General features: G+C 47.1%; 2 protein-coding genes and 1 long non-coding RNA gene across 3 annotated transcripts; 1 reads left to right on the top strand and 2 right to left on the bottom strand.

The window, feature by feature from the left end:
• Positions 1-498: 498 nt before the first annotated feature.
• AATF (apoptosis antagonizing transcription factor) lies at positions 499-63,669 on the bottom strand. Its single transcript, XM_080982989.1, has 12 exons — positions 63,537-63,669; positions 60,810-60,989; positions 57,695-58,144; positions 56,615-56,752; positions 36,566-36,680; positions 35,075-35,282; positions 33,817-33,981; positions 32,969-33,052; positions 19,809-19,876; positions 17,950-18,030; positions 15,045-15,116; positions 499-1,149 (listed from the first exon to the last, which is right to left on the bottom strand). The coding sequence occupies exons 1-12, from the start codon at positions 63,622-63,624 to the stop codon at positions 1,086-1,088; spliced, it is 1,713 nt and encodes a 570-aa protein (XP_080839115.1). The 5' UTR covers positions 63,625-63,669; the 3' UTR covers positions 499-1,085.
• Positions 63,670-71,824: 8,155 nt separating this feature from the next.
• Positions 71,825-127,666, bottom strand: LHX1 (LIM homeobox 1). Its single transcript, XM_080983140.1, has 6 exons — positions 126,002-127,666; positions 109,699-109,925; positions 102,289-102,566; positions 78,152-78,317; positions 73,464-73,872; positions 71,825-73,280 (listed from the first exon to the last, which is right to left on the bottom strand). Exons 1-5 carry the CDS (start codon positions 126,169-126,171, stop codon positions 73,493-73,495), a joined length of 1,221 nt encoding a protein of 406 aa, XP_080839266.1. The 5' UTR covers positions 126,172-127,666; the 3' UTR covers positions 71,825-73,280; positions 73,464-73,492.
• A 166-nt stretch (positions 127,667-127,832) lies between these two features.
• LOC308464186 lies at positions 127,833-147,750 on the top strand. Its single transcript, XR_013979930.1, has 2 exons — positions 127,833-127,900; positions 146,647-147,750. It is a non-coding gene; the product is annotated as an uncharacterized lncRNA (long non-coding RNA).
• The last annotated feature ends 96,043 nt before the right edge of the window (positions 147,751-243,793 follow it).

Here is a 243,793-nt window from a genome sequence, read left to right as displayed (position 1 = left end):
GTAAGCCCTAGGCTCTGTGGTTTAACCCACAGCACCATCCGCGTCCTTTACTTTAGGGAAGAACAAATCACCCAAAGCATTCTATTAGTTGCTTTCCACTTTTGGTCTCCTTGGAAGCCACCACTCAGATGATGAGCTACACATGCAGTATTTAAGAACAGACCTACCGAGAGTTTAGAACAGCCTAATTCCCAACCTGGTTGCCCTCCAGAAGTTTTGGACTACGATTCCCATCAGCCCCAGCTGCTCTGGCAAGGCAAAGCAGCAAGGTAGTTGTGGGAAGAGAGAGAGGGTCGTTTAGGGCATGACTATAGGCAACTATTCTGGTGTTCTATTTCCTTCATTCCCACTTTAAAATCACGTCTCCTCAGAACGGAGATGATTGGATAGTTACAGCCATCAAGTTTCACTCAAGGGCGTGTCACTAACAAAAACGGTTGTGCTGTACCCTCTGTTAATCTTTTGCCCAGGAACACAAACACGGTTGTGACACACAGACAAACACACACTGTTCTTTAATTCTGATTTCATTCCACAGGGTCTCTGACCACCGTCAAGGAGTTCAAGGACACAAGATGCTACAAAGGTCCCCTATGAAGTGTCCTTCGTACAGAGAACCAGGGTGCGATGGTTTGCTTTCATCCAGATTTGACCAGAGATGGCTACCGTGAAACTTTGAAGTTCTTCTCACTCTTCCAGGTTGCTCATAGGCCCGTAAAGTGGCTGGTTTCATGCCCTTGATGTACTTGGAGGAAAAGCACAGTTTGGCAGAGCAGTTGCCCAACACTTCCAAGACGCACTTCAACGTGTGAGCCGATCTTCGCTGAGGTCGTCGTGCGTTGGGTGAGCCTTGAGGTTAGCTTCCAGGAACATTCCGACTCCAAGGAAGTGGAGATACCTCCGGGGGCTTCTCAACTGGATCAAGTTCGGTGGGTGCTCCTTTTTATGCTCAAGAAAAGACATCTCCATTGACAGGGGAGGAAGGGAAGGGAGCAGGAGAAGTCGCAGAGCGATGGATAGTGTCCGAATGTGGTGGACGTTCCCCTCTCCAAGGTTCAGAGCTTGTGGTAGCACAACACCCACCACTAAGCGTGGTCGCCTCCTTCGAGGTGTGGCCATTTGCCAAAGAGGGACCGATAAAGTTCCGTTCTGGGTGGGGGAGGAGGGGGAGAGAGAGAAAGAGAACAGAAAAGCGCAAGCGTTTTATTCAATTTCATTTGTCAGCTTTGAACACGAGTCCACAGCCTTTTCGAGACTGGGGGCACCTTTGAAAATCACAAGCGACCAAGAAAACCCTACTTTTCAAGCAACAACACTTTCGCTTATGTCAGCGCCACCAAGCAACAAAATAGGCTAATGGAAGATTCAAAATTGTCCGCTGGAAGCAGCCAGCAGTTATAAGCACAAACATACAACTCAGTGGACCCAGGCGCTCTCTGGAACATGGCTCCATCCGCCTACACCAGTGGTTCTCAAGGGATGGGGTGCGCCACACTGTTGCGGGAGGAGAGGATGGCAAACGTGGCAGGAAGATCCAAGGACAAAGAAACATTTGAACATTTCCATGTTGTGTATAGTATAGTATAGTATAGTATAGTATAGTATAGTATAGTATAGTATGGAGCTGAATTGTTTTATCCTTCTTGGGTATCCCATGGTCATATAAAGTACAGTGGTACCTTGAAAGTCGAAAACATTCAGAAACCAAAGTGCAGCTTCTGATTGGCTGCATGAAGCTCCTGCAGCCAAACAGAAGCCGCAGAAGCCCCGTCGGACATCCGGCTTCCAAAAATCGTTCGAAAACCGGAACAGTCACTTCCAGGTTTCAATCGTTCAGGAGCCAATTTGTTCAGAAGCCAAGGCATTTGGGATCCAAGGTACGACTGTAGTTGTTTACTATGTTATAAATCAAGGAATCAAGGAATTGTAAATTTGGAAGGGACCCAGAGGGTCATCTGCTCCAGGACCACCCCTCGCCCAGCAATGCAGGAATCTCAGCTAAAGCATCCATGAGAGATGGCTATGTTTCTCTTCGTTTTCCAATGTTATTTCTTATCAATTAAACATTAGGTGTGGCACGAGCAAATTTTTATTCTGAAAGGGTGGCCCAGGGGGGAAAAGTCTAAGAACCAGTGACCTACACAATAGTGGCTGGTGCTCAGTGGGACTGGGAGCCCAACCGTCGCTGGACCTGCAGAGTCAATGACAAGCAGAGCTGGAGGCAAAGAATTCTAGTTTTGTCTCCATCCTCCTCCGCCTCCTCCATATTGAGCTCTGCAAGGGAAACACTGGGGCTAAGGAGGAAGAGGAAGATGGAAGCCAGGGCCACCCCCTAGACTCACTGCAAGTAAGGAGACATGGAGATGACAACTGTCCACCCTCGAGGCTGGTGGTGTCAGAGCCCCATTCACCCTAATGGGCCAGACCCATTCTCTAAAAACTAGCAAGTTGCAATATTAGCCACCCAGGAAACCAAGTTCTGTAACTTTGGTGACACTGCTGGGAGGACAAGACTGGCGGGAACATGGACATCCAACACAAAACAGGTCTTCTGAAGATGACCTGATCCTGCAGGTAAGAGGGACACAGGAAGGGAATGAGTCTGTTCCTGGGGAAGGACACAGAGCATGTGCAGATGCCGAGCCCCCGGTGCAAGGCCACCCCTGTTGGGAGGAGGATCTCCATGTTCTGCACCAGCTGAACAGCTTTCAAGGGCCGCCCCAGGAGGAGAGTGCTGCAGCGGTCTAGTTCTGAGGTGACGCGAGGGTTAAGGGAAAGGAGGGGCAAGAAAGAGGGGGAAGGCGAAAGCAACTTTTCAAGGTCAATTTAGAAGAAGCAAGCGGCGACCATCATCCACGGCTTCAAATGAAAAGGCTGCGAGATAATTAAAAATGCATTCGGCAATCTTTATTAATAAACACGAGGGCTGGGGAGACCTTGTGTAGTGCCACTCTCGCGCGGCACAGAAATATGTAAATACTGCGCCAGGGCTAGATTCCATCTCTCTGGGGAATGAGGTTTTTCTTCCCCCTATAAGTTTGCCCTTTCCATACAAGGCTTTTCAAGGAAGAGAACAAGATTGAATATTTTAATAGGATGTATGAGACCGCGGTGGTGTAAGGAGGATTCAATCAGGCAGGCTGCGTGGGACTATAATTTAGTTTTCATATATGTTGTTCTTTTTTCCTTGAGGTTGACACAGAACCGGAGGGGGAAGGAAGGGAGAATGAAAACAGCCCAGCAACAAAAGACTCAAATTAATAGGGCCCACTATCAACAGTGGTGTTGATAACGGGAACAGGACGGCTTTTGTCAAACACACACACAGACAAAATTAGGCTATGATTCATTTTTATGATTCATAAATAAATATACTTATAAGTATATAAATATACTTATAAATAAATATAAATATAAGTTCATATATCTGAAACCTGCGACAACAGAAAGGTTTGGCTAAGGAACAGCCAAAAGTATCTATATTAGTATATTATGTGTATAGATATGTGTGTGTATGGTATATATATGTATATTCAGAATTAGTGTATTTTAACACAACCACCATCAAGCTCAGAAATCCTGTATCTTTACACACGGTCAAGTTGCTAATCCTCATGGCTGGTTAGACAAGGGTGAGAACACTTGATGTCAACAAACATCACGATCAGATGCTACGAAGTAAATAACACTTCCCAAACAGACTCGGCTGAGAAGTTTTCAAATCTCTGCTGCTCAGCAAATGAGACAACCAAAAAAGATTCCAGGATTTCTGGAGAGTCACAGCCACAGGAACAAGACACCAAATCTCAAACGCTGTGTACCTAAAATGCTTATGGAGTTGTGTATCTAGATCAGTGCTAGATCTCCAGCTGTTTTTGCACTCCAGTTCCCATCATCCCTGACCACTGGTCCTGATAGTTAGGGATGGTGGGAGTTGTGGCCCCAAAACAGCTGGAGACCCAAGTTTGGAAAGCACTGATCTACAGTCCTCAACCTCGGCCCTCCAGATGTTTTGAGACTACAATTCCCATCATCCCTGACGACTGGTCCTGCTAGCTAGGGATCATGGAAGTTGTAGGCCGAAAACATCTGGAGGGCCGAGGCTGAGGAAGCCTGGGCTACTGCGTGGGCTTATCAATACTAAGTTGGACAGGTCAATGGTCTCCATCGGTCTAAGCCAGTTTCCTATGTTCCTATTAGCTCAGACGATGAGGACCGGAATTTTTATTTATCGTTTTATTTTTAGCAGAAGAGCTGAAGCTCAGGGGTAGAGCACCTGCTTTGTGTGTAGAAGACCCCATGCTCAACTTCCAGCGTCTCCAGGTAGGGCTGGGAATGGGACAGCCACTGCCAGTCAGTGTCTGCACTCCTGAGCTAGATGGCATCTTCCTGCTCCACTAGCTTTCGATTTAACTGTAGGAGAGCAGCTTTCCGCACAGCCCCGACTCCTTAAGGTCAAGCACATGGCGAAATGCTGCTTCTCTAACGTTCCTTGTCTCCGTACGACTCGAGAGGCCATTTCTATTAATAGTCAGACCAGAAGCCAGAGAGGGGAAGAGCATCAATCTGGGCCGGCTGGACAGTTTGCCCGAAAGGCTCTGCGGAAAACACGGAGGGCGTTCAAATTAGCCGAGCGCCGAGGAGTGGTCCATCTAGTGAGTAATTAATAGCGCTCGCTCCCAAGGTAAGAGCGTGCAGGAGGGTGTGGGGTCGAAACAGGGGTCTCCCCTGAATTAAAGTTTAACTTACCCTTTATTGCTACCTACAAAAATCAAGTAATGAGCAGTAACATTTTTATTTCTGTTAAACTGTCATTTTAGGCTGAGCTGGGGATAATTACCTATTTCTACCACGGTAAGGTTTTATCACCCTTAGTGAGGCATTTTCTAATTTAATATTTTTACTATATTATCATAAAACCTTGCTTTGGAGCAGGGATGGAGTGTGGGGGGGGGAGTGATCATGGGCCATTTGCCATAAAACACGCAAGTACCTTAGCTTTATTATTTGTGTATTTCGTTAGAAAGGGAGCAGGATTTTTGTGGGGGGGGGGGAATGCAGGGTGCCAGCTAGATGCAGTTAGGGTGCAGCTGGAATTCTGCACCTCTCCCACAGACAGAAACCTGTCCCCTATAAAAGTCAAAGGGAAACTGATAGGAGGTAGAAAAAAGAGATCAAATCTGAGAATGAGGTCGAGGAGACTGTAAATATTATGCGCTGTAATTAGGATATTTGCATAAGAAAGAAACGCCACCCTGATTTAGGAAAAAGAATTGGTGCAGGTGGGTCAGCGCATGCCCATCCCGCTTAAATGGGGGGGGGGGTGATTTTCTTGGTGTAGAAGGGAAACAAGTGCCCCCAGTCGTAGCAGCACAGGAAGTTGCCTCATGCAGTCAGCACAGCACTGTCAACACTGACCAGCAGCAGCCCTCCAAGATTTCAGACTGGGGGACTTTTGCAGCCTGACCTAGACATGACGAGGTTTGTTCCTGGGACCTCCTGCGTAAAGGTAAAGGACCCCTGGATGATTAAGCCCAGTCAAAGGCGATTATGGGGTGCTGCGCTCATCTCGCTTTCAGGCCAAGGGAGGCAGCGTTTGTCCACAGACAGATTTCCGGGTCATGTGGCCAGCAGGACTAAACCGCTTCTGGTGCAACGGAACACCGTGACGGAAACCAGAGCACATGGAAATGCTGTTTCCCTTCCCGCCGGAACAGTACCTATTTATCTACTTGCACTGGCGTGCTTTCGAACTGCTAAGTTGGAAGCAGCGTTGTGCAGATTCAAACCACCGACCTTCCGATCAGCAAGCCCAAGAGGCTCTGTGGTTTAGACCACAGCGCCACCAGAGTCCTTCTGCATGCAAGGGTGTTGTTCTAAATGGATGGTTAGTCCGCAGCATAGATACACAGGAGTTAGCTGTATATGGAGTCAGATTGTTGGTGCATCTAGCTTGCTATAGTACACAGAGAGTGGCAATGGCTCTCCAGGATTTTCAGACAAGGGGATATTCCCTGTCCTACCTGGAGATGCTAAGGATTGAACCTGGGACCTTCTGCTTGCAAAGGATTCTGCATGCAAAGCGCAAACAGCAACAACTCTCCCCACTTGAGATTCCCAGCAGCTGGTGTAAAGTAAATCTGCATGACTTATGCGGGTCACAGAATTCAGGGTACTCTCTTCCCCGCTCCTGATATGGGATTTTGAGGTCATGCAACTCCAAACGCAAGGTGAGCTTGGAGCTTTTCGTGTGCCCACATGCCAATGAGAACAAAACCAAGGGCCGGCAATGGTTTGGTCCCCAAAGGGAACAGGGCAAAGTGTTGCAGAAGTGAACCATTCCATGGTTTAAAAATAACTATCAAAACAAGGCCAAATGCAGCTGCATTTATTTTAAGCCGCCCACATTCTCAGTATCTCCGATGGCATTATAAAAAAAGGAGAGAGTGAGCACTAGGGGGCAATCTCACCCTCGTTTAACCGACAAAACTTCAGGAAAAGGGCACACACACACACACAATATAGAAACCACACCAGCGAATGTGGGCAATAACAATTATACCAGGCCAGAAATTAACCAGTAGCTAGCCTGCAGCAGTTTCTCTTTCTCCCCAGGTCAGGATAGGGGGCTCTCCAACAACACCCACTTTTTAGACCTCCACCCCACCCTGCTCTTAGGCTGCATTTACATGGTGGTTTGTTCTATTTAACGTCATGGTGGTTTATTCTATTTAATTTCCCAAACGGTCAATTTCCACACTATCTTTCACACAATGAGTGCAAGCTTAGAACTCATTTCCATATTGTTTGCAAACGGGATTTTCCCTGGAAGGAAAGTAACACGGAAACAAGCACAAAACTTGCATGATATTCCACTACAGTTCAAGGAAGCGGCTTCTATGCGGAACTTAACAGGGGAAAGACGTTAAAATGGAATAAATGCCATGGAATCCCGAAGGGTGACCTCCAACAGGTCTCCTCCCGAGGTAAGATCGAGATTTACAAGGTTTTCAGACAGGCAGCAATGGTGGGAAATGTAGGGGGGGGAGGGATTCTTCATACCCAGCTGTGCAAATGACGGCCATGGACAGCAATGGCTTCTTTCACCCCACTACCCTGAGTTGTGGGGGTGGGTGGAATGCTCTTAATCCGGCCCCCAGCGTCCCTTTTGGGTGGGTTCACTGTGGCTACAACTACCCTATACATTTAAAGCAGCATTACATCACTTTAAACAGGCTCCCCATGAAGAATCTTGGGAACTGTAGTTTGCTAAGGGTGTTGAGAGTCGTTAGGAGACCCCTATTCTCCTCACTGAGCTGTAATTCCCTGCCAAGGCTGGTTGTGGGTGGTGGCAAGGGAAGTCTTTTCGCTGTCGTCATTGTTAAAATAATAATTGAGAGTCAGAAACTCTCACTGATCTATGGTCTCTCCTTCTGTGGCCTGTATATACTTCGTCCTTCTCCATGGGGGTGAGGCTTATTGGCCTCCCCCGAAACATGATCAAAAGAGGGCAGGCTCAGCTACGTAAGGGCACTGGTCTTAAGGCAGGCAACCAGACTTGTAAAACACCAGATTCCTTCGTGACTCCATTTCTGCAGAAACCTAGGAGCGCAGCAGCAGCAGCAGAAGAAGCAATGATCAACAAGATTCTGAGAGAAGATTCCACAATTCTGCGCTCAGCGGAATTTAGTAGTGAGTGCAGAAATCAGCTGTCACTCTTCTTTTTTTAAGCAAAGTTTTGGCCCACTGTGCAGCTATACCTCTGGTCTGTGGAACAAGCACCCCTACTGAGCATTGCGACAGGTGTCTGTCCACAGATAGTTTTTCTGGAAACAACTGAAGACATTTTTGTTTTGACAAGCAATTCCAATGCGATTGGGGGCGGGGGGGGGGAATCTGCTTTAAGTGCTTAATCCTATTGCTTTGAGACCTAACTTTATACATTTTAAAAATTGTTTTTAAACCTATTTTCAGGAGATTTAAGGTGTAAACCTCGCCTTGAGGTTTAAGTGAAAGGAGACACCTCAGTTAATATAATAATTATTATATTATATATAATAATGGAGATTATTAATAATGAAGATGATAATAATAATAATAATAATAATAATAATAATTCTGTGAAGATACACCCCAAAGGATGTGGCAATTGAATCTTACGGCCCTTCCTGTTAGTTAGTTATTTCATAAAATCCAACACTGCTGAATTGTTTAAAAAAAACCAAAAAACCTCAAAGTGGTTTTCAAAGAAGGTAAAACTATATTGATAAAAAGAATTAACAACAACAATTTAAAACACTCAAAAAATTAAAATCAACAATAAACTAAAAACTGAATAAAACACGAATCAGCATTCTAAGTTTCTACGTAACTAACAAAACAAAAAAGTTTTTAGCAGGTGCCGAAAAGGGTACAGCGAAGGCATCTGCCTGATATCAACAGGCAGGGAGTTCCACTGAGCATTCACCACATTCGGTGTGCAGGAAGGTTAGATGACAGCTACGTCAAAGCAAGTGTGTTATTTCCTACGCTTTTCAGATTCATTTTCCTGTCACCTTCCTTATCCCAAGAAGCCCCATCTTTTGGGGAAGAGGCCAGTCGCGCCATCAACTGGAATTGCTCAACCTGAATTTGGTGGTGTGCGACTGAATCTCCCTTGGACAATGGCGCCCTTAGAAGCTGAGGGGTGGGTCAAGGAATCCCCCTTGTTGACAGGGCATGGCTTTGGCGCCCGGCTGCTGCATACTCTCCCCTGTGACCTAGAAATCTAGAATGGACCGTGCAAAAGAAGCACATTCAGCCCCACAAGCAGCACAGAGTCAACTATGCAGAGCTGAGGAAGTTACGGCTTCCCCGATGGGTGAATAAAGAGAGAACAAACTCAAATTTGGACACATAAATCACAAAAAAGAGCACATACCCACACAAAGTTTTTTTAAAAATAGTATTTTGGCCAAGGAGGAGGTCCTTTTTGTGTACTTTAATATTCCGCAGCCCTAGAATGGTTTCTTCCCTTCCACAGCTTGACTGTTTCGTAACAGGTTCTACGCAAGAGATGACAAATTGTCTTGCTGGGGGAAAGCAACAAATCATCCTGCCTCTCTTAACAGGTTAGCTTTATTTATTTTACTTCTTCGCCGTTGTTTTTTAAATGGACATTTCCATAACCAAAGAGGTCCAGGAAATTTTGCTTTGCAGGGCATTGCCTACATTTACAGCCATTCCAATTGCAAAGGCTTGAGGGGAGCTGATTTTTGGGGAGGCCTGGCTATGAATGGAGCTATTGCGGGGGGCAAGCTCTGGGCTTAGGAACAGTGGAGAAAGCTGTACATTCCAAGCCTACCTAATTTGTGTGTGTGTGTGTGTGTGTGTGTGTGTGTCCCAATATGTACGTATATAGCAATAAAAAGACTTCCAAATCTATTGGAATTACCAATATATAGATAAAATCTGCAGATTTTAAAAACTAACGTACATGTAAAATTACATTGCCCAGGTAAAGGTAAAGGGATCCCTGACCGTTAGGTCCAGTCGCGGACGACTCTGGGGTTGCGTTGCTCATCTCACTTTATTGGCCGAGGGAGCCGGCGTACAGCTTCCGGGTCATGTGGTTAGCATGACTAAGCCGCTTCTGGCGAACCAGAGCAGCGCACAGAAACGCCGTTTACCTTCCCGCCGGAGCGGTACCTATTTATCTACTTGCACTTTGACGTGCTTTTGAACTGCTAGGTTGGCAGGAGCAGGGACCGAGCAACGGGATCTGTGGTTTAACCCACAGTGCCACCCGCGTCCCTTTATTGCCCAGGTAGGTTTACCTAAACTGAAAATTTTTGAAGCAGGTGGCGATAACAGTACAGTGAAGGCATCTGCTTAATATCAATACGCAGAGAGTTCCAAAGAATAACAATGCAATTAATATAATATAATATAATATAATATAATATAATATAATACAATACAATATAACATAATATAATAACAGTGGTACCTTGGTTCTCAAACACCTTGGTAATCAAACAAATTGGAACCCAAACCCTGCAAACCCGGAAGTAAGTGTTCCTGTTTGCGAACCTTTTTCGGAGGCCGAACGTGCTCCGTTTTGAGTGTTACGCTGAGGTCTGTCTGTTTGTGCTATTTATTTTTCGTTTTTATTTTTGAGGCTTTTTTGTTTTGTTTTTGTGACTGTGTGGAACCCAGGTCAGCTACCGATTGATTGATTGTGTGACTGCAGTACACTGTTTATCGCTTTCGTTTTATGGATCAATGGTCTTGTTAGATAGTAAAATTCATGTTAAATTGCTCTTTTAGGGGTTGTTTTTAAAAGTCTGGAACGGATTAATCCATTTTGCATTACTTTCTGTGGGAAAGGGCACCTTGGTTTTGGAATGCTTTGGTTTTGGAATGGACTTCTGGAACGGATTAAGTTTGAGAACCAAGGTACCATTGTATATTATAATAATAGGTGCTGCCACACTAATAATACCAATTTCTCACCAATGCAGAACGAACTTTATGTGGAGCTCGTGAAAATGCCAGGAACCGCAGAAAGAAGTGGTCAGGTGGGCACATTTGGGGGTTAAAACGACCCTCCAAGTAAACTTTCAAAAAGATAACTTCTTGTATTGGCAGAGATAGCGGGATTGACAGCTCCAGACCCAAATTCCCCCACTAATCCAACCACTCAGTGTTTTTAATACCAGACGTGCAAAGTACGCAGAGTAAAAAGACTAGGAACTTGTGAAGATTTCCCCCCTGCTAACTCTTATGTCACAGAAACCTATTAATCCTTTAATGCCCGGATTTCCTAGAGGAACCTCCTACAGCTCGCAGCAAGACGGGCAGTGACTGACCCAGAGGAAGAGCCCACTTTTTAGAAGACGGGAACCTAGTCTGGGGAAATGTGCCACCCCTGACTAAAACACATATAGCCTGCCCACTTTTGGTGGCCAACAAGAGGAGGTATGTTAAGGCATTCCAACATCCTAAGTACAGTGGTACCTCGGGTTACAGACGCTTCAGGTTACAGACTCCGCTAACCCAGAAATAGTACCTTGGGTTAAGAACTTTGCTTCAGGATGAGAACAGAAATCGTGCTTCAGCGGCGTGGCAGCAGCAGGAGGCCCTATTAGCTGAAGTGGTGTTTCAGGTTAGGAACAGTTTCAGGTTAAGAACAGACCTCCAGAACGAATTAAGTACGTAACCAGAGGTACCACTGTATTTCAGCCTTACACCTAACTTTGCTTCGTGAGAGTTTCCGCGGAGAACGCCGAACCATCCGGCTACCGTAGCTCAGTGGTTAGAGTGAGCCTATGGCTATCTTTCAACACAGCCTACCTTAAAGGGTTGTTGTGTGGATGGGGCACGGGGGTGATGAACTATGTATGGCGTGTTCCCTGGAGGAAGGGTGGGATAAAATATTAGGAAGTATGCAAAAAAAGGCGGCAGTCTCTACTACTAAGCCAGAAAGCTCAGGTGACTTTTCTTCTCTGTGCTGGGTTATGTTCAACCACTGATGTGAGTCATGCCTATTAACAATGGGTCTACTTTGAGCAGGACCGGCTTTAGGGGAAACCCCTAAACATCAGGTCCCCAAACGCAGAAAAACAGCCACCGTTTTGCCACTGGATGCTATCGATCAGTGATGATGTGGACCAGAGTCTGGACATTGGAATCAGAAGAATTTAGCACAGTGGAGTCAAGTCCTTCAGGAAGAGCAGGAAGAGCGATAAGATTTGATGTAATCTGTGCTACGATTACAAGGCAGAGATGTGTCCTTGGCGCCCCCAAAGCCACAAAGATTGTTTGGGGTAGACTTATTACTCCTGGCATTTGTGGCCCCCCAAAAAATATCAAAGTGGGGGTGAAGGAGGCTGTTAAACAGGCAAAGCTGCTTTCAATAAATTAGATTTTGCCTCTCACCTACAGCAAACCCAGCTCACATGATTGTTGTGAGGATAACAACAGAGAACCACGTATGCCACCTTGAGCTGCTTGGAGGAAAGGTGTGATAAAATAAAAGTTGTGGTTTTTTTTTAAAAAAAGTGCTGCGTTCAAGTGTTCTTTTCCCGACAGCAATGCGCCAGGTGTGCCTGAGCGTGTTCGTGCACACATGGTGTGGGTGTCCCTGACAACATCTGTATCAGCGGGCAAATTATAAACCATGTCAATCCAAGTTAATGCAAAGCTGTAATCCTCTTTAACTAGAGATCAAAATCAGTGCCATGAGTTATGTTTGTCCCGCCGTCTGATAAGGAACAGAGGGAGACGCTAATAAAGAAAGGAGCGACGAGAAACCCTTTTAACGATGCCATTAAATGGCGCTGCCAAGTTTAGAAACATTGCTCTAGTTCCGGACCAATTAGAAGGGGGGGGGGCTGCACAATCTTTGCCCCGGTCCTCCTTCATGTGCCAGGAGCATCCCACCCACCTCTACCCGGCGCCCTGAGCCCTGTGTTCTCACGGAGGACAACTAGATGCCTATGGGAAGAAGGAGCTCAGCGCAAGGCTACTCTCAGCTCCTGTGGTTTCCAGCAACTGGTTCCCAGAAGCATGGATAGCCATTGTGACTGGTAGCCACTGATGTTGCAACAACTTTGAACTTATGAGAGAAGGTCCATTGCAAAGGGTTATTCTGCATGGAGAGTGGATACCTAGTACAGAATCTGGCATCCTAAAAAAAAAGCACAGGTTTAATTTAATTACTGGATACCTCCGGGGTGTCCATATGACACAATTCCACGGAAGTGCAGAACCGATCCTTTTAAACATTAAGTTTATATCCTGCCTTTCCTCCCAAAGCAGCCCAGAATGTGGTGCCAGGTGCGAGAACTAAAACAACCTGTTTATTTAAGAGCAAGTTTCTAGTTCTCAAGAGGTGTTATGCAGGGCTACCAAAGTCTCAAAAGGACAAGGCAGGTGGACGAACAAGGTTTTCCTTAAAGAGCTGCTTTCTGCGCAATGCCTTCAATCCCAGACCAGTAGCGACCTTGAAATGCCAGACCCCCTCTCCTCCAAGTGAATATCTGACTCTTGCTTTGGCTACCCAGAGCCCTTGTGCCACCATCTGCACCCCAAACTGCTTTTTCACAAAGTCCCAGCTCAGCATTCAAATCTAGAAAGGCGCTTTCCCTCACCCTGCAAGCCATTGTCTGCTGAGTTGGAGAAAACTGTGAGCATCCCAACTCCTTTTGCATCCTTAATCCTTAATGCATCTTCTCTTCCCCCCCTCCAAAAGTCCCACCACCAGGCAATTAATCTATTTTATAGGCTGTAAGCATGCTGCTGCTTCCCCCACTACCCCCCCCCCAGCGCCTGATTTTTCACACTATAAACATGAGGTGTTTTTATTTATTTTGGGGTCAAGCCTCCAAAATGACGGAAGGGGGAGGGGGAGAAGCCCAGTGCGTGATCACACCGCTGTGAAATGCATTATTTGCATTTTCAATCTCATAATTCACACTTGCAAACAATGAAATTACCTTCGACTGGCACTAAAGAAAGCGCCGTTATCATTACCTTCCCTCTTTCATGCTTATATAGGTTTTGCATTGCAAAAGGAAAAAAAATTTAAAAAATAATATATGGAAGGAAGGGGAGGGGGGCAATTCTGGGAGCCGTTTTGAATCGGACGCTGCGAAATTAACTTGGCCTCATAGAAAATGTGGTCCCCAGAAATACAGCCGAGGACAACAGGCTCTATGCAGTCCACCTGTGCATCATTTACAAGCAGAAACTGGTGCACACAGTTCAGCCTCCTGTGAAACTTAGAAACATCCTTTCTTTTTTTTTAAGAAGCTTCCCAAACAGTAGCCATGTTTGCCTCTTGCATCCGCAATAAAGGCCACATTCCCATGCCATGACACATTAAACAAGCATGAGCGCAGACCAAAACATCTGGAGGGCACCAGGTTGGGGATGTCTGAAAGAAACCATGGGTGGTCTGTGCAAAACTAAAGTCTGTGCTAAGCTAAAAATTGCAGTGGAACTTTTTTTTTTTTTTTTTTTTTGCAACCCGAGTGCCACAACGCCTCACGGGCAACCTTCTGGGGGCAGCACGCCAGTGGTGAGCAGGGCAGAGGATGCTCATCTTAACACACTATGGTAGAAGAAGAAGAGTTTGGATTTGATATCCCGCTTTATCACTACCCGAAGGAATCTCAAAGCAGCTAACAATCTCCTTTCCCTCCCCCCCCCCACAACAAACACTCTGTGATGTGAGTGAGGTTGAGAGATTTCAGAGAAGTGTGACTGGCCCAAGGTCACCCAGCAGCTGCATGTGAAGAAGTGGGGAAGCGAACCTGGTTCACCAGATTACGAGTCCACCGCTCTTAACCACTACACCACACTGGCTCACACATAGTAGGTTGCATTCTGGCTTCTCCGAGTGGTTTAACATAAGCTTACCAGATTCCCTGTTTCCTGGGGACAGTCCCTGGATTTACAAATCAGTCCCCTGACAAAATCCTATCATTTCGACTCATTTCAATGAAGTGTCCTTGGATTCATTGAAAAAAACCTGGTAACCTTAGTTTAACAACCAGACCAGGGAACTCTGGGAACTGTAGTCCTGTAACGGGAGCAGGGGTCTCCCCAACCGACCTTAACATACTGCAGCTCCCAGAATTCTCCGGGTGAAGCCAAGACTGCCTACAGTGGTACGGTACGTCTTTAAATTTATACTGCAGATGGGGCCTCAAATGCGTTCTCCTTTACAGTATGTCATGACTCTTGGTGACATTGAAAACAGTGCAATCTGACTGCATGGAAATTTTCTTTTTTTAAAGCACAGACAAAGCAAGATATAGCTGAAGTGTCTGAGCAGCAAATGGCAAGGGCAGAGCCTGGCCTGAACCGCAGAGAAACGCAGTGTGCAATTCTAGCTGCGAAACGCACCCATCTGGCTCGGCCACGACAGAAGGCCCACATTGTGCCGGTGACAAATGGCTAACTGATACAAAGAACCAGGGACAGTGACAGCCTGAAGAACAGGTCAATATCAAGCTGTCACAAAGCCCTCCGAGAAGCGTAATTAACCGCTTACTAACCTGGCATCATCCGTCATCGTGGAATGGTCAATGGGGGCCATGAAGCTGACCAGCTTGCTGTGGACGTGATACCTGAGAAGAGAAACACACACACGGAGGGTGCGTTGTAACTATTCAGATAGAGGAAATGAAAGCAGAAAGCAGCCTTATTCTCAAGTCAAGACCACTGGTCTGCCTAGCTCAGAACTTCCTGCACTGGCTGGCAGCAGGGGTTTCAGGCGAGGAACGATTCCCAGCTGTACTGGAGGCTGAAGATGGGGCCTTCTGCATGCAGAGCAGATGTTCTGCTACTGAGCTGCTGTCCTCCCACAAAGCTGTTGCGCCTTCACGGAAATCGCTGCAGCTAAGCGAAGGAGCACACTCTGCGCTCGCGTGAGGTTTCGATTCAGAGCATCAGATCCCAGCCATACAAAGGCGGCGGTGGGAAGGTCAGAGGGCCCCTTCTCTCCCCAGCACTTTCTCCCCCCAGCTCTCTTTCCCTTCAACGCTATACAGCGGTACCTCGGTTTAAGAACAGTCTGGTTTAAGAACGATTTGGTTTACAAACTCTGCAAAACCGGAAATGGTGTCTTGGTTTGCGAACTTTACCTCGGTCTATGATGTAAGTAATGGGCGCCGGCTGCTAGCCTGCTCCCTAAAATATCACTGGTTTGCTCATTTCTATATATAGGGTGCCTATATTCTGCATGCACTGGTTGCATGGCAACGTGTGCCAATAGCTTTAGATACCTATTAGGTCCATAAATTACCATATAGCATATATTCAACACACAAAAAACAGCGACAAATTGTTGTTGACAAAGGACAGCTGGACATATAAAGGGCCCCATTACTTTCAGTAGCTTAGGGCCTCATCAAACCTAAATCCAGTCCTGGTCATTCCCCTCCCCCTCTTAGGTTTTTGATAACTCGGGGGTGGGGGAGGGGAGAGAGAGAGAGAGACATAATCCCACAGACAAAAACTGTTCTAAATCCCTTTGGCTAAAAGGAAGAAGAAGAAGAAATAATAATAATAATAATAATAGAAAGGTTCTATGAGCCCAGCTCAGGGTGGTGCGATGTCTGTCAGGGGGCTCTGGCGGAGTCATGAATATATCCCAGTTGCGTACGACGCTGACAGGAAGGAATATTGATAGTCAATAATTATAGGCTTTTAGGCCCAACAAAGCAGCTCAACCCTCTTTTCATAAATTATCTCATGACATCTATCTTAAAAATTGCTATGCCAGGCCTGACCCAGCCCCACTCGGCTGACTTCTATCAAGTGCCCATCTGAGCACGGGATTTATTGTTTTGGTCACACACACACACACACACACACGAGAAAGGGGTGCTTGAAGTTGTGCATCTCTCGCCTACCTCCAACCCCCAAAACCAAACCATACCAGCAGGGAAGGCAGTACAGTGGATTTTCTGGCTTCAGTGCATCAAAAGAGAAGCATCTTGTACTTCAAATTTATTCCAACGCACAACTCTGGATAAAAAAGGTGAATCGGTGGTAGCTGACCCAAGAAGCCCCCTAGGTGTTGCTGGACTCCAGCTCCCATCAGCCCCCCAACATGGCCAACGGTCAGGGATGCAAGGAGTTCGAGTCCAACCACAACTGATCTGGATGCATTGCTCCAATAGTTCGTCTGGCTAGGTATTCATTTCCAAGCTCAATTTTTAAAAAAGTGTTGGTATTATTAGCCTGTAATGCTTGGGGTCGTGGCTTAAACATTTAGGAACATGAGAAACTATTGTGGGCCACCTGAGCACATACATGCAATGCAACCATGCACACTTGCCTTGCAGCCACACACACATATTTATACCCCACCCATCTGGCTGGGCTTCCCCAGCCACTCTGGGCAGCTTCCAACAAAATATTAAAATACAGTAATCCATCAAACATTAAAAGCTTCCCTAAACATGAACACTCATCTTCCCGCTCCGAGTCTCAGGGGCGTGAATTTTAGTCTAGCAGCGACAGATCAAACAATGATGGCGCCAGACAAACTTCCCTTGGCAGAGCATTCCCCAAATGGGGAACCACCACTGAGAAGGCCCCGTTCTTGTGCTGCCACCCTCCGCATCACCTCTGATGGTGAACGCAATTTTATCCCTTTTCTTTTTTTTACTGTATACTGCTTTGATAGCCTCTGCCTATCGATACAAGAAGAAGTATAGTCCAACTCTATGATTCTATGATTCTAAGTAAGGCTGTGTAAGAAACAAATAAATAAAACTCGAAGCTAAGAAGGCAGTCAGGTCCCACAGAGTGGGGTGGGAGGGTGAGCTACAACTGGCCCAGCACCATAGACCGAGGTTTGTTTGTTTGTTTTTCTTTCACAATATTTACCATATTTTTCCATGTATAAGACTAGGGGGTTTTTAAACCAAAAAAAGGAGGTTTAGAATTGGGGCTCGTCTTATACACGGGCAGTGCTGAGGGGTGTTTTCTTAATTTGGAATCCCCCAAAACAGGGGGCGTCTTATAGACGGAAAAATATGGCATATGCCAGTTGATTGTAATAAAACCTCAAAGCGGTTTACAAAAGAATAAAGATATCAGTATTTATATTTTTTAAGAAACCAGTTAAAAACAAGTATTTAAAACATACCAAAAAAATTGAAATCAACAATAAGCTAAAAGCAGATTAAAGCACAGGCCGGCTTCTACATGCCTGGACAGGCTTACCTAAACAAAAATGCTTTTTTTGGCAGACACCAAAAAAAAAATACAGGGAAGGCACCTTCCTTATGTCAACAGGCAAGGAGTTCCAAAGTCTAAAAGACTGATTTCTTACAAGTGTGGAACAAGGAATATGCACCAGTGCCAGTTTGGCTGACCAAAAGAGTCAAACGGGCATGTATGGTGCAAAGCGATCTGGCAAGAAAAGACAAGGCAGCCTAATGTACTCACCGAATTTTCCTTCCTTTGCTGGCCTTTTTGTCCACTTTCTTCCGGATTTTGCTCCGCAGTTTCTGGATAGCCAGCCATTGCCTAAGGAAGCGGGGGGAGGAAATTGCAGTAATTGTTAAGGTTCCTTGAAAGAGAGTGGGGACATCAGCTTTTGGGCGAATGCTGAAGATGCACTTCTTCACCTTGGCCTGGTGTATATTTCTAGGACCCACGTAAGTTTTCTGATTGTAAGTTGCTTTAATCTGTTCTCCATACTGTGTATTAGTGCTGCAAACCACCCTGGGACCTTAGGATGTAGGGCTGGTGATAAATTTAAATAATAATTTAAAGAATCAGCCCCCAGGGCCCCCATCAATGGGAGAAAAGCACCCATATCAGCTGCCACTAGGCTTATTCGAACACTGGCACCCAGTAAAATTTGGGCATGTGTAAGGGGAGAGGGAGGGTCATTGCCAGAGACACTGAGCCAGTGCAAACACGAACCGAGCGGGAAGAGCAAACAGCCTCTCATGGATGGAGGACTTTTGAGGGGATATTTCCAGAGACCATCATAGGAGGTACCCAAAGGTACTGGAAGCCCCTGGACAAGCTGAGGGACCAGGAAGGAACTTGCACCACCTGTATTAGCAGCAGAGGCTCTGCAGGAAGGCCAGAATGGCAGCAGAGCTAAAAATACGATGGCCTTAAAGCTGCCTAAGCGCCCATTTTCTGCATCCCCAGAGTCAAATGTAGAGCTAAGGGGCAAAACCCTGTTTCTATCTACAGTTCGGTGCTTAGAAAAAGGCTTTGTTAAAAAGCGACACACACACCCCATCACCACACACAGCAACATTTCTAAATCTGGTTAATGAATGTTACACATTTGGAAAACAGCCGCCAGTTAAAATTTGGAAGAACATTAAAGGGGGGGGGGGGGTTTGACACAATAATGAGAGTTAGGAAAGAACCTCTGGCTGCGAACACACCATACCCTTAAAGCACATTAAAAGTACATTTCCTCTCTCAAAGAATCCTGGGAACTGTAGTTTAAGGGTGCTGGGAATTATAGCTCGGGGGGACTACAGTTCCCAGGATTTGGGGGGCTGTGTGTGTGTGTGTGTGTGCTCTGAAAGCGCTTTAAAAGTTATCGTGTGCATGCAGCCACATACATACAGGATGGATGCGTGCACCCCCCCCCAAAAAAAAAACACTAAATAAAAACTGAGCTGGAGTTGGTTGCATACAAATCACTGCCCATAAGCTGTTTGATGCGTTAAAAAAAAAGCTCAGGCGCATCGGTGAAACGGTTTTCATCCTTGTTAAAATATTGCCTGGTGGTGTTTTGTTTTTGTTTATTTGGTGGTATGTCTGGAATATTATGGAAACAAGGCTCTGCTATCATTTAAACAGGAGGCAGCCCAAAAAACTCCCGCACTTAAGTGGTGATTACATTGTACATTTATCTGACTTTACAATAAAATAGATTGCGGTAATTAAGATTATATTAAGATTGTGGTAATTGGATTTTGAGATTCCACCCCACCCCACCCTGCGATGCCGGGCTCCCCGACAAGTAAATCAGGTGAAGGCAATGCCAGCTTCCAGCTTAAAAATAAAAATGTGCGTAACTAGCAGGAAGAATTTTCATTCCCTGCCTCCTGTCCACCCCCCTTCCCTCCAATTCAGTCTCCTCCAAATATCTTCGGCACACACATACGTGGTGTAATAAACACAAATCACTTCCCACCTATCCCCTTGCCTTTTTGCAAACATTACAATTCAGACTCAAAACTTGAGTATTCATTGCACTACCCTGCGCAAGCCAGCAGCGTGTTGCCCTTTGTGCAATGTTTCAAGCCAGACAAAAACAGGCCGCTTACCTGCCCATTGCCACCTGGTCGTTGGGGTCCAAGGAGCTGGTTTTACGTTCAATAAGTTCCCTGAGGAGCTGCAAATGAAGAGAGAGGAAGCCATGTTTGGTTTTGCTTTTTGAAAAGAGCAATAGGAGATTGTGGAATTCTCAGACTGGGTTTGAACAACCATCCTGTGGGGCGGGGGAGACAGAAAAGAATGCCAACCTGCTGTTCCTTCTCGCCTAGACTTTACTTCCTTCCTGCTTCTTCCCCAGGCTCAGTCCGCATAAGTTAGCAGGCTCTAGTGTTAACATCTTGGCTCCTATACTTAGAATGGCTTTGCTGGCCACGAACAATAAATATCAAGCGTCCCTCGTCCCTTCAACCAGCAGTCTTGCCAGATCATTTCTTTCTGCACACCACTGGAATGAATTCGCCAAAACTCCCAACGGATCTTACCCAGCTTCTGAACTCAGGAATGAGAATCGGAACCATGAATTTCACCCTCCCCTCCCACACCAGCAGTAGCGCACCATTCCTGGCTCGGCTTCTTTATTTATTTCCTCAAATCTATATAGCATAAAGTAACTTTGAATGAAACCTCAAAGCGGTTTTTAAACCAGAATAATGCAGTGTCAGGTTACCAATGGCTCAGTATATAACCAACCCTGGCTGGCAGGATTTCCCCAGGGTTTCAGACAAAGACTACAGTCACAGCCCTTCCAAGAGATGTTGGGGATTGAACCAGGGACCTTCTGCATTCAAAGCAGACGCTCCATCCCTGACCTCTGGCTCTTCCTCAAGCTCAAGAACTGCTATTTGTATCTCCTTCTTTGAAAAGCTCCCTTACTCAGCAAAAGCTTTGAGACTACTGAAAACACACAATGGGAAATATATATTTTTTTCAGTGGTAAGGGCCACATTCCCTTCTGCACAACCTTTTGAGGGCCACATGCAAGGTGTTGGGTGGGACCAGAGGCGAACATGGGTGGGGCAACAAACCTAATTTTTACCTTTGCACAGCAAAGGCTGCAGACATTCACACATTGCCCTGTGTCCTCCATTAAGGCAAGAGCAAGAGGCACTATCAGAATGCACACTTTCCAGCCAGGCAAAAACACTCAAGGAGGTTGCGAAGCTGGGTCAGTGGGTTGTGTTTCAAGAAGTTCAGAGGGCTAGACAGAGAAGCCCAGAGGGCCACACTTGCCCCACCCTCAGGCCTGTCTTAAATCCTGGTAATCAAGGGGGGGTGGAGAAGCCTTTAGACTGGCTCTGACATATTATTGTAAGCCGCCTTCTGTTTTGGAAAGGGAGTAGATGGTGTTGCAATACTTTCTTCATCAAGAATGCCAGGGGAGGGGCAAGATAAATTACGGAGGGTGGGGGGGGGGGTTTGAGAATAGGAGGAAGCTGGAACTCGCTTTGGAGCGCAACACAGAATGCCATTAGGAAGACTTATTGTACTACAGTTAATTTCAGACGAAATCAATGAGCGTTGCAGGCTTCCCTTCATCATTTTATGATTAGTTTAATCCACCCCATCTATATCAGCAGAGAATCTTTAAAAGGTCAGGCAGAAAACACAGGGAAAGAAAAGGTGGATAAAGGCATCCATCTCTACACCGGGGGGGGGGGGGACAGGCGAGCTAACGATCTTTTAAGCCCAAACAAGTGGGTTTTTGGCCTGTTTCAGATTTCAATGCAAACCAGAAGTGGGATACGTTAATGCTCAAGATAACGTTCAATGCATGGATATGTTCCACTTCTGGCTCAGTAACAAAAGGCAGCAACACAGTTGAAAACGTGACACGTTTTGTGAGATTCCTGGGAACCCCAGAATTCACTTTAAAATGGGCACCGCAAGGTTCTAGTCCTCCATAAGTTATACGACACAGTTGCACTGTGGAATATGCTCCTCCCAAGAAGTAGTGATGGCTTTAAATTAGATGAAGGCTATCAATGGCTTCCAACAACAATGGCTCTGTTCTCTCTCTGCTGTCAGAGGCAAGAATGCTTCTGAATGCCAGTTCCTGGGAAACACAAGTGGCAGGGAGTGCTGTTGTGCTCAGATCCTGTTTGTGGGCTTCCCATACGCCTCTGCCTGGCCATGGTGAGAACCGAATGCTGGACCAGATACGGCACTGGCCTGATCCAGCAGGCTTTTTTTACGGATGAGGCCTTAAGCAGAATTATTGGGCTTATTGCCTTCCTGCCAGCTAACTGTATCAGGCTCGTTTCTTATAGACACTTGCTTCTTTTGCATTGTTTAGCCTGTTGAGAATAAGGAGAGGAGGATGGAGAACGACACAAAACTCCCAAGACCCCAACCAACCTCCAATTATCTTCTTTGCTGTGCAATGATGGCCAGAATGCAAGTCTGGTTCTATGGATGTCAGCAGGGTAGGGGGCAGTTTTGAACAGCAGCAGTCCTCCAGTCTTGACTCCGTATAAGGCAGCTTCCTATGCAAATCGGCTCTTTTTATTCAGAACCACGAGGACTGGAAACTTACTTTTTTTAAAAAGGGGTGCTATAAGAAAAAACTACTCCCTTTCCCTTATGGGGTATCCAAGAGCCCATATAGAACAGGTAGGCAAACTAAGGCCCGAGGGCCGGATCTGGCCCAATCGCCTTCTAAATCCGGCCCGCGTGTTTTTACATGAGTAGAATGTGTCCTTTTATTTAAAATGCATCTCTGGGTTATTTGTGGGGCATAGAAATTCGTTGTTTATTTATTTATTTATTTTCAAAGTATCGTCCGGCCCCCCACAAGGTCTGAGGGACGGTGGACCGGCCCCCTGCTGAAAAAGTTTGCTGACCCCTGATCTACAAGGACTGGCAGCAGTTCTCCAGGGCTTCCAGGCGTGAGACATTCCCAGCCCCACCTGGGAACGGCGAGAATTGAACCTGAGACCTCCTTCATGCAAAGCAGATGCTCTACTCACTGAGCTATGGCCCCCATATTTTAAGGAGGGTTCAAATCCTCCCTTTGATAATGCAACTCGCTTGCAGTTTTGCATGCAGAAGGTCCCGGGTGCAACCCCCCCCCCCCAGGTGGCTTACAAACACACACACACACACACACACACACACAGATCCCAGAAAGGTTTCACGCAGCCTAGCCTGCTGCCCTTAACAGACACCTAAAGGATGCGTGTATATATATTTATTTAAAACTGTATATCTTTCCTTCCCTCCTCAACAACTCTTCTATTAAAAAACATAAAGGCAATTAAAAAGCCCCCTGCGATGCTTTTTCCATTTGCTTACACACACACCCTTTAAATTCTTATTACTGCAGCAATTACATCCGGAGCCGTTAAGGGGCAGAGAGGCCGCTGCTTTGTTCCCGCAGGGGAGGGAGCAGAGAGAATAAACCCAGCAAGCTCCCTCTCTCTTTGCCCTGTTTATCTGATTGATTCCCCAACATCTTCCTGGCACACAATCTATCAGTTTATCTCTCCCACTTCATCACAGTCACTCCTGGCAGCTAAGTACAAGATCCAAATCCAGCCTTACGCAGACGGGCGACACGTTAAAACCAGTGTTAACGGCGGCACCACTCTGTAAACAGTTGCCCTCTGGGGCTCGGGGAGAAAATGGGCTGCTCCCTTTGCCCAGTCAATATCACGGGAGCAAAGAGTCTGGAGAGGAGCAAAATGAAGGCAATACTTATTAGATGCCTCGCTTCCTCTCCTACCAGCGCCGGCTGGTATGGCCAATCTTATTTTTGGAAAGGGAAAGGGGGGAAAGAAAGCTTGGATACTCTGCAGCAAAAGAGTATTTGCATTCGCGGCCAATTGTTCCTTCTGGGCAAGTTCGCTTGGTGGATCTGTCACGTGAGCACAGGGGGCTGTGTAGACAACTGCCTTTGGGACCAGGTAGGGGAAGAAATGGGTGGGCGCTGTGGGTGGGGTAGGGTGGGCGCCAGGTAGGGGCATGGGTGGCGCTGTGGGTTAAACCACAGAGCCTAGGACTTGCCGATCAGAAGGTCGGCGGTTCGAATCCTCGCGATGGAGTGAGCTCCCGTTGCTCGGTCCCTGCTCCTGCCAACCTAGGAGTTTGAAAGCACTTCAAAGTGAAGTAGATAAATAGGTACCGCTCTGGCGGGAAGGGAAACGGCGTTTCCGTGCACTGCTCTGGTTTGCCAGAAGCGGCTTAGTCATGCTGGCCACATGACCCGAAAGCTGTACGCCAGCTCCCTCAGCCAATAAAGCGAGATGAGCGCCACAACCCCAGAGTCGGCCACGACTGGACCTAATGGTCAGGGGCCCCTTTACCTTTACAGGAAGAATAGGGGGCAAATTCTGCATGGGGGTTGGGGGTTAGAAAGCCGCCCAAGTTAGATAAACTTAAGTCTGCAGTCCTACACAAACACCACACTTCCACCGGTGAAACAATAGGTCTCTTTTCCGGAGCTGGCGCAAACACTGGTGCCCTGGGCTTCTGCTTTGAGCATCCACCGCACTCTTTGTATCAGGTGCTCCTGGCACACTTTGGAGAAAGAGGCCCTGAGACCAGTGCCTGGAGTTCCCCGTCCATATTGCAGAGCAATCAGGAGAGGGGTCCCCCATCTCTGACCTAGCTAGTTTCTGTGTTTGTGTGTGTGTGTACAGTGTGCTGTAGGGTTTAGTGTTGGAGCAGGACCTGGGAATTCAGGGTTCAAATCCCCACTCAGCCATGAAGTTCGCTAGGTGACCTTGGGGCAGTCAATGTCTCTCTCCCTCTCAGCCTAATCTACCTCACTGGGTTGCTGTGGGGATTAAATGAGATGCCACCTTCAGCAACTTGGGACAGAAAATGGTGGGATATAACTGCAATAAATAAGTGTGTGTGTGTGTGTGTGTGAGAGAGAGAGAGAGAGAGAGAGAGAGAGAGAGAGACTGAGAGAGAGATTTTAAAAGCAACCTGAGAATCACAGAATTGTAGAGCTTGAAGGGACCACAAGGGTCATCTAGTTCAACCCCTCTGCAATGCAGGAATCTTTTTGCCCAACATGGGATTCGAACCCATGACCCATGATTTAAGAGTCTCATGCTCTACCGACTGAGCTATCCCTTCTCCAACCCACTGAAGTCATGTTAACAATGGATTTATTTATGTTTTAAGGAAACTTAAGACATAGGCAAGGGAGGGACACTACCCAATGGAAAAAGTCTGGTTGGCTCTGCATGGGTGCCTCTACTATTATTATTGGGGGTTTTTTTTAAAAAAGATTTGATTAGTTTTTCTGCTATTTTGTCCTATGGCCTTGCAGCCAACACAAACACACACAGAGACTGCACCAGGTTCCAGAGCAGAGCCAAGGGTTCAGAGTAAGAGGATAAATGATAAACCAATTTACTGGAGGAAACAGCAAAATCTCTCGGTTTTTTTTTTAATTCCAGCACAAGGCCTTTAATAAAGAAGAAGAAGCAGAAGGGAAGGTGGGGGGAGGAATGAGAAAGAAAAAGAACACCACTCTCCGTTCCTGAAGTTGTAATATTTCATTAGGCTCAGCAATCCCAGTTAGAATTTATTAGTCAAAACAGAAAAACTCTAGTCAGACCCCCACGTATTCCATTAGGAGTGACAGATGGAGTCTCCCAGTGTCTAATTATTAAGTAGGAAACGCAAGTAAATCACACTATCAGCACTAAGCCCCCGATGTGTGAAGATTGAGGCAGAGGGAAAGGAAATGGTGGTGGTTGAGGAACTGGGATAAAACTGTGGCTGGCGAGTTCTCTCAATCAAACTGGCACCAAACGACTTCCACTGATGCAAATCTCCTAATATTGCCCCCTTATAGCCTGCCTCAGAAGGCTGAAACTTGCCAAGGTCAGCGGCAGGAAGTCTTTCTCAGCCCAGGGACCACATTCCCTTCTGGGCAAGCTTCCAAGGGCCACGGTCCCAGTAGCGGGCAGAGCCAGGGGCCTAAAGAAAACAGAGTTCAAGCGATGCCAACGTTCCCTTTGCACCACGGGCGAGTTACTACACACGTCTCACACTTTTGCAATGCAGGGAATTGCACACAGGGGGCAAATGCCCCGGAAAGCATGCCGATATGTGCATGTCTGTGATGTGCTTTTAAAAACGTACACGAAAACGTGTCTAATGTGCACTGGAAAGCATGCACAGTCAGGGTAGATGGTGCACAAAAATACCTATTTTAGTGGCAAGTCAGGTGGGTGCAATTTTTCATTTTGTTTTTTTAAGATCAAAAAAAAGAGGGAAGGGTCCAATGATTGAGCATATATGAAATGGCACAGAACTGAAACCTGCCCTTCCTAGCTATGCATAACCTCCAAGTTCAGAGAAAGCATGTCTCTGAGTACAGAGTAGCTGGGGGAACTTGGGGGGGGGGGCTTTCCAAAGGCACTTCGTTTGGTAATTTGGGCTGATCAGATAGGCCCTTGGTTTTTTCTAATGTTCTCATTCATCCTCCATCTCCCTCTTTCTCTTCGTCCATTTACAAGATGCAATGGCAGCCGCCCCCAACACGGTTGGTTAGGCAAATTCAGGGAGGATCAAGGCCCAGGGATACTAGCCAAGATTATTTTGTTCTGCCTCTGCTGTTGGAAGGCGGTTTTGCTACTGGATGCCAGCTGCTGGTGGAAACAAGTGGGGAGACTGCTCTTGCACCCAGAGCCGTCTTGCAGACTTCCCACGGGTATCTGATTGTGATGAAAGGATGCTAGACTAGATGGGCCTTTGTCCTGATCCAGCATAACTCTTCCAATGTTCTTATACAGAGTTCATTATTGCAGTTGTTGTTTACATTTCTATATCGCCCTTCATCCATGGATCACAGGGTGGGTTACGTATTAAAAAAACCACACAAAAATGCATACCATAATAAGCAAAAAAAATACCCCCCTTTTGTCTGTTGTTTAGTTGATTGTGTCCGACTCTTCGTGACCCCATGGGCCAGAGCACGCCAGGCACTCCTGTCTTCTCGCAGTTTGGTCAAATTCATGTTGGTCGCTTCTATAACACTGTCCAATGCCCCCCTACCACAGTTTAAAAGGCCATAGATTTAATTAGCCAAAGGTCTGGGAGATGAGGAATGTTTCTTTTTCTACCTGGCACCTAAAGATATGTAACAAAGGCACCAGGCGGGGCTTCCTGGGGAGAGTATTCTGCAAGCAGGGAGCCACCACAGAAAAGGCCCGCTCGTGTTGCCAACTTCTCGCGGAGGCGGCACACAAAGAAGGGCCTCCAATGAGGATCGCAGTGTGTTGGCTACACACTGGGAAAGTACCCTGCTGTTTTTGGACAACAAGCTATCAGCAGCCAACAATGCATACTCAGAAAGGCAAAAGTGCCCCTCTAAAGCTGGTTACGGGCAAAAACCAACACTGAGAATTAGACCTCGCAAGTGCATGTCTAAATCCACCTGTGGAGAGTCACAGAAAGCGATCAGTTCTGCTTTAGGTTACACATTAGCATTACTAACCATTACTCGACAGCACGCCTGTGTTCTACCTCCACAGTAGCTGACAAGGAGCTGAGAACTGCAGGCAGACAGGGTGCTGCTGGGCTCAGGTCTGGCTTTTGTGCTTCCCATTACTATCCACAATGGCCAGAGGCAATATGCTTCTGAATACCAGTTGCTGGAAACTGCAGGAGGGAAGAGGGCTGCTGTACTCAAGCCCAGCGTTTGAGTTTCCCACAGGCATCTCACTGGCCACTGGGAGAACAGGATCCAATGGCCGGATCCAGCACGGCTCTTCTTAGCTTCTAAATGACAGCTTCACCATGAATATACCAACACCGATCCACAGCTGCTGAAGGTTAGGCATTAATTACATCTACCACCAGCTCAGCAACGACCCGCAAAAAAATTAAATATAAAGAATGCCGCTGTGGAAAACTGTGTAACTGTGAAAAGCAACAGAAAAGAAGACGTGTCCTCTTCTTAGTAACCCATTAAGAGGAGCCCCCAAACCAAGCTTTAAAAACGTGCTATTAACCACCTACTCAGCCATTCCAGAGACACATGCCTATGATAAGATTATTGTATTGCCATTAACCTATGGAATGGTTGCAGGCAGCTCCTATTTCCGGGGGGGGGGGCACCCTCTAAATGCATCTAATGAGAGCCACAAGATCAACTGTCCATATTAATCGCTCACCAGTTTAATTAAGGTAAACCAACTTGTCAGGATGGAAGGAGGGGAAGAAAAAAACCCCACTTCCTCTCTCCATTTTTCACCATTATTGACTTGTAATAGTTTGCCAGATTTTGTAATTACATGGCATTATCAGAAATCTCGTGTGTGTGTGTGTGTGTGTGTGTGTGTACACACACACACACACACACCACAAAAACACTGAAGTTGCTTTGTTTAAAGTCCATTTTGCCATAGTAATCGTTAAAGAAATTGGAGTTCTTGTTGAAACTACACTGAAAAGGATATATCAAGAACTCTGGCCAAAAGTTTCAATATAAGGATAATTCCTACTCAAGAGTTGAAATGAAAAACGTGTGTATTCTGCTAAGAATAACAGTTTGAAGCTAGTAGTAGATTTAAACACAACGTATAAGTATGATAGTTTTAAAGTAATGGTAAGTTTGGATACAACGTTTAAGTGCAGAAATAATGTCGTTTCAAATATACAATGATATAGTACAAAGGTACATGAAATACCAGTGCACAACAATTGTTTTATACAAGTCTCAATAGCAGTCAAAACGAGTCCACATTATATAAAATTAGAATAAAGAATAAAGAATGAAGGATCAAATGGGGCCAAAAAGGAGTATCCGGAGTGTGATTCAGATGTACGGTTCAGTGGTGGTAACCAGGACAGGGCCCTGTTTCGGAGTACACGCCTTCTTCAACTCGGTTTTTTGACGACTATAAATCTGTTGGAAGTCTGTATCATTTAGTTCTTTTATGTTTCTATTTCGACATGCGTCTTAGATAATTGCATCCAAGTTTTCTTGCGTTTCTCTGTGCGCTCTGTGGCCCCATTTGATCCTTCATTCTTTATTCTTTATTCTAATTTTATATAATGTGGACTCGTTTTGACTGCTATTGAGACTTGTATAAAACAATTGTTGTGCACTGGTATTTCATGTACCTTTGTACTATATCATTGTATATTTGAAACGACATTATTTCTGCACTTAAACGTTGTATCCAAACTTACCATTACTTTAAAACTATCATACTTATACGTTGTGTTTAAATCTACTACTAGCTTCAAACTGTTATTCTTAGCAGAATACACACGTTTTTCATTTCAACTCTTGAGTAGGAATTATTCCTTATATTGAAACTTTTGGCCAGAGTTCTTGATATATCCTTTTCAGTGTAAAGTCCATTTTGTACACGACACGTGCCTGCAAAATCAGAGCTGGAAGTGCTTAAGTAGTTAAAAGATGCAGAAATTAAGGAAACTAAGAAGAGGCCGTCTAGTTCTGCAATCCTGTTCTCACAGCGGCCAACCAGATGCCCCAGGTGAGCACAAGCACAAGAGCATTCTCCCTGCTTGTGATGCCTGGGACTCAGGAGCACACTGCCACGAAGGAAAGTGGAGAAATAAAATAATGTTCACCCTCTCTCCTAACATTAGAACTCGTGGACATCGAATGAAACTGAATGCTGGAAGATTCAGGACAGAAAGGAGAAAGCCCCTTCAGCGCACAGTTGAACTACGGAACTCGCTGCCACAAGAGGCAATGACGACCAGCAAGTTGAATGGCTTTAAAATATGATTATAGGCAAAATTGTGGAGGAGAGGACTATCAATGGCTACCAGCCACGACAGCTGTGCTCTTCCTTCGCAGATGGAGGCAGGATACTTGTAGGTACCAATTTATGGGAATCGCAAGCGGGGAGAGTGATGTTGTTGCACTCAGGTCCTGCTTTGGAACTTCTCATTTGGACATCTGGTTGGCTACTGTGAGGACAGGATGCTGGACTAGATGGGCCACTGGCCTGATCCAAATGGGCTCTCTTCATTTCCTTGTGAGCCTAAAATCTGACCGTGATGGCTCCAGGGGTGCTTCCCTGATGAGGGCACTCTGCAATCAGAGAGCCACAACTGAAAAAAGCCCCTTTTTTGTCTCTCCACCCCTCCATTCAGAAGAGGAAGCATGCAGAGAAGGGGCTCTGATGATGCTCATCTAGTCCATATAGGATCACGTGGGGAGTAGCAGGCCCAGGCATTCAGCACCTAGTCTTGGGTCAACTTTGATCGACCTAGGAACTCGTACCTAGGGGACCGCCTCTCCCGATATGCCCCACGAAGGACCTTAAGGTCCATAAATAGCAACACCCTAGAGGTCCCGGGCCCTAAGGAAGTCAGATTAGCCGCAACCAGAGCCAGGGCCTTGTCAACACTGGCTCCGGCCTGGTGGAATGCTCTGTCTCATGAGACCAGGGCCCTGCAGGATCTGATTTCTTTCCGCAGGGCCTATAAGACAGAGTTGTTCCACCTGGCCATTGGCTTGGAATCAACTTGATTCCCTCCCCCTCTTTCTTTTTTCCTTTCTCCTTCTGCGATGGAACTCCTATTTGGGGACTTCCCTGGCTTTTTTCTGGCCCATGTAGGACCAGTCTGAATAGGTAGCCTCGGTGAAGACGTTTTCATCCCCAAAAAAGTTTTTGATTTGAGTTTCCACTGAAATGAGGCTGCATTTTAATGTTTTAATGTTGTGTTTTAATCTTGTTTTTTAAGTTGTATTTCAATCAATTGTTTTTATATTTGGTGTTAGCCGCCCTGAGCCCAGTCTTGGCTGGGGAGGGCGGGGTAAAAATAAAATTTTATTATTATTATTATTATTATTATTATTATTATTATTATTTTCTTCCCCTCCAACCCCTCATTCCCCAGAAGCAGCTTCCCAGCTCTGGCTCACACCCCTAACAAATAAAAAAGGAAGGTCCTTTATGAAGCCACTTTTAAGTGGGAGGCTGGCAGAACACAGACGCATCCGCTCCCCGACTCGCCTCTCAGGCTTGTCGTTGAAAAAGTCTCCAGGTCCAATTTCTTTGCCAAATCCTACTGAACAGGAGGAAAATGAGCCAGGTCAGTGGAAGAGGTACGGCTACACGGAGCCTGTCAAGGTGGCCTAGCATTCCCACAATTACTTGGGACACAATGAAGTGGTAATCTTTTAACAGATCATCTCCCCCAGGAAGCATATTGAGGGTTGGAAGGGAGGGAGAGAAGCTGGCGGGGGGGGGGGGTTGTGAAGCAAAAAGAAGCAGAAGAAGAAGCAGAAGCAGAAGAAGAAGAAGAAGAAGAAGAAGAAGAAGAAGAAGAAGAAGAAAAGAAAAACGAAGGTGTATTTCTCAGCTGAGCAGATGTCTTGAGCGTGATGTACGAGGCACGGATAAGCTGTCGCAGCCCGCTGCCAAATCCAGGGAAGTGATTGAAGCCCCCATGCTTCCCAAGGACCGTATTTAGAGACAGTAGGGTAGCCAGGAGTCAGGACCAGCCCCTGCTGAGTTGCCAGATGTTGGCAGCACCTGGAAAACGTCCTCCTCTTCCCCCCCCGCCTCTCCCTCTTGCTCTCTGTTCAAGCAGGTGCAGCCTAACAGCAGCAAGTCTAAGCGACGAATGTGTGATATGTAAGTCATCCCCAAAGGCAGTTCCTCCCTCCTTTTGTATAGAGTCACCCACCATTTGCACACTCATCGTTTGCACACCCACCATTCATGGCTCCTTTCTCCGCGCCCACTGCCCTCTCCTCGCACTTCGGGAAATGGCCAACCACACACAAAGCAGAGCCTGGCAGCTCCATTTGCCTGAAAGTCAGGCGCTCCCATTCCCTTCCAAGACCTCTATTCGTTTTAATTTAGATTAACCCTGGCACCCTGATTAACTGAGGAGGGGGCAAAGTACCCCTGCCAAATACTCCCAATTTCTTGTCTCACCCCAGTGCTGTTCCAGAGGGCCCCTAAATCCCCCGTAGTACTTGCATAGCTGAAAAGCCCTATTACAGAAAGAGAATTCTGCCTGCCCTTCTCTGTCTCCATCCTACTATGTTTATCTCTCTCTTTCTTTTACTCCTTCCTCTCTCTGTGTATGCTACATGATGTATGCTCTCTCATATGTATGCTCTCTCTGTGTATGCTCTCTCATATGCTACATGATTTATTTAAAGGATTTATAAAGCACCCACCATTTGAAAACCATCCTGGCAGTGTACCAAAAAAAGACACAAAAATACAAATTTACAACAGTAAGAACAGATTAAGTCCATCTGTAAAGCCAACGGGAACAATATCCAACAAAGCTACCCCTGAAAAAGCCTGGTTCATTATCACCATTATTATTATTATTATTATTATTAGGCCTTAAGGAGATGCCTTTCAAAGAAAAAAGAAAAAAAGGACTGTTGGTATTATCCTATATGGCTACAAGCTGTGAAATTGAGAACTTCGTTGCTGGGGCTGCGGTGTGTGTGTGTCATTTATAGCATGTAAAGCAGGGGTGGGGATACTCAAGCACAAAAACTTTGCCCAGGCCACGCTACTCACTGGCCCCGCTTTCTTCGCCCTAAAGGTATAGGTAAAGGGACCCCTGACCATTAGGTCCAGTCATGGCCGACTCTGGGGTTGCAGCACTCATCTCGCTTTATTGGCCGAAGGAGCCACGGTACAGCTTCTGGGTCATATGGCCAGCATGACTAAGCCGCTTCTGGAGAACCAGAGCAGCGCACGGAAACGCCATTTACCTTCCCGCCAGAGCGGTACCTATTTATCTACTTGCACTTTGACGTGCTTTCGAACTGCTAGGTGGGCAGGAGCAGGGACTGAGCAACGGGATCTCACCCCATTGCGGGGATTCGAACCGCCAACCTTCTGATTGGCAAGTCCTAGGCTCTGTGGTTTAACCCACAGCGCCAGCCGCGTCCCTTTTTCTGCCCTACTCTAGCGATAACGCCGCTTGCTTGCCTCAAGGGAGAGCAGTGTGTCTGGGCACACCCACTTTTGCCATGAGTATGTGCTCCACCAAAGGCTGCACATGATGGAATGCAACTACAAAAGTCCCCCCCACAATTCCTTTTACAAAGGAGCTCCCCGTGGAAAAAGGAACGGTGCTATCTCCCAGGGGGTGGTGGGCCCGAGATAGCTGTTCATTTACAAGCATGAAAAGCGGAGCACATATGGGCAAAGACACACAGGGGAAGGTGCTTGCAACTTTTTCTGCTCGGCTTAAAAGTTTCCGCCCCCTGCCACAAGGCCCCCACCTGATGGTAGAAGTCGTCATCATCAAAGATCTCCTCGTCCAGGTCTTTGAGGTGCGCGTTGGATGTTGTTGGCGGAAGGGCCTCCTAGTAAGGCAAGAGAAAAATCATGAAGACTCTCTGGGCTTGAATCTGGGCTCAAGAGGCTGCTTTCTCAGTGGGCCCTGTGACCACAGAGCTGCTGAGAAGCCACGACGACATACCCCAACTTGGCTTTATAAAATAAACTCAAAGAGGCTTAATGATGTGGGTTTAGGAACCTGCGGTCCCTCCAGGTGTTGCTGGACTACAACTCCCATCATCTCCAACCGCTGGTCACACCGGCTGGGGCTGATGGGAGTTGGGAGTCTTCTCATCAAAATCTGGAGGGCCACAGGATCCCCATATCTGGTTCAGGGGACCAGGACCTAGTGCCCCCAAGCCTGTTCTCTCTCCCCTACTCTGTGGAGCCATTGCCTCACCAATTTCCCAGTGGGGGTTCCCCAGTGGCAAGCTATGACAGGGTCCCCAACAGAAATCTAAGAAACTGTGGAAATACCCATCGTCACTTTGGTGCTTAAAATCCCCAAACCGCAGCTTACTCATTTATTAAATTTGTTCTCCATCCAAAAGAGGAACCCAAAGTTGCTCAGGGAATATAGCCTATGGCAAGTCAAAGACCTTTTGCTAGCTTTGCTTGCAAACCTTAACAATCTTTTCACTCCACTGCGTTACAAAATTCCTTCTCGGCCTGCCTTCTTCCAGCGATCTTCTCAAAACAAGAAAGGTGCCTTGCTCTCAAACTGCAGCAGCCAAACTGTTTCCTTCCTCACTGCCCCCTCCCCGAGCACCCACCCAAATCTCCAACTTACCGCCTGTCCTTGCAAAGTCACTGGCAACGGCTCAGGGGCTGGCTGCAGCTTCCCCAGCACCCTGTAGGCTGACCGCTTGGTCCTCGTCCGCCGGAGCAACCTCTCTCGGTCCATCAAGATGTGATCGATCTGGGTCAGGATGGAACGCTCAAAGGCACCAAAACCCTGGAGGGACATTAACCAAGGTCAGACAAATGCAGGGAAAACCATCTTCCATTCCCCTGCCCCAATCTTTCTGTGCTAGTGGATAAGCTGGAAAGTATTTCCTATGTGAGTGAGTCTTTAACTTGTGATTTCAGCTGTCCTTCTCCAAAAGATGGCTGGACCAGAGAGCATTTTCAGTTCCCTCCAATTAGTTAACCCTCCTTCCTAAATTGTCAGCCAAGGATTTTCCCAGAGGCATCTGAAGGAGCGTCTCCACCTCCATCGTTCAGCCCGGACACTAAGGTCCAGCTCCAAGGAGGGTCTTCTGGTGGTTCCCTCCCTGCAAGAAGTGAGGTTACAGGGAACCAGGCAGAGGGCCTTCTTGGTAGTGGCGCCCACCCTGCGGAACGCCCTCCCATCAGATGTCAAGGAAATAAAGAACTATCTGACTTTTAGAAGACATCTGAAGGCAGCCCTGTTTAGGGAAGTTTTTATTGTTTGATGTTTTATCGTGCTTTTTATATTCCGTTGGGAGTCACCCAGAGTGGTTGGGGAGGCCCGGCCAGATGGGCAGGGTAAGAACAGCGGACTCGTAATCTGGTGAACCGGGTTCGATTCCCTGCTCCTCCACATGCAGCTGCTGGGTGACCTTGGGCCAGTCACACTTCTCTGAAGTCTCTCAGCCTCACTCACCTCACAGAGTGTTTGTTGTGGGGGAGGAGGGGAAAGGAGATTGTTAGCCGCTTTGAGACTCCTTAGGGTAGTGATATAGCAGGATATCAAATCCAAACTCTTCTTCTTCTTCTTACTATTACTATTTTCAATTTCTTGATGCAGGTGCTATTATGTATGTATGTATGTATGTACGTATGTAACAATGCATTGAACTTGTATACCGCCTTTCACCTACAGAACTCAGGGCAGTTCACAATGCATTTTTACACGCACGCTCCTGTTTATGTAGCTTTTTCTTTCCCTTTTAGGTTTTCAAAGTGGGGATCTGCACAAGGTGTGGCTTTCCCTGACAATGGGATCTTAGCACTGCAAGGAAGCCACCAGTCACACATGACTGATGACCTGCACCCACCCCCCAAAAGAGAGGAGCGCCTCTTGCCTTCCCCAGCTTCCCAGAAGCCAGCTTGGTCCTATCATGCCACTTTTGCAGCGTGCTGTTCCGATAGGACCGGAAGTCGGCAAACCGCTTGGCCGCGAACTCTGGGTAATCGTCCATTCCCAGCTTCCGCTTGCGTGGCCTCTTCTTCTCCTTGTCTCCCGTCTCAGCTTGGTCATCGTTGTCATCGCCGCTTGGGATCTCCTCGTTGCTAAAAAAATAAATAAAGCAAGATCAAGAATGTGTAACTCCTAACTCAACACATTTATTTATTTAGCAAAATACCACTATATGATTTGAAGGGGATGGGGATGGGGGACGACCTCTAAGTGGCTTACAACAAATATAAAACATTGAAATTATCTTTTTAAAAACAGGTTAAAAAACAAGTATTTAAACATATCCAGAAGGTGATGAAAAGCAACATTGGCTTAAGAGGGATAAAACACATATGACATCTACACATCTGGATGGGCTTTCCTAAACAGAAATGTTTTAAGCAGGCGCCAGAAACAGCAAAGATGCTTGCCTAATGTCAACAGGCAGGGAGTGTTCGTGCTGCCACAGCAAAAAGTTGAATTCTCACCAGTGTGGAATGATTACTCTGTGGGACCCATAGCCGTGCCAGTTCTGCAGACCCAAGGAGCTGAACCGGCACATATGGGGTAAAGCAATCCTGCAAGGAAACTGGTCCCAACCTGTTAATGGTTCGGTAGCAACACAGCACCCTTGTTCCGAAGTCTTCCCCAGATGAGAGCAGCCAACTGACGAGTGCTCTCAGAGCCCCCCCAAACCTCATCTTCCTTTATGACAGTTCTGGGTGAGTCCCTAACTGCTGGGTTCTCCCCCTGGGACTTACTTGGCAAATCTCCTTTCCCCCCTCCTTCAACACCTACTCCCATAAAGGAGGAAAAGTTACAGCTTTTGGAATGTGCTCTTGAACTGAGATCATAATGCCTCTTGCATGCCTGGGTGCAGAGACGCATAGGGGCAGGGTGGGGCAGAATGCAAAAAACCTAATTATTATCATTTTATTTATAAAATTTGCATGCAGTCGGGGTCATCTGAAGATCACAAGGCCGTTCACAACATAAACATACAAAATGAGAACACAAAACACATAATAAAAACCTCTTTAACTTTTCCAGGGGTGGAGCGTAGCTTATTGTACAGCTGTCAGTTCCAGAACCAATCGCTTCACCCACTTTTTGCCCTCCGACTGATATGGAACTTGGGAACAAAGGAAGCTGGTCTATAACAAGGCAGGCCACTGGTCCATCTACCTCAGTACTGTCTACACTGGCCGGCAGCAACTCCCGAGGTTTAAGACAGGGGTCTTTCCCAGCCCTAACTGGAGAGGCCAGGGACTGAACCCGAGACCGGCAGATTCTCTACCCACTAAGCTATAGGCCTTTTCCCCTCTCCAGCCAGAGGGATAAGCTTCCCCAGCCTCATCCCTGAGGTCGACCGAACTGCCATTGTTTTTGCATTTACCTGTCCTCTTTCCCTTGCTCTCCATCTACCAGATGTCTCGTGCCCGAGTACTGGTGCAAAAGCTCGTCCTGGAGATCCACCAGGGTCCTCAGCAAAGCCTTGAGGGCTTTGTGATCTGCAGAACAAAATGGAAATGGCATTTAATGTTTCCCAAAGAGTCACTACCAGAAAAGCTTCAAAGACAGGAGATTTGGGGGGCTGGGGGTGGAGAGAGAGAATAATCGAGGACCTTGCAGGCAGCAGGTGGGGCAGCAGTTCTGACACGTCCACACCCCCCCATGTGACTTCTCCGATGGCAGCAGGAAGACCATGCTATTTGCCATTGCACTTTTAAGTTCTTCGTCCGGGAAGAAAACGAATGAACAAACAATGGGAATAAATTTGCACATCTTTGCACTCTGGCCGCAAAGAGTTTTCTGCAGAATCCAGAACGGTGAATGCGGTGAAGAATTAAGACATGCAAAGGGTGCTAGCAAAGTCGCTTGAATAACGCAGAGGGAGCCCAGAGGGGAAAGAAATCCCGGTTAATGCTTCACGGAGCAAAACCAAACAAGAATAGCGCACCGTTCGAGAAGAAATAAACAGAGAGATTTTGCCTTTCAGGGGCCTGCCTTTTTGAGAGAAGAGTTAGGTGCAACTAAACCTGCCTCAACTAGACACCCAAGCAGAGCATGTGTTACCTCCACAAAGATCATGTCACTCTGGCTAGTTGCTAAGCAACACCTCTGCCCCTCCCACCCACCTTGGGAGAACAGAATTAACTCTTAAGTTGCAAACGAAATGATCCCTTCTGTTGAACTCCCAACAAAGGGAAGGTGAGAAAGAGTCCTAGGAAAGGGGTGCGGAACTGAAGGACCTTCACCTTCTGCTGAACTACAACTCCCATCATTCCTGGCCACTGGAGGATGATGGGAACTGGAGTTTGACTACACCTGTGAGGGCCACCGGTTCCCCACCACTGCTCTTAGGGGGAGGGAGTGGGAATGTAGGAAGCTGCCTTAAACCAGCTCAGACTACCTGCCCATCTAGTCCAGGGTTTCCCAATCTTGGGTCTCCAGCTGTTTTTTTCGACTGCAACTCCCATCATACCTAGCTAGCAGGACCAGTGATCAGAGATGATGGGAACCGTAGTCCAACAACAGCTGGAGACCCAACCTTGGGAAACACTGATCTAGTCCAATACTGGCTATTCTGACCAGCAGCAGCTGTCCAGGGCTTCAGGGAAAGGCAGGTGTATCCTATCACCTCCTGCAGGAGCCTTTTAAGCCAGAGACGCCGGGGGCTTAGCTTGGAGCCCTCTGCATGCAAAGGGGGCAATTGGCCACTAAGGTACCACTCCTCTCAACCTGCCTTAATTCAGGGTTGAGGAACCTCAGGCTTTGGAGGGTGGAACCAATGTGGCCCTGAAGTCTCCTCAATTCGGCCCTGGGGATCCTGCTAAGGTCGCATCCCTCACTGGCCTGGCTTCAAACTCTCCTCTGGTGATTTTACCTGGCTGGGAAAAGCACCCTTGAACCGAGATAAACTACCTCTTGCTTGGCTAGATGGAGACTGTTGTGTGTCTGGCCATTAACATTATTTTATATCCCATTGGTCTTCTTTCCAAAGGAGTCCAGGGCAGCAAAAGCATAACTAAAACTAGATCACTAGAAACCCTATAAAAGCTGCTTAAATGGATGAACGAAGTCTCGTAACCGATGATTTCAGGGTTGCCGGAAACATGGATCTCTCAGCCATCCTAAGGCTGGGTGAACCAGAATGCCTTTTGAATTCCACTGAAAAGTCAATAATGAGAGAGATGCGTGTCGCGAGGGAGGGCATTCTACAAGCAGGTGGAACCACCACCACGAAGGCCCTGCTGCGGGTCAGCGCCAACCATGCAATACACAGTGGTGGTTGACACCAACAAGGTCACACCTGCCAATCACAGAGTCTTGATGACTGATGTGGCCCTCAGAACATTGCCATGACGGAATGCACACCTTGGGGGGAAAAGGGCTCCCCGTGCCTGCCTTAAGGGTCAAGTAGGGACACATATCCCCTAACATTACATAAATATTTGTGTGCAGGGGTGGAAATAGGCTGGCTGTTTGGTTTTTCTTAATGCTTAAAATCATGGGTAGGCCAACTAAGGCCCGGGGGCCAGATCTGGCCCAATCACCTTCTAAATCCGGCCCGCGGATGGTCCGGGAATCAGCCTGTTTTTACATGAGTAGGATGTGTCCTTTTATTTTAATCTCTGGGTTATTTGTGGGGCCTGCCTGGTGTTTTTACATGAGCAGAATGTGTGCTTTTATTTAAAATGCATCTCTGGATTATTTGTGGGGCATAGGAATTCATTATTTTTTTTCAAAGTATAGTCCGGCCCCCCACAAGGTCTGAGGGACAGTGGACTGGCCCCCTGCTGAAAAAGTTTGCTGACCCCTGCTTAAAATCCACAAGGCTGCTTGTAAGCCCGTATTTTTGGACTGGGGAGTGGGAGGAAAGCTCCTCTTTTCTCACCCACCCAGCCACCCCCCACCTTCAGCTTGCCATCTTGTTAAAAAATGGGGGTGGGCCCCCAAACCCATTTACAGCAAATGGGGGCTTACGCGGTGGCGAGGGAGGAAGCACAAAAGGAGCCATCGTATCACCCTGTGTGACAAGTGGCAGGCAGGCAAGAGAACAAAGCGAAGATAAGGTGGGGAATTATTTCACCATCAAGCACATTACACATGTTTATTCCTGAATGGCGAGGAGCGCCGCAAGATATATGACGGCGGGGAGAGAGGAGAGGAGCGGCGGCCGCCCGGGGAGGGGGGTGGTGGAAAGGGGGTCACATCCGCTGCAGCTGACACTCAACATATGCAAAAGAGACGGCAACAGAGGTTATTATATTTGGGTCTGAGAGACACTGCCTGAAAAGGCTCAGAGAGAAAGAGAAAGAGAGAGAGAGAGAGAGAGAGAGAGAGAGAGAGAGAGGGAACAGAGGTGCAAAAGAAATACAAGTTGAGGAGAAATTCACCATCCCATACAAACTGTTCGCTTGGATAAATTAATTTTTTTTAAGCAAAACTGAAATAAATAACTGTGTGTGTCCCGTGCACCCTGCAAGGTGGGGTTTCCCTGTAAGAAAATGAATAAAGCAAGCATCCCTTCACACACCCCACAAAAGAAGTAAACGAGGGCATAACTTTAATTCTGCTTACCTGGGAATAAGTCCTATTGAAGAGGGCTTACCTCTGGAGCAGGTACCCTACATTTAAAGCATATTTAGCCCCCCCCCCCCCCCGGAATCCTGGCAATTGTGGTTCATTAAGGGTGATGGGAATTGTATCCCTGGCTCCCATGATTCTTTGAAGAGTAATTGTGGGCTTTAAATGTGTGTTGGGTGTGTTTTAAATGAGTGGCTCTGTCCCTGGTGAGGCTTACGTTGTGACTGGGAAAATGCTCCCATGTAAAACTTTCTGACTTAACTGTTGAGTAAGCAAGCACAAGACCGTGCTATAAGCAACTGACAAAAGGGGGGGGGGTCGAATCATTTAGCCCCAGTTTAGCTTACTAAGAATAATAACAATAACACAGTTAAATAGCTTTGAAGTCTCTATTTGGTCACTTACTTGCTGTGGGACTGTGTCCAATGTTTGTACAACTCAGAAGAGACCCATTGAAATGTATGGTCATGACTATACCTAGATGCACAGGGATGTATTAAACTAAGTTCTACTCAGTGCTGACCCATTGGAGTTAATGGACCTATGATAGACAAGTGCATTAATTTCAGTGGGTCTACTCTGAGCTTGACTAAGATTGGATACAATCTATAGGTAGTGGTCAACAAGAGTACTACTCAGAGTAGACCCAATGAAGTTAAATTGACATGACTTACCTTGGTTCATTTCAGCGGGTCAACCCTGAGAAAGACATAGCTGAATATAACTATAATTTTTAATCTGTAGTTTTATTTTATAACGCATATTGTTTAACTGCTGACTATATTTCAAAGGCAGGGACGCGGGTGGCGCTGTGGGTAAAACCTCAGCGCCTAGGACTTGCCGATCACATGGTCGGCGGTTCAAATCCCCACGGCGGGGTGCGCTCCCGTCGTTCGGTCCCAGCGCCTGCCAACCTAGCAGTTCGAAAGCACCCCCGGGTGCAAGTAGATAAATAGGGACCGCTTACCAGCGGGAAGGTAAACGGCGTTCCGTGTGCTGCGCTGGCTCGCCAGATGCAGCTTGTCACGCTGGCCACGTGACCCCGAAGTGTCTGCGGACAGCGCTGGCTCCCGGCCTCTAGAGTGAGATGAGCGCACAACCCTAGAGTCTGGCAAGACTGGCCCGTACGGGCAGGGGTACCTTTACCTTTATATTTCAAAGAGGGTGAGGCCAACTTGTTTTTAACTTTCTGACCTATAATTAATAATTTTACTGTTAACTGCTATATATTTTGGAAAGTTGTTTGTGTGCTATGAATTTGGACACTCTTAAAATATCATAACCAGATTGTGCATGATGGTTCCTGAGATCAAATAGCAGGCTTTCATCTATGTTTAGATATAGCTAGAAGCCATTCTGAACAAAGATGGCTGACGGAAGCATTCCAAACAGTGATGATTTGAACCACAGATCTCAAAACTTCACTGACTTTTTGCTTCCCTTAATTCCTAAGCAATGCATCCATAACTATCAGGACCAGTGGACAGAGATGATGGGAATTGTAGTCCCAAAACATCTGGAGGGCCAGTGTTTGCCTATGCCTGATATACAAAATATACTGCATGCATTCACACACACGGCAGCCCTCAAGAAGCAACCCTCCGCATGCAACCCTAACCCACCCTGACAACAGCGATTTTGCTCAAGTTAAATGCTGGACCAGATGGGCCTTTAGCCTGACAAAGCAGGCTCTTAACCCCTGGCATCTCCAAGCAGGGCTGGGTATGTCAACGGTCTGAAATCCTCAATAGCCATGGCCAATCGGGATACTGGCCTGGATGGACCAATGGCCTAACTCAATATAAGGCAGCTTCCTATGTGCCTACTTAATCCAACCCTTCTTCATTCAGAGCCATGAGGACTTGAATCTATTTTTTGGTGAAGATGGCAGAGCACGACCTGTTTTGCACCCAAAAGGTCCCAGGTTCAATCCCTGCCATCTCCAGGTGGGGCTGAGTGTGTCTGAAACCCTGCAGAGCTGCTGCCAGTCAGTGCAGACAACACAGAGCTAGATGGACCAATGGCCAGAAGTTTCCTTCAGCCACTGCTGGGTTGGTGATAATTCAACACCTTAGCAAAGGGAAGGGCCTGGATGTCGTTCGACTCCAGGCTCCCATCAGCCCCAGCCAGCATGGCCGGTGGTCAGGGATGATGGGAGTTGTAGTCTAGAGGGCACCAACGGCTTCCCCCATCCATGCTTATGTGCTCAGCTGCTCAGTGTACACGAACACAGCTGCAAAATATTGCAGGCACAGAATTATTACAAATATACAGACCAACATGAATATATATTCTCTCCTCCTGAAACCCCCCGCCCCAACTCAAGACAAGTTATTACGGTGAAACCAAGAGTGTACGTCACTTTTCCCTGTCCAGTTTGGACATTTAGGATTAAGAGGGACTACTCTCGTTTCTTTTCACAGACAGCTCTGAGACCGGAGTTAAACCGTAGGTCAAACGCAACGCTCGATACGTTGGCCCAAGAACAATACTTCTCATTCAAACCCATAAGCTAGGACGCCCCCCCCCCGGTTCCTGCACCGTCTCCCCGCCTGCCCCCCCTCCCCAGCCTACCCCAGGCGCTAGGCTAGTCATCCCCAGCAATTAATCCCCCAAGAAACACGTTTGATTAAATCTTTTCAAGCAAATCCTTTGCTTTGCTTTTGTTAGTTCACTTCTTGTCAACATCTATTAAAATATGCCTTTAATTCTCCCACAATCTTAAAAAACACTGATTCCACTGTCTTCAACTTTAATCAACTGTATGGCTGGCATTTTTCATTTCATAATAATGCACTGGTTGGAATTCAAGAGGCAGGCTCAACATCAATCATTCCGCAAGAATTTTTCCACTGCAATAAATATGCAAATGAGCAAAAGCCAGTCAGTCGTATTTCAGGCCCGACTTGCTAGTGTTTTAAAAAAAAGGGGGGGGGGGAGAGAGACACAAATTTATTAATTGCCGTTGGCCAGCGGAATCCTATTACTTTGGGCATTGATTACAAAGCTGTGTGAGTGATTATCGTGCAACTCGCGGGCTATCCAGGCATGAGGAAAAATTATTAAAGCAAGGGAGAGATTATCAACTCAGAATAACAATAAGCTTTAACATTTTAAGGCCTCTAACTTTGGCAACAAAGAAGTTACGCCACTGCTCCGTTGCGTCACCATCCCCTAAAGTTGGGCAGTGGCCTGTAGGAGAGTCAGCGTCGTCCTCCCAGCCGCCATTATCCGCCAGATTTAGCGCAGAAAGGTTGGCATTTGAAGCATGGCCGTTCACAGAGGAAGCGGGGGGGACGTGTGTGTGTGGCGTTCCTCCTTCCCTCCCCCTCCGGATGAACCATAATCCCCATATTCCATTTAAAAACAAGATTTAAGTTTCTAGTATATTTATAGAACCTACAGCGATTAAAGAGGCAAAGTGTAGCAGCCATGATTATTCTAACTTTTTGTGAGAAATTAGCGTGCGCTCAACCTTTGCCCCCGCTCCCTGACAACCCAGAAAAATTCCTGCAAACATTTTTGGGGGTACGGGTTATCAGGCGAAGGCTGTAGCTGAAGCACCTGCTCAGCATGCAGGTCCCAGCTTCAATCTCCAGGCAGGGCCGGCAGAGAGACTCCTGCCCAAAACCCCAGAGAGCTGCTGCCAGTCAGTGTAGGCAATGCTAAGTTAGACGGGCCATTGGTCTGACTCATTGTAAGACAACTTCCTGTGCTTTCCAGGTTCGATTCAAGGTGCTCTCACTTCACGTTTTAAAGCAGGCATCCCCAAACTCAGCCCTCCAGATGTTTTGGGACTACAACTCCCATCATCCCTAGCTAACAGGTCCAGTGGTCAGGGATGGTGGGAATTGTAGTCCCAAAACACCTGGAGGGTCAAGTTTCGGGGTGCCTGCTTTAAAGCTTTAAAAGGCAAGGGGCCTAAATATTTGCAGGAATGCCTTCTTTCCTATCAACCTTCCTGTTTTTTAAGGTCAACAGGTAATACCCTCTTTGTGGTTCGTATGTGGGATGAAGCACATGGCTTGGGGAAGGGTCTTTTCAACAGCAGCTGCTCTCGCATGTGGAACTCCCTCCCTACTAAACTACACCTGGCTCCACCTCTTTATATAGTTTGAGGTAGGCAGCTAAGATGCAACCTTTTTCAGCAGCTGTTTGAAGGAAGAGAGGACTGATTTAGAGAAATATTAGCGGCGGCTGCCATCAGTTAATTCAGCAATTGTTTGAGAGTTGCTGTGAATGATCTCATGGGACAGAAGCGGTCAGGCAGTCCTTAAGGCCTGAGTTGTTCAGGGCTTTGTATATCAATATAAGAACTTGCACAAGGGCGGGTAGTTTAGCAGATGTTTCAGTAGAGGCATCACCTGCCCCTCAGCGCTCTAGCGCTAAGCTAGCTCTAGCTCGTGAACCAGGCCCAAGGGCAGCCCCACGCAAAGCGCACTGCAGTAGTCTAGCCCCAAGATTTCATTTAAAATATTTCTTCAGAGCAAAAACCCTCCCAGGGCATGCATAATATCTGAAAGACGGTCTCCTTCGCTACAGACCTTCTCAGGTGTGAGATGAGCAGAAGGTAACCTCTTGGTGGTTCCTCCACCCTCAGATGCTTGGGGAGGGCAGGAGAAGGCATTGCTGTGGCACCCCCAATCTCCCTCCCCACAGAGATGCATCTGGTAGCTTCATAGTATAGCTTTTGGTGAATGCTGAAGACGCATCTCTTTACCCTGGCTTCCGACACTCGAGGTGCTGGGAAGCCCAGCCAGATGGGCAGGGTGTAAATAATAATAATAATAATAATAATAATAATAATAATAATAATAATAATATAAGACCCATTTTATTTTGGTGATTTTAAGTTGTTTAAAGCTGTTATTAATACTGTGTTTTAATGTTGCAACTCTCCCTGCAACCTTAGGGTGAAGGGTGGGTAATACAGTGGTACCTCGGTTCTCAAAATGTCTCTGTTGAAGAATGTTTCAGAACCCGAACGCCAAAAACCTGGAAGTAAATGCTTCCGTTTTCAAAGGGCCTCGGAAGTCGAATGGCTTCCGCTGCGTGTTTTTTCAATTTTCTCAACTGCATTTGCAGCCAGTCCTTTGCGCCTTGGTTTTCGAACGTTTCAGAACTCGGACGGTCTTCCATAAGATATTACGTTAAGAGAACCGAGGTACCACTGTAAATAATAATAAACAAAACTTTTTAAAAGAAAAGCTAAGATGCTATTCCCAATTTTCTGCAAGCGCCTATTAAAAAAAATTGACAGATTTCTCAAGAAATTCATTTTATGCTTATTAAAAAGAAGGCCCCACCCTCCAATGTCTTGCTGTTCCAATTCCCGACATGCTCCTGCTCCCATCCCACAAAAGTAGTGTTGCTGCAGAGTGCCAGATTTCTCTCCCCGTCCCCCAGAAAAAACAAACCCTACTTGTTACAAGATTAAATGATTTATATATTGTTTAAATAACTAGGATTCCCAGCTGTTTCCCCAACAGCATGAAGTACAGGCTTCCAGCTCTAGCAGTGATTGAAACAGTGCCTGCTGAAGATTAGCTATAAATAAAATAGCTTGAACTGTAAACAGAGGGGAGGGAGGGAGGGAGAGAGTTGGTAATTAGCAGTCAGATCCTGCAAGGTGCCAGGGTTAATTAAAAAAAGAAAAAGTGCAAAATTATGGCTTGAAAGCAGCAGGACCATAGGAAGCTGCTTTATACCATGCCAGATTATTTGACCATCAAGTACAGTAGTGTCTACTCAGATTGGCAGCGGCAGCGGCGGCTCTTTCAGGGTTTCAAGCAGAGAAAGGTCTTTCCCAGAAACTAGAAATCCCTACAACTGGACAGGTCGGGGATTGAGCCCAGGTCCTTCTACATCAAAAGAGGGGAACCTATTGCCTCCTCGCCCAGATGTTGATGAACTATAACTCCCACCATTCCCGGACAAGGACCATGTCTGCTGGCGCTAATGGGAGTTGCAGTTCCCATTTCTCTACATGCAGATCACATACTCCCGGTGGAGATTGGAGACTAGGGCGAATGGGCACTAAGCTCAGTCTGCCGCCCTCCACAAGCCCCCATCCTCAACAGCTTTAATTAAAACCAATCAGGTCCATCATAGGCTCTGCCTCCCGCCCTACCACGACAAAGGCTATCTATCGGCCAACAACACTGAGTGCTCTACCACCCATCCATTTGTTTTGTTTTTAGATCTCACTTTATTGCTCCAAGCAGCTCTCAAAACTAGCTTACAACAGATTCCCCACAGTAAAAGTGACATTGACGTCTGGTAGCAGAAACCTGTGCTAGAAACTCCGGTGATATGAGCTAATTGCTAAATGCCACCTTGAACATAGGTTAGGGTTGCTGCAACGGAATGTCTAAGCAGCTTAATTTTTTGGCAGTGAAATTTATTTTTTCCCTACTCTTTTTCATCTCATTTCTATACCTCATTATATTATAAAAAATACTTTTTCATAATAAATTCATTTGTTTGGTTTTTCAGATTAAAATTTCACAGTCACACGCCCAACATCCAACATAAAAACAAGATCCCAAGGAATCTCTTGGACTTCCTCCTCCACTTTGTGGGTCCTATTGTTAATCATTTCTTCCTGCATCTTTTATAATAATCCAAATATTTTACCTCTCCATTGTGTCCAAAATTCACCATTAAACTACAAGTGATATTCCAATCCTACTAACGATTTTAACTGTTTACAATGGTATTTAAGATAAGTTATATTTTTCCCCATTCCTTATTAAAATTACTACTATTTTTCTTTTCATTTCTATACTTCTCTCTATATATATCTCAAAGTGGTTTACAACACATTAAAACATCAAATGAAACAATCAAGAATAAAATAAATTCAAGCTTCAAGGGAAATATTTCAGATCCTTCTCTAAGTGACATTTGGCTTTCCCCGTATTTATTTACCTACTTAATTTATACAGCTGCCCCATAGCAGAAGTACTCTAGGAAGCCTATGTGTGGTGTAGTTGATTAGAGCATTGGACTAGGACAGGAATAGGCAACCTCAGACCTCCAGATGTTTTGAGATTACAATTCCCATCATCCCTGACCCCTAGTCCTGTTAGCTAGGGGTGATGGGTGTTGTAGTCCCAAAACATCTGGAGGGCAGAGTTTGCCTGTGCCTGGACTAGGACCTAGGAGATCAGAGTTCACATCCCCACTCAGTCATGAAGCTCACTGGGTGACCTTGGGCCACTCACCTTCTCTTAGCCTACCTCACAGGGTCATTGTAGGGATTAACTGAGGAGGGGGGTGAGCCATGTAAACCTTGGAGAAAAAGGTGAGATATACCGTACTTTTCTCTCTATAACACGCAGATTTCTTCTCCTAAAAAGTAAGGGGAAATGTCTGTGCGTGTTATTGAGCGAATGTGTGGTCCCTGGAGCCGACCCTCCCGAGCGCAGGAGCAAAAAATCAGGCAAAAATCCAATCGGGCGCATCAGGGAGAAGGGAGCTCCGTGAGAGAGGAAGCTGTTGCTTTCCTGCATTCTGCCTCAGGTACTTACTGCCCACCCTCTTCTGTTTCGGTTGCTGTTTGCTCAAACGGAACAAAGAGCAGGCAAATCCCCTCCCCTCCAGGCAACCCCTCCCCGCCAGGCAAGCAGAGGGGAAAGGAAAGGATTGCGTCCTTCCTTCTAACTCCTCTCCGTGCTCCGGTGCTGCTGCGTCCAGGGAAGCATTTTACTGCGTCCAGGGAAGCATTTTAGGGACTCGCAGGCAGCCGGAAAACATGCAGGTGGGAGAGAGAGAGGGAGGGCTGGCTTTGGTGGGTGTGTGGGGGGAAACTTTTGCCTTCCTTTCCTCCCTCCCGTTAAACCCCTCTCCTGCATTCTTAGCCAGCTGCTTCTCCGCACACCCCTCTCGTGCTCCTTGTCCCTTTTGTGTTTTTCCTTCCCTCCCCACTTAAAACGTGGTTACAAAGCACGGATCCACATGGATCCTCAGGATCTTTGCATTGGGTCACCCCAAATTCACCATCAGATCACATTACATGTCCATGGCTACAGCCTGCACCAAAAAAATCACGCACCCACTGTTGCCTGGGGCTGCAATGGTGCAAAAACGTGGTTACAAAGCATGGATCCACATGGATCCTCAGGATCTTTGCATTGGGTCACCCCAAATTCACCATCAGATCACATAGCATGTCCATGGCTATAGCCTGCACCAAAAAAATCACGCACCCACTGTTGCCTGGGGCTGCAATGGTGCAAAAACATGGTTACAAAGCACAGATCCACAGGGATTCTCAGGATTTTTGCATTGGGCTACCCCAAACTCACCATCAGATCACATGTCTGGGGCCACAGCATGAGGCACAAAAATGATACATCCACTGTTTCATTCAGAATTTTTCCCCCTTGTTTTCCTCCTCTAAAAACGATGTGCGTGTTATTGTCAGGTGCGTGTTATAGAGCGAAAAATACGGTAAATGCAATCAATAAGCTTACTTGCTTAAGAAAGCTGGAGGGGAGATCTGGCATCCCGAGATCTCCATTTGGTCACAATTCAACCTTGGACAGTCACAAAATGCACCTGGAGAATTCTAACACTGGCAGGAACATAAATAGTTAAGTTTTGTATATTTTTTTAATTTATTGGATTAATACCATTACTAATTGCTGGAAAAGTTAGGACAGCTGGGTGTTTTTTGCCACCAGTCCCGGCTGTTTAAATTCCTTTGCACCCCAATAATGGCAGGCTTCATCTTTTCTAGCTCCAACTGATTAGATAAGTTGGTATAAAATTATATTTGCTATTTATATACCGTATTTTTTGCACCATAACACTCACTTTTTTCCTCCTAGAAAGTAAGGGGAAATGTCTGTGCGTGTTATGGAGGGTATGCCTATGGGTGGCATGCCTACGGATTTTCCTCCTCTAAAAACTGCGTGCGTGTTATGGTCGGGTGCGTGTTCTAGAGCGAAAAATACGGTATATATCTATATATGATATTCCTTTAGCACTACAGCCTCGAACCTGACATTACTTGAGAATTCTAAGAAACCAAAGAATCTGTGCCGTTTTGAAACCAAGGGTTAAAATTGGAGCAGTTTTCAAAAGGTTCGGTTTGCCATCTTGATTTTTTAAAAATGGTATCCAACTGTACCCAAACATAAGAGGAAAACCTGCTCCTTGACCTCAGGAACCATCATGCAAAATTTGGTTGTGATATCTTAAGAGGTGTCCAAATGCATAAAGAACAGACAAATAATTCTCCAAAATAGCAGATTATATCTAACTAGCGGGACTTGCCCAGCACTGCCTGGGAATTTGTAGAAAACAAACAAAAAGTGATTTTTAAACAAATAGCGTAATTTAGGCCTGTCACACCAAAACCTCAGCAAAGTCACGCCAGAGTCTGCCATCTTGATTCAAAATGGTGCCAGGTGTCCAAAAGCAAGGGAGTTGTCAGCAAAGAGGTCAAAGGCACAGGGACAATCTGGGAAGCTGGTGGTCCCTTGCTCCGTATCTGTTTTAACCGCATGTAAACCCTTTCCTCCAAGTTGAGTTGCACCCAAACTTCCTCCTCCCTCACCACAAAAGGAGACCACTCAGGATGAGCTGAAGCCCCTTCATTTTTAAAAGTACACTCTCCCTGGGCTAAAGGCTGCAGGAGACGTGGGCAGAAATTTCAAAGCAACGGTTGCCACAAGCCATTGATGTTGCTCTGATCTGGTCTTTGGCCAAGGTGAGATGGAGAGGGCTGGAACGAAGGATAAAGATGGCTCCCACCACCACCACTAGCCCCAATTTGTATAAGAAAAGACAATCAGATTGGCAGCTGAATCGCAATTTAATACTGGCAATGGGGTGGTATTCTTCAATGCACTCAAGAACAGCGGGCTAGCTTAAAGAATATAGAGGGCAGGTCATCTGGCACACACACAGCTCTGCCCTTCATCTCCTTGCTGCCACCTCCCACAAATTGCTGCCCAAGGCACCTGCCCCATTCTGCGCAACAGTAGGGCCGGCTTTATGAAAGCTCCAGGTAAGTGAAACGTTGTGCCCCATCAAATCTTTAAGCACACACACTCACCCTGTTACTCCTTCCCTAGCCAACAGTGCCCAAGGCAAGTCCTTACCCTGGATCAGAGGTAGGCGATCTCAAGCCAGGAGAGGGAACGCATCCCTCCAGGCCAGGGGTCAGCAAACTTTTCCAGCAGGGGGCCGGTCCACTGTCCCTCAGACCTTGTGGGGGGCCGGACTATATTTTGAAGGGGGGAAAATGAACAAATTCCTATGCCCCACAAATAACCCAGAGATGCATTTTAAATAAAAGCACACATTCTACTCATGTAAAAACATGCTGGCGATTGGGCCAGATCCGGACCCCGGGCCTTAGTTTGCCTACCCATGCTCCAGGCTTTGCTATCTGGCCCTCCAAACGCTGCCTTTTACTGGCCCTGCTCCATCCCAAGGGCTTTTGCCTCCCTGGAATGTGTCCTTGAACTCCGATAATGCCTATCGCATGCCAGGATATGTGTGTGTGTGTGTGTGTGTGTGTGTGTGTGTGTGTAAAAACTGGCCTATTCTGCAAAAGGTGCTATTTACATTTGCTGCTCCAACTATTTTTGCCTCTGGCCCAGATTTTGCGTGTGGCCCTCAGGAGGCTGCCCAGAAAGAAATGTGGCCCTTGGGCTGAGGAAGTTTCCCTACCCTTGTCTTGGATACATGAAGTATTCACCACCATCGCTCCCAGCCAAACAGGACCTTTAAAAACGGCTAGCAATGAAGAAGAATTTCTAGATCGCTGAATTTCTAGAGCTAAAACTTCTCAGCCCACCACTGACTGTCACTCCTATTTCCCTCAGCCTTAGAAACGTGCGGTGTTATTCCTGACTTGAGAGAAAGGGGGCTAGGGGTGAGTGGATAAGAGAAAATCAACAACACAGTCCTCTGAAAATTCAGCAAGATCTTTCTTTTTTTAAAAAAAACGAACACAGAAAAGATCAATGCGCCACATGGAGTTGATGTGGGAGACCCAACAGAGAATCGCGGACCTTTTTTCTGTATAAAGAATAGAAGGGTCCCGGGGAAACGTACCAGGGAGTAGAATTTTTAATTAATGCGTCTCTTTAATGTGCAAATCAAGCTCAGATTGCTAGTTCTGTCTTGCAATTGTTATGGAAAGTTGGGGGGGGCGGGGAGGGGAAAAAAACTCACTAATATTAATTGAACATGCAAAACCCCTAAACACAAGCATCCCGAGAGGAGTTGAAAGAGAAGTGGCAAGAGAAAACAAATTTATGGGAGTGGGGGGAGAAGAGAGAGAGAGGTCGGTCACTGGAGATATGGTAACTCACAGTAGGTGACTAAAAGCAAGCTGTAAACCTGGTCATGAATTGGCAATATTTTCAAGGCAGCTACAAAGGCAGTCAGTGTGGCATAGTGGTTAGAGCATTGGCCTAGAACCTGGGAGACCAGGGTTCAAATTCTCTGTCAGGAATTGTGAGAAAAATCCCCGAGGATCATCTAGAACAGCGGTTCTCAACCTGTGGGCCCCAGATGTTGTTGGACTACAACTCCCATCATCCCTGAGCTCTGGCCTTGCTAGCTAGGGATGATGTTGTAGTCCAACAACATCTGGGGACCCACAGGTTGAGAAAGGCTGATCTAGAACATGGGTAGGCAAACTAAGACCCAGGGGCCGGATCCGGCCCAATCGCCTTCTAAATCCGGCCCGCGGACGGTCCGGGAATCAGCATGTTTTTACATGAGTAGAATGTGTCCTTTTATTTAAAATGCATCTCTGGGTTATTTGTGGGGCATAGGAATTCGTTCCATTTCCCCCCTCAAAATATAGTCCGGCCCCCGACAAGGTCTGAAGGACAGAGGACCGGCCCCCTGCTGAAAAAGTTTGCTGACCTCTGATCTAGTCCAACCCCCAGCAATGCAGGAATCCGGCCCACAGCCATCCCTTGGTGGGCTTGAACCACCGATCTTCTGGTTATCAGCCGGACGCACCGACCCATTGCACCACAAAATGTGCGTCTTTTGAGGAAAGGCGGGATATAAAATGTAATAATACATAACAGTATATACATGGTTCTTAGTCCCTCCCTGCAACTCCCCTGTTCATTAAGTCAACCCAGCAAATTTCAGAGCTGAGTAAGATCTGAACTTACTGGTACTGATGGTGAAGAAGATGATGATGATAATAATTTTATTACTTGTACCCCACTCATCTGGCTGTGTTCCGGGGATAAAATGTTAAGGGGAGAACCATCTACACCACCTTGAGCTAATTTGAGGAAACGGTCTTATATAAATGTAATAAACAGACAGCAGGCACTGTATTGTATTTTTATGTTGTGAACCACCCTGTATCTTCGGAATATACAAGCATTTAAATGCCTGCTGAAAATCTTTAAACAACAACTTTTAAATGCCTTCTGAGAACCTTTCTTTTCCGCCAGGCCTAGACAGGCAACTAAGAATACAACCTTCCACAATGGTAAGTTGATGTATGTTTTTACGGCTTTTATTGTAGAGATTTTACTGTGGTAAGCCACTTTGACATATTTTTTAATGACACAGTGGTATGTAAATATTTTAATAACTAAACAAACATTTATTTATTATTTTTAAATACACCCCCCACCCAAACCACGCTTTCCCAGAATTGGGACTCAAGGCTACTTACAACAAAAACCACACACACAAAAATACACACCGATAAAGCACAGAAAGCTAAAAAAACATATAAAAGACAATAGTTTTAAAAAACTAATTAAATTATAATGGAATTAAAAGGATGTGAAAACCAAATCTATTAAAATTACAGAGAGAAAAACACAGATAGTAAAAACAGGACAGTGCTATTAAAAGCTCTTTCCTTAAAAGCGGTCTGTTCCCAAAAGGCCTGCCAGAACAAAACAGTTTTCACAAACAAAAGTGTAAAACTGAAACACCCGACACCTTTTCCTGCTGATATAAAGGAAAGTGGCAGCAGTTTAGGAGGTAGTTAAGTGGTCTAATGATAGCAGCAAATAATATTATGTACTGAATATTACATTACAACAGCAGCCTCACACCCAGCATTGCTCAGGAATTCTAAGAAACAAAAATAAAAATAAAAATCAGTGCATTTTTGAAAGGTCCAGTTCACCTATCTTGATTCAAAAATGGTATCCACTTACATCCCAAAATAGATGAAAACAGGCTCCTTGAGCTCAGAATCCATCACACGAAATTTGGTGTTCCTGTCTTAAGAGGTGCCCAAATGTATAGCAAACAGACAAACAAGTAACTTTCCAAAATATATATTGTGCTCTCTCTATATATATAATGCTGGGGTTTTCCACACTGTTGCTATTTTCAGCTGGGAACCAGTCACATAACGGCAAAGTCAGGCCACACAATTTAGAGTTTATTTTAAAGATGGGCATTTTTGCAATAAGGGAAGTGATGCGGGGGGAATATGGCTTGGAAAGTGCAGGGTGATGACACTTGCTTTGGAGCAACATCATCTAACCTCCCCACAAACAAATCAGAATGAACGCTCGTTACCTAGCCTGTGTCCTTTAATCTTCTGGCAAATGAATCAGAATGAAGGCATGGTAAACAGGTTCGTCTGGAAGCGTAGACCCGTTGAAATAAATAGACTTGACTAACAGAGGTCCATTCTTTTCAATGGGTCTACTCCTGGGCAGTATATATATATATATATATATATATATATATATATTCATTCTATCAGTGTTCTAATGCATACTGCATATTCAATTTTTTGTAAAGCAGGGATGTGCGTTATGTGGGTATCCCCTCCCTGCTCCCAAAGGTCTTTAAAATACAAAAACAAACAAACACTGCCCCTTTAAAAGAAAACAACAAAAAGAATCACCCCATATAAATTATGGCCATAAACTTTTTTTCCCCCTGCAGTGCAGCCTAATTAATTCCTGCTCTATACACAAAGGGAAAATGCTGGGTGACAAATGGGTGCAGAGCTTGAAAGCTGCCACGTCGGCAAAACATTTTCTACTTCAATTTATAAGCAATTTTGCAGTAAATCATCCGCCAGAATCCAAGATCCACAGGCAGCAAGGAAGAGCCAGACCATGCTGGGGTGGCTTAGCCAAGATACAAAAGATGTAACATAAACGGTGTTTGTGTGTATAGGAAAACAGGTGCCCCCGTGCCACAGTTCTCAGAAATATTTTTTTTATCTCCATTTAAAACTCCACAAAGCAATAGCCTCCCATGATGCAACTTGCATGGGACTTGTCATGCCCGCAATCCACTGCTCAAGAGGGAAAGGCCATAGCTGAGGACGAAGAGCATCTGCCTTGCATGCAAATGGTCCCAGGTAAAATTCCCGGCACCTCCAGGTAGGACTGGGAAAGACTCCCCTGGAGAGCTGCTGCCAGACAGTGCAGACAATCCTGAGCTAGATGGAACAATGGTCTGACTTAAGGAGTAAGTCTATATTCTTAAGAGTCAAAAGGGGTACCCCCCCCAAAAAATATACCACATTTTTCAGTGTATAAGACGCCCCCTATTTTGGGGGACTCCAAATTAAGAAAACACCCCTCAGCACTAACCGTGTATAAGACGAGCCCCAATTTTAAACCTAATATTTTGGTTAAAAAAACTTAGTCTTATACACAGAAAAACACGGTATATAGCAAACCTAGGAAGCTGCCTTATACTGTACTGTCTACATTGACTGGCAGGCTTAAGGCATGAGTATCTCCCAGCCCTACCTGGTGATGTGGGGAATCGAATCTGTGACCTTCTGCACGCAAAGCAGGTGCTCTACCACTGAGCTACGGCCTTCTCCAAGAACCTCACTCACTAGTGACAACTTTTAAGTGCTAACAGACCACTGGCAGGTAAAACGACTCAGACAGAACTCGTTTGTCTTGCAAGTCTTGTGTGTGCGCAGAACTGGTGACCAAACAGTGCCCCTCCTCCTCCTCCAAAGTATTCATAAGCATGCGCCTCTGTTACCCAGAAGCCTTCATCAAATTTTGAGGCACTGTTGAACTCAATGAAACCTGTTTCAGAGGATCAGGGAGCAAGTGCCCACATTTCCTTAAGTATCTTGAAAATGCTCCAGTGCTGAGATTTTTCATGATATGCATTATTTACTTTAAAATATATCTCTTTCATAGAAAGAAAACACTATCCTGCTGTTTCAGCAAAGACAAGACACCTCAAGGCAGCTAAAAATTAGATGTTTAAAAAATCAGTTCAACTGATTAGAAGACAAATGATCTAAGGATAGAATGCCATCCACACTAACTTTGGAAGCAAGCGCTATTGAACAAAGTGGAAGTTACTTCTGATTAAACTAGGGTTGTACTGTATGACCTACATTTGCAGGACTAGAACAATCTTGCATGCTGAAAGCCTCCGAATTTCTAGAATCTGAAATATCATGCATAAGCCAATAACAATCTTTTTTTAAAAAAAACTCTTAGTTCTAGATATCTGACACTTTTCTAGCTCAAGATGCAAATAACAGGAGCCGTGCAAAATAAAATGTATGGTTTTCTTTTAACTTGCCGGGGGAGCTTTTTTCTTTCTTTTTTTTTAAAGGGTTTTTAATATATATAAAATCCCACCTCTTTACAGAATTTATATATTAAACTCCATGTTCATTGCAGTGTTTTGCTTATGGGAAATATCAAAATGTCAACCATTGTTTCTGTTAAAGGTCTTTAATGATATCGTGGTTTCTGGACTTGTAATGAAAACACGACACTGGCTGCAGTTTGTAATGCATCTCATTAAATACATTAATGGCACACGTTTTACTAAAAGGTCAGGTTTAGTATTGGTGGGAGTTTGCCTTTTAAGGCAAAGAGGGGAAAAGCAGGAACTTGGTTTAAAGCTATAGCTAACTGTATGAACTATAAAGCACTTCACTTGATGTGGATCTGCGGAAACACCAAGGAACCACTTAAAAGTTCATCGCTGATGAATTAGCATCCTGTGAGCTGTCACTTAAAACCACGTCTGCACCCTACACTCTGATACCACTTTAACAATCATGGCTTCTGCCAAAGAATCCTGGGAACTATAGTTTACCAAGGCTGCCGATAGTTGCTAGGAGAACCCCAATTCCCAGGCAGAGCTGCAATTGCCAGAGTTCACCAGGAAAAAGGGGATTACTTTTACACTAATGTGTGGGGACTGCAGCAATTCCTGGCTAGGTTCAGAAAAGAAACCACATACCGTATTGGCCCCAATATAAGCCACACCCAAATACAGTGGTAACTCGGGTTACGTACGCTTCAGGTTACATACGCTTCAGGTTACAGACTCCGCTAACCCAGATATATTACCTCGGGTTAAGAACTTTGCTTCAGGATGAGAACAGAAATCGTGCTCCAGCGGCACGGCGGCAGCAGGAGGCCCCATTAGCTGAAGTGGTGCTTCAGGTTAAGAACAGTTTCAGGTTAAGAACGAACCTCCGGAACGAATTAAGTACTTAACCCGAGGTACCACTGTATAAGCCACACCTTTAAAATTCAAGGAGGGAAAAGAAAAAAAGACAATACTCGAATATAAGCCGCTTCCTTAAAATTCCCCAGGCACTCACACCCATTCCATTTTACCGTATGTCTGTTTCAGCAGCAATATCATAAAAGCACATTTTTGTAAGTTCGGGAATTTAAGCCACACTTTTAGCTCTTCATGGTCGGAATTTGGAAAAAAGTGAGGCTTATATTCAGGCCAATACGGTAATTTGCACCAACCACAGCTGAGAATCCAAACCACACCTTGAGCTTCCAAACATACATTTTGATCCCTGCTCAAGTACAGAAAATACAAGCACAAAACCAGTCTTGTCTGGGGAAAGGAGAGAGATTCTTACTGTTCTTGAGTGCAGCGGCAAACTCCTGTCCTCCTCTTTTCTTAAACTCCAGGAAAGTATCTGGCTGGGGAAGCTGGTTGGCTGTCAGGAGAACCTTCTGCAGTTTAATTCGCCCTTCCAAGAGCTGATCCCACAGAGCTTTAGGAAAGCAGGGAGCAGGGTAAAGAGAAAGACAAAACATCGTAATTAAATAGGAACATAGGAAGCTGCCTTATACTGAATCAGACAACTGGTCCACCAATTATTATTATTATTATTAAATTAAATGTAGCTCAGTATTGTTCCGAACTCTAAGTACTGATAATCTTGTTTTGTTATTTCATAAACTGGCTTGAGTTTTGTTTGGGTGGTTTTGTGTTTTTTTTAACAATAAAGCACTACATAAAACAAATACAAACACGGAGACAAGGGTTTCTCCCATCCCTACACAGAGATGCCTGGGATTGAACCAAGGCCCTTCTGCATGCAAAGCAGATACTCTACCACTCAGATGCAGTCACTCAGGGGTGTTTTGTTTTTGCAGCTATGGCCGTTCATGGCTGACGTATCAAAGCCCCAAGTATTCCCTCGCCTCCCCCACAACTGCCTGCCAGAGGGATGGCAAACAGTACCTTGTTAGCTTCCTAAACATTGAAAGCAATACGCTCAAGGTTTGGTTAAAATGCAAAAAAGCCTGCTCTCTCTCCTTATCTCTAAGGCACCTTCCAGGTAAAGCCCTGCAATGGCAGCACACTGAGGTGAGCATGGGGCCCATACACCACCAAAGGATCCCGCTGGCAGGATCTGCCCCTCCTCTTCGCCATGACAAGCCGATTGCTTGTTCACCCCACTCTCACTTTGGCCCAGACAACAGTGCCAGAGAAGAAGAGAATCAAATAATAATGTACTTCCTTTAACAAACAAAAGAGTTCTTATTTTATACCAAGTCTCAGCCTGAATACCTCTCAACTGAAGGTGTGCTCCAAGCAAGAATTCATTGAACTAAGATCTGACTTTTTCTGCTGCGTATACGTAAACTCTATCTGCTAACATTTTCCACGTTCATCGGGGGCCACATGGGAGAAGAGGCTGCCCACTGACCTATTTGATTCTTCACGGCTTTTCCTTTAGCAACTTCTTCGGCCACTCGGTCTTTAGAGAATGGCAACAGCCCCCCAAGATGTTTACTCTCCCTCGCATCCGCCACCATCTCCTCCTCCTCCTCACTCCCTGCGGCGCTTTCCTCCGACGTCGTTCCACCTTCACTGCCTTCTTCCATGCTGTCTTCCTCATTTCCGCTGCCTTCTTCGACACCGTCTTCTTCCTCATCTTCCTCCAACATTTCTCCACTGCCCATTTCGTCCATCCCCTCTGCAAATTTCGCAAAGTCATCCACAGCCTGGAAAACGAAAGCTTCTTCCTTCAGTTTCCCCAGCTGTTTCCTTTTTTCTTCCTCCTCCTGGCTGCTGGCAACACTGCAGGTAGCATCCTCCTCATCCTGGTCCTCGTCCTCCTCATCTGTTTCCTCTTCCTCATTTGAAGTCTGCTCATCTATCAATTACGAAACAAAAGGACAACTGTTAACACTTATCCGTCACGAACTGCACCCAATCCATTAAGGTCAAAGCTGGTGCTTAACTGTGTACATCAGGGGCTGGGAACGATTTCGGCTCCAGGGGCCAGATCTCTATCAAGATCAGTCTTGTGGGGCAAATCCGACAGGTGGGCAGGACCATGCGCCTGTCTATCACCTGGTGTCAGGTGCAAGGTGCTACTGAAATGAAGGGTTTGTTTACATTTGTTTTAGCGGTGAGGGTGTGCATGGAATCCTTACAACATATAAAGCACAACAGGCTGAATGGTAATGTTTGTAACGAATTTCTTTACTGGTTAATTCCTAGCATACGAATCAAGTCTAGGATGTACACCATATACAATCCTTAAGCAAGGTGTATAACCTATTTAATTAAATCCGATGCAGATATATTTCTTCCATCCTTAATACATTCTTGTTTGAGTTCATATATTACGCAGTCCTCGAATGTGATTAAGGAAAGGTCCCCAGAATGTAACAGACATCCTTGCTTAAGGATTGTATATGGTGTACATCCTGGACTTGATTTGTATGTTAGGAAGTAACCAGTAAAAAAAATTGTTACAAACATTACCATTCAGCCTGTTGCACTCTATATGTTGTAATTATTGCATCTGCGTAACAATGTATTGTATTTGTTTTGTGAATGGAATCCTGCACGAATCCCCCCCCCACAAAGAATCCTGGGAACTGTAGTTTACCACCCTCAGAGCTACAATTCCCAGCACCCTTCACAAACACACCAAACAATTGAAGCTCATTACTTCCCCCAAAATACTCCTGGGAACTGCAGTTTACCCCCTCCCACGGCTACAATTCCCAAGACCCTTAAACCACGATTTGCAGGATTCTTTTGAGGAGGGAGTAAGTCATGTTCTTTAAAAATAAAAAGTGTGTACGCAACCTAAGTTGATCTGGCATTCCTTGGCTATAAGGGTAACGTTAAAATAGTTATAGCAATCCCATAGCTTCCTTAAAGGCAGAGATCACCAATGTGGTGCACATATGCTGGTAGAGACCTTTACTGGTGCCCACAGGGCCCCCTCCCAGCGCTGAAATTAAGCTTGAAAGAAGCGTTCTGTTATAGCTAATGGAATCTGTTGCAGGATGTGTGCCTGTCACCCCCAACAGTGTCTCCCGTTTGCAAATGCACCCACAGACCCCTCCAAAAAAAAAAAAAAAAAAAAAAGGCTAGCGGCCCCTGTTTAAAGATCAACTCCCATTTTACAATATGTGCATTTTCAAGATTTTGGCTCAGGCATGGGGGTGTGGTGGGGAGATGACAAGGAAGTTCATGGAGCTTTCCCCCTGCCCCTCCCCCCACCTTGGCAGATTGACGCCTCAAACTTGCACTTTCCTGCAGCAGCTGAACCGATTATCAGACCCATTGATTAGCTGACAGCCTTTCCCATTAAATAATGAGATAATGGGTGAGCATTACAAGGTGATCAAGCACCCTTACGTACATCTTTATTAAGGGGGGGGGGCGGAGTGAGGCATCGTATACAGGGATACAGTCTCCGAGAAATCTATCAATGTGTTGGTTTTTTTTTTTAAAAAAAAAGAGTTGCCAATTTCCCTCTCACTGATCCAGCACCAACCTGACAACCTGGGACCTCCATGCAACATGAAAATATTACAGTGACGTCTCAGGACAGAAAGAGCGGCCTGCAAGACTGCTTAAGGATGCTAGAACGCCACCATTCTAATTCTGCATGCTTTTTCCAATGCAGGTGAACTGTCTGATTCAGGATGCTCAGAACCAAGACTCCCCACAATACTTATCATTCAAAGGTATTACTACTTCTAATAATAATAATAATCTATTATATTTGTATACAGTCCTTCATCTGAAAAATCTTAGGGCTGTTCACAGAACAAAAATACAAAATAAAACCACAAAGTGCATAATAAAAATGAGGGGACGGACCCACAAAATAACCCCCTTTCCCCCATGATCAATAATGAACTTTAAAAAATGTTTAAGAAATCCTTTTTTCAAAAGCCCAGAAGCATTGTTGTTGGGGATAACAACAACAGAAATCACCAAAAAAAAGAGAGAAATTTGTGCCTATATGCGACAACAGTGTGCTACTAGAGCAAAAATGGAAAACAGTTAAGGTACCAAGAAAACAAGAATGGTATATCAAACTGTTAGAATATGCGGAGCTAACAGGGATGACCACTAGAATAAGAAAATCTTTTTGCATTGCTTTTCTTCATATTCTGTTGGTACAGAATTATATCAGAAATGCAAATAAATATTTTAAAAAATAAAACCTTCCCCAAAAAGCATTTAAAAGGGTTACTGGAGTCTAAAGATGTAGAATGGAGTCGCCAGCCAAACCACCCTGGGGAGAGCATTCCACAAACAGGGAGTCACTGAAGAAAAGGCCCACTCATCTTGCAACCCTCTGAACCTCTCGCAGCAGAGCCCACGAAGAAGGGCCTCAGATGATGATTTCAGGGTCTGGGGTAGGTGGCTGGGGCTGATGGGAGTTGTGGTCCAAAATGTCTAGAAGACACCGCGTTGGAAAAAGCTGTCCTAAACATTAAGAGAGCTTGACAAGAAATGGGGGGAAAAAACCCCCCACAAAAAAAGGGAATGGTGCAGGATCTCACCTGACAGTTGATCGTCTCCCCACATTTCTTCCTCCAAAGCTTTGCGGGATATGGCCTTCCCACGGTATCTCTTATCAGCATCCAAAAGGTGGGAGGAGACCCCCTTTCGTATGTGCCCAAGTGCAAGGACATCATCTTCATCTCCTTCGTCAAACTTGTCAACCACCCTGGCTGCGGTGGCTGCAAAAGGGGGAGAGAAGGTGAAAGAGATTAATGGGGGGGTAGAAGGGGGGGAAATTCCACCCCACCCCTCCAGTGGTCCAAGAAGTTTGCCGAAATCACTGGCTGAATGGGGAACACACAGCTTTTCAGATGTGGCCAGAACACTACTTGCAATAGCTCCTCAGCCAACGCAACCCAACGATCAGGGATGATGGGAGTTGCAGCCCAGCAAAATCTGGAGAGTCAGAGACGGCTTCTGCGTAGAAAGATACACCACCAAATATTCACAGTGATAGATAGAATTCTAAATACCAGGAACAAGCAACAAAGAGAGCTCACTGCACCATGTCTGGGAGTTCCACTGTTTAAACCACAATGCTGGACTAATAAGACCTCTCTCAGATGCAGCCAAGATGATTCCTGCCATGTGTAGCAGCAGAAACTCTGGTTAGCTTTTACCATCAGCTACCAACACATCCCTAAAGCATGGTTAAGATAGGAAAGGCAACAGCATTGCAGGCCCTGCCCTGTGGAACTCCCTGCCACTAGAGGCACAGCAGAAACCATCCTTGCCTTTTCTCCATACATCTTCTGAAAACCATACTGTTTAGGCAGGCCTTCACAATATGAATTTTTCTTTTTAACCAACCAGTTATATTTAGGGATTGATTGTATTATTTTTGTATACAAAAACCTTGATAATGGTTTATGAAAGCATGGATTACAAATATTCAAATAAATTTGCCCCCAGGAGTGGAGGGAAGGCACATTCCTAGTCTCTTGTTTTACTAAGAGCATCATCATTACACTCTTGGGGGCTGATGCAAACACACGTTTTATGAAGTAGGGCTGTCACCCCATTAAAGAAATGTTACTCAATTAATTGCATGGGTTCTTTATCAACTATTTTAGTCAATCAAAACCTTTCAAGCCTGGCAGTGTAGTGTAATGAATCAACCAACTACAACAAAGCAGTCCTAACTAAGGAGAGATCTTCTTGAGATCAAGTTCTGAATTTCTTTGCCAATTATCACAGCAGGTCCATGATGTTAACTGAGATACCATCTCAGCAATAAACACCTTTACATTATGCACCAGTCAGTGGTATTGAATGAACCAGCTGCAAACCTCTTGGTTCTATATGGCAACATTTTTTAATTGTTTGTTTTTCTTTTATTAAATTTCTACACTGCCCTTCATCCAAGGATCACAGGGCAGTATACAATATAAAAACACAACATTAAAGATCCCAGGTGAATAGTATATAGAAGTAGGGTGTGTTGAGTTTTTCAACTTTCAAATTCCAAAAATGAGGGGTGCTAAAAAGTTGTAACATGATTTGAGAATAATAATAATAAACTTTATTTGTATTCCGCCCTTCCCTGCCAGAGCTGGGCTCAGAGCAGCTAACATCATATAAAAACACGATATACATAAAAACAAACAAACAATTGATTAAAATGCATCCCAAAATTATTTCAAATAAATTAAAATTAGACTGGACAAATGGCCATCCTCAAGTTAAAACTGAAAGCAGCTAATGTTATTTTGGTTAAATTAATATAATGTAGTTTTCCTTGGTAAGTAAAATGCATGTAAATTTTTAATGGTTGCCAAGTACCTGCAGTTATATCATATACTATTAGCAGTATTAGTATTATTTAGTATTATCTGACATTTTCAGAATGTAAAATGAAATTCTTTGGTTTTCTGAAAGCACTTTATGTGCTTCTTCATCAAACAGACTTACCAAGCTAAATGTTGTCCAATAACAAAAGTAATAGATTTGAATTCCTCACACCTGGAAACACGTTTTCAAGATGCCTCATAAAAGACACGTGCAAAAACTTTCACCCTCTAAATCGATACGCCCTAGTACAGGAGGCTACCTTAAACTTCTTGCAAGGAGTTCTGGGAGCTGTAGTTTGTTAAGAGAGTTGTTAAGAGAGACCACCTGCTCCCCTCCAAGATCTACAATTCCCAGAGCGGCTTAAACAATCCATCTCTTTTCTCAAAGCTATGGGAACTGTAGTTCTGGGAGGGGAAGAGGGGTCTCACCTAACAACTCTCCAAACAACATCTCTCTCACATACACACAGGACAATTCCCCTAGTCTGCTAAAAAAACAAAACACAACCACTACATAACGTGCACACGTGGCCAAGGAAACTTTTACTAGCTCTCTGAAACCCAAGTACACGCATGCACGCACGCACACGTACGCGTGTCCAGAGATACTTGCACACACGTGTCCAGGGGCCTTTCCACTCGCTTGGTGAAACCCACTCAGCGACACGCACGCACACGTGTCCAGGGGCCTTTCCACTCGCTTGGTGAAACCCACTCAGCGACACGCACACACACACGTGTCCAGGAGTATTTCCACCCACTTGGTGAAGCCCACCCAGCGACGCGCGCACACACAAACACACACGTGTCGAGGGGCTCTCCCACCACCGTTTCCAACCCACGTGTCCACACACAAGCACCGGCCCCTGCTTCTCGGAGAGAGACGGAGCCCCCGAAGCCGCTCCGTTGCGGTTGCTCCCCCCCGCACTCACTCACCGTCCTCGGGGTCGTCCTCGGGGTCGTGCAAGGCGCGGGGCAGCGGGTTGAGCAGCCGCTCCAGCTCCTCCGCTAAGGGCGCCGCCATCTTGAGCTTCTCCTGGCCCGCCCGGAAAAAGGAGGCGGAGCCAGCAAAGGGCCGCCCAAAGGCCCGGGGAAGGGGAGGGCCTCTCGCTTTGCACATTTTTGCACGCGCGGACACAGCTATGCATATACATTAAATGCACGTGCACCCTCCGCTCAAATTCCCAGGGCGGTTTTCATCATGGCTAGAGTACCACTGCAGCTGCCAACCTTCTTTTTATTTCATTTTTTTGCTGCGTGGTTTTGCATTTAGGCTGCCAGACCTTGCGATGAATCTTTTAGGGGGGGTTCGAGGGTTTTTTGTTTTTTACAATCAAGGGGTGTATAAATTTTGTTGTTTAATTTCGGTGAATGTTTCTTAACGAGACGCTTTTATCAACTTACTGATCAGATGTCAAAGAAATAAACAACTATCTGACTTTTAGAAGACATCTGAAGGCAGCCCTGTTTAGGGAAGCTTTGATATTTGAGAGTATTTTAATATTTTGTTGGAAGCCGCCCAGAGTGGCTGGGGAAACCCAGCCAGATGGGCGGGGTATAAATAATAAATTAATATTACATTTTTATTATTTTGGTATGTTTTTTAGTTAATTGTGTAATTTTCATGTTCTGGGTTGCCTTCAGCATGATTTCCTACACCAAGGGAGCATGCACATTAAAAGTGAGAGTGATGATAATGGCGGTGGCCACATTCACAACAAATATATTTAAAGCACTGTCGGGTTGCCATATTTCAAAAAGTAAAAACACCGAAACTTGTTTAGCTTTATTATTATTATTATTTAGGAAAACACAGAAAACACCCAAAAAACCCTGCTTTTCTTTCTTTTTTCTTTTTTCTTTTTTTGTTTACTTGCCGAAGATCCAGGACAAACCGTGGCCTTCTCTAAATTCCCTCCAGACATCACTTCCGCCTTTGAAATCCTGGTAATATCCAGGAAAATCCGGACGTACAGCAGCGCTAGCATTAGGGCACCACTTTGAGACAGGCATGGCTTCCCCCAAAGAAATCTGGGAGCCATAGTTCTGGGTGCTGAGAGATGTTAGGAGACACCCCCCCCCCTCCATTTCCTCTATCAGAGCTACAGTTCTCCAAGTTCCTTGGGAAGAGCAATGGATTGTTAAACCACTCTGGGTCTTGTAGTTTTGGGAGGGCAACATGGAGACACTTGTGGCACCTTGAAGGCTTAACACATTTATTACGACTCCTCCTTGCTTTTGTGAGAACGCAGGCCAATATGTCTACCCTGTTTGTGTGAACTTTTACGGCTGGGGATGGATTTCAGTTAAGCTGCCTCGATCGTCATGCTGCTCTCTAATAACGTGTTACGTTTCAAATGCCCAAAGCACTTCGTGCAACTGAAATCCTTACGACGATAAGCGAGTGTCATTTACGTACATTTCACAGAAGGGGAAACTCAGGCCAAGGAAAAGAGTGTATGGCCTCAGCCCAGCTACTGAGTTTTTGATTCATAGCTTGGTCTCTTAGCAGCTGCATCGCACCAGTAGTGTAAAAGCCCTACAACAAACACACTGGTTTCCTGGGTATCTTAACGTATTATTTGGGGGGGGGGAGCTATCAAGACTCCCCTGTTGGCAGCCTTAAAAGAGTTAACAAATAGGTAGCCCCAAATCCCATGCAGGTCTGCTGATAAGAGAGCTTCCAGCTGAAGCTGCTTTGCCTTTGAAATGATTGGATAGGAGGGACTTGGGGAGGGAAGACCTACTTTGCCTGGAGAGCCACAGTCAGTCTGACATTCCCTGCCCAATGGTGGGTGGGTTGAGAGGGAATGGGTGGGACAGGCAATGGAAGTGATACCTATGCACAGTTGGCAACATTCCCAGCATGCAAATTCCTGAAGTTTCTCCAGTCTCCATGACCACAAGAAAATGCAATTTAATTGGGCTGGGTTTTTGTTCAGGGTTTTTTGTTAGGGCGGGACTGCTGCTGTTATTAATATTTTTTAAAAATTGTATCTTTATTTTGGATCCTATTAAGATTTATGTGGAAGTTGTTCCATCAGGTTGTGTACTTTTTGATGTTTTATTCATCGCTTGACTATTTTTGTTATGCATATAATTATCCTTTTTTTTTTTTTTTACATGTTGTAAGTGTTATAGGAATTTTGAGGTCTTAGATATATGGTAATGTTCATAACCACACGTACATAGATCAGCACAGGAAGACTGACCTGAAGTCATTTTGATTCCTAAACTGAGCAAATGTTTTCTCTGCACGGTCAAACTGGAAAAACCTCCCCATTGTCTCTTTCCTCACAAATCCTGTCTTAAGGACACATTTAAGATCTGAATAGGGTGTGAGCCTGTGACCTGGCCCACGAACTAAGTACCGGTATTTATCACTACAAAAGACTGGACAGCCTCCCCAGGAAATCCAATCAAGTAACCTGCCAGACAGGAGATAAACAACAACAAGAGAAAAACAACATTCAAATGTTCTGTTTTAGACCACCTTTTTTGTGATGTAGGTGTGATGTATCTGAGGGGTGGTCTTAGGTTACACCCCTTCTGTGATGTATGTATGATGTTTCTGGGGGTTGTCCTGATCTACAGGATGGGAATTTCAAAAGTCTTTATAAGGCCTTGCATGCCATTTTTCTGGGTCCTCCTCCTTTCCTACGTGTGAGGGGAGCACCCTGTTGCAACAGATCAATAAAGATCAAGCTTACTAGCTGCTCTGCTTCTCAATATTCTCTGGTTGGCCTCTGTTATTCTCTCCTACCAATAGGGAACCTATGTAAGGACTCTATGTGGGCTCTTGGATACCCCATAAGGGAAAAGGGCAATTTTTGTTTACAACATAAGCAGTCTTGAGCATGGTCCCAATTACGGAAAGGCAGCATACAAATAAAATTATGTATAATGTGTGTATATAATTAGCAATCCACTTCAACAGTTTTATCTGATGAATGGGACTGTAGTGTGTGAAAGCTTATGCCATCATAAGTTTGTTGGTTCTTAAAGTTACAAATGGCTCTGTTGTCTTTGCTAAAACTAATACCCCTCTGCAGAAGTCAACTGTGGCAGTATATTTTAGGGTGGCTGTAGTCCTGAATCTACTGACTTGAGAGTAAATTTATTTGAATTAAGTGGGATTAACGTCTGGTTAGGCATGTCTCACATTGAATTATTAGGTGATTAAAAGACAAACAGAAAGTTAATATTGAGTGCGTATGTATTTTGCAGGTTCAGAAAGTGGCACTAGGTGTGGAAAAGATATGCTTGTGTTTTATTTCATAAAATTTATACACTGCTTGATTGTGAATATCCTCAAAGCAGTTGTGCTGTTTCCATCCTATAAATCTAATATGGTAAATTACTTTTAAGCTGTGGCTAAGTGAAATTTCCCACATGTTATATCGGCAGTGGTGAACCACTGCCCCCTGGCCTAATTAGCCCTCCCAGGCCTCCCCCTTTGATGTGCAAGGTTGTTCAACCAAGCCATGGTACACCTGTGTTACACCTGATGTCAGGTGCAGGACAGGTCAAGAGGCACCAGGCTTTGCAAGCACTGATCATCAACTGATCATCAGCACTCTGCCTGTGTGGTTTGATTTCAAGCCATGAAGGCAAAGGAAGATGGGTCACCTGATATTGTGATGTCAAGTGACTGACATGTGGATAGCCCTGCCTATCTGTAAAAGTTGTCCTGTTAAGAAAAGGGACAGTTAAGGATCCAACTAACGTGCAGGATCCAGTCCCCCATCATCACCACCACATTAAATATTTCACAAATTAGGGGACAAAGCATTCCTTCACAAATCAATATGATTTATTGATTTTCATTCCTTTCCCCATATAGATCATGGATGGAATTAGAAAGATTTGGTTCCCTCAGTGGGTGCTTATAGTGCCATTTACACTTCATCACACTCACTGGCCAGGCCATCAACTGGAAAGGTTTTTATTCCACTCATAAAATGTTTGATTATTCCTTTTTGAAAACAATCATATGCACCCACAAGTACTGAGCCTAAATTGTCCCCCAACTTGTGATTCTCCGTTTGCATATTTGACTGGCACCTAGGTTTCAAAATGTAAGACCATACTATACGATGAATTTTAATAAAAAGAGAAGAGGTGTTCAGAAGCAAAATCCTGTGCATGCCAAGAGCTCAGTGTGGCTTACTCCCTGGTAAGTGTAGTTAGAACTGCAGCCCACCCACGCCATATAATCAAACAACAAACATACGCAGAATGTACTGGGAATTCAATAGCAGATATGAGTACTTATGGAAGCATTCAGCCATACCAGAAAACATCCCAATATATCGACCCATGTAAAAACTGCATTTCTAACCCCCCAGAGTGCCAGATTAATGCTTTTCTTCCCAATATAAAAAAGCACTAAATATAAAATGGAAAGCCTGCATGGGTGTGTGCATATTTTGAAAGAATAATTGTGTTGGCTTGTACCAGCAACCTCACTTTCAAAATTGATAATTCTGTGTCTCCTGAAAGACTGAGGCTGCATTTAACTTGGGAGGAAGCCCCACTGTACCTTACTTCTGAGTAGACTTGCATAGGATTGTGCTGTTAAGGTTGCCATTCTGTGCTCACTTGCACAGGAGTAAGCCTCGCTGAATAAAGAGAGGCTTACTTCTGGAGTAAACACACATGGGATTGTTCTAGAATTCAGGGTTGCGGGTCATAAGCTTCATAATATCTGAGACACAACACAAAATTAATGCTTTTCTTCCCAATATAGGAAAATGGCAATTACAATAGGAAAACATACTTTGGTGGGTTCCCCCTTCATAAATTAATATTTTCACGATATAGTACTTTAAAGGGCAAGAAATAGGAAGCATTGCCTGGGGCTGCCCTCTTCTTCCTCCACTGCATTTTATACACATTTATTCAGAAGTAAGCCCCACCAAGTCGGGCAGTAGGACTGATCAGTTCCAGATCAATCTGCTTCGGATAATAGCCTTTGAAGTGACACGGCAAACATGGAAGGGAAAGTGAAACTAGTAAAAGATGCTGAGTTGCCAAATTATGTCCAGGGAGAAAAAGAGAATAAAGAGCATTTAAGAGTTGTGGGGAACCTCAGGTCCAGGTAGGCCTCAGGACTCCCCTCAGGACAGGTGCTACAACCCCAGGCCATGCCTCTGGCCATTCCTCCTCAAATACTTTCACCTGAATGAAATGTTTCACTAAACTTTGACTGTGCCTCTTGCTCCCCTGAATGAGGGATGGAGAGATAGTGTGGAAAAGTATATGACTTTCACATGGCTGGAATGTACAAAGGCAAGTGTTGCCTCTGCTGTTCCACTCACTCGCCTCTGGCCCCATTCAGCACTGACATGGCGGGAGTCCCTCAAATGTTTGCCCGTGAGGGGCAGCAGCCTTCAGGCTTGCAAAGGTTCCTCACCCCTGCTACCCAGGGCCAGCCCAAGACATTTTCGCACCTGAGGCGAACCAGAACACAGCATCCCTACCCAGCCTGAAAATAAAGGCTGAGTGAAGATTCTGCATGAATAGGCAGGGCTCGTCTCAGACACTGCGCTGCCTGGGGCAGAGGACAAAATGGCGCCCTCCCTGTACCATGCACAGAAGCTGACTGGAGCTGTCGTTGAATCTTAACTTCAACCTGGCAACAGGATGACATCCTCCAGTCTGTGGTTTATATAGGTCTGATCCCCAACACAGGAGAATGGCCCTGGGTTCAAGAGGAATGGAGTGTGCCTGTCGCTTCTGCCTGAGGAGACTACTTCCCCTAAATAATTATGGGAGCTGTTTTTTGTTAGGGGTGCTGGGAGTTGTTAGAAGGCCCCTGTTCCCCTCACAGGACTATAATTCACAGAGCTGTTTGTCAATCTCTCTTCCTCAGGAAGTCTGGGAATTGTAGCTCTGAGAGGGGAATACAGGCCTCCTAACAACTCTCAGAAACCTTAACAAACGACAGCTCCCATAATCCTTTGGGGGGAAGCCATTACTGCTTAAAGTGGTGCGATAGCGTTTTAAACGCCCGACGCAAATGTGAGTTGAAAAGTGTAACACATGAGGGAGGCAAACACTTCTTATGAAGCACAGTGCCGTGCCTTGGAGTCTCAAATTTCCATGTCGCCCTGTGAGATGCCAAAATTCAGCGCCCCCACCTCTCGCTTTCCACCAAGGCTCTGCGCCCCGTGCAACTCAACCAGTTGCGCTCCCCTAAATCTGCCTCAGTGAAACGTATGCGCTGATGTCAAAGAGACAAGCACATGCCAGCCTGACTCCACCATGACACCACAGCTAAGGCAACATTTTCTCATCTTTGCCGCATCAAGCAGTTGGTCCCTTACCTTTCCTGCCCCGACCTGGCCACAGTGATCCATGCGACGGTCACCTCCAGGCTTGGCTACTGTAATTCGCTCTATGCGGGGCTGCCCTTGAAACTCTCCCACAAACTTCAGCGGGTGCAGAATGCTGCAGCGAGGCTCCTCATAGGATATCTGCCATGGGAGCATATTCACCCAGTGGTTTACCAGTTGCACTGGCTCCCGGTAGAGTATAGGGTCAGGTTCAAGGTGCTGGTCTTGACCTTCAAAGCCCTTTGCGGCTTAGGCCCCTCGTATTTACAGGACCGCCTCTCCTGGTATGCCCCGCAGAGGACCTTAAGGTCCATGAATAAACATAGTTTAGAGGTCCTGGGCCCTAAGGAAGTCAGACTATCCTCCACCAGGGCCAGGGCCTTTTCAGTGATGGCTCCAGCCTGGTGGAATGCTCTGCCCCATGAGACTAGGGCCCTTCAGGATTTAACCTCTATCTGCCAGGCCTGTAAGACAGAGCTATTCCGCGTGGCCTTTAATTTGAATTCAGCCTGATCTTCTATTTCCCGTCTCTTCCCTCCCCTTTTATGAAGATTATCTGCTCTGAGACCCCACAGCTAATTCTCCCCTAGCCTCCTCACTGGCCCAAGTAGGACTAATTCAGCCAGCTAGCCCTGGGATTACCTAATGCTTATTTCCCCTAAATTGATTTCTGAATTTTGAATTTTATTGTTATTCATGTTTTATACTGTATTTTATGCTGCTTTTACAATTAAGTTTTAAAATTGTTGTTAGGCGCCCTAAGCCCAGTTTTTGAACCGGGAAGGGCAGGGTATAAATAAAAATTTATTCTTCTTCTTATTATTACTTGAGAATCCACTGCAATCCTCAAGAGTAGGCCAAGCTACAAGGAATATAATAGAGGCTTGGTCTTGTGGTTAAACCATGACAATAAAAATTCAACTTCTTTCAAGGTTAGCTTAGTTGTGTTGCGCACACAATTGTGTCCTCCAATGGAGGGGAATTGGAGGAATGGCTGGAACAGGGGGCACTGCCACCTGAAGCGGTTGACTCAGCCTAATGGTAGAGCCGTACAGTGGTACCTTGGGTTAAGTACTTAATTCGTTCCGGAGGTCCGTACTTAACCTGAAACTGTTCTTAACCTGAGGTACCACTTTAGCTAATGGGGCCTCCTGCTGCTGCCGCGCCGCCAGAGCACAATTTCTGTTCTCATCCTGAAGCAAAGTTCTTAACCTGAAGCACTATTTCTGGGTTAGCAGAGTCTGTAACCTGAAGCATATGTAACCTGAAGCGTATGTAACCTGAAGCGTATGTAACCCGAGGTACCACTGTACTTCAATCCTACAAGTATTTGGGGCAGAGTGAGCTTCATTCAAATGTGTGTGTATGTTCTTCAAATCCACACTCAGTAACTATCTGCTGTAAGAAGGTCCCATGGTACCAGAAATATCCAAGAGAGCGGTGAACACCCTGCTGTAACCATTTAATCAGACATGGCGGGAAAACCTTGGGAGTTTCTCTCAGGATTCTCCAAGATGCTTCTTCAAATCGCTGAGGAAAAAGCTCCAAAAGCACTTCAAACTTAATTTTAACATGAAATCCAATAACCCAACTTGAGAAATGTTGCCAACATTATCAAAACTCATAGCGCTTTCCTCAAAATGACTCAGAAACGTAATCTGAGGAGAAACCACCAGATTCTCATTGAATTAATGCAGAATCCAATGACAAGTTATGGATGAGTGAAAACATCCTCAGATTTTGATATTCTTAATTGCCTGAGGAAGAACCTACACAATTCAAATTTTGCTTTTGGCAATATTTAAGAGATCAGAATCCTCCTTCTTGACCACCTCTCCCCCCCCCCCCAATGTCATAAATCTTTTAAAGCATTGAATGAAACACAGGTTATCTAAACATCAGATTTTCTAATTTTATTAAAAATTCACAAATTTTTTAATCCAACTTTCCCCCCCTTTCATACAGTGAATGGTCTAATATGCACTGGAGGTCACACAAGCTTAGGTTTATTTGAACAATAAAAGACATATGAGAAATTTAATATATAAAGGAAAAAAAGTAGCAGCTGCTGACTGCATATTTGACCATAAAATTTAAATATTTTGGACTTTTTTTTCTTTTAAAGACACAAAAATAAAACCTGTGTGGGTCTATATAAGTCATATTAACAATTCCATTAATGTTGAACAGGACTAAACATTAGCAAAGATGTTAAATTTCCCCCCCTCTTAACCTTGTAACACTTTGTTTAAAATGTTTTGCGTTTTTCCCCCGGGCTGTGGGTACAGCACCCCCAAAGAGTATTTTGTGCTATAGAATTGTTTTATTTGGCAACTGTTTGATTTTATAAGTTTTTATTCTTTGCCTGCTGTAAACGCCACCTTTACAAACTAGCACAGTGAAACACAAGCCCTGTAATGTCTTATAACAACTACGGAAAAAAAAGGAAAAAGAAAGAAAAATGAACTATTTTGGTTGATTGCTCAAAATACTTTGCTTTTGAACAAGAGGTTCTAAAACAGGATTTTTTTTAAAGTAAAACATTGCGCTCCTGAATTTAACATTCGACGTAAACAGTTGACTGCTTTTTTTTCTAGTTTCATAGAGTCTTTTTATTTTTTATTTTTGTTTGTTTAGCTTTTATTTTTCTGAAGGTAGAATACTTTGTCGTTCGTTTCTTTTCAAGTCAGTTTTTTTTTTTAACTTAGAAGTCTAGCAGAAGACCTCTGGGTTTTGAGGATTATTGGTGTGTGTCGCTCAGAGAAGGTAGAAGAGTTGATTCGGAGGGCTTATATTTAAATATTTGCTATTTTGGCCAATGAAAATAAAACAAACATAAAAGCACCACCCTCCCAAAAATAACAACAAAATTAACTACATTTCATTTGCCCCACCTGACATTTCTGAAGCTTTAAAAGTCTATTGTTGTGGCTCATGTTGAATGTTCGGAGGCAAAATTAAACAAATCAATAATACCAAAAGAATCATCATTTTAAAAAATGCTAGAATTCCTTGAAGCTTTTTTTTTTTTTTTGTCTTGTTCTTGTTGACCTTGCCTTTATTCAATATTGGTTTCTTTTCCTATGAGAAAAGTCTCTGAGAATCTTGTTTTTCCCCCCCTAGAGTTATAGTCTAGTGAATGCGGACACTCACTATTTGCCATCCCATAATATATGGCAGTATCGAAACAAATCCACTTCGCCAGTGTCTTTTTTCCTTCTTCACTTGGTACAAAAAGAGATTACTTTCTTCATATTTTCCCCCTTGTCTTGTCTTTTCTCCTTTCATTCTGTATCATGAAGATTGTCCTCCGGTTTATACCAAAATCTCCCTGGGCTTCGATCTGAAATGAATAATTCAGTTAATTCCCAAAGTTCACAAAAAGAAAAAAAGGCAAAACCCCCAACAAATATATCTATATATCTATACGTCTTAGGGCAAGAAAGAAAAAAAAAGAAACTATTTGCTCGAACTCGTTTCTATACACCTGGATGTAAGCAAAGGTGGGTGTCGATTGGCCACTTACTTCTCAGCCCCCAGTCTTGGTATTTAAAGCTACCATACAGCAGCCTCGTTCATTTCGGGCGGATGTGATAAGTGGCTGCCATAGTTAGCACCGCCGTTGACAGATATCGAGGAAAACGGAGGACTCGGCCCAAAAACTTCGGCCGACATGGAGTGCAAGGAGCCAGGTAGGTTGGGTTCGGGGCTCGGAGAGTCCCCAGGTGGGTGTGACATGATATCTGTGAAACGCTGAGCTTCGCTGGAAGGATGGTGTCCAGGTAAGGGGTGGTCCATCCCCCCGAGAGGCGTTCCTGACGACCCGGACGATGGCACGAAAGGGAGATCCACCGGCGTCTGGGCTTGAGAGGAAGGCGGTCCTTGGGGGAAGAAATCGTAGTTGCTCCCAGGTCCGTAGTATTCGCTCTGGTAATCTGGCAGGCGGAGAAAAGATAAAAGGTTGACGTACATGCCATGGATCTTTCTTTCTTTCTTTGCTGCATCAGGAGGTTTTTTAATGTTTTGTTGTGTTTCCGAGCACAATTCAAAGTGTTGGTGCTGACCTTTAAAGCCCTAAACGGCCTCGGTCCAGTATACCTGAAGAAGCGTCTCCACCCCCATCGTTCAGCCCGGACACTGAGAGGGACTTCTGGCGGTTCCCTCATTGCGAGAAGTGAAGTTACAGGGAACCAGACAGAGGGCCTTCTCGGTAGTGGCACCCGCCCTGTGGAACGCCCTCCCTTCAGATGTGAAGGAAATAAGCAGCTATCTTATCTTTAAAAGACATCTGAAGGCAGCCCTGTTTAGGGAAGTTTTTAATATTTAATGCTGTATTGTTTTCAACACTCGATTGGGAGCCGCCCAGAGTGGCTGGGGAAACTCAGCCAGAAGGGCGGGGTATAAATAATAAAGTATAATTTATTTATTTATTTATTTATTTATTTTATTATTATTATTATCATCATGTATTTTGCTGGAAGCTACCCAGAGTGGCTGGGGAAACCCAGCCAGGTGGGTGGGATATAAACAATAAAATTATTATTATTTATTATTATTTTAGATCATAATTACAGCAGAGGATGGCCTGATCAGCTGTCAATACTGCATAACCAAATTTGATTAGTTATGTAGCAGGATGTCGCCCTTTTCACTATGTGGTTCGTGGTGGGCTGAGCTTCCCCATGTCTCGATTAGAGAAGGGGAAACATAGGAAAAGCCAGCCGGATCAGGCCAATGGCCCATCTAATCCAGCATTCTCACAGGGGCCAGCCAGGTGTTCCAATGGAAAGCCTGCAAGCAGGAGCAGAATTTGGTAATATGGCGCCCTATGCTCCCCTCCTGTAGTTTCCAGTAATTGGTATTCAGAAGCACTAAGGTCCAGTGCCAAGGGCCTTCTGGCAGTTCCCTAACTGCGAGAAGCCAAGTTACAGGGAACCAGGCAGATTGCCTTCTTGGTAGTGGCACCCGCCCTGTGGAATGCCCTCCCACCAGATGTCAAAGAGAACAACAACTATCTCACTTTTCGAAGACATCTGAAGGCAGCCCTGTTTAGGGAAGTTTTTAATATTTGATTAATTATTGTATTTTAATATTTTGTTGGAAGCTGCCCAGAGTGGCTGGGGAAGCCCAGCAAGATGGGCGGGGTATAAATATATTATTATTATTATTATTATTATTATTATTATTATTATTATTACATAACCTAGCCTTGGCTTCTTTTGCACCTTGACCTGGCGCCATTTTCTGCTTCGCCACAGTCAGCAAAATGATTTGGGGAGGCCCTGATGAGGCCCCCAGCCACCACCTCAACAGTGGTGCAACTTGGGTTGGACCTCAGAGCTGAAGTCTGGACCACCACAGCCCAGGCTCTGACCCCCCAAGTACACCCCCCCGAAAGTGGCAAATTACAGTGACAAATGTGCTCTGCATCAGCATCTGTGCCACCAGTGACAGCTCTGGGCCTGATGCTGATGACTGCAACTTTTATTTCTCCTTACTTAAAAAAAACTCATTATGGTTGTGGGGGGGCAAGGACCAGGCACCTACACATTTGCAAATGCTTGTCATCAACAAGCCCACCTTTTCCCCTAGTTGCATCTTAAAACCTGTTTGCACGTCCTCAGCTTTAAATTAAAATGTGATGAATGCAAATTCTGCAATAAATTAAAACCACACTCTGCTATAAGATGCCAAGTTGAATCAATTTTGCTAAATTGTTATTATTTTCACACTTTGATCTGATTATGCTGATAAGGGGAAGAGGGGCCACAGAAACTTCTGTGGTTTCTGATTTCACCCAGTAACTTGAAATAACATTTTTTCAACAATAAGAGAAGCTTGATTTTGTTTTTAAGAATGAGAGGACGCCAAGATTCTTATAAAGCTGAAGATGAACTCTGCAGCCAAGATCACTTTGGGGAATTTTCCCTGTATTTCCATGGAACCAGTATTAATATGGTGGTGTGCAAACATAACCATTATCTCCTCAAAAGTACATCTTCTTGGATTCTGTGGGGCTTACTCCCAGGAAAGCAGGTTTTTAGGATTACAGTCTTTGTTTGCGGGGAGGTTAGACTACATGGACTATTTAATGAGCATTCATTCTGGCTTGTCTGTGGGTAGGCTAGATGGCACTGCATCAAAGCCAGTGTCATCCTCCACTTTCCCTGTCACTTTCCTTACTGCAAAAAGGCCTGATATTTTAGGATAGTGGGTTTATTACACAATATTTCCCAATCAGCTATAATTGTGCAACCTACCACTGAACAACAGTGTTGTTGCCCCCCCCCCAAACATGTTAACTCCATCAGACAGACGCTTTGGGGCAGTCATTCCATGGACTGCCTCAGTGGGAGATATGGAAAGCAGTGCTCATTCCATCAGCTTTGCTGAAAAACCAGCTCTGCCACGCACCTCTTACCCCTGAACTGTGTCAGCTACTCATTAGAAGAATAACTATTTAATAATTGGTGTCTGGGTTTTATTTTTTCCCTCCTTCTCCCCCTTCCCTGGTGGGTCATTTTCCATCTCCCCCAATTTTAAGCCTACAGGCTTAAAGACTGTCTTGTTTTGACTGATTGCATTTAAGCCATTCTGGGAGCCTTCTTGGCTGAAGAGTGGTCTACAAATTCTATAAATGAATGAACCTGAATCCTGAAAATAGCAACTGTGTGGAATCACCCTCAGGCCCCACTGCAAGATCATTATATCCCTTACACCGGGGCTAGCCAACATGACACCCTCATTTCACCTTAAAAATGGGTTAGGGCTTGCCAGTCTTCCCAGTGCCTTTGATCTAATTGGCCCAGAACACAAGGAAGGCAGGATCAGGTTTGCTTCTTTCTGACTGATTGGGAAGAACAGCGCCAACACATATTGTTTATCTCTGTGAGTGCCCCCCTATGCTAGGGTTCCAATCTGCACCAGGCCCCCCAAAAATGGCAGTTGGAGGGGACTCCCACTCACCCCTTGCATTTCAGGACAGAACTATGCAGTTAATTTCATGGTTAGTTTGGTTCTGAGTTTTGGGGTGCTTTTAATGTTTGATGTTTTGTTTTGTTCCTTTATACAGTGGTACCTCGGGTTAAGTACTTAATTCGTTCCGAAGGTCCGTTCTTAACCTGAAACTGTTCTTAACCTGAAGCACCACTTTAGCTAATGGGGCCTCCTTCTGCCGCCACGCTGCCAGAGCACGATTTCTGTTCTTATCCTGAAGCAAAGTTCTTAACCTGAAGCATTATTTCTAGGTTAGTGGAGTCTGTAACCTGAAGCGTATGTAACCTGAAGTACCACTGTATTTTGTTGGAAGCTGCCCAGAGTGTCTGGGGTCAGATGGGTAGGGTATAAAAGCACTTTGTTGTTGTTGTTGTTGCATTAGGCTAGACCCTATGAAGCTGCATGAAGAGATTCATTCCAGATTCTAAAGCAAGGCTCTTTCTGGATTCAGCTTCACAGAGGACCTTTGCAGAAAGAGCTGTAGCTCAGTGACAGAGGATCTGCTTTGCATAAAGGAAATCCCAGGCTCATTTCCAGGTACAGCTGGGAAAGGATCCTGCCTGAAACCTGGGGGAATCGCTAACAAGTCAATGTAGATAACACTGAGCTTGGTGGATCAATGGTCTGACTCAGCATGAAGCAGTTTCTTCTCTTGTGAGGGAGGCAGTTCAGCCTCTTTACCATTTAGGATGATCCTCTTAAGCTACTGCTTATAGGAGGCCAGGAAGCATGATTTGGTTAAAACGTGGGCGGCTAAGGATTTCATAAAGCCTTTATACCCCCTCCCCATGACTTGAGCACTGGTTCTGGTACACTCAAGGGAGATTACAGGCACCTGCTGAATTTTCTGTTACCCTAAAAACAAACCCTAAAACTAAAAGGAGCACCTTTTAGCTGGAGATAAAGGGAAAGGATGCAGTGCCAAATTAGTAATTAAGAAGTAAGTTTTCTGCTAATGGGCTGGGATTAGGTTCCCACCCAATTTTTTTATAAAAATTTAAATATTATAAATATTATCTAAAATTAAGCAGCCTAATATCAAGTTTATTTCCTGACGGTTTTGCAGTGCTCCCTCCCTGCAAACTTTCTGGCTCCAGGCCTGTCAAGAGGTGTAAAATCAAAATTCTTGGGCTGGCTTGTGTGTGTGGATGCAGCTAGGGAGACGTGTGAACACGCCCAGGAACCTCCCCCCCCCCCCGCGCGCGCGCGCTTACCCACCTCCGTAAAAGGAGAAGGGCCCGTTGGGGATGAGCTCTCCCGGCTCCAGACGGTCTACCAGCGGCCTCATGCGGCGGGGGCTGCGGAAAAACGCGTGCCGTCGGGCCCCCAGCGCGCTCAGTTGCTTCATGCGCCTTTCTTTGGAACGCCGATTCTGGAACCAAACCTGCCAGGGAGAAGGAGGAAGAGAAGCCGGAGTTGAGAGGCTGCTTGGGATACCGAGGCGAGGACAAGGGCGCGGGGATCAACGCTAGAGCCACTGGGAAAGAGAAGCCAAGCAGGATCGTTCCCGTGGTGCGCCTAGGGCGCACGGAGAGATGCCGTTTGGAGAGCTTTTGGAACACTCGCCCAGGGCATTCGCCAAAAGGCCAGGCAGGCAGGCAAGGGGGTGGGAATGGAGGACGCTAGGCTGACCATTCAGAGACGCCAAAATACAACCTAAGAACACACACACACAAAGGTATATCAAACCAGAGAAACCGGATTCTCAAAGCAGCTAAACGGAGGGAGCAGTGCTGAATTAACACATATACCAGGGTTGACAAGCGGGCCGGGAAAGGAACCGGATTAGACGCCAGGATTGTTAAAGCAATGCCTCTTTCGGTTGTATCCAACGTCAGTTTCATTCAGAGCAAACCTATTGAATTCAATTGCTACGACTAACTTACGCTCGTTAATTTCAGTGGGTCTCCTCGGAGTACAATTTAGCTGGAGACAACCACACGTCATTCACCCAATCCGCAATTTGTTAAAGTGAAATGGTGTGCAGAGATCTGGAGTTGAAACTGCTCGATTCTTATTCGCTCATACATGTATCTGATTATAATTTTACTGAAGGTAAATCTCTCTCTGTCTCACACACACACGCGCGCGCACACACACGAGAGAGAGAGAGAGAGAGAGAGAGAGAGAGAGAGAGAGAGAGAGAGAATTTTATTGGAGGTAAAATTATCGGGCTTCAAGATATCCTCTGGCTCAGAAGAAAGGACAGCGCAAATCCGGATTCGGGGAGCGCCGCGGTTTACACACCACCGGAAAGAATCCGCTCTCCACCCCTTGCCTGGCTCAGCATACGCAAATACGGATGCTCCCTTTCGCTGACAAGCACACACTCACAGGGACATAGTCCAGCTACCAGCCTCCCTGCTTACACGCATATTGCAGATAAACACACCCACCCACCAGGTCCCCACGTTCACAGAAGGGTGGAATGAGTGGCAGGTCTTGCATATAGGGACAGGACTCGTGTACGCACACACTATCCATTTAAAGAACCCCCGCACAGTGTCGTTTACCCCTCCCAGAGCTACAATTCCCAGCACCCTTAACAAACGACAGTTCCCAAGATTCATGTGTGCGTTTGAAATGTACCGTACACCAGTGCAAGACACAACCCCAGTATTCATCGATTCATCGGTCAATCAGGCAATTAAAACATTGATAAACCACTTAAAAAATTAAAATACCTTAAGTGGCGTACACGATTAAAGCAGTAAATGAGATCATTGGAACAAAAATACAATATAAAACATGTAAAACAGTGGTATAAAAGCATATTTAAAAAACAATAAAGGGAATTAATACAGAAAGAAGCAGGGTCTGATATTATGGGTCAGTAAAAGTCTGGTGTGTCTTTACAAGAGGTCTGAAGCAAGTGATAGATAAATACACACAAGCCAGTTTTTAAATATAGAAAATATAGAGGTTTAAAGTTACTTAAATGTAGTTTTGGCATTATTATTATTATTATTATTATTAAGCTAAAGTGGGGATAAAGAATTTGAAATCTATTTCCATATTATCAATCACTTACTGCACAATCCTGTGTGTCCTTACTCAGAAGTAAAGGCAGAGCCACACCCTACATTTAAAGCATATACTGGGAACTGCAGTTTTCCCCTAGCAGCACTACAATTCCCAGCTCCCTTAGCAAACTACAGTTCCCAGCATTCTTTGAGGGGGGAATCATGTCCTTTTGCAGATCTGCACTAAGTCACAATGCTTTACAGTACATGAGGGGCCTATTCCCCATTAAAAGTGAAATCGTCATCATGACAGTTCACAAGTATGTCCTATTTAATTCAGTGGGCCTTAGTCCTAGGTAAACAGAATTAAAGTTGCAGCCTCATTTTCTTATTTCTTTGTGGGAATGTGTGGATTTTTTATTCATTTTCTTGCCTTTATTTCCCACCTTTCTTCCACCAGGTGTCCTGTTTATTTTATTTTGTTTATGCTATGTATATACTGCTTAATCGCCAACGCTTCTTTGCAGTACATCAAGATTACCAAAAGCACACACAGACAAAGGGGATAAAATTAAGTCAAAATGAACCATAAAACCAGAAACCTTCCTTACAATGCCTGCTGAAATAGAAAGGCATGTTTGTCCAACAGTAACCGAAGTTAAAAGGAGGGGGAGGGGGGGCTCTGTCTGATCTCAACCCTGAGAGTACCAGGACCAGGGCTGGATTTAGGTTTGAGGAGGCTCTAAGCCATGGGTAGGCAAACTAAGGCCCGGGGGCCGGATGCGGCCCAATCGCCTTCTCAATCCGGCCCATAGACGGTCTGGGAATCAGCATGTTTTTACATGAGTAGAATGTATCCTTTTATTTAAAATGCATCCCTGGGTTATTTGTGGGGCATAGGAATTCGTTCATTTTATTCCCCCCCCCCAATATAGTCTGCCCCCCCCAAGGTCTGAGGGACAGAGTACCAGCCCCCTGCTGAAAAAGTTTGCTGACCTCTGCTCTAAGCTACTGAATGCAATGGGGCCCTTTATATGTCCAGCTGTCCTTTGTCAACAACAAATTGTTGCTGTTTTGTGTGTTGAATATATGCTACATGGTAATTTATGGACCTAATAGGTACCTTAAGTCATTTGCACATAACAAATAGGAGCCTACACAACACAAAACACTGTTGCTGTGTGTAGGTTTTATTTTTTTATCTTATATTTTGGAAATGTACATCCAGTTTTTTCCCCTTTAATTTTTTTGGGGGGCCCCCAAGAGAGTGGGGCCCTAAGCCATGGGTAGGCAAACTAAGGCCCGGGGGCCAGATCCGGCCCAATCACCTTCTAAATCTGGCCTGCGGATGGTCTGGGAATCAGCATGTTTTTACATGAGTGGAATGTGTCCTTTTCTTTAAAATGCATCTCTGGGTTATTTGTGGGGCATAGGAATTCGTTCTTTCCCCCCAAAAATATAGTGTGCCCCCCCCCACAAGGTCTGAGGGACAGTGGACCGGCCCCCTGTTGAAAAAGTTTGCTGACCCCTGCCCTAAGCTATAGCTTGTTTAGCTTATACGTACGGTAAATCCGGCACTGACCAGGACCCACTGGTGACTGCAGTCCACGGAAACTGCTGTAGTGGAATGCAAGGAGCTCAAACAGTGGGTGGAGTCAGAGTCACTGAAAGATAGAGTCTAGCTTCACCCTTTTCACCTCCCTGTTGAGTTCTACAAGGGCAACACTGAGATGAAGGAGGAGGAATCTCACCACCAATGCCAAATCCTGGGCTGGTTGCAGGAAAGAAAGCAGGCAGGTTTGGGGCGGGGCTGGCTGAAGGCAGGCTGAGCTTGGTGGGGCATGGCCCCATTCGCCCATTAATGGACTAGCCTGCACTGCAGCTGACCCACATTTAGAGGCAGTAATGTTTCTGAACATCCCTTGCTGGAAGCCACAGGAGAGGACAGTGCTGTTGTGCTTGAACCCTGCTTGCTTGCTGACCACGGGCATCTATCTGGTTGGCCACTGTGAGAACAGGATGTTGGACTAGGTGGGCCATTGGCCTGATCCTGCAGGCCATTCTTACATTTGGGACTTGTTTGGCTCCAGCAGAGTGGTGACCGCATGTGCTTTCTGCCTTCACTTTATTTAATTCCAGATTGCACAGGGGAAGATCTAATTTGCACGTTTGTTTCACATTTCAGAGGCAGGTCCCAGCAGAAAAGAATCAACACCCCCTGTGTGAATATCTCCTCTCCGCCTCCCCTCCCCTTGAGCATACAGCTGGGGTAGCCAACATGGAGCCCTGTTGGACTCCAACTCCCATCAGCCACCAGCCAGCATATTTGTGGGGTGGCCTACATGAGCCGAAGCAGACAGTACCATTTCAGGCTGCAGGGAGAGGCGCCAGTTTTGAATTCTCCCCTGAGACAGAAATGAATTCCCTGCGACTAATAATTTCACACTAGCCAGAGAGGTTGTGGTAGCCTAGGTCATTCCCTGCTGGGCTAGTTTTCTACTTGCAGGTTATGTTCAATATTGGACAAAGCATTAAAAATATGCCCCCCCCCCAATCTGCACCCTGAAGTAGTGCAATCTACACTGGCCATTGCTGGAAGTTGTAGTACAGCAACATCTGGAGGGCCAATAGGGCCCCACACCTGGTGTAAACTGAAAAATGTATAAACTGATGCCCATTAAATTGCAATCTATATATTAGTGTCAGGAGCTGTACAAACACATCGTCTGTATCTAGACAGGTTTATAATCTGAGTGGGGGAAACTAGGCAAACAGTGTTTTCGGTGGGCAGAGATTTGGGAAACAGCATTAAGGAGGAGGGATAATAACCACCTTACAGTCCCATCCCACCATCCGTTTAGATTTTGCTGTCTATTGGTGATGTGTTTTCCCTGCTGTTTTATTGGGTTTATTTTATAGATTACTGTATGGCTTTTATTGCAATGCATTCTTCTTCTCCCTCTCCCCCCCAGTTTTATGCCATCCTTTTACGCTTTTAAATTTTGTGAGTCCTTCTGAGTCAAGGGACTAATAAAATGAATTAACAACAACACTAATAATAAGAGTCTGTTCTCCAGGCAGCTCTGCGGGGGGGGGGGTATCTCTCTCTTCTCTCCCCCCCCCCTTCATTCTATCCCTACAACAACCCTGTGAGGTAGGTTAGGCAGAGAGATGTGGACTGATCTAAGGTCACCCATGGCTGAAAGGGGAGTTGATCCTGGACCTAACCAAGACATGGATAAGCCATGCAAATACATACAGACTTACTTGCAAACATTGCAGTACAGCCCCAGAGGATTGTCCATGCAGAGAAAATGGGCATGTGCAGATCTAAGTATGCATGTGTAGACCAGGGGAAGCCACTGCCATGCTCTCTGATTGTGTTGGACTACAACTCCCATCAACCCTGAGCTCTGGCCTTGCTAGCTAGGGATGATGGGAGTTGTAGTTCAACAACATCTGGGGACCCACAGGTTGAGAAAGGCTGTCTTAAGGGATCCTTTGACCTCATCTGTGCTAGTTGGACCACTACCATCCGAGAAACTTGCTCTTCTATATAAGCCGGAGGTGGAGATGCCAGGGATTTAACCCGGGACGCAAAGCGGCTGCCTTGTACTGAGCCAGAGCAATACTCCATCTTGCTCAGTACTGTCTACACTGGCTGGCAGCAGCTCCTCGGGGCTCCAAGTCTTTCCAAGCCCCTCCTGGAGATGGCGGGGATTGAAATCAGGAACTTCTGCGCGCAAAGTAGATGGATGGTCTAACAACTGAGCTAAGGGTCTTTCCTTTTTAAGCTCACCCCAGAACTGCAGGGGCAAAGGAAGGAGGAGAAAAGGCTACCTTCTCTCCTCCGCTATTTCTCCCTATTTATCGATAGGCTTTCCGCTCACTTGAGCGCCCTCTCGCAACCGCACTTCTGCTACAAAGACGCGCACCCTTCGGGGAACTTGCTCCCCGGGACTCCGTCTCGGATATACACATCCTAGCAAGCAGGAAAGTCAAGGCAGCGTCCCCCTCTCCACCTTTAACCCCCCCCCCTCTATCAACCAGAGGTGCGCTTCTCTCTCTCTCTCTCTCTCTCTTTCTCTCTCTCCCTCTCCAATCCATTCTTGCATAAGACACAACCCAACATTAAGCAACCCCATAGCTCTTATTTGCCAGCCTTGAACGCTGATCCGATAAGCTCAAGAATTAACAAAAGACGTTTTGAAGCAGAATCCTTAATAAAGCTAGTCTCTCTCTCTCTCTCTCTCTCTCTCTCTCTCTCTCTCTCTCTCACACACACACACACACACACACACACACACTATGCCCGTGAGTCCACTCTGCATACTGCGCGCCCTTGCTCACCAGCAAGACAACCCCGGTCCACCGTCACCCCTTCCTAAATCCCCAGAAAGAGCGCTTCTGTTTACTCAAGAAAGTCGTGACTTCAACAGAGAAGAGCGCTTACTTCCAAGGAGGCAGGTTGAGCGCTTACTTCCAAGGAGGCAGGTTGAGGGCTTGCGTGTCTCGTGGAGAAGCTCTTCAGCTCAGGTCCACGGGGCTGAATTTCCACCCGGTGAGACCGCACGCTCGGCCCCCGGCCCCCTGGAACACCCGGAGGCCTTACACCCGAGTAAACGTGCATATGGGCTCTGAGCCCGTAAATATTAAGGTTGTGCCCTTAGCTTAATGGGATACACTTCCGAAGAAGTATATGAGAGATATTTGTGTGTGTGTGTGTGTGTGTGTATGTGTAAGAAAATAGTATAAATTTATTTTAATCTTGCCTTTTTGGAGTGCTGTCACCTGCCTTGGGCCCTTGTGGTGAAGGGCAGTAAGAAATCCAAACAACAACAATAACAATAACAACAACAACAACAACAGGCTATTCGGTATTCAAAGTATAGACGAATATAGTCTAATGCAATCTGCAAGCAATAAACTGCGAATAATATATTTTTCTTTAGCTCTATTTTACAAGGTACACCCTCGTGTGACATTGTTGTTGTTGTTGCTGTGATACATTTCTTATTCGTCTTTCACCATGAGGTCTCAGGGCGACTTACAATTTATAACCGGGTATTAAAAACAGTCAAAACATTATGATTATATACAATACACACATACCTAAATATATAGAATATATAATGAGCAGGTATAAATGTATGATATCATATAGAGAGGTGTATGGATTATACAGAGGGAGAGAGAAAGAAGTTAATTGGTCTTAGCGGTGGCTATTCTCCACCGGATCGAGCTGAATATCTAATATCCTCATCTATAAGTATTGCATTTTAAACCGAGTTTATTATATCGCGCACCTGCCCTTTGGAAGATATAACTCTTCTCTCTGTGCTTTCGGGTTTTTCTTTTTCTTTTGGGGTGTGACTGGAGCCTTCCGACCTCAGCCTTCTCCTTTAGCGCCCCGCTTTTCTCTTCGCAAACCGGGGCGCGAGGGGAAGGAAGGCGAAAGGAGCGCAACGGAGCCCCGAAGGCGAGAGCGCGAGAGACGGAGGAGGAGGAGAGAGCGCAGAATCTTTTTGCGAGAGACGAAAGTGACCAAGCCCGTCCTCCTTCCCTCCTTCCCTCCCTCTCGCAGCCACCTCTAGCTTTGGTCTAATGCTCTTTCTCTGAATTATTCCCCTGCCACTCCCTCGTAAAAACAAAACCAAAACCGCGCTTCTTTTCGTTGACCAAAATTCTCCACTAACCCGCGCGCCGACGGACTGTCCCCGCGCGCCCAGCAGAGACGGAGACCCGGGGCTGCCTTTCAAGGGAAAAGAAAAGAAAAGAAAGCACGCGCCCCGCCCCCCAACCCCAAAGCGAAGTGTTTCCATGTGAAGCGCGCGCTTTGGTTCGGCGGTTGCAAAAGGAACCTCAGCCCGGATTTTCATTGACTCTCCGGAGTAACGGACGCGCTTACATCTGCAATCCGGTCCACGTGAAATGCGAAGCCTGAAAGCGATTTCGACGCATTTTTAACGTGTGTGTGTTGGGGAGGAAAGGGGACCTCTTTATTTCAACGCGCGTGGACTCGGGGCCTTATTCAGAAAGAAACCACCTTCCTTTCTGAGGTTGACCGTCCTAAGCAGAAAATCCATCTCGAAATAGCCGAGACCCGCCAGGTCTTTAAGGCCACGTTTTGCTCCCCGAGCAGTCCGAGATCATGCATGTTCATTCGGACGTAAAACCCAACGAGACTTTCTCCGGAATCTGGCCGAGAGCCATTCAGAAAGCCTTGGCCGAGAGCCATAATCAGATTTGACACCTCCAGAATATATACTGCTCTCGCTCGCTCGCTTTTTTTGCTATAATCCCCAGAGCAGGTTAATTACAATTTCTGGATTCAAGAGAGAGAGAGAGAGATGACTGCAGGGCCTATCAGCTTTCAAATAACCAAATCCAAGCTACCCTTTTATTACGCTTAAAAACAGGCAGTTGGACTAAACGCGGGTCCTGCAACGCAAAACGCCTCCCTGCCTATTATTGTTGCTATTATTAAAATTTGTATACCGCCCTTCATCCGTAGATCTCAGGGCGGTTCACAGTTTTCTCTTATTCAGCACGCTACGGCGCAAAAGAAGCGCAAGGCGATCCTTGGAACAACGCAACCCCGACTACGTCTTCTCAGAAGTAAACCTTTTATAATCCACTGGGGTTTATTCCGAGGCAAGTGGGGTTAGGGGCTGCAGTCTATTAAGAAGAGCGACGTATGTGGGAAACTGATGGAGTCGGTAGAGAGCGCAATCTTTTGCGGATTTAAACCGGGATCCTCCAAGGAGATGAGCGCAGTCCCCTGCCACCAGAAAAAACAACAACACCCCACTACCAAACGTACACAAGAACTGGAAATCCAGCTGATTTACTTCCCTGAAATATTATCTCCAATAAGGTACTTCGGGTTCAGCAGGGTTTAACCCGAACTAGCTACCAAGCCTCGGTCGTTAAGAGATTTAGAACCACGCTAGAGAGCAAGGAAGGAAAGAGCCCACAAATTCTGGTATGGAGGAGTTAATTCCAAATAAATCCATCTCGATTTCTAAACACCTTTGGAGGTGGGATCTTCTTCCGGGGAAGTAGATTACCTTGAAATCAGCGGGGTACTTAGATCAAGGCAGCCCCCTCGCGAATTAAACGGGGGTTTGCAGGCCAGTGGCGCAAGGAACAAAGCGCAAGACTTTGAAGAAGCCCCGCTTGGTTCAGCTGAGGGCAGATTTTAAAGCTCGCGCTGCTTCGGTTGAGAAGGAAGCCCAATCCCATGCCCAGGATCGCCCTGCGCATTTCCTCTCCAGTGGGTAAAGACGCAGACCGATCTTATCTGCGCCAAGAGTGGGAGAGCGAAGAAGGAATTGCAGCCTCTATCAGCCGGACCCAACCGAACTGTTTCTGGATACAGGTCAGCTTTAGGAAGGCGGCACCTGCGTGTAATGTACACAACAACACACATCTTGTACGAAATAGGGCCGCCGGGTCAAAAAGCGGAGGGGGCCCGGCTCGCGCACCTTTTATCATCGGACAGAAGAGGACTTTTCAGCAGGCGTCGCTTACAAAGCGGCAGCGGGGGCTCCTGTACCTTTAATTGATGTAGAAGAGGCGATTTCAGGAGATAGTCGCCCTTCTATGCTACTATTAAAGGTGCAGGAGCCCGGAGCCGGCCCACCCATTTTGCATTTGGCCAGCGTCCCATGAAGGATTTCTCATAACGTCACATTGTCAATGTATCCAAAGTTAATCCCGGCTCAGGGTTGACCTACTGAACTCCATAGATACGACTCTTACAGCTCCCTTAATTTCAATCTTGACTTAAAAACCTAGCTGGATTTCATTCAATGCCTTTCAAGGTACGAGGGTTTTCTTGCATTTTAAATTATATTTCATATATATCCGCTTTTCGAATACCACACCCCCAATTAGAAACCCCCCCACAAAAATAAATAAATAAAACAGATAACCCTCCTCCTCCTCTTTTTATTTTATTTTAATCTATTTGGATTTTCTGCGTCTTGCAGGAAACACACCCGATTCTGCCCGGTGTTTTTGGCAGCGCTGCCTGATTGTGTGAAACATCTCCTTCCGCATTATTGCACGTTATCATCCATTCTCCACCCCCTCCCTTTACTAAACCAGCAACTTGTGTAGCAACCTTGCACACACAAACAACATGGAATCTATCACTTGTAGCCATCGCACCTCAAACGATTGAAACGGATAGATTTTTAACTGTACAGAGATCAAGCCAGACTTTGCAAGATGCCTTAGTAGTAGAAGCAATTAAAATAAACTACAATAAAATTATAGATGATCTCTCTCTCTCTCTCTCTCTCTCACACACACACACACACACACAATTACACTCCAATGATTCTCAAGGCAGGATAATTTTATTCTCCTTGATTCGGTTTGAACGCGATCCCATTCCGGATCTGTTGGTGCTCAGGCAGCAGGTCAAATAGCAAGCTGCCTTCAGTACAAGTCAGGTCACTGGCTCATCTAGCTCAATACTGCCTGCACGGACTGGCAGCAGCCTTCCAGAATCGTAGCCCTGCCTAAAGAGGTATTGAACATGGGACCTTTTGCGCGTAAAGCAGACGCTTTATAGCTGAGCTCCCTTCCTCTAAAAAGAAAGCAAGGTTCAAGTCCTCAATGTTTTGAACTACGGGCTGCATACAAAGCTGCTCATCTAGGTCAGGGCTGTCTACACGGACTGGCAGCGGCTCGGCAAGATTTCAGACTTTTCCCAGCTCTACCTGGAGAGGCGGTGGATTGAACTCGTGGCTTTCTGCACGCATAGCAGACCATCGGCCCCTCGGCTGCGGCCTCTCCCTTATCCCTCCAGGTCGAATGATTCACATAATGAAGGAGCCGCCCAATGCACACCTGGATCTGCAGCCGAGTTAAGCCGGAAATGCCCTCAGACCAATGCGGAGCTGGGACAGCAGTGGAAATGGGATCCTCTCGGGGCAGAGAACTGTCTCTCTCGTTTTTGTTTTTGTTTTGCTTACTGTGAAAGTTCCACAGAGCCTAATAATCCAATTAGCAGTGCAAACCTAGACATGTTTACTCAGAAGCAAGTCCGAATGTGTTCCCTGGGATTTACCTTTCAGTCTCCCGGAGAACTAGGTTAATAGGTGACTAATAATGGTAAATAAAACAAGAACGTGTTCCGGAGTTGCAGCCCAGTTTAACACTGTGAGCTCTATCCATTTAAAGTACATCACCCCTCTCCCCCACCCCAAGAATCCTGGCAACTGTCGTTTGTTAAGGGTGCTGGGAATTGTAGTTCAGTGAGCTACAGTTCCCAAGGTTCTTGGTGACGGGAGAAACAAATTAAACTAGCGACCACAATATCAAGCCAGCTTCTGCCGCTTCCTAAACTCTCTAAGCGCCACCCTGACGAAGCACTGTGGAGAACTCAAGGGCTTGTCAAATCCACATTTTTCAGGATCGCTCGAAGGCTTGTGTTTTATTCTTTGAATTATCCACAAACCTTCCATGGCTGATTTTAAGGAAGAAAACAACAACTTTGCATGTCTACTCAAGAGTAAGCTCCTCTGAGCTCAATGGAACTTGCAGGGGATATGCAACCTAAATATAATTATTGCTCTGCCAGCCCGGATGTGAATTTTTTGGATTTTCTCTCTCACACGCCAAACTCCTCGATCTTTAAACACATTTTTTTCTTCGCTTCAAAAGTCAGTCTCAGTTCAAGGATTTTATTCCCGGACTGCTTGAATTCATGAGTAAGCGGACCTCTAGATTTTCATCCAAAGGCACACACCTCTTAAAAATGTGGAGGTAATCAGCAGCGAGCTACTGGTCACGATCCCAGCAACGCGATTTGCTTTGAAGATCTGTATTGCTCGTTTAACATAGCGCGATCCTATGCACGTCTGCTCAGAAGGAACTCCCATTGACCTTCGTAAGACTGACTCCCACTGGAACCTTAATTGGGCTGTATAGTTTATACACACACACACACACACACACACACTTTAGGTCAATTAAAGGAAAATCTAATTAACACTAAAAAACATTTCCGCCTCATCAATGAATTAATTTACACTGTCAACCGCCCTGTGATCCTTGGATGAAAGGCGGTATATAAATTTTAATCAATAATAAAATAAAATTGTATCCCTTTTTTCCTCCAAGGAGCTCAAGGTAAAACGTACGCTGCCCCTTTTTATCCTGACAACAACTCTGCAATGCCTTAACTCTGGCTGGATCGGGGCCCAGCATCTGTTTATATATTGTAGCAGTACACCTAAGCACTGCAATGTTGTCACAGAATCCCTTAAGAACAATATTGTAAGCAGTAAGAGGTGCTTCTAATATTGAATTTCGTGGGAGTCTATGGGTCTACTCTGAGTAGGGCTAAAGTAGGCTATCACCTTGCGTTTCCCATTCCCAGACAGAAATCTATAGAGAAGATCGCCATTAATCGGTTTATACATTTTCGAAATAAATAAATATGTAATAAATTTTCCAACCAAATCTCTACTCCACCCCCCCCCCAACCAGAAGCCTCTGGGTCTCATATCCTAAATCCAAAGACAGCAATATTCTCAATTGTCTCAACAGATCCGTTCAACCGAAGCGGAAAGGCTCTCTGTGTGCGCCCCGGATAAATATGCTTTTCAATAAACAAACAAGAATTCTGGGCTTAATCTGGGTCTGTTTTCAGTAAGCAAATAGAGCCTCTGAGCGTAGACAGAGCGCCCTTCCAGCGCCCGGCCAAGCTCAGCTTTGCAAGCGCGCTGTCGTATCCTACTTGGAAGTAAGCAAATCCCTCCCAACCGCTGATGGGGCTTGGATTGCAGCTTTAGCATCCGAGCCTCCGCCTGTTTTACTCGGGAGTAAACCGCTTCAGTGGGCTCAAATTACGGCTCACAAAATCGCACAGCAGGAACGCCGTAGGATTGGCGCGGGGGACCTTGCGCCCCGGGACGATTTTTCCAAGGTCTACCCGGTGGGTTTGGGTCTTTCAGAATGCGTAACGAGGCATTTATCCATTTCGAAGTGTTTTTAAAAGCGCCCTCCTTTTAAAATATTAGGGACCTGACATTGAACGTGGCGGGTGAAGAGAATGAGGGAATTAATTCAGAGAGCCCCCGAAACTCTTTGGTGCTCAACTTCGCCTTAAAACGTCCGTCCACGCAAGCAATTTAGCCTCATCTCCCAACTCCGGATTTACAAACCTTCTAACAACTACTGCGCATCAGACGTTTGAAAAGAAAAAGAAAAAGGTTGGATAGAGATCAAAATAATTTAATATTTTTTTTTTGAAAATTGTGCTTTTAAAAAATAGAATTGAAATTTTACATTTGTTTAAAAATGTATTTTTTTAAAGTATCCTGCTTAAGAGAAACAGTTAAGAAAACAAGGTAGGGGTGTACCATGACTTTTCATAATGCTCCCCAAATGTTCCCCTCTTTTCATGACGAAAACACTGATTGTGTCTATTTCATTTATCCCTCTGCTTTCCAATTTACAAGTTCAAAGAAGAAGCCTTGATACGGCTATTTCTTTTATGGCTGTATTCTACTCAAGAGTAGACCTATTGAAATTAATGGGCCTAAGGGAGTTCTGTGCATTAATTTCAAATAGTCACTCTATTATTAACATGGGTGTGAGTGTGTGTGTGTTTGGAGATAGTGGGTCATATCCAATCTAAAAAACTCAGTTCCTCCCACCAATGATTTAAATTCACAATTTCTCCCCACCTTCTCCCCACCCCCACTCCAATTGGAACCTTCCAAGGATGCTGATTGGCTGAGGGGTGTCTAGTAATCTGAAGTTCATATAGAAGAGAGAGAGGTGTAAACAAGGCAGGGAAGTATTGACACAAAGGGATAAGGATAGCCCAGCAGCAGCAGAAAAAATTATAAATTCAGGGTAGGAAGGTCAAGAAACTAAGAAATTTTTAGCCAAAATAAAAATAAGCAGCTCAGGAGCACTTTTAAAAGGTCACAAAATATATCATGTAAGTCACACAATATGTTTAAATAACATGGTTCCCCCTCCTCACTTAAAATCCTGGGAGTGGTAGTTTACCTTTTACAGAGCACTCTTAACAAACTAAGGTTCCCAGGATCCCTTGGAGGAAGCTATGTGCTACAAATGTATGTTGAATATGCTTAAAATGTATTGTGTGGATGAGACCTTTTTTTTAACAAAACACAAAACAAAACAAAACAGCATTTTACCTGTCTTATGAATCTTTTCCATGCATCTACCATGCATCTTTTTGAATTATGGTGCTGGAGGAGACTCTTGAGAGTCCCATGGACTGCAAGAAGATCAAACCTCTCCATTCTTAAGGAAATCAGCCCTGAGTGCTCACTGGAAGGACAGATCCTGAAGCTGAGGCTCCAATACTTTGGCCACCTCATGAGAAGAGAAGACTCCCTGGAAAAGGCCCTGATGCTGGGAAAGATGGAGGGCACAAGGAGAAGGGGACAACAGAGGACAAGATGGTTGGACAGTGTCCTCGAAGCTACCAGCATGAGTTTGACCAAACTGCGGGAGGCAGTGGAAGACAGGAGTGCCTGGCGTGCTCTGGTCCATGGGGTCATGAAGAGTCGGACAAGACTAAATGACTAAACAACAGCAACAACAACCATGCCTCTGGGGTTAGGCTGGATGACCCCTGGGTTCCCTCCCAACAATTCTATGATTCTATGATACTCCAGTGGAGTACATAGCTAATTGTGACGGCAGTGCGCGCATGCATACTGAGGAAGAGGGACATAACGGTCTGGCTCTGGACAGGGCAGCTTCCTTACATGTGACAGAAAGCGTATATAATCGCAACGGGTTCCTCATCCCCCCACCCCCAAATAAATGCTCTATTATACAAAATTAGACATAGGGATTTGACTAAGGTACACATGAGCAGCTCAAATTGCAGGGAGGACGGTTCTCTCGGTGCATGTCAAGTCGCAATTTTAGCTTGCTACACACAGAGTGGGGGCAGAGATCCAATGTGCATTACCTGTGGTGTTTCCCCACATTTTCAACCCCATCCCCCAATTCCTATTCAATGAATCTGCCTTCTGAGCATGTGCAACGGCTGTCTGAAATGTACGCACCTCAGCTTAACGGCAGCTTTCATTTCCAAAGTCAATAGAAAGTGGTTTGAGGGGAAACACATGACCAAATGACAGTAGGATTGAAGTACAGTGGTACCTCGGGTTACAGACGCTACAGGTTACATATGCTTCAGGTTACAGACTCCGCTAACCCAGAAATAATACCTTGGGTTAAGAACTTTGCTTCAGGATGAGAACAGAAATTGTGCTCCGGCGGCGTGGCGGCAGCAGGAGGCCCCATTAGCTAAAGTGGTGCTTCAGGTTAATAACAGTTCCAGGTTAAGAACGGACCTCTGGAACGAATTAAGTACTTAACCCGAGGTACCACTGTACTTCTCAAGAAACTACAGGGTATCTATGGGTTGCGGTCAATGTGAGGAAAAAAAGAACGTAAGAAGAGTTTGCTGAATCAGGCCAGTAGACCATCTAGTCCAGCGTTCTGCCCTCACAGATAGGCAGGGTTCGAGCACTGCAGCACTCTCCCTTGCTAAGGTTTCCAGCAACTAGTATACAGAAGCATTACTGCCTTCAGCTAGGGAGGCATCAAGTAGCCAGTGGTAGCCCTCTCCTCCGTGAATTTGTCCAATACTCTTTAAAGTACCGTATTTTTCGCTCCATAGGACGCACTTTTTCCCCTCCAAAAATGAAGGGGAAATGTGTGTGCGTCCTATGGGGCGAATGCAGGCTTTCGCTGAAGCCTGGAGAGCGAGAGGCATCGGTGCGCACCGACCCCTCTCGCTCTCCAGGCTTCAGGAAGCTATCCGCAAGCCTTGCAAGCCCGGTGGGAGTTCCCGCGGGCTCACAAGGCTTGCAGGCAGCAGCCTGCAGCCCCAGCGAGTGTCTGCAAGCCTTGCGCGCCCAGCAGGAGGTCCCGCCGAGCGCGCGAGGCTTGGGGCGGTAGCCTGCAGCCCGAAGCACACGGAGCCCTCCAGAGGGTGCCCCGTGCTTCTTGCAGGTGTGCTCAAGGCTTGGGGCAGCAGCCGCGGCGGGGGGGGAAATAAATTTTTTATTCATTCCCCCCCCAAAAAAACGAGGTGCGTCCTATGGGCCGGTGCGCCCTATAGAACGAAAAATACGGTAATCCAAGCTGGTGGTCATCGCTGCTTCTTTGCAGGAGGGAGTTCCATAGTTAACTGCCTGCTGCGTTTATTTTATCTGCCCTGAACCTTCCAATATTCCCCTTCTGTGGACATCCCAAGTTCTAGTGTCGGGCAAGAGGAAGAAAACTTTCCTCTATCCACTTTCTCCAAACCATGCATCATTTTTATAAATGCTTTTTCTCTCAAAACTAAAATGTCCTGAACGCTGCAACCTTTCTTCAGGGGTGGAATTCACTCCATCTCCTTGATAGTTTTGGTTGCCCTTTTCCTGAACTTTCCCCAACTCTACAATACCCTTTTGGAGGAGAGGCAACCAGAACCGTACACAGTATTCCAAACCTGGCTGCACCATAGATTTGTATAATGATATTACAATGCCAAAAGTTTTGTTTTTCTCCCTTTGCCTGCATCACTTTGCACCCCTCCCTCTTTCTCCCTCTCCATCTGCACAGAGAAGCATCATGCTCCCCTGCCCCCAATCACAGCCAAACCAAATTGCCTGGGTGGAGGGGGAAGTAGCAAAGCAAAAGGCAAAAGTTATGGCACAGCTGTGCTGTGCTAGCCTCCTTCAAGCAGGGAGAGCCATGTGCGAGAATTTTGAAAATATGACCCTGCAGTCTTCAAGTGGAACAGTCCACTGGGTGGGGCCAGAGGTGAAAATGAGTGGAGCAACAGACTTGGCATAATATGGTGCAAACATGGGCATAGCCAGGATTTTGGGAGTGGGGGAGACACAAGGCACTCACCTGTCGTCATCCTCTGGTTCTCAACCTGTGGGTCCCCAGATGTTGTTGGACTAAAAGGTAAAGGTAAAGGTACCCCTGCCCGTACGGGCCAGTCGTGACCGACTCTAGGGTTGCGCGCTCATCTCGCTCAAGAGGCCGGGAGCCGGCGCCGTCCGAAGACACTTCCGGGTCACGTGGCCAGCGTGACGAAGCTGCAACTGGCGAGCCAGCACCAGCGCCACACACGGAAACGCCATTTACCTTCCCACTATAAAGCGGTACCTATTTATCTACTTGCACTTAGGGGTGCTTTCGAACTGCTAGGTGGGCAGGAGCTGGGACCGAACGGCAGGAGCTCACCCCGCCGCGGGGATTCGAACTGCCGACCTTACGATCAGCAAGTCCTAGGCACTGAGGTTTTACCCACAGCACCACCCGCGTCCCTCTGGCTTTGCTAGCTAGGGGTGATAGGAGTTGTAGTTCAACAACATCTGGGGACTCACAGGTTGAGAAAGGCTGGTAGCAGAATTGGAATGCAATGTCTCAGCAAAACAGTCATTTTAAATTACTTCCTTTTGACCTCCAGGTGCTCAGAAAAATCAGTCAAAATCTTTCTACTTTTAGTTCAGTATTTTTATTCACTTACTGGATTATTGGGGGGGCAGTTCCCCCCTGCTCCCCCCTGGCTATGCCCATGCATTCAAAAGTCAGAGGGGTTCGCACCTCCATGTTTTGCTCTCTACCCCTCATCCAAGCAAAGAAGAGGCAGGGTCCGGGTTCAAGGGCGCGTTCCACCCCGGAAGGAGGCTGCAAAGCAGAGCCAGTGAAGGGTGTGGCTAGGGAGGGTGTGGGGAGGTTCCTGAGGGCCTGATAGAGAGGCCTGTGGGGCCACATCCAGTCCCTGAGCCTGAGGTTCCCCATGCAGGTGTAGCACAAGCTCTGAGCTCCATCATCGTTTTATCCTAGTATATATAACACATTCCAGTCTTCAGGCATTGCTTATGTGAGAACAGAGAAAGCTGCCTTATACTGACTCAGGCAGATGATGATGATAAGAATAGTAGTAGTAGTAATATATTTTTACCCTGCCCATCTGGCTGGGTTTCCCCAGCCACTCTGGGCGGCTTCCAGTAAAAGATTAAAAGTACATTAAAACATCAATCATTAAAAACTTCCCTAAACAGGGCTGCCTTCAGATGTCTTCTAAACGTCAGGCAGTTGTTTATTTCTTTGACATCTGACGGGAGGGTCTTCTACAGGGCGGGTGCCACGACCGAGAAGGCCCTCTGACTGATTCCCTGTAACTTTGCTTCTCGCAGTGAGGGAGCCACCAGAAGGCCCTTGGCACTGGACTTCAGTGTCCGGGCTGAACGATGGGGGTGGAGACGCTCCTGCAGGTATACTGGGTAGATGGTCTACCTAAGCTTAGTACTGCCTGCTCTGACTGGCAGCAGCACTCCAGAGTTCCAGAAGGAGGTCTCTCCCTGCCCTGCATGCAGCTGCCAAAGAATTACCGTATTTTTCGCTCTATAAGACGCACCAGACCACAAGACGCACTTAGTTTTTGGAGGAGGAAAACAAGAAAAAAAATATTCTGAATCTCAGAAGCCAGAACAGCAAGAGGGATCGCTACGCAGTGAAAGCAGCAATCCCTCTTGCTGTTCTGGCTTCTGGGATAGCTGCGCAGCCTGCATTCGCTCCATAAGACGCACACACATTTCCCCTTACTTTTTAGGAGGGGAAAAAGTGAGTCTTATAGAGCACAAAATACGGTAATTGTGTCCTGTGCCACTGAAATATGGTTCTCAGCACTCGCCTAACAGCTTTGCCCATGCTCCTGTCCTGCCTTAGTTGGAGTGGAGGTGCAGTCAGCTGGCTTGTGGAATGGGAGGCTTTCAGGAGGACCAAAAGTCTTCAGGATTTGTTTAAAATTGGGGGACACGCCAAGACAGCCCCAGTGAAGACTGAGCATGCTCAGTGGCTGCGGAGTGCTGATTGACTTTTGTTGGGAGACTGAGAAATGGTTGTGGAGGGGAATGAAACGGCAGTGACTGGGATAGTGAGCAGGAGCACTCCAGGATGCAACATTTTGTTGCAGTCACCCATGTTCATTTTACTGGCATGCATTTCTTAAAAAATAAATGTATTCAGGGAATTCAGCCAAATGCATTCTAACCCTATTTATTTCAGCAGGGGTCAAAGCACAAGCAATCAGATTGTGCCCACATTGTTTTCATAAAAAACACATGTACACATTATGTTGTGTTTTACACACACACACACACACACACACACACACACACCACAGCACTCTCACATGCACCAAGAGAGTTTATATTTTAACTGATTTTACTATCACATGTTTATATTGTTGTAACCTGCCCTGGGATCTTACAGTAAACGATAGATAAGAAATCTAAATAATATTAATAACTATAGAATTAATAATAATAATAATAATAATAATAATAATAATAATATTATAAATAAATAAATAAATAAATAAATAAATAAATAAATAAATAATAAAATGTATTATTTTATTGTTGTTAGCCGCCCTGAGCCCGGCTTCAGCTGGGGAGGGTGGGATATAAATAAAAATTTATTATTATTATTAACTTGCATTCTTTCATGTTCAATCACACCTAAGATTGCCAATTTTTCATTTCAGGCAGGGCTCCTGTGTAAAATAAGTAACAATAATATACACACAGAGAGAGGTATGAATTCAATAGGTGTAGCCTTCCATTTAATGTGAGAGGCAGTGTGGTGTAGTGGTTAGAGCAGCAGACTTGGGAAACCAGGATTCAAATCCCCACTCAGCCATGAAGCTCACTGGGTGACTTTGGGCCAGTCACTGCCACTCAGTCTAGCCTACCTCACTGGGTTGTTGTGGGGATTAAATGAGGGGGAGAACTATATAAGACCATCTTGAGCTCCTTGAAGAAAATGGTAGGATATAAAGCAATAAATGCAGGAAACAAAGAAACAAATTAAAAGCAGCAGTGCCTCCAGGGATAAGAAGAGGCCTAGGATACCCAAGAGAGCACTGCGTCGTCACCCTTCCCCAAAAACAGATCTCCCTGTGAACGCTGGCCAAGCTGATGTTAATAGAACAACTGTGTTTTCAGAAAAGACATTACAGTCATACCTCTTGTTATGTTTGCTTCAGGTTGTGCATTTTCAGGTTGCGTCCCGTGGCGACCCGGAAGTACCGGAAAGGGTTACTTCCGGGTTTTGCTGCTCGCGCATGCGCAGATGTGCAAAATGATGTCACGTGCATGCGCAGAAGTGGTGAATCGCGACCTGCACACGCGCAGACGTGGGCTGTGTTCTGCTCATGTTGCGAATGGGGCTCCGGAATGGATCCCGTTCGCAACCAGAGGTACCACTGTATAGGCATTTCTTCACTAGAAAGGAGTGAAGTTGTTCTGAGACTGAATCAGTTTATTAATTCCAGCAGGAGGACATCATCTTGTCCAGGCTTCCTCAACCTTGGCCCTCCACATGTTTTGAGACTACAATTCCCATTTTTACTTCTTGTTAGCCGCTCTGAGCCTGGCTTTGGCTGGGGAGGGCGGGATATAAATAAAAAATTATCATTATCATTATTATTATTCCGGACCACTGGTCCTGCTAGCTAGGGATCATGGGTGCTGTAGGCCAAAAACATCTGGAGGGCCGAGGTTGAGGAAGCCTGATGGAATAAATTTAAAGACTATTTACAGAAATATTGTAAAATTAATGAATCTTAGAAGGATGTTGGATAGAAACTAAGTGGTTCCCAGCTGCAATGCTTTAAGAGATACGACAAAAGGTTTACAAATGGGTAAAAGTTTAATGGTAAGGATTTGCTGAACTAACAAACTGAACTGGAATACAAAAAAGGGAGGTATGAGGAGGTCCGGGGAAATAAGTGTAAGGAAGATATGTTATGGAAAATTAACGTGTTTTTAATTGTTTTTATTTTGTATGTTTCTTTTTATTTTTCATTTTTTTGTTATATCTTAAAAACTTTATTCTTTTTTCTGTATTTTGTATTTTTCTGTATCTTTATTTTTTGTTTTTGTGTAATTCTTGTTTTCTTTGAAACTTTAATAAATATCATTAAAAAAAAAAGAAAGATCTTGTCCATTCAGTGCTGGCTTGGCCTTTGAAGAAAGGGCACGGGGAATGACACCTGTGAAACTAGCTTATGCATTATTGCCTTACCTGCTGCAAGGTAGACATGTTATCTATTTAGCTCCCCTCGATTTTGCTTCTCCTCTAGAGTAAGCTCAGAAGCCTCACCCGAGGGGCTGATCAGCTCCACATCTACTTCACTTCAACCGCCTTATATTCTTGGAAGCTCCCAAAGGCGAGGTAGTCGCGAAAGCTTCTCTCTCTCTGTCATTCTTCTGACACCTCCCTGGTCCTTCCACCCACCCCCTCCCCTAGTTACTATAGCAACCTCAAAGTAGTTTCCCACCACCACCAGCCACACCCATCTGCCCACACCAGATTTCGTATGTGACATCAGCTGCAAGGCTGAAAAGGCATGACTGGGTTTGGCTGTACAGTGCTGCTAATGGGGCTGGTGTGCTATGGGTATCAATCAACTGCTTAGCACTGAGAGTGAGCAAAGGAGCTCCTCTCAGCATCAATCAGTTGACAGGTGCTGAGAGGAAGCCTCTGAAGTCATCAGCTGAATTTACAATTACATGAGGTGACTGAGGGGTGGACAACTCCTTAACTCAGTACTATAGCAAGCAGTGACTTATCAGGCATTCACAGGTAAAGATATGAAAGCCAGAGGCTCTACTGCTTCCTGACTCTCAATTGGGACCCAATACAGGTCAGTGCTCCCATTCCCACCTGATACCAGATAAGGCAGTGGATCCAGCCAGCTCACTATTGTCTATTACACTAACCCCATCTAGAGAGTGAAATGAACCCAATTATTTCACACCACAATGGCACTGGTGCTCATCTTTTGCTCCAGAAAACGGAAGTGGAGTGATAATAAAGATCTTTAAAGCCCTAAACCAGGCATGGCCAAACTTGGCCCTCCAGCTGTTTTGGGACTACAATTCCCTTCATCCCTGACCACTGGTCCTGTTAGCTAGGCAAGATGGGAGTTGTAGTCCAAAAACATCTGGAGGGCCAAGTTTGGCCATGCCTGCCCTAAACGGCCTCGGCCCAGTATACCTGAAGGAGCGTCTCTACCCCCATTGTTCAGCCCGGACACTGAGGTCCAGCTCTGAGGGTCTTCTGGCGGTTCCCTCACTGTGAGGTTACAGGGAACCAGGCAGAGGGCCTTCTTGGTAGTGGTTCCCACCTTGTGGAACACCCTCCCATCAGAAATCAAAGAAATAAACAACTACCTGATGTTTAGAAGACATCTGAAGGCAGCTCTGTTTAGGGAAGTTTTTAGTGATTGATGTTTTATCTTGTGTTTAATATTCTGTTGGGAGCCGCCCAGCCAGATGGGCGGGGTATAGGTAAGTGAGGTGCTGGACTTTAGGAAGGAGGCAGAAGGAGGTGTGAGGGCTCTGACAGGATCCTAGAGTTCCCCTTCTTAAAGCTGAGTTAGTACTTTCCCAGCTTGAGGAAGGAGATAGGAGGGCTCTAGGACCCTGACAGAGCCTCACGCCTCCTTCCCAAGGCTGGTGTGTGTGTATGTGTGTGTGTGTCAAATTTTGGCCTTGCCCCCCCCCCCCGCCCCCCGCATGTCAAAGTACTCTTGCAGCCCAACATGAAAAGTTGGACTGCCTTGATTTATAAGCATTTATTATTTACAATATCTTATTAGTTATAATCTTTGAAATTATGAACGCATACTGGTGCTGAAACAAGATTTCCAGAGCACCAGTTTATTCTGGGGCACTCATTGCTTCTCACCACCCCACAACCTTTGTCTGAAGAAAAAGTTGCTTTTAAAAGTACCAAGACCTCTCTACTTGTGATGCTGCTGTTCAGTATGCGCTCCTTCTGCTGCCTCCTAGTTATAATCAATAATATCTATATTTTTAATATTACAAACACATCCAAGAAACCAAAATCAGGGACAACCAATGAATAAAACAGAAAGATGCATTCTTAATTGCCTGCATATGGCTGGCGGAATGAAAAAGTTAAAAGTTGGCATCCGCTGAATCTCTATGGTCAGAGTATTCCACAATATTGGGCTGGTGACTCTGAAAGCTCGGTTTCTTGTCAAATGAGCCTCGCCAACTCAAGACGATCCCAGTGATCCAGCTGGGATATAAGAGTTCAGGAGGTCCCCAAAGGTGCCCCAGACCTAAGCTGTTCAGGGCTTTGTTAATTAATACAAGGCTCTTGAACTGGCTTGGAAGTAGATGGAGAGCCAGGGCAGATGTTTTAACAGTGGTGTGATGAGCTATAAATTAGCCATGTGAAATCAAGGGTGCACAGAGCCATTCTGCTGTGGATTTAGAAAAATGGTGTGGAATGAAATATTGCCTCTCTTTTTTTAGCAGGGGAAACCTAACACCCTGTCTGAAATTATGTACTACTACTACTACTAATAATAATATTTATACCCCACCCATCTGGCTGGGTTTCCCCAGCCACTCTGTGGCTTGCCCCCTGTGTAGTAATGGCCCCCAAACTTGGATGCCTTTATTTACTGTATTGATCTATTACGATACTTATAACCTACCAGCTCATAAATCCATCAGGACACCCTAGAACAAATCTCAAGGCAAATCTAAAAAAATGTAGTATAAACATCGACAATTGGGAAACACTGGCCTGCGAGCACTCCAATTGGAGAAAGGTGTCATGGGCTTTGAAGAAGCAGGAACTCAGGGCAAAAAGAAGAAACAAGCTAAGAGGAAGGCAGGCTTGGCAAACCCTCACCGTGATCAACTTCCGCCTCGAAACCGATGTCCCCACTGTGGAAGGACATGTGGATCCAGAATTGGCCTCCACAGTCACTTATGGACTCACTGTTAAGTGTTCATGGAAGACAATCTTACTTGGATACGAGTGATCACCAAAGAATAAGAATAAGGTGTGTTTGTGCTAAGGATTCCTGCATTGTGAGGGATTCCCTGACTCTCGAAGTCCCTTACAACTCTACAGTTCTTTGTTTCTGTGATCCTGTGGGACACATTTCCTGGTTCCCAGCCTCCTGGGAGCCAAAAGTCAATGATGGGTGAGGCCAAAGGCAGGTGGAGCAAAACCAAGCAATATTCCAACCAGTGTCAAAAGTTTTCTCTCTCTCTCTCTCTCTCTCTCTCTCTCTCTCACACACACACACACACACACACACCTCTGAGGCAATGAAGAAAGGTTATCCCAGTTCACATCTCACCAGGCTATTATAGCCCAGGAGAAGATGGAGTCGTGAGGGCCAGCTGGGAAGGCCTTGAAGGCCTCATTCTGCATCCCTGGCCTCCACCGTCCCGGGACACCCATCCCCTTCCCACTGCCCCACGCTAGGATTTTCCTCCGTCGTGCCTTGTCCCACCCATCAAACAGCTGTACCTGGATGACTCTCATGTTGAGGCCGGTCTCCTGCGCCAGCTGTTCGCGGATATGCCGGGTGGGCTTAGGGGTGGCTGCAAAAGCCGCTTTGAGGGTCTCCAGTTGCTTGGCCTTGATGGTGGTGCGGGGCCCTCTCCGCTTGGCCCCCAGGTTTTGGTCGTCGTTCTCGTTGCTGCCCACCTCCTTGTCCGACACGTTGGCGCTCTCCGAGTCCTTGGCATCGTCTTGGCAGGGGTCTTGGGAGTCCGGGGAGAGGCTGGGGTCGCTGCCGGTGGTGGCTGCAGTGTTAGGGAGAAGCACACGCACAAAGACACATGTCCTTAGATGTCCGCCTTTTCTCAGATGCGCATCCAACTGCAAGCATCTCTTCTCAATCATAATTGAATAGGGGAGCTGATCATATAGGATGGTTTGCTTGCTAAATAAGCAACGTGAAAGAAGGCACCAAGGGATGCGGGTGGCGCTGTGGTCTAAACCACAGAGCCTAGGACTTGCCGATCAGAAGGTCGGCGGTTTGAATCCCCGCGACGGGGTGAGCTCCCGTTGCTCGGTCCCTGCTCCTGCCAATCTAGCAGTTCGAAAGCACGTCAAAGTGCAAGTAGATAAATAGGTATCACTCTGGCAGGAAGCTAACCGGCTTCCGTGCGCTGCTCTGGTTTGCTAGAAGCGGCTTAGTCATGCTGGCCACATGACCCGGAAGCTGAACGCCGGCTCTCTCGGCCAGTAAAGCGAGATGAGCGCCACAACCCCAGAGTTGTCCTGGACTTAGCGGTCAGGGGTCCCTTTACCTTTACCTTTAAGAAAGCACCATAAATGCAGGTGTTGCTCAATATGTCCTGGATGCCATGACCTCTCCCCCCCCACACCTTAAAACACTTCCCCACACTGTGAATTTGCCCCCCCCCAGCCTTTAAATTATTTAAGGCAGAGGCAGTCACCAGTGCATCTTGTGTCAGTGAGTTCCACAGGTAAATGATGCACTGGACAAAGGAAGCCTTCCTTTTGCTCGTCCTGAGTCTCTGGCTAAGCCGATTAATTGCAGGACCCCAGGTTCTAATAATGTGGGAGAAAATGAAAAAATGTCCCACTTGTTTGTTTCTTTAGATGTATGCATAGTGATACAAATTATGACAAGCTCCCCCAGCAGGATGAATTGCTTTATGCCATATTTTATTATTTTCCCATTCATTTGCCAGATACTTTCTGTGCTGTTTCCAAAGGCTTTTTAGCAGTTTTTATTACATTGCGTGTATTGCCTTGAGACGCAGAGGTGGGAGGCAATAGAACAAACAAACAAACAAACAAACAAACAAACAAATAATGTTGCGTTTATAGTCCACCCTCCAGCCATGAAGGCCCTCAGAGCAGCTTACGAAAACCAGTACTAAGATGGGCTCACAATCTAAAAAGATGGCGTATGAGGAAAAAGGAACAAGGAGGGAGGAGGAAAAAACAAGCCAGGCACAAGTTATTGAAATCTGCTCTTCTTAAAGTTACAGCCAATTCACAGTCCACTGGAAACTTGAATGACAGTCCATTGCAGCTGGCTAACTATAGAAAGCATCAGTTGTATATACACTTAATGTACTTCCCACTGACTTCCTGTGGGCCAAGCTGGACATGAGATTAAACAAATGCCTCTTTAAGCAATGTTGTTGTTTTTGTGTGTGTTTTTTTAAATTAAATAATAATTGTACTGATCAGGGAGAGGAAATTGAGCTGCCCTGGTCCTAAGGAAAATCCAGCCCCATATCTTGGTTGGTGCTATCATCCTGGAGGGAAGTAAGTCAAACCTATTTCCTCCTCCGCATTTCAGTAGCTGGATGTGTCCACAGACCATGTGGAATGCCAAAAAAGAAAAATCTGACACTTGACCCAGGTTGGCTCATTCGCACATGCAGATTGCAAAGTGAAAACCATGCATGTGCAAATTGGTTCTACAGCTTATCTCCTCATCAAAGAGACATTTATTTGTCAAGCCAGCCTCCTTGATTTCCAGACATTTTGGCATCCCATACACTTATTGGATTACCCTAGAGAGGAAAGGGTTGGTTGAATAGGGCCTTGTGATTCCTAGCAACTGACAGTGAAGACAGAACATAGCCATTTCGGCTAGATAACCTTATCCTCCTCAAATGCCTGAAGGAAACCCCCAAACAGGATTTGAGAGAAACATCATTATCTGTCCAAAATACATATTCCTACTACTTGTACATCCCTGGAACTTAAGAGTTTAGAACTGAGACCTGAAGCAATTTGCATCTAAGCACATTGACTTGGGCTGCAATCCTAAACATTGTTACTTAGGAAAAATATTCCAAAATATTAAAATTTGGGGCGATGAACCCCAACAGGCTCTCCCCAAACCTGTATTAAAAAGTCACTTAAAAAAAACAACAACCCACAAACTTATTTAATAGCAACAAAATAAGTACCGAGTAGATTTTTGGAGTGAGATGTGTGTGCGAACACACAACAATAAAGTATGGTTTGGGTTTAAAGGAAGGGAAGGCACAGTTGGGGAAGCCGCTGTCCTCAGATGCCATGGAGCTTCAGCTTTCACCAGCCTCAGCCAGCATGGCCAATGGTCAGGGAATGATGGGGAACTGTGTTGCAGGTCCAGCCCTGTGGAACTCCCTGCCACAAGAAGGTGGATCAAACCTGCGACTTTGGCATCATCGACACCACACCCTAATCAACCAAGCTGCCTTATGTATTAAAGATTACAGATAGCTAGATCTGTCAATAGATATTTTAAATTCTTGAGGTTTTGAATCTTGGATGCTTAATTATAATTTTTGTGTATTTTATACTGTTATAAGACACTTTGAGACTTAACAGGGTGAAAAGCAACCTACGGTTTTTTAAAAAACGGATCGAAAACATCTGGATGATCTCAGATTAGCCAAATTGATGGAGGACGAGACTATCAGTAACTATTGGCCACGATATGTCTCTGAATTCCGGTTGCTGGGAATCACCATGAGCCAGAGGGGACTATTGTGCTCATATTCTGCTTGCAGGGTTTCCATAGGGGAAGCTGGTTGGCTGCTGTGAGAACAGGATGCTGGGATAGATAGTCCTTTGGCTAAACCAGGGGTCAGGGAACTTTTTCAGCAGGGGGGCAGTCCACTGTCCCTCAGACCTTGTGTGGGGCCAGACTATATTTTTTTTGGGGGGGGGGAATGAATGAATTCCTATGCCCCACAAATAAGCCAGAGATGCATTTTAAATAAAAGGACACATTCTACTCATGTAAAAACATGCAGATTCCCGGACCGTCCGCGGGCCGGATTTAGAAGGTGATTGGGCCGGATCTGGCCCACGGGACTTAGTTTGCCTACCCAAAGACTAGATAGTCCTTTGGCCTGACCCTACATAGATGTCCTTCAGTCCCCCCCCCCCCAGAAGTAAGGGAAGCTTCTTCCAGCGTAAAGCACTTTTAAGGCAGCAGCCTAACCTCCATTTATTTGGGAGTAAATCCCATTGAAACACACGTGGGGTGGGAGAGGTCTCTTCCAAATAAATATGTATAAATATGTAGATGGCTTGGTATTAATTATGTTTACTTCAGTGGAAGAGATTAATGCAATTAATGTTGATGTGAGTTTTAATCTGGGTTTTTTTGTCAATTGTTATTTTAACTTTTATACCACTGTTGTTAGTTTTTCTTATTATTTTACCTTTTTTCTTATTGTTTTACTTTTTTTTTTTTACAAACAGCTTTGAGGATTTCGGAGTCTTTTTGCAATCAATTGTGCGTAAATTTTATGAAATAAATAAAGGCTGCATTCCTAACCCCACTGTCAAACAAATCAAAATAAATCAAAAGGAAAATAGTATGGGGGGGGAGCCCCACTGAATTCATTAGGAGCTATTTCTGAGTGTCCATGCCTAGGATGGCCGCCTAATGATTTTACCTGAGAGTAAAAATAGCCCCACAGAACTCAGTGGGACTTAGGTACTTCTACGTAGACCCACAAAAGGTGGCACCATTAAGTATTTGTTTGCAGTGAATCAATGGGATCTGGTGGTGAGCTACTTGTGAGCTGGACTGAGCCCCAGGTTTCAGACAGGGAAAACACTTTCCTCCTCCCCATATTTTGTCCTTAAGTGTGTGTGTGTGTTTTGCGGAGGGGGAGCATTGTGTTAACTATTCCTCGTGGTGGAGCGAAAATTGCAACAAGTGTTGTTACTTTCTCAGTCTTCCTCTCCTTTCAACAAACCTCCACACTTTGCACATGTGTGCCAGTAACACACGGGTGTGAAACCGACACACACACACATCTCCCCAACAAGTCCGCCAGGCCAAACATTTCCTTGGGACTGTGAATTTCTTCACCCACCACCTCAAAAAAGAAGAAGCTGTTTCCTACAAAGTATGTGCCTGTCTATCACTCACTCTCTCTGAAGATGTGTTTCTCTCTGATCTTCCTGGGCTCTTAAAATGGATCTCCAGTAGTTCCAATTCACTGGTCCTCTTCCCAAAAGGGATGTAAGAAAGGAAAAGACCCATAGACACCTAGGGGTGCTCCTCCTAGCAGTTTGCAGCTAAGTGTGGATTGCAAACCATCTTAGCAGACCATGTTCTGATCTGATCTTCTCAGACCCTCCAGTTTCTTCAGCACACAAACACAGAGAATGAAAAGGAATTGGCTCCATTTCACCAGTATTTGAATAACATTGTGCAATCGGTTTTTATATTTTGTACACCACTTAGAAGCCTTATTTTTTATGTCTGCTTGTTGTTTTAAATTGTTTATAACATTGCTATAACCTGCCCTGGGACCTTGGGTGTGTGTGTGTCTGTGTGTGTGTGTGTGTGAAGGGCAGGCAATCAATAATGTGATTATAATATACTATAAGAATAAAACTATTGGTTGTCTCCATTCCTAGTCCTGCTCAGAGAAGACCCGTTGAAAAACAAAACAAAAACATGGCTAACTTGGGTCCGTTGACTTAAATTTGATTTCAGATTTGCATTCCGCTTTTCCAGCGACAGTAGTATCCATAGCATTAACCATCAGCAAAACATTGCAATCACTCTAAGCACGTCAAAACCAAGATATATAACAAGGCAAAGAGAGAGAGAATGAAACCAATTCATCAAACCATCCATACAATTCAATACAAACTCATAATGATTCAAAAATATCTGAAATGGGTCTTCTCTGAAAAAGACTTGGGTTGGGTACAATCCAATGCTATTTTAAAAATACTCCAAATATTGGCCCGTGATTCCGTAATTCCCCCCCTGGAGGTGGATACTTTGATTTCCATCTCCAATCAAGTTTATAATCTTCTCTCAGTCCCCTTCGCCAAATGACAGAACAGTCACCTTCTGATTTTCTGTAGCTGTGAAAACTTTGAATGCATCAGAAAGAAAGAAAAAAGGGGGGAGCAAATTAATTGCTCCTATCAATTAATTAAAATACATCAAATGAGCCCTGCCGGTTGTAAGCCAACACCCTTCTTCCAAACCCATGCCTCCATAAAAAAAACCCCACAGGCTGGCATGAAGGCCAAGTTACAGGGAACCAGGCAGAGGGCCTTCTTGGTAGTGGCGCCCTCCCTGTGGAACGCCCTCCCACCAGATGTCAAAGAGAACAACAACTACCAGACTTTTAGAAGACATCTGAAGGCAGCTCTGTTTAGGGAAGCTTTTAATGTTTGATGTATTACGGTATTTTAATATTTTGTTGGAAGCTGCCCAGAGTGGCTGGGGAAGCCCAGCCAGATGGGCAGGATATAAATAAGAAATTATTATTATTATTATTATTATTAGCCCACCAATATGAATATTAGTGGCAGATATTCTGAGGAAGAGGTGGTCAATGTGGTGATCTCCAGGTGTTGCTGGACGCCAGCTCCCATTGTCCTTGCGCATTAGGCATGCTGATCGGGGCTACCTTGAGTTACACTATGTCGGAATCCAGAAGCTCTGTTTTGTTAACATCATAGGAAATTTTCCTGATGCAGAGTCAGACCACTGGTCCATCTTGTTCAGGACCAGCAGTGGCTCTCCAGACTTTCATCCGGGAGACATTCCCAGTTCTGGAGATGCCAGGAATTGAACCGGGTACCTTGTGCATGCAAAGCGGATGCTCTAAGCACAGAGCTACTTCCCTTCCCCAGTTATCATGGCTGATAGGTGTTGATAGGCCACTCCCCCTTGGTGGAGTGATCCAATTCCGTTTTAAAGTATTATAGAGTTCACGAGAGCGAAGGTACAGATTCTAATGTTGCAAGCTTAATCCCATTTACCTGGGTGCATAGGCCTAGGGGCTGAGGTCCATTCGTGCCAATAAAATATTTGAGGAGCCCCCTCCCCCAAGTTGATGAGCATTACTATTCAAATGGTGAGTATGTGTCAGGGTTTACCTGCTCTCTCTCCCCACCTCCCATATTTTATTAAATTGGCACCCCTGCCTGAGAGTATATTCCATTGAATTTAATGGGCCTTCCTCACAGAATCACAGAACTCCAGAGCTGGAAGGGGCCATGAGCAAGGCTGCCGTATTTCAAAAAGTCAAAATCCGGACACAAAAGAGTTGTTTCGATCAAAGTTGCTGAGCTTTCCTTGCGAAATCTTTTTTAAAAAGCCAACACGGAGTTTCTAAGCCAGGGGTCAGCAAACTTTTTCAGCATGAGAGTTATTTAATCCAGCCCCCTGCAATGCAGGGATCCAACGTGGGACTCGAACCCACAACCCTGAGATGAACAGTCTCCTGCTCTACAGACTGAGTGGTTCCAGCAGAATAGGTAAAGGTAAAGGGACCCCTGACCATTAGGTCCAGTCGTGACCGACTCTGGGGTTGCGGCACTCATCTCGCTTTATTGGCCGAGGGAGCCGGCGTACAGCTTCCAGGTCATGTGGCCAGCATGACTAAGCCACTTCTGGCGAACCAGAGCAGCGCACGGAAACGCCGTTTACCTTCCCGCCGGTGCGGTACCTATTTATCTTCTTGCATTTTGACCTGCTTTCGGACTGCTAGGTGGGCAGGAGCTGGGACCGAGCAACGGGAGCTCATCCCATCACGGGGATTCGAACCGCTGACCTTCTGATCGGCAAGTCCTAGGCTCTGTGTTTTAACCCACAGCGCCACCCGCATCCCTTCCAGCAGAATAGCTCCTCAGTAATGGCTAGGAATGCAGCCTAAGGCCTTCCTGTGAGATTTACAGACGTCACATGGCTCCCCACCCCACCAGATCCTAGGAACTACGGTAGTTTAACCCTCTGCAAAGCTGCAATTCCGAGCATCCTTAACAAACCACAAATCCCAGGATTCTTTGGGGGAAGTCACGTGATGTAACTGGTTGTATACAGCCCTGACAACCAGGCATCTCAATGGTCTGAACAGTTGCATTCGGATTGCCCCACCCCAGCAGAAGTTCAGCACCGCTCCTCACCTGAGTGCAAGCTGTTCTCTTTGGCAGTGCTGCTGTTGCTCAGGTAATCTTCTTTGCAGACAAACTTGTTCTCGTCGATGATATAAAGCTCCTCGCCGGTGGAGAGCTGTTTGTTACACATCATGCAGGTGAAACAGCTCAGGTGAAAGACTTTGCTCCTGGCCCTCCTGACCAGGTCGCTGGGAGAGATGCCCTGGGAGCAGCCAGCACACTTGGTCCCAAAACACCTGGATCAAAGCAAGGGAGGGAGAGAGAGAAGGAGGGAAACAGGCCAGAGGTAATGAAATGGATCAGAAAAGAAACCAGAACAAGGCTGAAACCAGAATAGGGAAGCTGGATGAGGGGAAAAATCGGGACCGGCTCTACCAAGAGGCAGAATGGCAGGCAGCAGAAAACAGATACTGAGGGCTGACCATGCCGCCCTCCCAGAAAGGGCCTTCTAGTGCAGTGGTGGCCAAACTTGGCCCTCCTGCTGTTTTGGGACTACAATTCCCATCATCCCTGGTCCTGTTAGCTAGGGATGATGGGAGTTGTAGTCCCAAAACAGCTGGAGGGCCAAGTTTGGCCACCACTGTTCTAGTGCAAGGACCATTGGTAGAGGGGGCCCTTCTGGACAGGCAAAGCCAGGATTTAGTTTGGGGCAGGACACCCACCTGTCATCATCCTGTGTCTCTGTCTAGCAGATTCGGAATGAAATAGCTCAACAACTTTTGTTTTAAATTACTTTCTTTTGAACCCAAATGCTCAGAAAAAAATGTCAAAATTTTCCACAATTTCTACTTTCAGTTAAGTATTTTTATTTATTTGCTGCCCCCCCCCCCCGCTTGCCTGGCAGACTTCTGGAGACAAAGCATCTTCTCTTTGCAAAAGAAAGATTCCCTTTCATTGATTTGCATTGGGTAAAGGAGCATAAATTCACAGGAAAAACAAGCACAGCTTTTCCCCACTCCCTCTAAATCATGGGGACTGGAATGCCCAGGGAAGAAAACCCACTGTGATGAAAACCCACCCCTGTCCGTCAAAATGAAAGACCCCCGCTCCCAGTTCTCAGGGCATTTCCCGAGTCAGCTTGGTTTTGCTTTTTTAAAAAAGAATAACGACAGAGCAGAAAGTAAAAACGAAATAATTCGTTCCCACAAGAGATAGTGATAGCTGCCATCTTGGATGGTTTCAAAAGAGGACAGGGGGAATTCATCAATGGCACACCCTCCAACATTTCTCTGATGAAAATGGGGACGTCCCATTCCACAATGAGGATTTTACAATTTATACCCCACACATCTTACTGGGTTGCCCCAGCAACTTTGGCAGCTTCCAACATATATAAAAACATAATAAAACATTCAAGGTTTTTAAAACTTTCGTATACAGGGTTGCCTTCAGACGGGTCATGGGGCGGATAACTCCAACATTTCTCCAGTGAAAATAGAAACATCCTAAAGTTGGGCTGCCATACATCTAGATTTTCCCGGCCATTACCAGGATTTCAATTGACATCCTGGGGGAATTTCTGAAAGGCAGCATTTTGTCCTGAATCTTAGGCAAGTAAATTGAAAAATCACATGGCTCAACAACTTTCAGAGTGTCCTCGTTTTTACTTTTTGAAATATGGCAACCCTATCCTACGGAAAAGGGGGACATTCTGGGATATAATAATAATAATAATAATTTATTTATGCCCAGCCCACTCTGGGCAGCTTCCAACAAAAGATTAAAAATACATTGAAACATCAAACATTAAAACCTTCCCTAAACAGGGCTGCCTTCAGATGTCTTCTAAATGTCATATAGTTGTTTATTTCCTTATATCTGATGGGAGGGCGTTCCACAGGGCGGGTGCCACTGCCAAGAAGGCCCTCTGCCTGGTTCCCTGTAACTTCACTTCTCGCAGTGAGGGAACCACCAGAAGGCCCTCGGCATTGGACCTCAGCGTCTGGGCTGAACGGGATGGCTTTTCTAAATCGGGGACGTCCCTGGAAAATAGGGACACTTGGAGGGTCTGCAATGGGGCCTAGCCACAATGGTGGCATTCCCCCCCCCCCCACTTTCAAAGACAGGAAATGCCTCTGAACGCCACTTCCTGGGGGCTTCAAGTGGGGAGAGCTGTTGTTGAACTTAGGTCCTGCATTTGGTCGTCCACTGAGGGATGCTGGACCAGATGGGCCATTAGCCAAATCCTTATGATCTTAAAGCTGGCGAGAACCCTGAACAGGAATACTCTATACTGCAGCACTTTGTTGCAGGCCTCACATCTAAGCTATATTTCCGAACAACTGTACACTCCTTAAAAAGGATGGAGGTATTTTGGAGTTTTTTTGAGAGTTGTTTCAAGACTGTTTTGGTGGGAATGGAACAAGGGTCTCCGGTGGAGAAAGAGGACATTGTGGTGGCTAATATAACCAGCTGCTCCCGCTCCCCAGCTCCTATGTACTTAATAGCTACTCAGCAGACAAAAATTCAACAGGAGATGCTTTTTCCCCCGACCCCACCATTGCCTCTCCCTGCAGGGATATGTTTTCCCAGCTAAGCTGCTGTCCGTCCTGAAGCACTGCATTAGAAAGAAAAGGCAACTGAAATTATGAAAAATAACTGAAGAAAAGAGGCTGGCTTGTGGTTAAATAGGACTGGCCGCCTTCTAAGGCTCTGTGGTAACCTGGATGAATAACAAGATGAATGACAAAGCAAATTGCTCCTTTGGGTCCAGGACTGGTGTGGCCTAGGCCCTAATCCTAGTTTATCAAGGCTTTGCAACAGCTAGACTGGTGACTGGGAGCATAGCTGTCAACTTTTCCCTTTTCTTGCGAGGAATCCTATTCGGAATAAGGGAATTTCCCTTTAAAAAAGGGAAATGTTGACAGCTATGACTGGGAGTGGCTGCCAAGACCACATAACATGGGTCTTGAAAGACTTACAGTGGCTCCCAGTACGTTTCCGAGCACAATTCAAAGTGTTGGTGCTGACCTTTAAAGCCCTAAACGGCCTTGGCCCAGTATACCTGAAGGAGCGTCTCCATCCTCATCGTTCTGCCCAGACACTGAGGTCCAGTGCCGGTGGCCTTCTGGTGGTTCCCTCACTGCGAGAAGCAAAGCTACAGGGAACCAGGCAGAGGGCCTTCTCGGTAGTGGCGCCCGCCCTGTGGAACACCCTCCCACCAGATGTCAAAGAAATAAACAACTACCTGACGTTCAGAAGATATCTGAAGGCAGCCTTGTTCAGGGAAGTTTTTAATGTCTGACATTTTAATGTATTTTAAATCTTTGTTGGAAGCTGCCCAGAGTGGCTGGGGAAAACCCAGCCAGATGGGTGGGGTACAAATAATAAATTATTATTATTATTATTATTATTATTATTATTATTAATAGCATGCAGAAGGTCCCAGGTTCAGTCTCTGGCATCTCCAGATCAGGGTAGGAGAGAGACCCTGCCTGAAACCATGGAGAGCTGCTGCCAGCCAGTGTTGACAGCACTGAGCTAAATGGCCCAATGATTTGACTTAGTAGAAGGCTCTTTTTAAGGTTCCTGCTTTATTGGCTTTTCAACAGACCCCGGGCACATTATTATTATTATTATTATTATTCTAATTGCTTTTTAACCCGAGGTTCCAAATATCTTTGTTTTAACTGCTGCTGTTCTCATGTCAGAATGTTGTAACTCTTTCAGTGTGGTCCTGTTTCGATCAAGTGCTTTCGGGTTTCGATGTAAATTTTTGAAATAAACGTTTGAAACAAACAGACCCATGTTGTGCACAAAGTGTGTATCGTGGGAGGGAAGCTGCAAATACTTCTACCACTAATGACAATTAATTTATATATAATTAATGTATATACCGCTTATAGGACAACAGGGCTTCCAAGCACTTTACAACTGTAAAACCAACACACCATTAAAATATGCAATGGCAGTTCAAATGGGGCATTTAAGCACCCTCAGTTAAAATACTGCAGTAAGAGAAGCCATTCGAAAGCATAGCAATTAAAAGCAATTAAAAACGATAAAGCTCAGTTCAGGGGGATGCTTATCTATTGATGCCAAAAGAGGCTGCTGAGCTTTTACTGAATACTGAAAATTCCTCATCCCATTCTGCACCTTGTCATCCTAGGTTAAAATAAGGACACTTTGTGCTTCCCAAATTTTGAAAAAGCACAGATATTTTACAGAGGGGACCTAGGCGGAGTCTGTGTGCCTGTCCTCTTATTTGCATCTCCGCTCAGAAGTGCTGAAAAGCTTCCCATTCAGCCCCGTAGCAAAGTGTCCCTGGCTCAGAGCCCAAACGCCACCATCCCTTGTTATTAGGCTTCCCAGCGAACCAGGGGGAAAACAAAAACAGAAAACCCTCGCCTGCTTTGCTCCTGCGCCAAGCAGCACAACATGATCTGCAGGAAAACCAGCTGATGAATTTTGTTCCTGGCCTAAAGATAATAAGCAACACCTGTTAATATCTGCTGTGCAGGTTGCTGCTGGAAAGCACAAGAGCAAAGCAGATTATTATTATTTTTTAATTTTTTTTTGGCAAACCCAGATTTCTTACTCTAGCCTTTCCTTTCCTTCTCATTTCCCTGCAAGGTTGAAATCTGGACTGCAGGTTCCTACGGGCTGAAGCCTGGTCCTTTTTTGTTTTACGTCCCACCCCAAAGTGTGACATGGACAGACATATTTAATAAGGAACATTCCCTCTATTCCTGATGTGCAGCTGGCGCAGAGCATTCCTTTATGTTGCCAAAAGGGCGCCATCCGTGCACGAGAAAGGGAGGCATCAGCAACCTTGAAGCGCAACCCTGAGGTTTGCGTTAAGAACAAAAACCCATGGAAGGAACTCTTTCTAAAAATCCAGCCAAGAGACTATGGGTTTAGTGGTGTGGTTTTTTGGGGTGGGTGGGATTGGAAAACTGGGCAGGAGGTGGAATGGAATGGAGGATGCTGAAGCTGGGTACAGTAGAACCTCGGGTTACACACGCTTCAGGTTACAGACGCTTCAGGTTAAAGACTCCGCTAACCCAGAAATAGTACCTCGGGTTAAGAACTTTGCTTCAGAATGAGAACAGAAATCGCGGCGTCAGCGGGAGGCACCATTAGCTAAAGTGGTACCTCAGGTTAAGAACAGTTTCAGGTTAAGAACGGACCTCCAGAACGAATTCGGTTCTTAACCCGAGGTACCACTGTATTCTACTCTAACATTTTGTTTCTATTCGCTTTATTTCTTTATTTATTTGGGGTAGTGTGGAATGAAGTACGCTGAAGTGGAACATTTCCCTCTCAAGCGCTGAGATCAGTGGAGGATGCCCTGTCGCTTGTTCCATTGCCCTCAGAAGCTTGGGGTGGCAGTGGCAGCCCAGCACCTAAGTTGTGGAACGCCCCACTGAGGCGTAAGGAGAGATTTCACCCTTTTACCTTGCCTTTGGGCCCCGGAGATGTATGTTTTAAGGACCCATCTTATTTTTTGTGATTGTAAGTTGTCTTTAAATATTGCATAGGATTGCATTTAAATATTATTTCTGTGTTTTAATTGCTGTAAACTGCCCTGGGAGCTTTGGGAGAAGGGCAGGTAAGGCATAATAATAATAATAATAATAATAATAATAATAATACATTGTAATGCAGATCTACGCCATATACTTAAAGCACACCCAACACATATTTAAAGCACGTAGTGTACCGCCCAGAAAAGAATAATGTGATCTGTAGTTTCCCCTCATGGAGATGCAATTTCTAGCACCCCTTAACAAACTACAGCTCCCAGGATCCTTTAAGGCAGGCTTCCGCATCCTTGGCCCTGCCAGATGTTTTGAGACTACAATTCCCATCATCCCTGACCACTGATCCTGCTAGATAGGGATCATGGGAGTTGTAGGCCAAAAACATCTGGAGGGCCGAGGTTGAGGAAGCCTGCTTCAAGGGAAGTCATGTGCATTTTGAATGTATGGTGTGGAACAGGCTCCACCACCATCTCCTTCCCGCATTAGCCAACCAGCATAAACTTGCCCTTCTTGGGAAAACGAAAGTACCAATACAATCCTGTTTACCTTCACCTCCCACCCAAGGGATTCCCTAGCTGGTTTGAGGCATTTCAGCCGCTGTTCTAAAAGTATTTCTATGGAAATAAGACTGATCAACAGCTGGGGATATGCCGCCCTAGAACCTGTTTTCTACAGTATGACTTGGCTGTAGAAGCAATGGAAATAATCTTCAGAGGCTGTGCTGAGCATCTCTTTCTGGCTAGAAGCAGCTGCTAATAAGGATAATAGGAGGAGCCTGGAGGGAGGAAGTCAGGTTCAAGCAGCAAGGAGCCTGCATACCCAGCAAATCTGAATTTGGGTTAATGAGATTTTGGGGTGCAGAGTGTGGCTTCCAGACAAGGCTACAAGCCCAACACCTTATTCTCAAAGTTTAAGCACTGCCTACCTCACAGGGTTGCTGGGTGGACATCACAAAAAGAAGAGGGGCGGAAGCAAGAGGATTGTAAAGTTCTACATTGCTTCTCTTATTTATTATTTGGATCAATTTCTATGTGGTTCCAGTGGTCCCTTGGACAAGGGTCTAGAATCCCAAGCTTCTTTGAACCTGGAGAGTCCTAGAGGCTCCCAGAGCAGCTCCTAGATGAGCAAAAAGAAGAAAAAAAGGGGGGGAAGGGGCAATCTCTGCATCCTGAGGTTTACAATCTATAAAGTCACAACATAAAAGGAAAACTGATTGGGGAGGGAGGAGGAAAAAAGCAAACTCAGGTAGAAATTATTAGAAATATGAAGATGTTGTTGTTTTTAACTGTCATACAACTAGGACCTAATAACGCTGACGCACCAGACTAAGCTGCAGAAATATTAATAAATGGCCGCATATACAGGATTACAAAGAAGAGCAATGAAAGAAACATAGGAACTACAAATTAATGAACTAAACATGGGAACACAAAAAGCTGCCTTGTATCAATAAAGTCAGGCCATTACTCCCTCTAGCTCAGTATTATTTACCCCAAGTGGCAGCGGCTCTCCAGGGTTTCAGACAAGAGGTCTCTCCTGGCCTTACTTGGGAGATGTCGGAGATTGAATCTTGGACCTCCTGCATGAGAAGCAGGTTCTCTACCCATGACCCACAGCCCTTCCCCAAGCAAAGCCGCAAGGCTAATATTCTCGGCTTCTGGGATATTTCGGACGCTCTTGTGCTCTGCATTCCAACCCTTCCCTGCCACTCTTTCCACCCATCTCTCTAAGCTGCAAGAGAAGGGAACTGGAGAACGTAAACAAGAGTCCTGCCAAGGACCCATCTAGTCGAGGGTCCTGTTCTCCTAGTGGCTTAACCAGGTGCCCAAATGCAAAGGCCACAAGCAGGGCTTCTGAGCGCAACAGCACACTCTCATCCTGCGATTCTCAGCAACTGATATTCAGAAGCATTCCTGCCTCTAAAAGGAAGGCAGAACGCAGCCATCCTGGCCACTAACCACAGATAGCCTTGCCTTCCACAGAGAGAGGGGAGAAGGGGAGGAAACAGGCAGGGGACATTCTTATAAGCTTTCTCCAATTGTCTGCTTGCCATCTCTGGCCTTGTGGCTCCTTCCACACCAAGAATAAGAGAATCGGCTGCATGTTCTCTTCCAGTTTTCATGACATCGGCTCCTTCTCCTGGGTAGGGTTAAAGGTAGCAAGGCTGCCGCCCTAACTGCCCTGTCTTACTCAGGAGTAAGTCCTGGTGAATTCAGCGGAGGGGGCGGCTTGCTCCCAGGTACACGAATGGCTAGGTCGGCCAGACTTTGTAGGCCAAAATGTATTAGCATGAATATAAATAAAAGGTTTGCTGCAGCTGTAATTGACCTGGAAAGAGGACAAGGGAGTTTGTGCAGGGAGATGGGAGAGAGGCAAGCCACGGAGTTTCCTCTCCAGAGGACTGACACTTTTGATTAACAACGCCCTAATAAGCATTAAAGCTGAATTTGGGAGATGTGCGATGCCTTTCGACATGGCTCCCTCCGTGCCAAAAAAGAAGCAGTAGATCTCCTTGGCCAAGTGGGATGGCGTGAGGCTCTAGGTGGGTGGAAAATAACCTATCCAAAACCAAACCTCGCTTGGGATTAACCGAAAGGATGGCCTAGGTCTTTGCACGCAGAAAGGTCCCACAATTCAGCATCTTCTGCTTCAAAGGATCAGGGAACAGGTGATGGGGTAAGATTCTCTCTCTGCCAGAGACATCCATAGGGAAGCCCGGTCCATTATTCTGAGCTAGATGCATTTAATACAAGGCGGCTTCATCTATTACTGTAAGGTCGTTTGAGTCACCAGTTCTTTGCTTGTCCTGAGTGCAAGGGGGACAAGCCCCCCCCCCCACAAACAATGATCTCGCCCCCACTTGCCCCTCCCCATTGCTGGGCTCTGTCCCCTGTCATTAACATATATTTTCCCCACACCCAGAGATGGGAGAAACGCAATTCACCCGTCTAGAAATATAGTTGACCCTATTGTGCTCCCCACCCTATTTTGTTCTGGTGCAACTATTATGGGTTGGGGGTGGTCCTATGGAAAACACAGCCTTGAACGGCTTGATCCGTGCAGGTGTATGGACAAGTAAGCTCCCAGGAGGTAGGTGTGTGTGTGTGTCTCGCACTCAGAAGCTAGGCAAGCTTATTTGCCTCGATATTGAATCTGTCCTCCAAAAGGCCTGTGCAGATCTGACTGCTCTTCTTGATCTGGTCACCCTGTATTAATGAATTAATTGATATTATGTCAATTTATTACTCGTCCTTCGCCACCAGGTCCCAGGTATCGGTTGCAACAATTTAAAATTCAGTATTAAAAATTACAATCACAACTGCGGTGAGGAGGGGGGGGCGTTGTTCCTGAAAGCATCGATCTCAGGTATCAATGGCCCCAAGGGATCCATTGCTGGATCTCTCCATACACTGCTTGCTCAGGTGCAATGCAATCTTCTACTAATGGGGACCAACTCAGGGGACTTTTGTTGACTGGATGGTCAGCTTACGTCCTACTCAAAAGTAACCCCCCACTGAATACTCCCAGATAAGTTTGTGCAGGTTTAATGAGTCTTTGTTTTGATTCATGCCTCTACCCTAAAGGATAGCTAAGATGAAGAAGGGCTTTATTCCTAAATAAAAACCCTGGCAGGTCCAGACTGCAAATAGGCTCCTTCGGGAAAATGCAAATAGAAGTGTGAGAGAAACCTCAATTGTGGTCATTTCTTCACATGTTTTGCAGGGGGCAAATTACCATTATTAATAATAATAATGTCTACTACTAATTTTAAAATGTTATTATTTTGTATTTTGATTTGCACACACATATGTACACACACACACACAATTTTCACCTGGATTTTTAACTGTCTCCCCAAAACACTTAAATAATTTCTCTCTCAGTTAAAGATTCCTTTATTCTCGATCCAGAATCTTCCTACTCGGCACACCTAACAGGTTCGACCCAATGAAAGATTCCTTGCCCTTGCTTTCCAGCTCCCCACACCGAAACCCCGATCTCATCTACTCGTTTACGCGGAAGTAAGGTCGTTCCCCTCCGCCCCTTCCCAAGTAGTCAGATAAGTGCGCCTAGGACTGCCATCTGAAAAATGCTTCTGGGTGGCTGCATCGCCTTCATCAGTTTAAAATACTCCGGGACACAAGCATCTACTTCTACGTCGATTTGGGGGAAAAACAAACTGTACGGGTTGTCGGCAGCGCTAGTCCTACTCAGAGTAGACCTACCTACTGAAATTATTGGAAATGGCTATCGCGAGTCCGTTAATTTCAATGGGTCTACTCTTGAGTAGGGATACGTCACCCCGATGTCATTACCTTCCATGCTGCCGGCGCGCCAGGAGTGCAGCTTTACGTTGGAAAAATTGCCATGCAATGCCATGGGGCTTACTTTCGAGGAGACACGAAGATCACCCACCACCACCACCACCTCAATTCTCCACAACTAGAGAGCTTCTATACACTGTTCATCCTACGCAGTGACATATAAGGCATCTAAACTATAGATGCAGTATATATTTGGTGTGCTGCGTATCTGTTTCTGTCTACAAATCTGCCCGATTTTTTTAAAGCGCCGAACGACACTCCAGACAAGTTTTCCCTGAACCTGGAAGTACGCAGTTAATCCTAAATATCCACGAATACGTCTGCATGCGGATATACGTGTGCCTATAAGTTGCTGGTGGCAAATAACATCACGAAAATACATTTTTAGGCACTGTCCTATATACAATCACCAGTCCAGTCACTTGTAAACATGTGGATTTTATCCAAGCTTAGTCCTACTCAAAGTAGACCCATTGCAACGCGGCTGACTTAGCTCCATCAACTGCGAGGGGTTTGCTCTCAGAATGGCCAAACGCTAGAGGCAACCCAACGCATCTCAGAGAGAGAAAGAAAACTGGGGGGGGGGGGGGGAGGGAGAGAAATATTTCATTTATTTGTTGCATTTATTCATCTAAGAGGTTTCTTCTCCACGGCTTAAATATTCGCGTCTCGGAGCCGTGTAAAAACAACCCATGGAGAAACCCATTGGGCTATACAAAGTCCGCTGGACCGAGATAGTCTTAGCCACAAGCCTGAAGTTCAGCGAGGAGGGGTCCGTAACGTCGCCCGTCTATTCCCCATCTTGTCCCCAAGTGCGCAGGCAGGCATCGCGATTCAGCCAAAGTCGAAACCTTTCTCCCGCCCCATTGCTCTGAACCGCACAGGCGAGGCACGCTTCACCGTCTCCAATTGAAACCAGCGGGTTCTTAAAACAACCACAACCAACATGCGCTTCCCTTGTGCTAGCATCGCGCGTGCACACGAGGTTTAAGATACGTGTCGGTGTTTGCCGACTGCTGCTTATTCTTGCGGAGGGAAACAGGAATCAAATGCGAATTGTTTCATTAAAGGGACGAAGGAAAGACAGAGACAGAGACAAGAATGCCTATTTAGCGACCTGGTTTACCTAGGAGTAAAGCCGCCTGGAAATCAAGGCGTCGAATGGGTTAGCGGGTTTAACGTTTCCCACGTGCTTCGAGCCGTGGACACACATAGTGGGCATAAAATTGGAAGAGGGCCCATTTTTACCTACTGGTTTGGATCATGGCATCTTACCAAGCGTTTGAGTGTTGTTGGTTTTTGTATTATTATTATTATTTAAAAATCAGATTTCTTTATTTTTCTTCCACGGGAGAGGGTTGCTGGTGCAAAATAAAATAACATAAAATAATTAAGGAAAAAGCGACGGGGTTGGTGAAGCTGGGAATGATTGCATGCAGGAAGCCCTTTCGTCGTCCCGCTAGCCGAGGCCGCTGGCAGACGATTTCTTGCCAACGCGGGACAAGAGGGACTAGAAACTTGATGGAAAAGCAAGGAGGCCCCAAAAGCAGAAAGAAGCTATGCTCTCTTAGGCAAGCGCCCTCGTGTCTTTTGACACCGACAAGCCTACCCGTGCCTACTCGGAAGTAAGTCCCGAGAAACTGAAAACTCCGAAGCCTAAGCGGGCCTTAGGCACCCACTGATCCAGGAACAATCCTCTTTCCCCTCTCGAGGCTGACTTGCGAGTAGACCTGCACAGGATGGCATCTTTCCATGGGGAAGGGAGGAAGTCGCCTCTCGGGACCGGTGGGGGTGGTGTATTGAGGGGGGGGGGGAAACAGACTAGTTTGTTTGTGGTTGTTTTATTTTGTGGGGAGGGTGCGCGATCGCTCGCAGTGAAAGAACCGAGATGCGAGGGGACAACACAGAGAGCAGGTGGATTTTAACAATGGGGGCAGGTCATCCTTTTAACGAGGAACTGTCCTTCCTGGCTCCTAACATTAGTTCATCCCGCCCCCGCAGCCTATTTCCCCTCCGCCAAGCTCGAAGAACAGCAAGCGCCGCCGACTAAATCAGGCGCCGGGTCCCGATCTGGCGCTCCGTATTGCCGACACGGGCTGGCAGCTTCTCTCCGCGGGTTTCAGCCGGGGGACCTTTCGTCTGCAAGGAGCCACGGTCCTTCCCTGGCCCTCTGGACACCACCTCTCCCTTCGCTGCTTTTATTCCCTTTTCGCGCTGAGATCTTTCCTCCCTCGCCTCGCTTCCTCCCGCAGCTCTTTTGTCTCCACCGCGCTTTTCATTCTGGGTGCCACGTTCTTTTTGGCCAGCCATATTTCCCCTCCCTTCTCTTAAACATTTCCTTTTTTATTATTTTTACAAGGCCGGTAGGAACCAGAGGAACTTACTCCCGAGTAAACATGCCTCGGACCACGCTCTGATCCCTCCATCCTCTCACTTATGCGCATCTGCTCTCCAGACCCGAAAGGGTTTCCAGAGCGCCAGCTAACTATTTAAAACCATATACATTTTTTGCTCAGTCAGCCCCCCCCCCAATTATTTTATTTCTACCCTCCAACCCTGTGCTCTGGATTCCCCTTTCTCTAGACTGCGCTGACTTCGGCGCAGCCTTTTGCAGAGCCGCTTCGGCAGAATCGAGGCGTCGGCCCGTTTCAAACCACAGGAAGGCGGCCGATGGACGGGGCCTCCCTCTTAGGAAGTTCTCAGCCGATGGACTGGACTTTTCCTCTCCTCCCGCCATGGGAAGTTAAAAAAAACCCCGCTTCTTTCCCCTCAAATACTCTTCCCAGTCTTGGAAACTCAGGTTTGCCATCTCCACCCTAACTCTTGCGGGTAGATGGGTAAGGAGTGTGTGTCCGTCCAAGTGGCTTTACTCAGAGTAGACCCATTGGACTTAATGGACCTCAGTGTCCATTCATTTCAGCAGGTCCCCTGCGGGAGGGATCAACACAGATCAAGGGGTTCCTGGGATCTAGACGTGTGAAAACAAGGATTCCAAGTCGCCCGCGCGGGTGCAAAGTGAATTCTTAGATCAGCTGCGGGTGGCGGAGAGAGGACGGGACCCTCGAGCGAGCCTGCCCGTGGGCACACGCTGGCACCAATCGCATCGTCAGCCGGAAACGCATTTCCTTATTCAGATCTAGTTATCACCCGGCTTATTCTCAGCAAACACGCAGAGGGATTGTGCACAAGGCGCAAATCCTCGCATTAGGAACCCGCTTCCTTCGCTCGTCTGGAGTTTGGAATTTGCAAAGACAAGGAGATTTCCTAGATGAATTCTAACACCTCTCCCAATACACACAGCCCCCGTGTGTGCTCTAAGTCGGCAGGAGAAAATAACTTCTACAGAGTGGCTGGGGAAACCCAGCCAGGTTGGTGAGGTATAAACAATAAAATTATTATTATTAATAATTATTATTGTGTGTAGGTGTGTTTTTGTAAGCCGACCCCACGCCTAAGAGAACGCTACATAAGCAAAAGTCGGGTTTCTTCCGCCGCCCCCCAGTCCATTGTCGGTTTAATTTTTGCTAACCTCCGAAAGTAACTCGCAAATAAAATAAACTGGGAATTAAGAGGAGAACATCTCGCTAGAATGCATTAAGTGGGGGAGGTTGCGTAAAGGCGCGAGCCAACCTAAATTCATCATTTGAAGGGGGGAAACCTCACGTACGTTTACTCAGGAGTAAGTGCCATTGCACAAGGCCTTGCTCCACTTGCCTGGGAATAAGTCGATTTGAACTCAACGGCACTTACTTCTGAGTAGAAGGAAAGACTCCGCTGTTCACCTCCCGGATTTTTACTAAGTTTGTAACCACAAACGTGTTTGCTCAAAAGCCCGACTGAGTTCAATGGCGTTTACTCTCCAGTCGGTGAAATTAGGATCGCAGTATTTAGAAGTCCCTAGCTTTTTGGAAGGGACACGTGTTAAGATTTTCTCCCCTGCCCCAGCCCTTCAGATAATCCTGTTTCTGTTGCCTGTCGGGTCAAAGTCCTTCCTTTGGATAAAATGCTCCCCGAAAGCTTAACGCGTAAAAAGGTATTATTTACTCGATCGTTTGCTTACAGAGGAGAACGAAGCTCGTTTCACTTAACGCACTTAAAAATATATATCTTATTATGTTAATTTATATACCGCTTCCATGCGCCAGAATGGCATATTATCACGATTATCATTTTATTGCATAAGAGCACATTTTAAAATTCTCCTGTCGCGTGCATCGTTTTTAATAACCTTCTGAGCCTCAACGGAATTCTTATAAAGCAAAAATAAACAGGAGACATATTTTCCTCTGGTGTTTTTTTGTTTTTAAAGTTGGTCTCCCTCCCACCTTCTTTAAATTGCCCAGAATGCTGTTTACTATCATTTTAATTACGATTAATAAGAAACAAAGAACGCCGCGAATAGGAAGCTTTCTTTGGAAAGATAGCAAGACGAAATATTGGCCAGACGGGGAGCATCATTCAATTTCGCAGGACGTGTTTGATCGGGTTTGGGTTTTTTTTGCTCTTTTTAAACACCTAAAAGAAGGCCAGTTTTCAAAAGAAGCGCTTTATGGTATCAGGGTGGGTTGTGATCGTGGCGTATTTTTCCACTGAGAAAGAAACCTGGGCAATTCAAGGTCAATCCATCCTTCCCCTCTCGGCACAAACCCTTTGTTTATATATTTACTCTCGGACCTTTTTCTTTGATCATAAAAAGAGTGGCTTTAGCAGTGATCTTCCTCTCGCGATTGAATCGATGGGCGCCGAAAGGAAACCGATGCCAACCCCGCCTCTTGCACGTTGTTACGAAATAGGAAAGGAAAACAGAAAATGATATGCAAAAGTCCTTTCCCCGCCTTTGAGGAAGGTGCTGCTAGGAGGTTTAATCTAATCTAATCTATTTATCTATCTATCCATTCATCCTGTTAGATTTACCTGTATCTGACCACACACACAAGCACACGTATATAAGCACATCATGGGTTGTATTCAGCCAAGCTGTACTCTTAGTAGACCTACTGAAACGAACGAACCGAAGTTTGCCATGCTCGTTAAATTCAGTGGGTCTCCTCAGAGTAAGGCTTCCGCTCACTTATCGTGATAACGTCGACTGAGTTATTTTATATCTCCGGTATGAAAACCAGGCAGATTTGAAGAACCGGGTTCTGAACATTTTTTTTTTTGGGGGGGGGGGAAATACAGGAGTTTCCTTTCTTAAAAAAACTTTTTAAAATTCCAGTGATTCCGCTTTCTCCCTTCTGTCCTTTGTTTGATTTAGAAAAAAGGCCATATACGGTGATGAGATTTGGCGATTGGGGGCGGAGGGGGGGGGGAGAGAAGGGAAGTGTGACTTGTTAAAGTGGGTCATATTAGAAACGCCCGCAGAGAGAGATTTCCCGAATTGAACTTTGCAGAAAGTCCAACCCCCCCACCCTTGTCCTGGGAGGCGGGAGGGAGAAGAGAGAGAGAGAAAATCATTTTCTTTTTTAAGGTCACCCTCCCTTTTCCCAGGCACTGATTGACAGCTGACACGGCCATCAGTCCTCGCTTGCTACTCTAGAACAAAGGCCCGCTGGAGAAAAACAGACGAGCCTCTCTACGCATAACGGATCCCGCATTTTCTTATAGTTGCAGTTAATTAATAATAATAATAATAATAATAATAATAATGTGCTGCACGAAACAGAAATATCCTTGCCCTGAGGACTGATCAGCCTGCCCTCCCCAAAATATTTCATCCAGGCGATAATTTTTTTAAAAAGGGGTCTTAGAAAGTCTAAGTCCGCTTGCCTCTGGTTGTGGTGGTGGAAAAAGCACTTTTGTACATGTTCAGAGACCGGGTAGTTCCGTCAGGTATCCTGGGGGCAGATAGCCCTGGCAATTCAAAGAGGGCCCGGGGCAGATAGGAAAGCCCGAAAGGTATCGTTTTATTTGGGGGGGGGGGGGCGCAAGCGAAACCTGGTACTGACTGGACTGCTCCTCTCCCTTACGCACATAAAGTGGTTTGTAATGTTGGGGGCGGGCGGGAAGCAGGAGAAAAGTTTCAGGCATGGTACCTTAACTTGGACGCGATGCTGCGGAGGTGGGTAAGTGGAATAACCCCTCCCTGCTACCCAAAGTTGATGAACAGGGCGATCTCCGGCGTGTTTAGGGGGACGTTGTCCCACTGTGTTTAACAGGGCTCAACCCCAGGAGGACGCACACGAGCTGCGACCCTACTCACGCCGGAGTAGGCGTGCAAGCTGCGATCCTAGATGCACCCACCCAGGAATAAGCATGCAAGCCGCGATCCTATGCACGCTTCCTTAGAAGTAAGCATGCGAGCTGCGACCCCCGGACACCCTTGCGCAGTCCTAAAACGCGCTTCCCTAGGGCCAAGCGCGCAAGGGCAGATTTCCCCCGGGAGCAAACCTCACGGAGCAGAGCGGGCTTACTCCCTAGTAAACACATAGTAAACACAGAAAGTGAGACAAAAGAGACCACCCTTTCCCCCCTCCAAAAAACCCCAAAAAGTTTCGGACTCACCTAAAAAAGTCGTTTTTACAGTAAAGCTTCCCTTCCCTGGAGAAACACTTCTCGGTCAGGTTGCATTTACATTCACAGCACTGAACGCATTTGACGTGCCAAGCGCGGTCCAAAACGTTCAAGAGGAAGCGGTCTAGGATGGGTCTTTTGCAACCGGCACAGTGAACCATTGTCTTTGGTTAGGGGGGCGGGCGGGTGGTTGGGGGCTGTGGCGCTGGGTATGTCGTCGTGAGTTGTTTGTGTCTGTGTGTGTGTGTGTGTGTGTGTTTCTGGAGGCGGAGTAGGATCAAAAGTTTTCAAGCAAGGCTGGAGGAGGCAGGCAGGCAGGAGACGCTTTTCCTTCCCAGATGTCCACAGCAGAAGCAGAAATCAATGCCCAAAACAAGCACCCCAAAACACACACCCGGGTGTGTGGGAGGGTGTAGGGAAGACCCTCCCCAGGCTCGGCGCTTTTGAAAAACCTTCACGTTGGAGCAAGCTGTCTGCTGAAGTTGATCTTCTCAACGAAGTCCCGGCGGGAACATCAAACTCAAAAGCCAACGATCATCACCATCATCAACAACATCAATAAATCTTCTCTTTGAAAAAATCTTCCAAAAATTAAAAACTCCAGCGTCCGGAGCAGGCCAGGCTGGCGGCTCAAGAACCAGAGACTGAAGCTAATCTTCTTCGTGGCCTTTTTCTGGTGGCTGAGGTTGTTGCCAGATAAAAAAGCTTTCTTCAAGAACCTGAATTATTATTATTATTAATAATAAACGAATGAGAGCAATCGAGGAGGCCAAATCAGGTGCTGTCAGTATGCTGGAAGGTAAAGGAGCATGGGGGTGGGGGTGGAGGTGGAAACAAAGGAGTCCTCGCAGGTTTGAGGTAGAGCAGTCAGAGGTCAAAGTGCAAGTCACATCAGAGCCCCCTCCCCAACATTAAAAAAAAGAATCGTCCGGAATCATAGGCTGCAATGCCTGGGGCATCTCAAAACGAGGAGCCTGGGGGGGGGGTCTCAAGAAAAGGGAGAGAGGAGATATTTTGAGGAGCCAGAGAGGAAGGGATGGCAAGGCGAGGAGAGAAATATGATGTCTGCTATATAAATAGAACGATGCTCATATTAGGAAATCGAGCGGGAGGGGGAAGCGCAAGCTCTCCCCCCTCTCTCGGGACAAAATCAAAACAAAAACAAATTTTCCCTAATTTTATTTTAAGAACACCCCCAGATCGGTGCTGATAATCGCCCTCCTCCCTTTTCTATAATATAAAATCCTTTGGGGGTGGGATGGGGGTGGGGGTGGGGGGTAAGGTAAGCAATCAACAGCGACCAGCAGCAGTTCCCTTACCCCTATGGGCTCGGAGTGAGTCCAGGAGTCAAAAACTCTTTGGCCCGGTCCATGGGGACGCGCTTGATGCGGGGCTGGCTTGGCGAGGACGTTCCCGGGCTGCTGAGGACATCCAGCAGGTCCCCCAACCTCTTAAATAATAATAATAATAAAAATCGAATTAAAGGAGCTCTTCCCCTGAGTCTCTTCCTGGCCGATGCTGGAGGCGAGGGGACGAGGCCTCTGGCAGGCGGAGCTGCCTGTGCTTTTGCTGCTGCTCCGGGCTCTCCAGTCCCGCGCGCGCCTCGCTCTGCCTCCTTTCCCGGGCTGCTGCCGCTGCCGTCGCCGCCGCTGCTCCTTCCAGCCTCGCTATAGTCTGCATGTTGGCCGCCGCCTCCACGCCGGAGCCTTATGCAGGGACCCGCCACGTCACCGCCGCCGGCGCCCAATCCGAGGGCGCCCCTCTCGCCCCGCCCTCCCCTCGCCCATCATCAGAGGCTCCTCGGCGAGACCCCGCGCGCGGCAGGCGGAGGAGGAGGCCAGCCGGGGAGCCCGGCCCGGAGCCCGACGGCGCGGACGCCGCTCCCACCAGGTGCGCTGCTGCGCTCGCGCGCTCGGACGGGGCGGGGGGGGCGGACAGAGCAGGGTTGGGGGCTGTTTAGGATGGGGAGAAGGAGGAGGATCCTGGGCGAGAGAGGACCAGGAGGAGGAGGAGGAGAGAAGGGGCTGCCTGCGTCCTCCTCTCTCCTCGCGCTCTTCTTCGCCGAAGTTGATGGAGATGGAGCGGGGGGAACTTTCGGGAGAGTTTGAGCCCGAGGATCGGGAGGGGTCCCCCTCTGCACCCGCCGCCCCAGACGGTAGGTCCTTTCGGAGAAGAGCTGCAGGCGAGTCGTGTTGTTGTATTCATGTTGTTGTTGTTTAGTCGTTTAGTCGTGTCCGACTCTTCGTGACCCCCTGGACCAGAGCGCGCCAGGCACTCCTGTCTTCCACTGCCTCCCGCAGTTTGGTCAAACTCAGGCTGGTAGCTACAAGAACACTGTCCAACCATCTCGTCCTCTGTCCTCCCCTTCTCCTTGTGCCCTCCATCTTCCCCAGCATCAGGGTCTTTTCCAGGGAGTCTTCTCTTCTGATGAGGTGGCCAAAGTATTGGAGCCTCAGCTTCAGGATCTGTCCTTCCAGTGAGCACTCAGGGCTGATTTCCTTAAGAATGATGAGGTTTGATCTTCTTGCAGTCCATGGGACTCTCAAGAGTCTCCTCCAGCACCATAATTCAAAAGCATCAATTCTTCGGCGATTAGCCTTCTTTATGGTCCAGCTCTCACTTCCATACATCACTACTGGGAAAACCATAGCTTTAAAGATAGGCATGTGTGTGTGTGTGTGTGTGTGTGACATAAGCATAGATATATGTGTGTGTGTGCGTATGTGTGTATCTTTATTTTTCCTTTTTAAAAGGGGTTGCATCGAACTAGGAACGTAGGCAATCATGCCTTATACAGAGCCAGACCCATTTGGGCCACTTGAGGTCAATATTGTCCACACGGACTGGCAGCCGCCCTCCCCAGGGTTTCAAGCGAGGGAGACGCCTGGAATCGATGTTGGGACCAGCTCGGGGGCTGTGCTGTCTAGTGGACCCGTGGAAAGCGCTCGCGTGGGTTTCGAGGGGTCTGCTCTGAGCGCGGCTAAGGTTGGGGCGCAACTTCTCGACCTGCTCGGAGCAGACCCACTGAAGAAGACGGGGGACCTGCGGATTGAGGGCCATTGCTTTGAATGGCTCTACTCTCAGTAGTTAATAAATGAAGTAAGGTTTCTCTTAGCAGAAAGGGAAGGGGGCATAATCGCTCGTCCGACTTGAAAGGGAGGAAACTCAACTTCATTGTATACGATTTATCTCTCTCTTTGTGTGTTTTATAAAAAGTTTAGCATTGGCAAAAGAGGTGCGTGTGGGTGTTTTGCTGAGGGTCGGGGCAAGAATCTCCTCCTAGTCTGAAATGGAAATGGGGCCTTATTACGTTGCAGGTGGGAGGCGAGACAAAGATAAAGTCTGTGTGTGTTTTGCGAGATGTCAGGGCGAAAAGACTCCTGATGTCTAGAACCTCGATTGCTGACTGCAGTCTGCCTGGACTTCACAAATAGCACTCGATTCCAGAGGAGGAGATCCTGGGCGTTGCGGGGGGGGGGGGGCGGCGCACTGGGAAGGAGATCACACAGCATGCAGGCAGCTCCTTCAAAAGCCAATGTGCTGGCAGATCAAAGGGGCAGCCTCGGAGCGGACCGAGGGAGAAAGACCTCGCCATCCGCGGGGGGGGGGGGGGGGGAGGTATTTTGGAAGGAAGAACTTTAGCCCGGGAGGACGCGGGTGCAGACGTCCTGATAAGATCGTCCTCACGTTCCCTAAATCTGCAGTACTTCTAGTTTTTTTTTAAAAGGGAGTACAGTGTGTATGTATGCGTATTGCGTGTATACGTGTGTCAAGTGTGCGTACATGAGTTGTATTCAACTAATTTTTACTCACTGAAATATATCGATACAAGTCAGGCTCGTTATTTTCAATGGCTCTAAGTCTCCCTCTTTCTCTGTGTATAAATATATATTTATAAAACATACAGTACACAAACTCTCCATGCTTTGTGAAGGATGCTGTTTTATGTGACCATTTTTGGAGGGAGGAGGGAGGAGGGAGGAGGGATTTCCGTGAAAGATGAACTCTTGAGCTTTGGGTTAGGCCTCGAGGCTGGAGTGAAGTGGGGGAATATATTCATCCATATATGTATCTCCCCCTTTTCCCTCCCCGTTTGTCTTCTGTACTTTTACTCATATATATATATATATATATATATATATATGGGGGCTGGCCAGCCTTTGGAAATGGATGACTCGAGGAGAAGACAAAAAGATGTCTGTGTGTCGTACAAATTGCTTAATCCAGGTGGCACTTGTTGATCTGGGGGAAGGGAGGCCAGAGGCACCCCCTCTTTCCAGCCCTCACCTGCCCCCTCCCCGAAAATAGAAGTTTTAAAAGTCGATTTCCATTAACTGCAGAAACGCGAATCGCTTAAAATCTCCCCTTCTGACAAATTCCCCACCTAAAATCTTGCCGCTTTCGGTCAAGAGGCTCAAACCTCTGAGAAAACAGCCGTGTTTGTTTTTTAACAGGAGAGAGCTACATTTAAATCCCCCTCCCAGTCAAAGCCCTTCTCAAATAGAAGGCTAACAAGTTCTCGCCTTTAGGTTTACACAACATGACTAGCAAGATGAGTGGAGCCGAAGAATTTCGCAGGCAGACGGTATTCCGACACTTCTCCGGTTCGGTTTGGCTCTCCGAGTGCCAAAACAAACAAACAAGAAAAACCATAAAAATAAGAAATAATGAATTTAGTTGTAATTGTTTTTCACCTCGAATGACTAGAAAAAGGGATAAAATAATAATGGAAACAGAAAGATTGCTGTTGCTATTAATTCTGCTAATAATAATAATAATAATATACAGTAATAATTTATGCCACCTTTAACGGTCTCATTTCTACTTATTTTAGGTTTGTTTATTTATCCTGGGGAAAAAATCGAACTCCTACATTTTCTCCTTTCTTATTATTTCGTTTTTCTAACGGAACAAGATTCTTACAAACCAAGGTTTCTCCAAAACTGCCACACAAACGGAAGTTTCCTTTTTTCAAAAAGTGAAATCGGTTTGTTCCCTAAAGTTTCTCCCCTTAGTTGGAAGGGATGTGAAACGAAGAGTGTTTATTTCCCGTCTAAAATTTGCTTAGGATCCCGATGTCAGTTCTTTTAGAATGAATTATTTGCTTGGAGACCAAACATGTGGTGTTAAAACAAGGGGGTGAAGGCGAAACTATGGTGTTTTAAAACCCCCTGTAAAACACGCTTTTTTGGAAATAAGATTTATTGAACGCAGTAGGACTTAACTTCTGATGAGAGGCGCATAGGATTGCGCTGCTGCTGTTTCTTTAAACGTAGTCGCTCCAGAAAGTATCTCATCCCCAAATCAATTCAAGAGATAACCTTCCTCCCCACCTCAGCTAATCTCTTGATTCTCCACCCCTGAAGTATTTCTGCTATCTTGCAAGTTTGCCATAAACTGATACATCCTGCCCCCCCCATAACATAGGGCGGAGTGTGAGGTCAGCAACACCCCTGTTCTTCCCCCAATCACCCCTCTCAATCCGATTTACAACCTAGTGAATCCAGAGTGAAGCCTCTTTGCGCTCCCCAGTTTGAAACACGTTGCTTAGGGGAGCAGACCCAGCCCATGTTTTCCCCATGAAATCCGTTTCCAGATCTGGACCTGCGGGTCAATTCTAGAGAAACGATTAATACGGAATACTGCAGCCCGACCACCAGCAAACTAGTGAGATGCCTTTACCATTAGTTTAAGAGAATGAGATAGCTGCGATCCACAGCGAGCGTGGTTTAGGAAGAAACTCCGCGCATCCCGATAGGGACCTGCTTCCAAAGAAATCTCCTTACATAAGAAGATCTGCAGGCGTTGGAAGGATCTTAGACTGCCCAAGGATTTAGCCGGGCAGCCAAGGCGCGCGGTGGGTCGGATCATCGAGCTGCTCAGACCGCGATCCTGAGCGCCCCAACAGCTCGATCCTATGCATGTTTACTCAGAAGCAAGTCGCCCTTGAGCTTTGCTCAAGAGGCGTGCCTAGGCTTCGCTGGTCGCGTCGGAGGTTTCCTAGGAGAGTAGTCTCGCGATTTACCCTCTCCGAGGGCGCTCCCCTTTTACTGAAGCCAAGACAGTTTGCATTTATGAGCAAGAGGGGTTCAAACAAACGCTGGAAAAAGAAAAAGCTTTGCATGGACAGATTCCTCGTCTAAGACGTGCCTGGAACGGATTCCGACGTCACTGTGCAGATTCCGTGTCTAAATCGTCTCTGGGACGCATTCCGACGTAACTTTGCAGATTCCATATCTAAAGCCACACCTAACTTTACGGGTTCCGCGTCTAAGGCGTCTTTGGGTTTTGCCATTGCTTGTCTGCTTCTTGACTTTTTGCCTATGTGGGTGTAGAAAAAAGGGAGGGTTCCCGGGGGGGGGGAAAGGTATGGGGGTTCATAATGATTCTCACTGATTCCCCTCCCCCCCATGTAGAGAAAGAAGAGAAAGTGAGAGGAGCGGGGAAAGAGGGAGAGGGAAAACACGGGGAAAAGGGGGAAAGATAAAGAGAACGGGAGAAATAAAGGGGAAGACACGTCTCTTCCCCCGCTCCAAATAGGACTCTTTGAGAGCTTCAAAACACCGATTTAATGAGCTATAATTCGAATTTGATTGTGGGAGGTTACCTCCAGCGTTACTTCCCAGTGCCTCTTTCCGTCACTTTCCTTTTCGCAAAAAAGAGAGAGCAGAAAGACTTAAGTTTTGGGCGCAAGCCGGTTTGTTGTGCAAGAGTCCCTGCTTCCCAGCAGCTATAATTGCGCAACCTGAATTTTTGGGTGGGAGGGGATCAAACCTCCTTTTGAAAAAAAGCGACAGTGTGGAAGCCCCCTTTGAGATAAGGGGGGGGGGGTGAAAATGCACGGGGGAAGCGCGCTGAGTCACTTGTTTTGAGACAACTGTCGTCTAACATACCCACAAGGCGCGTGAAAGAGCCGACATCGTCTAATCTCCCTGCACAGAAACAAGGAAGGATGCTCAGTGAGCTGATTGACTGGGAGAGCCCTGAATGGGAGAGAGGAAGGGAAAGAAAGAAAGAAAGAAAGAGAGAGAGAGAGAGAGAGAGAGAGAGAATGAATGAGAGATAGTACAAAGGAGAAGAGGGAAAGGCGAGAGCCCCGAGTCCCTGGCCCCATATCTCCAGAGGGTCCACTTGGCGGCCAGCGCTGGGCTCCTCCTCCTCCTCCATCCTCCGTCCTCCTGCCAAGCTGCACGGCCCGCCGGCTCCCTCCATCCCCTCCCAGGCGACAGATGCACCAGCGGTGCCAAGGGACCCATTCGCCTTTGACTCCAGCCCCCCAAGTGAAAAGCGCTGATGCGGGATGAATAAGGCGCAGGAGATGAGCATCGCAGGCCCCTCAACGGTTTGCGGAGATGAGGGGTTTGTGTGTGTGAATTGGGCGGGGGAAGAAACCCAGCTGCGGATTTCGCTGAGCAAGAAGAGACTTTGTTATCCGCCTGCTAGGGCTGGACTTTCAGGAAGGAGCAGGCTAGGAGGAGAATACCAGATATCTCTATCTATCTATCATCTATCTATCTATCTATCTATCTATCTATCTATCTATCATCTATCTATCTATCTATCTAACATCTATCCTTCCTTCCTTCCTTCCTTCCTTCCTTCCTTCCTTCCTTCCTTCCTTCCTTCCTTCTCCTCATCTCTCTATTTATCTCTCTAGTTTATTCTTTCTTTCTTCATCTATCTTGTTCATTATTTCATTCTTTCTTTCATTTATTCACTGTCTTTCATTTATTCTCTGACTATATATATTTCCTTCCTTTCCCTCTATCTATATCTGTCTATGTAGTTCACTTTCTTTCTTGCATTTATTCTCTCTTCAATTTATTTCTCCCCCCTTTTCTCTCCCTCTCCCCCTCCCTCTCTCTCCTTTTTCACTTTCCCAAAGAGTTACAGACAGACTGGCTAAAGGCTCCAAGCTTTCCTCCCTTCTCCCATGCATCCAGTCAACAAAAGTATGAACAGTGCAACCCTGTGCCCAGTTCCTCTGAAGCTCTGCTCTGCTCAATAGGCCTTCCTCCCCAATAACTGTGTTTGAGGCTGCAGCCGTATAGTACAATCCTAACCATTTTGACCCAGAAGCAGAATTCAATAGGGCTCCCTCCCAAATAAGCTGGGTTCAGATTGCAGTCTATAGTCCACTACGACTGTTGTTACTATTTCTGTACCATCCATCATCCAAAGATCAGAGGGCGGTATGCAATATAAAAACACAAAAATACATAGCATAATAACAAACAAAAACTATACCCCAAACAACAACAACAACAACAACATAACACCCATCAATTAATTGCACAGGCCTAATTTAATTGGCGTAGGGATGTTTTGTTTAAGATTATTGGTAGGCTGAAGGGCATTGTGAGATCTTTAAAAGACTCAAGGCACACATGGCTAAAAACTGGATAAAATTCACAAATGCTAATTTATGTGGCTGAATGCAAATTTTGGCTGACTTCCAGGGGGAAACGCTGCCCTGTAAACAAAGTAAAATATTGTTCTTGTTTGTTTCAATAACAATTGCTTCCCCCGAGACATCCCAAAGCAATAAGCAATATAGTACCATATATAAAATAGTTACACATATAAGAAACAATTAAAGTGATTGCATATATAAAAACCATTTAGAAATCATAAATATAAAAGCAGTTAAAGAAAATGACAACAGCATGTATTTAAGATCAGTTCAGATCTGAAACAGATACTGACTGTTGGTTTTTCAATAGAGCCGGACATCGGAAACTTGTTACAAAAGAGGGGGCTTGTTTCTTCCTTGCCCCGGACCCTATGATAATATTATCCTTTTCTGCAGCACTTAATCTGGCGAAGTCACCATCTTTGGTCCAGCATCTCGATTCAAAATGGTGCTTGGCATCCAAAGACAATGAAGACCGCTGTCCCATCTCATGAATTCTCATGCTGAGTTTGGAGGTGGCACCTTAAGAAGTGGCCAAGCCTATGCTTAAAAAGTGGGTGGCGGTGTAATTTGGCCCCACCTTCTTGATTCAAACATGGCACTTGGCATCCAAACTTGGTAAAGACTTGCAAACCCGTCTCCCAAGTTTGGTGACAATATCTTGAGAGGTGCCAAACCCCGGTGAAGTCATGCCAGAGTGATGCTGTGGTCCACCGTCTTGTTTCGAATTGGTGGCTGGCATCTCAGCAGTTACAAGGACCACCCCCGCCCCCACCTTAGGAACTCTCAGGCCAACTTCAGCGATGATCCAGCTGGATTTGGGTTCAGCTGGAGAACCCGGGTTTGGGAAACCCTGATCTAGTGTGTCGCTGGAGTATGGGATGAATGAACTTGGCTGGTCTTCCAAAGTAGATCCTAAATCAGAGTCACACAACTTCCAGCTCTCTGCATCCCTGACCTTTAGCTGTGATGGCTGGAGTTGATGCAGTTTGGCGAAATCTGGGGGGGCTGCGTATTAAGAACATAACTCAGCCCTGCTGGATCATGCTAATGGACCTCCTGGTCCAGCAACCTGTTCTCACAGTGACCAGCCGGATGCCCCCAATGGAAAGCCTGCCAGCAGGGCCCTGAGTGCGAGAGCACTCTCCGCTCCTGTGGTTTTCAACAATGGGCATCCAGAAGCATCCTGCCTCTGACCATAGGATATAAAACCATATATACTAAAGACAGCACACTCAACACTGTTTCCAGGAAACTGAACCATGGTTAATCACTGCGACCTCTGGAGTCTTTCACCACTGAGAGACTGGGGTGGTACCCAACAATGCATTTCTTCCTGTTGGCAGGTAAGAAGGTGTTTTTTCGCCAGCTCAGTCTGGAATGGGTTTCCTACAAGCAAAGAGTGAAGGAGAGCCTGAGAGCATCACCAATATAGTTACATCATTCTACATCGCTGTTTTTTTAGACAGTCTCGTGAGCCAAAATAATCATGGGCCTCTGCTCTCAAGAGGAATACAATATGACATTGACGAGAAGACCCTGCTGGGCTTTTCAAGAGTTACAAACAAACAAACAAACAAGACTGTGGCGGTCATGTGGCAACAAGGCTGAAAACAGGGACGTGCAAAAGGTTAGGAAGTGATTAAATGTGTTCACATGTACTAGTGAACATAGACTTTGTTTTGGGATGGGGGAAGATGAAGATTAAAGGCATGAAGGCAAAGGTTTTTTTTTAAAAAAGTGGGTTGTTTTGAAGGAGATACTTCAGCAGAGAGGAAAAGAGACATCATCATAACATTTCACATGGAAGTGAAACAAACAAATAAAGGTTGTAGCCAATAGTTAAGAGGCAACAATGTTTCTGAATGCCAGCTGCTGGAGACCAAGGGGGAGGGAGGATGTTCTTATGCTTGAATCCTGCACGCTTTTCCCATTGGGGCATCTGGTTGGCTCCTGAATTAGAAGGACCGTTGGCCTGATCCGGCAGGCTCTTCTTATATACTCATTAGACTGACTGAAATTAATGGAGCCAAGTTAAGTCATGAGCCCCTTATTTTAAACTAGCCTACTTTGTGCAGCTTTAGCATGGGGTACAACCCTAGATCTACCAATCCTGGGGGCAAGGATGATGATGGTGCGTTTTTTTATACCATGGTACCTCGGGTTACAGATGCTTCAGGTTACAGACACTTCAGGTTATAGACTCCGCTAACCCAGAAATAGTACCTCGGGTTAAGAAAAGATGAGCACAGAAATCGTGCTCCGGCGGCAGCGGGAAGCCCCATTAGCTAAAGTGGTACCTCAGGTTAAGAACAGTTTCATGTTAAGAATGGACCTCCAGAATGAATTAAGTTCTTAACCCGAGGTACCACTGTAGTCTCATCTGCATGCATTGTGCTTGTTGAAGAGCAAGAGGACAGGCTCTTGCCTTGAGGAGCTTCCAATCTAAATCGATGGGAGAGAGACAGACAGAGAGAAGTGGGTAGGGAGAAAGACAACTTTTGCCATTTCCTCCCCAAAAGGACCAGGCAGCCATTAACCCTCCTTTCTTTCCAGTATGTTGGTGGGGATGTTTCCTCTGTGCAGTGGGCTATATCTGGGCTATAGGATATGAAAAGGCGAGCAGGAAGGTGTGTGGAGGGGAAATAAGGGAGGAGGTCAGGGCTGTAATTGCTTCCAAGGTCCCACAAAAGGAGATTATTATACAAACCTGTTTCTCCCCCTGCTTTCAAACATCCCCACCCCTCCCCTTAATGATTTTAGGAACCTGTAAGAGCACTGATCTGGAAAGCGTCAGACTTCCCTCGCAAAACCACTAAAGCAAACCTGCCTTTTGATCAGATGGGTTTTGAAAGGTTACATTGATTTATTGTCAGAGCTTCCTGGCAAAGCCTCCTTTGGTTTTTGGGCAAATCATTTGGGAAGGAGGTAAAGGCGCGGGGGGGGGGGGGGGAGAGAGGAGAAGGAAGCCCAGGGAGTTGGAGAATGTTGTTTCCTGGGTTTATCCAGGCTGGTTCCTGCAGTGGGTCATTAACGTGACATGAGTTCCATCATGGGAACTATGGGGTGTGCGTGTGTAGGAGGAAACCTGTCTTGTTCACCTTTGCAGAAAAGTTTTTGTGTGCACTGAAAGTATTATAAATAATATAAGGCAGTCTTTGCCAACTAGCTGCCCTCTGGATATCTTGGACCGCAATTCCCATCAGTCCCAGTTTTAGTCCAAAACTGGCAGGTACCTGGTTGGCAAATGCCGATATAAGGCGATAGCCAATGTTAATCATGCTCAGAGCAGATTGATTGAAATCGGTGCGTGTGCTGAAATGAGTCGTCGTTGTATTATAGGGTGAAAGCCAATGTTACTCATGCTTTAGACCTATGAAATCAATGCAAGGTTCATTGATTTCATTCGGTCTACTCTGAGTATGGTTTAGTTGGGTATCACTGCTAAGACCTCAACATTTCTCCTAAGTACTGTATAAGAACAGAGAGTGTCCTCTTTGGCTTAATGACAAATGGGAGAAAGAAAGGGGTGGGCAGAGAGGGAGGAAGCTAATTTGGGTGCCAGCTCTTACATAATAGTTACATAATGACCAGGTGGAATAGCCGCTGTGGGGGGTTCAGTTCTGGAGGATGTCAATGGCAGTCAGCCCTAGCCAGCTGAGCTAAATTTGAATATGTGTGAGATTTAAGCTGGGTACAGTCTGACTCCAGCAAGCTCCCACCTGCTGGCGATTGAAGCAGAGCACACAGGGGAGCAGGGCACGATCCATGCAGATCCTATTGTTTCCTGAGAAATGCTGCAGTTTGGTGTGTTTCCCTTCAAGCCAGCTTCTGTCCCAATGGGAAATGTTAAGCAGAGGTGTGTACACTTGAGACAATTCTTGCACATGTGCAGACGACAGCTTCATTGAATTTGAACAGGAGTTTGGCAAACAATTCAGGCAATGTGTGTTGGGTGAAGACTTCCCAGCCCCCTCCCAGCAACATTTTGGGCAATATTCCGGTGGAGGGTGGGCCCAGAGGCAAAAGTGGTTGGAACAATGTAGAAACTGACTTTATTTTTATTTTTTTTAGAGTAGGCTAGTTTAGTTTAAATCCGTATTTTCAAAAAACAAAATCTAATAAAAAGATTGAAAAATAGAAAAGAACGTAGGTCACTTCTGGACAATCTGTATGTTGCAGTACACAAGGTGGCAACACGAGAACAGGGCCTTTTCTGTGGTGGCTCTGTGTTTGTGGAATGCTCTTCCCAGGGAGACTCACCTGGAGCCTTCATTATATATCTTTAGGCACCAGGCAATTCCCCCTTACGTTCCAAGGCACCACACGTTTAAGTGAAATCGTGAGTAATGGGAGCAGCAATGTAAAAGCCTGCAAACACCCTCTAAACCTCTGGAAACCCTTGGAAAAAAAAAAAACCATAAGCCCTCCTGGGATTGCACTTGCAAAGGCTTGTGGGGTTGCACGATGGCCATCATCTCAGGTGGCTTTAGAAGATGACGGGACAAATTGATGGAGGGCAAGGCTACCAATGGCTACTGACGGAGACCTGCCACCTTCACTGTGGGAGGCAGGAATGCTTCTGAATGCCAGATTCTGGAAACCACAGGAGAGTGCACTTACGTTCGAATTCTGCAGCTGGTTGGCCACTGTGAGAAGAGATTGTTGGACTAGATGGACCTCTGGCTTGTCTTAGTTAATGCCAGAACTCTGATTATGGGGTTTGACATTGGAGTGGGGGCTCTGTAATTTGGACGTTACCCACTATAACCCCCAACTATTGCATAAGTCTGGTTAGTGCCTCCATTTTCCAGTCTTAAAACTGGTTTTCCTCATTTCCACATCAGTTTTCAATTAAAATAAAAACTCTTGAAAATCCTCTTGAAAATCCATCAGCATCCTAGTGTGAATTTGTCCTAATATCCACATTTTTTTTGTTTGCCATTACTTCCAATATACAGTGGTACCTCAGGTTAAAAACTTAATTCATTCTGGAGGTCTGTTCTTAACCTGAAACTGTTCTTAACCTGAAGCACCAGCTTTAGCTAATGGGGCCTCCTGCTGCCACCATGCCGCTGCAGCACGATTTCTGTTCTCATCCTGAAGCAAAGTTCTTAACCCGAGGTAATATTTCTGGGTTAGCGGAGTCTGTAACCTGAAGCGTATGTAACCTGAAGTGTATGTAACCCGAGGTACCACTGTAGATATTTTTGCGAATTGATCTCCTCCAGCATGAACCATTTTTGTGTATTGTTTTCACCAGTGTATTAATTTTTATGTCCCAGTATATGCATTTTTGTACGTGTCACTTGACTAGAGAACTGCGTTGCAAAATTTGGAGAAGTGCGAATTTCTCAGGATGGCAGTGTTTTGGTTACTGCTTTCTTCCAGAAAGTGCAGACTGGGTAGGCTGGCCTTTAAATGTGAACCGAACTGAATTACTCCCTTATCCCTATGTCTGGGTTCTCTGGCTAGTTTCTGGGCCAATGTCACAGCCAGCCCTGGTTGCAATTTCCCATGCACTCTGCAGCAATTATGAATGGACCACACAACACATAAGGCTGCTTGAGTGGGACTCGAAAAGCTGAATGCTTGGGTTGGGAAGCCTCAGTTGCAGCAGAGGCTGCAAGGAGTGAGGCAGTGTGCAAGCCCACCATCCTCCAATTTCATTATGGGATGCAAAGCATTAATTCACCTTTGTCTGACTCTTCCATCCTTCTCTGCTTAGCACAAACACACAGAAACCACCACTACAGTTATTACACTTCCTAATAAATTGGGAAATATTAGCCAGGCCCCTTTGATCAGCTGAGTGAGAATTTTTTTAATATAAAAGGCATCTCAGGGCCAACTGAAAAAGAAAACAACAGGTAAGATTGACATTTAGATAATAGAAGTTGGATGCCTCTGTGGTGCTGCCATGGATGCAGTGGTCTTTGCCTCCATCTTCCAGTTCTGTAAAATGGGGATATTAAGGTCTTTTGTGAACAAATGTTCCTTGCCTCAGCCCTCAAGTCCTGTAAATTGGGCGTATTAACACCTTGTATATCATGGATAAAACCCCAGTGCTTTTAATAGCTGCTTGGGAGACCGTCTCTCCCTCCCTCCCTCCCTCCCTCCCTCCCTCTCTCTCTCTCTCTTATTATTCAAAAGGTGTTCCCCAGCATCTCCCGTCTTCTCTTTCTCTGTACCTGTATGCCTTGACATCTTCCTTTTTGGGGCTTCATTTCCCCAGCCCTCAAAGCCCAACGGCTTCTACTAAAACAGGCAGCCAGGCAAAATGACTTGAGTGTCACTCCTTTCCCCCATTTAAGTCCCAAGGTTTTCGTTTTCAGGCCTTCATCGCTAAAGATGAAACACCCTGTCTTTGGAGGAGGAATCACCATCCTGTCTGCCAGCCGGTGGGCAGCATCAGATGCACATTAAATCTCTGAGTCTCTTCTCCTTGTTCATGATAGCTGGCATCTTGAATATTTGCAAAGGAATGTCTATTTCTTTTATGAAGTGGGTCATGCAGCTCAGTTACTTTCGGTGCCTTCCCTCTTCATTTATTCCCTTTTTCTTTTGGATTTTAGCTTCTAATTTAAAAAAAGATTCTGGTCTGCTTGATTCCCTGATGAATAGTTTAAATAGGAATACAGAAAGCCGCCTTATACTGAGTCACAAAATTGTAGAGTTGGAAGGGACCTATGGGGTCATCTAGTCCAACCCCCTGCAATGCAGGAATTTCAACAAAAGAATACAGCTGGTCTTTCTGGATCAGTACTGTCTGCACTGACTGGCAGTGGCTCTCCAAGGTTTCAAGCAAGGGGCCTCACCCAGCCATACCTGGAGATGCCCGGGGATTGAACCTGGGACCTTCTGCATGCAGGGCACGTGTCCTGCCAACTGAGCTGTGGCCCTTACAGTCATGATCTCTAGGTTGACAAACTCCCAGCAGCTCCCTTTTCTCCAAGCCTGAGCAGAAGACAATGCTTCGAAGTTCCCTCTGCTTTCATTTTTAAAATATTCACAAATACTTTTAATATTTCCATACGGCAAACACCGCAGGCAAACACATTTAGGATGTTAGGGAGAGAACTCCATAGCCCTCAATTATTCATATTATTTGCCCACCATCTTGTAATCTGAACAGCAGATTCAAAATTAATAGGGTTATATACATATATGTTTACTTTAAGTTTCTCCCTCTCCTCAAACTCCATTTTCTCTCTTGTACTCTTTGAGTGGGGGGTGGAAGACGAGTGGCTTTCTGACACCCCCTCCCCCCCCCAAATGGTGAATTCATATGGAATGAATAAGGGAGCAGCCTTCTCTTGCGCACTCAAGGCATTGGATAGCATGAATCTAGCTTGGGACAGAGCTGGGGAAAAGAAAGGTACAATTAGAAAAGGAAAGTAAATTGACAAAGGGGGTTAAAATAGAAAAGATGGAAGCTTTTTGAGACTTTAATTTTTTGCTAGTGTGGAAGCTGACCTGAAACCAAACTAAATCCATTGCATGCGAACATGCATTTAAAAATAAATAAATGCAAAAGGTACCTATGCTCTTTTTTTCAAAAGGGAAAAGTAGCCTCCATTTTTAGCTGAGAAGTGCAAAGGAGAGGCACCTAACCCTTCCCCTCCTCCCATTTTTATGCTGCAACTCCTTTCCCCTCCAACATTCTCCCTTGCAGGCTTCCAGGTGCTTGTTTGCCCTGAAAAATGTGTCTCTGCGATGATGGTGGGAAAGCAGTTTAGGAGAGGGAAGGTGCGGCAGTGGCAGAAGGGTGAAGCAGCCTGCATCACTCCTATACTGAAAAATCAGTTCTGCCTGAAGAAGCTTTTTTCTCAAAAGCTGCCATCGGTCTGTGTGTACAAAGGTCTGTGTATAGATGTGTAGCTTAGGCTTGTCAGGTCTTGGCTGAGTTCCAAGGTGGCCCAGGGCTGGAGGGGAAGGGTTTGGTTCTGGAACAAGCAAATGAAGATTCAGAGGGCGAGAGGCAGACGATGTGGATGAAGATGTCAGACTGGTGGCGGTCAAGTTCCAGAGAAGGGAGATGGGGAGTCTGGTCTGTGTGTCTCGTAGGCAACTAGGGGTACGTGAGTAAGACGAACCATGATCCCCAGATTCCCATTCCCAGAAGGGGTAAAATTTGTAGAACCAGTGATATGAAGCATCATATCAGGAACTTTTCTCATTTGTCTTCTGGGCAGGAACTGTAGCCTAGAGAGCCTCCTTGATGGAGAAGACTTGAGGGCTACATTTGACTGCCCCGGGCCTAAGACTCCCTACCCCTGAACTGGATGAGGTACGAAGTAGGGATCCCTGCATTGCAGGGGGATGGACTAGATGACCCTTGGGGCAGTGGTGTAGTGGGGGGCACAGGGGTGGTTGCCCTGGGTGCAAAATTCTTAGGGGCATAAAATTTCAGCACCCAGTGCTGCCTCAGTATAGCTGCGCACTTCCGTCACTGGGCTCTGTTGAAAACGGCTTCTCCATGAGAACCAGGATGTGACCTCTCCAGACAACGCAACAACTCTTATTCTCTTATCTCTGTGGCTGTGATCTCCTGGGTGATGCGGATAACATTATGCAGCTGAATGCGCATGTGTACTCCATCCGCTTCCCTCCCACCAATTCTCCTCCATGTGGGCCCGGGCACTGGAACCCCACGCTATGCCACTGCCTTGGGGTCCCTTCCAACAATTCCATGATTCTATGGGAAACGATTTGAATGACTGAAAGCGCTATACAAATGTTGGCAAGGTATTATTACGTGACCAAGGAGTGCAGCCGGCAACAGAGGATTCGAAGAGGGAATTTAAAAACAAGAAGAGAAAGAGGGGGGAACTGACAAAGACGAAAGAAGAATAAAAGGAAGGAAAGGGTGAAGTAAAACCTGGAGAATCTGCGCCATCCATCTTCATTGTCTTCCTGTGTGGAAGAACAACCCCAGCATAAGGAAAAGCCACTATCAAAGTCTCGGCTTTATTTTATATCCTATAGATCAGGAGGGAGGCAAAGCTTTATTTTCGCCCAGAGACTGATATTTTATTTCTCTCTCACCGTTTTATGTGTGAGAGATGTCAGAAAGCTGAAATAGATGGCTAATGCATAAGCAAGAGGAAGCTGGCTTGCCATGCTCCGTGTCATGAGGTCTCCCGGGGAGAACAGGTTGGGGATTTAAGGCTTGAAGGGAGACTCTGGGGGATTTTCTGCTAAAACATCTCTCTTCATAAATTCAACAGCATGGCCGGCTCAATAGGGAGACGGGGAGCTTGCGAGGCGGGCTGGGGGTGGGGGGAAGGGGCTGGCAAGCAAAGTCTAAACACTGCGCTGCCGCCATCGCACAAAGGGATCAATTACTCGCCTTTCAATCTACATACCGCGTTTGTGACATTTCACTCAGAGGTTAAAGGATGGCTGAGTGGTGTGCATGAGCGTTGGATGACAAGCTTAGGGCCTGTTTAAATATGGATTGCGTAGCCAACACAAACACGCCAAAAAAGACCTTCCCCCCACCCTCGTCCCTTCATACTTGGACAAGCGTAGCATCAATTTTCTGGGTTCATAATTGGGGCTGCAGGTTACGCTGACCACTCCATTTGTATCTGGAACCTCCAGCGGCAAACCCTTGTCCTCGTATATATTGTGAAATAAACTAGGTACGCGAACCAGAAGAGAAGAGCGATATTAGTTACCTATAGGTAGATCACCTTTGCTTAACCAGTTAAAAGAGGATTGGACTTGGAAGTGGTCACTGAAACCAGTCGCTGCAAGATCCATGGTCAGGAGCGGCTGACCACTGCCCCATGTGGCGAGCTGCATCACTGCGGCCTCTCAAGGAAGAAGCTTCCGGATCTGGCCAAGCTCCACCCACCCAGTATGGCCATTGGCTGCTCCTGGACAGGAAGGCACACCTCTTCCTGCTAGTGGTTGCTTGAGCCAACCTGAGCTATACCTTGCCTTGTGTTTCTGGCCTGACTTTTTGGTCCTGCCTTCTGAGCCTGATATTCTGATTGCCCTGCCGCCTCGACTCTTGGTTGCCCCTGGGTCCTGGCTCTCTCCAGTGGCTCAGCCTTGACGTCCAACAAGGACCAGAGGCTGAAAAGGGTGGCTGTACTGAAAGCAAAACAGCATTGACTCTAAGATCCTGGACTCTTTCCTGCTTGTTGGGTGCTATGCCCTCCTTTTCCTTCAGATCCCAGTTTGTTTTTTTAAAGGGCCTTCTGGATTAACCCTGTAATCTTCATTCCCGAATCAAAGACAAGTGTCAGAGTTAGGCCTTGGTATATTTCTGGTAAGGCTTGGCAGGCTTAGTGCAGGAGATCAGGACCCTGGAGAGCTCCGTAAGGAGGAGGAAGTACCAGAGGCTGGATGCAAGGCAAATTCAGGAGAGCAAGTCCAAGATGTTGCTGCAGCAACGGTGGTGTGGGGCAGCTGGCCACTTAACGTTGTCCTGCAGCCAAGGGGTTGCCTCTAGCCACAACCTCTCTGCGGGAACCTACTGTGACATAAAGGGACTATGTCCTGTCCCCCTGGTATAGGCTCTGGGAAGACTGAGAGATGTATGTCTATCCCAGTTATAGGGTGGCGATGGATTCCCCACTTGCCTTGCAGAGGGCTTTGCGGAGCTACCGTCCTCTGAGTCAGAGGGGGACAGACCTACTTCCCCAGGCAAAGCAACGGTTGGTATACATACAATCACAGAACTGTAGGGTTGGATGGGACCCAAACGGTAATCTAGTCCAACCCCCTGCGACGGTGGGTCCTCTCCCACTAGAAACCCCTGCGAGGCGTGTTCTCTCCAAATGTGGTTAATACCCCTAGTCTTCCCCATCGTCTGTTTCCTCAGGGTCAGGGTCTGTGAACCTTGGCAATAATTTAGCCTCCCACTGTCCCCAAGTACGTTTGCATACCTACTGCCATGTTGAAATCTGCCTGCGAAACAATTCCACAAGTGCATTCATAGGCTGACCATGTGTGTGAGAGATCTGGGGTATTTTCAAGAGGGGGGGTCAGTTTTTAAAGGGCTAGGAGGTTGCAAACTGCAGGCAGGGATATATAAGGTTGTCCGGCGGTCCTCAAGGTATCCTAGAACCCAAGTCATCGAGGTGCCTTGTAGATTAGGACCTTGAACCAGTCCCAAGTACAGCACAGCAGCGCAATGAGTGTGTCATCTCACACAAAGAAATGCTAAAGAGTTGTTCGTCTGGTGCAACTCTTGGACGAGAGAGAAGGGGGGGGGGGGAAACCCTGGCAGTAGATTTGCAGGAACCTTTTGGAGAGTTAAAAATATGTCTCCCCGAGCTGCAACAATTTCCATACATTTTTAACCTCGGGGATTTACTTAGCACATTAAGTTGAAGGCTCGGAGGCCCAGCGCTATCACTTATTCCACTTGTCCCTCCCCAGACTTACCAACCACATATTTTATCATTCGACTTCCTGGTTTTAAACTCATGTTATGGCAAATAATAGATGGTAATGCTTTCTCCCCCCCCCCCACCCTCTTATTAATGGCTTTTTTCCCTGATAGAACTTCTGCAAGGGAGAATGATTTAAAAGACAGCCTCTGAGCTTCCTTCTCCCTGGCAGTCGGCAAGGAAGCGATATCCGAAGACTGAAAAATGCAAATGTGTAGATATTTCACAGACCCATATTCCCTCCCTTGCTTGACCCCCTGCCACCCCAGATGTTTTTGAAATACAAGATTTGAGGTGGTTTATTTTTAAGAATTGTCCACTTCCATAAACCCGCAGAGGGATTGCCTGCTATGAATCCTGCTTATCCTTTTGCTGTACAATTGGCCAAGGCAGATTAAGATTGGCTTGGAATCCAACAAGCTATGAAAGAAGTAAATTCTCACCGGCCAAATTCTTCTGGCCCCTCAGGAACTTTTCAAACACCGTTTCATTGCATTTTCATCCTGGCTCAAGGCAGCATGCTGGCTACCACACTATACCACATGTTCTTATGCAATGTGGGGATAATAATATGGCCTACCTTGCAAGGCTGTTGTGAGGGCGACTTTCAGTGCCCCTGAAAAAGAGCAGCGTCCATGCAGATCTATTCAGAAGCACATATGAATTCACTCAACGGGACTCAAATTTGCTCTGGGGCTAATGACGTTTCATAATGTTTGACCAGCAATTTGCATGCTACATGGCTGCGATAAAAGGTTTCTTCTTAGTTGCCTCGCTGTGGACTTATAACAATTGCAGTTTTGTCTCTCTTTTAGACCCTCCCATGGGATCCAGGCGCTCCGCAGAGTCCCAGCGTGAAAACACACAGAAAGAAGAAGCAACTACGGGATTGGTTTGGCAACTGCCCACGGCACTCAACAATGCACAGTGCACAGCAGGGGCTGGAGAGGCAGAGGATACAGGGTGAATGCACCGGCCATTGACAAATTTAGCATTTGAGTTACTAGTCCTCAGTGACACCCCATACTGGGAGCACCAAGCAACTAGCTTCATCCGCTAGGTGGCTACAATATTTGACTCGCGTCTGTAGCTTTGGGAAGCAGCCCAATCTGTTCTGAAGTTGCTCCATCCACTTCGACTCAAATTAGATCTTATCAGAAACAAAGCCCTATTTTCTCCCCATTCACTATAGTGGGGAATAAAAAATGGAGATATATATCCCCTTTTTGGAAAAGTAGGTGACATTTTCAGGCACAGAAGGTCCTCTAGATTGGAGCAAGCTTGCCAAATTGTAAGCAGATGATATATCTGGGGGGCTTGGGCAGTGTACCCCTTAAAGTTTGGGCTTTTTTTATTATTATTAAAAGAAACAAGTCTTGTTTTCTTCCAGACTTGGATGCAATCTGCAGGCATGCTCACCCTTCTGAGAGGATGAAACATGCTAAATTTCAGAATGACAGTTGCAGTGCTTCTCCTTCAAAGACAGACTTTACTGTTTTGGGGTGGGAATAATGGGAATTATAGGGGTGGAGGAGTAAAGATCATGGATCACCAGAGTGGGGGAAAATGCCACTCATGCTATTGCATGCCTTCCAAACATCCTAAGAGACATTGTATGTAAGCTGTGAAACATGAAATACCATCACATGCCTGCTGCCAGCCAATACCATTGCTTATCAGCTATCAATTACTAATAACATTGCATGTCAATTTTGGGGGGAAAAAGAGGTGACACCGCATGTCATTTATTAAAAAATGGTCAAAGAGTAAACACCGTCTCATGCCAAATATGACCACAGGATGTAACCAAACTGAATGAGCGTCTAAAACAAAACACAAGTCACTAAGATCGTAAGTGATTATTGCATGGCTCATATAAGTCATTCAAATGACTCAAATAAAAAAAAAATCATTTAAAAATGACCCCACCATATGCTTTTCTGTGTAAAGGCATTCCAGACTTTCTGAAGCTCAGAAGTCATAGCTTTTCACTGCTCACAATAAGAAATTCAATTCCAGTAGGAAGTGGACAATTTTTGTTTTTCTCAATCTACCAAACACTGTCAGATATGAAATACTATTGCAAGCCAGCAATCAAACCATCAAGTTAAAAAACAACAACAACTGATGGAAATAAAACACCGTGGCCAAGTACTAAAGTCAAGTATCATCAGATGTCACAATCTTTTTAAGATTCATGTCTGCACAATGAACCTTCAAAGTAGGTTAGACTGAGACAACAGTGAATTTCCTGAAGTAAAACAGTGATGTGGAGAGATGAAAGGGATTCTCTGTGGGCTGCTCCAAGACATTATGGTGGTTGTTGGTAGGATTAGAACCAAAGATAGGAAATGTCAAGGAAGCAGTTTTTGGCTGGTAAAAGGTAAAGGTAAAGGGACCCCTGAACATTAGGTCCAGTTGTGGCCAACTCTGGGGTTGTGGCGCTCATCTCGCTTTACTGGCCGAGGGAGCCGGCGTACAGCTTCCGGGTCATGTGGCCAGCATGACTAAACCGCTTCTGGCGAACCAGAGCAGCGCACGGAAACGCCGTTTACCTTCCCGCTGGAGCGGTACCTATTTATCTATTTGCACTTCAACATGCTTTCGAACTGCTAGGTTGGCAGGAGCTGGACCGAGCAACGGGAGCTCACCCCGTCACGGGGATTCGAACCGCTGACCTTCTGATCGGCAAGTCCTAGGCTCTGTGGTTTAACCCACAGCGCCACTCGCGTCTCTATTCCACCCGCATCCCTATTTTGGCTGGAGGAGCAACAAATATTAATTTTAACTTTATGCATTAGGCTTGCTTCTGTGCACAACCACTGCCCCTCCATCCTCCGTACGGACTAGCAAGAAGTGTGACCATTGCCCAATGACACTTTCCAACTTGGAAACAACAGAGTATTTGAAGGGGTGTGTCCTGGGAAAAATAAAGGAGGTGCGTGTGGCCTGTGGGCATAGGTGCCAACTCCCTGGGGCCCTGGGTGCCCAAGCACCCACAAAATTCCACATGAAGGTGCTGGGCACCACCAAATTATGGTGCCATGGCCGTGCCCACTGCATGGCACCTGTGGCTCCTTGCACCCACGGTTGCGGGACCAAGCTGGCACTCCTGCCTGGGGGGAAATCCCAAGGGCCTGATGGAGAGCCCTTGAGGGCCACATTTGAGGGTTTCCTATTTAGAGATTCTTAACAGTAAGACTTACAGCGTGGAACTAGGGGTGTGTATATACCACACATTTAAAGCAACCCCCCTCAAAAAATCATGGGAACTGTATAATTTGTTAAGGGTGCTGGCGACTGTAGTTCTGCAACTTGTGAACTACATTTCCCAGGATTCCTTGGAAGAAGACTTGTGTGCTGTGTGCCTTGGGAAGTGGCACCCTGGAGGTGCTTAAGTAGGAGGGCGGCCAGCCAAATTGTGAGGGATGAAGCAGTTGCATCCTGCCCTGAGCAGAGGGTTGGACTAGATGTCCTCTGGAGTCTCCCCCAGCTCTATGATTCTAGGTGGCCCAGATTCAGCCCTTGTGAGTGTGCAAAAATGGCAAGAAGAGCGCATTTTTGAGGACCTGTGGCCAGTTCTGAGCACCACAGTTTAAGGAGGATATTGACAAGTAGACTTCTCTGAGTTTGTATGGCCATGTGCCAGGAATTCCTTAGCTGTCATTCCTGCATTGCAGGGGGTTGGACTAGATGACCCCTGGAGTCCCCTCCTTGACTCTGCGATTCTGTGTTTCTGTGAAAGCTCCTTGACCAGATCTGCCTCCATCCCCTTCTCGCCAGGCCTCAGGGACCATGGCTTCCGGGTCAGAGGAGCACAGACTCCAAGGGGACTGGAAGCCTCCAGATCATCTCTTAGCAGAAGTTAAACGCCGGGGCCCACCCGCTGCTCGATCGACTTTACCATCACCGACGCTAATCCCATTCATCCTCGTGACAACGAAGCACCTGCAGCATCGCTGACACTGTTGCGGCATTCCGATAGATATGGCCCCGTGCGCACTATGGGAACATAATGCCGGCTGGCTGCTCCAGGCCCCCGGCACGGGGCTTTACATAATACAAATCAATAGCATGCTAATTCAAAAATAAATCTTTTATGTACACCTGCCGGAAAGATTACGCCTGTGTCTGCAGATGGGGGAGCACATGGTTCGTGTCGGTTTTGCTTCCTCGCTGCCACCGCTTTTCCCCACACCAAGTAGCCGCATCCAAGTAAACAGAGCAAGGCCTGTCACTGGGAAGAGGGACCTGGTACTTGAAGGATGGTTAAGGGCACCATGTCATACCCTCCAATGTTTCTCTGATGGAAATAGGGATGTCGTATTCAATAATAATAATAATAATAATAATAATAATAATAATAATAATTTTATTATTTATACCACACCCATCTGACTGGGTTGCCCCAGCCACTCTGGGCGGTTTCCAACATATCTAAAAACATAAAAATGTAAAAAAAACCTTCCCTATACAGGGCTGCCCTCAGATGTCTTCTAAAGGTTGTATAGTTACAGTCATACCTCGGGTTCCAGATGCTTCAGGTTGCGTTTTTTCAGGTTACAGACCGCCAGAACCCGGAAGTACCGGAAGGGGTTACTTCTAGGTTTTGGCGGTCGCACATGTGCAGAAGCACCGAATTGCAAGCAGTGCGTGCACAGATGCGCAGCTGCAGGTTGCGAACGCTGCGGGTTGCGAATGTGCATCCCACACAGATCACGTTTGCAACCCAAGCGTCCACTGTACTTATCTCCTTGGCTCAGGGAGTCGCATAACTCAATACCCTCCAACACTTCTCTGATGAAAATAGGGACGTCCTAAGGAAAAGCGGGACAGTCCGGGATCAAATTAGAAACCAGGATGGCTTCTGTAAATCTGGGACTGTTCCTGGAAAATAGGGACACCTGGAGGGCCTGCTATAGGTGTGTGTTATGGGAAGATTGTGTGTGTGTGTGTGTGTGTGTGTGTGTGTGTGTATAGAGGTACTTGAAATTATAAATGTATGTAGAGGAAGTGGATTAGGGGGAAGGTTTTTCTCCCTCCCTCCCTCCATCATAGTGCTAAAACTCCGGGGGTGAGCGGATCCAACGAAACTGGAGGCTGGAAGGTTCAGGACAGACTAAAAGAAAGGACTTGTTCACACAGCCCATAGCTAACCTAGGAAACTTGCTTCTGCAAGATGGAGTAATGGCTACCAATATGGAAGGCTTATCAAAGAAAATCAGAGCAATTCATGGAGGAGAAGGCAACCAATGGCTAGTAGCCACAATGGCTGTGTTCTTCCTTCACTGTTGGAGGCAGCAATGCTACCTCTGGTGTTGGGAGTCACAAGAGTTGCTGTTGCACTCGGGTGAGCTTCCCAGGCCTAATGAGCAGAGGAACTCATATCCGGCAGGTCTTGCCTCCATGAAGCACCTGTTGAGACTGAAGGTTCCCACCTCCCCACAGCTGCCTAAGTCCCCTCCTCTCCAGGGTTTTCCCTAAGCAATCAGAGACTGTGCCTCCATGAATATAACTTCTCCACCCTCTTCATGCCTCTTCTGGTTCTGGGAGACCAGGGAGGAGAGGAGCTTGCTGCAACAGGAGTGGGGAACACCTGCCTGACTTATCTCTTCTTGGCCTCCGTCCTCTCCTGCTTCAGCTTCTGCCCCTGATTCTTCACTTCTCTCTGCCACAGACTCTCCCTGCTCACTAAACCCTGTCACCTCCTCAGCTTCTGACCCCTCCTCCTCCCAGTCTTCTCCTTCTGGCCACTCATTGTAATCCCACCACTACTTCCTGGGCTCTGAGCCTTCTTTCCTTGGGGTCCCCCAGCTGGTTCCTCCCAACATTCCCCTGTGTCCAGCCAATCTGTTACATTCTGAAAACCAGAGTCTAAAAACAGCAAACTGCACCGCTCAGGCAGTCTCTGCCCCTAACAGTGGCCTGGCAGCACACGGAATTTCAAACAGCTAAGAAACTTTAGCCAACTAGATCCTACAATTTCTGCATTGTCCTCCTCTGGGAAAAGTGGCAAATGGATAGGAGGCTGCCTTGAGGCTATCAAACTATTATTATTATTATTATTATTATTATTATTATTATTAAAATTTGTTTACCACCCTTCACCCATCAATCTCAGGGCGGTTCACAACATAGTTGCTGAATAGGGGTGGAATGGATGTAATAAATCAGGGCTAGCCTCTCTATCAGGATTCTCTTATCCACACCCTCCTGGAATGTCTTTGGCTGGCTTTTGTGTGTCCTTGAACTCTATTAATGTCTCTCACCTGCCTGGCTGAAGGATGGAGAGGAGGGCTCATGTAGAAACCAACCTACTGTACAAAGGCAAAATTTTACAATGGTTGCCCCGCCCACTTTGTCCTTGGTCCCGCCCACCACTGACATGTCCCCTCCCCCTCGGAGGTTGCCCAGGAGGGAATGCTGCCTTCGGTCAGAAAAATGACCCCTTGCCATTGCAAATATACCGTATTTTTTGCACCATAACACTCACTTTTTTCCTCCTAGAAAGTAAGGGGAAATGTCTGTGCGTGTTATGGAGGGAATGCCTACGGGTGGTATGCCTACGGATTTTCCTCCTCTAAAAACTACGTGTGTGTTATGGTTGGGTGCGTGTTATAGAGTGAAAAATACGGTATATAGTGTCACTCGAACACAAAAGAACACACGGGATTGTTAGCCTTGTCTCAAGGAGTTATTCGAAATCCTCTCTTCTCCACCCCCCCCAGCACCCCTTCCCCAAATCTGCAAAATATAATTAACCCATTGAGAGCTTTAAAAAGAGGGGAAAGAATCCTCACTTAGTCCAAACCTCCTTCGCTGATAATATTGCAGCAATACTGAGGCTCTCTTTCCCATAAATGTTAAGCAGACCTCCGTAAAACTAATTGGAATTTACTGCACACGTGAACAACTGCATATCAATGAGCTTTTCTTGCTCCAGGCAGGTTTAAGGAAGAGTTAGCAGGGTGTTCTCCCACCAACACATCCCTCCAGAAGGGTGAAATGTTTGCCGTATCCCATTCGTTTAGAATCTAAAGGCCAACTTTGTACATTTCCCTCTCCCTTTGAGGGCTGTAGTTCCATTTGATCACAGCTACATAAGGAGGGACATCTGAGCCTCAATTCTCTGCAATTTGTGGGTACTCCATTTCTATAGAATCATAGTGTTGGAAGGGACCCAGGGGTCATCTAGTCCAACCCCCTGCTATGCAGTAATCTAAACTAAAGCATCCATGACAGAAGGCCATCCAACCTCTACTTAAAAACCTCCAAGGATAGAGAGCCCAACATCTCTCGAAGGAGTCTGTTCCACTGCCTTAGCAGTGTCAAAAAGTTCTTCCTGATAAGAATATAAGTTTCAAGAAAGGAGATTCCGACTACACATTTGTTTCATTTATATCTCTGTGGAACTCAAGGTGGGGTACATGGTTCTCCTCCTCGCCTTCATTTAGGCAAAGCAACAGTGAAAGGCCCACAGTCACCCAGTGTGCTTCAGATCTGAGTGGGGATTCGAACTCGGGCCTCCCAGGTGCTAGTCCAACACACGAATCACTGGACCACACACTCACACTTATGTCTGCATGCATAAAAGGCTGTGTGAGTAGTGTACCATTTGCAAAGGAAAAATGGGGTTGTGTTTCTGCTCCGCTTGTATCATGGGCAGTGAACCTGGGGTCCTCCAGACGTTGTTTGACTACGCTGCCCATCATCCCTGACCACTGGCCATGCTGGCTGGGGCTGATGGGAGATGGAGTCCAACAACACCCAAAGGGCCACAGGCTCCTCAACTCTGCTCTCTACTGCTTAGAGCAATTTATTGGGGGCATTTAAGTGGACTTTTGCACTACAACCTAATACAGTGGTACCTCGGGTTACAAACACCTCGGGTTACAAACGCTTCAGGTTACAAACTCCCCTAACCCTGAAGTAGTACCTTGGGTTACAAACTTTGCCCCAGGATGAGAATGGAAATTGCGCGCTGGCAGTGCGACAGCAGTGGGAGGCCCCATTAGCGAAAGCGCACCTCAGGTTAAGAACAGTTTCGGGTTAAGAACGGACCTCTGGAACGAATTAAGTTCGTAAGCCGAGGTACCACTGTATATGAAAGCTACAATGCCAGAATCATCTCCACCATTTTCAGGGCACTCTCTAGTCTTGACGTGGGGAGCCCCTGGCCTTCCACACGTTGTTGGCCTACAAGGAGCTCAAGGTGGCTCTCCCTCTCCCCATTTTATCCTCACAACAAACCTGTGAGGTAGGTTAGGCTGGAAGTCAGTGACTGGCCCAAGGTCACCCAGTGAGGCTCATGCAGCTGAACCCCGATCTCCTGGGTCTTATTCCAACACTCTAACCACTACACCACATTGCTTCCAAATGTAAGTTTTACCTTGATATAGTAGGCTGGCTTCTTCGCACACTTAAATGCACTTCTCTCTATCCTCTGTCTTGTGCACACCCCCTCAAATAGGGTGCAGACAAGGCCCGTAAGGGGGTGTAGCTCAGGATGGTGTGTGGCTTAGGGAGAATCCTGAGGGCCAGATGGAGAGGTTTGGAGGTCCACAGTTGTCCCTCAGCCTGTGGCTCCCCATTCCTGGTCTACATGGTCCTCTCCAACTCTATGATTCCCAGTGACTAAAAGAGGCCTTTGTAGGCCCGGGAGGAGCCTTTCTGGCGTTCCCTTGGCGACAACGCTCCCTGGGAATCAATGATGAGATTTACTGCCACTTCCTCCCCACACCATTCCTGCTCCCTCCACCCCAACCATTGCCAACACCTCTTATCTTAGTCACAAACATTGTTTGTTTTCAGGAGACCGCTCTCAAACCCTAGGCAAGGGCTATAAAATCATTAAGGAGCTCAGTAATTTCAAGCAGAGGCCTTTACATCACGCCCTCGGCCATTTCACGGATGGAAAAGTGTGACATGCTTGCCGCACCCCTACGTTGACACACCAGGGATGGCGACAGCAGCGATGGCTGCCCATCTGGGGGGCTTTAAAAGGGTTCAGAAGTTCATGGAGTTCACGGAAAAGAAGATGGTTGACGGCTACTGGTCGTGGTGGCCGTGTCTCTACATCCACTGTTGGAGGCAGTTTGCTTTTGGGTACAGTGGTACCTCAGGTTAAGTACTTAATTCGTTCCGGAGGTCTGTTCTTAACCTGAAACTGTTCTTAACCTGAAGCACCACTTTAGCTAATGGGGCTTCCTGCTGCTGCCGCGCCGCTGGAGCCCGATTTCTGTTCTTACCCCGAAGGAAAGTACTTAACCTGAAGCACTATTTCTTTATTAGCGGAGTGTGTAACCTGAAGCATATGTAACCTGAAGTGTATGTAACCCGAGGTACCACTGTACCAGTTGCCGGGAATCACAAGTGGGGAGAATACCACATCTTACATGCTAGAAGATGCTGGTGCTCTCTTCCACAGCAGATGAGAGCAGTGTGGTATAAGGGTTAGAGCAGGGGTAGGCAACCTAAGGCCCGTGGGCCAGATGCGGCTCAATCACCTTCACAATCCAGCCAGTGGACGGTCTGGGAATCAGCATGTTTTTACATACCGGTAAGTAGAATGTGTCCTTTATTTAAAATGCATCTCTGGGTTATATGTGGGGCATAGGAATTCGTTCATTCCCTCCCCCCGCAAAATATATTCCAGCCCACCACAAGGTCTGAGGGACGGTGGACCGGCCCACGGCTGAAAAAGGTTGCTGACCCCTGGGTTAGTGTCTTGGACTAGGACTTGGGAGAGCAGGATTCGAATCCTCACTCAGCCATGAAGCTCGCTGGGTGACCTTGGGCCAGTCGCCATCTCTCAGCCTAACCTACCTCACAAGGGTGTTGTGAGGATGAAACGGGGAGGAGGAGAACCATGTACGCCACCTTGAGATCCTGGGAAGATAAAGGTGGCATATAAATGAAAGCAATCAATCAATCAATCAATCAATCAATCTGACTACTGGGCTGCTCTTAGGGCCAAACTATACTAATCTAATTCAAAACAAAAAAGGGTGAAGGTGGGGGATGGGGAGAATCTATATATAAACAAAGACTAGTTAAAATTGTTCAGATATGTTCTAACTATCCATTTCAACTAGTCTGCTTACTTTCCCCTCCGCACCGCCATCCTTTTTTTTAGATTAGAGCCGATTACAGCTATCTAAAGCACATGCACAATTAAAGATTGCTCCATCTGGGCTTCCCATCCACCTGGCACACCAAGGCACTTGTTTCTAGGCGAAGGGGGTGCCTGCTGCTTATCAGTTCTCAATTACACCCCCCCTTCCCTACAGCTGCAGCACACCCGTCCTCTTGGTACTCACTGTCGCTAGGCTCACCGCCATCTACAGGGAACAAGAGGACACTTGGATGGCCAGGAAGTTGCAGCAGAATACCTAACAGTGTGTCTTCCCCTTAGGCTTGGGATGTCTGGTCCTGAGTTTAGAAGAGAGAGAGAGAGAGAGAGAGAGAGAGAGAGAGAGAGAGACCGCACATATTTCTTTGCCCAGTCCTAGTTAACCTATGGAACTCACTCCCACAGGAAGCAGTGATGGTCACCAACTTGGATGCCTTTAAAAGAGGATTAGACACATTCACAGAGGAGAAGGCTATCTGTGGCTACAAGCCATGATTCCTTTGCTCTGTCTTCAGAGTTGGAGGCAGCAATGCTTGTGAATACCGGCTGCTGGAAACCATAGGAAAGCCCTCTTGTGCTCAGATCCTGCTCACAGGCTTCACATTGGGGCATCTTGTTGGCCACTGTCAGAACAGGATGCTGGACTAGGTAGTGTTCTTCTTATGATCTTAAGGTCTGCATGTGGACTTCCTTGGTGGGCCGTCGTGGGAAATGGTTAGAAAATTTCAGACCCTCCAAGTGTCCCTCTTTTCCAGGGACAGCCCTGGATTTACAGAAGCCATCCCAGTTTCTGAGTTGATAATAATAATAATAATAATAATAATTTATTTATACCCAGCCTCTCTGGGCGGCTCCCAATTGAGTGTTAAAAACAATACAGCATAATAATAATAATTGATCCCTGAATGTCCTGCTTTTCCTTAGGATGTGCCTATTTTCTTCAGAGAAATGTTGGAGGGTATCTGACCCCCCAAGCCATCTGAAGGTAGCCCTGTATAGGGAAGTGGTTTTTTTTTTATGTTTAATGTTTTATTATATTTTCGTTGGAAGCTGCCCAGAATGGCTGGGACAACCCAATCAGAGGTATACTGTAAATAGTAAAATTATCATCATTAGTATGGAACAGGAAGATGTCCCTATTTTCATTGGAGAAATGTTGGAGAGTATGAAATTTGCTCCGATGTGTGTGTGTGATGTGGCTGCTTATGTCCTTATGGAAGTTCAGACCATCAAAAATGGCCCGAGAACCCTAAACTTGAATTGGCCAGATAAACTCAGAAGAAGCATGCCACACTGAAGGTTGCTGGGTGGGTGGAGCAGGAGGGGTCTTCTGTTTTCACCTGGGTGGCAAAGCCTTCTCCTCTGTCCTCCACCTCTCCCAATCTCCTCTCCACAGCTCATTCTCGCTCACATCTTTTAACAGTGACATTAGAGCTGCTTTCACTGTCCTGTGCTTAAGTCCTCCAGAGTGATGCTTAATCAATACGACTCCCCTGACAACAGTGACAACGGAGACCCCTTAACAAAAGCCATGCTTTCACCTGGGGTGGTCTGGACAGATGGGAACTTAGGTGTCACGCTGAGGAGGTAGCGAAGCCCCTGGCGTAATTGTCTTTTTTTAAAAAGCACGTCAGTGGAAACAAGCAGAACAAATCCAGTTTCCCATGATCCGAATGCTTAAAATGACTTTTTAAAAAACAATAATATCAAAGCTTCCTGGTTCACATTCTGAATGGCAGCAGCGCTACAGGTCTTGGGTAAACAAAGGTTATCCCCATCAGCTGGTACTTTTAACCGGAAACCAGTAGGCACTGGTGGGGGGGGGTGAAGGGAAGACCAGAGGTTGATAGCTCCAGAGCCAAAGACGGGCAGAACCACACTACGATTGGCTACATGTAGGACAGTGAGCAGGTGAGGGGCTGGAGGACAGCAAACTGAGGTTGGTGGGGCAGTGCCCCACTTGCCCCAATGAACCAGCTTCCGCTGCTGGAGGTGCCAGGGACTGAACATGGCACCTTCTGAATGAAAAGGAGGCACAACCTTCTGAACTGCAGGTAAAGGTAAAGGTAAAGGGACCCCTGACCATTAGGTCCAGTCGTGACTGACTCTGGGGTTGTGGTGCTCATCTTGCTTTTCTGGCCGAGGGAGCCGGCGTACAGCTTCCTGGTCATGTGGCCAGCATGACTAAGCCGCTTCTGGCGAACCAGAGCAGCGCACAGAAACGCCGTTTACCTTCCCGCCGGAGCGGTACCTATTTATCTACTTGCACTTTGACGTGCTTTTGAACTGCTAGGTTGGCAGGAGCTGGGACTGAAGAATAGGAACTCACCCTGTCGCGGGGATTCGAACCGCCAACCTTCTGATTGGCAAGTCCTAGGCTCTGTGGTTTAACTCACAGCGCCACCTGGTTTAGCTGCTGTTGGGAACTGGAATGCTGGACTAGATGGGCCCTTGGGCTGATCTGGCAGGGCAGTTCTTTGGTCACAGACTTGATACTCAGGAATGGAACCTCCAGGCTGAGGCTCAGTCTACCTCAAAGCACCAGGTGCCAGAATACAAGGAAAGTTCTTGCCTTGACACTCAGCTTGTGACCTCCCCCGACATGTTTGGCTGGCTGTTCTCGGGAACAGAGATGGCAGAATGCAAACTGAACTTGAGCCAGCAGTGTGATGCGGCAGCAAAAAAGGCACATGTGATTTTAGGCTGCAGTCATCTTTCATTGGTGCTACCGTTGCTTCCTGCACCTTGATCCTTGCATTGTGCAGGGTGACCTTTAACTTTTCCAGCCCTATATAATCCAGCATTCTTCTGACTTTTTGTTCATGTGCCGAGGTCCCGATTCAAATGCGACGCAGCAAGAATTCTCCAACCGCCTACAAATTCATAACCAGGAATGAAAAGAAGATGGTTTGATGGTCAGGAAAATAGCTGCCTGCTAGACTACCTTGGGTTGCTTTTGATTTACGGTGTGATAACACTGGTTTTTACTGAGCAGGACCCCTCCTGCCCCCAACAACAGCAAAGCCCCCGTGGTGTTGCCAGGATCTGCAGTAAATCTTTTGTTGCCCTCATATAATTTCCCCTTAGCTTTGCTTTTTGCAGTTAATTTGGATTGGGTGTCCAAAACCTCTGGATTTATAGCTGTTATCTGACATAGCTTAGACTGGGGCAGGAAAGCTTCTTTTTTAAAAATTTTAATCCAGCGGGCCACATTGTGTCCTGGGCAACTTTCTGCAGACCACGGGCCAGTGGCGGATGGGGTCAGAGGCAAGAGAGGGTGCAGAAAAGTCTATTAATATTACCTTTGTCCCCCGCCAACAATCCTCCACCTAGGTAGCAAAAAGGCATTCTCAAAATTTGAAGACAATTTGGAGACAGGCAAAAACACTCAAGGGCATAGACGTCATCTGTGTGGGCCCCAGGCGCCGACAACTTTTCAATGAAGGGGTCGGGCCCCTCCAGAGTTCTACACAAGTAAGTTCCCTCCTGGATAAGGCTGGTGGGAGTTGAATTCTAACAGTGTCAGGAGGGACACAGGTTGCCCACGCCTGGTCTGCACACTGGCAGGCAGCTGCTGTCCTGGGCACCGGACACAGAGGTCTTTCCCCCATCTCTACCTGCAGATGCCAAAGAGTGGACCCCCCCTCTGACCCAACAAAGCACATATGTTTTCACACATGATGGTATATTCAGGATCTCAGGTTAACTGAGATTTGTTATGTTTCGATTGATCCGAGATCTTTACAGAATGCTGAAGTCAGAAAGATCGAGAGAGAGAGAGAGAGAGAGAGAGAGAGAGAGAGAGAGAGAGAGAGAGAGAGATACTCCCTCTGCTGCCACACTCCTATTTCAAGTTTTCACCATCCTCCTCCTAACTAAACATTGTATTGCAGGCTCCATTTTTGCTTAAACTTTCTTAGAATTATCTATTACGGTGTTTCAATATTTATGACATTGATTTCACTTTAAATGCTTTGTAAATCATTGTTTTGTTTTGTTTTTTAAAGGGGTTCCAGCAGAGAGTCATATACCATAATCAACTAGTTGAAGAATATGAGATTGTAATTTAAAGAACACCATATATATATATATATATATATATATATATATATATATATGAAACTCTAATTTAAATTAAGGGAAAGCATCTGATGGAAATAGGAAGAGCTTTATCTGGCTTCCTGCTTTTAAAGAGAAGCAAATTTGCTGGGCTCCCAAATGGAGCTGAGAAGGTGTTAAGGTGGAACCTTGATTGTGTTAGATCTTATTTATTTGTTCAGGGCTGTGCTGGAGAGCCACAAGCTCATTAAAAAGAGCAAATAAATGAAAGCCACCCCTCAATTTAAATACATAGCCTCTCTCCTACCCTTCCACTCTTTAATTTCTGAAAGAAAGGAAAACTCATGTTGTTGGGGCTCAAGCTTTTATATATAGATATATAAATTTTATAGTAAAACTAGTACCTGGTGCTGCCCAGGAATATGTAGAAACCACATTGTGATTTTTAAATGGATAGGGTATTATTATTACTAGATATAATAATAATAATAATAATAATAATAATAATAATAAGTAAGTTTATTATTTATATGCTGCCCAGTGCCTGCAATACAAATGGAATTTTTACTAGATCCAAAAATAAAAGAAAACTTTAAAAATCTGGGAGAATAAAATGGTCTTTGCTTGTATTTTTGGTGCTAGGCAACGCTGGTACCAAAAGAGCCCCCTTAGAGTTTTAGGCATCAATACATCCATACTGATTCCATCTCACATCTTAGGGATGGAAGAGAATTTCGTTTGGCCCACGTTTTGAAGCGGAGTGGCCTAATTGTGTGCCTTCAGGAATTTATATGAGGGTCAGCACATGGCTATGCTTCGGATGCCACCCTGAGGGATAGCTCAGTTGGCAGAGCATGGGACTCCTAACCTCAGGGCCGTGGGTTCAAGCCCCACATTGGGCAAAAGATTCCTGCATTGCAATGGGTTGGACTAGATGACTCTGGAAGTCCCTTCCAACAAGTCTGAATCTGTGATTCTGTGACTTCTCTGAATTCTGGGGTTTCAGTTCACCGCACAACAGATTTACAAAAACCACCTTTAAAAACTGTGTGTTTTAGAGGAAAATATATGTGGAAATGTGCACATCAAGGTAAAACACATGCATATAGCAAAATACATTGGGGAGAGACCTTTATTCAGCCTGAGTTCTGCATTCTTCTCTCCTGGGTGGGGCAAAGGTTCACCTCTGGCTAGTAGGCCAGTTTCTACACACGGCATCCAAATCCTAACCCTGAGGTTTGCAGAAGTGCAAAACCGTCTTTGGTGAAAAGACACTGTAAATTTGGGGAGAGCATAAAAACACATCAGCAGAGGACTGAGCATGCTCAGTAGACCTATTGTTGGTGGGAGGGGGCAGAAAACTGATTGGGTGGTGGAATGGAATTGAGTATTCTGGAGAAGGGTGTGACAGTCTGATGGGAACCACAAATAGGAGTGCTCTGCGCTGCAACATTTTGCTGCGGTTTCCCATTTTCTACAGTATAAATTCCAGGGGCTAAACCCGATTTCACAACTAAAGCCCTCCCAGGCCGCCACGGATAGAATATTATAAAGAATAGCACTAACAAATTCCACCGGAGGGGCCTTTCAGAAAGAACTCCTCGCAACTGGCAGCAAACGTTTTGCAATCTGGCGCGATGCGATTACCTGACTTTCCCACGGCCGAGCGTAGGGCAGAAAAGAGATGACAAATATCCTCTGCTGTAATTCTCAGCCAGCTGCATGTGTGCATTCCTTGACAAGTTATTAAATCATAATTTCTCATTTAAATGCCAGCTCTCTGTGTGTGCGTGTGTGTGTGTGTATGCTCATGTGTTCACTCAGGATAAGCTAATTTTAATTTTTATTAAACTTTCTCCTTCCTTCCCACATTAAACACAAAACAGCTTTCTTAGAGAACAACAAGAGCACACCCCTGGTGCTGGATTTGCCCGGGGTAGGGGGTTCAAGCGGGGAAATCATAAGATAGCCGGGTCTGTAAGCACAATAAGAAACCTGTTTCATAATGATTTCTCGGTCGAAGAGTTATCTATTCAGTTGTGTTTCACGGTTAACTCTGCAAGGCAATGACCGTTGTTTAGATATGCCAGGAAGGAGGAACACAGGAATCTGCCTTGTAACAAGCCAGACCGTTTGCCCATCTACCTCAATATTGTCTACACTGACTGGCAGCAGCTCTCCAGGGTTTCAGGAAGAAACCTTGCATCCATGGCCGGAGGCAGTAATGCCGTTGAATGCCAGCTTCTGGAAATCACAGGAGGGGAGAGTGTGAGAACAGGAGGCTAGACTAGATCAGGGTTTCCCAAACTTGTGTCTCCAGCTGTTTTTGGACTATAGTTCCCATCACCCCTGACCACTGGTCCTGCTAGCTAGGGATGATGGGGATTGTAGTCCAAAACAGCTGGAGACCCAAGTTTTGGATTGTTGTTGTTTAGTCGTTTAGTTGTGTCCGACTCCTTGTGACCCCATGGACCAGAGCACGCAAGGCACTCCTGTCTTCCACTGCCTCCCGCAGTTTGGTCAAACTCATGCTGGTAGCTTCAAGAACACTATCCAACCATCTCGTCATCTGTTGTCCCCTTCTCCTTGTGCTCTCCATCTTCCCCAGCATCAGGGTCTTTTCCAGGGAGTCTTCTCATGAGGTGGCCAAAGTATTGGAGCCTCAGCTTCAGGATCTGTCCTTCCAGTGAGCACTCAGGGCTGATTTCCTTCAGAATGGATAGGTTTGATCTTCTTGCAGTCCATGGGACTCTCAAGAGTCTCCTCCAACACCATAATTCAAAAGCATCAATTCTTTGGCGATCAGCCTTCTTTATGGTCCAGCTCTCACTTCCATACATCACTACTGGGAAAACCATAGCTTTAACTATACGGACCTTTGTTGGCAAGGTGATGTCTCTGCTTTTTAAGATGCTGTCTAGGTTTGTCATTGCTTTTCTCCCAAGGAGCAGGCGTCTTTTAATTTTGTGACTGCTGTCACCATCTGCAGTGATCATGGAGCCCAAGAAAGAAAGCCCAAGAAAGTTTGGGATACTCAGTACTAAATGATGGGTCTGATCTTGCAGAGCTCTTCATACAGCCCTGATGGAAGATGCCAGGGACTTAACTAGCAACTGCTTTATCACTGAGCTATGGTCTGTCCCTAAAATTAGGATCTCTCTCTCTCTCTCTCTCTCTCTCTCTCTCTCTCTCACACACACACACACACGGCCTTAGCAGGAAGCCAGCTGACTCTTCTTAATTTGAAGACGCTGAGTTATGGTCAATGGTTAAGGATGATGCGAGATGTAGCTCAGCAACATCTGAGTCACCATTCCTGAGATGCAGGAATGGAGGTGGAAAACCTCTGCCTCTATTGATCAGCCTTTCCCCATCCTGGCTCCCTCCAGTGCTGGTGGACACCAACTCTTTGGAGGCTGTCATAGGCAAGCCAGCAATAAATCACATTGAGCAAGTGATGTTAACTCTTTATTAGACGAAACAGGGGTGCCAGGTCTAATGAGCAACTCTTCTTCAGTAGGTCTTGCCCATATGAGGCAGTTGTAGGGATGAAAGGTCCCCACCTCCCCACAGCTGCCCTAAGACCCCTCCTCTCCTGAATCTTTCCCAAGCACTCTGAGACTACGCAGGCTTGTCTGTCTCTGCTGCTCCCTTTCCATGCTTCTCATGGTCCTGGGAGATCAGGCGGGAGGGGACCTTATTGCAGCAGAAGGGAACGACCCGTGTGCTTCTTCACCAGCCTGACTTATCTCTGCCTCTTGACCTCCCTCCTCTCCTGCTTCAGCTTCTGTTTCTGGGCTTCTCTCTGCCACAGACTCCCCCCGCTCACTAAGCCCTGTTGCCTCTTCAGCTTCTGATCCCTCCTCTTCCCAATCTGCTGCCTCTTCTCTGACCACTCATCATTGTCCCACCACCAATCGCCTGGCTCTGAGTCATTTTCCATTGAGGGGTTCCCTCCTACCATTCTTCTGTGTCCAGCCAGTCCATGACATGGGGAAGGGAGAGAAACCTAGTACCCTGGGGGAGAAATATGATTGTTTAGCCCTCAGGACACTGTCTGGGCTGCACCCCTTCCTCCACATCCCCTCCAGTCTGCTTTGCACCGCCCTTGAATGTTCTTGCCTAGCTAGAATATGTCCTTGAACGCCAATCATGCCTCTTGCTTGCCTGGGGTGTAGAATCTCACCTACTACACAAAGGTAACATTTGCCTGCCTTGCTCTGCTCATGGGTCCCCCTCTGGTGCCACCCATCCACGCCTGGCATGTGGCCCCCAAGAGCCTCCCCAGCAGGGAATGTGGCCCTTGGGGTGGAAAAAATATCCCCCACCCATTTTTTAGGCTCTGGATGTACTGGTCATAGTGCGGGGGCCTCTTTAGATCACTCTCTAATTGGGACAAGGCTGATCTGCTGTGTCTGTGGGCGCTCCTGTGCTCATTGGGCAGGGTGGGCACCCAGTGAGGGACCCCAAAGTCTTGTCAGATGGCGCCGCTAACTATAATTCTATGGAGGGGGAATGCTAAGCTATTCTGAGTCTCCTCAAACACCCTTTTTATCTCTCCTCCCTTCCTTTCCCCTAGCTTGGCACATTCCCGGATTGTTCAAGGAAAACAAAACAAAACAGACAAACACAAAAAAACCCAAGCCTAGCAATGTGCTGTTTGTTTGGTGTGTTTTTTTTGGGTTCAATGGCATCTCATTTACACGTGTTAATTACCACTAATTGGCACTAATTGGATGAACAGGAAACCCTCTGGGAGCACTCATACCTTTAATTTGTAGTAAATATCATTAATTAACATATGCTAATTAGAGCCAATTAACATTGATTAAGGGTTGCCAGCTCCTTGGAAAGTACAACTATCTCCGTGGCGCCGTTTTAAGGCAGCAAGACAAGGCCAACAAAAAACCCCATCGAGCCTGCTTTGAGGATGAGAGGGAGTTGAAGAGGCTTAAGGCTGGCACTTCCCTGCGATGATTATGGGGTGGGACGTGTCCAGCATCAGTGGGTAGGGCAGGGACGAGGAAGCTGTGGACCTCCAGATATTGCAAGGTTGTAGCCACGCCCCCTCTCCCAGGCCACGCCCTTCTTTCCCTCGACACCCCCCCTCTCTCCCCAGGCCACGCCTCCTCTCCTGCCCTGTTCTGCATTCTCCTCCAGAGCTTTGGCTTGGCTGGAATGTGTCCTCTTTGCTTTCCTGGATGGAGAGGGGTGTAGAGAAACCTCTGACTTTTTATGCCTTGGGCTAGTCACACTTCTCTGCAGTCTCTCAGCCTCACTCACCTCACAGAGTTGTGGGGGAGCAAGGGAAAGGAGATTGTTAGCCGCTTTGAGACTCCTTAGGGTAGTGATAAAGCGGGATATCAAATCCAAACTCCTCCTCCTCCTCCTCCTCCTCCTCCTCCTCCTCCTCCTCCTCTTCTTCTTCTTCTTCTTCTTCTTCTTTTCTTCTTCTTCTTCCTCTTCAAGGCACAGCACTTGCTTCTCCCCTGCCCCACAATGAATCCCCACAACAAATCTGTGAGGCTGAGAGGTGGTGACTGGCCCAAGGTCACCCAGTGTCATGGACTGGCTGGACACAGAGGAATGATGGAAGGCACCAGTTAGGGAACTCCCGAGGCAAGAAGACTCAGAGCCCCGGGATTGGGGACAATGCTGTGAGGTCAGAGGGAGACGAGGGAGAAGACTGGGAGGAGAAGGTGTTGGAAGCTGAAGAGGTAACTCACTTTCAGTGTTTTCCCTGCAGAATTCCTTCCCATGAGTGTGTCCCCTTCTCCTCACCCCAGACCCCCATCTTCTCTTGGCAAACCAACGTGCTGAGGTAAGACACGTTCCCATTTTATTGCGAAAGGGGAGATGAGGCCCTGAGCAAATTGTGGCCCAGTAAATATTTTTATATGTGAAGTTTTCTTGCTTTGGCAAGAAGCACCCTGTTTTGCAGCATACATTAACCCTTGCACCCAAAGCAGAACCGATAATGATCTCTCGCTAGCAGCTCCCTCTTAAATTGGCCCTCTGCGGTTCTCCATTCGCAGATCATCAACACATCCACATCACAGCACCTGGTCCTCGAATGGTTGGATGTGGCGAAGAAATACAGTTAAAAAACAGAAAGCCGTTGGTGCAGCACAGGTTTATACGGGGCTCATTTTTGCATACTAACCGTGTACTAAAAGTGTTCATGATCTTTGCTAGCAAAAGACAGATTCTCCGGACCAAAGTGATGATTAACGAATTTGTTTTAAGTGATTTTAAATGGCGTCATTAAAATGTTGTCACCCACCTTGGAAGCTCTTCGTGAAGAGCTATTAAGAAACAACAACAACAACATCAACAACCATTTGCAGCAGGGTACAGAGCTAGTGGCGCTGTGGGTTAAACCACAGAGCCTAGGACTTGCCAATCAGAAGGTCGGTGGTTCGAATCCCCGCGACGGGGTGCGCTCCCATTCTTCAGTGCCAGCTCCTGCCCACCTAGCAGTTTGAAAGCACGTCAGAGTGCAAGTAGATAAATAGGTACCGCTCTGGCGGGAATGTAAACAGTGTTTCCATGCGTTGCTTTGGTTCGCCAGAAGCGGCTTAGTCATGCTGGCCACATGACCCGGAAGCTGGACACCGGCTCCCTCAGCCAGTAAAGCGAGATAAGTGCCACAACCCCAGAGTCAGTCACGACTGGACCTAATAGTCAGGGGTCCCTTTACCTTTACAGAGCTAGAAGCCCCATCCCTTAGCTCAGGGTTTGCCAACAATATTTGGACAACGCAACCTCTCGTATCCAAGTTAGTTCTCCAAATGCTTGAGGAAGACTTGCTGGTTCCCTCAGCGACTGGTGACGGTTCTTTGGGAAGTTCCCTAGAAAGAGGGATTGTGAAGCCACCCGGGGAACTGTAGCTCTGTGAGGGAAATAGGGGGTCTCCTAGCACCCTTCACAAACTACAACTCCCAAGATTCTTTGGGGGAAGCCGTAACTGTTTAAAAGGATATGATGGCATTTAGTGCAGATAGGGCCAAAATCTGTGCTTGCCAGTTCATGCAACACACAATTTAGCAACCAACCCGCGATCCAATATTGCTCCATATGGCTCTAAATCTGGAGTTTACTATATGCAGGAAGCATTGTCAATAATGTTTACAGTGACTTGCTGGAATGATTTTAATTTATTTTCGTTAGTCCAAATCTCACCCACCAATTAATTGAATCCAATGCAAGAGGCATTGCAGTAGTAAGATGCCGATGGGCTCCCACTGTTTGTTTTGAGGAAATTAGGCATTTTTGTTGTTTTGGACCTGGATGGACAACTTATCAAGCGACTTATTGTGGACCATCTGAAGTTCTGGAGCACTTTTCAGAGGTTGCCCAACATGGAACACATTATGTTTAAGGGGAAGGACCAAAGCTCAGGGGTGGATCATCTGCTTTGCATTCAGAAAGTCCCTGATTCAATCCCTGGCATATCCAGGTAGGGCTGAGAATATCCCTTCTCTGGAGAGCTGCTGCCAGTCAGTGTACACAATACTGGACCAAATGGCCTGAATCAGTATAAGGAAGCTTCCTGTGTTCCTTATCACTTTTTCAACAGCAAGGACTTAAAAGCAACTGGAAATAACATCCACACTACCTAAAATATCCAATAGAGGACAGGGAACCAGAGATTACCTTAAAAGTGGCTGAATTTTGTGCTGCTGCTATAAAATCAAGGAGACAAGCTCTGAATGAATCTGATGGCCAATGTCTTAACACACACATTTTAAATTAGTGGTTGAGGTTTTAATCTACATATTTCAATGGTTTTTGCATCTGTATTATTTACTGCATTCAAGTTTATAGAGTTTAATTTTAACCTATTTATATTTACATGTTCTCTATTGCTGTATACGTCCATATCTCTGGCCTGTGACTGTAATCAATCAATTCATTCATTCATTCATCCACACTTTGGAAAATATGCTGGGTGTATGTTTGTGTTCCCACACTCTCTAAAAGAAGGGCTGAGCATCTGTTTTGCATGCAGAATGATTGCAGAACAATCTCCTGGTGGAGCTGGGAGAAAACCCTGTCTGAGGTTCTAGAGTGCTGCTGTCAGTCCGTGCAGACCAGGGCAGGCGACCCTTTTCCAGACCGGGGACCACATTCCAATCTGGACAACCTGCCAAGGGCCACATGCCATTGGTGGATGAGGTCCAATGGAAAAAAAAGAACAAAGCAACAGATGTGACTCTGATCTTTCTGCGGGAGGCTCCATCCCAGAGACGTCCACTCTCCATCCATTTATGCAATTGTCATAAGAAGAGCTTGAGAAAAGCAATGACAAACCTAGACAGCATCTTAAAAAGCAGAGACATCACCTTGCCAACAAAGGTCTGTATAGTAAAAGCTATGGTTTTCCCAGTAGTGATGTATGGAAGTGAGAGCTGGACCATAAAGAAAGCTGATCGCCGAAGAATTGATGCTTTTGAATTATGGTGCTGGAGGAGACTCTTGAGAGTCCCATGGACTGCAAGAAGATCAAACTTCTCATTCTTAAGGAAATCAGCCCTGAGTGCTCTCTGGAAGGACAGATCGTGAAGCTGAGGCTCCAATACTTTGGCCACCTCATGAGAAGAGAAGACTCCCTGGAAAAGACCCTGATGTTGGGAAAGATGGAGGGCACAAGGAGAAGGGGATGACAGAGGACGAGATGGTTGGATAGTGTTCTTGAAGCTACCAGCATGAGTTTGACCAAACTGCGGGATGCAGTGGAAGACAGGAGTCTGGTCCAGGAGTCTGGCGTGCTCTGGTCCAGGGGGTCACGAAGAATCGGACACGACTAAACAACAACATAAGAAGAGCCTATTGGAACAGGCCATTGGTCCCTCTAGTCCAGCATCCTATTTTCACAGGGACCAACCAGATGCCTGTAGGAAACTGGCAAGCAGGACCCGAGCACAAGAGAGCTCTCTCCTCTTGAGGTTCCCAGCCTCTGGTATCCAGATAGATTTTTGTTTCTGACCAGAGCAATGCCTAGTAGCCATTGGAAGCCTTGTCCTGCAGGAATTTGCCTAATCAGCTTTTAAAGCCATCCAAGATGATGGCCTTCATCGTTTCATGTGGGAGAGAGTTCCATAGTTCAACTTTGGGCTTCCTTTTATCTGCCCTGAATCCTCCAGCATCCAGCATTGCTGGATGTCCACAATTTCTAGTGTTATGAGAGAAGGAGAGAAGCTTTTCGGTATCCGCTTCCTCCACATCGTGCATGAAATATACTTGGAGTCATGAGTGGATTTCATGCTCTTTATTCAGCTCATAGTGGTGAGGAGGAATAGAAGTTCCCAGAATGTCTGCTTAATATACATTATTTACACAATGGGCCCCATGTGATTGGCTAATTCCGGGATTCTCCTGTAGGACAATCAGGCTGTGGATTCACTTCCACCTGGAGCTGGATTGGGTGGCTCCTGTGGACCAATCAGACTGCTGCATTCTGGACCCTATTGTTCTAGGACCAATCAGACTGCTGCATTCTGAATCCTATTGTTCTAGGACCAGTCAGACTGCTGCCTTTTGGATCCTATTCAACTCAGTACATAACAGTGCAGAATTTTATAGATTTCTATCATGTCACCTCATACTTGAAAAGTCAGTCCCGAATACTGTAATCGTTCCTCGTAGGGGAGTCCCTCCATCCATTTCAGCTGCCCTTTTCTGAACCCTTTCCAACATTGCTTTTCTGGTGAGGTGACCCCAAAATAAGATGTTTACAGGGGAAACAATATTGCAGAACGGGACTGGGGTGTGCTGGTAGTGAGGTGAACATTCACAGAGCATTTGAGCCCCTGTGCTGGGCACCGACCAGTGTCCCCACGATGGCAACGTAATCGCCAGTGCCTTTGAGGACACAGCAGTCACGGCAAGTGATGGCACCAGTGGAGCAAAAGCTTTGAGATTGGGGACATTCCTACCCTTGCCAGTGCATTCCTGGGTGGGCACAGCGCACCCTAATATTTCTGTCAGGTTTCAACTCTGGGGAATCACTATAAATTGCTTGCAAGGGTTGTGCCACTTGACTCTGGGGCATAGGTGCCAACTCCCTGGGGCCCTGGGTGCCTGAGCACCCACAAACTTCCCTATGAAGGGGCCAGGCACCTACAAATTTCAGTGCTAGGGTTATGCATGCTGCATGGCTGTGATGGCCTGGGATTTGGACTCGGAGGCTGAACCTGAGGAATCCCAGCCTGCACAGGAGTCCCACCTCCAGAACCAGCTGAGCCGGGGCTGGGGCCTGAGCCTGAAGGGTCCTCACCTGTGCTGGATCCTCAGGAGCAGCATCAGCTAAGTCTGCTCTGGCTCCTGAGGTGATGGAGGACCCATTGCTTGCAGGTACTCCACTCTCAGCCCCGTCAGAGGAAGCTGAGGTTGCCTCTGGGTCTGGTAACCCTCCAGCCTCTCCTGAGCTGCAGAGGCTCAGGGCAGAGAGGCAGAGAGGCAGAGGGAACTAAGTTCTCGCAGGAGGAGTGCTCGCCTCCAGGCCAGGAGAGGCGAGTCACCTGTTGACCGGGGCCGCCCTATGCCTCAGGGCAGATAAAAGCCAGCCAGCCCCAGTCCCAAGTTGCGGGAGCAACATTGTTGGTAGCCTGTTCCTGCCTGCACCCTGTCCTGCTCTTCTGCCGGAGCTTCTGACCTCATCTGACTCCCTGCCTTGGACCCCGCTTCAGCTTTGATGGACAGCCTCCATACCGCACCCTCGACCTCGGACTGGACTCGGACCTCGCCTCACGGTTAACCCTCGGGACCAGCACATGTTCTACCACAGAGCTATGGCCCTTCCCCAAGTCCCTGATCTCACTCCACTGTCAGAGGCTGTATGCCTCTGAATACCAGTGGCTGGGGATCGCAAGTAGGGAGTGCCGAGTTCAGGTCCTGCTTACTGTCTTCCCACAGGCACCTGGGCAGTCACCGTGAGAACAGGGTGCTGGGCGAGGTGGGCCTTTGATGTACATGCCCTTTTTGTTCTGTGTTCCCTGATGCGCTGGGCTCACCCTCGCCACAAATGCAGGCAGAAGAAGGAAGTGCAAGCATGGGAAAATAATGGTGCGAGGCAGGACTGATATATACATTTCTTTAAAAACGATGTTTTGGCTGTGTTTTTCGGGCAACAATTCTACAAGTCGGTGCTTCCGACCTAAAAAACTGCAACCGGATTCCGTGCAGCTCCTAAACAGACAGATTTACACTCCTCCCCAAAGCCCCAGAGTCTCTATTCCTAAAGGAAATTGACCACCGTTTGATATTATCCCCCCCCCCGTAGTTCTGACATTTCTAGCTTGCCCCCAGCCTCGTGCAGTAGTGTCTCTTTCAGGTAATTATTGTGTAAAATTAAGCCAGTCTTGTACATGAAGCCAGCAAATTAGCCAAGGATTGAAGGTCAAAGAGATCTCATTTATAGAGTCTCTAAGAAAATGTTAAGAGCAAGTCTGTGTCAGATGGACCGGGATGCTGGATTATGTGGGGTCATGACAACAGGGACTGAAGTGTCATTGAGGACGATGTAACCACTCTGCAGGGCCCATCAGCACAATTGGGGATTTATCTCTTTCCAGTCTTACAAGAGCCGCTGTGAAATCTAAGGCTGTGCGTGGCGGTGGGTTTTTTAAAGGAAGACCTTGGAAACGGCAGAATAAAATGCATGCTAAATTCTATTTTTGTTTAAAATCGCAACAGCAGTTTTAAAGGGCACCCTGAGCATTTCTGCTTGGGTATGCCGTGTCTGATGAAGGGTGCCTGACAACACGAGAGCAAGTCCTACCGGATCAGGCCAGCATCCTTTTCTCCTGACAAATGACAGTCTGTCTCTCTCTGAATGGCGGAAGCCAATGTGCATGTGGGATTTTGATGTGAGCTCTGTGAGAGATCAAATCGTCTCCTTCCGTTTATGCCCACTCAACCACTTGGACCTGCAGAACTGGCACTGCTAGAGGTACCACATATTACTCATTTCACAGAAGCACAAGACTTGGAAGGGACAATGAAGGTCCTCTAGACCAGCTCCCTGCAATGCAGGAATCTTTGAGCCCCAATGTGGGGCTCAAACCCACAACCCTGAGATTAAGAGCCCCATGCTCTACCGACTGAGCCATCATTGGTAAGAAATCATTTTTTTTAGTGTGGCAGCACCCACATTCCGGGACTCTCTGCCTGCTGACATCAGGCAAGGTGTCTTCACTGTAGTTTTTGGCGCCTGCTAAAAACATTTTTTTTTAACCCGGACTTGTAGAATGCTGGCCGCAAATCAGGGCTGTCTTCAGCAGATGCGGTGCTGGGGTGCAAATATCCACACAGAGCCCCCAAATTACCAAGGATAGTGTTGGGGTGGCTGTAGCTGTGCACTGCCAGCCATCTGGGGGAGGGGGGGCACAACTCTCCCCCATGGCGCTGCAGGAGAGCGATCCCCACAGAGGCTTATGGTTGGCAGGGCACAGTTTCCATCCTAAGCCTCTGCGGGGATCGCTCTCCTCCCGAGGAGGGTTGGGAGGGAGGCTGCACACCCACCAGCCTTATGGTTGAAGGGGCGCAGCTGGCGGGCATGCAGGGAAAGGGGAGGCCACCAGCAAAGCCGTGCAGCTCCCCCACTTGCTGGGGCGCCCCTGAAAGGCTGGCACCCTGGCACGACGCACCACTAAGCCCTATGGGAAAGACGGCTCTGCCACCAATACCTCTTGGGGGAAGCAGAAGTTCTAGGTGAGTGAGTGTATGAGGTGGTGGGTGGGGAGGCAAGATTGGAGGGGTGGGTGGGATCACTACTGATGCCATGGTTTAATTAAGAACTGTGTGCAGAACATCCTTTGGTCTGTCCCGAATCTTCCAACCTGCAGCTTCTTTGGAGGTCTCCAAGTTTCAACATTATGTGAAAAAACTTTTTCATAATTTTAGACACTCCTATCGTGTCGACTCTTGCTCACATTCTCTCCAGACTAAGAAGTCCCAACTGCCGTAACCTTTCCTCATAAGGAAGTCGCTGCGTCCCCTCGATCATTTTGGTTGCCCAACTTTTTCCAGAGCCACAACATCCCTTTTCGAAGGACCATAGGATTGTAGAATTGGAAGGGTCATCTAATCCAACCCCCCACAATGGAGGAATCTCAGCTGACAGGAAGACTCCCTGACAGATGGCCACCCAAACTCTGCTCAAAAACCTCCAAGGAAGGAGAGACCACCACTTTTGAGGGAGTCACTGGAGAACAGCCCTTACCATCAGAAAGTTTTTCCTAAGGTTGAGTCAGAATTTCCTTTCCTGCTGTTTGAATCAACTGGATCTATTGAATCCACCTTCTGAAGCAGCAGAAAACAAGCTTGCTCTGTTGTCCATGTGGCAGCCTTTCAGACGTTTGAAGATGGCGACCAGGTGAGGTGAGGTGAAAAGAAATGTACACTGTATTTTAAGGGCAGATTTCACCACAGATTTGTGTAACAGCATCATGATAAGTAGAGACATATAGGAGCCAACTCCTAGGGGCCGAGGTGCCTTCGGCCCACCCAATAAAATATTTGAGGGGTCTGGACCCCCTAAAAAGTTGATGGTCATTGCCATTCAAATGGCGTGCATGCGCCGCCACACACAATCTTGTGATCAGTACTGTGGGGTGGGGTTTACCTGGCCACCCCCATATTTTATTAAAGTTGGCACCCCTGAGTAGAGATAAATCGTGGCAGACGGGTTAGCCTGGATCTTTTCAAAAGTGCCCGGACTTTATTTCTCAGCACATTCTTGCCAAATCACAAATGAGGGGGGAGACCCAGGTTTGGTGAATGGGCCTGTGTCGTCTGTGGCCTGTGTCTCGTATGAGAGAGAGAGAGAGAGAGAGAGAGAGAGAGAGAGTGTCATCGTATCCTGAGCTCATAACCTCTATTTCCTCCTTGAAACCTGGGTCATAGCGGTACTTAGCTAAATTATATAACTGCAAACAAAGTGTGACAGCTTTATTTGTAATTATACTGCATTTAAAGGGAACAAGATGAGCTTAATGAGTTAATAAAGTGGCTGTCTGTCAAAGCCCCGCTGCTTTGCATAGAAAGATCTCCCTGGTCCCTCCAGAGGCAGACAGGGCCCGGAGCTCATGAATATGCATCGGGGCCTGTCAAGGAGGGTGAAGGCGGCTCGCCATGGCAACGGGCCTGCAGGTAGCGGCTTTGAGGCCAGCTGCCCCGAGAGGTCCCAGGCGGCTTGTACAAAGTGAAGACTTGCGAGGGGGCGCTCGTTTTGTCTTTGGCGCTCTCGACAAAACAAAGACAACTCACTCCTTTGGTTGCCTGCCACATTTTTTATTCATAAACAAGCTGTTGCCTGTACTGACATGATAAAGCTCAGAGTCTGAGGGGGGAGGCAAACATCTGAATGCAAATCCTCGTCTGGTACAAATCCATATTATTATACGCCAGCTATTCTTCCTCTCCACCGACGACAACCCCCCACCTCACACACACACACACACACACACACACACTTTCCGTTTTTGCCTTGTGCTAAGCTAGGCAGGATCTTGGTTCGAGACAGGCCTCCGACGCCAGTCGCAGCAGTGCTGGGGTGGAAAGAAAAATCGAACACGCCGGCACGCAAAGGAAGGCCACCGTCCTTTGCGTGATTCCTGAGGAGAGAGCCAGAGTGAAAACCGTGGGGCTTCTTTCCAGGGATGGAGGAGGATTTTGATTCAGTTTTCATCGAAAGGAGAAGTATCGGAAATGGTATGCGAACCCCAAAGCAACTGTCCTTCAAAATCCGCACATCTCCGAATTTTAAGATGCAATTATCCGGCAAAGAAATGCATACAAAATGCACACATTAGGGTAAAGTTGTTGTTGTTGAGTCGTTTAGTCGTGTCCGACTCCTCGTGACCCCCTGGACCAGAGCACTCCAGGCCCTCCTGTCTTCCACTGCCTCCCGCAGTTTGGTCAAACTCATGCTGGTAGCTTCGAGAACACTGTCCCACCATCTCGTCCTCTGTCATCCCCTTCTCCTTGTGCCCTCCATCTTTCCCAACATCAGGGTCTTTTCCAGGGAGTCTTCTCTTCTCATGAGGTAGCCAAAGTATTGGAGCCTCAGCTTCACGATCTGTCCTTCCAGTGAGGGTAAAGTATGGATAGAAAATGCAGATATTAGCGGAAATAACGTAAAAAAATGCATTCTTTTAGGGAAAATGCAAAAAGAGAGGGTGCATTAGGGGAAAATGTATATCGTAGGAGAGATTTGCACTGAAATGCTGATAGATTTCATGAGGACTTAAAAACAACAACCTCAAATTTATTTGGGAAGATGAAGAATTGAACTCAAGACTGGAAAAATGAGTGAATCAGAACAAGCGAATTGAAAGACCGCTGTCCTAGGAAATTCACACTTCTCTAAATGTTGCAAAACAGTTCTCTAAATAAATAATAATGGTTTGTAGCCAGCGCTCATCCTCCTCAGAGTAGAACTGTTGAAAGGATATGACTGACTTGGGTCCATTAATTTCCGTGGGTCTTTCTGAGCAGAATTTAGTTTGATGCAACCCAATCGGTAACAAACACTGCACATATTTGACGGAAGGGTGCCTAAGCATTCATATGTTGGTGGAAATAACATCATAAAGGCAATAGGGGAAATTGCAAAAATATATTTATTGAGGGAAAACTGCATTCACAAATGTGCACATTAGAGGAAATGAGCACTGAAATGCTGATGAATTTCCATCACTGTTTCATATACAAAAAAGTCAAACTGATGTGGAAATGTGGAAACGGAAAAGTGAGAAACTGAGAGAAAACCCAAATGGAAAGATTGGTCCAAGGCTATGCAGAGGATCATACTACCAGTGAGTGGATCTAGGGAGATAGGCTTCAGACTTGTTTAGTTAGCCGGTTTCCGGTCTCCTGATTAACACAGTGTTTAATTAAACTGATCTCTGTTTGGTCACACACTTGTTTGCTGAGGGCGATAACCAGTGTTAAGTCACTCCTAGAGTCAACTGACTGAAATCAGTGAACGTGACTAAATGTAGGTCCAATTAATTCTAACGGGTCTACTTTTGACTACAATGTAGGTCTGCATCTGCACTATTCATTTAAAGCACTATTGGACCACTTTATACAGGCATGGCTTCCCCCGCAAAGAATCCTGGGAAGTGTAGTTTGTTAAGGGTGCTGAGAGTCATTAGTAGACCCCCTGTTCCCTTCACAGAATAGTATATCAGTCAATCCCTCTTCCCAGTGAATTCTGTGAATTGTAGATCTGCGAGGGGATGGGGGATCTCCTAACAATTCTCAACACCCTTAACAAATGAGAGTTCCCAGGATTCTTTGGGGGAAGAAGCCATGGCTTCTAAAAGTGGTATGAACATGAGCCTCTTAATCATAGAGTCGTGGGTTTGAACCCCACGTTGGGCAAACAGATTCCTGCATTGCGGGGGGGGGGGGGGGTAGACTAGATGAACCTCGTGGTCCCTTCCAACTCTACAACTCTATGATTTTATGAACTAGATAGTGCAGATGGAGTGGGGTGCCCTAGAACAGACACCCCAGTACTGGTTTGCCTTTCTTTTCCTCCATCCAGGGAAGAAAGAGGCATGATCAGAGTTCAAGGACACATTCCAGCCAGCAAAAACACTCAAGGAGGGTGTGAGGCAGGGCCAGTGAGGGTCAGGGCCTGGGGAGAGGCATCCAAGGGCCAGGCTTCATCCCCTGGACCTGAGTTTCCCAACCCTGGAACTATAATAATATGAGAAACCCAAGCAGGACTTCTGCTTCAGCACTGAAGCCCAGAATGACTGGCGGTTCCTCGGGCCGTTGACTTCTCTCACGGGGCCTTTCTGGAGTGTTCTGGCAGCCGTGATCCAATCAATGCTGGGCCCTCTGGTTGTGGACAGGAGTTGAGGCTTAATCCTAATCTATATTGACCGCTCATTTCTACGTCTGCCAATTTGCATCAGGGTCTTATCTTAAGCAATGATGCAAGCCTGTCCCATTCTCTCACAGGAATCTATAATCAGAGGGCGGGGGAATTCCCCCCCCCTCCTCCTGGCTTTCTTGTTAACGTCCATTCTGATGAAAAACACGCTGATCTACCAGAGAGGTGCTGGGATGCGTCTGTCTTAATATTTATCCACTTTCATCTCCAATCTGTTTAGTCTCTCCAAATGCCTCTTTGCCAAGGCAAGGAGTCTGTGGAAGCTCGTTCCCAAGTTATGGATCGTTTGAGTTTTAGGAGCCCAGCTGAATGGATCAGAACTGTTCTCATAGGTGGAGTTCGTCCATTTTTGGTTTTTTGGGGGGCGATGGATGGAACTGTGTGAAATATACTCAGAGTCGCATAGTGATTTCATGCTCTTTATTCAGCTCATAGTGGTGAGGAGGAATGAATGAATGTCCCCTCACAGTATCTGCTTTATATACATTATTTACACAATGGGCTGCACATGATTGGCTAATTCTGGAATTCTACTGTAAGCCAATCAGGTTGTGGATTCACTTCTATCTGGAGCAGGATTGGGTGGTTCCTGCCAACCAATCATACTGCTGCATTGTTCTAGGACCAATCAGACTGCTGCATTCTGAATCCTATTGTTCTAGGACCAATCAGACTGCTGCCTTTTGGATCCTATTGTTCTAGGACCAATCAGACTGCTACAGTTTGGATCCTATTCAACTCAGTACATAACACCCCTCCCCTCTAAGTTCCAGTCCTGCCCGGGAGGTCGCATTCATAGTCCTCAAGGTATGCCGGCGGCCTACGTGTGCGTTGTGGCCTGGGGTGTTCCCTGGTCCGGGCTCCGGGTTCTGGCTCGTGTTCCAAGGATGCTGGCTGTGATGCGGCTGTTTGGTCTGGTGCAACCGGCTCGCTCAGTCGTGGTTCTGGTTCCGGTGTCCTTTCGGCCTCACGGGTCCTCTCTGTATTTACTGATTCTGCCTCTCCTGCTGGCCCCTCCTGCTCTATGGGCCTCACTGCCCCGCTGTTCCCTTGGGACTCCTCTGACCTGTCCTCCTCCTGGTTTTCTCCCGGGAATCGTCGCCGTATCTGGTCGCAGTGGCGGCGCCAGCATTGCCCCCCATCCGTTAGCACCTCGTACGACACGGGGCCAGTGACCCTGGTGATTGTGGCGGGTACCCATGCTGGGCCTGCCCCAAAATTCTTTGCGTACACTGGGTCCTGGGCCTCGAAGGTCCGGGGGTTCCTGCCTTCCCCCACCACTATCTCATCCTGAGCTCTATCGGGGTGAAGGCGGTCCAATCTGATTGCAAGGCGCCGACCCATTAGTAGTTCAGCGGGGCTCCGGCCAGTCGTTGAGCTGGGGGTGCTGTGCTGTGCTAGAAGGAATGTGGCAAGGCGGTACTCCCAGTCCCCTTGCGTCATGCGGCGAAGGGTGTCCTTGGTGGTCCGCACCATGCGTTCTGCTTGGCCATTGGTGGCAGGGTGGAACGGCGCCGAACGGATGTGGCGGATGGCGTTCTGCGCTGTGAAGGTTTGGAATTCTCCTGACGTAAATGCAGTCCCGTTGTCTGAGACGAGAGTGTCAGGGAGCCCGTGGGTTGCAAACAGCCTGCGTAGTACCCGGATGGCTGCGGACGTGGAAGTGGACGGTACCAGTGCGACTTCCAGCCATTTGGTGTAGGAGTCCACCACTATGAAGAATGTTTTCCCCTGAAAGGGGCCAGCGAAATCCACATGCAGGCGTGACCATGGTGCTCGGGCGGACTCCCAGGACTGGACTGGGGCCCTTGGGGGATCTGGGCGGGATTCTTGGCAGGCCTGGCAGTGTTTGACCCAGGCCTCTATCTCTCCATCGATCCCCGGCCACCACACATAACTCCTGGCAAGGGCCTTCATTCTTACTACCCCTGGATGTGTCTCGTGTAGGGCTGTGAGGACCCTTTTGCAGAGGGGCTGGGGAACAACGACTCTGCTTCCCCATAACAGGCACCCCTTGTGGGCCGACAGTTCATGTTTGCGGGTTGTGTAGCCGGCGAATTCTGGCCCGGGGCTGCTGCTGGGCCATCCCCTCCACACCCAGTCCAGGACCCGGGAGATGACCCTATCTTTCTTGGAATGGTGTGCAACTTCTTGTGCCTGAATGGGGCGGTCGGGAAGCAGCTCCAGGCTCATAACCTCTTGTGCAGGTGCTGGGTCAGGGCCTGTTTCCGGTAGTGGTAGCCTGCTGAGGGCGTCCGCATGGCCCATCGCCTTCCCAGGTCGGTGAATCAGTGCATACTGGTAGCTGGCAAGGAAAATTGACCACCTGAGGACGCGAGGAGACAGCACTTGGGGGGTCTGCTTTTCGGGGGCAAACAAGCCAAGCAACGGCTTGTGGTCAGTCACCACGGTGAAGGGCCGTCCGTACAAGAAATCATGGAATTTTTTTACTCCCTTTACGATTGCCAGACCCTCCTTGTCGATTTGCGAGTAGTTCCGCTCGGTTGTGTTGAGTGTCTGGGAAAAGTACGCCACCGGTACCTCTCTTCCATCCGGGAGTTGGTGCCCCAGGACAGCTCCAATGCCATAGGGTGAGGCGTCGCATGCTAGCACCACCGGCAGCCTCTCGTCGAAGTGTGCCAAGACCGAGTTTGAGACAAGCAAGTCCTTGACTGCCTGGAATGCGGCCTCCTGGCGCTGGCCCCACACCCAAGGGGCCCGCTTGTCCAGGAGTCTGTGTAGGGGCTCCGCTACCGCCGCCTTGTGGGGAAGGAAGGAATGGTAAAAGTTCAATAGCCCCAAGAAGGCCTGAAGTTCAGTCTTGCTCTTGGGCGCTGGGGCATCACAAATGGCCCGTACCTTGTCCCCAGTCGGGTGGACCCCTTCTGCGTCCACCATAAATCCCAGAAAGTCCACCTGAGGCACTCCTAGTAGACATTTTTCCCGCTTCACCTTGAGACCCGCCGTCTGGAAACGGTGCAGAACGGTGCGGAGGCGGTCCTCAAACTCCTCTGGTGTGGGGCCGGCAATCAACACATCATCGAAGAAGGGGGTGACGCCAGGAATCCCTTTAAGGAGAGAGTCCATTATATTCTGGAATATGCCTGGTGCCACGCTGACACCGAATTGCAGCCGCTTTACCCTGAACGCTCCTCTGTGCGTCACAATCGTCTGTGCCTCTGCTGTGGCCTCATCTACTGGCAGCTGTTGATATGCTTGGGCCAAGTCCAGCTTGCCAAAAATTTTCGACCCAGCCAGGGTGGCAAGGACATGGCTGACCACTGGCACTGGGTATGCGTGGGCCGTGAGGGCCTTGTTTATGGTACATTTGTAGTCTGCGCAGATGCGGACCGAACCATTAGGCTTGACGGGTGTGACGATTGGGGTTTCCCAGGGAGCATTAGGCACCGGCTCCAGCACTCCTTGCTCTACGAGTCGGTCCAATTCCTCGTCTATACGGGGTTTCAAGGCGAACGGGACCCGGCGGGCCTTGAGCCTGACCGGTCGTACTGCGGGGTCAAGCTGTAGCGCAATGGGGGGGCCCGTATACTGTCCCAATTTCCCATCGAAAACCCCTGGAAATTCCTTGCATATGGCGTCCACGTCCACTTGTAAGCTAGTGTGGTTCACCCCGGTGACAGCTAGCCCCAGTGGTCCAAACCATGCCAATCCCAGTAAGCTAATGTAGGGGCCCTTGACCACAAGCAAGTCCAGTTGCCGCGTCCGCCCTCGGTATTGCACCCTGAAGGTCCCCACCCCCATTGTGGGGACCTTACGTTTCTGGAAGTCCCGGAGGGTGAATGGGGCCGGCCTGAGTTTGGGACCCCCAGTGGGACACAGTTTCCTTAAGGTCCTTGCCGAGATTATGGATAGAGTTGAACCCGTGTCAAGCTCCATGCGGCATGGGGCCCCCTCTATCTGTACCTCTACATAAATTTTCTCTACGTTGGGGTGGGGCAACTGGTATACCTGGAAGTCCGTGAGCTCCGTCGAGTTGCCTTGGTGCGTTGGGCCCCGGGACCTGGGGCTCTTGGATTGGTCATCTGATGCCTGGTGTCGGGTGGGCCGAGCCCGACACACCCGGGCGATGTGTCCCGATTTTCTGCACTGCCTGCACTCTGCGTTGCGGAAACGGCAGGTCCTCCTCTCGTGACTCTCCCCGCAGCTTGCGCAGTTCCCTCCTTCTCGTCGAGGCAGCTGTGGTCTGTGCGCTGCTTGAGTGCGCTGCTGTACTCGGTGCACCTCCTCCCTGTCGGATCCTGAGTCGTCGGTGAGGTCTTCATGGTGGACCCTCGGTTGGGATGGCAGGCTCGGCCGTGCCTCTTGGGTCGACCTCTCGGCAGCTTCTGTTGCCAGGGCCTCCTCCAGAGCGACCTGGAACGTTAGGTCCTTCTTAGCGTAGAGGCGCCGTTGCAGCTTCTCATCCTTCAGGCCACCGACGAGGCGGTCACGAAGCATGTTCTCCAGCTCTGAGAAGTTGCAGAACCGGGCGGCTTGGCGGAGAGAGGTCACAAACCCAGTTATGGTTTCCCCAGGGGCTTGCCGCTTTGCGTAGAAGGCATTTCGACGAGCCACCACTGAGGGCTGCGGCGAAAAGTGCCCCTTCAGCTGTTCCATTATTGTTTTGTATGGAACAGTAGCGACGTCTTCAGGCGCAAGGAGAGCCCGGGCGATTTCAAACGTCTCCTCTCCGCAGACGCTGAAGAATATCGCCCTCTTCTTGGCGTCTTCTTCGTCGGTGACCCCTTTGGCTTCTAGGAGGAAGGTGAAACGGGAGGCGTACGCTTCCCAGTCTCCAGATGCTGGGTTGAATGGCGAGAAGCTGCTGTTGGCTGCCATTCTGAGTTCCTTGTGCCCCGGAGCTGAAGCCTGGATACACGGTGCGAGGCAGCGGTGCGGCAGTTGGCGGTGCTGCGGTGCTGTGTGTGGCAGTCAGCTCAGCGGGATCCCATCCTCGTCGCCAGTGAAATATACTCAGAGTCGCATAGTGATTTCATGCTCTTTATTCAGCTCATAGTGGTGAGGAGGAATGAATGAATGTCCCCTCACAGTATCTGCTTTATATACATTATTTACACAATGGGCTGCACATGATTGGCTAATTCTGGAATTCTACTGTAAGCCAATCAGGTTGTGGATTCACTTCTATCTGGAGCAGGATTGGGTGGTTCCTGCCAACCAATCATACTGCTGCATTGTTCTAGGACCAATCAGACTGCTGCATTCTGAATCCTATTGTTCTAGGACCAATCAGACTGCTGCCTTTTGGATCCTATTGTTCTAGGACCAATCAGACTGCTACAGTTTGGATCCTATTCAACTCAGTACATAACACCGTGCATCTGGACAAACTTGGTACCGTTCCCAAAAGAGGTGTCGAAAAGGATGAAAAAGGAGATGGGGGCAGCAAGGAACAGCGCTACAGATTTAGTGTTAGCAAATGTTAGAAATTGGTAAAGTGCTAGAATTTAGTAGGTAATATTTGGTGTACGGAATGGAAGATTCCAGGCCAGTGGACAAATATAGGCTAATCTTCCTTTCCAACTCAGGGCCTCACCTGGGATAAAGGCTGCTAACATGACAAAAGGTGTTGATGGCCCATTACAGAGAAATCCCTGGTTCTTTCCCAACAGAAGTTGCCAAGGTTATGCTGAGCAATGGCGTAGGTTGTAGGGAAATCCCAGTTCTAACCACTTCACCCCATAAATACCCCCTGACAGAACACGGCCACCTACAGCCCTATCCCCTATGGATCTGCCTAACACCCTTATAAAGCCACCTAGGGTTTGTGTGTGTGTGTATATGTATATATATATGTATATATATATAAATGGATGTGGGTGGCGCTGTGGGTTAAACCACAGAGTCTAGGACTTGCTGATCAGAAGGTCGGCGGTTTGAATCCCTGCGATGGGGTGAGCTCCCATTGCTCGGTCCCAGCTCCTGCCAACCTAGCAGTTTGAAAGCACGTCAAAGTGCAAGTAGATAAATAGGTTTTTATTTATAGCAGGAAGGTAAACGGCGTTTCCGTGAGCTGCTCTGGTTTGCCAGAAGCGGCTTAGTCATGCTGGCCACATGACCTGGAAGCTGTACGCCGGCTCCCTTGGCCAATAAAGCGAGATGAGCGCCGCAACCCCAGAGTCGGCCACGACTGGACGTAATGGTCAGGGGTCCCTTTACCTTTACTATATATGTATGTATATATATATATTAAATATACAACTTTTAATTGCAAGTTTCTAGATCTCATGGTTGCAAGGACAAGCTTTAAAAGATTCCACCCCCCCCCAAAAAAACCCCCATTGCTTGGCTAAAGGCTCGTGTGAGGCCTGAGTCTTGTGCCTGCGTTGCATTCTGTCACCAATTTCTGATTAGCTCTGGATGGCCTGAGTTTAGGTGGTAATTTACAGCTGCACCTGACCCCGGCTCCCCTTCTGCTTCCAAAAAGCCGGCAAGAGAGGGACCACACGGCTTGGACCGTGACTGCTGCCCATAAACATGATTTATCGCAGGCCTTTAGGGAGAGACACTACCTCTCTCGGCATCAAGTTATTTTACCAGATGGACTGTCTGTTACGCCAGCGATAAGCCTGGACAGTGACTTAGCTGATCACAAAAAGCTGCCTCGTATCTCTCTCTCCCCCCCCCCCGGCCCCAATTCCTTCCCTCCCGTGCTCCTCTGGGTGCGTTTGAGCAAGCTGGTCAGACATGGCCTGCCACAGCGGAATACACACAGGTCTGATGTTTTTTAATGGGTGAGATTTGCGTGTTTTAACACAGGGGTGTGGAACCTCAGATCCAGGGGGCCAAATGTGGCCCTCCAGGTCTTCCAGGCTGGCCCTCAAAACTCTTCCTGGGCTACACCCCTGACCAGCCCTACTCTGCACCCTCCTCATGTGTTTTTTCCTTGGCTGGAACATGCCCTTGCACTCTGATCTTTCTTCTCGCTTGATGGGAGACAGAGTAAGAGGCAAAGGTAAAGTTCGCCTTACTTGCTCCTCCCACTCTTGCCTCTGGCCCCGCCCACCATCGCCATGCCCTGCCCCTCCCCTGAAGGTTACACACAGAAAGTAACAGGGCTCTCAGGCTGAAAAAGTTTCCCCCAATCCCCCAGATAAAAGACGAGCACAGAATTTGGCATTCAGCAGCTCTTTGGAGTTCGCTGGCATCCTGAGAATTTCAGCTTTGATTGAAAAACGAGTTCTCAGTCCTTAAGGCTGCGAGAGAAGCTTGAAAGGCCAATGACTGGTGAAGTCTCCAAAGCCAGGTAAGGACAGAACAGGAATCCCATTGGCCAGACTGACTGGAGCTGATGGAATCCAACGAGATGTTGCGGGCCACGGGATCCCCATCGCTTATTTGTTTTGATAACACTTCCCGGAGGATTGGACCCGGCTGTGCTTGCTGTTAATGCATGTGAACTGTAGAAGATGCATTTTTAAAAAAGGTTTTGTTCTGGTTGGGGCATCCCAGTCAGATGGATGGGATATAAATACAGTGGTACCTCAGGTTACATACGCTTCAGGTTACAGACTCCACTAACCGAGAAATAGTACCTTGGGTTAAGAACTTTGCTTCAGGATGAGAACAGAAATCGTGCTCCGGCGGTGTGGCGGCAGCAGGAGGCCCCATTAGCTTCAGGTTAAGAACAGTTTCAGGTTAAGAACGGACCTCCAGAACGAATTAAGTACTTAACCCGAGGTATCACTGTATAGCAGCAGCAGCAGCCGTTCCTATTTTTATTGCAGAAATGTTGGAGAGTATGATATCCCACTTTCCCTCCTAAGAGCTCAGTGTAGTATGAATGGTTCTCCCTCTTTCCCCCACTTGTCAGCCTCAAAAATCCTCAAACACAACCCTGAGAAGTAGGCTGGGCTGAGAGACAGTGGCTGTCCTAAGGGAGCTTTGTGGCCAAGCAGAGATTTGAACTCTGGTGGCTGCAGGTTCTAGTCCAGCTCTCTAACCATGAGACTTGTAGGCCACCACTGCTGGTAAGCCTGGGACTCCCTGTACATGGGGATCATCAATACAGTACAGGATCAGACCCACAGAAGGCCCTTTGCGAGTAGCTAGCCCTGGTCCGTGGAACGGGCACCAGCCTGAGCAGCAAGCAGGTGGAAAATAAGAAATCTCTCTCACACAAATATGCTAAATGACGAGACCCTCCACCTCCAACACCCCCCCACCCCGGCCACCCATCTTTTAGCTGCGGTCTTCATCCCTCGGCATAGAGAACAGGCCTGTTCATCCGCCAACCGTAGAAAATCTCAATTTCCCACATAAAAATATTAGCGCTTGGGCTTAAAATATTAACATTTGGATTGCGTTGCCCTTGGAAGCTCGGGGCTTGAATCGGAGTTTGGCATCAGCAGTTTAGACACAGATACGGATTTTTTTTATAAAAATATTTTTTTAAAAGACTGTAAGCGTGGCAGCTTTTCAGCGTGCATTATTTCACAGAGAAAGGTGTCTTTAAAAGGGATATGATGAGGGAAGGGGGAGGAGGAGAGGGATGGGCTGTGCTTTGCGATATTATGGTAGCTTTCTCACACTGGTATTACACAGTCTAAATTCAGCTAAAGGGATTGCAATGGCTGCCAGTTAGTTCCTGGGTTAAGTTCAAGGTGCTGGCACTGGGGCGCAGAGCCCTATATAGCTTGGGGCCAGGATACCTGGGGGGATGTCTCACCCCTTGCAAACCTGGCTGGCTACGGAGAGGCAGATCCCATCTTATCACGAGGTCTGCTCTTTATGGTGGAAGAACGGGGCCTTTGCTGTGGTGGCACCCGTGCTTTGGAGCTCTCTCCTACATTTCTCAGATGAAAATAGTGACAGCCTATGCTACACCAGGAAGCTTCTCCCTTGTTTGATCTCCCTCTCGTGGGCCAGGTGTCAGCTTTGCCTGCTGAAGCTAAAGGGCAGGCATAGGCAAACTTGGCCCTCCAGATGCTTTGGGACTACAACTCCCATCATCCCTGACCACTGGTCCTGTTAGCTAGGGATGATGGGAGCTGTAGTCCCAAAAAACATCCGGAGGGCCGAGTTTGCCTATGCCTGCTGAAGGCTGTGCTGGTCCCGGGGGCTAACTGAGAGGCGAGGTCCGAGTCCAGTCCAAGGTCGAGGGTGCGGTATGGAGGCTGTCCATCAAAGCTGCAGGTGGGTCCAAGGCGGGGAGTCAGGTGGGGTCAGGAACTCTGGCAGAAGAGCAGGACAGGGTGCAGGCAGGAACAGGCTAGCAACAACGTTGCTCCCACACCCTGGGACTGGGGCTGACTGGCTTTTATCTGCCCCAAGGCATAGGGCGGCCCCGGTCCACAGGTGACTTGCCTCTCCTGACCTGGAGGTGAGCACTCCTCCTGCGGGAACTTAGTTCCCTCTGCCTCTCTGCCCTGAGCCTCTGCAGCTCAGGAGAGGCTGGAGGGTTACTGGACCCAGAGGCAACCTCCTCTTCCCCTGACGGGGCTGAGAGTGGAGCACCTGCAGGCAATGGGTCCTCCATCACCTCAGGGGCTAGAGCAGACTCAGCTGGTGCCTTCACTTGAGGATCAAGCACGGGTGAGGACCCTTCAGGTTCAAGCCCCAGCCCCGGCTCAGCTGGTTCTGGAGGCAGGGCCTCTTGTGCAGGCTGTGATTCCTCAGGTTCAGCCTCCGAGTCCGAATCCCAGGCCATCACAAAGGCAGAGTGACTCCACCTGCAGCTGATCAGCCTTCAAGGACACAGAGGAGAAGGCACTGGAGACCCACCTGCCTTCAGCCTTCTTAACCTTCTTAACCAGAGCTCTCAGCAGCAGTCAGATGCTGGAAACAACGCCTGTGGTTCCTGGTCCCACCTCCCTGCTTCCTGCTCTCTGTCTGGACCCTTGATTGTCTGACTACGTGGATTGCTGTTTGCCTGACCGTCGGAACGGACTTGACTCTGCCAAGCATATCTCAGAGACCCTTATCTTTGAAGTGGGGAATCCCTTATCTTTGAAGTGGCTGCTGTACACGCCACACTTTTCAAGGGTGCAACTTCCCCCAAGGAATCCTGGGGACTAGTTTAAGCCTACAATCCCCAGTATGCCTAACAAACTACAGTTCCCAGGATTCCTTGAGGCTTTGGTGGGGGAAGTCATGTGCTTTAAATGTGCGGTGTGTACACAGCCCCAAGTGTGCATCTGTATTGGATTTGGAGTTGTTTTTACACATGGAAGTGTTTTTAATTGCTTCGTTTTAAATTGTTATAATTCCTTTTATATATTAGAAATGGGGCAATTGTCTTTATTGCTGATGTTTTTATTGGGAAACCGCTTCAGGGCATTTTACGGGAAGCGATTTAACAAAGGGGCTCAAAAATAAAACTAAAACTAAATGGGGAATAATCGCCAGCGGTCTGGTCCTTTTCAACCTAAAAGCCTGTGAGATTTCTCCACTCTGCTTTCTTCAATTCCTAAAGATGTATTTGCATTAAAGGATGTAAGCTGCCCATGGAAGGTTGGAGTGTGTGCAGGAGGTATTAAGGACAAGAAATATATCTGGGGTTGGATAAGCTGGAATATAAAATTCTGTATGATCAATGCAGATCCTATAGACCAGCTGCATTTTCAAAAGCTGGCAGACTAACCTTTGCACATGGTTTTAGACAGCAGAGGCAGAACACCCTGCTAAGGAAACACAGAAAGCTTCCTTCTACTGAGGCAGACCATTGATCCATCTTGCTCAATATTGTCTATACTGACCGGCAGCGACTCTCCAGGAATTCAGGCAGGGAGCCTCTTTACCTGGAGATGCCGGGGATTGAACCGGGAATCTTCTGCACTCAAGACAGATGCTCCACCCACTGAGCTATGGCTGCTTCTTCACCACCTGTTACGTGCCCAGCTTAAGTGCCCACAGAATCCTTCCTTCAATCCAGACAGGCCATTTTGTTGTTGTTGTTTAGTCATTTAGTCGTGTCCAACTCTTCGTGACCCCATGGACCAGAGCATGCCAGGCACTCCTGTCTTCCACTGCCTCCCGCAGTTTGGTCAAACTCATGCTGGTAGCTTCGAGAACACTGTCCAACCATCTCGTCCTCTGTCGTCCCCTTCTCCTTGTGCCCTCCATCTTTCCCAACTTCAGGGTCTTTTCCAGGGAGTCTTCTCATGAGGTGGCCAAAGTATTGGAGCCTCAGCTTCACAATCTGTCCTTCCAGTGAGCACTCAGGGCTGATTTCCTTCAGAATGGATAAGTTTGATCTTCTTGCAGTCCATGGGACTCTCAAGAGTCTCCTCCAGCACCAGAATTCAAAAGCATCCATTCTTCGGCGATCAGCCTTCTTTATGGTCCAGCTCTCACTTCCATACATCACTACTGGGAAAACCATAGCTTTAACTATACGGACCTTTGTTGGCAAGGTATTGTCTCTGCTTTTTAAGATGCTGTCTAGGTTTGTCATTGCTTTTCTCCCAAGAAGCAGGCGTCTTTTAATTTCGTGGCTGCTGTCACCATCTGCAGTGATCAGACAGGCCATAGCTCAGCTCTAATCAGAAGCATTTATCTAGGGCCTACTACAACTCCCATCACCTCCAACTGCTGCCTATGCTAGCTGGGGGCTGATGGGTTGGAGTCCAGGGACACTTGGAGGGCCACAGATGCTCCCCACCTTTGCTTTTAAAGGAGTGACATCAGTTTCTAGCATCCTGCCTATGAAACCCCTAGGGACTCCCCCCAAAAAGCTATTTTTTGGCAAAGATCTGTTGGGGGTGCAGTGTAGAATCACATGCTCATAGAATTGCAGAGTTGGAAGAGACCTTGCAGTGGCAGACTTTGGTAATACGGTGCCCTGAGAGAAGACAAAATTTGGCGCCCCCCCCCGCAGTGGATCCAGTGGTCTACTTGGAGGTTGGCAGTAGAGCAGCAGGGAGGAGGAAGAACTCCCTGCCCCATCCAGCCCCCATGCTTATCTTCAGTGGGGAGGGGGGCTGTGTGTACACACCAGCTGCCCTCTCACCACTGGAAGGGTTCCCAGGATTGAGACCTCCGCAGGGCTGCAGCTCAGGGAGTGAGATGAGGAGGAGGAGGAGGAGGAGGAGGCAGCGACTGGAGCTGTACCAGCTCCGACCGTTATTTTATTACTTTGTTTTTTTAGATTTCTATACCACCCTTCATCACAAGATCTCAAGGCGGTTCACAAGATAAAAACAAGGCAAAAGCACAAATACAATACAAAATACAAAAAACCCCCAAATAATAACCCCTTCCACCCCCAAACACCAAACCATGAGGATGCCTCAACACCTTGCGCAGGGGAACTGCCTGCATCACCCTAAATCCCTAAATTCACATCCTAAGCCCTTTTAAAATGTGCTTTTTTGGGGTGGGGGGTGTTATTGGGTGGTTGTTTTTATTTTTACAGTGGAACCTCGGGTTGCGAATGTGATCCGTGCGGGAGGCACGTTTGCAACCCGCAGTGCCGTGTCTGCGCATGCGCGTGACGCGACTCGGTGGTTCTGTGCATGTGCGAGCACCGAAACCCGGAAGTAACCCGTTCCGGTACTTCCAGGTTCGGTGAATCCATAACCAGAAAACGCGCAACCCGCAGCGTTCACAACCTGAGGTATGATTGTATTATGTATTTTGTGGTTTTGTATCTTGATTTTATTCTGTGAACCACCTTGAGACCACCCTGGGTATAGGGGGCGGTATATAAATTCAACTAATAACCACCACCACCACCACCACAATAATAAACCCACACTGGGATGCCGAGGGTCATCAAATCCAAGCCTCTGGCATGCAGGAATCACAGCTAAAGAATTCCTGGCAGATGGTTTTGCGGTCGCACTTGTTTCATGAAAGTCATTTCCAAATAAATTGCGCTCAAGGGCATAGCCACCCCATATGAAAGAAAGAGGCTGGTCCTCATGAAAATCCACCAGTGTTTTAGTGCAGATTCCTCCCATTCCCAACATATTTGCCCAATTTTTTGAAGGAGGCCTGCATTTTGGTCTGTACATTTCCCTGGAAAGTGCGGAATTAGGTAGTTTTGCCACCGAATTGAATATCCACCCCAACCAGCCTAGATGTCACCTAAATAAAAAAGGAAGTGTGTGTGTGCGCGTGTGTGTAGGGGAATATATGTACTTTTGGCAGCTGTCGAAAAGGACCCGGGGAAGTTAGAGAGAGAGAGAGCTGACTCTTGCCAAAGGTTGACCATCGGAGATGAGACACCCACTTCCATCCCCCCCCCCCATCTTGTAACTTTCTGTGAAATCCCGCTGCATCCCAGCCCTGGAGTGGCATTACTATTCCGGCCGTAGCCTTCCCAAGGAAAATAGAAGCAGCAGATTGAGGCCTGTTTTCATATTTGATGGAGGACTAGATAAATGGCAGTCAGGTTGCATTGATAAGGCCCTGCTCTGGGGCCTAACCTCTCTCTCAGAAAGCCTCTTACTATTCATAGAGGAGAGCTATCTGTACAGCTGCACCTTGACACAAATATATCTGCACCTCAGATGAACCAATTCGCCCAGAAATTACAGCACTGGGGATTGCATCTGTTGGAGGAAGGTGGCGGGGGAGAGAAGCTAAGGAGGGGGACGAATGCAAGAATTGCCTCTCCTCCCCATCACCCTCATGCCTCTTTTCAACTCTCGGCCAAATAGCCTTTCCGAGAAGCAAGCTTTCTCCCCATCACTTTTGCAGAAGTTTGCGGTTTTGGTGGAGGAAAGGAGAAGTGAAAATGGCCTTTTTGACTTACGTGGTCCGATGCTGCCAGCCTCTGGGATGCAGGGACATAGAGGGGCTGTCTCTCACAGAGTCAGGACATGGGGCCATTCGGCTCGGGGTTGTTTACACTGGCAGGCAGTGGCTGCCCAGGCAGGGGGCATTCCCAGCTCTACCTGGAGATGCTGGGGATAGAACCTGGGACCTTCTGCATGCAAAGCAGGTGCTCTGGCCCTGAGCCACACAGCCCTTCCCCATAGCTGAATATCACCTTCGGGAACCCCTCTGAGCTCAATGTGTTTGTGAGAGAGGCAGCATCCTAGTCCTCATGGTTCTGAATGAAGGGTCGTTCAAATTGGAACGTAGGAAGCTATCTGACACTGAGTTAGGTAGTTGTCCCATCTAGTACAGTGCTGCCGACACTGACTGGCAGCAGCTCTCCAGGGTTTCAAGTGGGCGAATGGAGGTCTCTTCCAACCTGACCCGCAGATCCCAGGGATGGAAGCGGACGCCTTCTGCATGCACAAGCAGAGCTCCGGTCCTTCAATTAAAAATAAATTAAGTTTCTAGTCCTCATTCCAGTGCTGAATCAAACATGAAAGTAGGAAGCTGCCTTATACCAAGTTGGACCTCCCCCCCGCCCAATAGTGTCAAAATCCACCGAGGAACACTCAAAATTCCCATTTCTACTGTGAAATGTTGGCCCCCTCCTGTTTTCCATTCCACAGCCAGCTGCATTTGTCCTCCCACCCCCAGTTATCAGGCTCACGGCTTCGCCGCATCCCCAGAAGGGAACTCTCAATGACTTGGCCACATTTAAAGGCTTTTTGCTGATGACATGAGTTTTTTCTTTTCTTTTTTAATTCGCCGCAGGAGACGCGAGCGGATAATTTGTCTGCCCGAGGGGGCAGTGCCGGAGCAGGGAAACGGCCCCCAAGTTGGGGTGGTGTGTGTGTGTGGGGGGGAGAGAGAGCCCTTTACAATGAGAGTCCCCTTGGGAGCTGGGACCCGAGATCCTCATGATGATGATGGATGCCCGTTGGGGACGCCCCGCATCTCTCCCCAGAAAATTAAAAGCCTATTTGGTGCTCTGCTAACAATGCACCGCCTGGAAACCTCCCCCTTATCAATCAGCCTGGGCTCTTCTTCTTCTTCCTCCTCCTCCTCCTCCTCCCTCTTGAACAACAAATCGTCCACCTCCGAGAAATACATGTGTGCTGCATTCAATCTAAATGCTTTCCAATTCGTTTGGACATTCCCTATTAATGCAGAAGGTTGGTTTGTTTTTAAATTGGTTTAGACCAGCTGTGGGGACGTTTTCTCAGCCTGAGGGCCACAGTCCCTTCTGGGTAACTTTCTGGGGGCCGAATGACAGTGGTGGGTGGGGCCAGAGGCAAAAGTGGGTGGAGCATCACATGCTAATTTTACCTTGGTACAGTAGACTCGTTCCTCCTCCTCCTCCTCCTCCTCCTTCTCTCTCTCTCTCTCTCTCTCTCTCTCTCTCTCTCTCTCTCTCTCATCTCCATCCTTCCTCCGGGTAAACAAATGGCTGTGTTAGAGCTCAAGGACACATTTCCATCCAGGCAAAAACACCCAAGGAGGACGTGAAGCAGATCTAGTGAGGAGCGTTGGTCTGAGGAAAGGATGTGTGGCCTGCGGACGTTTCCGAGGCCCAGCCCACAGAGGGCAGGCTGCTCATTTACTAGTGGGGAACTTTTATATGCCTGTTGTCTTTGTCCATGGAGTTTTCTTGGCAGGGATACTGGAGTGGCATGCCGGTTCCTGCTCCAGGTGGATCACGTTTGGTCAAAACTCTCCACTACGACCTGTCCATCTTGGGTGGCCCTGCACGGCATAGCTCATAGCGCCTCTGAGTTATTCAAGCCCCTTCGCCACGGCAAACTGACCAAACTGCGGGAGGCCGTGGAAGACAGGAGTGCCTGGCGTGCTCTGGTCCATGGAGTCACAAAGAGTCGGACACAACTAAATGACTAAACAACAAAGTGGGGAACTGTGTTTGGCTCTGCCCAGGAAGTTTGAGAAACCCAGTAATATTGTGGTTTTTAAATGGACAGTGTAATTGTTGAGTTTGGACCTATCATGCCAAAGATCGGATGAAGTCATGGCAAAGTCACATTTTTTAAAAAAAATGATATTTATTAAAATTTCAAAAAAAAGAAAGAGATTACATTAATAAGAAAATTAACAATAAAAAGGAAAAATTAACAATAAAAAGGAAAAATACAAAATACAAAATAAAAAGAAAGGAAAAAACAGTTAAAAACAATTCCATCTTTTCATCACTTCTCTTACATTTACTTATTTCCCGGACCTCCGCATACCACCCTCTTTTGTATTCCAATTCAGTTTGTTAGTCCAGCAATTCCTTTCCCTCCTTTTTAATCCTGATCTTTAATCTTGATATGTTATAACATTAAATTTTTACGTATTAGAAACCAATTTTTCCATATTCTTTTATACCATTACAGCTAGAAACCACTTAACTTCAATCTGACATCATTCTAACATTCATTAATTTTAGCAAAGTCACATTTTGGTGCACCAGCTGGAATCAAAATGGTGCCCAGTGCCCAGTGACTAAGACTGCCACCCACACCTGGCAACCTTCATGCTGAGTTGGGCGATGATCTCTCAAGAGGCAGCCAGACCGATGCCAAACTTGTGTTTTGGCCCACTGTCTCGATTCAAAATGGCGCCTGGTGTCCAAAAGGCAACAAAGACCCCCTATCCCCATCTTGGGAAGCCTTGTGCAGAGTCTGGGGATGATGTCTTGAGAGGCGGCCGAATGCATAGAGAACAAACAGACAAACGGCCGAGCCATTTCTTCAAATGTAAGAGTAGCTCAGAAGCTACTTATTTTATCCCATTCCTATCACAGCCTTTGGGCAAAACCGCATGGACAATTTCTGCGTTACGAGAAATGCTGATGAATTTTCGTGAGGATTAAATTTTTTTTTACAATAAATTCACAAACTGAAGTGGAAATGTGGTGAGTACTGGTTTAAGATTGTGAAAAAACGGGAAATGAAGGGGCACCGCAATCAACAACTTTACCTGTCCCTCTTTCTCTCTCTCTGCTTTCCATTTTTCAATTGCATTTGTAGAAAGCAATTCCTTCCTGAAACCTTTGCTGCACAATGCCTCCCCCCCCCCCCGCAAATCCTGCCACTCTTTGGCTGGTTATCTGACATTTTGGCAGCTCCAACTTCCACCGCTGAGTACCACATGCCCCTATCGCCTCAGGGGTGGGATGGGCAGCAGGTTTGGCTGAAGAAGGCCGTCCCCAAATGATCTGCCTTGCGCAGCCAAAGACCTAAGAGCAAAATAAAGAAAGAGAGACTCGCACACCTACAAAACAGGGGTCCCATTAAACGTAAGTAAATAAACAAGAGAGGAATGCGCTTGGGCTGAAGGCAGTCCGCACAGGTTTGAAGGTTCGATCTCTGCCCTCCTCTCCCCAATTTATCTCTTGCCCGCTCAACCGTAAAAGTGAAATTTGGGGTTTCGGTGCCCCCCCCGCCATCCCGCCTCACTCGCTAAACTGGCATCTGTTCTGTGTTCAGTTTGCAGGAGCAGATGCCTGCTTGCCTGATCTGTCAGCTGCAAGCTGCCCACAGATGCCAAACATTTAGCAAGGCTTCTCCGCCCCCCCACCCCGTCCTCGCAAACGCCACTGCCAGCTTCCTTCTTGGGAAGGTGGCAGAGGAGAGAGCGGGCAGAGGCTGTCACCCTTTGCGAACCGGATCGGACACACATGGAAAAGAGATGCTGTTCATTCCCCTCCCCCGCTTCCCCACGGCTCCGCATTGGCCTGAATATAAGCCTCACTTTTTTCCAAATTCCGACCATGAAACGTTAAAGTGTGGCTTAAATTCGCGACCTTACAAAAATTGGCTTTTACGATTTTGCTGCCGAAACAGACATACGGTAAAACGGAACGGGTGTGAGTGCCTGCGGAATTTTAAGGGAGTGGCTTATATTCAGGTATTGTCTTTTTCTCTCTCCACCCCCCCCAAATTTTAAAGGTGAGGCTTATATTCGGGTGCAGCTTATATCCGGGCCAATACAGTACATTCTGACCTCCTCTGGCACATAGAAGTCATGGGGTTGCCATCAGAGAAACCAGAGATTGGTGCCATCTTGGCAGAGGCTGGAAAAGATGGCCAGGGATTAGGAAAACACACACACACACACACACACACACACACACACACACACACACACAGTGTTAGATAGGAACATAGGATAGCAAGCCACCTTATACCAATTGGTCCATCTGACTTAGTATTATTGACACTGTCTGGCAGCAGTTTCCCAGGATCTCAGCCCTATCTGGAGCCACCAAGGATTGAAATTTGAACCTTCTGCATGCCAGGCACCTGTTCCAACACTGAGTTCTGGTCCTTCCCTTGGGAGCAGACCATTTGGTCCATGCAGCTCAGTATTGTCTACCCGGGCTGGCAGCGGCTCACTAGAGCAGGGAGTCTTTCCCAGCCTATCTGGAGGTCCTGGGGACTGATCCTGGCAGACATCTGCACACACTATCCACTGAGCTACTGGCCATAGGCTATGGTTTGACCAACAGCAGGGATTGTGGGGGACCTGTGGCCCCCTTAGGAACCTGTTGGGCTCCCATCAGCCCCAGTGACATGGTCAATTGTCAAGGATGATGGACTGCTCAGGCAGGCAGGGGCTGGCTGAGATTGGCGGGGCAGGGCTCATTGACCCCAGCGGACCGGCCTCCACCAATCAGATTGCCTTTGTGGGTGCTGCTGGTAGGAGCACAGAGAGAAGAAACACAGCTGTGCATTTGCAGCGGCACAACCAGATGCTTTTATCTGCCCCAGTGGCAACGAAACATTCGTCTCCCACATCAGTCTCTGCAGCCACAGCAGGCGCTGCGACTCTCCAACGGTTTGACTTCTCCCCAAAGATGCACTCCTCCATTGTCTCCCAAGACAGGAGGAAACCAACAACCATTTGTCGTAGGACCAAACTCTGGCAAGGAAAACACATGCCGGGCTCTTTGCTACGTTGCTTTGCAGGACAAATAAATTAAAAAATGAAATGTGCGTGTTCTGTCTGTTTGCATGTTGGAAAACTAGACCCCCCCCCCAAGAGCTGGCTGGAAAAGAGACATCTTGCTGAGGCGAGCCCAGAACAAATGCACATGTCAACAGCTACAAGTGTGGGCTCTTCAGGCCCCTTGGTGGTGTGGAGCTGTTTAAATCTCCCCCCCCCCGAGATAAATGTGGCTTTAATGGACCTTTCACTCTTTTCTTTCTTCCCCTTCTCCCCACATTGTGCTGCGGTGGGGCAGGCAGACGTGTGGACCCGCTGCCTGCACCAGGGTGCCTGGCCCTCCCACCCAGCCGCTCTGCCCCACCCATCCATGCAGGCCCCACAAAGAAGGGGTCACTTCTGGTGTCAAGGAGGGTGTGTGCGTGAACCAGCTGAGAAGCTCAGAGCACTGAACGGCACAAATTTCAGCCACAATCAGGAACGGAGTAGGTGGGGGGAGGGAGAGGCTCCCCCAACCCGGACGGGAAGTCCCGAAATGGCATATGGCCCTTACTCTAGAGAATTCCCATTCAGAGTGCCTGTAAGGGAGAGCAATAACTCTTTATGTCCTTTTCCACACCGGCTTGTCTCTCTGTTTGTGGGTTGTGCCTGCTGCAAAAAAAGGAGAAGGAATTCCTGTGGGCCATTTTGGAGGGCAAATAAAGCGGGGGGGGGGCATGATGCCCCCCTTTACTTCCCTGACTCCATCTGCACCGAAACCAAATGAAGCATGGAGACCTTGCCTCCTCTGCCTTCCACCAACCCTCCTATTTCAAATTTCACAGAAAATGTGTTTTGTGCAGTCTAGGGATGGTGGTGGTGGGCCTGTATCTGGTTTTGTGATCGATTTCATGCCGATTGCTTCCTGAAACACATCTGTGGCACCAGCAAGGAGTCTTTCCCCTCTGCCCTAGACAGCCTGTGCCTTAGAATAGTAGAATCACAGGATGGTGGAGTTGGAAGGGACCCCAAAAGTCATCTAGTCTAACCCCCTGCAATGCAGGAATCTCAGCCAAAGCCTCCGTGATGGATGGCTGCCCAAACTCTGCTTCAAAACAGCCAAGGAAGGAGAGACCACCATCTTCCGAGGGAGCCTGTTCCGCTGATGAACAGCTCTGACCACCGCCAGAAAGTTATTCCTAATGTTTAGTTGGAATCTCCCTCTTGGTCCTTTGACTCCATCGTTTGGTCCTCCCCTCCAGAAGCTTGTTCCTTCTTCCCTTGAGATATTTGAAGATGGCTCTCATATCACATTTCAGCCTCCTCCTCTTCTCCAGGCTGAACCTCCACAGCCAATTCAACCATCTTGATGGACTTCTGACTTTTCTAGGGATGGGAGATGGAGATGGATATGGATGAAAAAGGTTATTTCTTCACACCAGGAGGTAGATCTGAATCTTTGGGAAGGTCCCAGGGTGATTCCTGGTGGATCGGGAAGGATTTCTTTCCTAAGATGTTGACGTGCTGAGGCAGACCATTGAGTCCATCTGAATCAGTGGCTCTCCAGAGTTTCAGGCAGGGCTCTCCCTTGGCCCTACTTGGAGTTGCCAGGGATCAAACATGGGACCTTCCACATGCAAGGCAGGTGGTCTGCCACTGAGCCACAGCCCTTCCCTAAAAAACCAAAGCATGGTTTTGTATTAAGACCTAATTTAAACAGAAGCACAGGAAGTTGCTCTCCAGAGTTTCAGATGGGGGTTCTCCCCAGACCTGCTTGGAGAGGCCAGAGATTGAACAGAATACCTTCTACATGCAAGGCAGGTGATCTAACTCACTGATCTAGGCACCAAGGGCATCCCCTGGAACATGCGTATATTGGGGAAAGTGGGTGTAACGATGAATATATTTATTTTTTAAAAAGCATACAGAACTGCATTGTATTAGGGGGAATTGCTTGCCAGTGTGTGTAGATTAGTCAAAGCTGTGTACAAAATAGATGTGTTTATTAGGAGAAATCCGCACTGAAACACTGGTGAATTTTCACTAGGGTGTTTTTGTTTTCACTTGCAAATTTCCCGCAGGTAAGGTGGAAAACCGAGAAAACGAGAGGACCAAAGCCAACAGTTTCTAAACAGAAAGGTCACAGCCTGCTAGCGGAAGGGTAACAAAGGGAACCAATCTAACCTCTCCTGGGAGGGAATGCCACAATATGGGAGCAGCCACGGAAAAGGCCCTGCTTCGTGTCACCACCAACGATACTTCAGGTGTGGATGGGACTGAGAGGAGGTGCTCACCTGAGGATCTAAGCACCTGGGCAGGTCTGTATAAGGAGACCCCATCTTTCAAGTGGCCTGGGTGCAAGACACTTGGAGGGGTCCTTAATCCCTTTTCCTTTTCTGCTGAAAATTCCTCCAAACGAATGCTCCAAAACAACTCGCACCTTGCAACATTCAACTTTGTCTGATGGGCCCCGAATTCTAATAGGACCAGAGAGGGACCAAAACCCCTTTTGCTGCATGGAAGGATCTTGTAAATACTAAGGCAACACATTCACTAGAGAGCAAGGTGTGTGTATGTGTGTGTGTTGTGGGGCGGGCAGGGGAGATGCACAGAGAAAGTTGGACGTTGCATTTTGGGGCTGGGCTGCTACTTTTACGACATCCACTGCAGCTGTTGGGTGGTAGTTGGAGCCTCGGCAATCCTTCTGGGATGCCGTCTGTCAAGGCTGGCTGTCGGTATTGTTGGTTTTTTTGGAGACCACCGCGAGTCCCACCTCCTCGGAGCTTCTGCAGCAGGCCTCCTATTCTTATCCCTCTCACGCAGGCCGTAGAGAAAGCCCCCCTCCCCCTCCCCTTGCATGCAGAATTAATTGGGAGGAGCGCAGAAGTCAAGTAACAACAGCGGCCCGCGTTTCGGTGTCTGTTGGCTGGCAGGATTTGGCTGGGATGCAGCCCAGTTTGCAAGTGTGTTCACCATGGAGACATCTTCATCCTTCGCTTCATCTTTCCTTCTCTCTCCTCCCCCTCCTCCGTCTCCCGCCAAGGGATGCTGGCCCATTAGAGCAAATGGTGGGGAAACTTCCCCACCAACCTCAGTCACCCCCAGGGACTGGGGTGAGATTTGATTCGGCTCACATTTAAAGACGAGCCCACTTACCGAACTGTTTTTCCAAAAATTGCATTTCCCTGAATTTTGCAATGCAGACTCCCAAGCAATTTATGTGCATGAAAATGCATGTACCAGGGCAGAGGTCCCTAATCCCTTTTTTCTTCCCCATGCTGGAGCACTTGAGAATTTCTGAGGGTCTTGGTTTGAACGATTTATCTGCCCATTGTAGCAATTGTCATGTGCGGTGCTCAACGTGGCATACTTCTTAGTTGCATTTTTACAGACGCATGAATGAAGCTCACAGATTGCTGGTGGTCTTGGGCTGCAATTTGGAGAGCCCTTGTATTGGGGTGTGGGCAGGGTAGAGGGTGTGTGGCTCGGGGAGAATTCTGAGCATCAGATCCAGAGGCCTGAAGATCTGCACTGCTGCATCGAATTTTGGCCTTAGGCCGAGAAGCAAGACACAATTACAGCATTAAATGAATGTTCCAAGCACAATTCAATGTATTGGTGTTGACCTTTAAAGCCCTAAACAGCTTCAGCCCTGCATATCTGAAGGAGCATCTCTATCCCCATTGTCCAGCCCAGACACTGAGGACCAGCTCTGAGAGCCTTCAGGTGGTTCCTTCACTGTGAGAAGTAAAGTTACAGGGAACCAGGCAGAGGGCCTTCTCAGTAGTGGCACCCGCCCTGTGGAATGCCCTACTATAAGATGTCAAGGAGGTAAGTAACTATACAACCTAATAATAATAATAATAATAATAATAATAATAATAATTTATTGTTTACACCCTGCCCGTCTGGCTGGGTTTCTCCAGCCACTTTAGAAAACATCTGAAGGCAGCCCTGAATAGGGAAGGTTTTTTAAAATGTGTATTGTTTTATTACATTTCCATATATGTTGGGAGCTGCCCAGAGTGGCTGGGATACAAATAATAAAATTATTTTTGTTATTCTTTTTGTTTTTCTGTTCTTTCCTCTGCTTAAAAACTGACATTTGCTTTTCACCCCTGATATTTCCCGACTTTCATTGCTGTTGTCTGAAAAGACAGCTGTGATGCAAACTGAATGCAATGCCTGCCTCCTAACCCAGGAGTGGGAAACCTGTAGCCCTCCAGGAAAACAAAACAAAACAAAACAAAACAAAACAAAACAAAACAAAACAAAACAAAACAAAACAAAACAAAACAAAACAAAACGGAGTATACAATGCAGGACTCCTGGGGGTGGCCTAGAGAGAGGGGGTGTAGATGGGAGAGTGCCAGGGGCCCAGTGCAGTGGCCTAGAGGTCCAAGGCACCCTTGCTGTAAGCAAGAATTCTGAAAAATAATTACAAAAGGGAGGAAGGGGCAGGAGATCTGGGGCCCAGGGCAAAAAGGCCCAAGGCCCCGTTAGCAGCACCTTTTCTCAAAACTGCGTGCACAGACTCAATCTCCTATCTTCCTATCTTTTCTTTCTCTCTGCGCTCCATCTTCCCCATCCAAGCCTTGCGTCCAATCATGAATAAAATTTGGGAGCCACCGCTTCTCTTTCCAACTAGTCAAACTTAATCCTCCTTGGACACCTTCCTCCCGCCTGTTCCCTCCCTCCCTCCTTCCCTCCCCCAATTCAGTTGCTCATCCGTCCACACCGAGCACCCCGGACCCTTCCTAATGTCGGAGGCAGATGGGCCCCTTCACAAAAGGACCCTCAGCCTCTCCAAGCTGGTCCTTCCCCATGCCTGATTAAACCCTAATACAGAAGTTAGAATTGATACAGTGGAACTGGGGGCGATTCAATTAGTGCAGCAAGCATGAAGCAAACAGCACAAAGGAGACGGGGGTAGTTAGAAAGTCATTTTCTTTTGATCATTATAGCATCGCGCACGTGGAAGCAGAGAATTACAGGCTCATGTGTCTTAGCTTAATATCCTCTGGGGCCAGATTTGTCGTCACGTTGAAGTTGGCTGTCAGAATGGGAGAAATCACGCAGAGTTGATGAATTTGTAGCCTGGCTTTCCAAGAGGGCGGAAGCTGGATCCGGGGGGGGGGGGGGGGAATAAATAAAAAATAAATGCTGTCAGGTGAATTGCATTCTGTACCTCTAAAACTCACCTGTTTTCTTTCTCCTCTCCCTCTCTTGCTCTGTGAATCTTTCTCTTCCTTTCACGGTGAAAATGCCTAACTCAGGAGCCCAGCTGGGAATGGAAGCCAGATGACTTGGCGCAAACCCCACCTCTCTTTCAAAGACTCCATATCAGGCACTGTCAATTCATGTGGCCTAAACGACTGTCAGCCAGCGAAACAACTGCTGTTTTGAGGATCAAATGCTTCTCATGGACTTATGCACCATGCACTTAAAGCACATGGACAACACAAGCGCACACTCTGCAAGAATCTGGGATCTGTGCTTTACCTCTCCCAGAGAGCTACAATTCCCATTTGCCCTAGTGGAAAAACCACCACCGCTCCACCATTTGAGCAAAAACTGGGCATGGTTAAAGGAAAGGGGTTGGGTTATGAGATCATCTTGGCCCTTCCCCATGCTGGCCGCTGAGGCTGCTGGGATTTGGCGTCCAACATCTGGAGGGCCACAAATGTCCCCCCTTACAAACAACTGAATGACAGGTACACATACTTATCTCTATGCTATAGAAAGTTCCTCTGCTGATTCTATCAACTCAGTGGTCTCTTAAAGGCACAGAAGCAAACCAGGTTGCTTCTACTCCTGGTCAGTTGGCAAGTAGGAAGTTTTTCCGAATCCAGTCTGTTCATCTTAAGGAATCTCTCTCTGTCTCTCCTTTTATCTCCTTCTATTCTCCTATCTCTGTCTGGCCTCCCAGATATGCTAATCAGTGTGTAAGTATATCCTTTCAGATAATTATCATACATTATACTCTGCTCAACTCTGTATAATTTCCTCATCTGCATAATCGTATTTGACTTCCTTATGAATGTAAAAACCATCTTACCTTGGGCCAGTTAATCTTCATTGATTGAATATCAAATTCATTTGAATATGTTAGCCAAAGCTCTCCCACCGCACCCCAAGGAGTAGAGAGAAAGAGAGAGAGAAGGTGGAGGAAATCACAAGAGAAACTGCTTCTGTGGCTACTTTTGCCACGATGTTGCCTGCCCTGATCGATCGTGCACTTTTAGCAGCAGGATTTTGTATAGATTTACCCGGTAAGTAAGTCCCATTGTGTCCAAGGGGCTTGCTCCTAGGTAAGCATTAGGTGTGTCATTTCTGGTTCCCCTCAATTTCTCATTTCCTCACCCACCATCTTAAGTTCAGTTCTACACCAATTTGCATTTTTTTAATAAAAAAAAACCTTATGAAAATCTTTCTGCCTTTCAAGTGCAGTTTTCTCCCATTTTATAAATTTTCACATGCACTTCTGACTAATGCAGACATTTGAAAAGTTTCCCTAATACAACAGACACTGGGATTTTACTGCATGTTTACATCCCCAAGCAGCCTGCGTAGGATGCCAGGCAATTTGAAATGGGGAAGCCAACGTGATTTATGATCTTGGGGACTGCAACACCCATCAGTCCAAGTCAACATGACTGTTGGTCAGGAATGACGGGACTTGTAGTCCCTGATATGTGGAGGGCACCTCTTTGGCAACCCTTGTTTCAGACTCTGGACTGACTGGAGGAAGATTAAACAACAACAATAAACAAACATGGCCATGCTTTGTATTCTGTGTTCTTCCGTTTGCTGCTGCATAGTGTAATCCCTTGAAAAAGAAAAAGTCTGTAGGGTTTTCATAGGCAGGATCTCAGAAGCTGATGTCAATCCTTCGAAGCAAATATGTGAAGCATCTGTATCTCTCCAGATGTCACTGGACTCTGACTCCCATCAGCCCCCAGCCAGCAAATTCAACATTCAGGGGCGACGGGAGTTGTAGTTCAGCAACATGTGGCGGGCAGCTGGAGAACTACTTTTGATACTGAGCTAGATGATCTAACTGGATTGAAAGACGCATCCTGGGCATTTAACAAGAGGCGAAGAAGTGAGGAGAGGAGAGGGAAGTTTGCGGAAGTCATTCTGTGACCCGCAGTGATTTAGCACCGGCTATCCTAGTCAGCGCTGTGGGTTAAACCACAGAGCCTAGGACTTGCTGATCAGAAGGTCAGCGGTTCGAATCCCTGCGACGGGGTGAGCTCCCGTTGCTCGGTCTCTGCTCCTGCCAACCTAGCAGTTTGAAAGCACTTCAAAGTGCAAGTAGATAAATAGGTAAGGAATACCTTTTGGTGGGAAGGTAAACGGCATTTCCATGCGCTGCTCTGGTTCACCAGAAGCGGCTTAGTCATGCTGGCCACATGACCCAGAAGCTGTACGCCGGCTCCCTCGGCCAGTAAAGCGAGATGAGCGCCGCAACCCCAGAGTCGGTCACGACTGGACCTAATGGTCAGGCGTCCCTTTACCTTTATCCTAGTCAGCCTCTTTTCTACCTGGTGTAATCCTTCAACTATTTTGTGTGTGTGAAAATCAAAGACAACAATGCAGTCTTGCTGCATTTTCACTGGTGGCATTATTCCCCCCCCCCCCACATTATGCCCATTTTACTGCCTCCTCTTGAAAAGCAGAATCGAGAAGGCCATTTGAGAACCATGAATGTTTTTGGCATCTGTCTGGCTCAAGCCAGGGCCTACACAGCCATTAAGCAGAGTGAGGAAGCTGCCCTGATCAGTAAATCAAAATTCTAAGAAGCTGCCCTATACTGAGTCAGCCCTTTGATCCCTCTACCTAAGTAATGTCTGTGTGTTCTCTCCAGAGTTTCAGGTGGGGACTCGAACCTGGGACCTTCTGCATGCAAAGCAGATGCTCTGCTCCTGAGCTACGCCCCTACAGCCCCCCCCCGTTGGGGTTCAGGGGTGGTGAGCTCAAAGAAAACAGATGCAGCGAAGGCTTAGAATTAACACAGAGAGGAACGGTTCCTCCCCGTTAACAAAGCCTTTGCAAAGAAGCCCCCCTTTTTAAATGAAACCTGTATCTCAGTTCCTCACAAGGAAGGCAGAGGCTGAGGTAGGCAGATGTGGATTTGAGATAGTTCTAATTCCTTCCCTCCCTGGAGGGCTGCTGTGCGCTTTACCAGCTAAGTGATTTTTAAGACAAAGGTTTTCTGCATTTTCCCCTTTTTTAAAAAAAACAACAACCAACAACCCCAAATGGCAAATGAAGATCTCCTTGCACTCGCACAACAATGACGGCAAAGAATTAGGGTTGCAAGCTCTCAGGATTTGACTTCAGGGTGTTTGCTTGAAGAAGAGTCCTTCTGAATCAGGCCAAAGGGACTAGATAGATGCACCAGGGCATATCTTATGTGATGTGGAAACACAGTCAGATGGGTGGGGTATAAATAATGATGATGATGTCCTTAATCCCCTGTTCTTACAATGGTCAAGCACAACCGCAAAGCAGAACATGGGTGCAACAACACTATCTCCAACTTGTGATTCTCAGCAATTGGTATTCAGCGGGCTAGAGCGTGGTGCTGATCATGTCAAGGTTGCAGGTTTGATCCCCATATGGGACAGCTGCATATTGTAGGGGTTTGGGCTAGTCGATCCCTCAGGATCCCTTCCAACTCTAGGATTCTATGAGAGAAAACTTCTATGAGAAGCACAAAGCCTCTGGCAGTGGAGTTAGGACCACGCCTTTGTGCCTAGCAATCGCTGATAGCCTTCTCCTCCACGAATTGGTCTAACAGGAACACACGACGAGCCCATGCAGTCGGGCAACCTGTTCTCACAGTGGCCAACCAAGTGACTCCAAGCACAATGGCTCCAAGCTCAGCCACCATTTTAAGCTAGACCTAAGCCCGTCTTAGCAACTGAATTGCCATTTTAAGCCTGTCCGAACAAAGCTGCTGTATCTATCACTCTTCAACAAGTATTCTGAGCGAGTAAATGTTGTTTTTGCCTTTTACAAAACTTTGTGCGGTTATTCTTTTAAGGGAGAGGAAAAGGGGGAAATCCAGTCTGCCTTAAAAAAATCCTGGATTACTTAAACTAAAAGGCTAAAACTAGCCTATCTAAGCTTGCTTCTGAGCTGCAAAGGGATGCACTCTGCTGAACCCCCCAAGCTGAGGAAGGATATTAAATAATCTCCTAGCAACTGTTCACATCCTATCATAGATTTGCTTGCAGAAGCACACAAGCTCAATTCCCAGCGTTTTCATATAGGGCTGGGAATGTCTCCCTGTCGGAAATGACAGAGAGCTGCTGCCAATCAGTGTAGACAATGCTGCAGTAGATGGACCAAAACTGACTCAGCCTGAGGAAGCTTCCTGTGGTCCTGTATCCCACGCAATATTAGCCTCTTAGGGCAGCTGCTTCACTCTGTTTAACAGTTGGGCCGGCCCCATTTGTGTTTCCAGGCATTTTGGAAATCAGCCGAGATTCTCCCACCGAGGTTTCCACTGCCCCCTTCTTACTAATTTTTATTAATGTTATAGTTTGACATTCTTTTAATTAGGTCTATTGTACATTCCTGCATTATCTTGCACTGTGCCTTGTGAACATGTGTCGAGAGGCCGCTTACAAATGCCATTAATGAATATTAATAAACTACGGGAAGGTAGAGGAGCCCTCGCCTTCCCCTGCATCTGGGTGCTGCCTCTCTTGCCCCCCAACTCTCGCTAATCCAGGGGGGGGGGCAGCCTCAGCTCCACCGCCCTGCCGTCAAGGAGCGGATGAGCCTGTCCCGACCTGATAGGGATCTGCTAATCATCGCAAGGAGGCATCAGCCCTGCTAGCTGGAGATATGTACTTAACATATTTAAATCTCCAGCTCTCGCCTTCTTTAGTATGGGGAGCGAGTCTTGCTAAACAAACACAAAGGCTCTGAGCTCTTGAATGGGGGAATGGGAGACGGGGATGGCGAGGCGGGGGAAAGAGAGAATTTGCAAGAGGAAGGATGGCGAGAAAAGGGATGTTTCTTCTATTCATCGAACGGCAAGAAGTGCCTGGCTGCAGGATCAGGCCAAAGGTTTGTCTAGTCCAGGCATGGCCAAACTTGGGTCCCCCCAGCTGTTTTGGGACTACAGCTCCCATAATCCCTAGCTAACAGGACCAGTGGTCAGGGATGATGGGAATTGTAGTCCCAAAACAACTGGAGGGCCAAGTTTGGCCATGCCTGGTCTAGTCCAATGTCCTGATCTCACAGTGGCCAACCAGAGGTCCCCAATGGGAAGCCCAAAGGCAGGACCCTGGGTGACATAGCATGGCAGGGAGAAAGTGGATAGAGACAAGTGGTTCTCCTTCTCTCATAATGCTAGAACTCCAAACAAAACTGAATGTTGGGAGATTCAGGACAGAGAAAAGAAAGCCCTTCTTCGCATAGGTGGGAGTTGATCTGTGAAACTCCCTCCCACAAGAGGCAGTGATTGTCACTAGTGTAAAGGTAAAGGGACCCCTGACCATTAGGTCCAGTTGTGGATGACTCTGGGGTTGCGGCGCTCATCTCGCTTTACTGGCTGAGGGAGCCGGCGTACAGCTTCCGGGTCATGTGGCCAGCATGACAAAGCTGCTTCTGGAGAACCAGAGCAGCGCATGGAAACGCCGTTTACCTTCCCGCCAGAGTGGTACCTATTTATCTACTTGCACTTTGATGTGCTTTCGAACTGCTAGGTTGGCAGGAGCAGGGACCGGGCAACGGGAGCTCACCCCGTCGTGGGGATTCGAACCGCTGACCTTCTGATCAGCAAGCCCTAGGCTCTGTGGTTTAACCCACAGTGCCACCCACATCCCTTTGTCACCAGTCTAGATGGCTTTAAAAGAGGATCGGACAAATTCATGGAGGAGGAGAGGGCTATCAGTGGCTACCTTCATGGATAGAGGCATTACACATCTGAATACCAGCTGCCGGCAATTGCAGGTGGGTAGAGGGCTGTTCCAGTCATGTCCAGTTTGCAGAGGCATCTGGTCAGCCACTGAGAGAAAGAAGATGTTGGACTGCATAGGCCACTGGCCTGATATGGCAGGCTTGTTTACAAAGCTATTGTACTACCAACCTTTCTGTATGCTTGTGAAACACAGACCACTTATAAACGCCACCTCCAACTCCTCGAAAGATTCTATCAATGGTGTCTCCAACATTTTTTACACATCACTTGGGGAGACAGGCAAATTAATGCCAGTGTACTGGAAGAAGCAAAGATCACCCCTGTTGAAGCAATGATTCTTCAACATCAACTTCGTTGGACTGTTGTGAGATGCCTGATTATCGCCTTCCAAAGCAACTACTCCATTCCAAACTTAAAAATGGAAAGCGTAATGCTGGTGGTCAACAAAAGAGGTTTAAAGACTTTCTCAAGGCAACTTTTTAAAAAAATGTAGTATAAACACCAACAACTGGGAAACACTGGCCTGCGAGCGCTCCAGTTGGAGAACAGCCTTTACCAAAGGTGTCATGGGCTTTGAAAATGCTCGAACTCAGGACGAAAGGGAGAAACGAGTTAAGAGGAAGGCACATTCGTGATCAACTCCCACCCAGAAACCTATATCCCCACTGTGGAAGGATGTGTGGATCCAGAATTGGCCTCCACAACCACTTACAGACTCAATGTTAAGTTCATGTTCATGGAAGACAATCTTACTCGGCTACGAGTGATCATCAAAGAAGAAGTTGGCAGGCTTATCCTATGCTCTTGTATTCTTAACGATGACGGTGCTTAGATTTTCATTTTGGCCAATGCTTTCCTTTGGCCAGTGGATCATCACATGGGGAAGTGATATTGAGCAATGCTCCTAAGATTATGAGATGGAGAACCTCTCCTAAGATAGGTTGCTCTTGAGCAGTGTCTGGGCGGGTGTCCTATGTTAAGTCCTTCCCAAGCAACCTGAAATTATGTCAGCTTGTCTCAGGCCCTCCAAGTGCCCCTATTTTCCAGGGACATCCCTGATTTAGAGAAGCCGTCCTGGTTTCTGATTTGATCCCAGAATGTCCCACTTTCCCTTAGGATGTCCCTATTTTCATTAGAGAAATCTTGGAGGATCATCTGGTAGGATGTCTCGATTTTCAGTGGAGAAATGTTGGAGGGTATGGAGTTATCCGACCCCAAGCCATCAGAAGGCAATCCTGTATAGGGAAGGTTTTTATAAAAAAAGTTTAGTGTTTTATTATGTTTTCATATATGTTGGAAGCCGCCCAGAGTAGCTGGGGCAACCCAGTCAGATGTGTGGCGTATACACAGCAAAATTATCATTATGGAATGAGACGTCCCTATTTTCATCGGAGAAAGGCTGGAGGGTATGTTGTCTGTCTCTGCTTCTCCCTTTTCATACCTCTTTGAGCTATGGGAAACCAGTGGGGAGGGGAGCTGGGTGCTGCAGGAGGGGGAGACAGCCTGGCTTCCTTACCAGTCCGACTCATCTCAGCCTCTTGGCTCCACTCCTCTCCAGCCTCCGCTTCTGCCTCTTGCTCTGGACTGCTCTCTACCCAGCTTCTTCCTGCTCTGTTACCTCTTCTCTTCTTCTTCTTCTTCTTCCTCTCCAACTCTTGACCTTTTATTAGCTTTAGAAAGTGTAAAGGTTTGCAGTTAGATCTTGTTGAAAGCACCCATGTCAACACTCTGGACGTAATCTTCAAACTTGGTGATCTCCTCTTCCAGTATATCTGTCCCAACTTTGTCATCTTCCACCACACACTGGATCTGGAGTTGATTGACGCCATAACCCACTGGGAACAGTTTGGAGGCTCCCCAAACCAGACCATCCATCTGAACAGATCTGACATATTCCTCCATCTTGGCCGTGTCCGTCTCATCGTCCCAGGGCTTGACATCCAAGAGGATGGAAGACTTGGTAATCAGGCCAGGTTTCTTGGACTTCTTCTCTGCCTATCTCTTGAGCCGCTCTTCCCGGACTCTGGCAGCTTCCTCGTCTTCCTCCTCCTCGTCACTACTAAACAGGTTCTGACACCTCCTTCTCTCAGTCTGCTCCCTCTTCTCCCTCTGATCACTCGTCGTCACCCACCACCACTTCTGTGGCTTTGAGCCTCCTGCCCTTTGGGGTTCCCCAGCGGGTACCTTCCACCACTCCTCTGCTTCCAGCCAGCTCATAACAAACAGTCTTTTTTTTCCTGCAAAAGAGTGGGAGCAACAGCAGAGAAGAGCTATTGCAGAGATGGGGAACCTCAGGCCTGCAGTCCAAATGTGGCCCTCCAGGCCTCTCCCCCTGGCCCTGGAACTCTTCCCAGGGCACACCCCTCACTGTCCCTGCTTCACACCCTCCTTGAGTGCTTTTGCCTGTCCTTGAACTGTGACAACTGCTGCACCCTTCTGTACAAAAAGTAAAAAATGACATGCGTTGCTCTACCAGTTATGCTGCTGGCCCCGCCCACTACTGGGGTGTGGCCCTCAGGAGCCTGCCTGGCAGGGAATGCGGCCCCCAGGGCTGATATCGTTTCCCCAGCCTTGCTGAGGGATTCCCAGAGGCACCTGCAAGAAAGCAGGCTGCTGGACCAGACTCGCCCTTGATCTGATGCCGCAGGACTTGATTTATGTCCTTCGCATAAGTTTCTCTTCCATCACTCTTTCCATACCGTTCAGGATTTTATCAACACCTGTGCCTGCATTTGCTACTGCGGTTTAGGGCCCAGCAGAAAGGTAATGTGCACCTGAGACCAGCCACAAGCTGCCTCTTAGGACGTCAGCCAATACCTTTCAAAGGGAATTTGATGATAAATGGGGTGCGGGGGTCTTTCCCGCTTTTATCCTTCTCCCCCTGGGGATGTTGCAGATTTCTACGGACGGCTTGACCTCTGGGTGACCTCTGAACCCTGTGCTTGGCAATTTTATGGGGCCAAAGTAAAGATGGCTCCCAAGACGTGCCTGGGGGTGCTGGCTGCATGTATGTGTATGTGTGTGTGAGAGAGAGAGCGAGCGAGCTGAAAAATTAGACCGAATCAAAGCAGAAAATGAGTTTTCATTTATCTTGCGATGATACACGAGGTAACGGGAAGACAAATAGCTGCTTCTGAGTCTTCCTTTATCACTGTCAGCGCAATTAATAGGCGACGGCCTTCGTTACCATGTTGCTGCTAAAGAGGGACCACTTCCCTCTCCACCCCCCTCCCCACCCTCACTCACCCCGGAGGGGAGATTAACGGGAGGAGAGAAGCACTCTGTGCCTTCCCAACTTCTGCAACGGTGGAGAGAAATGCTAACATGGGACATTGCTGGGCGAGCAGAACAGGAAGCACGGGAAACCCAACTGAGGCCCATGCAATGGATGCCTGGCTTCACTTCCCCTTGGAATTGCTGGAAGATTCAGGGGAGATTAAGAAGAAAGGGCTTCTTCATGCACCGCATGGTGAAGCCAGTGGTGGCCACCAATCTAAATGGCTTTAAACGAGGATTAGATGAATTCATGGAGGAGAAGGTTGCCAATAGCCATGATGGTTCTGCTCTGCTTCTACATTTGGAGGCAGCAATACTTTTTAATGCTAGAAACTAGTCTACGGCCACACTACCCTGAACATGCCCGATCTCGTCTGAATGCTGGAAACTGCAGGAGGGGAAAGTGCTTCTCAGGTTGGGTCACGCTTGTAGTCTTCCAAAGGGCATCTGGTCGGCCACTGCAAGAACAGGATGCTGGACTAAGTGGGCTATTGGTCTGATCCAGCAGGTTCTTTTTGTGTTCTTAAATTTGGGGAGAAGTAGCATAGATGGCAAATGTGCCTGGGGAGTTGCCACTTATGGTAGTGGTGGGGGAAACAAGGGAGCAGGTAGGAAATTTGAGGAGGAGGGATGGCAGAGATGGGAGGGGGGAGAAGCTTCTCAAGCTGGAGGGCCACATTCCTCCATGACAACTTTCTGGGGGCCAAATGCAGGAGGGCGGAGTAACAAACAGGCAGAGCAACACGTATGTGCGTTTTACATTTGTCCAATAAGTTGTTGTTACGTGGCAAGGTCCCAGACCCTCCCGGGAAGTGGAATAAAGACACATGAAACAGTATTTTAGGTTAATGGGCGAAAAAGTCCACAACTTTATTGGTTACAGAATGTGAGCGGTATTGGCTTAGGCATTGGAAACCACCTGACTATATCTGACTCCTGCCCATCTGCAGGAGTCTTGGAAGGGTTAACCACCAGTAGGGGGAGCCCTGCTGATGCACATCAACTAGGAACTCCACCAGGGTCACCGCTAGGAGTCGTGCCATGGCCCTAGCCCCCTGTCTGGGGCTTCGGACAGAGACCACGCCCCTAGGATTCCTTTAACGGAATACCCTTGAATTAGGAGGCGTAGGTGATGGCCAGTACCTCCCCTCCCCTCCAATCGAATACACCAATGCCTAACCGCCAAAACTTACAAAGTTGTGACGATTTGCTACAAGGTAGGCGAAGAAACCAAATGGCTGGTGCCAATTTGCCAAGTGGAAAACATTCCTACCAGGCCCCTTGAACAACCAAGGCGACCAACCGAGGTCCATAGCAAGGTCAAGAAATAAAGAGCCTAACCTAAGGGAGGGAGGCCAGGAGAACTGACCGAACAGGGAGAAAAAGGGGTGAGCCCTCAGCCGCGGACAGTTTAAATAGCCCATGCCATGCCCCTTGAACGTCCGGACTGGATGGCCTAGGGATGACGTGGCCGAGGACCCTTCAATGGCGCAGGGGCTATCCCATCCCGTGCGCGTGGGGAGGACTTGCTCCCAGCCCACAACGTCATTTCCCCGGGAACAGGAAATGGCTTTGTTATTTGCATGTATATTCTACCTTTTCTTCCAAGGAGTACAGGGTGGTGTACATTGTTTCCCTGATCTTCATTAAAACCCCACAACAACCCTGTGAGGTAGGTTGTGACTGACCCACGGTCCCCCAGTGATCTTCGTGGCTGAGTGGGGATTTGAACCCTGCTCTCTGAAGTCATAGTCCAACACTCTAACCATTATGTCGCATGAGCTAGTTGCTACAATGACTCACCCACACCTCTTCTGTCCTCCACTGAGGAGAAGAAAGGTATATTGCAGTGTTGCTGAGAGGCATGGCCTGTGAAGAGAGGCGTGTGACTGAGAAGTGGGTGTGGCTCGGGGAGTGTCTCCAGGGCCAGACAGAAAGAGCCAGAGGGCCATGTTTATGGAGCAGAAATGGGAAATGGTGGGATGATACTGTTGGGTAAGAGGCAGCCTTCTGATTCCTAAAGAGCCATACTTGAAAGACTGGAAGCAAATAAAAAAGAGTGGAGAGTTGGGAAGATGAGTTCTAAAGACTCATTGTCCTAGCTGAAGAGCCAAGCCTGACCTGGAAGATCATGGAGAAGTACCAGGGTGTCTGGATGTTGGAGCCAAGTTGCATGCTAGAGAATCTAGCCACCAGAACCTTGAGATGCTCAGTATTATGTTCAGAGAAAGCCAAAAAGGTGAAGTCATTGTGCATGCTGAAGAGGCTAGCTCTCCATCCTGAAATCTCAAGGGGGAATCACCAGCATGCTCAGGGAGTGCCCATGGTTGTCTTTGGGTGTCATGATTTCTTATGCCAGAGGTGATGAACCCCAGCCCCGGGGAGGGGTTCATCCTTCTGATCTCTCTATCCAGGCTTGCTCTTTACCCCCACCTCAAGTATTCTTGCCTGGCTGGAATGTGTCCTTGAACTCAGGCACCTGACCTGCTGAATGCTGAAGAAGCTAGCCCTCCATTTGGAAACCTCAAGGGGGGCTCATCAGTGTGCTCAGGGAGAGCCACATGGCATGCCTTCCACTATTGGACCTCAAGGGGGTTCAGGGGGAGTCCATGGGCTGTCTTGGGATGGAGCCATGCTGTATGCTGTATGTATGCTGAAGAGGCTAGCCCACTCTGAAACCTCGAGAAACACTCATCAGGATGCTCAGAGAGGTACAGAAGTGAAATGCAAATTTGTCTGAGAAGTAATGATTTGGCCTTCAAGGCCTTCTTGGGAGCTTCCTAGAGACACCTGGGCCACTGTGAAAAGCAGAGGGCTCTATCCAATGCTAGGCCCATTGAGATAAACACAGCTAAGTTAGCCATGTTTATTAATGTATGTATTTTATTGCTGTGAACTGCCTTGTGATCTTTGGAAGAAGGACGCTATACAAATTTCATAAATAATAATAACTTCTGTGTGTCTACTTTGAGTAGGACTAGCATCAGCTACAACCCAGAGACCCGGACACCATGGATGACCCAGCAGGAGTCTTCTGATGTCCTTATTGCAGCCTCAAATTGCCACAGTGTTGGGATGGTCCAAACGTCTCCTCTGACCCTTCCGTTGCCTTTTAGAAGTCAAACCCATTCCCTGCAGTCATGGTAAAACAAGGAGGTAGAGCGGGGAAGGAACTTAACACCTCCCGCCCCCCAAGAAAAGCTAATTTGAATCCAAATACCATTAGCGTCCGCCACATCATTGGGAATGAATGAGTTGCATAGGGGGCATGGTGGCTAATTTCAGCGATGACATTTGTCTTCATGAGCGAGGAGGGGAGGAATAATTTAGGGGGATGGAATTGTGCCACTCTTGAATTATTTCTCTCCCCCCTTACTCCTTCCCAATCTCTCTCTCCATCCGTGAGTGGAGCTAATTGTCATAAAAATAATTTGCATGTCAATGACACCTCTCAGCCAAAGACCCCAGGCGCCGTTCAAGATGGTCATGACTGAAGAAGACAGGGATGGGGCAGTCCATTTGTCTTTCTGGGGTCAGCAAGACACTTCCTTGGAGAGCCTCGGAGGGACCGGCCATTGCTTCAAAAGTAAGGATCCTGGAGCACCTAAGATCTTTGGCACTGGACAAGAAAGGGCATCTGAATGACATTGACATGTTTTTTCGTCCTGCAAGTCAATTCCCCCTACTCCCAATTTGGATTGGTTTTTAGGTAGGCATATATGGGCTGTGTGCAGTAGGCTGAAGAGGCTAGCCTTCCGCCCTGCCTTCTCAGCCTTGTACAAAATGTACAAAATCTGTTCTGTAACAACAACAACAACAAATTCCTTGTACCCATCCCATCTGAGTTGCCTTAGTCACCCTGGCCAGCTTCCAACACAGATACAACATCCAACATGAAAAGCTTCCCTAAACAGGGATGCTTTCAGAAGACCCTCGAAGATAGACCCAGGTGTCTGGGCTGAGTGGAGACACTCCTTCGGATATACAGGGCTGAAGCTGTTTAGGGCTTTAAAGGTCAGCGCCAACACTTTGAATTGTGCTTGGAAAACATATTGCAAGCCAATGTGGATCTTTTAGGACCAGTATTATGAAGTCCCGATGGCCACTACCAGATAAAAGTGAAATGCCACTGAACCAAATAACAAGGAGTCAAACATGTTGGGTGTTTCACTGGGGGAACACTCATCAGAAGAGTGTGTCAGGTCCGAGTGTCTTAAAAATCACTTTATAATCATTTCAGGGATACCCAAGAAGTTGTGTGTACATCATAGGAACGAATTTCAAAGTGAAAGATTTGCAGATTGCCAAGTCTTGCTTACTTGGGTGGTGGAGCCTGTTGGTATTTGTTTTTGTTTAAAATTGTATAACTAAAAAAGTGAAACTGATCACTGACATATCTGTGGTTGGTTGCTGCTGCTGCTGATGCCCTCTAAGCACCGAGAATCAGTCAGCTAAAGCCCAGATCTTCTGGTATCAGTACTCAAATAGAACCCCCTTCAGTTCCTAAAGTGAGTTAATTTTGTTAAACTATCTATTGCAATAGGAGGATCAATTACCTACTGAAATCTTTAGCAGGCAAAGTGAGCACCATTTGGCTAGAGAACCTTGGTTGGAGAGTGGACTTTACCTGCCGCAATCACACACAGAGAGATGCTTGTAAAGAAGGAAATAATAAAAGCATTTAGTGTTAATTGGCAATAAGGTCTTAGGCTGTTGTAAGGACAGAATAAAGGGGTGAGTGTGTGCATGCACACATGCGCACACACACATGCTGTGCTAAATCTGTCCCTAAGTTTCTCAAAAGTTTTCTCTCTATGAAAGAGGCTTCTCATTTTTTAAAAATAATAATAATGCCTCATTTGAAGGGCCCTTGAGGATCTGTTTAAAATTGCGGTCAGTGCAGGGTTTAGAGCCAACGTGATGTAGTGGTTTGAGTGTCAGACTAGGACCTGGGAGTGTTCAAATTCCCACTTGCCCAAGAAGCTCACTGGATGACCTTGTGGGTTTTTTTTTGCCATATTTTGAAGAGCAAAAAAGAGGACTCTATGACTACTCTCATTTTTTTTTTTTTTGACTACTCTCATTTTGAATACCCCTACTATATGTAGAGGGACGCGGGTGGCGCTGTGGGTAAAACCTCAGTGCCTAGGACTTGCCGATCGTATGGTCGGCCGTTCGAATGCCCGCGGCGGGGTGAGCTCCCATCTTTCAGTCCCAGCTCCTGCCCACCTAGCAGTTCGAAAGCACCCCTAAGTGCAAGTAGATAAATAGGTACCGCTTTATAGCGGGAAGGTAAACGGCGTTTCCGTGTGCTGCACTGGTGCTGGCTCGCCAGAGCAGCTTCATCACGCTGGCCACGTGACCCGGAAGTGTCTCCGAACAGCGCTGGCTCCCAGCCTCTTAAGTGAGATGAACGCACAACCCTAGAGTTGGACACGACTGGCCCGTACGGGCAGGGGTACCTTTACCTTTACTATATGTAGAGCATCTTAAAAAGCAGAGACATCACTTTGCTGACAAAGGCCCGTATAGTTAAAGCTATGGTTTTCCCAGTAGTGATGTATGGAAGTGTGATAGTGATGTATGGAAGTGAGAGCTGGACCATAAAGAAGGCTGATGGCCGAAGAATTGATGCTTTTGAATTATGGTGCTGGAGGAAACTCTTGAGAGTCCTGTGGACTGCAAGAAGATCAAACCTCTCCATTCTGAAGGCAATCAGCCCTGAGTGCTCACTGGAAGGACAGATTGTGAAGCTGAGGCTCCAATACTTTGGCCACCTCATGAGAAGAGAAGACTCCCTGGAAAAGACCCTGATGTTGGGAAAGATGGAGGGCACAAGGAGAAGGGGACGACACAGGACGAGATGGTTGGACAATGTTCTCGAAGCTACCAGCATGAGTTTGACCAAACTGCGGGAGGCAGTGGAAGACAGGAGTGCCTGGTGTGCTCTGGTCCAGGGGGTCACGAAGAGTCGGACATGACTAAACGACTAAACAACAGCAACTATATGTAGCTTATAGAAGCTGTGATATATGGCTGAGGGGAGCAGGAGAAGAGAAGAGGGAAGCAAGTCTTCAACCACCGGTTATGTCTATGTCTCATCCTGAAAGTTCAGCCAAAGACATTTTGGCAATTTTTAAAAAAATCCACCAGGACAGAACTTTTTCCCCTGAAAAAGAGGACGTGTCCTGGAAAAAGAGGACACATGGCAACCCTACCTTGGGCGAGTCATGCTCCCCTCAGCCTCACCTACCTTGCAGGGTTGTTGTGGAGCAGGGAGAACCATAGGTGCCACCTTCAGCTGCTTGGAGGAAAAGTTGGAGTATAAATTCAGTAAATAAATGTTTGGGTTAAAAGTTGGTCTGAGAAGTTCGAAGAAGCTCAGGCCGCAGAGTAATTGTGGGCCGTTAAAGCGCTGCAAGACCTCCCCGGTTTCTCCGTTGCTGCTGCAGGCAGGTTTCCTCCAGGCCCGGGAAGAAAATCTCCTCCTCTTTCCCTGGAGGAAAGGGAGCGCAAGGAGGGGCGGTGGTGCAAGGACCGCTGAGCTCCTCTTCCCGGTGACCACTATAGATTACCGCTCAGTGGAAGGACCTTAACCGCGCGACAAGGACAAGGCCATAAAGAGATGAAACACCTGCACCCCTCCTCTGCTTCCAGAGAGCAGACCCCAGGTGTGTGATACAGAGCAGTTAAATTTCATCATTACCCTTTCTTCGATGGTATTTTTTTATAGGATTTTTTTTTTTTTTTACTATGGGCTCTAAAGGGGCCAGGTGCCTCTCAAGACCTAAGCGGGCATCTCTTGTCAACCTTGACAGCTGTGGGGAATCTATATCATCTATCTATCTATCTATCTATCTATCTATCTATCTATCTATCTAATCTCTCTCTCTCTCTGTGTGTGTGTGTGTATATATATGAAGAAATGACAAAGTCCCGGCTTAATATTTTTGATAACTATGTTCTGTGTGGGCCATCCATCTCCACAGAAGAGTTTTTCCCCCCAGTGGGGCCAGGAGAGGAAAACAGCTGAGCGTTTAAGGATGAAAAATTAATTGCCCTTTGAAAGCACAGTGGGCTGCCTATTAAACTGTGTCGCCAGCCATCGCTGCCTCTTGATGGAGGGGGGCAGGGGGGGTGGGACACATGGATATGGAGACTCCAGTGTATTTACTTGTTTTGGGTGCTTGGCGGTAACTGTTTTCGCTCCCGAGCAAAAGAGGTCAAAGGTGATGGCTTCTCCCCAAGGCGAGGGTGACAGCCCTTGAATTAAGACCCGCAAACGGACATTTAAATGCATGGAAATTTAGAAGAGCTCTTTAGCTAAGATGAGAGGTGTTTAAAAAAAGAAAAAGTCGTCTCTGGTAGACTAGTTGAATCTGAATTTTCTGCTCTTTCCTGTCCCTCCCAGCTTTGCCCACTGGTGGCCCAGATCCATAACTTTGCCACCCTCCGCGGGCTCAAATTGAGGGGTGGGTGTCCACCTGTCCATCACCTGATGTCATCAACAGAAACAAAACACTGTTGGTAGTTTTCTTGAATGGTACACTGCAATCCAGAGTAAAGGACGGTTAAGTCCAGTCAAAGGCGACTATGGGGTTGTAGCGCTCATCTTGCTTTCAGGCCGAGGGAGCCGGTGTTTGTCCACAGATAGCTTTCCGGGTCCTGTGGCCAGCAGGACTAAACCGTTTCTGGCACAACAGAACACTGTGACGGAAACCAGAGTGCATGGAAATGCCGTTAACCTTCCCGCCACAGCGGTACCTATTTATCTACTTGCACTGGCGTGCTTTCAAACTGCTAGGTTGGCAGGAGCTGGGACAGAGCAACGGGAGCTCACTCCATTGTGGGGATTCAAACTGCCGACCTTCTGATCGGCAAGCCCAAGAGGCTCAGTGGTTTAGACCACAGTGCCACACGTGTCCCACAATCCAGAGTATTCCTTACACCACAGGGTGGCTATTATTATTATTATTATTATTATTATTATTATTATTATTAAAATTTATATACCCCTCTTCATCTGAAGATCACAGGGCAGTTCATCATCATCATCATCATCATCATCATATATTTATACCCTGTCTATCAGGCTGGGTTTCCCCATCCACAAGTTAAAAATACAGGATTTTTTTATAAATAGATGATAGATAGATGGTAGATATAGATGATAGATAGATAGATAGATAGATAGATAGATAGATAGATAGATAGATAGAACGAAAACAAAACAATGGTTTTTGGACCAAAGTCTGCATTCAGTCTTGGCCAACTCACCAGAGGCCACTTGCTCTGGACATGGGAAGGTGAGGACTTAATATGTATATATGCACAAACTGAACTTAAGTGTGGAGAAATGAGAATAAGAGAGGAATCCAAATTGGCAGGTTTGTCCCTTCCGATAGTATGAAGATAGCATGTCTTTTAGCATATCAGGGGAGGGGGAACTTTTCCAGCCTTTCCGACCACATGCCTTTCCGAGTAACCATCGAAGGGCCACATGTCAGCAGTGGGTGGGGCCAAGTGGCAGAAATGGGCGGAGCAACAGATGCATTTTTTTTGCTTTGTACGGTAGACTTGTTTCTGCCCACATTCACACACCCCTCGCTATCCTCCAACCAGGCATGCAAGAGGCATTGTCATGGTCCGGTCTACGGGTGATCAAAGTCCCGGCTGAGGACGTCGGGACTGGGGGCAAGATGGCGGGGTGGGAGCAGGAACGAGAGTCCAGAAGTCAGGGGTCTGAGGGTCAGGAAGCAAGGAGTCACAAAGTCAAGGGTCCGAGGATCAAGGAGCAGGGAGTCATGAAGTCAAGGGTCCGGGGTTCAAGAAGCAAGGAGTCACGAAGTCAAGGGTCCAAGGATTGAGAAGCAGGGAGTCACGAAGTCAAGGGTCCAAGGATCAAGAAGCAGGAAGCCAAACACAGCAAGGCAGGAAACGTGTTGCTGTGGCAAAGAGCCGAAGGGAAATGCTGACCTTATATCCCTTCCCGGCTCTTGCCACCAGGTGCAGTGAATTACCAAGCGGACTCACCTGTTCGGCTGTGCCTTGCCTCTCCAGAACAAACTTAGGAAGGCCCCAGTCCTGCGAAGCCCTACTGGTTACAGGGTATGGCTCCTGCACGCACTCCTGACAGGCATGATCAGAGCTCAAGGACACATCCTATACATTGCAACATTAGAGGGAGGCAAATTGGGACACGACCTCGAAGGGGGCCACACCCCTATCACTCTGGCCCCACCCCCTCACTTGCCCCCTGCCTCCCTCTCTCGGCTCCCTCCGTCTCTTGTACCTTTGCCCTACGCTGCAACCTCTGTTGCCTCGCTTGCTGCGTCCTCTACCTCTGCCTCCTTTGCGGCCACCGCCATACCTGCAGAAGCCAACGCCACTTCCGGAAGTGCAGCTCTGGTTTCCGTAAGTAGGTTGGCAGCAGGAAATCCAGGATTGCGATTGGAAGCTAGGGTGGCTTCTGTAAATCCAGGATGTCCCACTTAACACGGGAGAGTTGTGTGGTAGGACATCTCAGGCAGTCAAAATCACTCTGGGGCAACCCAGTCAGATGGGCGGCATATAAATTAAAAAAATATATAATTACTACTTGAGGAGTGTCTGAAGCAGGGCCCGTGAGGGGTGTAGCCTAGGGAGATGGGGTGTGGCATGGAAAGAGTTCCAAGGGCCAGAGAGAGAGGCTGAAGGGGTCGCATTCAGAAATCAGGAGGAAATACGCCCCCCATTTTCCAGAGGCTTTCTGCCAGAGGCAGGGGAGCACCCAGCGCTTTAACGAACCCTTACGTTTTTGCATAATCCAAGATGAAAGGGCCTTTCTCTGCTTCCTCCGATCCCCCTTTCTGCCTTGTCGTTTTTGGCAGGCTTCCACACAAATTTGTGAAAGGAGCTGGAATTGATTCAGTTGTCTCAGAAGCGCTGCCTAAGCGGCTCAACCCCAAAGAGAAGCCCCTCTCTCTCTCCCTCCTCCCCACCCACCAAATCCACCCACGGCCCCCAATCGGAGGGGCTCCCGGGATGCAGATTGTGATGAGCTCGGCAATAGTTTGATTGCCCTGAGAAAATGAGAATGCCCAAAATAGAACTTTCTCTTTTAAAAAGAAAAAGTGTTGCTGTTGCTATATTGAGATGCTACAGTCGAAAGAGCTCTTCCTCTTCCCTCCTCCTCCTCCTCTGCTTCCTTTCCTGCTGACTCTCAGGAAACACAGGCCGATTCCCAGAAGGCTGAGAGCACTACCATAGGCCTGAGGTGCTGTCATGTGACTCCCCTCCCAGCCAATCATTGACTCAAGGGGGTGGAGCATAGCTACCCATTCTCCTTGCATTTCCACTTTTCAGCCAGCTGCCAAAAGTATGGTGCTCTATCCCAGTCCTTCTTTAAGACAAGGTTTATAATGGTTGAGCCCACAGTTTTAATCCTGCCAGAACCATGAACTCCCTTAGTGAGGCCTTGAGGAAGTCACTCTTACTTTGGCCCCATCTGCAAGATGCGTTTAACCAGGGCGGTCCAACTTTTCATACCAAGGGGGCCACAAGATAAATTTGACACAGAACCCTCGGCCCAACACCAAATCAAATTTCCATGTGGTAAAATAAATTGTTTGCAATATAGTTCATATTATTTAATATACACGATCAATATAATTAAGTAAATATATATCATTAAACACCCAATTAATAGATTTAATATATTTAATCATTGAACAAATTTAACACACAAACAGGTGCAAGCACTTTCATTAACGACACATGTTGACCCAAAAATATATTCATGCTTCATGTATACATTATTTTATGTTAAAAATCATATTTTATGTAAATGGACAAATTTTATGTGAATAATTAAATACATATTACCAATAACCAGACTTAAAACGTTAAGACTTTAAGATGTTTTTTCTAGAAGGAGATAAAAAAACCTACACAACTTTTAGAAGACTTTTGAAGGGAGCCCTGAATAGGGAAGTTTTTGAGGTTTGGTGTTCTATTAGGCTTTTATATTTGTTGGAAGCTTTCCAGAGTGACTTGGGCAACTGAGTCAAATAAGTGGGGTACAAATAACAACAACAATAACTACTTTGAGAATTTTGGCCGCTGTGAGAGCAGGATGCTGGGCAAAGCTTGGATAGCTCAGATGGTTGGAACGGGGTGCTGATAATGTAGTGGTTAAGAGCGGTGGACTCGTAATCTGGGGAACTGGGTTCGCTTCTCTGCTCCTCCACCTGCAGCTGCTGGGTGACCTTGGGCCAGTCACACTTCTCTGAAGTCTCTCAGCCCCACTCACCTCACAGAGTGTTTGTTGTGGGGGAGGAAGGGAAAGGAGAATGTTAGCTGCTTTGAGACTCCTTTGGGTAGTGATAAAGCCAGATATCAAATCCAAACTCTTCTTCTTCTTCTTCAAAGCTTGGATAGCTCAGATGGTTGGAATGGGGCGCTGATAATGCCAAGGTGGCAGGTTCAATCCCCATATGGGACAGCTGCATATTCCTGCATTTCAGGGAGTTGGACTAGATGATCCTCAGGGTCCTTTCCAACTCTATACTTCTGTGACTCTATGATTCTATGACTAGATGGGCCCAGGGGTGAATGAAGGTGTTGTGTCACCCGGGGCGGGGCGTCACTACATAGGGCTCATGTGCGGCGCCGTGAACAGAGGAGGGATCCCACCACCATCCGCACGGTGCTTGAGCGGTGCCGGTGGCAAACTGCTATGTACAGCACATGCATGTGCCGCACACACGCTGTACATAGTGGTTTGCTGCTGGCGCCAGGATCCTCTGCTCATGGCTGCAGCCATGAACGGAGGATCCTCCACATGCGACTGCGGTGGCGCGATGGCTGTTTGCGCTGCCGGGAGCCCCCGTGGGGTGCCTTCTTGTCACCCACCCAGACATGGCACCTGGGGCAAACTGCCCCCCATTGTGATGCCACTGGATGGGCCATTGGCCTCATCCTGCAGCCTTTCCTAACATTCAGGGGATGAGGAATCGCACAGGTCCACAGGACTCCCTGCTGAACCTCCACTGTTGCTTGACAGATTTCCATGGAGGGTAAAGCTATCAGTTGCTACCAGCCATGATGGCTACGTCCTGTCCCACTGTTGGAGGCAGTGTGCTTCTGAATACCAGTTTCTGGAAACTGTTGGAGTGGGGACTTCCTGTTGCACTCAGGTCTTGTTTGCAGACTTCTCAATGTGGGGGCGGGGGGGGGGGGTCTGACTGGCCACTGTGAGAACAGATTGCTGGACTAGACGGGCCTTCAGCCTGATCCACTAGCACTCTTCTGCTCTTTTGCTCTGCCTACAATGGCGGCAGTGAGAGATTTTACTTTCTTGGGCTCCATGATCACTGCAGAAGGTGACAACAGCCACAAAATTAAAAGACGCCTGCTTCTTGGGAGAAAAGCAATGACAAACCTAGACAGCATCTTAAAAAGCAGAGACATCACCTTGCCGACCAAGGTCTGTATAGTTAAAACTATGTTTTTCCCAGTAGTGATGTATGGAAGTGAGAGCTGGACCATAAAGAAGGCTGATCGCCAAAGAATTGATGCTTTTGAATTATGGTGCTGGAGGAGACTCTTGAGAGTCCCATGGACTGCAAGAAGATCAAACCTCTCCATTCTTAATCAGCCCTGAGTGCTCACTGGAAGGACAGATTGTGAAGCTGAGGCTCCAATATTTTGGCCACCTCATGAGAAGAGAAGACTCCCTGGAAAAGGCCCTGATGCTGGGAAAGATGGAGGGCACAAGGAGAAGGGGACAACAGAGGACGAGATGGTTGGACAGTGTCCTCGAAGCTACCAGCATGAGTTTGACCAAACTGCAGGAGGCAGTGGAAGACAGGAGTGCCTGGCGTGCTCTGCTCCATGAGGTCACGAAGAGTCGGACACGACTAAATGACTAAACAACAACAACAACAATGGCGGCAAGTGGTTCTTTTTTCTGCTCACATGCTACATGACTCATATGTGATTCATGCAAGCCACAATTTATCTCTGGTCCCCTGCACATGATTTTTTTGGGGTGTGTGTGTGATGGTGGTTGCTTTTTTTATTCAGAAACAACAGCAACAGGAAGTTGGGGACAAGCTCTCCTTGAGAGCTGTAAGCCACATGATGGAACAGCAGGGAATTCTGGGAAATCAAGCTCAGAAGCAGAAGTGGACCAGGGTGCGGGGAGAGCAAAGCAAGAAGCCACATGGCCAAACAGCTGTTTTCTCCCTGCATTTGTTGCCTGGGCTGACTTCTGAATGGGTCGTGGTGGCACCTGGCGTTGGCTGAAGCCTCATTTATCAGGGCCTCGGGTTAGGAAACGGGAGGTGAGAGGGAAGAAATGGGAAAATGGAAAGCATGAAAGGAAGCAGGGGAAGATAGACTCTCTTCCCCCAACCCCCTTTTCACACAACCCCTCCCCACAATCTTAAATGTGCTGATAGAGCTCGTTGTAATTAATAAGGACCAAATCTAGCCGGGGACTCATAGAGGGCTGGAGACCGCTTCTCGTTTATCAAAGTCTTCAGTGTCAAAATGCCAAGCAGGAGTGGGGAGGGGTGTGTGTGTGTGAAATTCCAGGCATTAGAACAGGAAGTTAGAAACCTGCTCTGCAGAACCAAAAAAGAGACCGAAGGCTCAGTGGCCAAAGATTCGAAAGGAAGGCCTGAGCTTCAAAGATGCACTGATTGCATTTCTATCCCACCTTTTCCTCCAAGGAGCTCAAGGTGGTGTACATGGGTCTCCCCTTCCTCGTTTAATCCCCACAACAACCCTGTGAGGCAGGGTAGAGAGGCAGCAAGTGGTTCAAGGTCACCCAGTGAGCTTCGAGTGGGGATTCAAACCCTGGTCTCCCAGGGCCTAGTCTGACGCTCTAATCAATACACCACGCTGGCTCACCACATAAAGATCAGCCTGGGCGTTTAATGATCTTGCTCCGGAGCTCCGGGGGTTCTGTCTAAGTGGGGAATCTGTGGATTGGGGAGCAGTGCATAGTCAGTCATTTGGGGATTTTTGACATCCTCAGTGTTTAGAGTTTGAGAAGTGGGACCAGGAAGGAAGTCTTGCTGTATGGCAGCAGCGGACTTTAGTCTTTCAAATTCCAGCACCTCCTTGTGCGAGGCCAAATTTCGGCACCCCCTTGCCTTCTGTTCTGCTCAATACTCTACGCCATGGTTGCAGCACCCTGTGGCGTCCCAGTGTGGTGGAACCAGTTGCGCTGCCCTAAATTAGCCTCTGATGACAGGGCTGTCTAACCTGAGGCCCTGAAGATGTCGTTAAGATGGTAACAAAAACCTGAGTGCTATGAGTTGTGTTCCATGACAAATTCATGGAAAATAGGGCTACTAGCCACTTTGGCTATGCTCCACCTCCATTGTCAGAGACCATGTGCCGCTGAACACCAGTTGCTGTGAGTCACAAGCAGGGAAAGCATGGTTGCGCTCAGGTCCGACTTGCCTGCTTCTCGCAAGCATCTGGTTGGGATGATGGACTAGCTGGGCTGTTGGCCGGATCCAGTGTCAGGAGTGAGCCAGAGCGAACCAGCGATAAATCACACAGAGTGAAGTGAACCCCCTTATTAGAAGAAAAACCGATCTGCTCAGGAGTGCCAGGCCTAGTGAGCACAGCAACTCTTCTCTGGTAGGTCTCGCCCCTATGAGGCAGTTGTGGAGACTGAAGGTCCCCACTTTCCCACAGCTGCCTAAATCTCCTCCTCTCCTGGGGCTTTCCCAAGCAATCTGAGACTATGCCGGTGTCTTGCCTTTGTTCCTCCCGCTGCATGCCTCTTCTGGTTCTGGGAGACCAGAGCAGAGGGGAGCTTGTTGCAGCAGGAGAGAGTGACATCCTGGCTTCTTCACCAGCTGGACTCATCTCTGCTTCTTGGCCTCCCTCCTCTCCTGATTCGGCTTCTGATTCTGATTCTCGACTTCCCTCTGCCACAGACTCACCCTGTTCACTAAACCCTGTTACCTCTTCAGCTTCCGACACCTCCTCCTCCCAGTCTTCTCCCTCTGACCATTCCTCATCGTCCCACCACCACTCCCTGAGCTCTGAGCCTTTGTCCCTTGGGGATTCCCCAGCTGTTTCCTTCTGCTATTCCTCTGCGTCCAACCAGCCCCTGATATCCAGCAGGGCTCTCCTTGTTGTTGTTTAGTCGTTTAGTCATGTCCGACTCTTCGTGACCCCATGGACCAGAGCACGCCAGGCACTCCTGTCTTCCACTGCCTCTCACAGTTTGGTCAAACTCATGCTGGTAGCTTCGTGAACACTGTCCAACCATCTCGTCCTCTGTCGTCCCCTTCTCCTTGTGCCCTCCAGCTTTCCCAACATCAGGGTCTTTTCCAGGGAGTCTTCTCTTCTCCTGAGGTGGCCAAAGTCTTGGAGCCTCAGCTTCACGATCTGTTCTTCCAGTGAGCACTCAGGTCTGATTTCCTTCAGAATGGATAGGTTTGATCTTCTTGCAGTCCATGGGACTCTCAAGAGTCTCTTCCAGCACCATAATTCAAAAGCATCAATTCTTCGGCGATCCACCTTCTTTATAGTCCAGCTTTTACTTCCATACATCACTAGAGTTCTCCTTATGTTCTTAATAACAGAAAAGAAACAAATTTCCTCCAGTGTGTGGTCATACTGGCTTTATATCAATAGTGAATCCACAGGAAGCCAGAACATTATGAGAGCTGGTGCAGTGCAGTGGTTAAAGTGTCGGTCTAGAATCCGGGAGACCAGGGTTTGAATCCCCACTCAGCCATGAAGCTCCCTGGGTGACCTTGGGCCAGTCACTCTCCCTCTCAGGGAGAGTGAGGGTTGTTGTGAGGATTAAATGAGGAAGGGGAGAGGAACCATGCACGACTGCTGGAGCTCCTTGAATAAAAAGATGGGGTAAAAAAGGTAAAGGGACCCCTGACCATTAGGTCCAGTCGTGGCCGACTCTGGGGTTGCGGTGCTCATCTCACTTTATTGGCCGAGGGAGCCGGTGTACAGCTTCCGGGTCATGTGGCCAGCATGACTAAGCCGCTTCTGGTGAACCAGAACAGCGCACGGAAACACCGTTTACCTTCCCGCCAGAGCAGTACCTATTTATCTACTTGCACTTTGACGTGCTTTCAAACTGCTAGGTTGGCAGGAGCAGGGACTGAGCAACGGGAGCTCACCCCGTCGTGGGGATTCGAACCGCCGACTTTCTGATCAGCAAGTCCTAGGCTCAGTGGTTTAACCCACAGTGCCACAGGGGTATGAATGCAATAAATAAATATTTTTAAAATGTTGATTGGAAGTGCACCATGTCCTGGCCTTGGTGGAGCAAATAACTCCAGGAGCCCCTCCCCCCCTTTGAGCGAGCTGTTAAACTTATTAGATTCTTGTTAGCCACTCTTTTGCCTTCACCTCCCCACCTCTATCTCCAGCTGCCCCTCCTCCAAAGCAGAAACGTGTTGGGAATGGTGTTTACGAGATATAAATCAAAGCGGTGCTCAAGTCAAAAGGTTGATGCCATCTAAAACATATTCTATGTATCATCGGTAATATGATTTCATAGGCGCCATCCATCAAGCACCAATCCCGTCAGCTGCTTTTGTTGCCTTCAGATAATTAATTACCAGTGGTAAAACAACAATGCAGTAATAATATAATAATAATAATAATAATGCTAATCACTGAGCGTCTGAAGACCCACACGCAAGCCTTTGTTGCTCTTAGAAATGAAATCCAGAAACCCCTGGGATGTGGAAGACGGAATTACGCAGCAAGATTGCTGGCGATCGCTGCATCCCTGCTCTTATTTAAGGCAGAGCGTTTACTGCCGGACAGACATACTTGGGCCACTCAAGTTGCACAACGTGTTGAGCGAAATATGCACCGTCTCATATTTCCACCCTCAGCTGCTGTTCCTTTTCTGAGCTCAGAAATAGTTACTTAAACAACCACCACTTTGCAGCGTAATTCTGCATACTTCCCCCAGGTATAGGTGGCCCATTGCACTGATACTCTGGCCTGTATTGGTTGCTGTAGCCCAATTGTCCCTAAGCTGGTGCCGTCTAGACGTTGGACTTCAATTCCCAGCAGCCCCAGCCAGCATGGCTGTATCTTTCCTGCCCACCAGCCCCAGCATGATATAGCTATGCTGGCTGATGGGAGTTATAGTCCCACTACATCTGGGCAGAAACCAGCTTGCCATTTCCTAGGTTGTCTTCTCTATGGTCTGTCTTGTCGTTCTAGGAACAAAGTTCTATCATTTTAACACTTCCCACTCCAAATAGCATTGCCTTTGCATCCAGTTCCCTTATCCTCTTAATTGCAACCAAAGGGAGGGGAGAGAACATCGTGGTCAGGAGTACAGTGATATGGGGGAGAGGATTAAACCCTATCCCCAAATGCACAGTGGAAATCACCCCCCTCCAAAATCTGGGATTGGGGAGATCCTGGAATCCTGGGGTGGGCATAGCTCAGTGGTAGAGCAGCTGTTTTGTGTGCACAAGGTCCCAGGCTCAATCCCTGGCATCTCTAGGTAGGGTTGTGAGAGACTCCTTTTCTGAAATCCTGGAGAACTGTATCCAATGCAAGTCCTACCCAGAGCAGAAAATAACCAATACAATGAACTGGAGTCCATCAATTTCAACCTTAGAGGCAGCTCCAGGAGTCAAAGGGAGCAGTGTCTTCCCCTGCACACCTGAGATAATGGGAAAGTTGTTCTCTGCTGGACCAAAGGCACCAACTTCTAAGGCTTGAGCATAAACCAGAACATCTCTGCTTGGAAAACTGGATGCCTGGGAAACCCAGTTCCAGTTGAGCTGGAGACTGTGGGAATGTTCAGGGAGCAGGAGAGGATATATTGTTCAATTATATCCTTCCCAACTTGTGTTAACAAGTTCTACAATTTAGCAGAGTAACATTTCCCTTTTAAACTTACACAGCGGATAACGTTTTTGCCAGGCTTGTTTAAGCCTCTAAAATAAGTTTCCTGGTAATTCCCCTTTATTCCCTCTTAAAAAGAATAGACACGACACAGTCTTGTATAAAAGTATAAAATAGTTTACTCACAGTTTCATTCTGTTCACAAAAGAATCCCTGAAGGCAGACTTGAGTTACAAAGTAAATACATGTGGAATCTATCCCATAAGAAGATAGTTCCTTTGTCTCCTCTTGGCTGGAACCCAAGAGAGCATCTCAGGCTGATGCTACTTCGACAAAAGCAAAATGGAGAAGAGAGAAATGTGGTGGCCAGTCCTATGCCTTTGTTACCTGCACAGGTAAAGTCACGCCCACCTCTGGTCCAGGTAGAGGAAGTTTGTCCCAGCACAGGAGGAAACAGGAAGTTTATATACTGGCTGGACAAACATCCTTCTTCATGTCTAAACATGTCCACTCTAGGAATGTTGTATTTGACTGCTCTGTGTTTCACACCCCACAGTGACCTGGTATCTCTCGGGTCTAGAAAGGGACACGGTGGTACCATCAGGGTAGGACTCTCAGGTGGAGCTGGGGCCTCACTCAGGAGAGGGAGCAGGAGCACCCCCCCAAAAAAAACAACTGCAACACATTTTGAAGCAGATGGAGGAAATGCCTGAAGAGGGGAAGGCCCCATAATAACAAGACCCCAAAGTCCAGGGCCTAGACGTTCCCTAACTTGCACCACCAGACAAAAAGCCCAGGCTCCTCATTCGCTCAGGGCGATATCTCCCTCCTTGCTTCTCTCTCATTATTATGATACCCACACAGTCGGCCAGGCAGCGTCTCATAACTCACTGCCTTTATGATGAAGCCCAGCAGTTGTTTTGGAGACAGGCACGCGGCTCGACAGCAGCCCCAGAGGCGATGCCACGGAGCACCCCCTCCCGCCCTCCGCTAGTTAACCGGCCAATTCCCCCCCCCAACCTCTCCCCGCCACTCCTGTTTCCCTGAGTGAGTCGGGAGGAAATTTATGGCAGCGGGCGACTGCTATGGGCAAACTCTAATAAAGTGCTGTTTTGTTGCAATTTGTTTAATTGGCCACAGAAGGGATGCTGAGCGCCGTGCGAGCGCCGAGCCCTCGATGCATCCTGCCCCGTCTGCAGATGTTCGCGACAGGGAAGCGCATCTTCGGTCTTTATGTGCAAAGCGAAGAGTGGAGAGACTCACACGCGGCCCCCACCCCGCCAATTGCGATTAAGTCTCCCCCGCTGGAGCGGATCGGGCAGATTGATTTAATGCACATTTAATCTGCCAGCTTCGGGGATTTGATATATACACAGATAGATGTAAAAAGTGGTGCGGGGGTGTGTGCCTCTGACAACCACCCTATCCCCACCCAAAAGAAAGAGGCGACCCACAGAATCTACTTAAAATCAACACAGGTGATGTTTTTCACCTTCTCTGGGCAAGTGATCTTCTTCTGGACAGTTCCTTTGCCTTTGCAAGGCTCCATCAGTGTTGGACTGCTCCCCTCGCTTGCATTAGTCACTCTGAGTGCTGGACAGCTTCCCTGCTTGTTTGAGGCTCCCTTTGCCTGCGCTAGGTTCCCTGTCTGCTGGACAGCTCCCCTGCCAGTCTTAGGATCCTTGACTCCTAGACGACTCTTTTGCCTCACTTAAAAGATGGGCGTGGAACGGTAAACTTTCAGGAACCTACTGCATTGGCAGAACTTGGCCCCATTCATCTGCCCCAGCTGCAACAAAACATGTCTCTCCTCTACTGGTCTCTACAGCCACAGCAGGCGCTGTAACTCTCCAACGGTTGGACAAAAGGCACACTCCTCCATTGTCGATGCCAGCAAGTGCCAGTGGTGGGTGGGGCCAGAGGCAAAACATGGGGGGGGGGGCCAACAGGTTCAACCTATACTTTTGTCTCGTAGGCTATATTTCTTTTTTTTAAAAAAGCGTTTATTAATTTTCCAATAAGAACATCCAATTAACATATCAAATCAAATCCAATAAAAAACAACAACTAAAATTTTAAAAAGTCCAATTGTCTTCCAAATTGTAATAATTTTTTTGGTTTTGGCTTCCCACGGTCTGAATTCCGAAGCGCTTTCAACATCATAGTCCTGCCTCTCATCATCACCAATGTTTTTCGTAATTCCATATCGTGATTTTTCGTAGGCTATATTTCAGCCACACAAATGCCAGAGGTTTATAGCACAGCCTCCACTCACACCTCTCTATCCCAACACTAACATGGTACGCTTGTGGTAATTGTGGAGAGTCCAGAGAGATGAGTCCAGTTGAGAAGCATTAAGCCCCTGGGTTTTGTAGGTTTCTTGTGTGGCACCATGGGTGCTTATCTCAGGGGTTCCCCCTCACCACTGCCCTGACTCCCACTGGTTCTCTTTCATGCTGCTTTCCATGGTGGGGTCCTCTTTCAAGCAGTACATTCTGGCACTGTGACAAGTCCTGATCTCTGCCAGACATTGTTGGATTCCAACTCCCATGAGTCTTAGCCAGCATGGCCAATGGCCAGGGATGATGGGAGGTGCTGTCTGGAGAGCGCCACATTGGCTATAAAGAGCTAGACTATTGAAAATCTGAAAACAACAACAATTTATACCCCGCCCATCTGGCTGGGTTTCCCCAGCCCCTCTGGGCGGCTCCCAACAGAATATTAAAAACATGATAAAACACCAAACATTAACAACTTCCCTAAACAGGGCTGCCTTCAGATGTCTTCTAAATGTCAGATAGTTGTTTATTTCCTTGACATCTGATGGGAGGGCATTCCACAGGGTGGGCGCCACTACCGAGAAGGCCTTCTGCCTGGTTCCCTGTAGCTTCACTTCTCACAGTGAGGGACCCGCCAGAAGGCCCTCGGAGCTGGACCTCAGTGTCTGGGCTGAACGATGGGGGTGGAGATGCTCCTTCAGGTATACAAGGCTGAGACTATTTACAAAAAGACAATTGCAGTGAGTTGCTCAGCAGTCAAGAAAGCCTTTCCCTCTCAATTCATGGAACAGACATCCAGCAAGTCAAATCCCCATTTCAGTTCTTATTCTTTCTCATCTCTTTGAATATCTGGTGGGGTTTCCATCTTTTTATGCAGCTGGATTTGACGGCATTCCAGGACTGATTACTGACCTCTCCGTTGTGCTTCCATGGAATCATGATCTTATTATTTGAAGCATTGTTTTTATCTCTCTGCAACAGCCGTTTCTCCACTCTGCACCATTTTCTTCCTTAAGTTGCGGACCATAAGATGTCAAGCAGGCAAGCCATTGTTCGTCTCTGTATCTCTCAAACATTTGTATTGTTATATGCAGCAAAACAAAACAAAAATATTTTTTATGAATAAATAAATGTGCATAATAAAAAGTTACATGTTAAAGTTTATACAGTCGTTCACGGCCTTCCCGAAAATGGCATCGACATTTTACGGAAAAAACGACGTCACAGGTCCTGGCCAGTAGGCACTATCTACAACTACCCTTTCCCCACTGATTCTCGATTAAACCCCAAAGCTGACTGACATTCGCTGCCTCCCATATTTTGGTCCTGGGGAGCCAAATGTAACTCTGCCTGTAGAGCTGCTCTCAGGCTGCTGAACGTCTTCATTCCGAGAGGTCTCGTGATTTATTTGCAACTCGTGCGATTTTTCTCCGCTCCTTGCGTTCCGCGTGTGGGGAAGGGAAAAAAATATATTCAGGGGGCTCCTAGCAGAGGCTCCGTCCCTGAAAGGTGCTGTATTTCCCCTCACTGGGGAGCGATGCCGGCTCCTGGATTCAGAGAGATGCATCTCTCAGAGGTCGGCGTGACAGGTGTGGAGATTTAGGGCCGGAGGAAGGAGCCTGTTTCCTTCGCCATCTCCTTCATCCCATGACATCTGGAGCAACGGCCTCCTGTGTTCTTGGATGGTCTCTGTTAATAAAAACAAAATTTAAGGAAGTTATTTAAGGGATTGGGGAGGCAGTAAAGCCCTCTCCTCCCGCCTTATATTTATAGGCCTGGATGGAACATATCCCTAGCAGATGATGAAATAGAGGCAAGTACATATATATCTATATCTCTGTATACACTCGGTGCTCTTTTCCCGAGCATCTAATACCAAGGAATGATGTAGGTGAAGAAGGACTTTTCACGCCCAAAGATCTCCTAAACAGTGATTTGTACACATGGAGAATATTATGGCCCTCCGAGGATTTTCCTTGATGCTCATTAAGTTTCCTCTTTGCGGCATATTTCAAAGATTTTAGGCGTGGGAGCGATAAGACTCATTTAAACTGAATTACAGCCCCAGCTGCACAGAGCTCAGGCGCTGTCTTCACTTTTGCCTGACTCTCAGAATTGTGTGCCATGCCTGGAAGAAACTGGCTCACGATCTGTAGAGCGAGGGCCGGGAACTTTTGGTTTGGCCGTCGAGGGCCGCATTGGTTTTTTTTTGGGGGGGGGTGTTTCTGATGGGGGTTGCATACTGGCAGTGCGTGAGACTGTAGTCGGGAGCACCCAGTCATGCAGTGGGTCAGCGCGTCTTGCTGTTAACCAGAAGGTTGATAGGGACGCGGGTGGTGCTGTGGGTTAAACCACAGAGCCTAGGACTTGCCGAGCAGAAGGTCGGCGGTTCGAATCCCCGCTATAGGGTGAGCTCCCGTTGCTCGGTCCCTGCTCCTGCCAACCTAGCAGTTCGAAAGCACGTCAAAGTGCAAGTAGATAAATAGGTACCGCTCCGGCGGGAAGGTAAACGGCGTTTCCATGCGCTGCTCTGGTTCACCAGAACCGGCTTATTCATGCTGGCCACATGACCTGGAAGCTGTACACCGGCTCCCTCGGCCAGTAAAGCGAGATGAGTGCCGCAACCCCAGAGTCGGCCACAACTAGACCTAATGGTCAGGGGAACCTTTTATTTTTTTAAAAAAATAAAAAATAGAAAAACAAACAAACCAGAAGGTTGATGGTTCGAGCCTACCCAGGTACAGCTGTGGGGAGGATTCGTGTGTTCCAGGGGGTTGGACTAGATGATCCTCAAAGGTCCCTGCCAAGTCTAATTCTTCAATTTTTTTCTTTTTCTTTTTACAATTCTATGATTCTAAGGAGGTGATGGTGTGTGGGCCCAAAGCAGGGTGAAACCAACCGCTTTCCTCTCTCCTTCTGTCACCCCATCTCTTGTTATCGCATCTCATATTTCCCATTTGCTCTTTCTGCTGCCCTGCCCCTTCTCTCTCCCACTGTTCTCCCCTCTCCCTACCCGCCTACTCCCCTTTCACCCTCCTTGCTACCATCATGAAATAACAACAACAATAACAACAACAACAACAACAATAATAATATTTATACCCTGTCCATCTGGCTGGGTTTCCCCAGCTACTCTGGGCGGCTTCCAACAGAATATTAAAAGCACAATAAAACATCAAACATTAAAAACTTCCCTAAACAGGGCTGCCTTCAGATGTCTTCTAAAAGTCAGATAGTTGTTTATTTCCTTGACATCTGATGGGAGAGCGTTCCACAGGGCAGATGCCACTGCCAAGAAGGCCCTCTGCCTGGTTCCCTGCAACCTCCAGAAGGCCCTCAGAGCTGGACCTCAGTGTCTGGGATGAACAATGGGGGTGAAGACGCTTCTTCAGGTATACTGGGCCGAAACCATTTAGGGCTTGAAAGGTCAACACCAACACTTTGAATTGTGCTCGGAAACGTACTGGGAGCCAATGTAGGTCTTTCAGAACTGGTGTTATAAGGCCCAGGGCTGTATGGAACTGAGTTCTGCAGTCCTTGCCCACTCCCTGAAAGCATTTTGCCTTACGTATATAAGGAAGCAATTCAAAAGCACGTCAGGTGCAAGTAGATAAATAGGTACCACTCCAGCGGGAAGGTAAATGGCATTTCTGTGCACTGCTCTTGTTTTGCCAGAAGCGGCTTAGTCGAGATGAGCGGCACAATCCCAGAGTCATCCACGACTGGACCTAATGGTCGGGGGTCCCTTTACCTTTACCTTTTATATAAGGAATGATAGCAATGCAGGAGGTAACAGACCAGATCAAGGCCAGTTCCAGTGGTCCTTGGGTTATGGGCAGCAGCCTAAGATGAGCCAGGACTCCAAAAGCATAAGGAAAGCCGGAAGAGCAATCAGGGCTGGAGAAGAAGCTGATAGCCAGGACTGAGGGGCATCATAGCAACTCAGGAAGGTGCCTTAAACTGTGTTCATCTAGCCTAGTTTGCCTACAATGACTGGCAGCTACTCTTCAGGGTTTCAGGCAGGGGACATAGCCAAGCCTACCTGGAGATGCTGGGCATTGAATCTGGAGTCTTGCACTCTTCCCACTGCCCTTCCTTCCTCTCTGAAGGAATGTTGTGGCACCTGGGACTATATAAGGTTATAAAATCACGCCTGGCAGGGAGAAAGTGGACCGAGAAAAGTTTTTCTCCCTCTCTCATGAACACTGGAACTCGTGGACGTCCAATGAAGCTGAATGTTGGGAGATAAAAGAAAGTCCTTCTTCATGCAGGGCAAAGTTAGACTGTGGAACTCACTCCCACTAGAGTCAGCGATGGCCAAGAATGAAAAAGTGAGAGAAGCCAGAGCTCAGGTCAATCTTCTCACAGGAGTGAGCCTTGAGTGGGAAAAAGAAGCCCTGTATCCTCTCTCAGCGCCCAGCAAAGATGCACTGACCCATTCTGAGAACCTCTTTGTTGAACTGGGGCCTTCAGTTGGGCCTGAGTTTTCTTGCTTCCCTGGCTTCTTGTCGACGTTTTGTTCCTTTGCTTCTCCCCCCCACCCCACCCCACCGATCTCTGTTAATTTTATTTCCCGTGTACTTTGTTTTATACGCTGGCGCTTGGTTTTATTTCGGTGTGTGTTTTTATCGCTGCATTACGTTTATATTCTGCCATTCTGCCGAGGAGCTGAAGGTGGCATGGCTGCATCTCTTTCCCCCCGACAAACACAAACATGGATAACTTGCCCTGTGAGGAAGGCAGGTCGGTGTGAGAAAAAGGGAGCTGCCTTTCCATGTAGTCTAGGAGAATTCCTGACTATTACCATCTTATTTATTTGCATCCTGCTGTGTCCCCCGAAACCGGGATTCAAGGCGGCTTGTGAAAATTAACAGAACCAAGGACTGAAAAAGCAAATGTTAAAAACATATAAAATATAACAGTGTAAGCAAATGCACAGCTCATCTAAGTCTTTATAGAACACTTCTTCTCAATAATTATTCCTTCTCACAGGTATGGAATACCTTTCTTCTTACCTTTATGATTCGTACAGGGAATCTTTCCCAGAATCATAGAATTGTGGAGTTGTGCTCTACAGTGGTACCTCAGGTTAAGAACTTAATTCGTTCCGGAGGTCCGTTCTTAACCTGAAACTTTTCTTAACCTGAGGTACCACTTTAGCTAATGGGGCCTCCTGCTGTTGCTGCACGATTTCTGTTCTCATCCTGAAGCAAAGTTCTTAACCCAAGATACTATTTCTGGGTTAGTGGAGTCTGTAACCTGACGCGTCTGTAACCTGAGGTACCACTGTATATTAGTACTGTTATCATTCCAGGCTGTGACGCTCTATGTCAGTGGTTTTCAACAAGTGTGCCCTGGCACTCTGGGGTGCCTTGAATGGTGGTCAGGGGTGCCACGAGCAACACTGGCCTCTGTCCCTCTTTCCTTCCCTCCCTCCTCTGATGCCCTCTTGCGCCTCTGCCTCCCAAAGGCTTGCATAGCTGTTTGTTGCAGTGGCCCTGGCTACAAAGTCCCCAGGTGAATGGTGCCTCTGGAGCTGGCCGGGGGGTCCTTCCCACGCCCCTGTGGGGCAGTGTGAGGAGGCACCTCTCTTTGGGGCGGGGGGGGGGCAGCTCAGAGACCAGAGGCAGCTATGGTGGCTGCCCAGAAGACTCCCAAGGAGAGGGAAAAATGGCTGAGGGAACACTCCACAAGGGAGGGTGTTCGAAAAAGGGTGACAGGATGCCAGCTCTATAGGCAAGGGATGACATAACTGGGTTCCTGAGCCCCACAGTTGTGCCACAGAAAGAACGTAGTTGGTCAAGGGAGCCATGGACCCCAAAAGGTTGAAAACCTCTGCTTTAAGGTTTACATTCTCTCCCTCCCTTGCTTTCTTTCTCCTTGTTAGGTCACATCCATTGCACATCCAATTTTGTCTCTGGCCCTGCCCACGACTGGCATGTGGTCCCTGAAAGGTTGCTCAGAAGGGAATTTGGCCCTTGGGACAAAAACAAAGAAGCTTCCCGTCCCCTGATCACAGGCCACTCACCTCTACAAGAGGGAGGAGATGCTGTGCGAAAGGTTTTATTTGTTTGAAACAACCTGATGTCTTTTCCTCAGAGTTTGTGATGCAGATGGAGCCTGGCTTTGAAAAGGCAAAAAGGCATATTGTGTTGAGAGAGAGAGAGAGAGAGAGTTGCTTGTTGTTTTTTTAAGATGGGTAGGAAGAAAAACACAAACCGTGGCTCAGACCTGTGGCAAACTGCAATTAATGACCCGAACACTTTTCCCCGGAATGAAAAATTCGCCAATTCCTCGAAGGATGTCTGGCCCGAGTGAAGCAAATTATTCACCACCCTATACATATCCAGAGTGTCGCCATCAAGCCTGTTTATCTGGCAAACAAACGGTTGCCCCCGAGGGCTGTCCCTCTGCTCCCAAGCCATCAAAATGATCCTCCTTTCGTTGCCCCCCCGCAACCAGGCTCTGAAGGGGAGGAGGGAATCAACCTCAAAAGGACAGGGGAATACGTTGCAAGGATGCTCAGCCCCTTTTCGCTCTGCAAGTTGTAGGCATTTCTCTAGCAAACCTGCGGAGGCTCCAGATATTTTGTTGGACTACAATTCCCATCGTCCACAAACCCTGACCGTGTGGGCTAGAGCTGATGGGAGGCTAGAGCAAGGTCTGGAAGGAGCTAGGATGCTTCTCTGTGTTCTAGCCTGGTGTCCAGGGTGCACCAAAGACGGCTGTTGGAAGGAAGTCAGAGGCCAAGACTTGTACTCTTCAGCTGACGCAGAATTCAGCAGCCAGGTTGTTCACTGGAACAAGACAGCTTTTTCCCTCTCTTACCATCACTGCAGAGTGAAATGTGCAGAACGAGGCGCAAGAAAGGAAGATGGAAGTCAGAGCTGCACCGCTCCTTGGGCTCGATTTACGAAAGCCAGGGTGGGGGGTGGGAGGCTGCCTTTTCAAAATATTTATCTTGCCTTGTCCCGGCTGGATTGACTGTAAGCTTATGGAAATCACGGAGCAGCCACACAAATGTTAATCACCCCCAAGCCTTTCCAGGCAGTGTTTGCTTTGTAAGCTCCATCTCACTGTTTACACACAAGGAGAGATGACTCGAGAAATCCTGCCGGGGCTGCTGCTGCTTTTTATTTTTATTTTTTTAGGGGTGGGTACATAGAGGCTTAGTAGAATGAGCAAGATGAGGTGAACAGGCAGTTTAAAGATCTCTCTCTCTTTCTTAAAAAAAAGAACATCTAAATCGAGCTAACGAAAGGGGGTGGCTGTGGTTTCAGGAAAAGAGCTATAGATGCAAGAGCATCTGATCTGCATCTTCAGATCTGGTCCCTGGCACCTCAAGGCAGGGCTGGAATAGACTCCCTGTCTGAAACCCTGGAGAGCTGCTTCCAGTCAGTGTGGGCAGCACTGAACTAGATAGACCTCAGCTCTGACTTAGGAGAAGGCAGCTTCCGAAAGCATCCAGAATTTACTGAAGTGGGCCAAGTGGTGTCTCTGAGCATAGAATTGTAGAGTTGGGAGGAACCACGAGGGTCATCTGGTCCGATGCAGGAATTTTTTCCAGCTCATCATGTGGACTAGGAACTTGATGTTGACTTTAGATGGCAATCTGGAGTCTGTATGGACTGACATGTCCGTGAGTGGGAGGAGCCTAGCTTAATGGTAGAGAGCATGCGCCGTATGGACAGAAGGTCCCGTGTGCAATCTCTGGCAATGCCAGAGAAGGCTGCGAGAGACTCCCTGTCTGAAATGCTGGAGAGCTGCTGACCATCTGAGGGGACAGCACTGAGCTAGCTGCACCAAAGCACTGACTGGCTATAAGGCAGCTTCCTATGTTCCTAAGGAAAGGGCAATAGCTCAGTAGCGGGACACCTGCTTTGAATGCAGAAGGTCCCAAGTTCATGCTCTGACAAGACAGGACGGGTCATCAATGGCTGCAAGCAGATTACAAAGCATCCTGCTTCACAAACCCATTCCTCCACTGTTTCTTGAAGGTCTTTTCATTCTGGCAGGATTTTATTTTATGAGGAAGATAATGTTTTACGATTTTTTTTTAAAAAAAAAACTCTGTTGGGTCTTATTCACATCCACATCGTGCCTTGTATCTAACACAAGTCGTATTCAGACTAGACCCATTAAAATAATCAAGGTGACTAATTCGGCTTCATTAATTCCAGTTCGTCTACTCTGGGTGAAAAACCTAGTTGGCGATAACCCCCTCCATCTTAAGCACTCTTAAAAGCCATGGCTCCCCCCCCCCCCATTCTGGGAACTGCTGGTGGTTATGGAGGCTGAGAGTTGTGAGGAGAGTTCTTCCCCCACAGAGCAACAATTCCTAGCACCCGCCACAAACCACGTCTCCCACGAATGTTTGAGAGAAGTCTTGACTTTTCAAGTACAGTGGTACCTCGGGTTACAGACGCTTCAGGTTATGTGATTTCGGGTTGCGCACCGCGCCAAACAAAGAAGTATCGGAAAGGGTTACTTCCGTGTTTCGGCGCTCGCGCATGTGCAAAACCACTAAATCGCGCTTTGCACATGCGCAGAAGAGCCGAATCACGACCCGCGCGTGTGCAGACGCGGCGCTGCGGGTTGCGACCGTTGCGGGTTGCGACCGTGCCTCCCGCACGGATCACATTTGCAACCCGAGGTTCCACTGTATTATTATTTCTTTTTTATAGTGTTATATGAGTGTTTTAACCCCCCCCCCCATATCTATAAAAGTTTACCTGAAATGTTCTCTCTCCTGTGAAATTTTTTGAACACATTTATCTTTCCTTGTTAATTGATGGATGAAATTATTGGCACAGAGCTAGCATGTGACAGGAAGTTGCTCCATGTCCTTCTCCAAGAAAGGGCGGCCATTTTCTCACGAGCAACTTCCTGTTTGGGGGCTGGCCTGGCAGGTTGACTGTAGCGTAGGAACGAGGGAGCCTGGTCTTGTGGATGCGGCATAATAGCAGGGAAAGTGCAGCAAACATTTTCCCAACAATTTCCCCAATAATTTAAGAGGAGAGAGTGCAAGAGAGGAGGGGTCTTTAGCCGGAGCCATTTCCTGTGCTCTTGGAGAAAGCAGCAGCGACTTTCCAGGCTCCTGGAGTGGAGGGGAGCCTGAGAATCCCAGGCCCTGACATCTGAAGCTAATGAGTGTTGGCGTATGAAGATGCAGCCAAACCGAAAGCTACATCCTATTTAGCTTTTAATTTGGATGTTCATAGAGTGGGTTTGCAAGACCCTTCCCACTTTCATCAGCACATTTAAAATGGATCTGACTGATAGGAAATGACCTGATGTGGAACCGCATTACTTATGAACTTGACTTGAATACCATCTCTTCTCCTTAAGCAGATGCATTGAAAAGATTCGGCAAGGCATTCCAGGGCTGGGAAACACTCTTCGCCAGCCCTAAGTGTGTGTGGGGGGGGGGGCAGGGAGAAAAAAGAAGCTCCTTCATTTCCACCTTGAAAAAAGGGATTGGAGCTAGAAACAGAATTGTTAGAACCCAAAACTAAAATTTTGTCAAAGATGTATAACTTGCTGTTGAAATGGAATACTCAGGATGAAACGGTGAAATCTGCTATGATTAAATGGGCACAAGATATTGGACATAATATTATGTTTGCTGACTGGGAACAGTTGTGGACCACAGGTATGAAATTTACGGCATGTAATGCCTTAAGAGAGAATATTATGAAAATGATATACAGGTGGTACATAACCCCAGTCAAGCTTGCAAAAATCTACCATTTGCCTGATAATAAATGTTGGAAATGTAAAGAAACTGAAGGTACATTTTTTCACCTTTGGTGGACGTGCCCAAAGATTAAGGCTTTCTGGGAGATGATATATAATGAAGTAAAAAAGGTATTTAAATATACCTTCTTGAAGAAACCAGAGGCCTTTCTCCTGGGCATAGTCGGCCAATCGGTGTTAAAAAAGGACAGAACTTTCTTTATGTATGCTACAACAGCAGCAAGAATACTCATTGCAAAGCATTGGAAGACACAAGATCTACCCACACTGGAGGAATGGCAGATGAAAATGATGGACTACATGGAATTGGCGGAAATGACTGGCAGAATCCGTGACCAGGGAGAAGAGTCGGTGGAAGAAGATTGGAAGAAATTTAAAGACTATTTACAGAAATATTGCAAAATTAATGAATGTTAGAATGATGTTGGATTGAAGTTAAGTGGTTTCTAGCTGTACAGGTACAAAAGAATATGGAAAAATTGGCTTTTAATATGTAAAAATTTAAAGTTATAATATATCAAGATTAAAGATTAGGATTAAAAAGGAGGGAAAGGAATTGTTGGATTAACAAATTTAATTGGAATACAAAAGAGGGAGGTATGAGGAGGTCCGGGAAACAAGTAAACGTAAAAGAAGTGAGGAAAAGATGGAATTGTTTTTAACTGTTTTTTCTTTTTTTCTACTTTGTATTTTTCCTTTTCATTGTTAATTTTTTTTTTATATTAATGTGATTTTTTCTTTTTCTTTGAAACTTTAATAAATATTATTTAAAAAAAGAAAAGAAAAAAGGGATTGGAGCAAACAAGGACGTGCTTGTGGTGAAACCAGATGCTGGAGAGGAGTCACCAGGGCAGAAAGAGAAGTCTCTAACACAGAAGTGGGGAACCTTTTCTTTTCCAGCCTAGGGGCCACGTTCTCCCTCAGGAAACCTTCCAAGGGCCACATACCAGGAGTGGCTGTGGCCACACACATGCCACGCCTCATCCAGACACCCACGGCACCCTGGCACCCTCCAAGGCATATCCCAGCCTGGTCAAATCATGCGAGGAGGTTGTGGAGCAAGGCCAGCGAGTTTTGTGGCCTACGCAATGCCCCAAGGGCCACGTAGAGAGGTCCTGAGGGCCACCCTCTGCCCGAGGATCCTCACCCTGTGCTAGCAAGAAGCAGGTTTGCCTTGTTCCCCTGTTTAATTCGGGACATTCACTCATGATGTTCGATGTGTGTAAAATCTGTGAGCGTGGAGGGTTCGGCTGTGCAGATCGACAAGTGTGCATTCTTCCACACAAACACACTGGCTTACGCCTGTGTTCGGTGTCGCATGCCAACAAGCCTAAAGAGGGGTCCGTCTCCCAACCCTCTCCACTGGATCTCGCTCCTAAATCACTTCCTTAGGAATTTGATTCTTTCCCCCTCAGACCAGGGGGTGGTAATTGCTACCGCAGAGCTATTAAACGCAATCACTGAGCGATCTCCCTGCATGCCCAACCAAAGTGCAATTTCAAACTCAGTGACTCGGTAACCAAGTTGTCTTGAAAGGGGGATGTGGGCTTCTGAGCCCTGAGAAGTCATGTGTGCTGGTTTTAAAGGGGACCAAGATTCAACTCTCACAATACGCCAGGCGGCAGTGGTGGTGGTGATGTTTTTATTAAGATACGTGCCAAAGCCTGGGGGATTTTACCTGCCTTGTTCCTCAGATGGCTTTACTCTTCACCTGCCTAATCCAAGAATCCAAGGAGTCCCACATGCTTTCTTCCCACAAGCCTCTTACACATACCGTTTTCCTCTGAGCAGTCAGAATGTTTGTTAACCTTCCGTGACTTCCATCACAGCTTTATCACAACCAATGGGAATGAAAAATTTGCCAACTGGTAGGTGGCCATCGGTCCATGCTTCTTCCTCAAATTTTGGTCTCTCCCCCCCCACCTCTTTTTAGTGCCCAAGCCCCTCCCCTTTTTGCCAGTGGAGAAACCCCCCCACTATTTTTAAGCAAATCTATGTGCTCCATATTTTCACGACCACACCTTATTTATATCTCCACTGCCAAGGTAAGTTCTCCAGAAGGTTTGCACAGGAGGGTTCAAAAGGAGACCTTTCCGGAAGCCTCTTGTGCTGACCATTTATCTCTGAAGAGCTGGAATGTTTGTGCAATTTTCCTGACATGCATCAGAGCTTATCAAAGCCTCACCATTTTGCCAGTTGAGAAAAACCACTTTCACAGCCAGTTTCATGGGCTTGCAGTGTGTGTGTGTGCGCTGAGGAAAAGAAAAAGGTAAATCTGTCCATTTCAGGTTCTCAGTTTCTGAATCTTAAAATCAGTTCTCCACATCAGTCTGCAATTACAAAAAAAAGTCCATCTAAAAACCCATCCGCATTTTTGTATGAATTTATCTCAATATATGCATTTTTTTAATGCAATTTTTGCCTATCGCACATGTTTTTCAGAAAGCAATTTCCCAGAATGTAATGCACTTTTGGGTGTTATTTTAACTAATCAGTGCAATTTTTATGCACTGTGCCCCAGTATATGCATTGATCTCCACATTACTTGGCTGGAGAAACACATTGCAAATTTCAGAGAAGTGTGGATTTCAAAGGAAGGCGGTGATCCGGTTTGCAGATTATTTTGGAAAGGCCAAATCACATAGATCCACCTTTAAATGAAATGGAACAGAGTCTCTCCACCATCCTTAGCCCGGGATGAAGGATAGTGGGAGCCTAGCAATATCAGCCAAGCATCGCAGTGGTCTTGGACCTGAGAGGTAAGGGTAAAGGGTAAAGGGACCCCTGACCATTAGGTCCAGTCGTGGACGACTCTGGGGTTGCGGCGCTCATCTCGCTTTATTGGCCGAGGAAGCCGGCGTACAGCTTCTGGGTCATGTGGCCAGCATGACTAAGCTGCTTCTGGTGAACCAGAGCAGTGCACGGAAACGCCGTTTACCTTCCTGCCACAGCAGTACCTATTTATCTGCTTGCACTTTAACGTGCTTTCGAACTGCTAGGTTGGCAGGAGCAGGGATCGAGCAACGGGAGCTCACCCTGTTGCGGGGATTCGAACTGCCAACCTTCTGATCAGCAAGCCCTAGGCTCAGTGGTTTAACCCACAGCGCCATCCGCGACCAGGGTCCAAATCCACACTTGGCCATGAAGCTTACTGGGTGCCCTTGGCCTAGTCGTGATCTCTCAGCCGAGCCCACCTCACAGGGCTGTTGTAAGGATTAAATGAGAAGAGCTATGTATGCCACCTTGAGCTCTTTGGAGAAGGAGCTGAGATACGGATGAAGGAAATATCGAACCCACCAACTTGACCTTCTTATCAAGGGGCATCTTTGCGTTCACCATCCCCGCCACCCTCCCCAATCTTGACACCTGCTCCTCACATAGATAATCGCCCTTCCTCTTCAGATTGGGCTCCGGCAGCGATGTCATAAAGCGTCCTTATCCATCAGCCCAGACTCCACTCGGGTATATATATATAAAGAATTGATACTTGGCTCTTGGCATAGCGCAAGAAGTCTATCTCTGATCCTTCGCGTAATGAAATGCCCTCTATGTAGAGTGAAATAGAGTTTAAACGAATGCTCCGCGGAGCCCCTGACAAGCCGTTTAACAAGATGTCCAACATCCCATTTCCTCAGCGCTTCCTTTCCCCTTAATCCCTTTGTGCTGAAACGCACGCAGGAGTAAGCACGTGTGAAATTGAGGCCTCTCTAATGCACACACACACACACACACACACACACACAGAGTGCGGAGCGCAGCACCACGACAGCTCACCAAAATAGAGTGTCTCTCGGCCTCGTTCCGTCAAAAGGAGCCGGCGCGGCTTTCATCACAGCGCCTTCTCCCCCCCTTGCGAGAAGGCCGGGGGGCTCGTGTTCTCCTGGAGTGAAGCAGAGACGTCTCTCTCAGAGTTTGGGGATTAAGAGGCCGAGATCCCATCCTTGTCGAAGGAGAAAAGGTCTCTGAGTTTAGGGTTTCCATAAAGGACTGGCCTCTGTTTGCCGCCACCACCACTTCACACCCAAGATGGGGGCAGAGGATCTGGGGG

Source organism: Podarcis pityusensis (genome assembly GCF_964106645.2).
Source record: "Podarcis pityusensis genome assembly, chromosome: 15".
Classification (NCBI taxonomy): Eukaryota; Metazoa; Chordata; class Lepidosauria; order Squamata; family Lacertidae; genus Podarcis; species Podarcis pityusensis.
Note: the sequence above shows the minus strand (reverse complement) of the source record. Positions and strands in the feature narration are given on the sequence as shown.

Coding starts and splice junctions, on each gene's coding strand:
- LHX1 (XM_080983140.1), bottom strand. CDS start 126,171: ATGGTTCACTGTGCCGGTTGCAAAAGACCCATCCTAGACCGCTTCCTC. Junction 109,926..126,001: donor TGTAAAAACGACTTTTTTAG/GTGAGTCCGAAA, acceptor GCTTTGATCCAG/GTGTTTTGGGACCAAGTGTG. Junction 102,567..109,698: donor AGAGAACAGCTTGCACTCAG/GTGAGGAGCGGT, acceptor CTAACACTGCAG/CCACCACCGGCAGCGACCCC.
- AATF (XM_080982989.1), bottom strand. CDS start 63,624: ATGGCGGCGCCCTTAGCGGAGGAGCTGGAGCGGCTGCTCAACCCGCTG. Junction 60,990..63,536: donor CGAGGACGACCCCGAGGACG/GTGAGTGAGTGC, acceptor CCCCTTTTGCAG/CCACCGCAGCCAGGGTGGTT. Junction 15,117..17,949: donor AGCAAAGGAAGGAAAATTCG/GTGAGTACATTA, acceptor TTCTCTTCTCAG/GTATCACGTCCACAGCAAGC.